Raw genomic sequence first — 288,358 nt, forward strand, 5'->3', positions numbered from 1 at the left:
ACTGCGTTCTCACCAGACCACAAAGCATAATAAACGGAAGACAGGAAAGGTGATAAAAATGTAAAAAATTGGAGTTGCCTCTCCTAGGCCTGCACCACACCTATCCTGCCACTGCAGCTCCCCCTAGGCCTGCACCATGCCTATTCTGCCACCACAGCTCCCCCTAGGCCTGCACCATGCCTATTCTGCCACCACAGCTCCCCCTAGGCCTGCACCACACCTATCCTGCCACCACAACTCCCCCTAGGCCTGCACCATGCCTATTCTGCCACCACAGCTCCCCCTAGGCCTGCACCACACCTATCCTGCCACCACAACTCCCCCTAGGCCTGCACCATGCCTATTCTGCCACCACAGCTCCCCCTAGGCCTGCACCATGCCTATCCTGCCACCACAGCTCCCCCTAGGCCTGCACCATGCCTATTCTGCCACCACAGATCCCCCTAGGCCTGCACCACACCTATCCTGCCACCACAACTCCCCCTAGGCCTGCACTACACCTATCCTGCCACCACAGCTCCCCCTAGGCCTGCACCACACCTATCCTGCCACCACAGCTCCCCCTAGGCCTGCACCACACCTATCCTGCCACCACAGCTCCCCCTAGGCCTGCACCATGCCTATCCTGCCACCACAACTCCCCCTAGGCCTGCACTACACCTATCCTGCCACCACAACTCCCCCTAGGCCTGCACCACACCTATCCTGCCACTGTAGCTCCCCCTAGGCCTGCACCACACCTCTCCTGCCACTGCAGATCCCCCTAGGCCTGCACCACACCTATCCTGCCACCACAGCTCCCCCTAGGCCTGCACCACACCTATCCTGCCACCACAACTCCCCCTAGGCCTGCACCACACCTATCCTGCCACTGTAGCTCCCCCTAGGCCTGCACCATGCCTATTCTGCCACCGCAGCTCCCCCTAGGCCTGCACCACACCTATCCTGCCACCACAGCTCCCCCTAGGCCTGCACCACACCTATCCTGCCACTGTAGCTCCCCCTAGGCCTGCACCACACCTATCCTGCCACTGCAGCTCCCCCTAGGCCTGCACCATGCCTATTCTGCCACCACAGCTCCCCCTAGGCCTTTACCATGCCTATCCTGCCACCGCAGCTCCCCCTAGGCCTGCACCACACCTATCCTGCCACTGCAGCTCCCCCTAGGCCTGCACCATGCCTATTCTGGCACCACAGCTCCCCCTAGACCTGCACCATGCCTATTCTGCCACCACAGCTCCCCCTAGGCCTGCACCACACCTATCCTGCCACCGCAGCTCCCCCTAGGCCTGCACCACACCTATCCTGCCACCACAGCTCCCCCTAGGCCTGCACCACACCTATCCTGCCACCACAGCTCCCCCTAGGCCTGCACCACACCTATCCTGCCACCGCAGCTCCCCCTAGGCCTGCACCACACCTATCCTGCCACCACAGCTCCCCCTAGGCCTTCACCATGCCTATTCTGCCACCGCAGCTCCCCCTAGGCCTGCACCACACCTATCCTGCCACTGCAGCTCCCCCTAGGCCTGCACCATGCCTATCCTGCCACCACAACTCCCCCTAGGCCTGCACTACACCTATCCTGCCACCACAACTCCCCCTAGGCCTGCACCACACCTATCCTGCCACTGTAGCTCCCCCTAGGCCTGCACCACACCTCTCCTGCCACTGCAGATCCCCCTAGGCCTGCACCACACCTATCCTGCCACCACAGCTCCCCCTAGGCCTGCACCACACCTATCCTGCCACTGTAGCTCCCCCTAGGCCTGCACCACACCTCTCCTGCCACTGCAGATCCCCCTAGGCCTGCACCACACCTATCCTGCCACCACAGCTCCCCCTAGGCCTGCACCACACCTATCCTGCCACCACAACTCCCCCTAGGCCTGCACCACACCTATCCTGCCACTGTAGCTCCCCCTAGGCCTGCACCATGCCTATTCTGCCACCGCAGCTCCCCCTAGGCCTGCACCACACCTATCCTGCCACCACAGCTCCCCCTAGGCCTGCACCACACCTATCCTGCCACTGTAGCTCCCCCTAGGCCTGCACCACACCTATCCTGCCACTGCAGCTCCCCCTAGGCCTGCACCATGCCTATTCTGCCACCACAGCTCCCCCTAGGCCTTTACCATGCCTATCCTGCCACCGCAGCTCCCCCTAGGCCTGCACCACACCTATCCTGCCACTGCAGCTCCCCCTAGGCCTGCACCATGCCTATTCTGGCACCACAGCTCCCCCTAGACCTGCACCATGCCTATTCTGCCACCACAGCTCCCCCTAGGCCTGCACCACACCTATCCTGCCACCGCAGCTCCCCCTAGGCCTGCACCACACCTATCCTGCCACCACAGCTCCCCCTAGGCCTGCACCACACCTATCCTGCCACCACAGCTCCCCCTAGGCCTGCACCACACCTATCCTGCCACCGCAGCTCCCCCTAGGCCTGCACCACACCTATCCTGCCACCACAGCTCCCCCTAGGCCTTCACCATGCCTATTCTGCCACCGCAGCTCCCCCTAGGCCTGCACCACACCTATCCTGCCACTGCAGCTCCCCCTAGGCCTGCACCACACCTATCCTGCCACCACAGCTCCCCCTAGGCCTGCACCACACCTATCCTGCCACCACAGCTCCCCCTAGGCCTGCACCACACCTATCCTGCCACCACAGCTCCACCTAGGCCTGCACCACACCTATCCTGCCACTGCAGCTCCCCCTAAGCCTGCACCATGCCTATTCTGCCACCACAGCTCCCCCTAGGCCTGCACCACACCTATCCTGCCACTGCAGCTCCCCCTAAGCCTGCACCATGCCTATTCTGCCACCACAGCTCCCCCTAGGCCTTTACCATGCCTATTCTGCCACCACAGCTCGCCCTAGGCCTGCACCACACCTATCCTGCCACCACAGCTCGCCCTAGGCCTGCACCACACCTATCCTGCCACCACATCTCCCCCTAGGCCTGCACCACACCTATCCTGCCACCACAGCTCCCCCTAGGCCTGCACCACACCTATCCTGCCACCACAACTCCCCCTAGGCCTGCACCACACCTATCCTGCCACCACAGCTCCCCCTAGGCCTGCACCACACCTATCCTGCCACCACAGCTCCCCCTAGGCCTGCACCACACCTATCCTGCCACCACAGCTCCCCCTAGGCCTGCACCACACCTATCCTGCCACTACAGCTCCCTCTAGGCCTGTATGCTTCCAATAGTGCCACTGCAGCTCCCCCTAGGCCTGCACTACACCTATCCTGCCACTGCAGCTCCCCCTAGGCCTGTATGCTTCCAATAGTGCCACTGCAGCTCCCCCTAGGCCTGCACTACACCTATCCTGCCACCACAACTCCCCCTAGTCCTGCCTTACACCATTCCTGCCACCAAAGCTCCTCCTAGGCTTAACATTCTCTTATTCTACCACCACAGCAACCCCTAGGCCTGCCATATTCTTATCCTGCCACCACAGCTACACCTAGGCCTGTTCATGCCTATCCTATCACTGCTGCTCACCCTAGGCATGCCCCATGCCTATCATGCCACCACAGCTCCCCCTAGGCCTGCCATTCTGCCACCATAGCTCCCCCTAGGCCTCCTGTGCCTATCTTGCTATCGCAGCTCCCCCTAGGCCTCCCATGCTCCTGTCCTGTCCTGCCACTGCAACTCCCTGCCAGGTGCTCCACTCACTATTTTGGATAGGCCTTTTCTTCTCCACTCACTTTGGATAGGCCTTCTCTCCTCCACTCACTATTTTGGATAGGCCTTCTGTCCTCCACTGACTATTTTGGATAGGCCTTCTCTTCTCCACTCACTTTGGATAGGCCTTCTCTCCTCCACTCACTACTTTGGATAGGCCTTCTCTTTAGTCCTTGGTCTGGATCTTATGGCGTTGACTATGCCTCATATGGTCTGAGATGACCATGATTGATTTGCAGCACGCACTACTTGATCAGGGAAAGTGGAATCAGAGCCAGAAGATCTGGACAGAAGACCATGTCCACTACTATTACGGCACTGTAATATTACAATACAGTTACTGAATTAACCTCTCCCCACGTAGGACAAAATAGTATGTCCAATGTCGGGTCCCAGTGCATAGAATGGGATTAGGAGCTAAGCCGGCTCTACATCATCAGAGTACGTTTTCCTAGCAAATTCCTGTGGTTGTTGTGAGAGCCAAACGAAACTTCAACGCTCTACTAGATGGACGTCTCTAATGAAGTGTTACCCATGCCAACATTTACCTGAAGCTATAAACTCACCTGTGTCAACATGACGGAGCAAACATTGTAATTATCACATGTTACAGAATTCTGGACACCTGCCACAACCTAACCCACTGGTAGGATCCTCTACTCTTATGCAAATACGATTTAATTACAATTCCCTCATTGATTAATTACTCCAGACCTTCTGCCAGATGTTCACCTGGAAATCTTCCGATCTCCTTCTGTTGTGATCTAGAATGTTGCAAACAGTTGAGTGACGCTAGAACCAGGGAACATGTCAGAGACAGTGAGAAGAGTCTAACTGCAGAAGATCCCTCGATATTAAAAACATTACCTAGACATGTTTTCATTCACCATCAAAGCAATGCCAATCCTCTGAAAAATAAAAGGCATTGACCTGGCGTCTCTTGGCTCTAGGGGTGGGGACATAGCTCAGATGGAGAGCAAATTGATTTTTAGGCTGGGCTCTATGTCACCGCATGGCCTAAACAAGAACTTTGGGTTCAGTGCCTTTTTTGTAAAATTTTTTTTTCAAAATAATTTTAAAATGATTACAATATCCGTAGCGTCGCATTTTAAGGGATGGGTTTGGGGTTTTTAAATGGGTATGCTGCCATATATATGCACATATTGGCAAGTGGTTTTCAACAATCCCCGTATTCTTGTTTGAATTATTTGTTTGAAATTGACATTATATTTTTTTATTCCTCTACATCATAGTTATCTGGCCATGCGTGGTTGACAGACCAGGTCAAAAAACATTTGGACGTATACCCCCTATGCAAAATAACCGGTGCTCTACGTACACACCCCCTATGCAAAATAACCGGTGCTCTACGTACACACCCCCTATGCAAAATAACCGGTGCTCTACGTACATACCCCCTATGCAAAATAACCGATGCTCTACGTACACACCCCCTATGCAAAATAACCGGTGCTCTACGTACACACCCCCTATGCAAAATAACCGGTGCTCTACGTACATACCCCCTATGCAAAATAACCGATGCTCTACGTACACACCCCCTATGCAAAATAACCGGCGCTCTACGTAGACACCCCCTATGCAAAATAACTGGCGCTCTACGTAGACACCCCCTATGCAAAATAACCGGTGCTCTACGTACACACCCCCTATGCAAAATAACCGGCGCTCTACGTACACTCCCCCTATGCAAAATAACCGGCGCTCTACGTACACTCCCCCTATGCAAAATAACCGGCGCTCTACGTAGACACCCCCTATGCAAAATAACCAGCGCTCTACGTACACATCCCCTATGCAAAATAACCAGCGCTCTACGTACACTCCCCCTATGCAAAATAACCGGCGCTCTACGTACACATCCCCTATGCAAAATAACCAGCGCTCTACGTACACATCCCCTATGCAAAATAACCAGCGCTCTACGTACACATCCCCTATGCAAAATAACCAGCGCTCTACGTACACTCCCCCTATGCAAAATAACCGGCGCTCTACGTAGACACCCCCTATGCAAAATAACCGGCGCTCTACATACACTCCCCCTATGCAAAATAACCGGCGCTCTATGTACACACTCCCTATGCAAAATAACCGGCGCTCTATGTAGACACCCCCTATGCAAAATAACCAGCGCTCTACGTACACATCCCCTATGCAAAATAACTGGTGCTCTATGTACACACCCCCTATGCAAAATAACCGGCGCTCTACATACACACCCCCTATGCAAAATAACTGGCGCTCTATGTACACACCCCCTATGCAAAATAACCGGCGCTCTACGTACACACCCCCTATGCAAAATAACCAGCGCTCAAGGTACACACCCCCTATGCAAAATAACTGGCGCTCTACGTACACATCATCTATGCAAAATAACCGGCGCCCTACGTACACACCCCCTATGCAAAATAATCTGGGCTGCACACTTTGTCCAGGTGGTGCGTGCTCCCATCTGTGCACAAACTCTCTGGAACGCATCGCCATCATCACCATGATGGCGCTACTGGCTTGCGACCCTATTACCGGCGGCCACGGGTCACGTGATGAGTCATGTGTACAATGAGCGGCGCGCCGACATTCACCTGGCCAAACAACAAACCCGATCAGCATTCTACGCAGCTCCTATGTAATTAACATACCAACACTCTGATTGGCTAACAGCAGCATAAAAGGACCTCCCCTTCCTTGTACACATTCCCTGAAGAAGAATACACGAAACGCGCGTTGGGGTGGAGGGAAACACTATCAGCTCTGCATCAACAAGCTGGACTCCATACTTGGATATTTACTATTATAGGTAAATCTGCCTCGTTTACAATTTCTTCACATCCCCGCACCGGGCTGTATTACAGCTCACACTGTTAACTTTACATAGGCACTTGTGCCTCTTTGTCTTTTGGCATTCTGCCTGAAACTAGATCATTTAGCATGGCAAATTTAGCCTAGCCTTTGATATTTTGTATTGCTACATCCAATAGGTGGCTCTAGAGTTCCTGCCTGCTTCCTCTCTGAAGAGGCAATTTGAAAAAATTCAGCTTCGGTAGTGACTTTCCACCTTCTTGTGTTTATATACCCAGACATTTTGATGAAAATTAAATTTGAAATCCCTTATATCGTTTGCTATTCTGATGCTTCCCGTCATGGACTGATTGTCATGATCCAAACCAGGTTTTGGGTTTTGTCTCTCCTTTCCCCGGTCTGGTCATGTCTGGGGTTAACTTTCTCTGCCTCGGTTTAGTGTCGGGTCTGCTATTTATCTGCGATGCATCCTGCAGGCAGTGTCAGTTATACTTTCTGTCTATGGTGTACCTGGCTCTGGTGAAACCCTGATTTGTCCTGCTGCGTTTAGCTGTCTTTGCCCATGTCTGTTCATTCCTCTCTTCCCGCCCCGACTCCGTATGTCCCTGTGTGTTTTGATTCCCCGGTACTCGACTGTGCTTCGGCTCTGACCTGATTCTGTTTCTTCCTTCTGGTACTTCTGCTACAGATCAGTACTGACTATTTGGCGCTCCTCTGACTCTGTGTTTGGGATTCCTCTCGGTACTACGCTGCTCTCTGGTATCGACCCGGCTTGTCTGACTATTCTGCTGCCACCTGGTGGTAGCCTCACTGCAGTTCTTCTAGTCTGTTCTGAGCAGGATTTCAGCCATCTCTCCACTCCGCTGCCATCTAGTGGAGTTTGCAGAGCTGCAGCGTGACACTGATGGTGTAGAGTCACATCAAGCTGTCCACATCTTAAACCTCTCTTTTGTTAATTGATTGACACCCGTGAGAGCAAGGAACATCATCACAAGACCTGTCCTTCAGGGACGTCAATCATATCAAACAAGAGGTGGACAGGTTGACTTGATCCGTCAGCGTTTCCACCTTCTCGAATGGAAAGACTGATTTAGCACAATTACACTTATAAAGAGACTCATTTCAGGCAATAGTGGCAATTTTGGGACAATTGTTTTTTGCTAGATTCCTTTTAAGTCCCGTCCCTTTGGATATTGTTGACTTTGGCCATTTTCCACCCAAAAAATGGAAACAATCCACAAGTAATGCATCCTCTGTGCTCTCTACTAAATCTCTACAAAATTCTGAAAATCCCGCAAACTGAACACTTGTCATTCATTTCCAGGGTTAGTGTTTGTTGCTTTGTGGTAGAAGACGTTCTATATTCATTACATGTTTGCAAACACGACACAATCTCTCCATCTGCGGCAAGTAAATCTACCCCGACAGACTCTCAGTTTCAGAATATTTCACCTCTCAGTTGTTCAGTGAACACATTTAGTGTTTTGTTTCAGTATCTTTTTCCACCCATGAGAATTTGGCGTCATATCATGCTATCATGCATGAAAAGCATTTTTTCACTTTTCTTGGAATCAGAAATACAGTGATTCAATACATTTTTGGGCAAAGATTACAACAACCACCACAATTTGCATACACAGATGTTGCCATTCTTATAGAAAGATATCGCCATAAAGTCAACAAAAACTAGGAAATCTGTATAGTCACATCTCAAGATCCACATTATGGAATATCTATCTGCATCGTGATACTTTTGTCATTGACCAGACCACTTCATCACCTCTCTTTTGTACCTGACCACTTCTTCACCAGCTCTCCTATGGCCTAGACCACTTCTTCACTAACTCTTCCATGGCCAAGACCACGTCTTCACCAATTTCCTATGGACCAGACCTCTTCTTCATCAACTCTCATATGGACCTGACCACTTCTTCACCTCCTTTCCTTTTGTCAAGACCACTTCTCCACCAGCTTTCCTATGGAACAGGACAACTCTCCCATGGACCAGATCACTTTTTCACCAGCTCTCCTATGGACTAGACTTTTTTTTTCACCACCTCTTCTTTGCTCCAGACCACTTCTTCCCCAGCTTTCCTATGGACCAGACCACTCCTTCGCCAGCTCTCCCATGAAACAGATCATGTCTTCATCAGCTCTCCTATGGACCAGACCACTTCTTCACCAACTCTCCCATGGACCAGACCACTTCTTCACCAGCTCTCCTATGGACTAGACTTTTTTTCACCACCTCTTTTTTTGCTCCAGACCACTTCTTCCACTGCTTTCCTATGGACCAGACCACTCCTTCACAAGCCTCCCTTTGTCTTCATCAGCTCTCCCATGGACCAGACCACTTCTTATCCAAATTTCCTATGGACCAGACCACTTCTTCACCAAATTTCCTATGGACATGACCTCTTCTTCATCAACTCTCATATGGACCTGACCACATCCTCACCACCTTTCCTTTTGTCAAGATCACTTCTTCAGCAGCTTTCCTATGGAATAGGCCAACTCTCCTATGGACCAGACCACTTCTTCACCAGCTCTCCTATGGACTAGACTTCTTTTTCACCACCTCTTCTTTGTTCCAGACCACTTCTTCACCAGCTCTCCTATGGACTAGACTTCTTTTTCACCACCTTTTTTTGCTCCAAACTACTTCTTCACCAGCTTTCCAATGGACCAAACTAACTCTCAGAAGGACCAGACCACTTCTTCACCAGCTCTCCTATGGACTAAACCTCTCTTTCAACACCTCTTCTTTGTTCCTTATCATTTTTTTCACCAGCTTTACCGTGAACCAGACCATGTGTTCATAAGCTCTCCTATGGACCATACCACCTCTTCCGCAGCTTTCCTAAGGATCAGACCACTTTTTCACCAGCTTTCCCATGGACCAGACCACTTTTACATCACCTCTCCTATAGACTAGACAACTTTTTCACCACTTCTTTACTTGGACCCTTCACCAGCTCTCACATGAACCAGACCAAGTCTTCACCAGCTCTCCTATGGACCAGACCACTTTTCGCAACTATTCCCCCCCCCCCCCCCCCCCCCAAGCTGTGCAATCTGCAAAGAAAAAAGAACAAACAACTAACTAATGAGGTCAACTCCCCACTAGAAACTAATTCACTGCCTATTTTAAGGCCTGCTGGCACGTAGCATGGGGAGATACTAGAGTTATGGACCATCCTGACTGGGTCACCTTGTCGTCGTGGGTTGGCTTTCAGGCTCTTTTGATCAAAATGGTGTCAACTAAGTCCTCTGTTATACTTGTACTAGTACTGATTACTTACTGCGGGGTATCTATTTATTGATTTTATTCTAGATTTTAACCACATGTCTGCCAGGCTCGGTGTTATACAGGCACTTCTGGCTCTATTATGTGGCTCTGTATGAAGGTATTATGTGAACACAATATGGTGACTGAAAAACCCAAACTGTCTCCAAAGACCTAAAAAAAAATAATTTCCATGCAGACGACATCTAGTCCAGAGCTCGGCGAGTCACGTTCAGCTCTAATAATGAGACGTGATCTTTCGTATCAGAGCTGATGGACGTATCAGAGCAGCCTGACATGTTCCTGTGGGCGTTTCAAAGTCCTCCCAAATCAGGAAGCGAAAAAAGAAAGTACGAGGAGACGCTTATCAGACAGAAAAGCCTCCTGACAAGTGAAGAAGTGACAGCGGAGGTCGCGCAGATCCCTGGACACCGGTGGCTGTAAGTCTTCTGCTCACCTGTCCGTCAGTCTGCAGGGTATCGGTATGAGGCGTTCTGCTACAGACGTGGTCACAGTCCTCACACTGCAAAGGCGTTGTCCCTGGCAAAATGGCGCAGCTCTAGGCCTAGACGGTGGAGTTTTGGAACTATAAGGGACACGGAGATTAATCCACGATAGATAGATAAATAGATAGATAGATAGATAGATAGATAATATGTAATAGTTAACACATAATAGATATATAATAGATTATAAATATATAATAGATAGATAGATAGATAGATAGATAGATAGATAGATAGATAGATAGATAGATAGATAGATAGATAATAGATTATAGATATATAATAGATAGATAGATAATAAATAGATAGATAGATAGATAGATAGATAGATAATAGATAGATGATAGATAGATAAATAGATAGATAGATAGATAGATAATATGTAATAGTTAACACATAATAGATATATAATAGATTATAAATATATAATAGATAGATAGATAATAGATAGATAGATATGTAATAGTAAACACATAATAGATAGATAGATATGTAATAGATAACAGATAATAGATATATAATAGATAGATAATAGATTACAGATAGATGATAGATAGAGATAGATAGATAATAGATAATAGATAAATGATATAGAGATAATAGATAATAGATTATAGATAGATAATAGATAGATAATAGATAGATAATAGATAGATAGATAGATAATAGATAGATAATAGATAGATAGATAGATAGATAGATATAGATAGATAGATAATAGATAGATAATAGATAATAGATAGATAATAGGTAACAGAGATAATACATAGATAGATAAATAGATAATAGATTTTGTTCCTACTAAAGTAAGAATATCCGAGTGTGCCACCTAAAAATAATAATGCCATCATAAAAGTAATGCCCTCACACAATAAAAATTCTTGACAATCACTGTCAGGTATAATTTATACTTGACAGTGATTGGCTGCAGCGGTGATGTGCGCTGCAGCTGAGGTATCACTACTGGATTCATAACACATATATTGGGGCAATGGCGGAGGGCAGGAACTGAACATGGGGAGAGTAATATCTGTGTTGGTTTTTTTTTTTGAGGGGGGATTACAAGCTTTTTTAACGTGAAAAACCCCTTTAAAATTGTGGAACTATACAAAAATTACCTAATGGACCAACGCCATTAAGTGCTCTCCCAAAATAAATACCAAAATCCTATAAACATTGAAGGAGATGAGCTGGAGTCCTGGGTTCAAGCCCCACTAAGGGGCAAAGAGTTTATATTTTCTCTCCGTGTTTGCGTGGGTTTCCTCTGGGTTTTCCGGTTTCCTTCCACATTCCACATACTGATAGGGAATTTAGATTGTGAGCCCCAACGGGGACAGCGTTGATAATGTGTGCAAACTGTAAAGCGCTGCGGAATATGTTAACGCTATATAAAAATAAAGATTATTATTATTATTATTATTATGAGCAATAAGTAAAAAAAAGGAGCACCCCGACGCGCGTTTCGCGTACAGCTTCCGGGCGCTCGTTTGGCTGCCACACAGATCTATGTTTACCCTTGTACACTGGTATTTCCAGTGTTTGTGCTTTGTTTGTGCTATGTTGCTCACAATTGAGCCTATCATTGATACATCTATGGCTTACTTTAGAAACAATGTTTTCAATTAATGATTCACTAATGTAATTGTGTTTCCTATTCTGTCCCAGTGGCTATTCGCCTGTAGTCCATATGCCATATTTATTTCTCTCTTTAGCAGGCACCTGCTTGGGAGATATATATATTATATATATATTATACATTCTCCAATAGAGAACTCTTCATGTCGTTTCCTTTCATGTAATTTTTGCGGTAGGGCTTTTATCCCACCACATACTTGTATTTGTGACTGATATACATTTATTTCTACATTGCGGCTGTCATCACTATGATTTATTGATGATTTTTGCCTGATTTTGATACCCGCCTTTTTATGTTTTTATACATATTTTGCTGTCTTGTTGCTATGCTGTCAGGGATTTTCTGGTTTCCACCTTCTATTAATAACGCACACTATGAGTAATCAGTGAAGATTTTCACATCTTACGAGGCATTTTCTTAATTCTATAGTGAAATGACTGCCCTGGGTAAGGCATACTGTATATTTTCTTCAACTTGGTTAGTGCTTTTGTCCGCAGGGCACTGCGTGTTTGAAGTAGTTTAAAGTCCACTAACTTATTATTTTTTTATTTTTTTTATCAAGGATTGAGGATGCTACTTTTTCATGCTCTATACTGCAGCTCTGCTCCATTAGGACACACCTATAATTAGTACGCTCCTGAGGTCCATCTAGTGGTGGCAGCAGGAAGTCAACAAGTTACTTTTATCATTTTATTCTACACCTATCTAATAAAATTATGATAAAAGCCGTAGACTCGTAGGTACCGTATACTCTGAAGGTGTAATGCTCCTTGAGATGCTATGATAGAATATCTATAATATCTAGAATTCAGATGATGAGAAAAGAACTGGAGCCGTTTAGTAATTTCATCTTTTACTCTATTTTCTCAGCAGATAATCGGCGGACATGGCCATAATTGCTGATGATTCTCCTTCCAAGGAAAAAGTGTAAGTGGTCAGAAAGGAGATAGGAAAGTGATCGTCGCACTGAAGATATCACTATAAGACCTGGAGATACACTGTAGGGGAACAGCATTGATACATTTCTTTAACAAAGAACATAGTTTTCTTCTTCAGCCCCATCGCCCACAATGTATAACATGTAACATTCAGCCCCTCGCTGCTGGTCCATAACTTCTGGATCCTCACCCCCAGTACATAACGTTCATCTCCTCGCCCCCGGTGTATAACTTCTGGTACCTCGCCCCCCCAGTGTATAACTTCCGGCCCCTCACCCCAACTTTATAACTTCCGGTCCCTCGCCCCAGGTGTATAACTTCTGGCCCTTCCCCCTGGTGTATAACTTCTGGCCCTTCCCCCTGGTGTATAACTTCTGGCCCTTCCCCCTGGTGTATAACTTCCGGTCCCTCGCCCCCGGTGTATAACTTCCGGCCCCTCGCCCCAGGTGTATAACTTCAGGCCCTTCCCCCTGGTGTATAACTTCTGGTCCCTCACCCCAGGTGTATAACTTCTGGTCCCTCGCCCCAGGTGCATAACTTCTGGTCCCTCGCCCCAGTTGTATAACTTCCGGTTTCTTCCTCCAGGTGTATAACTTCTGGTCCCTCGCCCCAGGTGTATAACTTCAGGCCCTTCCCCCTGGTTTATAACTTCTGGTCCCTCACCCCAGGTGTATAACTTCTGGTCCCTCACCCCAGGTGTATAACTTCCGGCCTCTCGCCCCAGGTGTATAACTTCAGGCCCTTCCCCCTGGTTTATAACTTCTGGTCCCTCACCCCAGGTGTATAACTTCTGGTCCCTCGCCCCAGGTGGATAACTTCTGGCCCTTCCCCCGGTGTATAACTTCCGGCCCCTCGCCCCAGGTGTATAACTTCAGGCCCTTCCCCCTGGTGTATAACTTCTGGTCCCTCACCCCAGGTGTATAACTTCTGGTCCCTCGCCCCAGGTGTATAACTTCTGGTCCCTCGCCCCAGGTGTATAACTTCTGGTCCCTCGCCCCAGGTGTATTATTTCTGGCCCTTCCCCCTGGTTTATAACTTCCGGCCCCTCGCCCCAGGTGTATAACTTCCGGCCCCTCGCCCCAGGTGTATAACTTCCAGTGTCTTGCCCCAGGTGTATAGCTTCCGATCCCTTGCCCCAGGTGTATAATTTCCGGCCCTTCCCCCAGGTGTATAACTTCCGGTCCCTCGCCCCAGGTGTATAATTTCCAGCCCTTCCCCCAGGTGTATAACTTCTGGTCCCTCGCCCCCGGTGTATAACTTCTGGTCCCTCGCCCCCGGTGTATAACTTCCGATCCCTTGCCCCAGGTGTATAATTTCCGGCCCTTCCCCCAGGTGTATAACTTCCGGTCCCTCGCCCCAGGTGTATAATTTCCAGCCCTTCCCCCAGGTGTATAACTTCTGGTCCCTCACCCCCGGTGTATAACTTCTGGTCCCTCGCCCCCGGTGTATAACTTCCGATCCCTTGCCCCAGGTGTATAATTTCCGGCCCTTCCCCCAGGTGTATAACTTCCGGTCCCTCGCCCCAGGTGTATTATTTCCAGCCCCTCCCCAAGGTGTATAACTTCCGGTCCCTCGCCCTAGGTGTATAATTTCCGGCCCTTCCCCCAGGTGTATAACTTCTGGTCCCTCGCCCCAGGTGTATAATTTCCAGCCCTTCCCCCAGGTGTATAACTTCTGGTCCCTCACCCCAGGTGTATAACTTCTGGTCCCTCGCCCCAGGTGTATAACTTCTGGTCCCTCGCCCCAGTTGTATAACTTCCGGTTTCTTCCTCCAGGTGTATAACTTCCGGCCCCTCGCCCCAGGTGTATAACTTCCGGTTTCTTGCCCCAGGTGTATAACTTCCGATCCCTTGCCCCAGGTGTATAATTTCCAGCCCTTCCCCCAGGTGTATAACTTCTGGTCCCTCGCCCCCGGTGTATAACTTCTGGCCCTTCCCCCTGGTGTATAACTTCCGGTTCCTCGCCCCTGGTGTATAACTTCTGGACCCTTGTGTTCAGTGAATATCATCAGATCCCCCACCATTTCTTCTCTCCTGAATCTGCTGCCATTACCTATGAGTGATATTATTGAGAAATCGAAGGAACTGCAGCAACTCAGTCACAGAGTGGAGACCACATAATGTTACCGAGCAGGGGGTTGAGTGCTGAGGAGCAGAAAAGTCACCACCATCCTGCTAACCCCATAACTGCAGAGTCCAGACCTCCCCTGGTATCTGCACAAACACTGCGCCCCCGCCAGGAGCTTCGTGGCCGAGCAGCTGCATGCAGCCGTACATCACCAAGCACAATGCCGAGCGTCGGATGGAGCGGAGTAAAGTCGCCACTGGACTCTGGAGGAGACGTGTTCCGTGCAGTGACCGATCGCACTTCTCTATCTGTGTCTGATGGAGGAGTCTGGGTTTGGTGATTCCAGGAGGACGTTCCCCCCTGACTGCATTGTGCCTTGTATAGATGGTGGAGGAGGAGGAGGATAGTGCTATGGGCTGTTATCAGGGGGCCACCTCGGACCCTCAGCTCCAGTGACATTGAGGACAATAGTAGCTTCATCTTTGTGAGAACAGTTTGAGAAGACCCTTATCTGCCCCCCATGACTGTGTCCAGGGCACAAGGTCTTTACAGACATGGAGGGGACAAGAGCGGCCGCAGAGAGTCTGGACCTCAGCTTCATCCAACACCTAAAGTGGAGATTGTGAGCCCGGACCCCCAAACATCAGGGTCTGACCTCACAAGTAATCTTCTGAATGAAGGGGCACAAATTCCCACAAATGCCTCCAAAATCTTGTCGAATTGGTTGGGCATGTAGCTAACATTTGTTGGAAGCTGTGTCTTGTCTTACACTTGTGTATGGTACATGTGGCTATTATTGTATAAGGAGCGATGGTTCTCACTATATACTTTATATACTTTGTGTTTCACTTGTTTTTCCTCCACAGAAGTCCTGAAGACATCACTATGACTGCGAATGAGCCACCTGCCATTGAGGGGTAAGGGAATATCTCCAACATGTAATATCTTCTGTGTGTCAAAGTCAGAAACCACCCAAATATGTGAAAAACATGTCTAATTTCTAGGGTCTTCGAGTATTTATTAGAGTTGGTAGCCATGTTGAAGGAGCTCCCTTTTCAGGATTCTCGTCTACTAAAACAGTACAGACGTTTCTCTTATTTTCCTGAGGACCTGGCATGACATTACTCTAAATGAGCACAGTGTAATACTTTATTTCACCTGCGGGGGTGCTGCAGGGATATTCAGCACTTGCTGGTAAAGTTCCAGATTTTAGCCAATCACTGGGCTGAAATTAGTTGATCATCATGCACAAAAAAAAAAACGATTGTCCAAAGGAGACAACCCATTTAGGATCCATTATGGGATACGTTGTAGACTGGACCTAGATGAGGTTGTAGAGATCAAATATCTTGACTTTTCTCAGACACTTAGTTCCAGATAGATACAGGACGCGTGGAGGTAAAGTGATCAATGAGAAATACTTAGATTGGAGTATTAACACGAGTCAGGACCACACGGGTCAGAATTAGGTTCTTGACTCCATATGGTGGTGTCCCACAACCGATGAGGTCGCGGCTTCCTGAAATGTCATGCAGATAATGAGGATTTTGTCTTGTGTTCCCATTTTTTGAAGGTTTTGCACAGACGAAATCATAAACATCAGTCAGCAACCCTGCACCTTTGAGCAGGATCCCGACAAGGAACCGTTACAACCCCTAGAAATAACCTCACAGCCAGAGGCCTCCGGTCAACTGCCGGTCGAAACGAAGGTGAAGAAGAAGAGGCAGAGGAAAAGGAAAAGCAAAAAGATAAAGGCAGTGGTGCTCGTCAAGGGTCCACGTCCAAAACCAGGTAAGTTCTTCAGGCAATATCCAACTCAAAAATTGGAGGAAGCCAAAGTAGATGAGACCTGGGTGAAGCAGAAGACATTTGACCCAATGTTGTTTATTGGTAGAACATTGTGGAGCCCCAGCCGTTCCTTGTATACCACAATGGTGTCATCTACAGATCCCTATGAGAATCATGGTGGTGCTGGTTGGGGTGGGACTTATTGAAGTTCCCACTTTGGGGCTGGTTCATTCCCCTTGAACTGGATGTTTGAGGAACCCATAAATGGTTTAATGTCTTTGATGTCCCTGAAACAGTTGCCTTTTTTGCGCCCTTGATAATTGGACCCCGTGTTTGGCCGATTTTCTGACGTGAGCTATGGGTCATTTCCCGATGCCGCCTTCAAAAAATGCTGTAATCTTGTAAATCCTGTGGATATATGAGGCTTTTACTACTGATTCTCTTCTCTTCATAATTGTTTTTTTTTTTTACTTTAGGTATTTTATCTGGAAAATTTCATCTTACGCTGCCCAAAAAAGCCATGAAAAACGGTAAGTCGTCGAAGAATTTCAGCCTTTGGCCACCGTTCTGCAGAGTTTAATGTGTAGCTGGGCTTTCCTTCAGGCAAAGATTTTGCTATTTGACCTGTCCCTGTATCCAAATATCTTGGCGAAGGCTGGCGTTTGTTATTGTCACCACCTCCCTATGGCACATGACTCGCCAGTCACCATGTGTCTACACCGTACATTAGCGCCACTTTCCCAGAGATCCCCACTGTGCCGTATGGTAACTAGAACCAAGAACACGAGCTTCTGTCGTCAGTGGTCGTCAACACTCCTACGTTTTGTACAGTTTTTATATTTTTGGTTGACTCTCCAAATCGAGGTGCGGGTAGATGATCCTAAAATATATTGCTGTAAAGGGTCAGGGTCAAATGTAATAAGTGAATTGAGCTCAGGATGAAGATCTGTCCAGTCCCAGTTACTAATCAGCGTTCCTTATTTGCAGGCCTTTTCTTCATTGCCCTCTGCTCCGTTCTTCGATACCAGCTGGCTCAGTCTGGTAAGTACCGCGTATGTTTTGTCTCTTTTCTCTTTCTTATCTCTCTGCTCCTTCCATCACTCCCATAAAACTCAATCATGACCACTTCTTTTTTAACTTAATGGTGCAGGAGGTGGCCAAGAATTGGCGTATAGGGGATCATTGGAAAGTATTTTGGTTTGACTGCTGCCCATCTGAACATATTTTCTCTACTATATTCAGTTATACTGGGACACTTTTTTAGATGTCATTCAGGACAAGCTAAATTCATTTACTAAAAGGGCTCTCAACCTGCAGACTGCGCTCAGAATACTAACGTGCAACTCCTGCAGCACATCTTCTGGTCACCTGCTGCTCTTCTTCCCTACAGAAAGTGACTTTTCTCCTCTCCAGAACTTTTCTTCCTGTCCAGCTTCTATAGAGAAGTCGTTCTTCCACCAGCAAATGATCTCTTGTCCAGCAGATCTTCTGTCCCTGCAACTTTCCTAACAGAAGCTGCTCTCCCTCCAGCTTCTCTTTCCTACAGCAGCTTTATTCTCTGCCAAAGCTCTTCCACCTCCAGCAACTCCTCTCATGTCCAGTAGCTTCATTCTGCAGCAGCTCTCTTCCTCCGCAACGTCTCATGTCCAGCATCTTCCTTCTGCAGCAGCTCTCTTCTCCACAATGTCTCATGTCCAGCATCTTCCTTCTGCAGCAGCTCTCTTCCCCACAACTGCTGTCCTGTCCTGCAACGCCCTTCTCCAGCCGCTCTCTTCCCACAACCTCTCTCATGTCCAGCAGCTTTATTCTGCAGCAGCTCTCTTCCCCACAACGTCTCATGTCCAGCATCTCCCTTGCTTCTGCAGCAGCTCTCTTCCCCACAACATCTCTCATACTCAGCAGCTTCCTTCCCTACAGCTCTTTGCCATGTCTCTCATGTCTAGCATCTTCCTTCTGTAGCAGCTCTCTTCCTCACAACTTCTCTCATGTCCATCAGCTTCCTTCTGCAGCAGCTCTCTTCCCTGTCTCTCATGTCCATCAGCTTCCTTCTGCAGCAGCTCTCTTCCCCACAATTTCTCTCATGTCCATCAGCTTCATTTTGCAGCAGCTCTCTTCCCCATAACCTCTCTCATGTCCATCAGCTTCCTTCTGCAGCAGCTCTCTTCCCCATAACGTCTCTCATGTCCAGCAGCTTCATTTTGCAGCAGCTCTCTTCCCCATAACGTCTCTCATGTCCAGCAGCTTCCTTCTGCAGCAGCTCTCTTCCCCATAACGTCTCTCATGTCCAGCAGCTTCCTTCTGCAGCAGCTCTCTTCCCCATAACGTCTCTCATGTCCAGCAGCTTCCTTCTGCAGCAGCTCTCTTCCCCACAACCTCTCTCATGTCCAGCAGCTTCCTTCTGCAGCAGCTCTCTTCCCCATAACGTCTCATGTCCATCAGCTTCCTTCTGCAGCAGCTCTCTTTCCCACAACCTCTCTCATGTCCAGCAGCTTCCTTCTGCAGCAGTTCTCTTCCCCATAACGTCTCATGTCCATCAGCTTCCTTCTGCAGCAGCTCTCTTCCCCATAACGTCTCATGTCCATCAGCTTCCTTCTGCAGCAGCTCTCTTCCCCATAACATCTCTCATGTCCATCAGCTTCCTTCTGCAGCAGCTCTCTTCCCCATAACGTCTCTCATGTCCATCAGCTTCCTTCTGCAGCAGCTCTCTTCCCCATAACGTCTCTCATGTCCAGCAGCTTCCTTTTGCAGCAGCATTCTTCCCCATAACGTCTCTCATGTCCATCAGCTTCCTTCTGCAGCAGCTCTCTTCCTCACAACCTCTCTCATGTCCATCAGCTTCCTTCTGCAGCAGCTCTCTTCCCCACAACCTCTCTCATGTCCAGGAGCTTCCTTCTGCAGCAGCTCTCTTCCCCATAACATCTCATGTCCATCAGCTTCCTTCTGCAGCAGCTCTCTTCCCCATAACGTCTCTCATGTCCAGCAGCTTCCTTCTGCAGCAGCTCTCTTCCCCATAACGTCTCTCATGTCCAGCAGCTTCCTTCTGCAGCAGCTCTCTTTCTCACAACTTCTTTCATGTCCAGCAGCTTCCTTCTGCAGCAGCTTTCTTCCCCATAACGTCTCTCATGTCCATGAGCTTCCTTCTGCAGCAGTTCTCTTCCCCGTCTCTCATGTCCAGCAGCTTCCTTCTGCAGCAGCTCTCTTCCCCACAACTTCTCTCATGTCCATCAGCTTCCTTCTGCAGCAGCTATCTTCCCCACAACATCTCTCATGTCCATCAGCTTCCTTCTGCAGCCACTCTCTTCCCTACAACATCTCTCATGTCCAGCAGCTTCCTTCTGCAGCCACTCTCTTCCCCACAACATCTCTCATATCCATCAGCATCTTTCTGCAGCAGCTCTCTTCCCCACAACTTCTCTCATGTTTATCAGCTTCCTTCTGCAGCAGCTCTCTTCCCCACAATGTCTCTCATGTCCATCAGCTTCCTTCTGCAGCAGCTCTCTTCCCCACAATGTCTCTCATGTCCATCAGCATCCTTCTGAAGCAGCTCTCTTCCCAACAACTTCTCTCATGTCCATCAGCTTCCTTCTGCAGCAGCTCTCTTCCTCACAACCTCTCTCATGTCCATCAGCTTCCTTCTGCAGCAGCTCTCTTCCCAACAACTTCTCTCATGTCCATCAGCTTCCTTCTGCAGCAGCTCTCTTCCTCACAACTTCTCTCATGTCCATCAGCTTCCTTCTGCAGCAGCTCTCTTCCCCACAGCTTCCTTCTGCAGCAGCTCTCTTCCCCATAGCTTCCTTCTGCAGCAGCTCTCTTCCCCACAACCTCTCTCATGTCCATCAGCTTCCTTCTGCAGCAGCTCTCTTCCCCACAACTTCTCTCACGTCCATCAGCTTCCTCCTGCAGCAGCTCTCTTCCCCATAACGTCTCTCATGTCCATCAGCTTCCTTCTGCAGCAGCTCTCTTCCCCACAACTTCTCTCACATCCATCAGCTTCCTCCTGCAGCAGCTCTCTTCCCCACAACCTCTCTAATGTCCAGGAGCTTCCTTCTGCAGCAGTTTCTTCCCCACAGCTTCCTTCTGCAGCAGCTCTCTTCCCCACAACCTCTCTCATGTCCATCAGCTTCCTTCTGCAGCAGCTCTCTTCCCTAGAACGTCTCTCATGTCCATCAGCTTCCTTCTGCAGCAGCTCTCTTCCCCACAACCTCTCTCATGTCCAGCAGCTTCCTTCTGCAGCAGCTCTCTTCCCCACAACATCTCTCATGCCCATCAGCTTCCTTCTACAGCAGCTCTCTTCCCCACATCATCTCTCATGCCCATCAGCTTCCTTCTACAGCAGCTCTCTTCCCCACAGCTTCCTTCTGCAGCAGCTCTCTTCCCCATAGCTTCCTTCTGCAGCAGCTCTCTTCCCCACAACCTCTCTCATGTCCATCAGCTTCCTTCTGCAGCAGCTCTCTTCCCCACAACTTCTCTCACGTCCATCAGCTTCCTCCTGCAGCAGCTCTCTTCCCCATAACGTCTCTCATGTCCATCAGCTTCCTTCTGCAGCAGCTCTCTTCCCCACAACTTCTCTCACATCCATCAGCTTCCTCCTGCAGCAGCTGTCTTCCCCACAACCTCTCTAATGTCCAGGAGCTTCCTTCTGCAGCAGTTTCTTCCCCACAGCTTCCTTCTGCAGCAGCTCTCTTCCCCACAACCTCTCTCATGTCCATCAGCTTCCTTCTGCAGCAGCTCTCTTCCCTAGAACGTCTCTCATGTCCATCAGCTTCCTTCTGCAGCAGCTCTCTTCCCCACAACCTCTCTCATGTCCAGCAGCTTCCTTCTGCAGCAGCTCTCTTCCCCACAACATCTCTCATGCCCATCAGCTTCCTTCTACAGCAGCTCTCTTCCCCACATCATCTCTCATGCCCATCAGCTTCCTTCTGCAGCAGCTCTCTTCCCCACAACCTCTCTCATGTCCAGCAGCTTCCTTCTGCAGCAGCTTTCTTCCCCATAACGTCTCTCATGTCCATGAGCTTCCTTCTGCAGCAGTTCTCTTCCCCGTCTCTCATGTCCAGCAGCTTCCTTCTGCAGCAGCTCTCTTCCCCACAACTTCTCTCATGTCCATCAGCTTCCTTCTGCAGCAGCTATCTTCCCCACAACATCTCTCATGTCCATCAGCTTCCTTCTGCAGCCACTCTCTTCCCTACAACATCTCTCATGTCCAGCAGCTTCCTTCTGCAGCCACTCTCTTCCCCACAACATCTCTCATATCCATCAGCATCTTTCTGCAGCAGCTCTCTTCCCCACAACTTCTCTCATGTTTATCAGCTTCCTTCTGCAGCAGCTCTCTTCCCCACAATGTCTCTCATGTCCATCAGCTTCCTTCTGCAGCAGCTCTCTTCCCCACAATGTCTCTCATGTCCATCAGCATCCTTCTGAAGCAGCTCTCTTCCCAACAACTTCTCTCATGTCCATCAGCTTCCTTCTGCAGCAGCTCTCTTCCTCACAACCTCTCTCATGTCCATCAGCTTCCTTCTGCAGCAGCTCTCTTCCCAACAACTTCTCTCATGTCCATCAGCTTCCTTCTGCAGCAGCTCTCTTCCTCACAACTTCTCTCATGTCCATCAGCTTCCTTCTGCAGCAGCTCTCTTCCCCACAGCTTCCTTCTGCAGCAGCTCTCTTCCCCATAGCTTCCTTCTGCAGCAGCTCTCTTCCCCATAACCTCTCTCATGTCCATCAGCTTCCTTCTGCAGCAGCTCTCTTCCCCACAACTTCTCTCACGTCCATCAGCTTCCTCCTGCAGCAGCTCTCTTCCCCATAACGTCTCTCATGTCCATCAGCTTCCTTCTGCAGCAGCTCTCTTCCCCACAACTTCTCTCACATCCATCAGCTTCCTCCTGCAGCAGCTCTCTTCCCCACAACCTCTCTAATGTCCAGGAGCTTCCTTCTGCAGCAGTTTCTTCCCCACAGCTTCCTTCTGCAGCAGCTCTCTTCCCCACAACCTCTCTCATGTCCATCAGCTTCCTTCTGCAGCAGCTCTCTTCCCTAGAACGTCTCTCATGTCCATCAGCTTCCTTCTGCAGCAGCTCTCTTCCCCACAACCTCTCTCATGTCCAGCAGCTTCCTTCTGCAGCAGCTCTCTTCCCCACAACATCTCTCATGCCCATCAGCTTCCTTCTACAGCAGCTCTCTTCCCCACATCATCTCTCATGCCCATCAGCTTCCTTCTACAGCAGCTCTCTTCCCCACAACTTCTCTCATGTCCATCAGCTTCCTTTTGCAGCAGCTTTCTTCCCCATAACGTCTCTCATGTCCATCAGCTTCCTTCTGCAGCAGCTTTGTTCCCCATAACGTCTCTCATGTCCATCAGCTTCCTTCTGCAGCAGCTCTCTTCCCCACAACCTCTCTCATGTCCAGCAGCTTCCTTCTGCAGCAGCTCTCTTCCTCACAACCTCTCTCATTTCCAGCAGCTTCCTTCTGCAGCAGCTCTCTTCCCCACAACATCTCTCATGTCCAGCAGCTTCCTTCTGCAGCAGCTCTCTTCCCCACAACGTCTCTCATGTCCAGCAGCTTCCTTCTGCAGCAGCTCTCTTCCCCACAACCTCTCTCATGTCCAGCAGCTTCCTTCTGCAGCAGCTCTCTTCCTCACAACCTCTCTCATGTCCAGCAGCTTCCTTCTGCAGCAGCTCTCTTCCCCATAACCTCTCTCATGTCCAGCAGCTTCCTTCTGCAGCAGCTCTCTTCCCCATAACCTCTCTCATGTCCAGCAGCTTCCTTCTCTTCTCATTTTGCAGCTCTTCTTTCATCTACAATCTCTTATCCAGGACGCCTCTTTTGTCTCTATTCAATCTAACTCTTGCTATTTCAGAATTTTCCATGTGTTTATTACAATGGCTGATTTCAATTCAATGACTAATATATTTGCTCTTTACTTTCCTCCGTCAGCGATGATTTGTACACAGTCTGTTCCAGTGCCGAATTGTCCCTTAACTCTCAGCCATAATGATCAGAGGTACACTTTCCAAAACCCAACATTATGTCCAGAAAACGTCCACATCTCTGATTCCTGCGCTGCTTGTTTTGAAGAAACTTCTCTCCTTAAGATTATCTGTAACAGTGCTGCCGATATAGAGATTTGGGGCGAACCGAGAACACGAGATGTGACCTTCATAAAAATAACCTCTGAAGGTAAAAATGTTGCTTTGTGGGAACAATAAAAACTTATTTTTTGTTAAAGTGTCAGAAATTCTGGGAAAACGTTGTAACAAGTAAATAGGTCCTACCAACCTCTCAAAAAAGGGTAGTCCTCTGGATTTTGTAGATGAGGCGGTGTAAAATCTGCCATTGTTTTGGCCATTTTATGACCACCAAGATTTCCCAGTATTAGGGTATAAAAAATACCACATTTTTTACCTAATTAATGTTAAAAAAATATTTATTTTTTTTAACGACAGGTTGCAACTACTTTGTTTACAACAGTCTGAAACTCCGGAGGAAGAGATCCACAGAACGGAGTCTTGGCGCTGATATGAAAGGTGAAGATCTCGGTAGATTTGCTATATCCTTGATGTTTGAGGGTTTTCCCAGCATAGTATATTCATATAATTATTATTTAATGGCCTTCGGCTCCATCTCGTGCCATGGCGAATTGATGGATGAACGATGTGTAAGTGGTGACACATTACTAGCATCTACCGTTACTGATCGGGTCAGGACCACGGATGAGCCTTGGCATGAAAGGGTTTGAATGTTCTCTTCTGGGTCATCGGTCAGTAAAATAACACAACCCCGTCCACAAGACTGGAGCCGTGCTAAGATGCTAGGATGACGGGAGAGCACGGAGAAAAGATGGAGGCGCCCCGTCCCCTCCATTCTGAGAGGTAATGGAGTTACCACGGACGGAAGGATGGAAATTGTACATTCAATCAATACATCAGATGTCGCAGTGACCAACATGAGGGGATGTGAGCGGAGTCTGTAGGTCCTCAGCTCTCATTCACATTACTAAGAATTACGCTGCGCTAATGCTCCAGTGTATCACAGCCGCCCCGCTACTACCGCCTCCATCTGCGCCATAGACACCATTACGGCATGGGAACAACCGGACCTCACTGAGCAAAGACAATGTAACTCACACGTTATTTATCTAACGCAACATTGTATCATTGACTCCCAGGAAATAACGACAGATCCGAGGGGGAGAAAAAAGGGAACCTGATACCTGATACATACGATGATGGTACGCACAGATCTGTTATCTATCTAATATTTATCTATCATCTATTATCTGTATCTATCAATCATCTATTATCTATTATTTGTATCTATTATCTGTATTATCTATCATCTATTAGATATCTATTGCGGTATTTATATATCTATTATCTTTTACAGTTGTGCTTTAAAGTTTACATACCCCGGCAGAATTTTTGCTTTCTTGGCCTTTTTTTCAGAGAATATGATTAATAACACCAAAACTTTTCCTCCACTCATGGTTAGTGGTTGGGTGAAGCCATTTATTGTCACACTACTGTGTTTTCTCTTTTTACATCATAATGACAACACAAAACATCCAGATGACCCTGATCAAAAGTTCACATACCCTGGTGATTTTGGCCTGATTTTGGTATTATCATTCATATTCTCTGAAAAAAAGGCCAAAAAAGCAAAAATTCTGCCAGGGCGTGTAAACTTTGAGCACAACTGTATATATCTATTATCTATCATCTATCTATTATCTATCTATCTATCTATCTATCTATTATCTATTATATATCTATCATCTATCTAGTATCTATCTATTATCTATCTATTATCTATCTATCTATCTATCTCTTTATCTATTATCTATCTATCTATCTATCTATCTATCTATCTATTATCTATCTATCTATCTATCTATCTATCTATCTATCTATCTATCTATCTATCATCTATCTATATATTATCTATATATCTATTATTTATCTATTATCTATCAATTATCTATTATCTGTTATCTATATCTATCTATCTATCTATCTATCTATCTATCTATCTATCTATATATTATCTATAGACTTATCTATCTATTATCTATTATATATCTATCTATCATCTATCTGTCATCTATCATTTATCTATTATCGATCTGTTTATCCTCATTTTTATATATACTGTAAGAAGGCAGGACGGGAGGTAAGGACCTGGAGGGCAGATCTGTGTTACTGAGATAGTTTTTGTTTTGACTGGATTTTGGGGACACGATTTAGAAGTGACCAAAAGATCCTGAATGAGAATAGTTGCTCTCATACTCCAGTCCAGGTCCTAGCTGCCTACTAAAATGCACCTGGTCTACATCAGGTAGGAGTATTGTGCTGAGGCTGGAGAAAGACAGAGCTGGCGGATAGTCTGTACTGCCGCCTGAGAGGTTCCTGTAATACCAAGTTCATGAGATTGTTTGATTTACTTTGGATAATCCAGAGAGAGGATTGTTTGGTTATTCAATTGTGCTGAAGAAAGGACTGTTTGGTTATTCAATTGTGCTGAAGAAAGGACTGTTTGGTTATTTATTTGTGCTGAAGAAAGGACTCTTTATTTATTTGTGCTGGAGAGAGGCTGATTTCATTAAGGAGCTGCAAAGTTTACGAAGGACAATAAACTTTATTCTGTTTTGATACAAAATCCCTGCGCCTGTGTGTGTCCAAGTGACTACCAGAGAGCACAAACCCCTACAATACAAATTCGATTTTCTGAGACTACATCAGACACTTCTTCTGTAACTGAACCATCCGCCACATCTTGCCGAGTTAATGTTTTTCTTTGTTCTCTAGGGTGTTGTACAATTGGCCCACACATTTAATTAAGTATATACATTATAAACTCATAATTAATCCGCCACCAGTCATCCACAAGTGTTCTAAGCTTTATCTTGGCACTAAACACTTGATCCTGGGGCAGGAGTTTTTTGGCTCCGCTCTCTGCCCTTATTGACTTATCATTGGCTTCTTTTGAGCTTGAAATTGCTCCTGACCGGGAAACAATAGATCATATTAATCTGCAACGGTAGAAAGATTTTAGGATAAAGGATTTTTTTTAACCATATAAATGTAACCACCTTTAGGGACCTGAGTTATTGGGGACTCCTCTTTCTGCTCTTTTCTTCTTTGTCTCATTTTTTTATCCACCATTTGCCATTTTGATCGGCACAACAAGATCAAGGACCTCCAATTCTGTGGTCAGAATTCCTCTTTAAGTGCATTCCACCCAAAACAGAAACCTACAGGAAGCTTTGTCTGTAGTATGGCACCATACATGACTATATATAACTTCTGCTCTTCTTTTTCTTGTAGAAATCTGTACTATTACCGTCCCGGTCACTGATTTCCCAATTGTCATGAGGGATGATGTCCATTCCGACTCTCTTAGTGAAGCCACGTTTTGTCCCGAGAGTGTTGAGGTCTTGAAGAATTACATCGCTTGTTTTAAAAACTTGACGTTGCTGAAAATTTCCTACAGAAAAAATGGAAACGAAGATCTTGAACCTTTTTGGGTTGAACATGGGAAAGGACGAGGCACGAGCGACCTTGTGGATATGAATTCTGCAGGTATGAGGTGGACATCAAGGTGGGTCGTATTAAATAGACCAGGTCTTCTGGAGGTGACAGGTCCAAAGGTTTTAACAAGGACCAGACATAGGGTAGAGGGAGATGGACAGTGGTGCTAACCGTTTTCATGACGAACTCAAGAGGAGATGGTTTGATACAAGCCACGACTTCCCGATTGCCCAAGTAACCCTAACCCCAGGCAGGAGAAGGTCCATAACTTACTGTATAGGCATCCAATAAGCCTTGTAAAATTGGGCACTGTCAAAGAAGGTGCAAAGGTAATTCTCATTATGGGGACCTCGGGAAGTCCAAAAGTTTTAGTGAACGAAGGACAACAGAAGATGATGTCCATTTTTATCCATCCATGCCAAGTTCTTCTGCCCATTGGTTAACCTACTGCAAGTCACATTAGTCCTTAAGGACTTTGCTGGAAGCCATGGAGTGTCCTTAAAACAGTTCATAAAGCGACATGTCTCCTGGATTGTTCCAAATCTTCCCAATTGGAGGAAAAAGTCCATAATCTATCGAACGATATAAAAGAAGGTTCCTGAGTCAAGATCATGTTGGTATACAACACCCAACAAGTCATGGGCAAGAGATCACAGCTAAAAAGGTGCAAAGCAGTTTCTCGTGATGAATCACCATAGGCAGTGTTACGTTTTCCACGGTATGAAGGCTTGAACAAGAACCTCTGAGAAAGTTCTTATTTTGACAACCACTTGGCAAATTTACCCATTAATTAATGAGATAACCCCTTATTGGTTGCTGGCAGGTATGAAGGACCGGATCTCCCTCCATGCCGACTGCTTGTGTCCATTGATTGAACCACATGTGGTCTAAAGAAATAGCTTATTTTCCTTTTGGAGATCTGTCAATTCGTAGGGAATCTTAGGCAAAACTGGGAAAAATAGCTTTCCTCCAGAAGAAAACTTCCCCAACAGTCCCGCTACATTGACGACTACCCTGTAACTCAATCTAAAGGCAACCTCTCATGGCTGGTAACGCTACTGACCTTCAGATATAGGGGTAATGTGCAGGTTAATAGTGCTCTGTAGGTGCCCAGCCTCAGTACTGACAGTGCGGCACCTGGGAGAAAATGAATTTAATTTCTTCCAGGAGCCGCCGGCTTTCAGTCATAGAGGAGCAGCTACAGTCTCCGCTTACAGCACAGAGAACGGTGGCTCTAAGCATGCCCCGACACTGACTGACTGACAGCTGGTTCTGCACCATGAGCTCAGTCAGTCAGTGCCAGGGCATGCCTACAGTCACCGCTCTCTGTTCTATAAGCGGAGACTGTAGCCACACCTCTATGACTGAAAGCCAGCTGCTCATGGAAGAAGCAAAGCTCATTTTCTCCCAGGTGCCACACTTTCAGTTCAGCAGCTACGCACCTTAATAAAGCTACTAACCTGCTGATTAACCCCATATCTGCAGGTAAATAACTTATCCCACCTGACAGGTTCACATTTAAAACCCCTTAAAATGACTTTGGCTTCCAGTCAAAGAATTCTCCAATTGTTCAACCGTTTTTGTCTGGATTATCCAATATATTGGTGTTTCCTCGACGTCTACAGAACGTCTTGGAATTAATACTCTCCCTGACGCCAAGAAGGCTGCCATTTTTGTCTTTGCGGTAAGTAATACATCCTTTGTAGCAGAAATGGGAACTAGGGTACATCAGCTGCTATATATTAAAGTCACTTCTTTATTTTAATAAATGTATTTTGGACATCATTTTGTGGCACCATATTGGCATCCGTCATGTGCCGACCTGAGCTCGGTAGCATCATGGTCACCGGTAAGCACATCGCAGTCCGTGCTCGGGCCGTGAATGTGTTACATAGCGTACTAATGAGCAGCTCTACAGACTTGCAGGGTTTGGAGCTTCGTACCTTCATCATCCCCGGTTCGCACACCATAGAGGAGCAGTGGTGGCACATCGGGAACATCATTGCGCTCATGAAGATGGAGAATCACATATACTTTCTGCACGGAGGTCAAATGGAATCTAAAAGGTCGTGGTGAGATGAGATGAGATGTGATGCATCTACGAGAAAACGACAGGTCGACCATTGCCCGGATCCTGATATGGAGACCTTACTCCATTAAACATTGAGTAAATGTTCGTCAACTGTATTACCGCATTACGAGGAGTCATCACAATGGCCAACTTATAACCGTATCTCATCAAATTTTCTGAATTTTGCAATATTCGAGGTTCTAATTCCAATGCAAGAATAATGTGATGTCCTAATTTTTTGTTTTGCAGTGACCTCCGCAGGCGATTCCCAGACGGATCTCCGCCGGTCCCACATTCTGACCATTGGACGATGTCTCATCTTTATTTCATAGTTTTGCTTTACGCTATTAGCTCTTGTAGTCCTGATGACAAGCGTCTCACTTCTGGAATATTTATCATGTCTAGTTTTTCAAAGTATCTCAAGATGAATCCACCCCAACCACATAGACCTGGAATACGTGGTGGACATCTGGCGTCTTCTGGTGACTGACGCTTGAATATATGAAGGTGTCTGGTGATAGGAGGTCCTCTCGGCTGCAGAAAATACTACCTCTCAGACTTGTTTTAGGTTTTTTTTGAAGGGGGCTAGATATATTTATTGTATAAAAACAATTTTTGGTGAAAAGGATCATAGATGGAGAAATAAGTTGGCCATAGAAAGCCGCTGATTGGCTGCTCGCTATCATTTTTTGGAGTCCACCATTAAAAGTGGTAAATAGCAAAGGGAGGATACAAATAGGCAGCCCATTATGGGGATAGATTAAGCCACCCTGGTAGATGTTTCCCCTGTAGACCCCTTAGTTCAAGACCCCACATACGGAGTAAAGTCCTACAAAGGGTCTACCAATACAATACTAAGCATTAACCCAACTATGGAGCCTACAGCAGGAGAATGGGCTTCATTTATGGTATTTTTGCATTTGCCACTAACAGGTCCACAAAACTTGGGCAAATAGGACATTTGTCTATGGAGGAGCTGGTGCCGGAGGTGGGGTAGACATCTCCGGTACAACTTAGTGCACATAGTACATGGCGTAGCTTCAGCTTGTATTAACAAAAATGGATTTATATGAATTAGTTTTTTGCTATGAGTTTTCTCCTCTTTGTGTGGTTTGTGGAAAGCCACCCGAAGTTCTGAAACTTGATATTATTATGTATATTATCATATAAAATGAACAGCCCATGTATTATCACGCTATCCGCTTTATTGGCATTAACACATTGATACATTACATGGATGGATGAGGAATTGTGTAATACCTTATTCTCCCTGTGGTGGCGCTGCAGGGAATTTTAACACTTGCTGCCCGGATCCCTCATATATCACAACTGATCATCGTGATCCCGACCCTGCGATCATGTTATTTTGCAAAAATCCTTCCATCGAAAAAAGTGAAAGATCGGAGCATTTCCTGTACAGAAATGAAGAATTCTAGATTCTATCGGTATTTAATAAACAAAAAATCCAAGTGCATGCTAATTTTTTTTTTTTTTAAAGGGCCAGTCCAGCAATGTGTAATGTTTATCCTTGTACAATCAGAAGTCTTGCAACTTTTTAAACTTTTGGGTCCGATTCATTATTGCATTTGTGCCTTTTTTTGTTCGTTTTTCTTTCAGCTCGTTTTTCATTTGCATATTATTCTATTTTTAGTGGCACCACGCTACCATTATTAAGAATTTGGCACAAAAAAAAGCCCTAAATGAATATCCTAAGACAAAAAGAAAAGGGACTTAAAAAATGTTAATAATGAATCGGGGGCCTTAATTTTCCTGATTTTTCACCATTTTATCATTGCTTACACTGATACAATGTATCACTATCATTAAAGCTAAAGGAGTTTTAACTTCTTATATTAAACAGGAGTGATTCTATTCACTGACCGCAAGCAGAGAATGTAACCAAGGTTTATCATATATCATTATATTTTGCAATGTAAATGTTTGATTGGTTCAATATACAAAAATCTCGATTAAATTTGCATTTTATCAGGAAACATTTACGGTGTGTGGGGTTTTTGTGGTTTATATTAGGGGTAAGCAGTGGACAGACAATTAATATCTTCAAGCATGGATTACTTGGTCCAAGGGCCACATTGCCATATTGAACCAATCCCAAGGGCCGCAAAAAAATGTAAATTCGTAATTACATGAATACATCACCAGAACCACCATCAGTACATTAATACATCTCCAGTACATTAACAAAAAAACAGAACCAAGTTTTGAGTATTTGAGGAAGATTTGGAGGGTTTCTGCTAAAAAAGAAATTAGTATGAACACATGCTAACTTAAACTGAGCTTTGGTAGCAGAAAATTGCCAAATCCTCCTCAACTCAATCTTAAATCTCTAAGTTTTGAGGATTTTTAAGTTTTAACGTAGACATGAAGCATGTTATGGATGGTTACATGTGTACAAGATCAGAACCACAGTCAGCACAGGAGTGTGGCACCAAATCCACCATTAGTTCATGAATGCAGTGCCAGATCCACCATTAGTACATGAATGCAGAGCAAGAACCACCGCCAGTACATGATTGCAGAGCCAGAACCACTGCCAGTATTTGAATGTGGAACTAGAACCACCATTAGTTCATGAATACACTGCCAGAACCACCATCAGTACATGAATGCAAAGCAAGAACCACCACCAGTACATGATTGCAGAGCCAGAACCACTGCCAGTACATGAGTGTGGCACTAGAACCACCATTAGTTCATGAATGCAGTGCCAGAACCACCATGAGTACATGATTGCAACACTATTTCTAACCCTAAAAAATACGGGCATCATGTTGAAGATAGTACAGCAAGAAGGTGCTCATGTGTCAGGTGCTTCCATAAGGTCCAAGTCCACGGTGTGTTGGCAGCGTTGGACTGGAGTAGTTTGGGCCCACCAGAGAAAATCATTCTTGGGGCCCACTAGGCCTAATGGGTACTAGCTGCCGAGTCTTCCCTTAGCTTCCATCTAGTCAAGCTTATAATCATGGAATTTATTCCAACTATATACCTGCCCAGACTATCACCTAACAAACCAGCAACACGCTCATTTGTTGGGTGCAATGATTTTTATGCTTGATTTAAAAACATATTGATCGGCAGCAGATAATTTTGCGTAAACAAGTCAAGTGCTGCCGAGAACAATTATATTTTATAAGCAAAGACAGATTGTATTAATTAAACATGTGCCACATACACACACCAAACACATGACACACCAGTCACACGCTAGGCATAGAACACATATACGCCAGTCACACGCTAGACACAGGATACATACACACGTCACATGACTCCTACACACCAATCACAAACTTGTCAAATGTCAGTGTGAGCCTGCAGCTGTGATCGGAGGTATAAAGTTTACCTCCTGTCATTGGTGTCAGCTGATGGGACTACTCCTCCCATTATCTGACACCTGCTGCTGCTAATAACAGCAAGAGCAGAAGCGGCTGATTGGAGTATTCATCAGCCGGCCCCCTAAATAAATAATTAGAAGGAAGAAAAAAAGCATGGGTTCCCCTGTATTTTTTATAACCCTCATCTGTCAGCATTAGCAAGGCTATGAAGAATAGAATAGAAGGGGTCCCCATGCTGTTTTTTTAATTTATTTAAAAAAATAATTGTAAAAACAATGTGGGGTCCCTCCCATTTTTGACAACCAGCCTTGCTAAAGCAGACAGCTGGGGACTGGTATTCTCAGGCTGGTAAGGGGCCTTTAATATTGCCTCCCCCCTCCCAACCTAAAAACAGCAGCCCACATCCACCCAGAAAAGGTGCATCTATTAGATGCACCAATTCTGGTACTTTGCCCAGCTCTTCCCACTTGTCCTGTAGTGGAGGCAAGTGGGATTCATATTTGTGGGGTTGATGTCACCTTTGTATTGTCTGGTGACATCAAGCCCACGCCTTATTAATGGAGAAACATCTCTAAGACAGGTGTCTTATAGATGTCTTATAGATGTTTCTCCATTACTAAGGCGTGGGCTTGATGTCACCAGACAATACAAAGGTGACATCAACCCCACAAATATGAACTCTGCTTACTAATCCTATGGTTGTATGGGAGCTAAAGACACAGCCAGAATAAAGTCTTTTAATTGAAAGAGTGACACAGATTCCTTCAGACAATAACCACATTTTCATTGGCTCCCACTCAAACATTAAAAATAAATTCGACGAGTAAAGAGCATCCCGAGCAACACATGAAGTGAGTGCCTAACGAACACACATTCCCTTCCGCTGTCCGAGTTCTCTGCTGTGATTTGCTGTAGTCAGTGGCGTAACTTGAAGCTCGTGGGCCCCAATGCAAAATTTCAAACAGGGTTCCCAACTGGAGGAGATCTTTAATTCTAATAGTCTTTGCATGTGGGTCAAAGGAAGCTTCTGGGTCCTTCTTGGCTCCAGAGCCTGTTTGCAATTGCAACCCCTGCACCTACTATAGCTACACCCCTGGCTGTAGTGCCCACCTAAAGAGAAAGTAAGGAGCAGCAAGGATCTTGTGACTAGTCCTTAAGTATTAATAATTTAGCCAGTATAATATTATTTAATTGTGAATATTCATGGATTATTTTTTTCTGTTGGATCATATGATCTCATGGGTGAGACCCTGCGAATAACTTGACTACAAGTTCTCTCAAGGAGATCACCATCTCAGAAACTTGAACTTTTAGTATGATGAAACTCCAAGGACTGGTTCTCTACAAAAGGGAAACAGTAACTTCTATCACAACTACTGATGATGATCACACAGCTCCTGTCCCACCACAAGTAACTTCTATCACAACTACTGATGATGATCACACAGCTCCTGTCCCACCACAAGTAACTTCTATCACAACTACTGATGATGATCACACAGCTCCTGTCCCACCACAAGTAACTTCTATCACAACTACTGACGATGATCACACAGCTCCTGTCCTACCACAAGTAACTTCTATCACAACTACTGATGATGATCACACAGCTCCTGTCCCACCACAAGTAACTTCTATCACAACTACTGATGATGATCACACAGATCCTGTCCCACCACCCAGTTGTAATGAAGGAGATCACAGTTCAGCCTCCTAGCCTGCGCAGTTTTGGAGTCCATTATCCGCACCTACGTCAATTAGTTACCCCAAAGCACAACTTCTTTATTCTTTGTCTTTTGTGTTATCACTTTTTTTGTTGAATGTCACTGACTCCCACAGCAAGGAACACTATCTCTTCTCCGTTTCTGAGGTTGGACATTGCAAAAACTGTAGCACCTGCATGATATTTGCACGCATTCATTTGAAACCCAATGCACAAAAATCAGTCCGACCTCTGCCCCAATATGTAAGTCAACGATGGGACACACATGATATAAAATCCTTTTAAATATTTATATTGTTAGATTTCTTTATTATTCTCAGTCAAATAAATAGAATATTTTATTTAAAAAAAAAAAAAATCAAACAAAAAAAGAAAATAATTATCAGCACGGCCCGCAAATGCCCAAGCCAAATTATAATAAAGAATGCAAAATGATACATATATATAAAAAAATAATAAAAGAGGAGAAAAAGATGGCGTTTTACAGTAGGGACTAACATGGTGACAGCGGGTGATGACGGACAGATGGGTTTAACGCCTTCATCTCCAGCGTGACGCATCGGCTGGTTCGCGAAGGGTTAAGAAGCAGGCACAGTAAGACAGTAGAAGCTTGCTTTGCAAGGCTGCAGCTTGTTGGTACAGTAAGTTCAGCATGCATCATATATAATTTGCGGCTACGCAGTAGCCCTACTAAATCATATGCTACTGAGGAAGTTTCTTCCGGCATCACAAGCTCCCCGTGAGGCTTCAGAGGCCGACTCCAGGAGAGACTGCACTTAACCAAAAACTCCCCCTTACATCATAATCACAGAATTCGGAGATGAGCCGCTCTCTGAGAAGGTCCTGCTGTCAATCAACTGCTTTAGTTGCCCTAAAGTTTGCAGAGTTGAGATGGAAGGTCCATGGAGGTCACTAGAGATGAAGACGTTGTTACCGTCAATGTGTGCAACGAAATAAACTGGATCCCCACTGGTTATATGGAATATCACTAGCACACCAGGGATAGTCAATAAACCCCTGGACCACCAGAGTCAATCAAAACCTCCGAATGTTCACTAGATCCTCAATGATACTCAGTAATCACCAGTTATGGATAGAGAAAAAATAAAGAATCACCAGTTAGAGGCAGAACTTAACATCATTGGGTCACCATGTGGTAGTGAAATTATTGTGTATGAATCTATCATTGGGCCATCACAGCTGTTAAACCCCTGGACCACCAGGGACAATTACAGCTTCCAAATTATCACTAGATCCTCAATGATACCCAGTAATCACCACTGGAGGAGAGAGAAAAAATAAAGAATCACCAGTTAGAGATTGGGTCACCATGTTGTAGTGAAATTTTTTCAAAGGAATCTATCATTGGGTCATCACGAAAACGGTGGTCATAACTATTAAACCCCTGGACCACCAGGGACAATCACAGCCTCCAAATGTTCACTAGATCCTCAATGATACCCAGTAATCACCAGTTGAGGATAGGAAAAAAAGAAATCACCAGTTAGGAACAAGACTCTGCACCCCATAATTGGGTCACCATGTTGCAGTGCGTTATTTGGGTCATCACAAGCAGGTGGTCATAGATATTAAACCCCTGGACCACCAGGGACATTTACTGAGGTCACTAGAGATGGAGAAATTCTGTCAGTAATGCTGGACACTATCAGCAGGATCACATGTGATACTAGTAGCACACCAGGGATAGCTGCTAAACCCCTGGACCACCAGGAATAACCAGAATATCATGAAATATGATCAATAGATCATCAAAGATACCCAGGAGTTCATGAGGTCACTATGTTGAGTTTTTGTCTCTATTTCAAACCCTGGGTCTTGACAATCAGGTGGTCACTATTGTTCTCCTTTCATAACTAACTATATAGTTTCTCTGCAAACTCATGGAGTCAGTAATGGAGCAGTTCCAGAGCGAGGACCTCACAGAACAGCGGATCTCAGCTTCAAAAGCTCCCGAGAGTATAATGAAGGGAAATGATACATTGTGATTAATTGCAGTCCAATCTTCATTTTTGGCCTGGAGTTGTCCTTTAATTAGGTTAAGAGATTTTTAATACGCCTTGTGCAAAAGAGAGTTTGGCTGAAAAACCTAAAAGGTTTACTAAATTGATCAGTTTGGGGGTTATCATTCATTATGATGGCACCAATGTTTGGCTTATTGCGCACTCCACTGACAATTAAGAATCGTGGTCATTTAGTTATCGTAATTACATAATTCCCATTGAAATCAATAAGAAATCATAATGCACATCTTTTTAAGAGAAGGAATTTTATTTTTCATTATTTTTTTATTAATTTTTATTCTCAACGGAAAGGGTCCCTAATGGGGTCTTTTCCACCCTCCATATTTAGTAAAGTGATATATTGCCAAGAAGAAGTCATAATGTGCACCCTTTTTAACTAAATAATTTTATTTTTCATTAATTTTTTATTTTATTAATGTTTAGTTTTATTTTCAGAGGGTCCCTAAAGGGGTCTTTTCCACCCTCCACATTTCCTAAAGTGATATATTTCAAGTGCAATACACTGCCTGACCACCTGGAGTGCTGTTGAGGAGAGTGCATCTCCACACATTGCACAATACTCTACAGTGCCATCTAGTGGTGAAAATATATAGTGCAGAAGTTGATATTTCCTAATCTATTAATAGGTGAGAAATTTGCTTGGCTTAAAATGTGTTTGCAAGCTTCAGAGGAGGAGGAGCAGCCGGATCAAATCTTCCTCTTTCAATCATACATAATAGAATCTAATGTATTCTCTTTTTTGTGTTTTATTCTGTATTACAAAATAAATAACATGCTTTGATAAAAAGTCATTAAACCCATTTTTTTCCCTCCCAGACCCAGTGCACAGCAGGAGATGGGTAACCACACTTGGATTGCATCCCATAGTTCACATTCAAAATGTCACCCCAATGGCGGACACTGGAACAGCAGAGCCGAGTGAGTTCTATCCGTTTCTTTTTCCAACGATCATCTCCAGGTAATCACTGTCCCGAGCGCCAGCGTTAAAATTAAAGCTTCGAATGTGCGGGGGTTTAACTCGTCGAATGCCAGACCACGTTACAGCATGTTGCTTGACATTACTGTGAGAGTGAACGCCCCATCTACGCGGCTGAGCATATGCAAGACTAGGCGCATTTATGGTCTTTTGCAGCAGCAGATAAAAAAATAAAGGATATGCATCAGGAGCGACATGCACGGAATATTAAACATGCCCCTTGGATTTCTCGCCATGTGTCGAATAATATACGTAAAAAATAAATAAAATAGATATTTTTGTTTTCTGGTTCATTTGATCATCTCCTGTGAATGGAGCCCCTTATCCCCCCTCTCCCCCACAAAAAAAAACATCAAGCAATTACAATGCAATTACTTTCCACAGAAGCTTTTTTTTTGGTAAATTTCCTTAACCACTTCATTGCTGGTGAGGGCAATGATGAAGCTAAGGAGCATTGCATATGTGTGCGACCCGGGGCGAAGCGAGCCGAGTCTTGTCCACTTCTTTTACGCTGTTTGGCATAGAAAAGCGATTTGGAGCAGATCTTGGCGGAGACAGGATAGGTTGGTGGCGGCGGCGGTGTTGTTGGCGGTGGCGGGCTGAATTGTGACCCGTTACAGTTTTCGGTCCTCCCAGCAGTGTTTTGTTACTCCTGGCTCCACCTGTTCTTCCAGCTGTTGAAAATATTACAGTTAAAGGAGAAGTGCACCTTAATTAACCCCCTATAGTTCTCCTTTTTTTTTTTGCATCACAAGGTTGCAGTCTGAAAACCCCCCCAAAACCGCCCACTTTTTACGAAGCCCTGCCCAAGAGGAGCCATTAGGTTCTTTCATGCACTAAGGACAAGGTGCTACCTCTGCACCCCCTATTGCTACACAGAATTAATTCGGCGGCCACTTACCTGGTTTCCCTGTGTCACTGTCCTGGGTCCCCCTACTCCTGCGGCTGCACTCCTAGGCAATTATCTTTAGTTTCAGTGGTTATTGCTAAATAATCTGAACTGTGAAAATAAGGAAAATAAGTAGAAAATGAGTCAAATTCTGTACAATACAATGCAAAAAAAAAAAGGTGGAGAACACAATTTACATATTTGGAAAAATCAAAGAAGCCAATCTCAAAGTGATTTTGTAAAATGTTTAAATCTCAGATTTTATGCTTAATAATTTCTTAATATTTCTTTACATATTTGTTTTTATCCATATTCCTTGTATAGATTCTTAATAAATTCTGACTACCTGAAACCGCCACTAGAGGGAGCTCAATAGCAGTCATATAGTTGTGCATTGAATGCTATAATAAGGCACTGTGCAGTGAGCTCCCTCTAGTGGTGGCTTTTGTAGATGCACCATAGAAAATAATTGGTGCCATGTAAAGAAGGCAGCTTTTTTCTCCTGCCTTCAGCTGCATTGCTATCAAAGTGTAATCATTGGGAGTACAGATGATGGCAGTGATGGGTCAGCTCAAATCCTGAGTCTCTCTAGCTGCTGCAGGAGATTGTTTCAATAAGCAAAACACTCAGAGAGAGGTGCTGACCCATCACTGCCATCATCTGTACTCCAAGTGATATAAATGGAGTTAAAGCCAGCAAATAGTATGGGGAAAAAATAGACTCATTTGATTGCTATATTTTACGTTGGGATATGTTTTCGTCATTTCCACGTTTTCTGATAATCCGAAATATTCAATGTTTCAAAAGGATTCAGGATTCGATTCGTAAACTTCAAATTTTAACTTTTGGGGGCAATACTCAGTATGAACACTAGATGGCGATACATATTAACAAATCTATGGTTCTCTTCTTTTTGAGGCAATACTCTGTATTGCCACTAGATGGTGATACATGTTAATAAATCTATGGTGCCCTTCTTTTTCAGGCAGTGCACAGTATTACCACTAGATGGCGATACATATTAATAAATCTATGGGACTCTTCTGGCGTATGTAATGGAGGATAACCTGACTTTCCAGCAATCTTGTACCTGGGACAATAGAAAGTGCTACCCCTAAGTCTCAGACATGGGGTCCTGTCTGATAGTTAATATATATCAGATATATGCTACATTTAGTCTCAAAGTCTCCCGATCTCGCACTCACGCGTTTTCCAGCACTTGCTCCTCCCCGGCCGCAGCAATCTTCTTATAACAGTAGATCATTTCGGCCACCAGCCATATTGTGAGCACTACGATGAGGACGTACATCATGATCTCTGAGACTATGGATGCGATATCCCTGTTTCCTGTGACGGGAGACAGAGTCTTATCGATCAATTCATCATATTCATCATCAGAGCCATCATCAGTACATGAATACGTAACCAAAATCATCATCAGTACATAAACAGATAGAACACCAGAACCATCATCAGTACATGAATAAGTAACCAAAATCATCATCAGTACATAAATAGATAAAACACCAGAACCATCATCAGTACATGAATACGTAACCAAAATCATCATCAGTACATAAATAGATAGAACACCAGAACCATCATCAGTACATGAATAAGTAACCAAAATCATCATCAGTACATAAATAGATAGAGCACCAGAACCATCATCAGTACATGAATAAGTAACCAAAATCATCATCAGTACATAGATAGAACACCAGAACCATCATCAGTACATGAATAGATAGAACACCAGAGGCATCAACAGTACATGAAGACTACATGAAACTTTCCAAAAATCCTCCTTAAAACTGCTTCAAAATCTCTTTGAAAACCTTTTCAGTTCTTATTTTTGGGAATTTCACTTTGCTTTTCATAGGAGGAGTTTTGGGAGGGTTTTTTTGTAACTGAAAAGGTTTTGGAAAACTTCTGGTAGATAAAAAAGAAAGTGCTGGTGACTTCTAAGTTGTGATTCCAGCAGAAGACCTCTGCAAACCAGGCGCTGTCCAATCAAAAGGCTTCAAAAAGAGAGGAGAAAAAAACTCTTCCAAAACTTTTCAAAAAATAAAAACTCCTCCAAAAACTCCCCCCCCAAAAAAAACCGCTTGAACAACTCATGGTGTTTGATTGTCTCCAGAAACTCCATGTTCCTCTTGTTTTGTGCCGTCACTCACCTTTGCTCACCACTGTGATGTCCATGAATTTGGTGACGTTGGTGTTGTATTCGTGGCTTTCGAAGATCAGCGTGCGGTTGACGCTGCACATGTAGGTCCCCGCGTGATCGAATGACACGTTGGAGATGACCACGGACATGTCCTGCAAGTCGTCCGTGCGTCTGCTCCCGTTCCACTTCAGGCGCCCTACGAAGCGCTCGTCGTCCACGATCGTCTGCGGGTACTGGTAGGTGAGGATCTGGGCGGGGAAGACAAAAGGGACGTCAAGTGTCTGCAGAGCTCAACCATTGGTGCAACCGTGCAAGGGCCCGGAGGTCAGGGGCCACATAACCTCCCAAGCAGGTGGAATTGTGCATGGTCAGGAACTATTGGCCTCTAAAGGGGCCATATATTGTTCAGGCACAGGGGCCTCTTCTGTCTGCGTCCACCATGCAAGGGCCCCAGAGGTCAGGAGGCCACTTCAACCTGCTGGACTCATATACAGGGCCCCTTCTGTCTGTGTCCCCCCATGAACTCAGCGTCTTCTCTAGAAACGGCATCAGGAAGGGTTTTTCTCTGGACTTAGGCCATGTTTTACAGTGCAGCGCTGCTCCATAAGGCCTTCAAGTCATGCTTTACACTGCAGTGCTGCCTCATAAGGCCTTCAAGTCATGCTTTACACTGCAGCACTGCTCCATAAGGCCTTCAAGTCATGCTTTACAGTGCAGCGGTGCTCCATAAGGCCTTCAAGTCATGCTTTACAGTGCATCGCTGCTCCATAAGGCCTTCAAGTGATGCTTTACACTGCAGCGCTGCCTCATAAGGCCTTCAAGTGATGCTTTACAGTGCAGCACTGCTCCATAAGGCCTTCAAGTCATGCTTTACTCTGTAGCGCTGCCTCATAAGGCCTTCAAGTAATGCTTTACACTGCAGCGCTGCTCCATAAGGCCTTTAAGTCATGCTTAACACTGCAGCGCTGCCTCATAAGGCCTTCAAGTAATGCTTTACACTGCAGCACTGCTCCATAAGGCCTTTAAGTCATGCTTTACACTGTAGCGCTGCCTCATAAGGCCTTCAAGTAATGCTTTACACTGCAGCGCTGCTCCATAAGGCCTTTAAGTCATGCTTTACACTGCAGCGCTGCCTCATAAGGCCTTCAAGTAATGCTTTACACTGCAGCGCTGCTCCATAAGGCCTTTAAGTCATGCTTAACACTGCAGCGCTGCCTCATAAGGCCTTCAAGTGATGCTTTACAGTGCAGCACTGCTCCATAAGGCCTTCAAGTCATGCTTAACACTGCAGCGCTGCCTCATAAGGCCTTCAAGTGATGCTTTACAGTGCAGCACTGCTCCATAAGGCCTTCAAGTCATGCTTTACAGTGCAGCGCTGCTCCATAAGGCCTTCAATTCATGCATTACAGTGCAGAGCTGCTCCATAAGGCCTTCAAGTCATGCTTTACAGTACAGCACTGCTCCATAAGGCCTTCAAGTCATGCATTACACTGCAGAGCCATCTCCATAAGGCCTTCAAGTCATGCTTTACAGTGCAGCGCTGCTCCATAAGGCAATACAGTAACCCCAATGGAACTGCACTGTATCAGTCTGAGCTGGTCTGTCACAGATATCCTACTTGCCCACTATAAAGGCAGTCACCCAGATTACCCAGGAACAGAAAGGCCTGCAGCCCCAGAAGGAGCAGGAGGAGGAGGAAAAAGAAGAGGAGGAGGAGGAGGAAGAAGAAGAGGAGGAGGAAGGGGAGGATTTCTATCACAGGATCCTTTAAATACAAAAATCATTAAAACAAGTGAAGATTTACAGTAAACAAAGAAGGAAAGTTAAAAATAAACAAAACCAATGAATATTTATATCGCTGACATCTCCACAATTTGACAAGTGCAAAAGACACAACTTTGAAGAGAGGAGACAACGATGATCTACCAGACTGCACCCAGGTTATACCAGCACTACATACCAGTAAATGAACAACTTATGGTAGCTGATGCCCAGGTTATACCAGCTGTACATGTATAATGATATACAGGAGATGCCCAGGTTATACCAGCTGTACATATATAATTATATACAGGAGATGCCCAGGTTATACCAGCTGTACATATATAATTATATACAGGAGATGCCCAGGTTATACCGGCTGTACATGTATAATTATATACAGGAGATGCCCAGGTTATAGCAGCTGTACATATATAATTATATACAGGAGATGCCCAGGTTATACCAGCTGTACATATATAATTATATACAGGAGATGCCCAGGTTATAGCAGCTGTACATGTATAATTATATACAGGAGATGCCCAGGTTATACCAGCTGTACATATATAATTATTGTTATGAATAGGTAATTCAGAACCACAATGGACCTTGAAGTTCAGAGCACATAAAGTGACCTGACAATAACCAAAAAACATAGGACGAGCTCTGAGACGTGGGAACTCTGCTGACCGCAATCCCTAATCCTATCACACCACACTAGAGGCAGCCGTGGATTGCGCCTAACACTCCCTATGCAACTCGGCACAGCCTGAGAAACTAGCTAGGCCTGAAGACAGAAAAATAAGCCTACCTTGCCTCAGAGAAATACCCCAAAGGAAAAGGCAGCCCCCCACATATAATGACTGTGAGTAAGATGAAAAGACAAACGTAGAGATGAAATAGATTTAGCAAAGTGAGGCCCGACTTACTGAATAGACCGAGGATAGGAAAGATAGCTTTGCGGTCAACACAAAAACCTACAAACAACCACGCAGAGGGGCAAAAAGACCCTCCGCACCGACTAACGGTACGGAGGTGCTCCCTCTGCGTCTCAGAGCTTCCAGCAAGCAAGAAAAACCAATTAAGCAAGCTGGACAGAAAATATAGCAACAAAAGTAACACAAGCAGAACTTAGCTTATGCTGAGCAGACAGGCCACAGGAACGATCCAGGAGGAAGCAAGACCAATACTAGAACATTGACTGGAGGCCAGGATCAAAGCACTAGGTGGAGTTAAATAGAGCAGCACCTAACGACTTAACCTCATCACCTGAGGAAGGAAACTCAGAAGCCGCAGTACCACTCGTGACCACAGGAGGGAGCTTGATCACAGAATTCACAACAAATTATATACAGGAGATGCTCAGGTTATACCAGCTGTACATATATAATTATATACAGGAGATGCCCAGGTTATACCAGCTGTACATATATAATTATATACAGGAGATGCCCAGGTTATACCAGCTGTACATATATAATTATATACAGGAGATGCCCAGGTTATACCAGCTCTTCATATATAATTATATACAGGAGATGCCCAGGTTATACCAGCTCTTCATATATAATTATATACAGGAGATGACCAGGTTATACCAGCTGTACATATATCATTATATACAGGAGATGCCCAGGTTATACCGGCTGTACATAGGAGGGAAATAGGAGAGCAGGGCAGGCCAGACAGGTGCTGGTAGTGGGCGACTCAATTATTAGGGGAACAGATAGGGCAATCTGTCACAAAGACAGGGATCGTCGAACGGTGTGCTGCCTACCTGGCGCTCGAGTCCGACACATCGCTGATCGGGTGGACAGATTATTGGGAGGGGCTGGTGAGGACCCAGCGGTCATGGTGCACATTGGCACTAATGACAAAGTTAGAGGTAGGTGGAAGGTCCTTAAAGATGATTTCAGGGAATTAGGCTGCAAGCTGAAAGCAAGGACCTCCAACGTGGTATTTTCCGAAATACTGCCGGTACCACGTGCCACGCCAGAGAGGCAACGGGAGATTAGGGAGGTTAATAAGTGGCTCAAGAATTGGTGTAGGAAAGAGGGGTTTGGGTTCCTGCAGAACTGGGCCGACTTCTCAGTTGGCTACAGGCTCTACGCTAGGGACGGGCTGCACCTCAATGGGGAGGGTGCAGCTGTGCTGGGGAAGAGAATGGCTAGAAGGTTGGAGGAGTGTTTAAACTAGGAATTGGGGGGGAGGGTATTCATTTTATAGGAGGGGAAGATAGTGCAGACAGAGTCCTGGGCACAAATAAGGAAGTTGGGGGTGGCGGTGGCATGGGGGGTGGGGTCAGAACAGATAATAATTTAAGAAATAGAAGTACAGAGAGGAACATAAAGTGCATGTATACTAATGCCAGAAGCCTCGCCAACAAAATGGACGAATTAGAACTAATGTTGTTGGAGCATAATTATGACATGGTGGGGATATCTGAAACGTGGCTGGATGAGAGCCATGACTGGGCTGTTAACTTGCAGGGCTATAGCCTGTTCAGAAATGACCGTACAGATAAGCGAGGGGGTGGGGTGTGTCTATATGTAAAATCATCCTTAAAACCCATCCTGCGCGATAATATAGGTGAATTTAATGAAAATGTAGAATCCCTGAGGGTGGAGATAAGGGGAGGGGGAAAAAATAATAAATTACTGATAGGGGTTTGTTATAAATCTCCAAAAATAATGGAAGCAATGGAGAATATCCTCGTAAAGCAAATAGATGAAGCTGCGACTCAAGGAGAAGTCATTATTATGGGGGACTTCAACTACCCTGAAATAGATTGGGGAACAGAAACCTGCAGTTCCAGCAAAGGTAATCGGTTTTTGACAATTATGAGAGACAATTACCTTTCACAACTGGTTCAGGACCCAACAAGAAGGGGGGCACTGCTAGACCTAATATTAACCAACAGGCCAGACCGCATAGCAAATATAAGGGTTGGGGGTTACTTGGGAAATAGCGATCACAAAATAATAAGTTTTCATGTATCCTTTAAAAAGATGTGTAGTAGAGGGGTTACAAGGACACTAAACTTCAGGAGGGCAAATTTCCAACGGATGAGAGAGGATCTTGGTGCAATTAACTGGGACAATATCCTGAGACACAAAAATACACAGAGAAAATGGGAGACGTTTATTAGCATCCTGGATAGGACCTGTGCACAGTATATACCATATGGGAATAAACATACTAGAAATAGGAGGAAACCAATATGGCTAAATAGAGCTGTAAGGGGCGCAATAAGGGACAAAAAGAAAGCATTTAGAGAATTAAAGGAAGTAGGAGGCATTAAATAAATACAGAAAATTAAATAAATTCTGTAAAAAGCAAATCAAGGCAGCAAAGATTGAGACAGAGAGACTCATTGCCAGAGTGAGTAAAAATAATCCTAAAATATTCTTTAACTACATAAATAGTAAGAAACTAAAAAATGATAGTGTTGGCCCCCTTAAAAATAGTCTGGGTGAGATGGTGGATGAGGATGAGGAAAAAGCCAATATGCTAAAAGAGTTTTTTTCATCAGTACTTACACAAGAAAATCCCATGGCAGACAAAATGACTAGTGATAAAAATTCCCAATTAAATGTCACCTGCTTAACCCAGCAGGAAGTGCGGCGGCGTCTAAAAATCACTAAAATTGACAAATCTCCGGGCCCGGATGGGATACACCCTCGAGTACTGCAGGAATTAAGTACAGTCATTGATAGACCATTATTTTTAATCTTTAAAGACTCCATAATAACAGGGTCTGTACCACAGGACTGGCGTATAGCAAATGTGGTGCCAATATTCAAAAAGGGAACAAAAACTGAACTCGGAAACTATAGGCCAGTAAGCTTAACCTCTACTGTGGGTAAAATCCTGGAGGGCATTCTAAGGGACGCTATACTGGAGTATCTGAAGAGGAATAACCTCATGACCCAGTATCAGCACAGGTTTACTAGGGACCGTTCATGTCAGACTAATTTGATCAGTTTCTATGAAGAGGTAAGTTCCGGATTGGACCAAGGGAACCCAGTGGATGTAGTGTATATGGACTTTTCAAAAGCTTTTGATACGGTGCCACACAAAAGGTTGATACATAAAATGAGAATAATGGGGATAGGGGAAAATATGTGTAAGTGGGTTGAGAGCTGGCTCAGGGATAGGAAACAAAGGGTGGTTATTAATGGAGCACGGTCGGACTGGGTAGCGGTTAGCAGTGGGGAACCACAGGGGTCAGTATTGGGCCCTCTACTTTTTAACATATTTATTAATGACCTTGTAGGGGGCATTCAGAGTAGAATTTCAATATTTGCAGATGACACTAAACTCTGCAGGGTAATCAATACAGAGGAGGACAATTTTATATTACAGGATGATTTATGTAAACTAGAAGCTTGGGCTGATAAATGGCAAATGAGCTTTAATGGGGATAAATGTAAGGTCATGCACTTGGGTAGAAGTAATAAGATGTATAATTATGTGCTTAATTCTAAAACTCTGGGCAAAACCGTCAATGAAAAAGACCTGGGTGTATGGGTGGATGACAAACTTAAATTCAGTGGCCAGTGTCAGGCAGCTGCTACAAAGGCAAATAAAATAATGGGATGCATTAAAAGAGGCATAGATGCTCATGAGGAGAATATAATTTTACCTCTATACAAGTCACTAGTTCGACCACACTTAGAATACTGTGCACAGTTCTGGTCTCCGGTGTATAAGAAAGACATAGCTGAACTGGAGCGGGTGCAGAGAAGAGCGACCAAGGTTATTAGAGGACTGGGGGGTCTGCAATACCAAGATAGGTTATTACACTTGGGGCTATTTAGTTTGGAAAAACGAAGACTAAGGGGTGATCTCATTTTAATGTATAAATATATGAGGGGACAGTACAAAGACCTTTCTGATGATCTTTTTAATCATAGACCTGAAACAGGGACAAGGGGGCATCCTCTGCGTTTGGAGGAAAAAAGGTTTAAGCATAATAACAGACGCGGATTCTTTACTGTAAGAGCAGTGAGACTATGGAACTCTCTGCCGTGTGATGTTGTAATGAGTGATTCATTACTTAAATTTAAGAGGGGACTGGATACCTTTCTGGAAAAGTATAATGTTACAGGGTATATACACTAGATTCCTTGATAGGGCGTTGATCCAGGGAACTAGTCTGATTGCCGTATGTGGAGTCGGGAAGGAATTTTTTTCCCCAATGTGGAGCTTACTCTTTGCACATGGGTTTTTTTTGCCTTCCTCTGGATCAACATGTTAGGGCATGTTAGGTTAGGTTATGGGTTGAACTAGATGGACATATAGTCTTCCTTCAACCTTAATAACTATGTAACTATGTAACTATGTAACTATATATAATTATGTACAGGAGATCCTCATGTTATACCAGCTGTATATATATAATTATATACAGTAGATGCCCAGGTTATACCAGCTTTACATATATAATTATATAAAGGAGATGCCCAGGTTATACCAGCTGTACATATATAATTATATATAGGAGATGCCCAGGTTACACCGGCTGTACATATATAATTATATACACGAGATGCCCAGGTTATACCGGCTGTACATATATATTTACATACAGGAGATGCCAAGGTTACACCAGCTGTACATATATCAATATGCACAGGAGATGCCCAGGTTATACCAGCTGTACATATATAATTATATACAGGAGATGCCCAGGTTATACCGGCTGTACATATATCAATATGTACAGGAGATGCCCAGGTTAAACCAGCTGTACAAACAGTATATAATTATATACAGGGGATACTCAGGTTATACCAGCTGTGCATATATAATTATATACAGGAGATGCCCAGGTTACACCAGCTGTACATATATCATTATGTACAGGAGATGCCCAGGTTATACCGGCTGTACATATATAATTATATACAGGAGATGCCCAGGTTATACTGGCTGTACATACATAATTATACACAGCAGATGCCCAGGTTATACCATCTGTACATACATAATTATACTCAGGAGATACCCAGGTTATACCGGCTGTACATATATCATTATGTACAGGAGATGCCCAGGTTATACCGGCTGTACATATATAATTATATACAGGAGATGCCCAGGTTATACCGGCTGTACATATATAATTATATACAGGATATGCCCAGGTTATACCGGCTGTACATATATAATTATATATAGGAGATGCCCAGGTTATACCGGCTGTACATATATAATTATATACAGGAGATGCCCAGGTTATACCGGCTGTACATATATAATTATATACAGGAGATGCCCAAGTTATATCAGCTGTACAAATATAATTATACACAGGAGATGCCCGGGTTATACCAGTTGTAGATATATCATTATATACAGGAGATGCCCAGGTTATACCAGCTGTATATATATAATTATATACAGGAGTTGCCCAGGTTATACCAGCTGTACATATATAATTATATACAGGAGATGCCCAAGTTATATCAGCTGTACAAATATAATTATACACAGGAGATGCCCGGGTTATACCAGTTGTAGATATATCATTATATACAGGAGATGCCCAGGTTATACCAGCTGTATATATATAATTATATACAGGAGTTGCCCAGGTTATACCAGCTGTACATATATAATTATATACAGGAGATGCCCAGGTTATACCATCTGTACATACATAATTATACACAGGAGATACCCAGGTTATACCGGCTGTACATATATCATTATGTACAGGAGATGCCCAGGTTATACCGGCTGTACATATATAATTATATACAGGAGATGCCCAGGATATACCGGCTGTACATATGTAATTATATACAGGAGATGCCCAGGTTATACCAGCTGTACATATATAATTATATACAGGAGTTGCCCAGGTTATACCAGCTGTACATATATAATTATACACAGGAGATGCCCAGGTGATACCAGCTGTACATATATAATTATATACAGGAGATGCCCAGGTTATACCAGCTGTACATATATAATTATATACACACGATGCCCAGGATATACCAGCTGTACATACAGTATATCATTATATACAGGAGATGCCCAGGTTGTACCAGCTGTACATATATCATTATATACAGGAGATGCCCAGGTTATACCAGCTGTACATACAGTATATAATTACAGTGGGGCAAAAAAGTATTTAGTCAGTCAGCAATAGTGCAAGTTCCACCACTTAAAAAGATGAGAGGCGTCTGTAATTTACATCATAGGTAGACCTCAACTATGGGAGACAAACTGAGAAAAAAAAATCCAGAAAATCACATTGTCTGTTTTTTTAACATTTTATTTGCATATTATGGTGGAAAATAAGTATTTGGTCAGAAACAAAATTTCATCTCAATACTTTGTAATATATCCTTTGTTGGCAATGACAGAGGTCAAACGTTTTCTGTAAGTCTTCACAAGGTTGCCACACACTGTTGTTGGTATGTTGGCCCATTCCTCCATGCAGATCTCCTCTAGAGCAGTGATGTTTTTGGCTTTTCGCTTGGCAACACGGACTTTCAACTCCCTCCAAAGGTTTTCTATAGGGTTGAGATCTGGAGACTGGCTAGGCCACTCCAGAACCTTGAAATGCTTCTTACGAAGCCACTCCTTTGTTGCCCTGGCGGTGTGCTTTGGATCATTGTCATGTTGAAAGACCCAGCCACGTTTCATCTTCAATGCCCTTGCTGATGGAAGGAGGTTTGCACTCAAAATCTCACGATACATGGCCCCATTCATTCTTTCATGTACCCGGATCAGTCGTCCTGGCCCCTTTGCAGAGAAACAGCCCCAAAGCATGATGTTTCCACCACCATGCTTTACAGTAGGTATGGTGTTTGATGGATGCAACTCAGTATTCTTTTTCCTACAAACACGACAAGTTGTGTTTCTACCAAACAGTTCCAGTTTGGTTTCATCAGACCATAGGACATTCTCCCAAAACTCCTCTGGATCATCCAAATGCTCTCTAGCAAACTTCAGACGGGCCCGGACATGTACTGGCTTAAACAGTGGGACACGTCTGGCACTGCAGGATCTGAGTCCATGGTGGCGTAGTGTGTTACTTATGGTAGGCCTTGTTACATTGGTCCCAGCTCTCTGCAGTTCATTCACTAGGTCCCCCCGCGTGGTTCTGGGATTTTTGCTCACCGTTCTTGTGATCATTCTGACCCCACGGGGTGGGATTTTGCGTGGAGCCCCAGATCGAGGGAGATTATCAGTGGTCTTGTATGTCTTCCATTTTCTAATTATTGCTCCCACTGTTGATTTCTTCACTCCAAGCTGGTTGGCTATTGCAGATTCAGTCTTCCCAGCCTGGTGCAGGGCTACAGTTTTGTTTCTGGTGTCCTTTGACAGCTCTTTGGTCTTCACCATAGTGGAGTTTGGAGTCAGACTGTTTGAGGGTGTGCACAGGTGTCTTTTTATACTGATAACAAGTTTAAACAGGTGCCATTACTACAGGTAATGAGTGGAGGAAAGAGGAGACTCTTAAAGAAGAAGTTACAGGTCTGTGAGAGCCAGAAATCTTGATTGTTTGTTTCTGACCAAATACTTATTTTCCACCATAATATGCAAATAAAATGATAAAAAAACAGACAATGTGATTTTCTGGATTTTTTTTTCTCAATTTGTCTCCCATCGTTGAGGTCTACCTATGATGTAAATTACAGACGCCTCTCATCTTTTTAAGTGGTGGAACTTGCACTATTGCTGACTGAATAAATACTTTTTTGCCCCACTGTATATACAGGAGATACCCAGGTTATACCAGCTGTACATATATTATTATATACAGGAGATGCCCAGGTTGTACCAGCTGTACATATATCATTATATACAGGAGATGCCCAGGTTATACCAGCTGTACATACAGTATATAATTACATACAGGAGATACCCAGGTTATACCAGCTGTACATATATCATTATATACAGGAGATACCCAGGTTATACCAGCTGTACATATATCATTATATACAGGAGATGCCCAGGTTATACCAGCTGTACATACAGTATATCATTATGTACAGGAGATGCCCAGGTTGTACCAGCTGTAGATATATCATTATATATAGGAGATGCCCAGGTTGTACCAGCTGTACATATATAATTATACACAGGAGATGCCCAGGTTATACCAGCATGGTCTGTCGTACAGGTAATATATCCCTCTCCATGCTCCGTCCGCCATTGTCCCTTCAGCTGTATATCCCTCTCTTCACTGATTACTCACCAGGTCAAATTTCTCCATTCCTTCTCCTTTAAAATACCACTCTGTGAAGGTTTTGGCCACCGTCTCTCCTCGCTTCTTGCAGGAAATACATCGGATCTTAAATTCTTTCCCAGCGACGGCTTCCGTCTCTGGATCGACCTCTACGCAGCCAGACCAGCAGGTGTACGCTAGGTGGAAAGAAGACAACGTTATGTTACCGTCTGCATAGAAAAACTGTAAAATCCATACAGACATCTCCGGAGAGGGGACAGATCACCCTCACATTAATCATATGGGATTAATTATAACTGGGGAAGTGAGAAAAAGCTGACACTTCAACCTCCATTGAAATAGAAGATCCTGTCATGAGCAGGTAATTACAACAGGGGATCTGCTTACAGCCAGCCACCAAGTCTAGGATTTGTATAATCGTAGGCAGAGAAATACAATTCCCGAAGCAAGAATGAATTATCTCAGACTTTCCAGAGCCAGTAATGAATATTGGGGTTTGCATTGATCCGATATTTATGGGAGATATCATCATTTCCGGAGCCAGTAATGAATATTGGGGTTTGCATTGTTCCGATATTTATGGGAGATATATTTTCGGCGTTGTGACGAACATAACGCATTCACTCACATCACACATCATTTCCGGAGCCAGTAATGAATATTGGGGTTTGCATTGTTCCGATATTTATGGGAGATATATTTTCGGCATTGTGACGAACATAACGCATTCACTCACATCACACATCACACATCATTTCCGGAGCCAGTAATGAATATTGGGGTTTGCATTGATCCGATATTTATGGGAGATATCATCATTTCCGGAGCCAGTAATGAATATTGGGGTTTGCATTGATCTGATATTTATGGGAGATATATTTTCGGCGTTGTGACGAACATAACGCATTCACTCACATCACAAATCATTTCCGGAGCCAGTAATGAATATTGGGGTTTGCATTGATCCGATATTTATGGGAGATATCATCATTTCTGGAGCCAGTAATGAATATTGGGGTTTGCATTGATCCGATATTTATGGGAGATATATTTTCGGCATTGTGACGAACATAACCCATTCACTCACATCACAGTAAGGCCAGCCTACCACTTCTAACATAATATCAAAAACATGGATGATGCTATCCATGCCATGTTTCATCTGTATAGAAAGATAAAATTGTGATAGGAAACATGACAATGAAATCTCTCGCCTGAGACCTCGGGAGCGTGATCATGTCCTGAAAGTCTACATCTGTTTTGAGACTACAACTCCCAGCAGGTGTGTCCATGTTATCCCATTCACAGATTGCCCAGTGACCTACATCAGAGCTCAAACCCTGAGGCTGAAGGTCCTAAGGGTTTGCAACAATTGTATCCACTCTAAATAATCCTCTGAGAGATCGCCGGCCTCACTGATCAGGGCCGCCATCAGGGCATGACAGCCATGACTGGCGTATGGGGCCCGGTGGGCAGAGGGGGCCCGCATCGGGCCCCGTCTCATCTGCTCACCGGGTCCCCCCTGCAGGCGCTGCGGCTCACTATTGACGTGCGGGCCCGTGCCCGCACGTCAATAGTTAACAGTCGCCGCCAGCCAGTCGGAGGCTGGCAGCTGACTTGAACGGCGGCAGTGCGCAGTCGCACCTCGCTGGCATCTGACGTCATCGTCAGCCGCCGGCGAGTGCGTCCTTCACCTGCGTGGAGGAGCTTCGCCCGCCGCGGGAGCATGGCAAGGTAAGAAGTTTTTTTTTTTTTTTGGTAGCGGCGATCCAGGGGAGGGGGCCCGGGGCAGAGGAGATGCTGGACACAGACAGGGGCAGAGGAGATGCTGGACACAGACAGGGGCAGAGGAGATGCTGGACACAGACAGGGGCAGAGGAGATGCTGGACACAGACAGGGGCAGAGGAGATGCTGGACACAGACAGGGGCAGAGGAGATGCTGGACACAGACAGGGGCAGAGGAGATGCTGGACACAGACAGGGGCAGAGGAGATGCTGGACACAGACAGGGGCAGAGGAGATGCTGGACACAGACAGGGGCAGAGGAGATGCTGGACACACAGGGGCAGAGGAGATGCTGGACACAGACAGGGGCAGAGGAGATGCTGGACACAGACAGGGGCAGAGGAGATGCTGGACACAGACAGGGGCAGAGGAGATGCTGGACACAGACAGGGGCAGAGGAGATGCTGGACACAGACAGGGGCAGAGGAGATGCTGGACACAGACAGGGGCAGAGGAGATGCTGGACACAGACAGGGGCAGAGGAGATGCTGGACACAGACAGGGGCAGAGGAGATGCTGGACACAGACAGGGGCAGAGGAGATGCTGGACACAGACAGGGGCAGAGGAGATGCTGGACACACAGGGGCAGAGGAGATGCTGGACACAGACAGGGGCAGAGGAGATGCTGGACACAGACAGGGGCAGAGGAGATGCTGGACACACAGGGGCAGAGGAGATGCTGAACACAGACAGGGGCAGAGGAGATGCTGGACACAGACAGGGGCAGAGGAGATGCTGGACACAGACAGGGGCAGAGGAGATGCTGGACACAGACAGGGGCAGAGGAGATGCTGGACACAGGGGCAGAGGAGATGCTGGACACAGGGGCAGAGGAGATGCTGGACACAGGGGCAGAGGAGATGCTGGACACAGGGGCAGAGGAGATGCTGGACACAGGGGCAGAGGAGATGCTGGACACAGGGGCAGAGGAGATGCTGGACACAGGGGCAGAGGAGATGCTGGACACAGGGGCAGAGGAGATGCTGGACACAGGGGCAGAGGAGATGCTGGACACAGACAGGGGCAGAGGAGATGCTGGACACAGGGGCAGAGGAGATGCTGGACACAGGGGCAGAGGAGATGCTGGACACAGGGGCAGAGGAGATGCTGGACACAGGGGCAGAGGAGATGCTGGACACACAGGGGCAGAGGAGATGCTGGACACAGGGGCAGAGGAGATGCTGGACACAGGGGCAGAGGAGATGCTGGACACGGGCAGAGGAGATGCTGGACACAGGGGCAGAGGAGATGCTGGACACAGGGGCAGAGGAGATGCTGGACACAGGGGCAGAATGGAGATACGGGGTATGATGAAAGACATGGGGGCATGACTGGAGACAGATGGGGAAGAATTGGAGACACTGGGGGCAGAATTGGAGACAGATCTTGCAGGATCATGGGGCAGGATTGATATGATGGAGACAAATGGGTCAGGATGGGGAGATCATATGGGGCAGAATGGATACTCATGAGGGCAGGATGGGAGAACATATGGCTGACGCCAGGAATGAGACACACGGTGGCCAGGATGGGGAATATTATTACCATAGGGACTAATTTAGGGATATTATTACTGCAGTGATGTATTTATTTTATTTTTTGAGGATACTGTTTTAAATGAGGGGGCGATCCTGTTACTGTGTAGAGTGATACTATGTCGCCTCTTTTTCTTCATGTCGTGTAATGTAGAAGTTGGGAAAATCAATTAATGTATTCTACAAGCAGAGCTCGAGATAAATGTGTTATTTCCTGCAGAAACGAGTCCTGGCTGGATGAAATGATGGCGGTCTGTGCTGGATGAAAGATGAAGGACTTCACCTAGAGACGTCACTGGTAAGTCAGTGTGTTACCTATACACTGACACTATACACTGTATACAGAGCTCCTGTGTATAATTTCACTAGTGATCACTGTATTATCTGTACACAAACACTGCATACTAAGTACAGATCTCCTGTGTATAATGGCACTTATGGTGATAGTATGGTGCTTTTTTTTTATTACTGATCAGAATTGTAGTATTCAGTCACTATGTGGTGGTAATATGTGGTCTGGACATGGTGTAGCAGTATTTGTTCTTTGTATGTGATATTATTGGTCATTTAAAAAATTGAAAAATAAATAAAAATATACCTAAATTGTATTGCATATTTTAACAAATATTTAATAGGTTACAGTAGAGTAGGGCCCGGCCAAAAGTGTCTACTGTGTTATGGTGGCGGCATAAAAAATCTTTTGGCCAAAACAAAAGCTGCCGGCTATGTATGTGATCTGGTGATGGGAACTGTTAATGTGTGATAGGTGAGAAGTGGAGTTTTTCCAAGAGAGAGCGGTGGGACTGTGGACAGCTCGAGGGGTGGAGCCTGGAGGCGGGGCTGGGGTGGAGCCTGGGCGGAGTCTCAAGGGGGCCCCGAAAATTTTGCCAGTATGGGGCCCCGAAATTTCTAGTGGCAGCCCTGTCACTGATACATTGTAACAAGCTATGAGAACAGGAGAGACATTGATGTATCTGCCTCATAGAGGACTGTCTACGCTGGATGCAAATGTAACAAATCCTCAGCTGTAGGAAGTATTCTAGAATCCCTGCCTGGGTATGATGATTCCTCCCAGAAGATGCTGGATTTTATCTCTTCATGGTTAAATGCTGTCCAATAACCCGAACCGTGAGAACAAGAAGGACGTGATGACTTTAAGACCGGGGTCCCTGGACTTTATACAGCTGAGGTGTCGTTCTTATGTTTTCGGGAGAGTAGATGAGGATTTCTGCAGAGGTATCAGTCTCTGCTTTGTGCTGGGGCCTCGGCCGGGCCCCCGGGGCTCTGAGTGCACTTTACACAATCATCTACTAATGTAAGTGAGGAGCTGCCTCTGCTGGTAATGGATCATCTTAACTCTTAACCCTTTGTTCTCTGCAGTCAGCAATAACTGGGAGGATACTGGTAAGAGACGACAGGTGCCTGGTTTATAAATAAGGGTCAAGTCCTATTTATGATGTCCTCAAAAAGGGCAAATTCTCTTTATAAACCCCCCACTTCTGATTCATTTTTATGGCCAGCGCTGAGACATTGTATCACCGTATGATCCTTGGTATCGAGGTCCCATCGAGGACCCTCCTTGACTTGATACTTTTCTGTTAAGTCATTTCCAGGAGGATTGTAACAAAGAAGACCATACAATCCATAAGGGTGAAGGTTTACAATTGTTGGGGGCTCAACTTGGCTGAACATCTCGTGCATAGAGACCCTAACTCAAGAAAGATGATAACTTCTTGGAGGAGTCAAGGGTTAGGAACAGGAGGCCATCTTAACGCCACAGGTCAACTTTCATTCCAGCAGTTAAAGGGTTAACCGAGTGGAGAATGAAAGAACTTAAATACACGTTTCTTGTGTACGACCCGGCTTGTCGCCACGCCCGGCACTTGCATTGCAGCCTCATCTTCGGCTCTTCCGTTGCGTTTTCGCCTTCATGACTTATTCACGATTGTTTACAAGTTTCCAGAATGGAATCATAATGTAAAGTGGAAAGAGATAATCGACTGGTTGCATCTCATCCATTGGTCGGAACTTAGATATTGCATGTGTCGCCTTAATAACCATCCAAAAAGATCGTCCCCCAACTTGACATTGAATCTGCGGTGGATCTTCACTTCTCAAAAGCGGCGCGGACGTTTTTCTATTTGGATCATTTATGAACATTTAGCGTAGAGATAAGATTGGTGGAGGTCGCGGGGCTCAGAATCTGGTGAGGCCTCCGATCCCAGGACCAGGAACCTAATCCATTATGGGAGCGACAGAAAGAAGACAAGCTCTGAAGTCTATGAGAACTATGGAAACAGGAGCGCAGCAAATACCCATGAGGCCACTACAGCAACACCTGGTTTAGTGCCCAACTCCAACATGACACCACGAGCGGCACAGGAATAATGTGCACAGTCATGCCACATTACATGGAAAATGCACACAGTCATGTCATAGTACAGGGATAATACACACAGTCATGTCACAGTACAGGACTAATGAACATAGTGATGTCACAGTAGAGAGATAATACACACAGTGATGTCACAGTTCCCTGTGGTGGTAGGAGAAGCTCGGGGTACCATTGATTCATGTCTCGGGCCCACATATTGTTCCGAGCCGCCTTCCTCGGTACGCAGGGCCACTGCCACCACAAAGTAGCCTCAGGAGGAGTTCTCCTTATAGAAAGAGACCCAATCCCCTTCTCGCAGGGGTCTCCCGAAATTTACGGAGGCGGAATTAAAATACACTTTGTCGTGAGTGCCAACCTCCCGTATAAATCCAAAACCCTGATCAAGATTGGTGAACACAAGTTGAACGTAGGTACGGCGCCTTGAGATGGTGCCCTCACCTTGCTGACGCAGCTGTGCCCAGATCTCTTTTTCCCGCTGCTTCTTTACTGCGATTACGCCCGCAATCCAGGCAGGCTGCCCTGACGTAGGAAAAGGCCCCTCCTCGCCCTGATAGACGTGTGAGGTACCCAGTGCTGGGTCTGTGCCAGACGTAGGCCTAGTTTCCCGTTGACGATCTCTGAAAAGATCGAGAGACTCGGTCATGGGGGCAAGAGACCAGAGGATAGTCCGGTCAGATGGGGTAGAGGACCGCGGCGGAGAAAAACTTTTCGGGGTCACAGGCCATAATTGACTCACCGCAGTGGATCTCGGTGGGCATTCCACGCTCGTCCCGTGTATGACGAATCTCTCTGCGGCAACTGTTAGACTCTCCAGCTCCTGGTGATGCAGCTCCGGCCAAATGACCTCTTCCGGTTCAAGCTCCTCTGAGGCCGTTGCTGACTCTGGTCCCCGCCGATGCTGCAACACTGGCTTCAGAGAAAGAAGTTCCGAATCCCAAAGCTGTTCCAGTCGTCGCGAACGTCTCAGCCCCGCGTCCCGTAGTTCCAGTAGAAGGAGTTCCTGCTCTGCTGGACATCGCAGCTCCGGTTTTCTCAAGCGGTGTTCTGGCCCTGGCATCTGCCGGGGACCTTCTTCCACAGGTACGGTGTGCACTTCGGCTGCTTCTTCTATCTGTCGCCCGGGACGGGCCCGCTCCTCCCCCTGCCGCCACTTCCTTTCAATGTGGCCTACTCCCCTGAAATGGAGGGTGCAAAATTGATGCGTCGCTGCCGGCGCCGTGTCCCATAATGGCACCGTGCAGCTGCACCCAGAGTTTTCTTCCGGGCCCCACCAATTTCAGGGTGGGCTTGCTTCTTGCCGCTCTGTCCATTTTCTTTCAAACTTTTTCAGGAAGCGCAGTGCTAGTTATCTCCAGCATACCAACCAGGGGCAGGACGGGGGGCGCCTGGCAGGTTTTCACGCCATCTCCGCACTGTCCATCCCACGAAGGGTGAAGTCACAGTTGTTGTCTGATCTTTTAGCGCCATTCTCCTCCACCTTCGTGGCCGCCATCTTGGTCATAATAAAGGTGTCAGGCAAATTTGTTATTCCAGTCACATTTAAAGTGCCAGTCTCTCCCCTCCACGCAATTTCTTCACTTTCCAAGGTGTCAGCAGATACAGCGGAGATACTTGTCACTTGTTTCAAATTTTCAGTCTCATCTTCTCTTGTCACATCGATGTCATCTCTCTCAACATTCCAACGCTGCCTAGTTTCGGCATCCTGACAGATACGTCAAGTTGGAGGATGGGACAGGGTGGTAGTCATGGCTGAGAGCAATCCCTGTATCATACCCTGGCCTCCCCTCACAATACAATAAAATGTCTATCCTTCTGTGTACCTGTGTGCGAGGGCTCTGCGCCATCAGGGTTCAACCTGGGCTGCCGAAGGCTCCTCACAGACGGTACCATACAAAGGGAGACGCAGTCCAGCTCAACTTTAACAACAGCAGCTTTACTTGGTTCTGTACGCAGCACATCCATATTCTTTACAGCGTGAACATCAGGTTTCACAGTTCCCAATTCTGTCTCTTTCCCTGCATTCCTGTTCCTGTCACTAAGCTCGCTTCCAGGATGAACCGTACCATTCGGTTCCTTAGTGTCTTCCCTGGCCAGGCTTACGTTGTTCGGGAAATCCCTCAGCCGTTTCGCCCCGGTACTGATGGCCTCCGCCCATGCCATAAGCCGCCACACGATGAGTGACCTGCCCGGACTGCTTAGTCTTCCTGTAGCAACTGCAGTCCCACTTATACTGCACCGCTAACACTGCTGCACTGTTCCCACTGCTGATGTTCCACCCAGAAAATAGATGGCCGGGCCCTTTTGCTTGTGGCAAACGTTACGTGACACCGTGTTGCCCAGGAAGTCTTTCCTGCCTTATCCACTGTGCCCCTCCTATCTCAACTATTCACATGTCTCTCTGTGCCCCCATCTAGTGGCTAAATTAAGTACTGCGCTTTCCCTATAACAACATATACATGAAGGTTATATGTATACACAGCAGCACTTGTAATGGCATAACATTATACAAACAATTACCCAGGACATATTTAAAGGGGTGGGGCATACACCAGCTTCTGCCACCCCTTACAAATGAACACAGTAATGTCACAGTACAAGGATAGTACACACAGTAATGTCACAGTACAGGGATAATACACACAGTGATGTCACCGTATAGGGATAATACACACAGTGATGTCATAGTATAGGGATAATACACACAGTGATGTCATAGTACAGGGATAATACACACAGTGATGTCACAGTACAGGGATAATACAGACAGTAATGTCACAGTACAGTGATAATACACACAGTGATGTCACAGTACAGGGATAATACACACAGTGATGTCACAGTACAGGGATAATACACACAGTGATGTCACAGTACAGGGATAATACACACAGTGATATCACAGTACAGGGATAATACACACAGTGATGTCACAGTACAGGGATAATACACACAGTGATATCACAGTACAGGGTAATGCACACAGTGATGTCACAGTACAGGGTAATGCACACAGTGATGTCATTCTTTGGTGCTTATTATGAATTGACCTGTCATTCTGTCGGCTTTGCTACATAAGATGGACCGAGACAATAATGGAAGCTGAAGGTTTCTGGCCCATATGAATGTTTTCAATGCTGCCAGTTGGGGGTCCCTGGTTACCCCTCCTATAATACGGATGCACCATGCGCTGGGGGCCACATACTCTGCAGTATTATACGGTGCCCATGCAGATGAATGCAGGTCTGTGTAATACCAGAACCCTTCAGGCGTGGGAGGCTTTGCAGTGGTTTTCTGCAGCGACGCTCATTGTATAAAGCTTCTTAACCAAACAAGTCCAGCCGCGCTCCACAGCAGAGGCGACATTTCTCCGTAATTACTGATTGTGGCATCAGAAAGAATGAAATCAATTACCTAATTATTGCATTGTGATTTCTGCTCTTACTTCCCGTATTAACCCTGTAATTACCCGCTGACATGCGTGCGGGGCCTGCCGCTCGGCCGTACTGTACAACGTGGAGCCGGCTGCCAATGCCCCCATTGTGCTATAATTCCATTTACTCCGGCCTCGTCTCTACAGCAAAGGAAATCGGATTTTTCGTCGGATCGGAAATTGCATTTTGCTTTTCCCCATCCCTGCTGTGCACGAAGCAGCGCGTCTGCTCCGGAGCCCTCCCTTGCACTCGCTCTCCTCCCCGTCCATCCCCATCCCATCAGGGCTCTGGGATTCTCTTTCAGGAGATCTGCAAGTTCAGCATTTCCTTCCTAGAACAAGAGCGAGAGAACGACAATGAAGCCTGTGAGGCCATTAGAGAACGGAGAGGTCGACGGAAAAAATCCTGAAAAGACAGGAGGAACTACAACTCCCATGATGGCCGACCACTGGACGTGACCATAGCACAATCCTATTACAGTCGGTGGCAGCTCACGTGTAAAAGGAGCCGCAGATTCTCATAAATGGAGGCGCATTGACCGAACATAGATGGGATGTATGTAGATGACTTTGGGTAATCACTCCCTAATTCCCTAATTCTAACTCCCATCATCTCTAATATCATCAGTGACGTGAACAGAAGAAAAAAATCCTCACTGCAGCTACTCCACCTCCTGATCTACCCCAGCCCATCTACCTTCTGACACTACATGTAGACCAACCAGAAGATGGCACTGGTTGAGGACCATGAACCAGGACCATCAATACTAAGTACGAAGAGTCAATTGTTGCCCAGAGACCACTTAAATCTCAGGAAACCTCAGATGAACCACTCAGCTGGACTATGGGTCCAATGGTCTACTGGTCACCCGTCCATCCACCTTCTGACACTACATGTAGACCAACCCGAATATGGCACTGGTGGAGGACCATGAGCCAGGACCACCACTACTAAATACAAAGGGTCAATTGTAGCCCAGAGATCACCCAAATCTCAGGAAATCTCAGCGGAACCACTTAGTTTGACCATGGGTCCAAAGGTCTATTGGACACCTGTTCATCCACCTTCTGACACTATGTAGACCAACCAGAAGATGGTACTGATGGAGGACCATGAGCCAGAACCACCACTAATAAGTAACAAGGGTCAATTGTGGCCCAACAACCACCCAAGTCTCAGGAAATCTCAGATGAACCACTTAGCTGGACTATGAGTAGTACCAAGGGGGCCAAATGGTCTACTGGGCATGGGCACCTGTCCATCCACCTTCCATCACTACATGTAGACCAACCAGAAGATGGCACTGGTGGAGGACCATGAGCCTGGACCATCACTACTAAGTACAAAGGGTCAATTGTGGCCCAGAGATCACCCAAATCTCAGGAAATCTCAGGTGCAACACTTAGCTGGATCATGAGTAGTACTAAGGGGATTCAATGGTTTACTGGGCAAGGGCACCTCTCCATCCACCTACCAACACTACATGTAGATGAACTGGAAGATGGTACTGTTGGAGGACCATGAGCCAGGACCATCACTATTAAGTCCAAAGGGTAAATTGTGGCCGAGAGACCACCCAAAACTCAGGAAATCTCAGATGAACCACTTAGCTTGACAATGAGTAGTACCAAGGGGTTCCGATGGCGTACTGGGTACCAGTCCATCCACCTTCTGAATCTACATGTATGCCAACCAGAAGATGGCACTGGTGGAGGACCATGAGCCAGGACCAACACTACTAAGTACAAAGGGTCAATTGTGGCCCAGGGATCACCCAAATCTCAGGTTTAACACTTAGCTGGACCATGAGTAGTACTAAGGGGATTCAATGGTCTACTGGGCTTGGGCACCTGATCATCCACCTTCTGACACTACATGTAGACCAACCAGAAGATGGTAATGTTGGAGGACCATGAGCCAGGACCATTACTACTAAGTACAAAGGGTCAATGGCGGCCCAGAGACCACCCAACTCTCAGGAAATCTCAGATGAACCACTCAGCTGGACCACAAGTAGTCCCAATGAGGTCCAATGGTCTACTGGCTACCAGTCCATCCATCTTCTGACACTATGTGTATCTCATCCAGAAGACGGCACTGGTGAAGCCCAAGTCGGGGGGGGGGGGGGGCAATGGTCTACTGGACACAAGGGCAGTTTGGATGTGTTCGTGGTCCCATAGACCTGTAAGAAGCAACACCAGTGGAAATTCAACCGTTTTGGAGGTAGAAGTGGTCCCTTTACCTCTTGGGTCCCTGTGTGGTTGCAGAGGTTGCATCGATGATGTGTCCATTCCTGAATAGATCCCTTTGTTCCAAAGTTTGAAGATCACCTTAAAATAAGCATCACTGAGAGTCCGAGCAATCCCATACCTGCCAGTCACTGACATATCTGACCTGCTTCTTTAATGGAGCAGAGGATTTCAGTCTTTGCCAGCAGCTCACAGTTTACTTTACTCTGGATTTCATCCAATCATCATAAAATACACAAAAACGCTCGCACGCGATGAGTAAGCGAAGAGTGCGGCGCGCAACACCTCAGTCTGACTTCTTAGCAGGGCTCCTAGTATAATATACCACAAACAATGAAAAGTCTACACATTCAATGCTACTCGCAGCTGAGATTCTGTTGCAATGTATAAATCAAGACAATCCTCTGTGAGGAAAACACATAATCAGCATATCCTGAGAGATTTCTGTAATGTATCAGTCCAGACAAACCTCTGTGAGCAAAAAATATTGGCGGCACAAAGCTCTCTATACTGATCGCTTGTTAAAATGTATCAATGTAGACAATCCTCTGTGATCTAATACAATGTATCAATGTAGATAATCCTCTGTGATCTAATACAATGTATCACTGTAGACAATCCTCTGTGAGCTAAATACAAGGTATCGCTGTAGACAATCCTGTGAGCTAATACAATGCATCACTGTAGACAATCCTCTGTGAGCTAAATACAATGTATCACTATAGATAATCCTCTGTGAGCTAAATACAATGTATCACTGTAGACAATCCTCTGTGAGCTAAATACAATGTATCACTGTAGACAATACTCTGTGATCTAAATACAATGTATCAATGTAGATAATCCTCTGTGATCTAATACAATGTATCACTGTAGACAATCCTCTGTGAGCTAAATACAATGTATCACTGTAGACAATCCTGTGAGCTAATACAATGTATCACTGTAGACAATACTCTGTGATCTAAATACAATGTATCAATGTAGACAATCCTCTGTGAGCTAAATACACTGTATCACTGTAGATAATCCTGTGAGCTAAACACAATGTATCGCTGTAGACAATCCTCTGTGATCTAATACAATGTATCGCTGTAGACAATCCTCTGTGAGCTAAATACAATGTATCACTGTAGACAATCCTGTGAGCTAAATACAATGTATCGCTGTAGACAATCCTCTATGAGCTAAATACAATGTATCAATGTAGATAATCCTCTGTGAGCTAAATACAATGTATCACTGTAGACAATCCTCTATGAGCTAAATACAATGTATTAATGTAGACAATCCTGTGAGCTAAATGCAATGTATCACTATAGATAATCCTCTGTGAGCTAAATACAATGTATCACTGTAGACAATCCTGTGAGCTAAATACAATGTATCACTGTAGACAATCCTCTATGAGCTAAATACAATGTATCAATGTAGATAATCCTCTGTGAGCTAAATACAATGTATCACTGTAGACAATCCTCTATGAGCTAAATAAAATGTATCACTGCAGACAATCCTCTGTGAGCTAAATACAATGTATCACTGTAGACAATCCTGTGAGCTAAATGCAATGTATCACTATAGATAATCCTCTGTGAGCTAAATACAATGTATCACTGTAGACAATCCTGTGAGCTAAATACAATGTATCACTGTAGACAATCCTCTATGAGCTAAATAAAATGTATCACTGCAGATAATCCTCTGTGAGCTAAATACAATGTATCACTGTAGACAATCCTCTGTGAGCTAAATACAATGTATCGCTGTAGACAATCCTCTGTGAGCTAAATACAATGTATCGCTGTAGACAATCCTCTATGAGCTAAATAAAATGTATCACTGCAGATAATCCTCTGTGAGCTAAATACAATGTATCGCTGTAGACAATCCTCTGTGAGCTAAATACAATGTATCACTGTAGACAATCCTCTATGAGCTAAATACAATGTATCAATGTAGACAATCCTCTGTGAGATTAATACAATGTATCAATGTGGACAATCCTCTGTGAGCTAAACACAATGTAAAATGAAGACAATCCTCTGTGAGCTAAATACAATGTAAAAATTTAGCCAGTTCTCTGAGATCTAAACACATTGTATCAAGTTAGACAATCCTCTGCGAGCTAAATATAGTGTATCAATGTAGATAATCCTCTATGAGCTAAATACAATGTATCACTGTAGACAATCCTCTGTGAGATTAATGCAATGTATCAATGTGGACAATCATCTGTGAGCAAAATACAATGTATCACTGTAGACAATCCTGTGAGCTAAATACAATGTATCACTGTAGACAATCCTCTATGAGCAAAATACAATGTATCAATGTGGACAATCATCTGTGATCAATATACAATGTATCAATGTAGACAATCCTCTGTGAGCTAAATACAATGTATCACTGTACACAATCCTGTGAGCTAAATACAATGTATCACTGTAGACAATCCTCTGTGAGATTAATGCAATGTATCAATGTGGACAATCATCTGTGAGCTAAATACAATGTATCGCTGTAGACAATCCTCTTTGAGCTAAATACAATGTATCAATGTAGACAATCCTCTGTGAGAATAATATAATGTATCAATGTGGACAATCATCCATGATCAAAATACAGTGTATCAATGTAAACAATCCTCTGTGAGCTAAACACAATGTAAAAATGTAGCCAGTTCTCTGAGATCTAAACACAATGTATCAAGTTAGACAATGAGCTGTGAGCTAAATATAGTGTATCAATGTAGATAATCCTCTGTTAGATTAATACAATGTATCAATGTAGAAAATTCTCCGTGAGTAAAATGCAATGTATCAACATAGACAATGCTCTGTGAGCTAAATACAATGTATCAACGTAGACAATCCTGTGAGCTAAATACAATGTATCAATGTAGAAAATCCTCTGTGAGCTAAATGCAATGTACCAATGTAGACAATCCTCTGTGAGCTAAATACAATGTATCAATGTAGACAATCCTCTGTGAGCTAAATACAATGTATCAATGTAGACAATCCTCTGTGAGCTAAATACAATGTATCGCTGTAGACAATCCTTTGAAAGCAAAATACAATGTATCAATGTAGACAATCCTCTATTAGTTAAACACGTCATCAGCACGTATCTCTCTCCTGACTTTAAAGCTTCTTACAATGTATCAGTCTAGACACTCCTCAGTGAGCAAAATGCATCACAAGCCTCTATCCTTTCCAAATAGTTTTTTACAATGTATCAGTACAATCCTCTGTGAGATAAACATCCTGTAACAAAGTATCAGGGCAGAAGAGAGATTGAGTTTAGCTCAAAGAGGATTGTCTGCATTGATACATTGTAACAAGTTAGAGCATAGGAAATATACTTTATCCTGCTTAATGGGGATCTTCTTGTTTATACAGAGGTGATGAAAAACTCAACCAGGTAACAGGGCGGGAGCGAGATTTAGTCTGATGTATTTATCTCATAGAGGATTGTCTAGACTGAGTACAACTGTAACAAACCCTCAGCTGTTCTGCTTGCGTCCTCTTTATACACCCGAAACCCAAAAGGCCCCATCATAAGTCGTTTGGGGCATCGTCTGTGAAGTGTCGCATCCACTGACAGTTTGGAGAGATAAATTAATAAATGATAGACAGTTGTCAAAGTTACTGCAGAACTCTGGCACGTCCTGGCTTTATGGTAAGTATGACCCCCAATGACCCCCCCAAGTTCAATGACCACACAAGATACGTTGTGAGGTCATAAATATTAGGAGAAGGCGATTATGTCACTGCGCCTCATTCCCTGCAGCTATGTATAACATTATATGCATTCTCCAATGCTGCAAAATGTCAGAGCGGTCACCGATCACGAGCCGCTCAGTGTATTATTATAACCTAATATTCCCCCCCAACCACAACCCCCAGTCAGCAAAAACAAGTCCTCCAGATGGTCAGAAAGACATAAGACCTTCCCCGCCGTCCTATTACACAACCTAAAACCCCCACAAGAGCGTCCTATACACCGCACCCTCGGCTCTTATACACCCATGTGCAGGGAACTGTTACATTGTTTATTGTTTACCGTAAATACTGTCAAATTCATCATCAGTTTAACCGATTTAAAGGGGAACTCCACCGAAAGTTGTCTATTCGACCACGTCATGGAGATCTGTTGGAAAATTTGGAACCCAACGCAAGGACAATATATGGGTCCTTGCAGTCCAATAGCTTTGAAGGTAGACGTGGCCCTCTTACCTCTTGGGCCCCTGTGAGGTTGCACCAATGGTATGTCCAACCCTGGTGCTATGGGATAAAAGTAGAATTACCCTTTAAATAGAGAATTGACCGAAAGTAGAAGGAGGTCACCCACCTGCCGTGAGGCAAATAAGCAGGGTCGCCCAGTAGTCCATGGCTTGTCCTGGGTGATCAGGAGCCAGCAGAAGTCTTCTCCTTCTTAAGACGCGGTATGTTCCTTCTCCGCTGCCTTCTTACATTTCCAGCCTCCTTATAACACTACTTTATAAGATTTCTCCTCCCGTCCTCACTTCTTTCACGCTTTTCTTCGTCTTGTTACTTTCCGCCCTGTAAAGTCTCGGACTCCTCCGACCCCCCACTTCTCTGATTCCTCTTCTAGAAGATGTTACTTGATCTCCCCCCAAGCTGATCATTCCAAGGGGGGCTAATTTTAGATTGGGATGGAGGCTGCAGCCAGTCCCGCCACCCCTGCCTGCAATGTTGGGAAGGCGCCACCACCAGGCACTTCTTAAAGGGATGAGTACGTCTTGGAATCTGGAGACGTTTCCTTCAAGATTGAAGAATATCTGGAGAGAAGAAGACATTAGTTTTACTAAAATGTAACAGGAAGAAGAACAGCTGGCGCTGAGATCACTTCTAATGCTCCACGTTCATGGCTGCGGATAATTATCCGGCTATGGAAATGACCTTCTGATTGGAGAAGATTCTGTCTGAATATGCTCAGTACTCATTTATCGATTTATCAAAATTATTTGAAATACACCTCCTGTCTCAGATGCTCATTTCCTCCATACTTTATCCAGCAGCATTCCTTGTTCATAAGCTCAAGTGAAAATCAGCACATGTACATCAGAGCTTCATTACAGCAAGTAAATTATCAAGTACAGTGGGGCAAAAAAGTATTTAGTCAGTCAGCAATAGTGCAAGTTCCACCACTTAAAAAGATGAGAGGCGTCTGTAATTTACATCATAGGTAGACCTCAACTATGGGAGACAAACTGAGAAAAAAAAATCCAGAAAATCACATTGTCTGTTTTTTTAACATTTTATTTGCATATTATGGTGGAAAATAAGTATTTGGTCAGAAACAAAATTTCATCTCAATACTTTGTAATATATCCTTTGTTGGCAATGACAGAGGTCAAACGTTTTCTGTAAGTCTTCACAAGGTTTCCACACACTGTTGTTGGTATGTTGGCCCATTCCTCCATGCAGATCTCCTCTAGAGCAGTGATGTTTTTGGCTTTTCGCTTGGCAACACGGACTTTCAACTCCCTCCAAAGGTTTTCTATAGGGTTGAGATCTGGAGACTGGCTAGGCCACTCCAGGACCTTGAAATGCTTCTTACGAAGCCACTCCTTCATTGCCCTGGCGGTGTGCTTTGGATCATTGTCATGTTGAAAGACCCAGCCACGTTTCATCTTCAATGCCCTTGCTGATGGAAGGAGGTTTGCACTCAAAATCTCACGATACATGGCCCCATTCATTCTTTCATGTACCCGGACCAGTCGTCCTGGCCCCTTTGCAGAGAAACAGCCCCAAAGCATGATGTTTCCACCACCATGCTTTACAGTAGGTATGGTGTTTGATGGATGCAACTCCGTATTCTTTTTCCTCCAAACACGACAAGTTGTGTTTCTACCAAACAGTTCCAGTTTGGTTTCATCAGACCATAGGACATTCTCCCAAAACTCCTCTGGATCATCCAAATGCTCTCTAGCAAACTTCAGACGGGCCCGGACATGTACTGGCTTAAGCAGTGGGACACGTCTGGCACTGCAGGATCTGAGTCCATGGTGGCGTAGTGTGTTACTTATGGTAGGCCTTGTTACATTGGTCCCAGCTCTCTGCAGTTCATTCACTAGGTCCCCCCGCGTGGTTCTGGGATTTTTGCTCACCGTTCTTGTGATCATTCTGACCCCACGGGGTGGGATTTTGCGTGGAGCCCTAGATCGAGGGAGATTATCAGTGGTCTTGTATGTCTTCCATTTTCTAATTATTGCTCCCACTGTTGATTTCTTCACTCCAAGCTGGTTGGCTATTGCAGATTCAGTCTTCCCAGCCTGGTGCAGGGCTACAATTTTGTTTCTGGTGTCCTTTGACAGCTCTTTGGTCTTCACCATAGAGGAGTTTGGAGTCAGACTGTTTGAGGGTGTACACAGGTGTCTTTTTATACTGATAACAAGTTTAAACAGGTGCCATTACTACAGGTAATGAGTGGAGGAAAGAGGAGACTCTTAAAGAAGAAGTTACAGGTCTGTGAGAGCCAGAAATCTTGATTGTTTGTTTCTGACCAAATACTTATTTTCCACCATAAAATGCAAAAAAAATGATAAAAAAACAGACAATGTGATTTTCTGGATTTTTTTTTCTCAGTTTGTCTCCCATAGTTGAGGTCTACCTATGATATAAATTACAGACGCCTCTCATCTTTTTAAGTGGTGGAACTTGCACTATTGCTGACTGACTAAATACTTTTTTGCCCCACTGTATTTGCTATCACTAACACAAACACTTATTAAGTTCTAGATAGTCTAGAACACACCTTCTGTCTCATCTGCTCCCCATACTTTATCCAGCAGCATTGCTTGTTCACAAGTTCAACTGAAAATCAGGGCATGTACATCAAAGCTTCATTACAGCAAGTACAGGATCAAGTATTTGCTATCACTAACACAAACACTTATTGAGTTCTAGATAGTCTAGAACACACCTTCTGTCTCATCTGCTCCCCATACTTTATCCAGCAGCATTGCTTGCTTGTTTACAAGTTCAACTGAAAATCAGCGCATGTACATCAGAGCTTCATTACAGCAAGTACATGATCAAGTATTTGCTATCACTAACACAAACACTTATTGAGTTCTAGATAGTCTAGAACACACCTTCTGTCTCATCTGCTCCCCATACTTTACACTGCAGCACTGCTTGTTCACAAGTTCAACTGAAAATCAGCGCATGTACATCAAAGCTTCATTACAGCAAGTACATGATCAAGTATTTGCTATCACTAACACAAACACTTATTGAGTTCTACATAGTCTAGAACACACCTTCTGTCTCATCTGCTCCCAATACTTTATCCAGCAGCATTCCTTGTTCACAAGTTCAACTGAAAATCAGCGCATGTACATCAGAGATTCATTACAGCAAGTACATGATCAAGTATTTGCTATCACTAACACAAATACTTATTGAGTTCTAGACAGTCTAGAATTCACCTTCTGTCTCATCTGCTCCCCATACTTTACACTGCATCACTGCTTGTTCATAAGTTCAACTGAAAATCAGTGCATGCACATCAGAGTTTCATTACAGCAAGAACATGATCATGTATTTGCTATCACTACCACAAATACTTATTGAGTTCTAGATAGTCTAGAACTCATCTTCTGTCTCATCTGCTCCCCATACTTTACACTGCAGCACTGCTTGTTCACAAGTTGAACTGAAAATCAGTGCATGCACATCAGAGTTTCATTACAGCAAGAACATGATCATGTATTTGCTATCACTACCACAAATACTTATTGAGTTCTAGATAGTCTAGAACTCATCTTCTGTCTCATCTGCTCCCCATACTTTACACTGCAGCACTGCTTGTTCATAAGTTCAACTGAAAATCAGTGCATGCACATCAGAGTTTCATTACAGCAAGTACATGATATGGTAATTTCTATCACTAACACAAATACTTATTGAGTTCTAGATAGTCTCGAACTCACCTTCTGTCTCATCTGCCCCATACTTTATCCAGCAGCATTGCTTGTTCAGAAGTTCAACTGAAAATCAGTGCATGCACATCAGAGTTTCATTACAGCAAGAACATGGTCAAGTATTTGCTGTCACTAACACAAGTACTTATGGAGTTCTAGATAGTCTAGAACTCACCTTCTGTCTCATCTGCTCCCCATACTTTACACTGCAGCACTGCTTGTTCACAAGTTCAACTGAAAATCAGCGCATGTACATCAAAGTTTCATCACAGCAAGTACATGATATGGTAATTTCTATCACTAACACAAATACTTATTGAGTTCTAGATAGTCTCGAACTCACCTTCTGTCTCATCTGCCCCCCATACTTTATCCAGCAGCATTGCTTGTTCACAAGTTCAACTGAAAATCAGTGCATGCACATCAGTATTTCCTTACAGCAAGTACATGATTAAGTATTTGCTATAAGCAACACAAATACTTATTGAGTTCTGGATAGTCTAGAACTCACCATCTGTTTCATCTGCTCCCCATACTTTACACTGCAGCACTGCTTGTTCACAAGCTCAAGTAAAAATCAGCGCATGTACATCAGTTTCATTACAGCAAGAACATGATCAAGTATTTGCTATCACTAACACAAATACTTATTGAATTCTAGATAGTCTAGAACTCACCTTCTGTCTCATCTGCTCCCCATACTTTATCCAGCAGCATTGCTTGCAGTGCATATTGAGCAGAGTTTTATTACATTAAGAATAAATTATGAAATACAATATCAGGAGGTAACTACCATAACTAAACCAAATGGCTCTGGAGTTTCCTTTTAAGTAATTTCATTAAAAGGGGTGTTGCCATCTTTTTAGTGGGGGTCTAATCTCTGGGACTTCTATGAAGGGGCTGTAGGCATATTTGCCAAATGTCCCAGGTCTTGCCCAGGTTCTTCCCCCAAAACCATCACATCCTTTCTGGTAATGCATCTGACCCCATTCTGAAAAACTGCATTTGGGTGGGTTTTACATAAAACATGACCCTTTCTTGTTTGGTGTCCATGGAAAACTGGGCACAGTAGGCAAGTTTAGCTGTAGATCTGGTGTAAGCACTGCGCCGACTGTGTTACAGAACATTTTACACGTCTAAAGTGTTTATATACAGTATCTATACAACATACTGAATGCATGCCTGCGGTGTTACTTCTGACCACTAGAGGCCACTGCAGGGCCAGGACGGGATGAGGTTATTACAGGAAGGGGCCGGGACGGGGGAAGGACATTATTATAGGAAGTGGCTAGGACGGGGGACATTATAACAGGAAGAGGCCAGGATAGGGGGGACACTATTACAGGAAGGGGCCAAGATGGGGACATTATTACAGTAAGGGGGCATTATTACAGGAAGGGGCCAGGATGGGGACATTATTACAGGAAGGGACCAGGATGGGGCAATTATTAAAGGAAGGGGCCAGGACGGGAGCCATTATTACAGGAAGGGGCCAGATTGGGAGGACATTGTTACAGGAAGGGGTTAGGATGGAGGGACATTATAACAGAAAGAAGCCAGGTTGAGCGGACATTGTTACAGGAAGGGGCCAAGGGGGACATTATTATAGGAAGTGGCTAGGACGGGGGGCATTATTACAGGAAGGGGTCAGGATGGGGGACATTATTATAGGAAGGAGCCAGGACAGTGACATTATTAAAAAAGGGGCCAGGATGGGGCCATTATTACAGGAAGGGGCCAGGTTGGGAGGACATTATTACAGGAAGGGGTCGGGACATTATTACAGAAAGGGGCCAGGTTGGGAGGACATTTTTACAGGAAGGAGTCAGGACAGGAGGACATTATTACAGGAAGGGGCCAGCCAGGATGGAGGAACATTATTACAGGTAAGGGCCAGGACAAGGGGACATTATTACAGGAAAGGACCAGGATGGGGGACATTATTACAGGAATGGATGAGGACGGGAGGACATTATTACAACGAAGTGGTCAGGACAGGGACATTGTTACAAGAAGGAGCCAGGATGGCACCATTATTACAGGAAGGGGCCAGGTCGCAGGACATTATTACAGGAAGGGGTTAGGACGGGCGACATTATTACCTGGAGGGTGAATACGCATGCTTTTATAGGTTCTATAAAGCTATAAGGGCCCATACATCTGACCCACGTTCAGCAGGGGACACAGGTCCACATTTTACCCCAGGACCCATCGGAGTATAATTAAAGCACTGGGGCCCAATAACTTTCCATAATGCCTTAGTGCATTCATCCTCTTTTTACCTTTCGAGCATGACTTTCGCGCCCGGTGCCTGGTGCTGCACATTTTGCTGTAGTAGCGCAGCGCTTTCATTCATCCGCCCCCTTGCTTTGAGCTTTGCACACCAGGTCGGCTCACTATAACCGTAGTAAGTGGGGGGATTCCTCGCTGCCGGGTTTTCTGCATTCACACTTCACGTCTGCCTACATAGAGTTCTCCTAGGAATCGGGGGGCACATGGCTGGCACTTAGGGGGCTCAATAAGTGCATTAGAAATAACACATAGGCTTATATGTATATAATGTAGGTCACTCATGCTCTGTCCAGGGCATATTTATATATATATATATATATATATATATATATATATATGGGAATAAGCCTCAATGCAACAGTCTATTATTGCATCTCAAGGGGACCATCCCCCGGACAGGAACGTCATCCTGGAATCACTGTGAATTACTGTGGATCATCAGCTCCTCCTCACTATGCTCCGCTCCATCGGCCTCAAGGACACCGTTCTCTCCTGGTTCTCCTCCTATCTCTCTGACCGATCCTTCACTGTATGTTTTGCTGGTTCCTCCTCCTCTCACCTTCCCCTTACTGTTGGGGTTCCTCAAGGATCAGTCCTAGGTCCCCTTCTCTTCTCTTTGTATACTGCCCCTATTGGACAAACAATCCGTAGATTTGGGTTCCAGTACCATCTCTATGCTGATGACACCCAATTATACACTTCTGCTCCTGATATCTCGCCTGCCTTTTTAGAAAACACCAGTGATTGTCTTACCGCCGTCTCTAACATCATGTCCTCCCTCTATCTGAAACTAAACCTGTCAAAAACTGAACTCCTCGTGTTCTCTCCCTCTACTAACCTACCTTTGCCTGACATTGCCATCTCCGTGTGCGGTTCCACCATTACTCCAAAGCAACATGCCCGCTGCCTTGGGGTCATCCTTGATTCCGAGCTTTCATTCACCCCCTACATCCGATCACTGGCTCTTCTTATCTGCATCTCAAAAACATTTCTAGAATTCGCCCTTTTCTTACTTTCAACTCTGCAAAAACTCTGACTGTTTCACTTATTCATTCTCGTCTGGACTATTGTAACTCTCTACTAATCGGCCTCCCTCTTACCAAACTCTCCCCGCTCCAATCTGTCCTGAATGCTGCAGCCAGGATCATATTCCTCACCAACCGTTACACCGATGCCTCTACCCTGTGCCAGTCATTACACTGGTTACCCATCCACTCCAGAATCCAGTACAAAACTACTACCCTCATCCACAAAGCACTCCATGGCTCAGCACCACCCTACATCTCCTCCCTGGTATCAGTCTACCACCCTACCCGTGCCCTCCGCTCCGCTAATGACCTCAGGTTAGCATCCTCAATAATCAGAACCTCCCACTCCCGTCTCCAAGACTTTACACGTGCTGCGCCGATTCTTTGGAATGCACTACCTAGGTTAATACGATTAATCCCCAATCCCCACAGTTTTAAGCGTGCCCTAAAAACTCATTTGTTCAGACTGGCCTACCGCCTCAATGCATTAACCTAACGATCCCTGTGTGGCCTATTTATAATAAAAAAAAAAAAAAAAAAGGTTCCTTGCATTATGTTCTCATTCACTTTATGCAGTTAATAGTCCTCTGTGTCTGTACTGCTACATACTTAGGCAGGTAACTGGTTCATGCAGCTTTACATGAACACCTGAGCCTTACACTATGGCCGGTCCGAATAACTAAAGCAATTGTTACCATCCACCTCTCGTGTCTCCCCTTTTCCCCATAGTTTGTAGCTTGCGAGCAGCAGGGCCCTCACTCCTCCTGGTATCTGTTTTGAACTGTATTTCTGTTATGCTGTAATGTCTATTGTATGTACAAGTCCCCTCTATAATTTGTAAAGCGCTGCGGAATATGTTGGCGCTATATAAATAAAAATTATTATTATTATTATTATAATCACAAAATAATCTAGTCGTCAAAGGAGGTTGTTGTCATAAATGAATATATTTTTAAAAACAATTTAGCAAGTTTTTCCTTATTACAATTCTTATTTTTTTTTACAAAAAAATTGAGGAAATGCACTTGCACATTAGCAGCAATAGATATCACAAGCTATTGTATAGAAGCATCTAATGAGCATGTGCAAGGGAAATTGTCAAGGGAGAAGAGCTGTGACATCACCTATTGTGAATGGTGGATCCTGTGTTATCTACTGTATATAGAGGTGTTATCAATCATTGTACAGGAGGAGGAGGTGAGCTGTGACATCACCTATTGTGAATGGTGGATCCTGTGTTATCTACTGTATATAGAGGTGTTATCAATCATTGTACAGGAGGAGGAGGAGGTGAGCTGTGACATCACCTATTGTGAATGGTGGATCCTGTGTTATCTTCTGTATATAGAGGTGTTATCAGTCATTGTACAGGAGGAGGAAGTGAGCTGTGACATCACCTATTGTGAATTGTGTATCCTGTGTTATCTACTGTATATAGAGATGTTATCAGTCATTGTACAGTAGGAGGAGGTGAGCTGTGACATCACCTATTGTGAATGGTGGATCCTGTGTTATCTTCTGTATATAGAGGTGTTATCAGTCATTGTACAGTAGGAGGAGGTGAGCTGTGATATCACCTATTCTGAATGGTGGATCCTGTGTTATCTACTGTATATAGAGGTGTTATCAGTCATTGTACAGGAGGAGGAGGTGAGCTGTGACATCACCTATTGTGGATGGTGGATCCTGTGTTATCTACTGTATATAGAGGTGCTATCAGTCATTGTACAGGAGGAGGAGGTGAGCTGTGACATCATCTATTGTGAATGGTGGATCCTGTGTTATCTACTGTATATAGAGGTGATATCAGTCATTGTACAGTAGGAGGAGGTGAGCTGTGATATCACCTATTCTGAATGGTGGATCCTGTGTTATCTGCTGTATATAGAGGTGTTATCAATCATTGTACAGGAGGAGGAGGTGAGCTGTGACATCACCTATTGTGAATGGTGGATCCTGTGTTATCTACTGTATATAGAGGTGTTATCAGTCATTGTACAGGAGGAGGAGGTGAGCTGTGACATCACCTATTGTGAATTGTGTATCCTGTGTTATCTACTGTATATAGAGATGTTATCAGTCATTGTACAGTAGGAGGAGGTGAGCTGTGACATCACCTATTGTGAATGGTGGATTCTGTGTTATCTACTGTATATAGAGGTGTTATCAGTCATTGTACAGGAGGAGAAGGTGACCTGTGACATCACCTATTGTAAATGGTGGATCCTGTGTTATCTACTGTATATAGAGGTGTTATCAGTCATTGTACAAGAGGAGAAGGTGAGCTGTGACATCACCTATTGTGAATGATGGAGCGTGTGTTATCTGCTGTATATAGAGGTGTTATCAGTCATTGTACATGAGGAGGAGGTGAGCTGTGACATCACCTATTGTGAATGGTGGATCCTGTGTTATCTACTGTATATAGAGGTGTTATCAGTCATTGTACAGGAGGAGGAGGTGAGCTGTGACATCACCTATTGTGAATGGTGGATCCTGTGTTATCTACTGTATATAGAGGTGTTATCAGTCATTGTACAGGAGGAGGAGGTGAGCTGTGACATTGCCTATTGTGAATGGTGGATCCTGTGTTATCTACTGTATATAGAGGTGTTATCAGTCATTGTACAGGAGGAGGAGGTGAACTGTGACATCACCTATTGTGAATGGTGGATCCTGTGTTATCTCCTGTATATAGAGGTGTTATCAGTCATTGTACAGGAGGAGGAGGTGAGCTGTGACATCACCTATTGTGAATGGTGGATCCTGTGTTATCTACTGTATATAGAGGTGTTATCAGTCATTGTACAGGAGGAAGAGGTGAGCTGTGACATCACCTATTGTGAATGGTGGATCTTGTGTTATCTACTGTATATAGAGATGTTATCAGTCATTGTACAGGAGGAGGTGAGCTGTGACATCACCTATTGTGAATGACATCATGTGATTAAGCAGTGATGAACCGAATCCTGTGCAGCATGTCCTCCATGGCTGCCCTACCAGTAAGGTTGTCCCCCCATGGGGCATTGGGATGTAACCTCCACCAGGGTCTGCACGTTCCTCCATCTTTCGCCCCTTGTCACTCTATAACTATAACCCTGTAGAGATCTCCTTTAATCACCAGAGCCCTTGGATCACCCTTCCCTTCCTGGCACCCTCTCCCTCCTTTGATCTCCGTTCTTCGTCTTCCTCTTTCTGACTCCCTCCCGGGGGGACGGTTCATGTAATTATGACACAATCCTTAATCATCTTTCCCATAATGAAGCTGAATATTAATTAATTGCCATTTTCTGTGTCACTCTCTCCTGACATTTCCCTGGATTTGTAGTGATCTCTTCTCCATCTGTAATTTGCTTTTATTTAGTGTTTGTTTGTTTTTTGAGTCACGTTTTGTCTTTTACTCCGATCACATCCAGAGCTGCATTCAGAACTCTTCAGGTTGCTCTTTCGATAGGATTGCCTACTTCATGTTGTCTGCTCCAGTTGCATCCGGAGCTGCATTCAATATGCTGCTGCTCAAATGCATTGCTTTCCTATTTGCAACAGACATTGAATGTGCAGGGATAGCGAAGGACATATAACTATAGAAACCAATGGATACATTTTTTTACTCACTGATCCACCCTTCAGTTTAATACGGCTGTGGTTTCCACTATGTGACTGTCCGGTTGTCCAGCTCACAGCGTGCATAGGAATTGTATTTTCCATCCACGGGATACAGAACATCACTGTTTAGTTCTCACTAACCCACATTTCTATACTTTTACTCACTGATCCAACATTAGACCTCATTATACTGCCCTGACACTCACCCCAGGTCCCAGGAAAGATTTAATGGTACTGATTAAGTCTTACCCCAATCAACATTACGTAACAAAGCAAAACAATAATGAGTATGTTCCCAAAGTAAAATAGAAAAATATAACATACAAAGAAATCTTACTCACTGATCCACTTTCCAACCAGTATAGTTTATCCATCAACTTCTACAGGAAGCTTATGGAAACTAATGCACAATCTGCACCAAAACTTGGAAAACGTTCATGTACACTTGATACGACTGCTGTCCTAACTGGTGCTATAATACATCTTACTCACTGATCCACCTTTTTCTAGTATAGTTTATCCACCAGTCTCTGACTACAGATATGAAAGGAAGCTTTATGGACCCAATATGCTAATGAAACATTCATGTACTACCGGCAAGATTGATGTCACCCAGATAACAATTGCCAGTGACTAAAGTACATCTTGTTCACTGATCCACCTTCCCCCCCAGTATATTTTATCTATCATTTCCTGACTATAGACATGAAAGAAAGCTTTTGGACTACAGTGCAAATTCTGCACCTTAAAACCATCCCATACTATCGATAGGATTAATGTCTAGCATCGAAAGTACGTCTTACTCACTGATCCACTTTCCACCCAGTATATTTTATCTATCAATTCCTGACTATAAACATGAGAGAAAGCTTTTGGAATACAATGCAAATTCTGCACCCTAAAACCATCCCATACTATCTATAGGATTAATGTCTAGCATCAAAAGTACGTCTTACTCACTGATCCACTTTCCACCCAGTATATTTTATCTATCAATTCCTGACTATAGACATGAGAGAAAGCTTTTGGACTACAATGCAAATTCTGCACCTTTAAAACCATCCCATACTATTGATAGGAGCATCGAAAGTACGTCTTACTCACTGATCCACTTTCCACCCAGTGCAGTTTATCTATCCTGAGTAAAGTCGTGACAAAAGAGCAGAATGCAAATTCCGCACCCTGAAATTTTCACATAATATCAATAGAACTGGTGTCTCCCAGATATTCATCAAAAGTAGATCTTACTCACTGATCCACTTTCCAACCAATATTTATATGAGACATGAGACAAAGCTTTTGGTCCGCAATGCAAATTCTGCACCCTGAAACACTCACGATAGCACTAATGTCTCCCAGACACCCATAGCCTGGAATCAAAAATAGACCTTACTTACCCACTGATCCACTTTCTACCCAATACAATATATCCATCAGTCTCAAACTGGAAACATAACGAGAAGCTTTTGTACCAGAGCTCCAATTATTATATATTATGGTCCCCATGATCTGTAGTCCACCCTGAAAATGTATCAGCACACTAGGGGATACAGTGCGACTCCATGGAGCCCCGCTTGTCCTGGCTGTGCCGCCGCTCTACTGCGCCGAGGCCCGGGGTTGTGTTTCTACAGATTGAGTCTGGACAATAATAGATATCGAACACAAAGCAAATCTAATAATCGTGCTCTGTCACGTCTGAGGGCAGATCCGATGGCTAAAACTGAAAAGACAGGTCAGCCGCAGGGTTCGACGGACAATCAGTGCGGCACAGCACCACCGACGAGCCCTAAAAGGGACATTATCACTAAAGTGGATCCATTCACTGTGCAAACTATTGCTTTCTGTTATCAGCCATCTCAGCAGCCTTGTTTACTAAACCCTAGAAAGTTCCAGAGGTAAAGCAGTATGGGGGTGCGGAGGTGGCAGATGTACTGAGCCCTGATTCTTAATAGGGCCTAAAGGTCTTCCAATAGTCCTCCGTACAGTATAATGCACTCTCTATAGGCCTCCATACAGTATGGAGTATATACTATATATAGTGTATACTATATAGAGGACTATGGGGAGTGTATCATATTAAATGCACTCCCCATACTTCTCCATATAGTATAATGCATTCCTCATAGTTCTCCATGAAACCATACAGTATAATGCACTCCCCATAGTCCTGTGTATTGTATAATGCACTCCCCATAGTCCTGTGTATTGTATAATGCGCTCGCCATATTCATCCATATAGTATAATGCACTCCTAATAGTCCTCTATATAGTATAATGCGCTCACCATAGTCCCCCACACGTTATAATGCACCCCCATAGTCCTATATATAGTATAATGCACTCCTCATAGTCTTCTATCTAATATATAATTGCCTAGAATACTACTTCCTGGCTGCAATTTGTGCCAACTTCCGTGGCTTTGTCCGGAGCTAATGTCCGGAGCTAATGTCCGGAGCTAATGTCCGGAGCTAATGTCCGGAGCTAATGTGCGGAGATAATGTCCGGAGCTAATGTGCGGAGATAATGTCCGGAGCTAATGTCCGGAGCTAATGTCCGGAGCTAATGTGCGGAGATAATGTCCAGAGCTAATGTCCGGAGCTAATGTCCGGAGATAAGTGACGTCAACAGTGTCCAGTGTCTGATTGGTTGCCGCCTGCTGCGAGCGACCAATCAGAAACGTGCCGTACTGTGACACACTCCGCCTGCCATTTTGGTGTGATTTTTGAATTTTTACCTCACAGCAAGTTTCTACTGCGTGGAGGCGGGCCCAGTGACGTTGCTCTTCAAGCTCCTGCCGAATTTCAAGTATATATGGATTCTAGACTCCCGATTCTTTAGAATCGGGCTGCCATCTAGTATAGTATAATGCGCTCGCCATATTCATCCATATAGTATAATGCACTCCCCATAGTCCTCTATATAGTATAATGCACTCCTCATAGTCCTCTATATAGTATAATGCACAGCCCATAGTCCTCTATATAGTATAATGCACCATAATAGTCCTCTATATAGTATAATGCACAGCCCATAGTCCTCTATATAGTATAATGCACTCCTCATAGTCCTCTATATAGTATAATGCACTCACTATAGTCCTCCATATAGTATAATGCACTCCTCATAGTCCTCTATATAGTATAATGCACTCCACATAGTCCTCTATATAGTATAATGTGCTCGCCATAGTCCTCCACACGCTATAATCCACTCATAGTCCTCTGTCTAGTATAATGCACTCCTCATAGTCCTCTATATAGTATAATGCACTCACTATAGTCCTCCATATAGTATAATGCACTCCCCATAGTCCTCTATATAGTATAATGCACTCCCCATAGTCCTCTATATAGTATAATGCACTCCTCATAGTCCTCTATATAGTATAATGCACTCACTATAGTCCTCCATATAGTATAATGCACTCCCCATAGTCCTCTATATAGTATAATGCACTCCCCATAGTCCTCTATATAGTATAATGCACTCCCCATAGTCCTCTATATAGTATAATATGCTCGCCATAGTCCTCCACACGTTATAATGCACTCATAGTCCTGTGTATAGTATAATGCCATGGTACAGATTCTGCAATGCGGCCCATGAGCTCTAAGTTACATCATGCTTCCATCTACCCAGCAACCAAAGGCGTCTTCCAAGGACTAAACAACAGGAAGTTGTTGATGCAGCAGCTAAATGCTTCCTCCATAAGCTGTAATCTGAAATCCCTTCTCTGCCACTTTCTCCTGCTCTTTGGAATATCATCGCCTCTGGTCTTAGGCCCTGGGTGGATGTGATAATAAGTATCATCGTCTGCACCCATGTACATAATATTCTGTATGGTAACACCATCCCTCCATAAGTGTTACTTATGTATCATCGCTGTTATATTATGTATCATTACTAGCAATCAGTATGTGGTTAGTGTTCTATGTGTCATTAGTATTATACTGTATATAATTATACGATGTATCATGACTTAATACACTGTGTGGTTACATCATGTATTGTTATTAGTATACAATATGCCATTATATTATTATTCTGTAACACTTATTATACTGTATATAATTATGTATCATTACTATTACACTGTGTGATTACATTATTATCTATCATTGTTAATAAACTGTGATTATATTACTTCTCATTATTAGTACGGAATATGTGATCATATTGTTGTTATTAGTTTATTATCATTCTGAATGTTCTTGTAATAAGTAACACATACTGTATATAATTATTATTATTATTACTATGTGATTATATCATTACTCTGTATGTATCATTATTATACAGTGTGCCATTATTATTACTATGTAATATGTATCACTATTATTAAGTAGCATTATGCAGTTTATTACTCTGTATATCATTGCATATATCATGACTGCTATACGCTGCGGTTACATACAGTATTTGTTACTCTGTATCACTGTATTGTATCATTACTATTATGTGTCGTTATACAGTATTTGTTACGTTGTATCACTGTATTATATCATTACTAATTTGTATTGTTATACAGTATGTGTTACTTTGTATCTCTATTATGTGTAACAATACATAATAGTAATGATATAATCACTGCATTATATATCATTGCTATTATGTATTGTTACACAGTATTTGTTACTTTGTATCTGTATTCTATCATTACTATTATGTATTATTATACAGTATTTGTTACTTTGTATCACTGTATATCATTACTATTATGTATTCTTATACAGTATTTGTTACTTTGTATCTGTATTATATCATTACTATTATGAATTATTATTAAGTATTTGTTACTTTGTATCACTGTATTGTATCATTACTATTATGTATTATTATACAGTATTTGTTACTTTGTATCACTGTATATCATTACTATTATATATCGTTATACAGTATTTGTTACTTTGTATCACTGCATTATATATCATTACTATTATGTATTATTATACAGTATTTGCTACTTTGTATCTGTATTATATCATTACTATTATGTATTATTATACAGTATTTGTTACTTTGTATCACTGTATATCATTACTATTATGTATTGTTATACAGTATTTATTACTTTGTATCACTGTATATCATTATTATTATGTATTCTTATACAGTATTTGTTACTTTGTATCTGTATTATATCATTACTATTATGCATTGTGGTTACATTATGTATCGTTATACAATGATACAAAGTAATAAACACTGTACAGTAATGATATACAATACAATCTGTGATTACAAATCATTGCTACATAATAACAATCGTTTTGTTTCTCTAGCGCCAACATATTCCGCAGCCCTTCACAGTTCAGTGTGTGCGACCCCTCCTGTGACGCGGGCAGCGGTGAGACCCCCGATACTCTCGCAGTCCCCTCCTCGGAGTTGGGTTTGGTGCAGACACTGCAGACAGTTGTGTGCGCGCCGCAGTGCAGCCACGAGACCTGGACCCGGTGCCCACATCAAGCCCCGTTCCGTGACCTTGTCGCTCCCTGACCTGTGGACCCGTGCCCCTCCGCCCCGCCATGACTTCGCTGGTCCCCCCCATCCGGCCGTTGTGGCCTGCGTCTGCCCATCCCCGGTGCCCATTGCATGTGATACTTGCCTGCTGCTCTGCTCTGTGGCCGGCCTCTGTGGGCTGCTGATGGAGTGCTGGCGGCCGGTCCCAGGTGCAGACGGCTTGCAGCCAGGTAACCGTCTCCCGGTAAGGGATTTCCTATAATTGCCGTAATGTTGTCCAAGCAACGCAATGCGGAGTAATTCCTCGCTGTTTCCCTGGGAGACGAGTCTAGTATGTGTCTCCCTCCCTATATGTATCCCCCCCTAGCTGTCCTGTCCTCTTCCTCCCATCCCCCATCCGCCAGTCTGGCATCTTCTCCCACCCTGCACTGTCTTCTCCTTTTCCCTCCGCCTGTCACTTTCTCTCTCTTCTTGCTGCCTCTGTCATATCTCCCATTCTCTGCCTCCTCCCTCCTCTTCCTCTTACTCTCACTGCTGCATTGATGAGGGAGACTGATTGAGAGAGAGGACCAGTGGAGACCTCACATTGGGGGCTGGCTTTGGGGTTGGAGCCTGTGCACATTAGTATGCAGGGCAGGTGCTGTCCATGGTGCTGATGATCATTCTGCAGCCAGGGAAATGGGGCCAAATGGTGCAAACTTGGGCTGATGGGGGCGCTGACGTCCCTGCGGGTTGTAGTATAGCGCCACTACATAATGCTTCTAGGCGCAGTGATCCGCGCTGTGTCAGTCTTCACTGCACTTCCATTCTTTACCTATAGAGCACAGTGAGGGCTATCTGCACGGATTACTATATATTTAATACATATTATTAACTCGCTACAATGTAGCAAACCGCATAGAACCCAGGTGCCGGCGATGTGATCCTCTCCCCATAGATGTCGTCAGCACCAGATCCATATGTCACCAGCGTGCGTGTGCAGTGCCGCGTGAAATCAACGGACGCAGCTTTAATTCGGGGAGCATGGCTATAGATGGTAACTGAATCTAGGGGCAGTGACAAATGTAACAGCTTCACTTCTGGCCTGAAGATTTGTGTTTATCAAGAAAAACCCATTAAAAGATTGCTTTGTTTATTTTTACATAAAATTCTGTGCAGATTAATTTCTGGTTATATTGTGAAAGCTCTTGAATGGAGATATATATATATATATTTATTATTTAATTATTTATTTATGTATTTATTTATTTACTATTTCTGATTCACAGCTCCAAATTCTGCACACAGATTGAAAAGTTGCAAATGGCCACCACTAGATGGAGCTGATGAGCCAGCCGCATACAGTTTGTAAACTGAACCTAATACTAAATCTGTCTTTGGTAAGCTCCCCCTGGTGGCGACTGCCTGTTACTTTTAAATTGATGTTTATGTAGTGGATTTGGAGCTTTGTTTGTGTACTAAATAAAAAGTAACAATTCTTTGTAACCCCAGTGTGTAATGTAATGTATGTACACAGTGACTGCCCCAGCAGAATAGTGAGTGCAGCTCTGGGGTATAATACAGGATGTAACTCAGGATCAGTAATGTAATGTATGTACACAGTGACTGCACCAGCAGAATAGTGAGTGCAGCTCTGGAGAATAATACAGGAGGTGACTCAGGATCAGTAATGTAATGTATGTACACAGTGACTGCACCAGCAGAATAGTGAGTGCAGCTCTGGAGTATAATACAGGAGGTAACTCAGGATCAGTAATGTAATGTATGTACACAGTGACTGCACCAGCAGAATAGTGAGTGCAGCTCTGGGGTATAATACAGGATGTAACTCAGGATCAGTAATGTAATGTACACAGTGACTGCACCAGCAGAATAGTGAGTGCAGCTCTGGAGTATAATACAGGAGGTAACTCAGGATCAGTAATGTAATGTATGTACACAGTGACTGCACCAGCAGAATAGTGAGTGCAGCTCTGGGGTATAATACAGGATGTAACTCAGGATCAGTAACGTAATGTATGTACACAGTGACTGCCCCAGCAGAATAGTGAGTGCAGCTCTGGAGTATAATACAGGATGTAACTCAGGATCAGTAATGTAATGTATGTACACAGTGACTGCACCAGCAGAATAGTGAGTGCAGCTCTGGGGTATAATACAGGATGTAACTCAGGATCAGTAACGTAATGTATGTACACAGTGACTGCCCCAGCAGAATAGTGAGTGCAGCTCTGGAGTATAATACAGGATGTAACTCAGGATTAGTAATGTAATGTATGTACACAGTGACTGCACCAGCAGAATAGTGAGTGCAGCTCTGGGGTATAATATAGGATGTAACTCAGGATCAGTAATGTAATGTATGTACACAGTGACTGCCCCAGCAGAATAGTGAGTGCAGCTCTGGGGTATAATACAGGATGTAACTCAGGATCAGTAATGTAATGTATGTACACAGTGACTGCCCCAGCAGAATAGTGAGTGCAGCTCTGGAGTATAATACAGGAGGTAACTCAGGATCAGTAATGTAATGTATGTACACAGTGACTGCACCAGCAGAATAGTGAGTGCAGCTCTGGAGTATAATACAGGAGGTAACTCAGGATCAGTAATGTAATGTATGTACACAGTGACTGCACCAGCAGAATAGTGAGTGCAGCTCTGGGGTATAATACAGGATGTAACTCAGGATCAGTAATGTAATGTACACAGTGACTGCACCAGCAGAATAGTGAGTGCAGCTCTGGAGTATAATACAGGAGGTAACTCAGGATCAGTAATGTATGTACACAGTGACTGCACCAGCAGAATAGTGAGTGCAGCTCTGGAGTATAATACAGGATGTAACTCAGGATCAGTAATGTAATGTATGTACACAGTGACTGCACCAGCAGAATAGTGAGTGCAGCTCTGGGGTATAATACAGGATGTAACTCAGGATCAGTAACGTAATGTATGTACACAGTGACTGCCCCAGCAGAATAGTGAGTGCAGCTCTGGGGTATAATACAGGAGGTAACTCAGGATCAGTGATGTAATGTATGTACACAGTGACTGCACCAGCAGAATAGTGAGTGCAGCTCTGGGGTATAATACAGGAGGTAACTCAGGATCAGTAATGTATGTACACAGTGACTGCACCAGCAGAATAGTGAGTGCAGCTCTGGGGTATAATACAGGAGGCAACTCAGGATCAGTAATGTAATGTATGTACACAGTGACTGCACCAGCAGAATAGTGAGTGCAGCTCTGGGGTATAATACAGGATGTAACTCAGGATCAGTAATGTAATGTATGTACACAGTGACTGCACAAGCAGAATAGTGAGTGCAGCTCTGGGGTGTAATACAGGATGTAACTCAGGATCAGTAATGTAATGTATGTACACAGGGACTGCACCAGCAGAATAGTGAGTGCAGCTCTGGGGTGTAATACAGGATGTAACTCAGGATCAGTAATGTAATGTATGTACACAGTGACTGCACAAGCAGAATAGTGAGTGCAGCTCTGGATTATAATACAGGATGTAACTCAGGATCAGTAATGTATGTAAACAGTGACTGCACAAGCAGAATAGTGAGTGCAGCTCTGGAGTATAATACAGGATGTAACTCAGGATCAGTAATGTATGTACACAGTGACTGCACAAGCAGAATAGTGAGTGCAGCTCTGGTGTATAATGCAGGATGTAACTCAGGATCAGTAATGTATGTACACAGTGACTGCACAAGCAGAATAGTGAGTGCAGCTCTGGAGTATAATACAGAATGTAACTCAGGATCAGTAATGTATGTACACAGTGACTGCACAAGCAGAATAGTGAGTGCAGCTCTGGAGTATAATACAGGATGTAAGTCAGGATCAGTAATGTATGTACACAGTGACTGCACCAGCAGAATAGTGAGTGCAGCTCTGGAGTATAATACAGGATATAACTCAGGATCAGTAATGTAATGTATGTACACAGTGACTGCACCAGCAGAATAGTGAGTGCAGCTCTGGAGTATAATACAGGAGGTAACTCAGGATCAGTAATGTAATGTATGTACACAGTGACTGCACCAGCAGAATAGTGAGTGCAGCTCTGGGGTATAATACAGGTTGTAACTCAAGATCAGTAATGTAATGTATGTACACAGTGACTGCACCAGCAGAATAGTGAGTGCAGCTCTGGAGTATAATACAGGATGTAACTCAGGATCAGTAATGTAATGTATGTACACAGTGACTGCACCAGCAGAATAGTGAGTGCAGCTCTGGAGAATAATACAGGAGGTGACTCAGGATCAGTAATGTAATGTATGTACACAGTGACTGCACCAGCAGAATAGTGAGTGCAGCTCTGGAGTATAATACAGGAGGTAACTCAGGATCAGTAATGTAATGTATGTACACAGTGACTGCACCAGCAGAATAGTGAGTGCAGCTCTGGGGTATAATACAGGATGTAACTCAGGATCAGTAATGTAATGTACACAGTGACTGCACCAGCAGAATAGTGAGTGCAGCTCTGGAGTATAATACAGGAGGTAACTCAGGATCAGTAATGTAATGTATGTACACAGTGACTGCACCAGCAGAATAGTGAGTGCAGCTCTGGGGTATAATACAGGATGTAACTCAGGATCAGTAACGTAATGTATGTACACAGTGACTGCCCCAGCAGAATAGTGAGTGCAGCTCTGGAGTATAATACAGGATGTAACTCAGGATCAGTAATGTAATGTATGTACACAGTGACTGCACCAGCAGAATAGTGAGTGCAGCTCTGGGGTATAATACAGGATGTAACTCAGGATCAGTAACGTAATGTATGTACACAGTGACTGCCCCAGCAGAATAGTGAGTGCAGCTCTGGAGTATAATACAGGATGTAACTCAGGATTAGTAATGTAATGTATGTACACAGTGACTGCACCAGCAGAATAGTGAGTGCAGCTCTGGGGTATAATATAGGATGTAACTCAGGATCAGTAATGTAATGTATGTACACAGTGACTGCCCCAGCAGAATAGTGAGTGCAGCTCTGGGGTATAATACAGGATGTAACTCAGGATCAGTAATGTAATGTATGTACACAGTGACTGCCCCAGCAGAATAGTGAGTGCAGCTCTGGAGTATAATACAGGAGGTAACTCAGGATCAGTAATGTAATGTATGTACACAGTGACTGCACCAGCAGAATAGTGAGTGCAGCTCTGGAGTATAATACAGGAGGTAACTCAGGATCAGTAATGTAATGTATGTACACAGTGACTGCACCAGCAGAATAGTGAGTGCAGCTCTGGGGTATAATACAGGATGTAACTCAGGATCAGTAATGTAATGTACACAGTGACTGCACCAGCAGAATAGTGAGTGCAGCTCTGGAGTATAATACAGGAGGTAACTCAGGATCAGTAATGTATGTACACAGTGACTGCACCAGCAGAATAGTGAGTGCAGCTCTGGAGTATAATACAGGATGTAACTCAGGATCAGTAATGTAATGTATGTACACAGTGACTGCACCAGCAGAATAGTGAGTGCAGCTCTGGGGTATAATACAGGATGTAACTCAGGATCAGTAACGTAATGTATGTACACAGTGACTGCCCCAGCAGAATAGTGAGTGCAGCTCTGGGGTATAATACAGGAGGTAACTCAGGATCAGTGATGTAATGTATGTACACAGTGACTGCACCAGCAGAATAGTGAGTGCAGCTCTGGGGTATAATACAGGAGGTAACTCAGGATCAGTAATGTATGTACACAGTGACTGCACCAGCAGAATAGTGAGTGCAGCTCTGGGGTATAATACAGGAGGCAACTCAGGATCAGTAATGTAATGTATGTACACAGTGACTGCACCAGCAGAATAGTGAGTGCAGCTCTGGGGTATAATACAGGATGTAACTCAGGATCAGTAATGTAATGTATGTACACAGTGACTGCACAAGCAGAATAGTGAGTGCAGCTCTGGGGTGTAATACAGGATGTAACTCAGGATCAGTAATGTAATGTATGTACACAGGGACTGCACCAGCAGAATAGTGAGTGCAGCTCTGGGGTGTAATACAGGATGTAACTCAGGATCAGTAATGTAATGTATGTACACAGTGACTGCACAAGCAGAATAGTGAGTGCAGCTCTGGATTATAATACAGGATGTAACTCAGGATCAGTAATGTATGTAAACAGTGACTGCACAAGCAGAATAGTGAGTGCAGCTCTGGAGTATAATACAGGATGTAACTCAGGATCAGTAATGTATGTACACAGTGACTGCACAAGCAGAATAGTGAGTGCAGCTCTGGTGTATAATGCAGGATGTAACTCAGGATCAGTAATGTATGTACACAGTGACTGCACAAGCAGAATAGTGAGTGCAGCTCTGGAGTATAATACAGAATGTAACTCAGGATCAGTAATGTATGTACACAGTGACTGCACAAGCAGAATAGTGAGTGCAGCTCTGGAGTATAATACAGGATGTAAGTCAGGATCAGTAATGTATGTACACAGTGACTGCACCAGCAGAATAGTGAGTGCAGCTCTGGAGTATAATACAGGATATAACTCAGGATCAGTAATGTAATGTATGTACACAGTGACTGCACCAGCAGAATAGTGAGTGCAGCTCTGGAGTATAATACAGGAGGTAACTCAGGATCAGTAATGTAATGTATGTACACAGTGACTGCACCAGCAGAATAGTGAGTGCAGCTCTGGGGTATAATACAGGTTGTAACTCAAGATCAGTAATGTAATGTATGTACACAGTGACTGCACCAGCAGAATAGTGAGTGCAGCTCTGGAGTATAATACAGGAGGTAACTCAGGATCAGTAATGTAATGTATGTACACAGTGACTGCACCAGCAGAATAGTGAGTGCAGCTCTGGGGTATAATACAGGATGTAACTCAAGATCAGTAATGTAATGTATGTACACAGTGACTGCACCAGCAGAATAGTGAGTGCAGCTCTGGAGTATAATACAGGAGGTAACTCAGGATCAGTAATGTAATGTATGTACACAGTGACTGCACCAGCAGAATAGTGAGTGCAGCTCTGAGGTATAATACAGGATATAACTCAGGATCAGTAATGTATGTACACAGTGACTGCACCAGCAGAATAGTGAGTGCAGCTCTGGGGTATAATACAGGATGTAACTAAGGATCAGTAATGTAATGTATGTGCACAGTGACTGCACCAGCAGAATAGTGAGTGCAGCTCTGGGGTATAATACAGGATGTAACTCAGGATCAGTAATGTAATGTATGTACACAGTGACTGCACCAGCAGAATAATGAGTGCAGCTCTGGGGTATAATACAGGATGTAGCTCAGGATCAGTAATGTAATGTGTGTACACAGTGACTGCAGCAGCAGAATAGTGAGTGCAGCTCTGGGGTATAATACAGGATATAACTCAGGATTAGTAATGTAATGTATGTACACAGTGACTGCACCAGCAGAATAGTGAGTGCAGCTCTGGAGTATAATACAGGATGTAACTCAAGATCAGTAATGTAATGTATGTACACAGTGACTGCACCAGCAGAATAGTGAGTGCAGCTCTGGAGTATAATACAGGAGGTAACTCAGGATCAGTAATGTAATGTATGTACACAGTGACTGCACCAGCAGAATAGTGAGTGCAGCTCTGGGGTATAATACAGGAGGTAACTCAGGATCAGTAATGTAATGTATGTACACAGTGACTGCACCAGCAGAATAGTGAGTGCAGCTCTGGAGTATAATACAGATTGTAAATCATGATTTGAACTGGATTAGAAAATTTTTTTTTTTTATTAAATTCAAGTTAGAGATTCATCAAGTGGATAATAATTTGATAGTAATTTGGGTATGACTATATGATGTACAGAGATCTCCCATCTCTGGCTTTGATTTTTATGCCATTGGGCGGTTTACATTTTTCCCGTTCCTTCCTGTTGGGCAGATAACACACAGCAGACTTCCTTCGTCATCCTCGGGAGTAAGGATGCATGCAGATGCAAATCATGTTAGGAACAGATTAAACCAATTTAGGTTCATTTTAAAGCCAGCAGCTTCTTAAAGGGACGGGAGAGATTGAATATGATGTCATTGTCAGGGTTAGGATTCTATGAGTTGTTCTGTAAGAGGGTGGATCTAAAGGGTCTTAGTCTTACTCCTTTGTGTGTAAACAGCTCCTTACATCTCAGCTTCATAGACCACACTACAGTCAAGTGAATTAAGAATTCCATAAGTCTATTAGCTGAAATGATTTGCCTTAATTTAATTTAATATTACATGAAAATCCGCAGCTTTCAGAGCTGAAATCTCCCAGCATTCCCTGCTTGTTCAGTGTCTGTACACATCTATGCCATTGATACATCAATACATAGTTAACAGATATATTCAGAAAGTGCAAGGGGCCGTCCATAATGTAACTTTCGTTAGGCCCTGATACTTTTTCATCAATACAATTGCTCTTTGATATACACAGTGTACCTATGAGGACAACCTGCAGTTTTTATGCAAGACACTTTTTTATTTTCAACACTTTACAATTATTATTCAGCTTGGTTTCATTACTCTTTCGGAACAGTAATCTTGGTTTTTGTACCATATCTGTATTGTAAGTGTGGTTCTGTTCATGTATCTATATGCTAAGCTTTCTGCTGTTACCATATACGTGTACTGCACTTAATTGTGGTATCCTATCTGTGAAGATTAGTTTTGGCACAACATCTTTGTAGTAAAGTTGGTTCTGGTGCTGTATTTATGTAGCATTTTTTCCTATCCCCTAAAGTTGGTTCTGGTGCTGTATTTATGTATTTATGTAGCATTTTTTTCCTATCCCCTAAAGTTGGTTTTGGTGCTGTATTTATGTAGCATTTTTTTTTCTATCCCCTTATCTAAGAAGTAAGTTTGGTTCTGTTACTGTAGCTATGTAGAAAGTTTGATTCTGGCACTTTATTTATGTAGCAAGTTTGGCTCTGGTATTATCTCTGTAGAAAGCTTTTAATTATTTATTAATCTTGATTCTAATATATTTGTGAAATAAGCTTGATTTTGGTACCTTATCTGTGTAGTAAGCTTGGTTGTTGTACCATATGCAACATGCTTTGTTCTGTTACCTTATTGGGGAATTTAGGCTAGGTTTTGGTACTGTATTTATGAAGTAAGTGTGTTTCAGGTACTATAACTACTTAATGAGTTTGGTTCTGTTATTGCACCTAATTAATAAGCTAGGTTCTGGTACTGTATCTATGTAGTAAGCTTTGTTTTGTTACCGTATTTATCTTAAAACCTTTTTTTCTAGCTTATAATCTATCTAGCAAACTTGGATTTGGTACCGTCGCTCTGTAATAAGCTTGTTTCTGGCATATAAATGGTAAGCTTGGTTCTATTATTGTTTCTTTGTAGAAAGCTTTTCTCTGGTACCATATTCATGTGGTAAGTTTGGTTTTGGTATCGTATATATGTAGTAAGCTTGGTTCTCATATTCTCGCTGTGCCTCAAGCTTGGTTCTGGTACTATTTAGTCACGTTGGTTCTATTACCATATCTATGTAGTAAGCTTGCTTCTGATACCAAGTATGTCTAGTAATATTGGTTCTCATGCCATATTTATGTGTTAGAATTGGTCCTGGTCTCTTTTTGGTAAGTTTGGTTTTAATTCCGTATCTGTGTAGGTATATTAGCTCTGGTACTGTATCTATGTAGTAAGCTTGCATTTGTTACTGTACCTACAGTATGTAGTAACCTTGGTTTCAATACTGCAGCTATGTAGTAACCTTTGATTCCGTTAATGTATCTGTGTAATAAGGTTGATTCAGGTACCTAAAAGTAAGCTTTCTTCTGGTGCTATATCTATGTAGTAAACATTTTTATGTAACTGAATTTATTTAGAAAGCTTTGTTCTACTACATTATCTATGTATTAAGCTTGGTTCTGGTTTTTATGTGTCAAGCTTGCTCAAAAAAACATATAGTTATAGTAAGCTTGACTCTTTCAACATTTTTTTTCGTAAGCTTCGTTGTATTACTGCATGTATGTCATAAGCTTGATTCTGTTGCCCTACCTATGTATTAAGCTTGACTCTAGTACCATATATATGTAATAAGCTATGCTCTGGGAATATAACTATGTATTAACCTTTGCATGTAAAGAAGCTGCGGAGACACCATCACGTGTTTCTCGACGCAAGCAGTGAATAGCCAGGCCTTTCCCCGGGAAGGAACAACCACGGGAAGGGCAGCATCCTATGAAGGAAAGCCACCTATGCCAAGCATGGTATCCATCCACAGACAGCTGTTTCGGGGTTTTTGCCCCTCATCAGTGTGGAGTAGGAATCTGGCTATTAGGAGCAGTGCCTAGTAAAAAGGCTATAAAGGCACAGATGATTGGCCTCGGGGATGCTGCCCTTCCCGTGGTTGTTCCTTCCCGGGGAAAGGCCTGGCTATTCACTGCTTGCGTCGAGAAACACGTGATGGTGTCTCCGCAGCTTCTTTACATGCATCTGCATATTTCCCATAAGGGATGGGGGCAGTGTTCTGGAATCACTGCGTTGAGAAACCAGGGATTCAAGCTTCAGGAGGCTAATTTGCATATTCCAGGTGCCTTCTGGGAGAAGCGAAGTCTCCCTAAGCTAGAAGATCGTTGGGTACAGCCGGGACCAGCTGCTTCGAAAGCATCACCAAACCAAGGATTCAAGCTTCAGGAGGCTAATTTGCATATTCCAGGTGCCTTCTGGGAGAAGCGAAGTCTCCCTAAGCTAGAAGATCGTTGGGTACAGCCGGGACCAGCTGCTTCGAAAGCATCACCAAACCAGGGATTCAAGCTTCAGGAGGCTAATTTGCATATTCCAGGTGCCTTCTGGGAGAAGCGAAGTCTCCCTAAGCTAAAAGATCGTTGGGTACAGCCGGGACCAGCTGCTTCGAAAGCATCACCAAACCAGGGATTCAAGCTTCAGGAGGCTAATTTGCATATTCCAGGTGCCTTCTGGGAGAAGCGAAGTCTCCCTAAGCTAGAAGATCGTTGGGTACAGCCGGGACCAGCTGCTTCGAAAGCATCACCAAACCAGGGATTCAAGCTTCAGGAGGCTAATTTGCATATTCCAGGTGCCTTCTGGGAGAAGCGAAGTCTCCCTAAGCTAGAAGATCGTTGGGTACAGCCGGGACCAGCTGCTTCGAAAGCATCACCAAACCAGGGATTCAAGCTTCAGGAGGCTAATTTGCATATTCCAGGTGCCTTCTGGGAGAAGCGAAGTCTCCCTAAGCTAGAAGATCGTTGGGTACAGCCGGGACCAGCTGCTTCGAAAGCATCACCAAACCAGGGATTCAAGCTTCAGGAGGCTAATTTGCATATTCCAGGTGCCTTCTGGGAGAAGCGAAGTCTCCCTAAGCTAGAAGATCGTTGGGTACAGCCGGGACCAGCTGCTTCGAAAGCATCACCAAACCAGGGATTCAAGCTTCAGGAGGCTAATTTGCATATTCCAGGTGCCTTCTGGGAGAAGCGAAGTCTCCCTAAGCTAGAAGATCGTTGGGTACAGCCGGGACCAGCTGCTTCGAAAGCATCACCAAACCAGGGATTCAAGCTTCAGGAGGCTAATTTGCATATTCCAGGTGCCTTCTGGGAGAAGCGAAGTCTCCCTAAGCTAGAAGATCGTTGGGTACAGCCGGGACCAGCTGCTTCGAAAGCATCACCAAACCAGGGATTCAAGCTTCAGGAGGCTAATTTGCATATTCCAGGTGCCTTCTGGGAGAAGCGAAGTCTCCCTAAGCTAGAAGATCGTTGGGTACAGCCGGGACCAGCTGCTTCGAAAGCATCACCAAACCAGGGATTCAAGCTTCAGGAGGCTAATTTGCATATTCCAGGTGCCTTCTGGGAGAAGCGAAGTCTCCCTAAGCTAGAAGATCGTTGGGTACAGCCGGGACCAGCTGCTTCGAAAGCATCACCAAACCAGGGATTCAAGCTTCAGGAGGCTAATTTGCATATTCCAGGTGCCTTCTGGGAGAAGCGAAGTCTCCCTAAGCTAGAAGATCGTTGGGTACAGCCGGGACCAGCTGCTTCGAAAGCATCACCAAACCAGGGATTCAAGCTTCAGGAGGCTAATTTGCATATTCCAGGTGCCTTCTGGGAGAAGCGAAGTCTCCCTAAGCTAGAAGATCGTTGGGTACAGCCGGGACCAGCTGCTTCGAAAGCATCACCAAACCAGGGATTCAAGCTTCAGGAGGCTAATTTGCATATTCCAGGTGCCTTCTGGGAGAAGCGAAGTCTCCCTAAGCTAGAAGATCGTTGGGTACAGCCGGGACCAGCTGCTTCGAAAGCATCACCAAACCAGGGATTCAAGCTTCAGGAGGCTAATTTGCATATTCCAGGTGCCTTCTGGGAGAAGCGAAGTCTCCCTAAGCTAGAAGATCGTTGGGTACAGCCGGGACCAGCTGCTTCGAAAGCATCACCAAACCAGGGATTCAAGCTTCAGGAGGCTAATTTGCATATTCCAGGTGCCTTCTGGGAGAAGCGAAGTCTCCCTAAGCTAGAAGATCGTTGGGTACAGCCGGGACCAGCTGCTTCGAAAGCATCACCAAACCAGGGATTCAAGCTTCAGGAGGCTAATTTGCATATTCCAGGTGCCTTCTGGGAGAAGCGAAGTCTCCCTAAGCTAGAAGATCGTTGGGTACAGCCGGGACCAGCTGCTTCGAAAGCATCACCAAACCAGGGATTCAAGCTTCAGGAGGCTAATTTGCATATTCCAGGTGCCTTCTGGGAGAAGCGAAGTCTCCCTAAGCTAGAAGATCGTTGGGTACAGCCGGGACCAGCTGCTTCGAAAGCATCACCAAACCAGGGATTCAAGCTTCAGGAGGCTAATTTGCATATTCCAGGTGCCTTCTGGGAGAAGCGAAGTCTCCCTAAGCTAGAAGATCGTTGGGTACAGCCGGGACCAGCTGCTTCGAAAGCATCACCAAACCAGGGATTCAAGCTTCAGGAGGCTAATTTGCATATTCCAGGTGCCTTCTGGGAGAAGCGAAGTCTCCCTAAGCTAGAAGATCGTTGGGTACAGCCGGGACCAGCTGCTTCGAAAGCATCACCAAACCAGGGATTCAAGCTTCAGGAGGCTAATTTGCATATTCCAGGTGCCTTCTGGGAGAAGCGAAGTCTCCCTAAGCTAGAAGATCGTTGGGTACAGCCGGGACCAGCTGCTTCGAAAGCATCACCAAACCAGGGATTCAAGCTTCAGGAGGCTAATTTGCATATTCCAGGTGCCTTCTGGGAGAAGCGAAGTCTCCCTAAGCTAGAAGATCGTTGGGTACAGCCGGGACCAGCTGCTTCGAAAGCATCACCAAACCAGGGATTCAAGCTTCAGGAGGCTAATTTGCATATTCCAGGTGCCTTCTGGGAGAAGCGAAGTCTCCCTAAGCTAGAAGATCGTTGGGTACAGCCGGGACCAGCTGCTTCGAAAGCATCACCAAACCAGGGATTCAAGCTTCAGGAGGCTAATTTGCATATTCCAGGTGCCTTCTGGGAGAAGCGAAGTCTCCCTAAGCTAGAAGATCGTTGGGTACAGCCGGGACCAGCTGCTTCGAAAGCATCACCAAACCAGGGATTCAAGCTTCAGGAGGCTAATTTGCATATTCCAGGTGCCTTCTGGGAGAAGCGAAGTCTCCCTAAGCTAGAAGATCGTTGGGTACAGCCGGGACCAGCTGCTTCGAAAGCATCACCAAACCAGGGATTCAAGCTTCAGGAGGCTAATTTGCATATTCCAGGTGCCTTCTGGGAGAAGCGAAGTCTCCCTAAGCTAGAAGATCGTTGGGTACAGCCGGGACCAGCTGCTTCGAAAGCATCACCAAACCAGGGATTCAAGCTTCAGGAGGCTAATTTGCATATTCCAGGTGCCTTCTGGGAGAAGCGAAGTCTCCCTAAGCTAGAAGATCGTTGGGTACAGCCGGGACCAGCTGCTTCGAAAGCATCACCAAACCAGGGATTCAAGCTTCAGGAGGCTAATTTGCATATTCCAGGTGCCTTCTGGGAGAAGCGAAGTCTCCCTAAGCTAGAAGATCGTTGGGTACAGCCGGGACCAGCTGCTTCGAAAGCATCACCAAACCAGGGATTCAAGCTTCAGGAGGCTAATTTGCATATTCCAGGTGCCTTCTGGGAGAAGCGAAGTCTCCCTAAGCTAGAAGATCGTTGGGTACAGCCGGGACCAGCTGCTTCGAAAGCATCACCAAACCAGGGATTCAAGCTTCAGGAGGCTAATTTGCATATTCCAGGTGCCTTCTGGGAGAAGCGAAGTCTCCCTAAGCTAGAAGATCGTTGGGTACAGCCGGGACCAGCTGCTTCGAAAGCATCACCAAACCAGGGATTCAAGCTTCAGGAGGCTAATTTGCATATTCCAGGTGCCTTCTGGGAGAAGCGAAGTCTCCCTAAGCTAGAAGATCGTTGGGTACAGCCGGGACCAGCTGCTTCGAAAGCATCACCAAACCAGGGATTCAAGCTTCAGGAGGCTAATTTGCATATTCCAGGTGCCTTCTGGGAGAAGCGAAGTCTCCCTAAGCTAGAAGATCGTTGGGTACAGCCGGGACCAGCTGCTTCGAAAGCATCACCAAACCAGGGATTCAAGCTTCAGGAGGCTAATTTGCATATTCCAGGTGCCTTCTGGGAGAAGCGAAGTCTCCCTAAGCTAGAAGATCGTTGGGTACAGCCGGGACCAGCTGCTTCGAAAGCATCACCAAACCAGGGATTCAAGCTTCAGGAGGCTAATTTGCATATTCCAGGTGCCTTCTGGGAGAAGCGAAGTCTCCCTAAGCTAGAAGATCGTTGGGTACAGCCGGGACCAGCTGCTTCGAAAGCATCACCAAACCAGGGATTCAAGCTTCAGGAGGCTAATTTGCATATTCCAGGTGCCTTCTGGGAGAAGCGAAGTCTCCCTAAGCTAGAAGATCGTTGGGTACAGCCGGGACCAGCTGCTTCGAAAGCATCACCAAACCAGGGATTCAAGCTTCAGGAGGCTAATTTGCATATTCCAGGTGCCTTCTGGGAGAAGCGAAGTCTCCCTAAGCTAGAAGATCGTTGGGTACAGCCGGGACCAGCTGCTTCGAAAGCATCACCAAACCAGGGATTCAAGCTTCAGGAGGCTAATTTGCATATTCCAGGTGCCTTCTGGGAGAAGCGAAGTCTCCCTAAGCTAGAAGATCGTTGGGTACAGCCGGGACCAGCTGCTTCGAAAGCATCACCAAACCAGGGATTCAAGCTTCAGGAGGCTAATTTGCATATTCCAGGTGCCTTCTGGGAGAAGCGAAGTCTCCCTAAGCTAGAAGATCGTTGGGTACAGCCGGGACCAGCTGCTTCGAAAGCATCACCAAACCAGGGATTCAAGCTTCAGGAGGCTAATTTGCATATTCCAGGTGCCTTCTGGGAGAAGCGAAGTCTCCCTAAGCTAGAAGATCGTTGGGTACAGCCGGGACCAGCTGCTTCGAAAGCATCACCAAACCAGGGATTCAAGCTTCAGGAGGCTAATTTGCATATTCCAGGTGCCTTCTGGGAGAAGCGAAGTCTCCCTAAGCTAGAAGATCGTTGGGTACAGCCGGGACCAGCTGCTTCGAAAGCATCACCAAACCAGGGATTCAAGCTTCAGGAGGCTAATTTGCATATTCCAGGTGCCTTCTGGGAGAAGCGAAGTCTCCCTAAGCTAGAAGATCGTTGGGTACAGCCGGGACCAGCTGCTTCGAAAGCATCACCAAACCAGGGATTCAAGCTTCAGGAGGCTAATTTGCATATTCCAGGTGCCTTCTGGGAGAAGCGAAGTCTCCCTAAGCTAGAAGATCGTTGGGTACAGCCGGGACCAGCTGCTTCGAAAGCATCACCAAACCAGGGATTCAAGCTTCAGGAGGCTAATTTGCATATTCCAGGTGCCTTCTGGGAGAAGCGAAGTCTCCCTAAGCTAGAAGATCGTTGGGTACAGCCGGGACCAGCTGCTTCGAAAGCATCACCAAACCAGGGATTCAAGCTTCAGGAGGCTAATTTGCATATTCCAGGTGCCTTCTGGGAGAAGCGAAGTCTCCCTAAGCTAGAAGATCGTTGGGTACAGCCGGGACCAGCTGCTTCGAAAGCATCACCAAACCAGGGATTCAAGCTTCAGGAGGCTAATTTGCATATTCCAGGTGCCTTCTGGGAGAAGCGAAGTCTCCCTAAGCTAGAAGATCGTTGGGTACAGCCGGGACCAGCTGCTTCGAAAGCATCACCAAACCAGGGATTCAAGCTTCAGGAGGCTAATTTGCATATTCCAGGTGCCTTCTGGGAGAAGCGAAGTCTCCCTAAGCTAGAAGATCGTTGGGTACAGCCGGGACCAGCTGCTTCGAAAGCATCACCAAACCAGGGATTCAAGCTTCAGGAGGCTAATTTGCATATTCCAGGTGCCTTCTGGGAGAAGCGAAGTCTCCCTAAGCTAGAAGATCGTTGGGTACAGCCGGGACCAGCTGCTTCGAAAGCATCACCAAACCGCGCGCCGTATTTTTGCCTGTAGGACATTATTGCAAGAGAGCTTGGCTGAGTAGATTACACAAGAAGGAAAACACACAGCAAGTCAGCAGGATCTAGGAGCAACATGGCAGATGTGACAACCTACATGGTGAGCTGCAGCATGTGCTACATGTTCACAGATCGACCAGAAGAAGAATCCAATTTCACTTGTCAGAAGTGTAGACTAGTGGCCCTTTTAGAAGAAAAGGTGCGGGGTCTGGAAGAAAGAATAGCAACTTTGAAACTCATCAAAGAGAATGAAGACTTTCTAGACAGAACAGAAGCATCTCTACTGGTCACAGAAGGTGCAAAAAGTGTCAGAGAACCTCCAAAAGCAGATGAGTGGAAGCATGTGACCAAAAGAAGCAAGAAGACCATGGAGAAATCACCAACCACACAACTGAAGAACCGATATCAAATCTTTGTAGAGGATGAAGATGGCACACCTAAGAATGAAGCAATACCAGCAAGCAAAAAAGAAAAGGGCACACAGCAACAAGTGACAGCAAAAAGTACAGCCAAGAAGCAACGAAGAGTGGTGGTGGTGGGAGACTCACTACTGAGAGGCACCGAAGCAGCCATCTGCAGACCGGACATAACTGCAAGAGAAGTATGCTGCCTTCCAGGTGCGATGATCAAGGATGTGACCGATAGGATACCAAAGCTCTTCAGCTCCAAGGACGTCCACCCATTTCTTCTGATACATGTTGGCACCAATGACACGGCAAGGAAGGACCTACCGACAATCTGCAAGGACTTTGAAGAGTTGGGGAAGAAAGTAAAGGAACTGGATGCACAGGTAGTTTTTTCTTCTATCCTTCCAGTAGACGGGCATGGCACCAGGAGATGGAACAGGATCCTTGATGCAAACAACTGGCTAAGACGATGGTGCAGACAACAAGGATTTGGATTCCTGGACCACGGTGTGAATTACTGGTATGATGGACTCCTCGCCAGAGACGGACTACACCTCAACAAACCTGGGAAACACACATTCGCCAGAAGACTCGCTACACTCATCAGGAGGGCGTTAAACTAGAAGAGGGGACGGGAAGAAAAACATTAGACTCGAACAAAGACGACCCAGGAAAACATACTCAGAAGGGAGGTAAGAACATTTCTAAAACAATTCACAGTGAGGAGATTGGAACAAAACAAAATCCTCTAAACTGCATGCTCGCAAACGCCAGAAGCCTGACAAACAAGATGGAAGAACTAGAAGCAGAAATATCTACAGGTAACTTTGACATAGTGGGAATAACCGAGACATGGTTAGATGAAAGCTATGACTGGGCAGTTAACTTACAGGGTTACAGTCTGTTTAGAAAGGATCGTAAAAATCGGAGAGGAGGAGGGGTTTGTCTCTATGTAAAGTCTTGTCTAAAGTCCACTTTAAGGGAGGATATTAGCGAAGGGAATGAGGATGTCGAGTCCATATGGGTTGAAATTCATGGAGGGAAAAATGGTAACAAAATTCTCATTGGGGTCTGTTACAAACCCCCAAATATAACAGAAAGCATGGAAAGTCTACTTCTAAAGCAGATAGATGAAGCTGCAACCCATAATGAGGTCCTGGTTATGGGGGACTTTAACTACCCGGATATTAACTGGGAAACAGAAACCTGTGAAACCCATAAAGGCAACAGGTTTCTGCTAATAACCAAGAAAAATTATCTTTCACAATTGGTGCAGAATCCAACCAGAGGAGCAGCACTTTTAGACCTAATACTATCTAATAGACCTGACAGAATAACAAATCTGCAGGTGGTCGGGCATTTAGGAAATAGCGACCACAATATTGTGCAGTTTCACCTGTCTTTCACTAGGGGGACTTGTCAGGGAGTCACAAAAACACTGAACTTTAGGAAGGCAAAGTTTGAACAGCTTAGAGATGCCCTTAATCTGGTAGACTGGGACAATATCCTCAGAAATAAGAATACAGATAATAAATGGGAAATGTTTAAGAACATCCTAAATAGGCAGTGTAAGCGGTTTATACCTTGTGGGAATAAAAGGACTAGAAATAGGAAAAACCCAATGTGGCTAAACAAAGAAGTAAGACAGGCAATTAACAGTAAAAAGAAAGCATTTGCACTACTAAAGCAGGATGGCACCATTGAAGCTCTAAAAAACTATAGGGAGAAAAATACTTTATCTAAAAAACTAATTAAAGCTGCCAAAAAGGAAACAGAGAAGCACATTGCTAAGGAGAGTAAAACTAATCCCAAACTGTTCTTCAACTATATCAATATTAAAAGAATAAAAACTGAAAATGTAGGCCCCTTAAAAAATAGTGAGGAAAGAATGGTTGTAGATGACGAGGAAAAAGCTAACATATTAAACACCTTCTTCTCCACGGTATTCACGGTGGAAAATGAAATGCTAGGTGAAATCCCAAGAAACAATGAAAACCCTATATTAAGGGTCACCAATCTAACCCAAGAAGAGGTGCGAAACCGGCTAAATAAGATTAAAATAGATAAATCTCCGGGTCCGGATGGCATACACCCACGAGTACTAAGAGAACTAAGTAATGTAATAGATAAACCATTATTTCTTATTTTTAGTGACTCTATAGCGACAGGGTCTGTTCCGCAGGACTGGCGCATAGCAAATGTGGTGCCAATATTCAAAAAGGGCTCTAAAAGTGAACCTGGAAATTATAGGCCAGTAAGTCTAACCTCTATTGTTGGTAAAATATTTGAAGGGTTTCTGAGGGATGTTATTCTGGATTATCTCAATGAGAATAACTGTTTAACTCCATATCAGCATGGGTTTATGAGAAATCGCTCCTGTCAAACCAATCTAATCAGTTTTTATGAAGAGGTAAGCTATAGGCTGGACCACGGTGAGTCATTGGACGTGGTATATCTCGATTTTTCAAAAGCGTTTGATACCGTGCCGCACAAGAGGTTGGTACACAAAATGAGAATGCTTGGTCTGGGGGAAAATGTGTGTAAATGGGTTAGTAACTGGCTTAGTGATAGAAAGCAGAGGGTGGTTATAAATGGTATAGTCTCTAACTGGGTCGCTGTGACCAGTGGGGTACCGCAGGGGTCGGTATTGGGCCCTGTTCTCTTCAACATATTCATTAATGATCTGGTAGAAGGTTTACACAGTAAAATATCGATATTTGCAGATGATACAAAACTATGTAAAGCAGTTAATACAAGAGAAGATAGTATTCTGCTACAGATGGATCTGGATAAGTTGGAAACTTGGGCTGAAAGGTGGCAGATGAGGTTTAACAATGATAAATGTAAGGTTATACACATGGGAAGAGGGAATCAATATCACCATTACACACTGAACGGGAAACCACTGGGTAAATCTGACAGGGAGAAGGACTTGGGGATCCTAGTTAATGATAAACTTACCTGGAGCAGCCAGTGCCAGGCAGCAGCTGCCAAGGCAAACAGGATCATGGGGTGCATTAAAAGAGGTCTGGATACACATGATGAGAGCATTATACTGCCTCTGTACAAATCCCTAGTTAGACCGCACATGGAGTACTGTGTCCAGTTTTGGGCACCGGTGCTCAGGAAGGATATAATGGAACTAGAGAGAGTACAAAGGAGGGCAACAAAATTAATAAAGGGGATGGGAGAACTACAATACCCAGATAGATTAGCGAAATTAGGATTATTTAGTCTAGAAAAAAGACGACTGAGGGGCAATCTAATAACCATGTATAAGTATATAAGGGGACAATACAAATATCTCGCTGAGGATCTGTTTATACCAAGGAAGGTGACGGGCACAAGGGGGCATTCTTTGCGTCTGGAGGAGAGAAGGTTTTTCCACCAACATAGAAGAGGATTCTTTACTGTTAGGGCAGTGAGAATCTGGAATTGCTTGCCTGAGGAGGTGGTGATGGCGAACTCAGTCGAGGGGTTCAAGAGAGGCCTGGATGTCTTCCTGGAGCAGAACAATATTGTATCATACAATTATTAGGTTCTGTAGAATGACGTAGATCTGGGTATTTATTATGATGGAATATAGGCTGAACTGGATGGACAAATGTCTTTTTTCGGCCTTACTAACTATGTTACTATGTTACTATGTTACTATGTGATGGTGTCTCCGCGGTGTTGGATGTTTTGGTCTCCCCGAGGCCAATCATCTGTGCCTTTATATGTATTAACCTTTGTTCTCTTCGACATATAGTAAACATAATTCTAATACTGCATCTGTGTAGAAAGCATGAATTTTTATTGCATCTGTCATACGCTTCATTCCTGTACCATATCTATCTAGTCACTTGGATCTGGTACTATTCTATGTAGTATGCTTGGTTTTACTACTGTATCTATGTAGTAAGCTGGTGTTGGTACTGTATTTGTGTAGTAAACATGGTATTTGTACTGCATATATCTAGCAAGCTTGATTTTGGTACTGTATTGTATAGTAAGCTTGGTTCTAATACTGTATGCAGTAAGCCTTGTTCTGGCACCGTATCTATGTAGTGGTCTTTGCTCTTGTACCTTGTATATGTAGTAAACTTTGTTCCATGTATGTAGTAAGCATGATCCTAGTATTGTATCTGTGATATAATATTTGTTATGGAAATATATCCATTTAGCAAGCTTGGTCCTGATACCATATGTATGTAGTAAGGCTTGAGTTTATTTCAGAAGCTATATAGTAAGCTTGGCTCTGGTACTATGCCTATGTACTAAGCTTGATTCTGTTATCGTATCTATGTATTAAGCTTGTTTTTTATGACCATATCTATATAGTAGGCTTTATTCAGTTACTCTATCTTTTGAATAAGCTCAGTTCTGGTATCATCTATATAGTAAACTTATTTCTGTTACTTTGTTACTTTATCTAGGTAGTATTCTTTGGTTCTGGTACAGCATCTATACAGTAAGCTTAGGTCTGGTACAGTTCAGTTACATTATCTATCTTTCTATTTACGCTTGATTCTTGCAATATCATATCCATGTAGTAAGCTTGATTCTGGCACCATATTTATGCGGTAAACATAGTTCTGGTTCTGTAGCTATGTAATATTGTTGTTTCTTATACCACATTTATGTAGTAACCTTAAATCTTGTACCATACATATGTGGTAAATTTGGTGTTGATATTGTTTCTATGCAGTAGGCTAGTTTGGGATACAGTACGTATGTGAAAAAAAGTCTTGTTTTGGTACCATTTCTATGTAGTACGTTTGGTTTTGTATAAGCATGGCTCTAGTGTGTGTGTGTGTGCGTGTGTGTGTGTGTACGCATGTATGCATAAATACAGGTGCTTCTCAGAAAATTAGAATATCATCAAAAAGTTAATTTATTTCAGTACTTCAATACGAAAAAAGTGAAACTCCTATATTATATAGAGTCATTACAGAGCGATCTATTTCAAATGTTTATATCTGTAAATGTTGATGATTGTGGCTTACAGTCAATGAAAACCCAAAAGTTATTATCTCAGTAAATTAGAATAATTCACAAAAAATACCTACAAAGGCTTCCTAAGCAATTACAAAGGTCCTTTAGTCTGTTTCAGTAGCTCCACAATCATGGGGAAGACTGCTGACCTGATAGATATCCAGAAGGCAGTCAATGACACACTCCACAAGGAGGGGAAGCCACAAAAAGTCATTGCTAAAGAAGACGGCTGTTCACACAGCACTGTATTAATGGAAAGTTGAGTGGAAGGAAAAAGTGTGGTAGAGAAAGGTGCACAAGCACCGGGATAACCGCAGCCTTGAAAGAATTGTTAAGAAAAAGCTTTTCAAAAATGTGGGGGAGATTCACTATCAAAGCAACCTGGGCTTCCATAAACCCTCAGCAGCGCCACAGGCTGATCGCCTCCAGGCCACGCCGCATTGATGCAGTAATTGATGCAGGAGCCCCGACCAAGTATTGAGTGCATTTACTGAACAGACATTTCAGAAGGTCAACATTTCGGATTTTACAATCATTTTTCAAGCTGGTGTGATAAAGTATTCTAATTTACTGAGATAATGACTTTTGGGTTGTCATTGGCTGTAAGCCATAATCATCAACATTAACAGAAATAAACACGTGAAATAGATCACCCTGTGTGTAATGACTCTATAGAATATACGAGATTCACTTTTTGTATTGAATCGTCCCTTCTCATCGTTCTGCTGCTTCTGGACTGCCTGACATTTCTGCCAGGGTTTGCTGGTAGTAGTAGTGACTGTGGCTGAAGAACGGCTCTGCCCACCGTGAGTGTATTGAGGCCGTTCATCTATGCCAAGTCTTGCAGATCGCCACCTAATTGTGATAAACCTCTCGGACCAATGCGTTTAATGTCAGGCGGCTGCCGGGCTCCAGGTGCAGAGCTGCAAATAATTCAATCCGGCTCCTAGTGGAAAGCGCATTTAATAGGCCGGTGAGTAATATTCCCCGCAGGGCTCAATATAGTACAAAATCCTGACACGTAAGTGTTGTGGGAGGTGGGGGGCAGAGACCAAAACCGAACAGGGAGGAATCTGAATATCATCCTTACTAAATCAGAAGAGGTTTCTGGTTAAATTACAGCATTCACCCTGAGCTGGGGCGGGCCGAGCTGGCGGGTCACCAGGAAGTGCCCAGCGGGACGGGGATGGTGCCGGAGACCAGTCCTATCACCCATCATTGTCAATGACGCATCTGGATTGACCCAGGCTCTGCTTTATATGGATCTTATACTCAGTGATGTCATCGCAGGAGGTGTGTCCTATATTCAGTGATGTCATCGCAGGAGGTGTGTCCTATATTCAGTGATGTCATCACAGGAGGTGTGTATTACACTCAGTGATGTCATTGCAGGAGGTGTGCCTAATATTAAGTGATGTCATCACAGGAGGTGTGTATTACACTCAGTGATGTCATCGCAGGAGGTGTATCTTATATTCAGGGATGTCATCGCAGGAGGTGTGTCTTATATTCAGTGATGTCATTGCAGGAGGTGTGTCTTACATTCAGTGATGTCATCGCAGGAGGTGTGTCTTACATTCAGTGATGTCATCGCAGGAGGTGTGTCTTATATTCAGTGATGTCATCGCAGGAGGTGTGTCCTATATTCAGTGATATCATCGCAGGAGGTGTGTCTTATATTCAGTGATGTCATTGCAGGAGGTGTGTCTTATATTCAGTGATGTCATCGCAGGAGGTGTGTCTTATATTAAGTGATGTCATCACAGGAGGTGTGTATTACACTCAGTGATGTCATCGCAGCAGGTGTGTCTTATATTCAGTGATGTCATTGCAGGAGGTGTGTCTTATATTCAGTGATGTCATCGCAGGAGGTGTGTCTTATATTAAGTGATGTCATCACAGGAGGTGTGTATTACACTCAGTGATGTCATCGCAGGAGGTGTGTCTTATATTCAGGGATGTCATCACAGGAGGTGTGTCTTATATTCAGGGATGTCATCGCAGGAGGTGTGTCTTATATTCAGTGATGTCATCGCAGGAGGGGTGTCCTATATTCAGTGATGTCATCGAAGGAGGTGTGTCTTATATTCAGGGATGTCATCGCAGGAGGTGTGTCTTATATTCAGTGATGTCATTGCAGGAGGTGTGTCTTATATTCAGGGATGTCATCGCAGGAGGTGTGTCTTATATTCAGGGATGTCATCGCAGGAGGTGTGTCTTATATTCAGTGATGTCATTGCAGGAGGTGTGTCTTATATTCAGGGATGTCATCGCAGGAGGTGTGTCTTATATTCAGGGATGTCATCGCAGGAGGTGTGTCTTATATTCAGTGATGTCATTGCAGGAGGTGTGTCTTATATTCAGGGATGTCATCGCAGGAGGTGTGTCTTATATTCAGGGATGTCATCGCAGGAGGTGTGTCTTATATTCAGTGATGTCATCGCAGGAGGTGTGTCTTATATTCAGTGATGTCATCGCAGGAGGTGTGTCTTTGGGTTGGCGGATTGCACTAAATAAAATAAATAATAAAGTGCAATCGCAACCCGGGGTCCACTGTGCAGAGATGATAAACTGCTGATAGAGAGCAATGACAGAACAGACAGCGAGCGATTGCCTGGACACACTGTGTTTACACCAGTGTGTCAAAAAAGGGGAGAGAAAGTCTATGCATGAACATAGCGCACTCCTGGATGAGAAAAAATATCAAAATACTTTATTAAGGACAGACAAAAAACACCAAAGATGATTAAAACCATTTAAAAACAATATAAAACGACACAATCACATCCCTGGAATAAATGGGGTCCATATATGAATCAGTATGAACCCTGACACAGATGAACCAACTCATGAACCATAAGGGTTACAGAATTATATATAAATGGGACCTTTCCTGCTAGGGCGACTCAGACAAAAGAAACAACCAACACAAGGTATGCAGTATACACAATATCAGGGACCGTAGGTGGGCGTCCCCAAGAACGGTGATAAAGTGCAGGCAAAATGTTGGGCCAAACATGAAAAATCATAACCAGGTGGAAACAGTGGGGGAAAAACGACTGGTGGAATGTAAAGGAGTGTATACAATATATATGCATGTGATGTGGGAGCCAAGAAGAAATAAATATGATGGTAGACAGCCCAAGGTATAATAGCCAATAGGTAGGGCTAAACCCCCACTGCTTCCACCTGCTTATGATTTTTCATGTTGGGCCCAACATTTTGCATGCACTCCGTTCTTGGGGACGCCCACCTACGGTCCCTGATATTGTGTATACTGCATACCTTGTATTGGTTTATTCTTTTGTCTCAGTCGCCCTACCAGGAAAGGTCCCATTTATATACAACTCTGTATATAGACCCCTATGGTTCATGAGTTTGTTCATCTGTGTCACGGTTCATACTGATTCATATATGGACTCTATTTATTCCAGGGATGTGATTGTGGTTTATTTTTAAATGTTTTCAATCATCTTGGGTGTTTTTTGTCTGTCCTTAATAAAGTATTTTGATAGTTTTTCTCATCCACAAGTGCGCCATGTTCATGCATTGACTTTCACTCCCCTTTTTAGATACATTTCCTTCCTGTGCATGTTGCAGCACCCACATTTATGCCATTTATGCCCATTTATGTAGTACACCCTATTTCCTAATTGCAACGCCACACAGTGTGAATGGAACACTAAGCACTAAACTCCGTTACTCCACAGAGAGGTACTGAACCAATGTATACAAAGTGCTATGTCCTATTAAACATCACAGGGAAAACACGAGGAAAAGCTGGTTCTGCAGCTGAGCTGTGTCACTCGCGCACATAAATGAAAGAGATGCTGTGCAACTGAGCTGTGTCACTCGCACACAAATAAAAGAGATGCTCTGCAACTGAGCTGTGTCACTCGCACACAGAAACGAAAGATGTTCTGCAACTGAGCTGTCACTCGCACACAGAAATGAAAGATGTTCTGCAACTGAGCTGTGTCACTCGCACACAAATGAAAGAGATGCTCTGCAACTGAGCTGTGTCACTCGCACACAAATAAAAGAGATGCTCTGCAACTGAGCTGTGTCACTCGCACACAGAAACGAAAGATGTTCTGCAACTGAGCTGTGTCACTCGCGCACAGAAATAAAAGAGATGCTCTGCAACTGAGCAGTGTCACTCGCACACAGAAACGAAAGATGTTCTGCAACTGAGCTGTGTCACTCACGCACAGAAATGAAAGAGATGCTCTGCAACTGAACTGTGTCACTCGCACACAGAAATGAAACAGATGCTCTGCAACTGAGCTGTGTCACTCGCGCACAGAAATAAAAGAGATGCTCTGCAACTGAGCTGTGTCACTCGCACACAGAAACGAAAGATGTTCTGCAACTGAGCTGTGTCACTCGCACACAGAAATCAAAGATGCTCTGCAACTGAGCTGTGTCACTTGCGCACAGAAATAAAAGAGATGCTCTGCAACTGAGCTGTGTCACTCGTACACAGAAATGAAAGAGATGCTCTGCAACTGAGCTGTGTCACTCGCACACAGAAATGAAGGAGATGCTCTGCAACTGAGCTGTGTCACTCGCACACAGAAATGAAAGAGATGCTCTGCAACTGAGCGGTGTCACTCGCACACAGAAATGAAAGAGATGCTCTGCAACTGAGCAGTGTCACTCGCACACAGAAACGAAAGATGTTCTGCAACTGAGCTGTGTCACTCACGCACAGAAATGAAAGAGATGCTCTGCAACTGAGCTGTGTCGCTCGCACACAGAAATGAAAGAGATGCTCTGCAACTGAGCTGTGTCACTCGCGCACAGAAATAAAGGAGATGCTCTGCAACTGAGCTGTGTCACTCGCACACAGAAACGAAAGATGTTCTGCAACTGAGCTGTGTCACTCGCACACAGAAATAAAAGAGATGCTCTGCAACTGAGCTGTGTCACTCATGCACAGAAATAAAAGAGATGCTCTGCAACTGAGCTGTGTCACTCGCACACAGAAACGAAAGATGTTCTGCAACTGAGCTGTGTCACTCGTACACAGAAACAAAAGAGATGCTCTGCAACTGATCTGTGTCACTCGCACACAAATAAAAGAGATGCTCTGCAACTGAGCTGTGTCACTCGCACACAGAAATGAAGAAGATGCTCTGCAGCTTAGCTGTGTCACTCGCTCACAGAAACAAAGGAGATGCTCTGCAACTGAGCTGTGTCACTCGCACACAGAAATGGAACAGATGCTCTGCAACTGAGCTGTGTCATTCGCACACAGAAATGAAGGAGATGCTCTGCAACTGAGCTGTGTCACTCGCACACAGAAATGAAGGAGATGCTCTGCAACTGAGGTGTCACTCGTACACAGAAATGAAAGATATGCTCTGCAGCTGAGCTGTGTCACTCGCACACATAAATGAAGGAGATGCTCTGCAACTGAGCTGTGTCACTCGCACACAGAAATGAAGGAGATGCTCTGCAACTGAGCTGTGTCACTCGCACACAGAAATGAAGGAGATGCTCTGCAACTGAGCTGTGTCACTCGCACACAGAAATGAAGGAGATGCTCTGCAACTGAGCTGTGTCACTCGCACACAGAAATGAAGGAGATGCTCTGCAACTGAGCTGTGTCACTCGCACACAGAAATGAAGGAGATGCTCTGCAACTGAGCTGTGTCACTCGCACACAGAAATGAAGGAGATGCTCTGCAACTGAGCTGTCACTCGCACACAGAAATGAAGGAGATGCTCTGCAACTGAGCTGTGTCACTCGCACACAGAAATGAAGGAGATGCTCTGCAACTGAGCTGTGTCACTCGCACACAGAAATGAAGGAGATGCTCTGCAACTGAGCTGTGTCACTCGCACACAGAAATGAAGGAGATGCTCTGCAACTGAGCTGTGTCACTTGTACACAGAAATGAAGGACACGCTCTGCAATTGAGCTGTGTCTCTCGTACACAGAAATGAAAGAGATGCTCTGCAACTGAGCTGTATCACTCGCACACAGAAACGGAACAGATGCTGAGCATAATACCCTGACTAGGGTTGAACTTGCTCTGAGACTCTACTGTGCTAACTGCACACATGTAGGTAACAGATACTAAGTCAACGGCTAATTGCCCCCACTGACACTAGATGCCTGCCTACGTGTACATTCCCAAAGCTAGACTAACATATAACACATGCAGACAGAGTGGTAGAGTCTCCACTCATATAGCCACACATAAATGATACTAGCGTGCCTGCGGGTGCCATTGGGGGGTCTTTTATACAACAGGCTCCACCCCAAACACTCACGCCCAGCTGGCCAAGACATCGTCAAAGGGCCAATCCAGAGCTGCCACATCACCAGAGCAGCTGACTTCCGTCCACCAATAGGAAGACGCCACATCATGAGCATGCTCAGTAAGGTGATTTCTGGACTTAGACTCCAGAGTGTCAGGTTGCCGCTGCTTATGGCTGGTTCCTATCGACTTGGCTGGAGAGCCAGCAGTAATCAAGCAAACACCACAAGCCTGTGCAAGACACTGGGACTGACATCTATGTTTGGCAGCACCCGCAGAGGCCGGGCCTGAATGGGAGACCACAGAGGCAGATAAGGCTTGGAATCTACCTCCTGCAGCGGGAGAATCCCAATGACTAACAGTATGTATTCCACTCAGTGATGTCATCGCAGGAGGTGTGTCTTATATTCAGTGATGTCATCGCAGGAGGTGTGTCCTATATTCAGTGATGTCATCGCAGGAGGTGTGTCCTCTATTCAGTGATGTCATCGCAGGAGGTGTGTCCTCTATTCAGTGATGTCATCGCAGGAGGTGTGTCCTATATTCAGTGATGTCATCGCAGGTGTGTCCTATATTCAGTGATGTCACCGCAGGAGGTGTGTCCTATATTCAGTGATGTCATCACAGGAGGTGTGTCCTATATTCAGTGATGTCATCGAAGGAGGTGTGTCCTATATTCAGTGATGTCATCGCAGGAGGTGTGTCCTATATTCAGTGATGTCATCGCAGGAGGAGTGTCTTACTTTCAGTAATGTCATCGCAGGAGGTGTGGCTTACATTCAATGATACAGTAGAGTAAATGTTCAGCACAGCCCAGCGTGGAGGTGCGTGAAAGTAGGTGCCCAGACCTTAAACCTAGTATAGAGTATACTCAGCACACTCCAAAATGTCTGATGCAAAAAGGGGTGTTTAATACATACAGTGTTCACATTCACAAACGTTTCAGTCTGCAAAGACCTTAATCAGTGTGCTCTATTGTTTAAAGGCAAAGGGCGCATATTGTACACCCGTATTTTATTTAGAATATTGCATCAGGTATATTGTATCAGGCACTAATGGTTTTCGGCTTTGCCCGCAGTTGGGCAAAGCATACTGCGCGTGCGCAAGGCAAGATTGCTTTGCGCACGCGTTAACTAGGGAGGAAAGCGAATCAACGGCAAGTCAATTTCGCGGCCAGCGGGAAAAGAAGGGGTTAATAAAAGACCCGAAAACACCACCCATATGACCCAAAAAAAGGACCCGCCAAATTCAGGTTACAGGTTCCCTTTAACCTTCACTACTTTGCCCATTGGAACGAGGGTAAGGCTCCTGTCTTCTAGACTGGGGCTGGCGTTTCTGCTCCTGTCTTTCATACTGGGGCTGGCGTTTCTGCTCCCGTCTTTCATACTGGGGCTGGCGTTTCTGCTCCCGTCTTTCAGACTGGGGCTGGCGTTTCTGCTCCCGTCTTTCATACTGGGGCTGGCGTTTCTGCTCCCGTCTTTCATACTGGGGCTGGCGTTTCTGCTCCCGTCTTTCATACTGGGGCTGGCGTTTCTGCTCCCGTCTTTCATACTGGGGCTGGCGTTTCTGCTCCCGTCTTTCATACTGGGGCTGGCGTTTCTGCTCCCGTCTTTTAGACTGGGGCTGGCGTTTCTGCTCCCGTCTTCTAGACTGGGGCTGGCGTTTCTGCTCCCGTCTTTTAGACTGGGGCTGGCGTTTCTGCTCCCGTCTTTTAGACTGGGGCTGGCGTTTCTGCTCCCGTCTTCTAGACTGGGGCTGGCATTTCTGCTCCCGTCTTCTAGACTGGGGCTGGCATTTCTGCTCCCGTCTTTTAGACTGGGGCTGGCGTTTCTGCTCCTGTTTCCTATACTGGGGCTGGAGTTTCTGCTCCTGTCTCCTATACTGGTCTGGTGTTTCTGCTCCTGTCTTCTAGACTGGGGCTGGCGTTTCTGCTCCTGTCTTCTAGACTGGGGCTGGCGTTTCTGCTCCTGTCTTCTAGACTGGGGCTGGCGTTTCTGCTCCCGTCTCCTATACTGGTCTGGTGTTTCTGCTCCCGTCTTCTAGACTGGGGCTGGCGTTTCTGCTCCCGTCTTCTAGACTGGGGCTGGCGTTTCTGCTCCCGTCTTCTAGACTGGGGCTGGCGTTTCTGCTCCCGTCTTCTAGAATGGGGCTGGCGTTTCTGCTCCCGTCTTCTAGACTGGGGCTGGCGTTTCTGCTCCTGTCTTCTAGACTGGGGCTGGCGTTTCTGCTCCTGTCTTTTAGACTGGGGCTGGCGTTTCTGCTCCCGTCTCCTATACTGGTCTGGTGTTTCTGCTCCCGTCTTCTAGACTGGGGCTGGCGTTTCTGCTCCCGTCTTCTAGACTGGGGCTGGCGTTTCTGCTCCCGTCTTCTAGACTGGGGCTGGCGTTTCTGCTCCCGTCTTCTAGACTGGGGCTGGCGTTTCTGCTCCTGTCTCCTATACTGGTCTGGTGTTTCTGCTCCTGTCTTCTATACTGGGGCTGGTGTTTCCGTCAATTTTGCAGTTTCAGTTACCATAGAATTCAGGATGATGTAAGGGATCAGTGAGGACGCAAAGACTCCCTTCTATCCTTCCTAAATGGCGATGGTCATACTATGATCTCCATTTGTCAGCGTGGTGATGTCACCAGTCTTCACCCCAGGGCACTGAGACAAAGTAATTACATAACTTCTCACCTGCAGTGATTGGCACCTGTAGAAATGTCAAGAAATAGAACAGCGCTTAGACAGCACAACGTCCCCAATCTTCACCTTAAATAAATGGCGATGGCTACATTGTGCGCCTGCAAATCTGTCACCGACCTTGATTTTGGCCATGACTGGACATCTTCTAGCCTAGCATTAGCTTTCCACAGTAAAGGGAACCTGTCAACCCCAAAATCAAAGGTGAGCTAAGCCCACCAGCATCAGGGGCTTATCTAAAGCATTCTGTAATGCATTCTGTAATGCTGTAGATAAGCCCCCGATGTATCCTGAAAGATGAGAAAAAGACGTTAGATTATACTCACCCAGGGGCATTACAGAATGCTTTGGATAAGCCCCCGATGTTGGTGGGCTTAGCTCATCTTCGATTTTGGGGGTGACAGGTTCCCTTTACGGATGTACATTGGTGACATAAAAGCTCCACTTAATTATTTATTTTAAATATATTCATTTTGGAGAATTAAGAATGAAATACAAAGTGACAAACAGAAAGCGGATAACAATTGAAGCTCCTGGAGATTCGCCATGGGGCAGTGTCCCAGCTGGTTGATTTCTGGTGTGGAGTCATGATGATACTGCCAGGGGTGTCACGAGGTTCTCAGTTGTCCCTCAAACCACATGTAGTTGGGAATTATAAGTCCATGTGACACTAATACCTTCTGGCATCGGCTGCAGTAAGCATTTCCAGTAGGAAAGCTTTTTTTTTTAGAAATATACAAGACTACAAGAAAGCTGCTAGACTTCCATCGTTGTGATCTCCAGCATTGGCATTGTAAGAAAGGAACAAGTTGCACAATTTCACCAATTGTACACTTATTGGGGAGTATAATACCAGGAACGTGAGGTGTGGATGCATGTCAGCTCCTGACCCTGGAGAGCATCCCAGGATATTACATGTAAGAGCATCACCAACGTAGACAATTGCCATTGGACAGTTGGGCTTTTATGACCACCTAAAACCCTTTGGTCTTCAGTCTTGTATGGCGACATATCCTCACTGACTTTACAAAATCACATCAACTGACTGGGCCATTGGTCTTATATAGCCATCTAATTCTAACTATTGGTCTTGTTGTATGACCACGTAACCCCACCAGAACATTGGTCTTCAACGATCGTCTATCCCCATTGTTCTAGTATTATCTAATCGTGATGGGCCTTATATCTTGTATGATCACCTTAACTCATTGACCATTGTTAAGTTTTATGATCATAAAACTCCACAAGAATTAATGACCTAAGCCCGTTATGATATTGTACGGATACCTACGAGAATCATTTGCAAGAATGTAAGAGAAGAGAGCAAGGGTTGCAATGTCAGTCAACTGGAAAGCATCCTACACCATGATACAACTGGACCTTGGAGTTGTTGGACCAGCTTGGACAAAGGAAGGGCTGACGGAAAACTATGGAATTGACCACACATCAATGGTTGGCTTACGTTAGTGTAATTTTGATTAAACCATGGACAATTTAAGAGTATGGGTTGAACTAAATTAAAGATCACCTATTCTATTGGAAGCTGGAAATCTCTCTGAACGTTGGATGATGTTCAAGAGCAATTCTGTACGTCGGCATTTTCCATGCCAAGAGTAATCCTGGTACTGGAAGCCAATTTGTCGTTTAGCTTTCTGATAACTGTAACTTTCTGGTTGGAGATGGACATCATAAGATGTCTTACACCCACTAGTCACAAGATGATTGTCCGAGTCGATTTATTTTCTCTCCTTCCGTCCCTTTTCATACATGGATTGTAATCTGAGCATGCATCTTGACGGACAGATTCTTAGTGATTGGAATGACTGTAAGCATCTATGATTAGCATCTCAAAAGTATCTTCAAGAGGTATAGAGACATCTCAACATGTAATACTGGTGGAAAGGTGACCATCAACAATAAATAGGTTCTGAGGATCTAAACACTGTTGGGATCTGCTAGTGTAAAGGCATCTGTAATCCCGTTATTTTGGGGTTCATTGTAGGGATTTGCAAATGGGATCCCCACACAAGAAATGTTTTGTACGAGATGTCGAAAAGAACATCAATATGGAAACCTCTGGCAGTGAAAGGAGCCCTGTTAGTCTCCACCTGGAAATACAGCACGGATGTGTAGAATTCAGAAGAGCCCAGAGGAGACACAAATGCATCTTCATCTCTTTGGCTTCCCCGTCTTATTCCTTGGTGTGGAGCTCGGCAAGGATTGTCTTTTACACGGAGTACTCATGACAGGGCTTGGTCTTAGCGTAGCAGTCAGCAGTTTTTGGTTAGCGGGGGTTAAATTAAAGCTCGAAGCTCATTAATAATGCAAACTTTGCTGAATCAGTTCTTTCTGGCTCAGCGGAAATAAGGCTAAAGGGTGATAACAAAAAAACAAATTAACCCCTTCAAACCAAGTGCTGGTGGAGGCTAATTCGGAGCAGTAATTTGGTTTTACGACTGTCAGGCATGTGCCACACGAGAGGCATTGGTAGACAAATCACCGTTCCCAAGGGCTCAGTCCATCATAGGATTCCTAATTTTACTCTTATACCATCCTTCCCATTAATGTTCTAGGTGGCTTGCTATGGTGGCAATATTGGTGGTCTTATGATTCTGCTGAGCCAAACATAGGTCACCATGGGCTTTTATGGAGATAACACCAGACAATTCCCAGAAAGGTCAAAACAGCCCATCAAGCTGTTCGGAGCCATTTGAGGTCCCATCTCAGGTGGGTTCCATGTTCCCTTCCAACTGGACGGGACGCTTTCTTCCATCAGCAATGCAATGTGGAGAACAAGTCAACGAGAAAATGGTGGCAAGAAAGTACTAGTCCCTCCTACTTTGGGTGGCAGCATAAAAAGAGGCAGCTTTTTAAATATGGAGGCCACTCCATGTACAGGCTGCAGAAGTAGTATATTGTGGATGGCATCAGTGCCATACTAAAGGGTTTCTAGAAGTGAAGCCACTCGCCAAACCAACAGGGTTTGCCACCATTCAAATGTGCAGGTTACTATCGACCTCCATTGCCAAGATTAGGTTAGCAATGCCCACCCCAAGGGATTCCAAAATGGTCAATGTGTGACACCATTGTAATCTGGACCCACTACACCATCTTGGGCAAGAGTGCAAGAGTTAGGTTTATCCCAGAAGAGCTTTTTCACCGTTTGCCACATCGTAGACTGGCAGGGTCTTGTTACAAAATCCTCATGGGCAGTACCTCCTCGGTGGGTGGAGTCACATCCTTACGCGGAGGTGGGCACTACAAGTGTAGAGGCAAAGAACCATATAAACCAAAGAGAAAAAAAAATTTGCAATGATTTTTAATAAATATTAGCAGGTTGACAAAATATTTCACACACAGTGTATTCAAGTCTATCTAAACCTGCATCGCCCGGGACTAGAAGAACTGCAGGAGACAAAACGGGCAAAGGGAGGGGCAAAACTCCAATGTAGCCTTACATCATGAAAGAGACTACTAAAATTAGTACTGAAATTCCCATATTGTACCCCAAACTGATCCTTGGGGTCCTGGGGCTATTGACGGACTTCTACGACACCTCTGAGGTTGACAGTAGTGTCCAACGCCCTCATCTGTGCCTGAAAACTACTGAACTCACCTAAAATCATCATCATAAACTAGATCCAGCCCCTCTGTATACAGCCACACCCCAAAACTAATATATTCAGAGTAACACCCTTAAAGTGACAGTACATGGATTTGTGCAAAATACATTAATACAGTGTGAAAAAGTGGCTGGGAACTTGGATATTGAAGACCATGAATACTACATGACTGGTACCCATTTTTCTTTACTGTCCTATAGAAAGAGCGTCTAGAGGTACAACTAATATATTAAGATTTCTTCATCACACAATAGTGGTGCCGTCATATCATAGGGAGTCACTAATAGTTTAGCTCAGATGGTTTGCTGGTCAGGGTCACTGTGGAGGAACCATTTGACCAACACAAAAGTCAAATCGGAAACCCGATAGTGCCGTAAAACAAACCCAAAAAATTAAATGTTTCGCTTACTGCAGCTCAAACCAAAGACATGACAGCACCCAGCAGCAAAATGGTTAAGGGTAAATCATTACATTGTAATCTTTTCTCTTGATTATGGTTATTCTTAACCCTGCTGTTGTCTTCGGTCAAAAATGACCGACCTTGCACTTCAATATTCTTTCAAATATTCAAGATGCGGCTCTGAAACTCGTGGCCGACCGACCCATCCTCATTTAAGTCAATCAACCACAAGTTTCAGAACCGCATCTTGAACACCCCCAAAAATACCAAAGTTCAAAATCGGTCTCCCCAGACCGAAGACAACAGCAGGGTTAAAGGGGAACTCCATTCAGCATCAGCTTCATTGTGTAGTATTCCATATCAAGTGGTGGATTCATGTACATTGCCGATGTCTCTGTGTGGACTCTCAATTCAGTTTCCCCAATAACTGACATTCACATGCCAGGGCCAACTGGTTAGAACATCAGCCCACCCAAGTAGGTTTGTACGGTCAGTAAGGAAACGGAAGCTGAAGGTTTGATCATGGGCAGATTGCTATTGGTTTGGCATAGCAAAGCAAATACAAAGGTGAGTGCTGCCAATCGTATTACCAAAAGTAGTCATCAACAAGTGATTCCTCCCCATTTTTTAAGGGAAATATGGTGAACAATATGACAATCCTGAAGCTGAATGAAGTTTTGATTTCAGTTTGACTGCAATACCTTAGGACGGGACTTAACTTTTGTGTGCCATTTTTTTTTGTTATGCCAAACCTAAAAGGAGTGCCAGGAATACAAATAAATGTACACTTTACATTCATATGCCAAATACTAATGAAAAATGTAGACCTAAACTCCTAGACCAAACACTTGAAGAAGACCAAAGATTATATAGAGTGAAGATTGTAAACCTTGGCTAAGTGACCAAGGTAAGAAGACCATGCCTTGGACATCGAGTTATGATCTTTAAGCTTTCGTGTTTGTAGTTCTTGGCTAGTTGACTAAGGTTCAAACTTTGGTCTAAAAGATGTGGTCTACAAGCAATGGCTGTCAAAGCTCGACAGTCAAATACTGAAGCTCGTAGGCATTGGCTAATTGACCAAGGAAAGGAAGCTAAAAGTTATAAGATCAAGGCATGGTCAACCATTCAAAGTCAATGAACCTTGGTCAACCAGTCAAGGTCAACAAGCCATTGTCAACCAGTCAAGGTCAACAAGTCATGGTCAAATAGCCATGGTCAACGAGCCATGGTCAACCAGTCAAGGTCAACGAGCCATGGTCTATGTGTCATGGTCTTTAAGCCTTGAATAACCAGTCAAGGTCAGTAAGCCTTGGTCAGCCAGTCAATGTCAACAAGTCTTGGTGTTTTAGTCTTGATCTTCAAGCTTTGATGAGCAAGGAGCAGTTGACCAAGGCTTGTACACCATCAAGACCATCTTCTTTTTAATATGTTAGAACAAGAAAAAGTTGTAATCTCGGTCTCATGTGCCAACATAAGAAGGTCCCAGCTTCCTCCAAACTTTACGTAAATACAGTCTGGTGAGGTATTTAGCACACACACATGGGTCCGGCCCATCATGGTATCTCTTCCTACCTCTGTCATACATTCAAGCACAAACATGACTTGGGATCTGGCAGTGACTTAGGGTTCTGCAGCGAGGACCCCAGCACGAATACGCGGCAGTGATGAAGTTAATTGTAAATACTTTGCAGGCATTTGACAGGAATAATAAATTAAACACATAAAGGTCATTTCCATTCCAGCAAAATAAATTAACATTGGTCGACAAAATACAAGAGAACATAAATGAACCAATATTAAGGGGTTACAATAAGGGCTCCCTTGCCAAATTTAAAGTGTCTCTGCCACCTACAGTTGAAGCAGCTATTTTGTTGGGGGGGACTTTGATATCTTCATGTGAGGTCTTAATGTTCTCTAGATAGGCAACTATTAATGATGGTGGAAGTGGAGTCTTTGCATTTTTCCCCCAAAACAAAGAACTGCATCCAGCACAATTCTCAGAGATGGAAACTTGCAGGAGTGATCACTGTAAACAAGTGGTGACATGAGCAACTATCGACTGCGTTGGCATTTATCATACGTTTCATCTACCCAGTGCAGGATGCATGAGCAGAAATGTTACAGCATTCACCCCTTTAGAAAGAGAAACTGAAATAGGTTCCCACCAGCAAGAACCCCAATAACCAGCTTTTTGGTGAAGACCCCAAGGAGGAATGGTCTCCTTTTATCAATGGGAATGCCCCAAGTCTCACAATGGATGCAGCCCAATGTTTTTGTGATACAAGATTGTTGGAGAGACTCCTTTGAAAGCCAAGCCGATTGAACGTACTTAGCTCCTTTAGTACACATGGGTGAAATCACTGAAGTCAACTGTAACAAGTATTTTAAGTGTTCAATTAAGACGCTGTTCCTATAAATATTCACCGTGCATGTGCCTATCCTTGCTGCAAAAAAAATATTTATAGGAACAGCGTCTTAATTGAACACTTAAAATACTTGTTACAATTGACTTCAGTGATTTCACCCATGTGTACTAAAGGAGCTAAGCTCACATCCCTGCCGCTTCTGACCTGTAGGTAAAAGTTACACTTTAAAAATGTTGCAAGAGAAATCGGTATCAGAAAACACGACTAATAAAGAGGCATCTGTTCTTCTAGAGAAGAGGCCATACCATTACAATAAAAATAAATAAATACCTAAATATTCTAGAATGAAATTGGCTTGCTATGGAAAATATGAAATACGAGAGGTTTAAACTGCACTCGAAGCTCAACTTTCAGCACTAACACACAGAATGCTTTCTAGACTCAATACCTCAATATAACTCTACATTAAACGGGGGTAGGGGATCTTTTGATTTGTTAGTAGGAATGTGTTCATGGTCAAGAGTTAGAATCACAGTGCTGATTTTGTGTTGTTAAGATGACCCATGGCCCAGACTGTAAGAATCTACTCTAGAACTAGAAAAATCCTCAAACATAATGCCAATGCATACGGCATTTGTGCCTCATACACCCCATTTTAAGGGCAATCCCTTAAGACCACAATGAAAGTTTGCTTGGAGTGTCTTACTGTGGAGAAAACCCAAAAAAAGGCAAGTTTCAGGTAGTCATGTAGGTCCGTGTGGAAGGAATGCCAAATCTGCATCATGGGAAACCTGCCCCACTGCAATGACGGCGCTCCATATCGTCCAAGACATTTCATATGAAAAGGTTACCTTTCTAAATAGATCACATCAGTCTAGACCTACATCCACGGTGGGCAGATCAACCACAACTTGATAAAGTTCTTATTCTCGGTCCCAAAACAAAAACATTCAAAATTCTTAGACAAAAAAAACAAAAAGTTCCCTTTGATACTCTAGATCTTTAAATAGCGGCAAGACATTGATGTACTCTCATCTAGAAAGTAACCACTGTCCCCAGACTGCAGCTTATCGTACATCTCATCATCAAGTAGCCTTATACCCCAGTAACTGTTCTTGAAGGGAAAAAGTATCCAGCCCTCCATTCCCTGGAGCAAGGTGCTGGCTTGGATGCGAGGTCACCAAACTCATCTTCGAGAGCAAATCGTCTTCCAGGATCTGCTCGGTGGATGGCCGTCTCCTCGACAAAAATGTCCAATAGGAATTAGGTAAGGAGATGATAATGGGTCAGGACAGAGCGTCTTCTTCTTGAGTTGGCGTGTTGGTGTCATCATTCACTAACACCCCCTGTTGTAGTCTCTGCAAGGAGGACCTCATCTGGAAAAGAAGAAGCTTCTTAGGTTGGGTCAATATCAAGCTTTTTACATCAAAAAAACAAAAATAGATTCTAAGCCTACGTCATTTACAATCCATTCTCACCATCATTTATGGTCCATGTTAATATCCTCAATTGGACTGTACCATAAACGACAATGAATCCAACCATTTACACAAATTTGAAAACATAAAAAGGGATGAGAAACCCTTCCGGAGATCAACTTATCACCATGTATGGCAATATATGCCCGTGGTGTTACAAGACAGTCAGTCATGTAATAACAAATTGGCTTGGTCCATTGGGTTGAGAGGCATTTTTCATTAGTGATGGACCATGTCTCTGGTGTCCACCTTCCCCATTTGCCATCCTTGGTCCATCCGGTTGAGAGGCATTTTTCATTAGTCCATCGGGTTAAGAGGAATTTTTCATTGGTGATGGACCACGGCTCTGGTGTCCACCTTCCCAATTGGCCATCCTTGGTCCATCCGGTTGAGAGGCATTTTTCATTAGTCCATTGGGTTGAGAGGCATTTTTCATTAGTGATGGACCATGTCTCTGGTGTCCACCTTCCCTATTTGCCATCCTTGGTCCATCCGGTTGAGAGGCATTTTTCATTAGTCCATTGGGTTGAGAGGCATTTTTCATTAGTGATTGACCACGTCTCTGGTGTCCACCTTTCTAATTGGCCATCCTTGGTCCATCCGGTTGAGAGGCATTTTTCATTAGTCCATCGGGATAAGATGCATTTTTCATTGGTGATGGATCATGTCTCTAGTGTCCACCTTCCCAATTGGCCATCCTTGGTCCATTCGGTTGAGAGGCATTTTTCATTAGTGATGGACCATGTCTCTGGTGTCCACCTTCCCAATTGGCCATCCTTGGTCCATCCGGTTGAGAGGCATTTTTCATTAGTCCATTGGGTTGAGAGGCATTTTTCATTAGTCCATCGGGTTGAGAGGCACTTTTCATTAGTGATGGACCACGTCTCTTGTGTCCACCTTCCCAATTGGCCATCCTTGGTCCATCTGGTTGAGAGGCATTATTTTTTAGTGATGGACCACGTCTCTTGTGTCCACCTTCCCAATTGGCCATCCTTGGTCCATTGGGTTGAGAGGCATTTTTCATTAGTGATGGACCACGTCTCTTGTGTCCACCTTCCCAATTGGGCATACGTTGATGGGTTACAGAGTCGAGACAGATTCTTTAACTATCCATCATTGTGTCATCTTGTCCCATCAAGTTTCTTCTGCTCTTCCCAAAAATGATGACGAAAAAAAAATCTACTTGGTGTCTGGATTTTCCAGTTTAGTAATACTTTTGGGGTGAGAAGCTGTAATGGTGGCCATTAGGCGAATATTATTTACTATTTGGTTGGGACAGTAAATGAGGAGGACCTGCTCTATGATAAAAGTAATGATCCACCATAGTCTCCCACGACTTCTTTCTCCTCCCTCGGATACCATCTGTCACTCTTCTTTATGTGTCTCTGAACAATTGTTTGTTTTTTTTTCTCGAGTTTGAGAAAATTGACATTTTGTAAATGACTCACGAGATGCGATTATTCTGGAATCAAAATGTAACAAAACAATTAAAAATAAACTTCTCAGGTGATTGACATTTATGACTGTTTTTCCTCCTACGCTTAGCAGAATATTAAAAATCTGATATATTTTAATGATGTGAAGTTTGGAAAAGTTAAAATTAAAATTTTCTCTTGATTCTTATCCAATTTTCCATGATTGTCAACTAAAAGGAGTGGTCGGATCAAAGATTAAAGTCCCACCTGTCTCCCTCGACGCGCGCTCACCTCGTCCAGTAGTTGTACAGAAGTCCGCAACGTTTGCTTCCATTTCTGGACCTCCGCGTTGTGGAAACGCTTCTGAAGCTCAAGTATTTCGGCCCAATCAGCCGACGTCTGCGGAAACCTCCTACAAATAGAGGAAGTCAATATACGTTAGGACACCATCATAAAGGTGCTACTACCACACAAATGACATGGGCTGGAGGGGCCCTAAGCAGTTTATGGGGTCCTTGCTCCTCAGCTGCTAATCCATATCCTTTCACCAAGGTCCACTTAATTCCACCCATTTAATAAGAGGACACAACCTCTTTACAAGTTTTCCAAAGTGGCATTTTGGGAAGCCATACTAGTGCAGATCTGCCAAATCTAATTAAAAGTCCATCTAGCTGGTTAAATAAAACAACGAACAGATAAATATTCTGGATAATGCACAGTTATAGGGCAAATTCTGGGACTCCCGGGAGGAATATTTACCCTTGGGATACAGCATAACTCTGCCACGTCTGGAAGGTCCGAGCAGTGTGTTCCAGAGACCACAAGCGGTAGAAGAGCATCATGTTGAGAACCACCAAGACCAACAACCTGTGAGAAGATCAGGATCAACAAGAAGTTGAGGTCAATGCAACAAAACCCAAAGGCCTTTCCTTCTTGGTTAACGCCAAGGGTTGACCACGTGTAAGTAGATGAATATAGGGGTTATATTAACAGCATTGGTCCAGGAGACATGTGTCCACCTACGTCCCGCGAGCCAGGACTATTCTGTCCACTGCTGTTCAAGAAGAGGACATTTGGAGAAGGTCTACAGTAAAGACTGGAAGTCGGAAAGACTTTACGTCTACGGTCAGCTTTCAAAATAATGGTAGACCAAGGTCATTGCAATGGGTTAACCCACAGTATGGAGGATTCATCAAGGATTCTCAAATATAAAGCTATGGTTCTGTAGATAATAATGGACTTTTATCACATAATGCCAAGATACAGTCATAGGAATAGATGTAAACCCACACATGACGTCACTACCACCACCAAGACTGTAGCACACAGTGGTGTCACCATGGTGAGGACTGGACTAAAGATGTTTTCCCAGAAAACGCCCGGCCTTGCAGAATAGAGATGGTACACCGCCAACGCACACAAACGACCTCGATTCTATGATAATTCCCACAGTGTGTAGGGAGCAGGTAGGTGGATGGGTTACTCACACAATGGTGATGATGAAGAGAGCCGTGGGGATGTTCTGCGAGGCTCCTCTGTCAGAAAGGTGGGAGAGCTGAGAGGAGATGCTGCCTGTGGTGGGAAAGTTGGAGACAGGAGGTGAGGAGAGTGCAAATATTGAGTGGGACAATTGGTGGAGAAAGGTTGAACTTGATGGACCTAGGTCTTTTTCAACCCATTACATTCTGGAAAGAACTATCCACCGGCAATGGTTCACCATTAGGATGTGTTCACGTGTTATCAGAGCAGAAACTCTTCAATCAAAACTCCAACTGAACTCCTCGTTATGAACAGTTTGATGGTCCTTAGATGGACGGTAGGTCCCTGAGGTGTCAATATCCTTGCTCCGTAATGATCACCTGGATACAATAACTATTATCAGCAATTCAAATCGGTCACTTCCTATGGATTATCTCCCATCATAAACCCAACTCAGGGGTAATCTACAGAAAGATACATCATCGCCCTTCACTATGTTCAAGATAGAAGTGATTTCTATCTATAGAACCAGTGCCATCATACCTGGTCCTACAGATGCCAACAAATGAGGAGGTTAATATAGGAAGTAGTCATTAAGGAGAACCTACAACCAACATAAACAAATGTTGGATTTGGAATTCTTTGAGCCGTCAGAAAGTTCTGAAAAGCTCAACCTACAAAAAGAAAAACCAAGGTATCTTCTGTTGCTTTTACATGGGTCTTCACTCCTACTTATGCATCTTTAATCATGGGTTCATAATTATGCTAGAACCTGGGCCCATTAGGAGATCCTCTGGGGGGTCCATCCACCTTTCATGGACCCTGAAGGTCTAGGTGGGGGCGTAGTCTTTTTGCTCTAGTTTGTTGATGCTCTACATTACCTTAACGATAATATGAGAGCAGCTAGATCACAGACAGATGTAAACCGGACACAAAGAAGGAGACATTCTCCTTACGAACGGTCTTCAAATGAGGAGAGATCCATGAAAGTATCTGTTAGATACATGGTTTCCATTCTTGCTCTTTTTTTGATACCTGACGTTCTGGAGTGACGATTCACCCGCACATTGTCCAGTGGTGGATTGATCGTGCTCAGCGAATCCACATGATGGTTCTTCCAGCTCAGCGTCCGCTTCCTACGCCGTAAGATCGGCTTTTCCCTGACTCCCAGCTCATCCACGCAGGATTGCTCTAACTTGACCAAGGCATCCGCTGATATAGGGCCAAAAAGAAGAGAAACAAGTCAGTGAAGAAGATACATCAACAAGGATCATGGTGGTCATGAACAATCAGTTATCGGCACATCATATTTGTCTATTTGCCCCTCAACGATTGCATTTTGAGGGGGGGGTAAGTGGTACAATTTGGCGGTATCTTTGGCCCAATGGTAGAGTTGTACAGACAAGGAAGGGAGGATGAACCAACAATCGGGTTTAGACCATCACATCTACTCCAGGAAAGAAGGGTCAAGGATTGTCATGGCCTTCAAACTAGTTTTTCTAAAGACTTGTAGATGTTCCCACAGCCAAAAGCCAAGGGGAATAGGGTCAATCTGAGAAGCACCTCTCCAAAAGTCTAACAGCACTTAATGTAGTACCTGGTACTATTGTTATAAGTAAATGTCCAAGCTAAGATAAGGTTCCTTTACGTGGCACCAATATGAATGATGGTTATGACACGATGGGTTGTCCCACAGTTGTTACGGTCTACAAGGTAGGATGTATCCACCTCACCGGGATCGTAACGTACCAAGCTGTCTAAAGTGCTCCTCCATCCCGCTCCAGGAATTCTTTTCGATAATGCCTCGTACCAAACTCCACGGCTGCTTCCGGTAACAGATCTCGGAAGACACCCTGCAATACAACGGTCAGAAGGTCATCAATGCGGCCACTCATGCCCCATGATGTACGGATAGTCAATGGATCCTAAGTTAGGATACAAAAGTTGGGTTCAGATCTACTTGAATGATTTTGGGAAACACAAGTTCTTTCTAAAAACACACAAGGGGTCTGCCAGACTTGTCATACCGTCTCCTCAAGTGAGCGCAAAGTCGTCAGTCACATTGTAAGTGGGCAGAGTGAGGGGGCACGAAAGAGAAGAAATACAGGGTGGGAGTGTTGAGGGGGCACACGAGGAGCTGTCAGGAGCCTCTTGAAGATGCTGCTAGTTTAAGGGGAAAAAAAAAAGCGCTACAGCTCGGTACCTGAGACGCGCTTTACTCTTCGTCACACTGGTGATACAGTATCGATGAGCGGTGTAAAAATAATCCTGGTAGGGAATGCCTTGTGTGACCACGTGTGAGTCCAGGATGCACAGAGACCCCTTCAGAGAGTAAGTCAAAGTCTACAAAGAAACAAAGATATGTTATATACAAAGTAAAAAGAGCAGTATTATAGTAGTTCTATTCTTGTACATAGGGGCAGTATTATAGTAGTTATATTCTTGTACATAGGGGCAGTATTATAGTAGTTATATTCTTGTACATAGGGGCAGTATTATAGTAGTTATATTCCTGTACATAGGGGCAGTATTATAGTAGTTATATTCTTGTACATAGGAGCAGTATTATAGTAGTTATATTCTTGTACATAGGGGCAGTATTATAGTAGTTCTATTCCTGTACATAGGAGCAGTATTATAGTAGTTATATTCTTGTACATAGGGGCAGTATTATAGTAGTTCTATTCCTGTACATAGGAGCAGTATTATAGTAGTTATATTCCTGTACATAGGAGCAGTATTATAGTAGTTCTATTCCTGTACATAGGAGCAGTATTATAGTAGTTATATTCTTGTACATAGGAGCAGTATTATAGTAGTTATATTCTTGTACATAGGGGCAGTATTATAGTAGTTATATTCTTGTACATAGGGGCAGTATTATAGTAGTTATATTCTTGTACATAGGAGCAGTATTATAGTAGTTATATTCTTGTACATAGGGGCAGTATTATAGTAGTTATATTCTTGTACATAGGGGCAGTATTATAGTAGTTATATTCTTGTACATAGGGGGCAGTATTATAGTAGTTATATTCTTGTACATAGGGGCAGTATTATAGTAGTTATATTCTTGTACATAGGAGCAGTATTATAGTAGTTATATTCTTGTACATAGGGGCAGTATTATAGTAGTTATATTCTTGTACATAGGGGCAGTATTATAGTAGTTATATTCTTGTACATAGGGGCAGTATTATAGTAGATATAGTCTTGTACATAGTGGCAGTATTATAGTAGTTCTATTCCTGTACATAGGAGCAGTATTATAGTAGTTATATTCTTGTACATAAGAGCAGTATTATAGTAGTTATATTCTTGTACATAGGGGCAGTATTATAGTAGTTATATTCTTGTACATAGGAGCAGTATTATAGTAATTATATTCTGGTACATAGGAGCAGTATTATAGTAGTTATATTCTTGTACATAGGGGGCAATATTATAGTAGTTATATTCTTGTACATAGGAGCAGTATTATAGTAGTTATATTCTTGTACATAGGGGCAGTATTATAGTAGTTATATTCTTGTACATAGGAGAAGTATTATAGTAGTTATATTCTTGTACATAGGAGAAGTATTATAGTAGTTGTATTCTTGTACATAGGGGCAGTATTAAAGTAGTTATATTCTTGTACATAGGAGCAGTATTATAGTAGTTATATTCTTGTACATAGGGGGCAATATTATAGTAGTTATATTCTTGTACATAGGAGCAGTATTATAGTAGTTATATTCTTGTACATAGGGGCAATATTATAGTAGATATATTCTTGTACATAGGGGCAGTATTATAGTAGTTATATTCTTGTACATAGGAGCAGTATTATAGTAGTTATATTCTTGTACATAGGAGCAGTATTATAGTAGTTATATTCTTGTACATAGGAGCAGTATTATAGTAGTTATATTCTTGTACATAGGGGCAGTATTATAGTAGTTATATTCTTGTACATAGGAGCAGTTTTATAGTAGTTATATTCTTGTACATAGGGGCAGTATTATAGTAGTTGTATTCTTGTACATAGGGGCAGTATTATAGTAGTTATATTCTTGTACATAGGGGGCAGTATTGTTAGAGTAATTCCTGGAGATAGGGTGCAGTATTATCATAATTATATTATGTGAAGGTAGAAGTATGTAGAATCCGTCTGTAGGATTACACCTTTGTCTCACCTGTGTCTCCACGGCAGGTGCAGTTTTTGGCCCCAGTGGATTATTGATGGGAATGGTGTAGTTGATAACGCGAGACTGTTTCCCATTGCTGTCGGGGGCCCAGGGATTCACCACCACATCTGTAAGGAGCATGTAACGGGGTGATCATCTGATAACCAGGTAAAATTATTTCATCTATTTGGAATATTTACTCCTACTTTAGTAATCACATGAAACCACAATCCATGCGAGAGCTGCACCATAGACAGATGCAGGCACCCACCATCGTGGCGTCACAAAGCTGATCAGTAAATCCTCCAAGGAATTCATGGCATCATAGGCCAAGTCCTACAGACTCCAGATTGCTCACATATATGAGCGATTACAGGAAACGACTACTAGGATGTAGGGTCTTACATGATACAGGTCTCGCATGACGTTTCGCCAGGACGCGCTTCATCTCAGGCTGAAGCACTTTATACACCCCAGTTACTATAGACACAATTGAATTTGCTAAATTGTATCAAAAATGCTCCTAAACAACAATATTTACACTTCCAGCAATACGGAGAGAGATCATAACAATATTATGGATTTGCAGAGCTCATTTAACCCTGTGGGTTGCAAAGTTTCAAGTTGGACGGTCCAATACACCTCACACTGCAGCCATTGTTTTCTTATTAGTCGTCACATCACCCTTAATGCTGACGATTTGGACAAACACCTCTTTTTAGGAGGAAAAATTGATGAAATCATTTTTTCAAAAAGTAATTTCCCTTTGCGATGGATTCAGCGTCAAACAGAGATACTACAATTGGGATTCTGCTTCAAGATTACCCGGTATCTACAGATCATCTTTTTAATAAGTATAAAGAATCATTTATCAGATTCTGTACAAAAAGTCAACTTCTCTCTGTTTATCCCTTCATTTTGAACACTGTTAAAAAAAAAAAAAGAAAAAGGATTTTTGGTACTCACCGTAAATTCTTTCTCTTATACAATTCATTGGGGGGAGATACAGAAACCATGGGCGAACTCTGCTGCCAATTGGAGATTGACACCAATAATATATCTAAAAAAATGTGAGGTTGTAGCGTCCTCCCAATGAAGGATGCTAGAAAGATTTTAGTGCGAGTACCAAAAATCCTAATTTCCCAGGTGCTGCACTGGGGAATACAGAAACCATGATTGAAGTCTTGCGCCACCTGGAGGCTGACACTAATACATCTTTAAAAAAAAAAAAAGAGATATAGATTATATATATATATATATATATATATATATATATATATATATATATATATATATATATATATATATATATATATATATATATACACACATATATATATATATATATATATATATATATATATATATATATATATATATATATATAATTTTAAACAAAAATGTAAAGACATGAACACAAGAGGAATAAGAAAGAAGCAAGAGAGGAGCAACAACTTATTTTGTAATCAATATGTCCACTATAGGCAATTTATACCACAATAATTGGAAATCACGAAAACATTAAGTGTTCTTATTTCATCAGAATTTTAATACAGTAAATAAGATAATAAATAACGAGTTTTCAGTGTCAATACTGATGAAATACCTTTAGTAAGGAAACTATATTCAGGTAAAATAAGTCATAAAATAAATGTAATGTATAAATACTATCTAGAAGCAAGCACCTGAGAAATGAGGATTTTTGGGTACTCCTTGTAAATTCCTTTTTCTAGTATTATTCATTGGGAAATAGACTGTCCGATGAAGTTTGCATTTCTATTGTTTTCCTCTCAGATTGGTTGTTCTTTCCTTTTGTAGATATTCCTGTTTTTTGTTAGGTCTTAAAAAAATAACTTTTTTTATTTTTAATTCTCAATAAATATTTAAATATTATCTGTAGTCGGGTTTCATATTTATAGGTTATGTATACTAAGGGAAGCGGAGTAGCTCACTGGTGTAGTAGGCGGTGAAGGAGCCAATTGTTTTTTTTTGTTTGTTTTTTTTAATGGTGCATTACTCTAGTCAGCCTCCAGGTGGCAGCAGACGTCTGCCTCAATGAGGCGCCCAGGAAATTACCGCAGCGCCAGGTTTATTAGATCGGTGCACCCGAAAGGGTTAAAAGAGTGTTGCAGTTTCTAGGTCTTTCTATGATCTCTCTTTGTTGTTGGAAGTGTAAATATTATTTAGTTTGAGTATTTTTGATACAATGTTGCAAGTTTCGATATTTATTGTATCTATAATAACGGGGGTCTATAAAGTGGATCGTCTGGTCCATGGTCGTTTCCTCCCAAAATGTTGCGCCATGCGAGACCGGCATCATGTCAATGAAGAGCGAGGACCGTGGGGCCGCTAAAGACCAGGATGAGTCTTTATAGAGACCAGTGGGATTTTGCCCGATACCCTTAATTTAACGGAGGACAACGTCAATGGAGCCCCCAATATTCCCGTGCCGGAAAGGGGTGGAAAACGTATGACGGACGCCGCCGACCTGTGAACTTTCGCAGCTCCATGAATTCGCTCATAAAGCGGGTGTCGGAGGTCAGCGCCTGCTGCAGGCGGTCCGCGCCGATGTGATACACCGCGTTGATGTGGAGGCGGCCCGGAAGGTCGGAGGTCAGAGCGTCTTTCCCGAGGCCGACGGCTTCTGAAATACAAGAGAAGGAGCCGCCGGTTACTGGACGGGTGACGTTCTGTGTACACACATTATACACCTACAGCTTACCAGGGGGAACGCAACTACAAGTCCCAGAATACTCTGCAGAGCCCGGGGCTACAGAGGAGGTCAGATGGACCGACCATCCGCACAGCCGGTGACCGGCACATAGCATGGCGGGAGACCAACACCGGAGAAGAGGGGCCCTGCCCTGAGGACCACTGATCATAGTGCATGGTAAGGTCAAGGGGGCAGTACTAGGGCGGCACTATTACCAGTGGGCACCGCAGGGGGGCAGTACTAGGGCGGCACTATTACCAGTGGGCACCACAGGGGGGCAGTATTAGGGCGGCACTATTACCATTGAGCACCACAGGGGGGCAGTACTAGGGCGGCACTATTACCAGTGGGCATCACAGGGGGGCAGTACTAGGGCAGCACTATTACCAGTGGGCATCACAGGGGGGCAGTACTAGGGCAGCACTATTACCAGTGGGCATCACAGGGGGGGGAAGTATTAGGGCGGCACTATTACCAGTCAGCACCACAGGGGGGCAGTACTAGGGCGGCACTATTACCAGTGGGCATCACTGGGGGGCAGTACTAGGGCAGCACTATTACCAGTCAGCACCACAGGGGGGCAGTACTAGGGAAGCACTATTACCAGTCAGCACCACAGGGGGGCAGTACTAGGGCGGCACTATTACCAGTGGGCATCACTGGGGGGCAGTACTAGGGCAGCACTATTACCAGTCAGCACCACAGGGGGGCAGTACTAGGGCGGCACCATTACCAGTGGGCATCACAGGGGGGCAGTATTAGGGCGGCACTATTACCAGTGGGCATCACAGGGGGGCAGTATTAGGGCGGCACTATTACCAGTGGGCATCACAGGGGGCAGTACTAGGGCGGCACTATTACCAGTGGGCATCACAGGGGGGCAGTATTAGGGCGGCACTATTACCAGTGGGCATCACAGGGGGCAGTACTAGGGCGGCACTATTACCAGTGGGCATCACAGGGGGCAGTACTAGGGCGGCACTATTACCAGTGGGCATCACAGGGGGGCAGTATTAGGGCGGCACTATTACCAGTGGGCATCACAGGGGGCAGTACTAGGGCGGCACTATTACCAGTGGGCATCACAGGGGGGCAGTATTAGGGCGGCACTATTACCAGTGGGCACCACAGGGGGGCAGTATTAGGGCGGCACTATTATCAGTGGGCACCACAGGGGGGCAGTACTAGGGCGGCACTATTACCAGTAAGCACCACAGGGGGGCAGTATTGGAGGGTTCACTGGCATCAACCACAGAAATAAATTAAATGGAGGCTGTGAATCATTCATATTGATTTTCACAGATCAGAAAAAGATCCTCCCAACATCTCCATCTACCCAAGATAACAATGTACTACAACATCATAAATAAGGATTCTCTACTGTCCGAGCAGTGAGATGACGGCGTTCTCTGTCGGGTGGAACTGTCACATTGGGTATCTTCCCGTGAAGTTGGCGGCTGAGCGTCCTGTCCTCAGAGCGGCAGACACTCCTATATCCCCGGTACAGTCCCTGCCGGCTGTGACACCATCACAATGATTGGCATCAGGGGCCACAGCCATCTTCTCCGATCGGCCTCGTTATCCAGCACCAGATGCTCAACATGAGAGCAATTAGTGTGTAATACCGGCGCTTCCGCCCCGCCACCTCCAGGTGTGCGTCCGTCTCCCTGCACCTCGCTGTACCAGGCCGTTATGCAGACTTACACGGTGATATGAGGGGTGAGATGCCACCATCAGGCGCCAGAGATTCTACTCACCAGAGGGAAGCAGCACATGGCCGAGTGCAGCTCTGGATGTGAGTAGAGGGCCGATCCAGTATTACACCCCCCCACACACACACATCAGACCCCATTCTCACCCTCGTCCTGGGTGGAGCTCGGCGTGGAGTTGTTACTTGGGTCCGAAGGAAATTCTTCTCCAGGAAGAAGGTCCAGAGCGGGCAGAGAGTCCAGCAGCCCCGATCCGGCCATCTCTGAAAGCGGGGTCACAGTCTGACTGGAGGAAGCGTCCAACTGCGAGTCCGAGAGGATGTCCGACTGTTGTCCGGGCATGTCTTCTACTAGCTGAAAGAGACCAAGATATAGGGGCTGTCACCCAGCTTTTCTGGGACCCTGAATGGCAGATAGCGAGGTGCTGAATGAACAGCTGCAGAAGTATTAACACCCCCAAATCTGTCCTTGCAAAGGTGGTATGCAGCCCCTGGAGTACTCACAGACTGGAGGGTCTTACCGGCAGCAAACCGTCCACACTGCTGGCGAGGGAGGTGAACGAGTCGGTGGCCGACAGCCTGAGACTGCTGCTCAGCTTGTTGTCACTGCGGGAAGACGCGTCACTCAAATCGGGACCCTCGGGAAACTCCTCACTGACCCTAAATCACAGCAAAGGAAGGATGAAGAAAACGCAAAGAAGAGAAAAAAAAAAAAGACGCAGCATCAACGAGAGCAGAGAAAGTGAGAAGCGGCCTCCGGCGCCCTCTGGTGTCTGACGGGAAAATAGCAGCTTCTCATTTATTTCTGCAAAATATTGTTCTCACCATTTTTAAAGATCTCCGCTTAGTTTCAATGAATGGTAACAACCTGTCTCCTCCAACAGCTGAGGGTTTGTTACAATTACATCCAGTTTCGACAATGTCCTGAACACTAGAGTCCGGACTGACACATTGTAGCAAACTATCAGAGAGATTTGTGCCGACATTATTTTAATTGTATCCATCCTTCTAAGCCAAGACTAGAATATATATTGGAAGCCCCCGTTAATTATACCCATTAGGCGCCCAGAGGTAACTCTTCCTGCAATATCCCATGTACCCCGGAGACGGCAGTGAGGGGCGCCGCACTCACCCCAGGCCATTGAGCAGCTCTCGCGGACACACGTAGTCGTCGTCCTCGCTGGTCAGGCCGAGCTCGGAGCCATAGCACTGGTGGACCGTGTGCCACAACTCCTGGGGGGACAGAGTCTGCCGGGAAAGAAGACCGCAACAGTCAGAATTCACTTCCACGAGTCTTAGATGGCTGATAACAGCGGACAACAGCATTCACCAAAGCAAAATAACAGAATATAGGGGCAGCGTCCCTTTAAATGCTTATCTCCACCATGGAGGGTTCCCCTTCTATGGGTCTAATCAGAGGAAAGTGACAGAGTCCAGAGAAGGAGGGGAGAGGTCGCCTTAAAGGGACACGGATTGCTGGAAACCTGTCTAATGCAATTATCTGATCAAAAGCGGCCAAAGTCCCTTTATTAGCGCTGTTCTTTGGAAGGGAGATCAGACCTGAGCCCTGCAGACGGGCAAACGCGTGCTCCCCAACGCCCCCCGGTGTCATAAAGGAGGAGGTGCATTTACTCCATCTCCAAAGAATTAACGGGAGCTTTGGAAACAGTCAGTAAGCTGCTCGTATTGGTGCAAATGTTCACATTGGCTGTGTGCACTATAGAGGCAGGCTCATGAGAAATGGGGGAGCAGGAAAGAAGAAAGGCAGGCGAGAAGAGGCGCAGGAAAGAAGGAAGGGGCGCAGGAAAGAAGGAAGGGGCGCAGGAAAGAAGAGGCGCTGGAAAGAAGAGGCGCTGGAAAGAAGAGGCGCTGGAAAGAAGAGGAGCTGGAAAGAAGAGGAGCAGGAAAGAAGAGGAGCAGGAAAGAAGGAACGGGCACAGGAAAGAAGAGGAGCTGGAAAGAAGAGGAGCTGGAAAGAAGAGGAGCTGGAAAGAAGAGAAGAGGAGCAGGAAAGAAGAGGAGCTGGAAAGAAGGAACGGGCACAGGAAAGAAGAGGAGCTGGAAAGAAGAGGAGCTGGAAAGAAGAGGAGCTGGAAAGAAGAGAAGAGGAGCAGGAAAGAAGAGGAGCAGGAAAGAAGGAACGGGCACAGGAAAGAAGAGGAGCTGTTAAGAAGAAGAGGAGCTGGAAAGAAGAAGAGGAGCTGGAAAGAAGAAGAGGAGCTGGAAAGAAGAAGAGGAGCTGGAAAGAAGAAGAGGAGCTGGAAAGAAGAAGAGGAGCTGGAAAGAAGAAGAGGAGCTGGAAAGAAGAAGAGGAGCTGGAAAGAAGAAGAGGAGCTGGAAAGAAGAAGAGGAGCTGGAAAGAAGAAGAGGAGCTGGAAAGAAGAAGAGGAGCTGGAAAGAAGAAGAGGAGCTGGAAAGAAGAAGAGGAGCTGGAAAGAAGAAGAGGAGCTGGAAAGAAGAAGAGGAGCTGGAAAGAAGAAGAGGAGCTGGAAAGAAGAAGAGGAGCTGGAAAGAAGAAGAGGAGCTGGAAAGAAGAAGAGGAGCTGGAAAGAAGAAGAGGAGCTGGAAAGAAGAAGAGGAGCTGGAAAGAAGAGGCGCAGGAAAGAAGAAAAGGCGCAGGAAAGAAGAAAAGGCGCAGGAAAGAAGAAAAGGCGCAGGAAAGAAGAAGAGGCGCAGGAAAGAAGAAGAGGCGCAGGAAAGAAGAAGAGGCACAGGAAAAAAGAAGCACAGGAAAGAAACGGAGCAGGAAAGATGGGGCGCAGGCAGGAAGGAAGGGGCACAGGCAGGAAGGAAGGGGCGCAGGCAGGAAGAGGCACAGGCAGGAAGGGTGTACCTTGCCATACCCCAATACTCAAAGTGCCCATAGAGATTTCACAGGTCTATAGGGGTCAGGCTCTTCCGGGAAGAGTTGCCACTACATCTGGTAGACGTGGAAAGGACCTGGGCTGGGGGGGTGGGGCGCTTGGAAATCATATTAATGGGGGTTTTCCAAGTTCAGAAAGCTACTGACTCCCATAAAAAAAAAATAAAAAAATAAAAAAAAAATAAAAAAAACAACAACACCTGTGCTTTACTTACCCTCCCCTGGTCCAGAGTTTCTGTCGCTGCTCCCAATATCTTATTGTATGAAGCCTATCAGCGAGCTCAGTGTGACGGCACAAGCTGCTCAAAGCTACTGAGCTCACCGATTAGCTGCAGCGCTTTTAATATCACGTCAGCGCTGCAAACAATCAGACACCAAGGGCAGCGTTTGCACAGAGGGAAAGTGAATAAAGGATGAAAACAGAAAACCTCTCGATACATGATTAGCCGAGAACCTACACAGGCTGATGCAGACAGATGCAGCAGAGCCGCGTGTGCACCTGTTCAGGCTCCGGGCATTTGGCACGTATGCAGGAATAGTGCAGCCGTCCATCAGAGGTGGATTACGTGAGTGCAGTGACCGGGTAAATGGTCTGATCACAGCCCTGGTCCATATGTCTGGGGGGTCCTAAAGACCACCAGTATTACACAGAATAAGGCAGTATACACCCAGACTCTAGATCACAGATCTTTGGGCGATGCCCGATATACACCATCCGACCCTTCCCATCTCCCAGACTCTTCTTACCTTATCCAAAAGGGCGTTTTGCCAGAGGCGGAATATCAGCAGGAAAGAGCGGTCCCGGGCTCCGAAGGAGGTGAAGAAGTGCTAGAAGGAGAGAGACGACCAAAGTGGATACAAGCAGGAAACAGACAGACTTGTATCCGATTTCTACAGTTTGTCCAGATGGGACAGAGCCGAATATCGCATCATATGCGCTTGTGATTTGCATAGGACTGCAGGTAAATCCAGTGCGTTGTCTCCTGTATGAAGGCAGAACTTACAGAAAACTCCACCGCTTCACAAGAGGAAGAAACCGAAGACTTATAGTAGAGATAACGCTGCTCCTCATCATTACACCGAGGCCGAAGGTCAAGAGACTCCGTGATAAAGAAAATCAATGGTGTCACGGCACCGATAACGCTACAGACGATCCTCACATGAGCAGGATGGCGGCCAACAGCTATGCCCAGATATCTTATTAAATTCAGCTATACCTGTACTATCCTCCAGAGCTGCACTCACTATTCTGCTGGTGCAGTCACTGTGTACATACATTACATTACTGATCCTGAGTTACACCCTGTATTATACCCCAGAGCTGCACTCACTATTCTGCTGGTGCAGTCACTGTGTACATACATTACATTACTGATCCTGAGTTACATCCTGTATTATACTCCAGAGCTGCACTCACTATTCTGCTGGTGCAGTCACTGTGTACATACATTACATTACTGATCCGGAGTTACATCCTGTATTATACCCCAGAGCTGCACTCACTATCCTGCTGGTGCAGTCACTGTATACATACATTACATTACTGATCCTGAGTTACATCCTGTATTATCCTCCAGAGCTGCACTCACTATTCTGCTGGTGCAGTCACTGTGTACATACATTACATTACTGATCCTGAGTTACATCCTGTATTATACCCCAGAGCTGCACTCACTATCCTGCTGGTGCAGTCACTGTGTACATACATTACATTACTGATCCTGAGTTACCTCCTGTATTATACCCCAGAGCTGCACTCACTATTCTGCTGGTGCAGTCACTGTGTACATACATTACATTACTGATCCTGAGTTACATCCTGTATTATACCCCAGAGCTGCACTCACTATTCTGCTGGTGCAGTCACTGTGTACATACATTACTGATCCTGAGTTACATCCTGTATTATACTCCAGAGCTGCACTCACTATTCTGCTGGTGCAGTCACTGTGTACATACATTACATTACTGATCCTGAGTTACACCCTGTAGTATACCCCAGAGCTGCACTCACTATTCTGCTGGTGCAGTCACCGTGTACATACATTACTGATCCTGAGTTACATCCTGTATTATACTCCAGAGCTGCACTCACTATTCTGCTGGTGCAGTCACTGTGTACATACATTACATTACTGATCCTGAGTTACCTCCTGTATTATACTCCAGAGCTGCACTCACTATTCTGCTGGTGCAGTCACTGTGTACATACATTACCTTACTGATCCTGAGTTACATCCTGTATTATACCCCAGAGCTGCACTCACTATTCTGCTGGTGCAGTCACTGTGTACATACATTACATTACTGATCCTGAGTTACATCCTGTATTATACTCCAGAGCTGCACTCACTATTCTGCTGGTGCAGTCACTGTGTACATACATTACTGATCCTGAGTTACATCCTGTATTATACTCCAGAGCTGCACTCACTATTCTGCTGGTGCAGTCACTGTGTACATACATTACATTACTGATCCTGAGTTACATCCTGTATTATTCTCCAGAGCTGCACTCACTATTCTGCTGGTGCAGTCACTGTGTACATACATTACATTACTGATCCTGAGTTACATCCTGTATTATTCTCCAGAGCTGCACTCACTATTCTGCTGGTGCAGTCACTGTGTACATACATTACATTACTGATCCTGAGTTACATCCTGTATTATACTCCAGAGCTGCACTCACTATTCTGCTGGTGCAGTCACTGTGTACATACATACATTACTGATCCTGAGTTACATCCTGTATTATACCCCAGAGCTGCACTCACTATTCTGCTGGTGCAGTCACTGTGTACATACATTACATTACTGATCCTGAGTTACATCCTGTATTATACTCCAGAGCTGCACTCACTATTCTGCTGGTGCAGTCACTGTGTACATACATACATTACTGATCCTGAGTTACATCCTGTATTATACTCCAGAGCTGCACTCACTATTCTGCTGGTGCAGTCACTGTGTACATACATTACATTACTGATCCGGAGTTACCTCCTGTATTATACCCCAGAGCTGCACTCCCTATTCTGCTGGTGCAGTCACTGTGTACATACATTACATTACTGATCCTGAGTTATATCCTGTATTATACCCCAGAGCTGCACTCACTATTCTGCTGGTGCAGTCACTGTGTACATACATTACATTACTGATCCTGAGTTACATCCTGTATTATACTCCAGAGCTGCACTCACTATTCTGCTGGTGCAGTCACTGTGTACATACATTACATTACTGATCCTGAGATACATCCTGTATTATCCTCCAGAGCTGCAGTCACTATTCTGCTGGTGCAGTCACTGTGTACATACATTACTGATCCTGAGTTACATCCTGTATTATACCCCAGAGCTGCACTCACTATTCTGCTGGTGCAGTCACTGTGTACATACATTACTGATCCTGAGTTACATCCTGTATTATACCCCAGAGCTGCACTCACTATTCTGCTGGTGCAGTCACTGTGTACATACATTACATTACTGATCCTGAGTTACATCCTGTATTATACTCCAGAGCTGCACTCACTATTCTGCTGGTACAGTCACTGTGTACATACATTACTGATCCTGAGTTACATCCTGTATTATACCCCAGAGCTGCACTCACTATTCTGCTGGTGCAGTCACTGTGTACATACATACATTACTGTTACCTCCTGTGTTATACTCCAGAGCAGCGATCAGTATTTCTCACCTTCTCCGTTTCAGTGCAGACCTGGATGGCGTTGGGAATCACTTTTGCCGTCTTCTCCTTCTTAATGCAGCGAATGTCTTTGAGCTGGATCGTGATCTTTTTAGCAGAAGAGGAAATCATGAACATCCTGTATGTGGCCTCTAAGCCGTCATCACTCATTTATCAGCTCCTTTCTAGAGTTGAGCTCATTGTTACAATTATGTTTTTTTCTCTGAGATCAGAAAAGTATTTAAATATTAAAATAAAAAGAGAATCACCGGGGGAGCTGTCCCACTGCTGTGAATGGCAGATTCTCACTGAGTGTGCAGTACTGTGCTTAGCCACCGGGGGAGCTGTCCCACTGCTGTGAATGGCAGATTCTCCCTGAGTGTGCAGTACTGCGCTTAGCCACCGGGGGAGCTGTCCCACTGCTGTGAATGGCGGATTCTCCCTGTGTGTGCAGTACTGTGCTTAGCCACCGGGGGAGCTGTCCCACTGCTGTGAATGGCGGATTCTCCCTGTGTGTGCAGTACTGTGCTTAGCCACCGGGGGAGCTGTCCCACTGCTGTGAATGGCAGATTCTCCCTGTGTGTGCAGTACTGTGCTTAGCCACCGGGGGAGCTGTCCCACTGCTGTGAATGGCAGATTCTCCCTGTGTGTGCAGTACTGTGCTTAGCCACCGGGGGAGCTGTCCCACTGCTGTGAATGGCGGATTCTCACTGAGTGTGCAGTACTGTGCTTAGCCATCGGGGGAGCTGTCCCACTGCTGTGAATGGTGGATTCTCCCTGAGTGTGCAGTACTGTGCTTAGCCACCGGGGGAGCTGTCCCACTGCTGTGAATGGCAGATTCTCCCTGAGTGTGCAGTACTGCGCTTAGCCATCGGGGGAGCTGTCCCACTGCTGTGAATGGTGGATTCTCCCTGAGTGTGCAGTACTGCGCTTAGCCACCGGGGGAGCTGTCCCACTGCTGTGAATGGTGGATTCTCCCTGAGTGTGCAGTACTGCGCTTAGCCATCGGGGGAGCTGTCCCACTGCTGTGAATGGCAGATTCTCACTGAGTGTGCAGTACTGTGCTTAGCCACCGGGGGAGCTGTCCCACTGCTGTGAATGGCGGATTCTCCCTGTGTGTGCAGTACTGTGCTTAGCCACCGGGGGAGCTGTCCCACTGCTGTGAATGGCAGATTCTCACTGAGTGTGCAGTACTGTGCTTAGCCACCGGGGGAGCTGTCCCACTGCTGTGAATGGCAGATTCTGAGTGTGCAGTACTGCGCTTAGCCACAGGGGGAGCTGTCCCACTGCTGTGAATGGCGGATTCTCACTGAGTGTGCAGTACTGTGCTTAGCCACCGGGGGAGCTGTCCCACTGCTGTGAATGGCAGATTCTGAGTGTGCAGTACTGCGCTTAGCCACCGGGGGAGCTGTCCCACTGCTGTGAATGGCAGATTCTCACTGAGTGTGCAGTACTGTGCTTAGCCACCGGGGGAGCTGTCCCACTGCTGTGAATGGCAGATTCTCACTGAGTGTGCAGTACTGTGCTTAGCCACCGGGGGAGCTGTCCCACTGCTGTGAATGGCAGATTCTCCCCTATAGATATTTAGTGACACCTCTTCTAGGTAATGAGCACTTAGGGGGTCCGGCCTGAAGTGTTGACACATTGCTTGGAATTTCCTATGTAAATTCTCAGTGTGGTGTTAAATGCTCCCAATAAAGGAGTCAAACTCTCATTTGCATCACTCACCGTGGTTTCCCAGCGGAATATGTTGCTATGGAAACAGATCCAGTTCTCAGATAAGTAGAGTCTTCCCTGAAGGAGGATATCTCTCTGCAAAGCACAGGAGTAATCTGATGGGGGGGGGGGGAGGGTAGAGAAGAGGGGCGCAAAGTCAGAAACTGGGGGGGGGGGGTATTGTATGAGCACTGCCCCGATAATCCTAATGTCATACTCACCCACAATGAGCCTTTCCGAATCGGGCAGTTTCTTAAAGATCTTGCGGAAATCTTCATTGCGTTGCTTATAATTGGGGCTCAGCATCTGGAAGAAGCACCCCAGGGTGAGAAATAGCAAACAGCACATAAACCTTGTAGCGGGGTAAGGATATACACCATTCTCACTTAGGATAGCTTTCATTTTGTCCATAGCTGGGGATAATCACTGAACAGGATCAGTCTCCTTCCCCATCTGGCAGCTGACAATAGAATTCCTTATAACTTGCCCAGTAAAACCACTAATCTCTGCTGTACTGCAGTTTGCTGTGGATCAAATCAGTCTCCTTCACCCTCTGGCAGCTGACACTACAGTTGTGGCCAAAAGTATTGACACCCCTGCAATTCTGTCAGATAATACTCAGTTTCTTCCTGAAAATGATTATATAATCCCTTCTTACATCCCCTGTAGAAGCAGTCTGCTTTGCTATACTCTACTGTTGAGGCTCTGTTCCTTTCCGGACATGCAGGACAGAAAGCTTTTCCCACTGATAGCCCTGGGGATGGACTCTGACCTGAAACAGTCTCCTTCCACCTCTGGAATCTTAACGCTATAATCCCTTCCTAGTTTCCACTTAAAACTAACGCTTTCTTTCCTATACTGCAGAGGCTCTGCTCCTTTCCTGACAAGAAGACCTCTGGACTGAAACTTTGCCCTTCCCCCTCTGGTATCTAAAATTATCCCTTCTTATTTCCCCCTTAGAAGCTCTCTTCTCTACTATACTGCACAGCTTTGCTCCTTTCCTGACAAGCAGGACACTTTCTTATTTCTAGCAGCCGCTCTAGGGGTGCTGGAATAAGTCAATCTCCTCCCCCCTCTGGCAGCTGCCACTATGATTTGTTCTTGCTTCCCCTGTAGAGGCACTCTTCTTTGCTCTCCTGCAGAGCTATGCTCCTTTCCTGACAAGCAGGACAGTCTTCTGTTTCTAGTAGTAGCTGCCCTAGGGGTGGACTCTGGATGAAATCAGTATCCTCCCCCCTCTGGCAGCTAATACTATTATCTCTCTTAAGGCACTCTTCTCTGCTTTGCTGCCAAGGCGGAGTTTTCTTACCTGATGAGCCAGGCTAAAACCTTTTCCCCACTGGTTATCTTTGGGTTGGGTTTGGCATTGAATCAATCTCCTACCCCCTCTGGCAGCTGACACTTACTTTCCCTGCTATACTGTAGAGGCTCTTTCCATAAAAGCAGGCCAAACAGCTATTGACTGCTTTGAATGTGGGGGACAGTTACAGAGCATGTGTGAACACCAGCACACAAATCATCCGATGGACGTGCACACTGCCATACACTCTGAACACCAGGTGGCGCCATACTACGCAAGTAATTATCAGAATACTGCAGGTGAATGGCGACTGTATGAACATTAGATATAACGGGGGGCATCACATATTCGGCATTGGGGGGGCAGCCAGTGAAGAGTTGCAGATACTTACACTGTAGAAGCTCTGGATCTTCTAGGAGAAAAAAGAAAACATGCAGTCACTAGAAGACAGAGTACGGTCCGAGCCCGTCATGGCGGCAGAGATTCGACCACGGCCATATCGCAGCCAGTCTCCTGCTGTCTACCTTATAAAACTTTGGTAAAGTTTTAGAGATGATCAACCTCCAATTCTCAGGATTTGGGGGGTTCCTGTAGTAGCGCCCCCCAGCAATAAGGGGATAACTTCCAAACTTGACCCTTTTAAGTGAAGCAGCTGTCAAAGACCAAACTTTCCCAGAGCTCTGAGCGTCCTGTTAACGCTTGGACCTAAAGACGCTTTTCCCGAACCTCACCCATGGGTCGGGATGCTGAAGATAAGGCTCCTCTTAGGACCCCTTTAAGGGCTTGTGGTTAATTTGTTTTTTTTGTACCCACCTTGCTGTTCCATATGGACGCCCTCCCGCTGAGCTGCGGGGGCAGCGGCGTCCCCGGCTGGGAGTTGGGCAGCTGGGCATTGCTCTGGATGGCGGTGGGCACTGCTCCTGGAGGCGGCGACGTGGGGGTCTGGGCGCCGGGCGTCTTCTCAAAGGAGTTTTCGGATCCTTTCTCCACCATATTCTCCGGCTCGATGCCCGACAAACGTTTCCGCGTAGCGGGGGAGTTGCTGGGCGTGCTGCGAGGGGTGATGCTGCCCGAGCTGGTGAAAGACACCCGAAAAGATGGTTAGAAATGAGACCAGATGCAGGAGGCCTTATACTCTGGTCACATCCGGAGCTGCAATCACTGTTCTGCCGACAGCTCATCTACGCTACAGAGGGAAAATAAGCTTTGCAGCTTTGGATGTGAATGGAGAAAGATAGAATTAACAATGTCCCAGCCTCTGCGGTAGCACAGTGCCCATCTGAGAGGTGCAGCACCCGGCCTCATCTGCTCAGGGGGCGCAAACAGTAGAGACCCAGCACCGACCCCTCCTTATGCCATCTCCACATCCCAGGATGTTGTCTGCTCCATCTATTCACAGCTGAGGGGACGATCAGAGCTCATTTCCTTGTGGGTTGAGGGATTTTTGTTTGTGTGAAGTCAGAGTAAATAACGAAATTTGCATTAAATGCAGAATGGGTGGTGGGGAGCACGCTGGGGGGCTGCAGGTCACAAATTAGCAACTGTGAAGTCAGACATCACAGCTACAGATGAGGTCCACAGTGGGCAGCGAGTCTGACCCGGGGGCAAAAAGCTCTATATACCACACAAGACATCAGTATAAGGGGCAGAGGGCAGATTACACATTGGGGCCCAGAATCTCCAAGTTACCCCTATAATAACCACGTCATGGTGCACCCTCTTCTGGAAGCCAATTGTGCCACATTCTTCTCTAGTAGGGTTGAGCGACCTTGACTTTTTTTGGGTCGAGCCGGGTTTCGCGAAACCCGACTATCTCAAAAGTTGAGTCGAGTGAAATCGGCCGATTATGGCGAAAAGTCGAGGATCGACCGAAACACGAAACCCAATGCAAGTCAATGGGATTATTTTTTTTTTTCTTCTCTCTCTCTTTTGAAAATGAACGATCCGTTTCGCTCAACCCTATTCTCTAGTCTCCCCCTCTCCCCTCCATCTTGCAGTGTATCCTGCCCTCTCCCCCTCTCCCCTCCATGTTGCTGTGTATCCTGCCCTCTCCCCTCCATGTTGCAGTGTATCCTGCCCTCTCCCCTCCATGTTGCAGTGTATCCTGCCCTCTCCCCTCCATGTTGCAGTGTATCCTGCCCTCTCCCCTCCATGTTGCAGTGTATCCTGCCCTCTCCCCTCCATCTTGCAGTGTATCCTGCCCTCTCCCCTCCATCTTGCAGTGTATCCTGCCCTCTCCCCTCCATCTTGCAGTGTATCCTGCCCTCTCCCCTCCATGTTGCTGTGTATCCTGCCCTCTCCCCTCCATCTTGCAGTGTATCCTGCCCTCTCCCCTCCATCTTGCAGTGTATCCTGCCCTCTCCCCTCCATCTTGCAGTGTATCCTGCCCTCTCCCCTCCATCTTGCAGTGTATCCTGCCCTCTCCCCTCCATCTTGCAGTGTATCCTGCCCTCTCCCCTCCATGTTGCTGTGTATCCTGCCCTCTCCCCTCCATGTTGCAGTGTATCCTGCCCTCTCCCCTCCATCTTGCAGTGTATCCTGCCCTCTCCCCTCCATCTTGCAGTGTATCCTGCCCTCTCCCCTCCATCTTGCAGTGTATCCTGCCCTCTCCCCTCCATCTTGCAGTGTATCCTGCCCTCTCCCCTCCATGTTGCTGTGTATCCTGCCCTCTCCCCCTCTCCCCTCCATGTTGCTGTGTATCCTGCCCTCTCCCCTCCATGTTGCTGTGTATCCTGCCCTCTCCCCTCCATCTTGCAGTGTATCCTGCCCTCCTTGCTGATACTGACGATAACTAATAATGGAGACCTTTTTGCTCTCACATTCAGGACTGTTGATCTTCAGCTATGAAGAAAGATAAAAGCTTGGAGGGTTTGCACTCAGTGTACACGTCCCCCCAGGTACAATGGCTGCCTGTTTACAGAATCGCCTGTCATGCCAACTTCTAAAACAAATTGGCACATTAAAGAGCGGAGCGGGTGCCAACAGCGGCCCTGCTGGCGGGGAATGTTTGGTTTATAACAAAGGGCTGTCATAGGGTGAAGAGAAGGAAGGAAGCCAACATCACAGCGAACAGGAACACTCCATCCTCTGTGGCCGCCTCACACCAAGCCTTCAAAAGGGAACTCCGCCTAATACACCGCCGATACACTGTGCATGGGGGTCAGTGCAAAGGGGAACTCCGCCTAATACACCTCCGATACACTGTGCATGGGGGTCAGTGCAAAGGGGAACTCCGCCTAATATACCTCCGATACACTGTGCATGGGGGTCAGTGCAAAGGGGAACTCCGCCTAATACACCTCCGATACACTGTGCATGGGGGTCAGTGCAAAGGGGAACTCCGCCTAATATACCCTCCGATAAACTGTGCATGGGGGTCAGTGCAAAGGGGAACTCCGCCTAATATACCCTCCGATACACTGTGCATGGGGGTCAGTGCAAAGGGGAACTCCGCCTAATACACCTCCGATACACTGTGCATGGGGGTCAGTGCAAAGGGGAACTCCGCCTAATATACCCTCCGATACACTGTGCATGGGGGTCAGTGCAAAGGGGAACTCCGCCTAATATACCCTCCGATACACTGTGCATGGGGGTCAGTGCAAAGGGGAACTCCGCCTAATACACCTCCGATACACTGTGCATGGGGGTCAGTGCAAAGGGGAACTCCGCCTAATATACCCTCCGATACACTGTGCATGGGGGTCAGTGCAAAGGGGAACTCCGCCTAATATACCCTCCGATACACTGTGCATGGGGGTCAGTGCAAAGGGGAACTCCGCCTAATATACCCTCCAATACACTGTGCGTGGGGGTCAGTGCAATGGGGAACTCCGCCTAATAAACCCTCCGATACACTGTGCATGGGGGTCAGTGCAAAGGGGAACTCCACCTAATACACCTCCGATACACTGTGCATGGGGGTCAGTGCAAAGGGGAACTCCACCTAATATACCCTCCGATACACTGTGCATGGGGGTCAGTGCAAAGGGGAATTCCACCTAATACACCTCCGATACACTGTGCATGGGGGTCAGTGCAAAGGGGAACTCCACCTAATACACCTCCGATACACTGTGCATGGGGGTCAGTGCAAAGGGGAACTCCACCTAATACACTGTGCATGGGGGTCAGTGCAAAGGGGAACTCCGCCTAATATACCCTCCGATACACTGTGCATGGGGGTCAGTGCAAAGGGGAACTCCGCCTAATATACCCTCCGATACACTGTGCATGGGGGTCAGTGCAAAGGGGAACTCCGCCTAATATACCCTCCGATACACTGTGCATGGGGGGTCAGTGCAAAGGGGAACTCCGCCTAATATACCCTCCGATACACTGTGCATGGGGGTCAGTGCAAAGGGGAACTCCGCCTAATATACCTCCGATACACTGTGCATGGGGGTCAGTGCAAAGGGGAACTCCACCTAATACACTGTACATGGGGGTCAGTGCAAAGGGGAACTCCGCCTAATACACCTCCGATACACTGTGCATGGGGGTCAGTGCAAAGGGGAACTCCGCCTAATATACCCTCCGATACACTGTGCATGGGGGTCAGTGCAAAGGGGAACTCCGCCTAATATACCCTCCGATACACTGTGCATGGGGGTCAGTGCAAAGGGGAACTCCGCCTAATACACCTCCGATACACTGTGCATGGGGGTCAGTGCAAAGGGGAACTCCGCCTAATATACCCTCCGATACACTGTGCATGGGGGTCAGTGCAAAGGGGAACTCCGCCTAATATACCCTCCGATACACTGTGCGTGGGGTCAGTGCAAAGGGGAACTCCGCCTAATATACCCTCCAATACACTGTGCGTGGGGGTCAGTGCAATGGGGAACTCCGCCTAATAAACCCTCCGATACACTGTGCATGGGGGTCAGTGCAAAGGGGAACTCCGCCTAATACACCTCCGATACACTGTGCATGGGGGTCAGTGCAAATGGGAACTCCACCTAATACACCTCCGATACACTGTGCATGGGGGTCAGTGCAAATGGGAACTCCACCTAATACACCTCCGATACACTGTGCATGGGGGTCAGTGCAAAGGGGAACTCCACCTAATACACCTCCGATACACTGTGCATGGGGGTCAGTGCAAAGGGGAACTCCACCTAATACACTGTGCATGGGGGTCAGTGCAAAGGGGAACTCCGCCTAATATACCCTCCGATACACTGTGCATGGGGGTCAGTGCAAAGGGGAACTCCGCCTAATATACCCTCCGATACACTGTGCATGGGGGTCAGTGCAAAGGGGAACTCCGCCTAATATACCCTCCGATACACTGTGCATGGGGGGTCAGTGCAAAGGGGAACTCCGCCTAATATACCCTCCGATACACTGTGCATGGGGGTCAGTGCAAAGGGGAACTCCGCCTAATATACCTCCGATACACTGTGCATGGGGGTCAGTGCAAAGGGGAACTCCACCTAATACACTGTACATGGGGGTCAGTGCAAAGGGGAACTCCGCCTAATACACCCTCCGATACACTGTGCATGGGGGTCAGTGCAAAGGGGAACTCCGCCTAATATACCCTCCGATACACTGTGCATGGGGGTCAGTGCAAAGGGGAATTCCGCCTAATATACCTCCGATACACTGTGCATGGGGGTCAGTGCAAAGGGGAACTCCACCTAATATACCCTCCGATACACTGTGCATGGGGGTCAGTGCAAAGGGGAACTCCACCTAATACACTGTACATGGGGGTCAGTGCAAAGGGGAACTCCGCCTAATACACCCTCCGATACACTGTGCATGGGGGTCAGTGCAAAGGGGAACTCCGCCTAATATACCCTCCGATACACTGTGCATGGGGGTCAGTGCAAAGGGGAATTCCGCCTAATATACCTCCGATACACTGTGCATGGGGGTCAGTGCAAAGGGGAACTCCACCTAATATACCCTCCGATACACTGTGCATGGGGGTCAGTGCAAAGGGGAACTCCACCTAATACACTGTGCATGGGGGTCAGTGCAAAGGGGAACTCCGCCTAATACACCCTCCGATACACTGTGCATGGGGGTCAGTGCAAAGGGGAACTCCGCCTAATATACCCTCCGATACACTGTGCATGGGGGTCAGTGCAAAGGGGAACTCCGCCTAATACACCCTCCGATACACTGTGCATGGGGGTCAGTGCAAAGGGGAACTCCACCTAATACACCTCCGATACACTGTGCATGGGGGTCAGTGCAAAGGGGAACTCCACCTAATACACTGTGCATGGGGGTCAGTGCAAAGGGGAACTCCGCCTAATATACCCTCCGATACACTGTGCATGGGGGTCAGTGCAAAGGGGAACTCCGCCTAATATACCCTCCGATACACTGTGCATGGGGGTCAGTGCAAAGGGGAACTCCGCCTAATATACCCTCCGATACACTGTGCATGGGGGTCAGTGCAAAGGGGAACTCCGCCTAATATACCCTCCGATACACTGTGCGTGGGGTCAGTGCAAAGGGGAACTCCGCCTAATATACCCTCCGATACACTGTGCATGGGGGTCAGTGCAAAGGGGAACTCCGCCTAATATACCCTCCGATACACTGTGCATGGGGGTCAGTGCAAAGGGGAACTCCGCCTAATATACCCTCCGATACACTGTGCATGGGGGTCAGTGCAAAGGGGAACTCCACCTAATACACTGTGCATGGGGGTCAGTGCAAAGGGGAACTCCGCCTAATACACCCTCCGATATACTGTGCATGGGGGTCAGTGCAAAGGGGAACTCCGCCTAATACACCCTCCGATACACTGTGCATGGGGGTCAGTGCAAAGGGGAACTCCACCTAATACACCTCCGATACACTGTGCATGGGGGTCAGTGCAAAGGGGAACTCCGCCTAATATACCCTCCGATATATCATACATGGGGGTCAGTGCAAAGGGGAACTCCGCCTAATACACCCTCCGATATATGTGGGGGTCAGTGCAAAGGGGCAGTAACTCACATATCCTATTAGTATTATTATCAGAAATGTATAGCACATCAGGGCGGTGTTGCCCTTTAAGGATTGGTCCGTAGTGTTGGGTCCCAGGGTTAGTTCCAACCAGGGGGTGAATACGGATCGTCCGGCCTCCTTTATGTCTCACTCCACTCCGCTTTCCCCAGATCAAACCGTATCGATGGTCACATAACACAGGAACTGTACGAGCCATCGCTCTGCTGAAGAGCTGACAATCTAATGTTACCCTGCAGAAGACTGGGGTAGATCCAAAACCACCAACATATAAAGTATATACGGAATGGAAGAGCACAAGACGTATACAGATTGTATCAATTCCATATTCCCTACGGCCAAGCTGAAATCCTATTTGTGCAGCCCCTCCGCCTGCCCCTATTGAGGCCACTTTTCTTCAGATGCTGCAAGCTATTATCCCTGCATACAAGGCCAGAGCAGGTGTCCGCAGCAGCTGGCGGCCCCCCATCCCCTCCTCTCATGGACAGATGCTGCAAGTGAACAGGGGGACAGATGTCATCTGGGCTCAAACATTGCTGCACAGTGCTGCCCCCAGTGTTGGCAGCAGAGCACTGCATGGAGGTCACTGCATGGGGGTCACTGCATGGAGGTCACTGCATGGAGGTCACTGCATGGGGGTCACTGCATGGGGGTCACTGCATGGGGGTCACTGCATGGAGGTCACTGCATGGAGGTCACTGCATGGAGCCCTGTGGCAATTACAAGGATCAGAAGGAAAAGCAAAAAACAAACTTTATTCTCTATGTAATGAAAAGTTCTGAAAGTTTATAAGATACTTTTTGCTTCAATTTCTCTCCATTGTCAAGATCTCCGCTTGCTTCTTAGGAATGCAAAAACCATGTACAGACCTAAGGGCTCATTCAGATGATGTCTGTTTTTTTTTTTTTTTTGCATACTAGTGATCCTTATTCTTCAAAGAATGTGACAGTCCGCCATCTTTTCGCAGAATTTTTTTGCAAAATTTTGGAGGCATGTCTGATTTTGGGTGTTAGAACAAAATTGGCAATGCAAGTCTATGCAATAAATGCAAAAAAAAAAAAAAAATTTGAGTGCGGTCTTTTTTTTGACCACCTGCTTCATAGGAAAAGATAGAGACACTTTATTTATTTATTTATTTATTTTTTTTTGGGGGGGGGGGTTCATTTGAGAACAACTGATCAAACTTTAATAATATAGGGGGAAAAAAAAACCATTGATAAAACCATACGAGAAAATGACGGACGTCTAATGAGCCCTTTATACCGATGGTTTGTTACAATAGGATGCACCACTCCATACGACACTTTTTTTTTTCCTGCACTGACACATTGTAACAAACTTCCAGGACAAAAATAAACATTTGTGATTGATGTATTTTGCCCGCAGATAAGTATCTAGACTGGAAGCTATAACAAATCCAGTGGTAAAATTTATACAGGAATTTCAGAATTAAAAATAAAATAATAATACAGAAGGTGAGCGGAGATGGTGAAAAAGGTGAAAAAGTGAACAAAAAAGGCCCCAATTCATTATTTGCAGGTTTTGTTTACAATGGCACAATCAAAATTACTCTTTTTAATTCATGTTCTCTGGTATATATATATATATATATATATATATATATATATATATATATATATATATATATATACATACATACACACACATACATACTTTCGGATTGGAAAATATTTGCAAAAAAAAAAAAAAATTGTGACTTTTTACAAAGTTGTAAATAATGAATTACCCCTAAACTTCTGGAATATAAAACCACATTCACAATGGTAAAAGAAGAGGAAAATAAAATGAAAAACAGATGAATAAACTGGAAAAACAGACACAAATTTAAAGAGGAATTTAGTGCAAGGCAACAAAAAGGAAAGCTTAGAGAAAAAGTAGCAAATAAAGTAATGAATCAGGGCTCAAAAAATATGATATTGGAGAGATGCTGAGCTTTTCATTCTAGAACCTGAGATAGATGTTTGCAGGAAACTGTTCTGTGTTCTATTTGTTTACAACAATGTATCCATTTCTGCTGCAAGTTCCAGAATGATCAGATGGAGAATGATTCCAATGCACCAACATACAAAATATCACAGAAAGCAGAAGTAAATGTGGATACATCACCTTCAGGAGAAATCCTGAGCATCCTGCACAGATAGTAGAGCCTGTGTGTATACATGCATGTGGCCCCATCCCCCACCCCTCATTGTGTCTGTATAGAGAACAGCTGAGGAAGCAGAGGAACTGCAGACACATGTCTGTGCCAGGGTCAGAGGATTGCACCCCAATGGGCAGCCCCTAATCTGTGCTCAGAGATTTCCAGATTTGCCAGTTTAGCAAGGTAGTGCTGTGTCCAAACAAATCCTATCAACTTAAAGGCCCAATTCATTATTCTAGCTGATCCTTTGTTTTTCTAGTTTGTACCAAATTCTTCTTATGAGTCACTCCAATTTTTATTTAATTTTTTTAAATCTTTTTTTAAATCTCTGCTTGCCATTATGGGGCATTGTTATTGCAACTAGATTTTAAGGGTACGTGCACACGCTGCGAAATCTGCGGATCCGCAGTAGTTTCCCATGAGTTTACAGTTCAATGTAAACCTATGGAAAATCCGCAGTGGACCAGAATACATGTGCACACAATTCATTTTTTTGCAACTTTTTTTTTTTTTTTTTTTTTTTTTTAGAAGTAACAACATTTTTGCGCAAACGAATACCTTTTTTTTATTTTGTTTATATATATAAAATATATATTTATATTTTAATATATATTAATATATATTTTTAAAATTATATTATACATTTATATGTTAATATTAGATTATATTAATACATATATTAATATATGTATATTTTAATATTATATTATATATTAATATATATTGTTTAAATTATATTATATATTTATATGTTAATATTATATTATATTAATACATATTATATTAATATATGTATATTTTAATATATGTATATTTTAATATTATATTAATATATTATTATATTATTAATATTGTTATATTTATCTTAATAATATATTATATTAATATATATTTATATTTCAATATTATATTATGGTCTTTTTAACACATCATGAGACTTTTTGCTTTAAAAAAGGTTAAAAAAAAAGGAATAAAGTGTTTGTTTTTTTATATTTTGAAGAATTTGGAGTAACAAAAATAGCAAAAGACGAAAAAAAAAATGCAAATGATTAATTGGACCCTGAAATTGCTCACTATATTCAGGTCTCGTCGCGCCACTTTCATGGTTTAATAAATTTGTCCAGGTCCAAGTTATACATTGTACCGCCAGACAGTGCCATCCACATCATGGCTCCCAGGCCCTTGTACAGAAAAGCAGAGGCTGTACCAGAGCTTCCCTTGATAAGACTTGACATTCAGGAGTCTGGGAAAGCTGAATGACAACCCTATAGAGCTGGACTTTATTGGTTGTCAGACTGCTCAGTATTTTTTAGAGGAAGTCCAGGAGATGAGGTTTTCTGTTCAGTTCCCTCCTGCGTCTCCGGGAAGGTCACAGCGACCTTGAGAAAAGGACATCCACCCATCAGCAAAGAAGTGTAAAAATAAACTCCGTGCACTTGGAAAAAGTAAATATTCTCCCCAAAATAACCAGTGAGGTCACAACCTCGACGCTCTTGGGTTACTATCGCTTCTCCGCTGTACTATAAGTCCCAGCATGCATAGACTTGAGTTTTCAGACCATTAATTTGGCATGGGGGGGGGGGGTACCCCTTTAAATTCAGGTACTACTAAAGCTGCTGCACTTTGGCAGCCGACCGAGCGCGCATCCATCTTAGCATATCCATCAGCAATGTAAACACTCCGGCGAATAAATAGATCTCAAATATTTAATCGGCTCCGCCGTGCACATAAGACGTCCTATTTACCGTGGCGGGGGCGACGGCGGATCGTGCCCAACCGTAAGAGACGTCTGCGTCCTATGGTCAAGATTAATCCAGTATTAATGGCCAGCAGCAATAGAATATATAGGGAGAGCCCCTATTCCAAAAATGATTCCGAAATATAGCGCCACCCCTGCTTACAGGTTGTATCTGGTATTGCAGCTCGGCTCCATTGACGTGAACGGTGAAGAGCTGCAATACCACGCACGGCCTGTAGGCGATGGATGGCGCTGTGGGGCCCTATATTTATTGGCCCTATCTTCCCGCCTGTGGATCCTCACAACCTGCAGAAGTGACATTTGCCGGAGGTGCAGAACTAATTAAGACACTGAGTAAACTTTGATTCTTGGCGCTTCCATGTAAGTCATGTGACGGCGGCGCGGCGCTGTACGCCCGGAGGTGATACGTGTCTTCCCTACATACGGCAGCTTCTTCTTACAACATCGGCCAAGGTGGCGTCAATCTCCTACCGCGCCGGGCTGTGTCAGTGTAGTATTCTACTCATGCACCAGAAGGCCCAGGATGAACACCGTTAACGTTACTGGAAAATAGAACGTAGGTGATTGCAGTCAGTGCGGTATATGATGTACGGGGGAATCGCTCTTGAGGAAATTACTATAATGCACAAATATAAAACGTGCCGCCACATGTGGCTTTTCAGCAGATCCCGCTCCCCTCAATGCTCCTGACGTTATTTTAAACCGGGAGCATTAAATATCACATCCGCACAGGTGACAACATGGATATAAATATCCCCCGGGGGTCTGCACCGCAACTCGCGTCCCAAAAATCATTGTGTTTTATAATACTCCCAAAATGGGAATAACAGCGCTATATAATATACGGTACAGTAATATGGAACGGTACTGCCTAGTGCATATATAATACCGCCATATCATAGCCCCAATACTACATACAGTGTATATAATAGTGCACATATAATACCGCCATATCATAGCCCCAATACTAGATACAGTGCATATAATAGTGCACATATAATACCGCCATATCATAGCCCCAATACTACATACAGTGTATAAAATAGTGCACATATAATACCGCCATATCATAGCCCCAATACTACATACAGTGTATAAAATAGTGCACATATAATACCGCCATATCATAGCCCCAATACTAGATACAGTGCATATAATAGTGCACATATAATACCGCCATATCATAGCCCCAATACTACATACAGTGTATAAAATAGTGCACATATAATACCGCCATATCATAGCCCCAATACTACATACAGTGTATAAAATAGTGCACATATAATACCGCCATATCATAGCCCCAATACTAGATACAGTGTATATAATAGTGCACATATAATACCGCCATATCATAGCCTCAATACTACATACAGTGTATAAAATAGTGCACATATAATACCGCCATATCATAGCCCCAATACTACACACAGCATATATAACAGTGCACATATAATACCGCCATATCATAGCCCCAATACTAGATACAGTGTATACAATAGTGCACATATAATATCGCCGTATCATAGCCCCAATACTAGATACAGTGTATATAATAGTGCATATATAATACCGCGGTATCAAAGCCCCAATACTAGATACAGTGGATATAATAGTGCACATATAATACCGCCATATCAAAGCCCCAATACTAGATACAGTGTATATAATAGTGCACATATAATACCGCGGTATCAAAGCCCCAATACTATATACAGTGTATATAATAGTGCATATATAATACCGCCGTATCATAGCCCCAATACTAGATACAGTGGATATAATAGTGCACATATAATACCGCGGTATCAAAGCCCCAATACTATATACAGTGTATATAATAGTGCATATATAATACCACGGTATCAAAGCCCCAATACTATATACAGTGTATATAATAGTGCATATATAATACCGCGGTATCATAGCCCCAATACTAGATACAGTGGATATAATAGTGCACATATAATACCGCCATATCATAGCCTCAATACTACATACAGTGTATAAAATAGTGCACATATAATACCGCCATATCATAGCCCCAATACTACACACAGCATATATAACAGTGCACATATAATACCGCCATATCATAGCCCCAATACTAGATACAGTGTATACAATAGTGCACATATAATATCGCCGTATCATAGCCCCAATACTAGATACAGTGTATATAATAGTGCATATATAATACCGCGGTATCAAAGCCCCAATACTAGATACAGTGGATATAATAGTGCACATATAATACCGCCATATCAAAGCCCCAATACTAGATACAGTGTATATAATAGTGCACATATAATACCGCGGTATCAAAGCCCCAATACTATATACAGTGTATATAATAGTGCATATATAATACCGCCGTATCATAGCCCCAATACTAGATACAGTGGATATAATAGTGCACATATAATACCGCGGTATCAAAGCCCCAATACTATATACAGTGTATATAATAGTGCATATATAATACCACGGTATCAAAGCCCCAATACTATATACAGTGTATATAATAGTGCATATATAATACCGCGGTATCATAGCCCCAATACTAGATACAGTGGATATAATAGTGCACATATAATACCGCGGTATCAAAGCCCCAATACTATATACAGTGTATATAATAGTGCATATATAATACCACGGTATCAAAGCCCCAATACTATATACAGTGTATATAATAGTGCATATATAATACCGCGGTATCATAGCCCCAATACTAGATACAGTGGATATAATAGTGCACATATAATACCGCCATATCAAAGCCCCAATACTAGATACAGTGTATATAATAGTGCACATATAATACCGCGGTATCAAAGCCCCAATACTATATACAGTGTATATAATAGTGCATATATAATACCGCCGTATCATAGCCCCAATACTAGATACAGTGGATATAATAGTGCACATATAATACCGCGGTATCAAAGCCCCAATACTAGATACAGTGTATATAATAGTGCATATATAATACCGCCATATCATAGCCCCAATACTAGATACAGTGTATATAATAGTGCACATATAATACCGCGGTATCAAAGCCCCAATACTATATACAGTGTATATAATAGTGCATATATAATACCACGGTATCAAAGCCCCAATACTATATACAGTGTATATAATAGTGCACATATAATACCGCCGTATCATAGCCCCAATACTAGATACAGTGGATATAATAGTGCACATATAATACCACCGTATCATAGCCCCAATACTAGATACAGTGTATATAATAGTGCACATATAATACCGCCATATCATAGCCCCAATACTACATACCGTGTATATAATAGTGCATATATAATACCCCCGTATCATAGCCCCAGTACTACATACAGTGTATATAATAGTGCACATATAATACCGCCATATCATAGCCCCAATACTAGATACAGTGTATATAATAGTGCATATATAATACCGCCGTATCATAGTCCCAATACTAGATAGTGTATATAATAGTGCACATATAATACCGCCGTATCATATCCCCAGTACTACATACAGTGTATATAATAGTGCACATATAATACCGCCGTATCATATCCCCAGTACTACATACAGTGTATATAATAGTGCATATATAATACCGCCGTATCATAGCCCCAATACTAGATAGTGTATGTAATAGTGCACATATAATACCGCCATATCATAGCCCCAATACTAGATACAGTGTATACAATAGTGCACATATAATATCGCCGTATCATAGCCCCAATACTGCATACAGTGTATATAATAGTGCACATATAATACCGCCGTATCATAGCCCCAATACTAGATACAGTGTATACAATAGTGCACATATAATACCGCCGTATCATAGCCCCAATACTAGATACAGTGTATATAATAGTGCACATATAATACCGCCATATCATAGCCCCAATACTAGATACAGTGTATACAATAGTGCACATATAATACCGCCGTATCATAGCCCCAATACTGCATACAGTGTATATAATAGTGCACATATAATACCACCATATCATAGACCCAATACTAGATACAGTGTATATAATAGTGCACATATAATACCGCCGTATCATAGCCCCAATACTACATACAGTGTATATAATAGTGCACATATAATACTGCCGTATCATAGCCCCAATACTAGATAGTGTATATAATAGTGCACATATAATACCGCCATATCATAGCCCCAATACTAGATAGTGTATATAATAGTGCACATATAATACCGCCATATCATAGCCCCAATACTAGATACAGTGTATATAATAGTGCACATAAAATACCGCCGTATCATAGCCCCAATACTACATACAGTGTATATAATAGTGCACATATAATACCGCCATATCATAGTACCAATACTAGATAGTGTATGTAATAGTGCACATATAATACCGCCATATCATAGCCCCAATACTAGATAGTGTATATAATAGTGCACATATAATACCGCCATATCATAGCCCCAATACTAGATAGCGTATATAATAGTGCACATATAATACCGCCATATCATAGCCCCAAAACTACATACAGTGTATATACTATATACTAATACTAGATACAGTGTATAACATCACAGTATAGTGGTATATAATGATAGTGCACATATAATACCGCCATATCATAGCCCCAATACTACATAGTGTATATAATAATGCACATATAATACCGCCATATCATAGCCCCAATACTAGATACAGTGTATATAATAGTGCATATATAATACCGCCGTATCATAGCCCCAATACTACATACAGTGTATATAATAGTGCACATATAATACTGCCGTATCATAGCCCCAATACTAGATAGTGTACATAATAGTGCACATATAATACCGCCATATCATAGCCCCAATACTAGATAGTGTATATAATAGTGCACATATAATACCGCTGTATCATAGCCCCAATACTAGATACAGTGTATATAATAGTGCACATATAATACCGCCATATCATAGCCCCAATACTAGATACAGTGTATATAATAGTGCACATATAATACCGCCATATCATAGCCCCAATACTAGATAGTGTATGTAATAGTGCACATATAATACCGCCATATCATAGCCCCAATACTAGATAGTGTATATAATAGTGCACATATAATACCGCCATATCATAGCCCCAATACTAGATACAGTGTATATAATAGTGCACATATAATACCGCCATATCATAGCCCCAAAACCACATACAGTGTATATACTATATACTAATACTAGATACAGTGTATAACATCACAGTATAGTGGTATATAATGATAGTGCACATATAATACCGCCATATCATAGCCCCAATACTACATAGTGTATATAATAATGCACATATAATACCGCCATATCATAGCCCCAATACTAGATACAGTGTATATAATAGTGCACATATAATACCGCCGTATCATAGCCCCAATACTACATACAGTGTATATAATAGTGCATATATAATACTGCCATATCATAGCCCCAATACTAGATACGGTGTATATAATAGTGCACATATAATACCACCGTATCATATCCCCAGTACTACATACAGTGTATATAATAGTGCACATATAATACCACCGTATCATAGCCCCAATACTAGATACAGTGTATATAACAGTGCACATATAATACCGCCATATCATAGCCCCAATACTAGATAGTGTATATAATAGTGCATATATAATACCGCCGTATCATAGCCCCAATACTAGATACGGTGTATATAATAGTGCACATATAATACCGCCGTATCATAGCCCCAATACTAGATACGGTGTATATAATAGTGCATATATAATACCGCCATATCATAGCCCCAATACTAGATACGGTGTATATAATAGTGCACATATAATACCACCGTATCATAACCCCAATACTAGATAGTGTATGTAATAGTGCACATATAATACCGCCATATCATAGCCCCAATACTAGATAGTGTATATAATAGTGCACATATAATACCGCCATATCATAGCCCCAATACTAGATAGTGTATGTAATAGTGCACATATAATACCGCCATATCATAGCCCCAATACTAGATAGTGTATATAATAGTGCACATATAATACCGCCATATGATAGCCGCAATACTAGATACAGTGTATATAATAGTGCACATATAATACCGCCATATCATAGCCCCAAAACTACATACAGTGTATATACTATATACTAATACTAGATACAGTGTATAACATCAGAGTATAGTGGTATATAATGATAGTGCACATATAATACCGCCATATTATAGCCCGAATACCAGAGCTTTGTACAGTACAATGATATACAAAAAATGTTTTTCAAAAATATTTTTTAAATATCCTTAGAAACTAGAGATCTCTCCCATTTCACCCATTAAATATAAATATTTTTTTTTTAAATACACATCTGGTATTGGTAAATCCATAAAAACCCGACCTACTAAAACATAATATGAATTAACCTGATAATAAAAACCATAAAGGGAGAGAAAATATCAAAACCTCCATAATTTTTTTTTATTTTTTTTTTGGTCACCGGAAAAAAATAATAAAATGCAATAAGAATCATGTCAGGCCAGCCTACAAAACAACAAGCATCATTTATTTTTTTTACCATTTACAAATTTTTATTTATTTTTTGTAATCTCCGTAAATTGTACTGACCCTCAGAATCATTTATAATAAATGGGATAAAAACAAAAGTAAAATGTATTTTTTTATTTTTCGTAATTTCTCCTCGTTTGGAATTTTTTTTTCTTATTTTTCCAGCACAATATTTGGTAAAATAAGTGGCGTCAATCAAAAGTACGACTCGTCCCGCCGAAAACAAGGCGTCATATGGCTGTTTGTGTGGGGGGGGAAAAAATTTAAAAAAATTACGGTACTTAAGGTTCTTGGACGGAGAAGAGGAAAAGAACTAAAGGGCAAAAAAGTGAGAAATCGGAGCAAACAAAACAGTTAGCAGTAAAGGTGGCGGATGCGCTCGCTCTCACTGATTTTTCGCTGATCACATTTTTGCCTCGGCCCGCTTCGTCTTCCTAGGTTTCACACAATATCTGTTTTCCGGAGAACTCTCCCCGCCGGCGGGCAGCACAGAATATGAGAGAATGGGGGGTCCGCAGCCAAGAAGGAGCCTGGCAGGGGAATTGTGCCGGGGAAATGAGGCAGAGAAAAGCCCATGGGCTGGGGGCCAGCGAGCATTGAGGGGGCATCATCAATAATCATGGATGGGAGAACAGAGGGCGCCGGCGAGCAGCCATGACACCACCTCCCGCCGGCTTCCTGGGAAAATCCATCACCGCTGAATAAATGCCCCCGCAGCATACTAATGATGGAACCCGCCACCAGCTACTGCTGCCATGTAACCGTGCATTACCAGTATTAGAAAATCATAGCTGCATTCCATTGCAAACAGCGCCACCCTGACTAGTGGTGGTGTGCGGTATTGCAACTCGGCCCTATTAAAGTGAATGTGCGCGATACTGCAGCTCACTGCCAAGCTACTGTTTCTGAAAGATAGTAGCCATGAAAGAATTTCAGATTCTCAGTAATTATCTTCCTCATTTGCTCTTTAGTGTAACCTACTCATTTCTTTGTAAGAAAACAGAAAGGTGAGCGACAACTCAAGAGCAAATAGCCGTCCTGGGCATGTGGTTGTCGCCTTCCAGGATGAGTTCCACCACGGAGCTCGGTTCAGTTTCTATTTCTGCAGTTGTGGTCGTTGGTCAATCACCGGGTTTGCAGTAGATGGGGAAGTGATATAATCGCTGCAGTAATAATGTCGTAATTATCGAAGATGTGTCCACATGTCATGAAAAGATGCAGTTTCCTAAATATCAGGATGTGGTTTTCTCAGAATCTATTAATTATTTTGCTTTACTCAGGAGCAGAATTTTGGCACATTTCCCCAGAGGAACAAATTATTTTGCTTTACTCAGGAGCAGAATTTTGGCGCATTTCCCCAGAGGACCGTGCATCCTCCCCAGAGGACCGTGCATCCTCCCCAGAGGACCGTGCATCCTCCCCAGAGGACCGTGCATCCATCCCAGAGGACTGTACATCCTCCCTAGAGGACCGTTCATCTTCCTCAGAGGACCAAGCATCTTCCGCAGAGGACCGTGCATCCTCCCCAGGGGACCGTGCATCCTTCCCAGTGGACTGTGCATCTTCCCCAGAGGACCTTGCATCCTCCCTAGAGGACCGTTCATCTTCCTCAGAGGACCGAGCATCTTCCCTAGAGGACTGTGCATCTTCCCCAGAGGACCGTGCATCTATCCCAGAGGACAGTGCATCTTCCCCAGAGGACCGTGCATCCTCCCCAGAGGACCGTGCATCTTCACCAGAGGACCTTGCATCCTCCCTAGAGGACCGTGCATCTTCCCTAGAGGACCGTGCATCTTCCCTAGAGGACCGTGCATCTTCCCCAGAGGACCGTGCATCTTCCCCAGAGGACCGTGCATCTTTCCCAGGGGACCGTGCATCCTCCCCAGGGGACCGTGCATCCTCCCCAGGGGACCATGCATCCTCCCCAGAGGACCGTGCATCCTCCCCAGGGGACCCTGCATCCTCCCTAGAGGACCGTGCATCCTCCCCAATCTCTAAGCAACCAGTCCAATCCCAAAATATGGAAATTCTTTTGCTAAGATCATAACAGAAATAGCGCTACCCCTGTCATCAGGTTGTGTGTGGTATTGCAGCTTAGTCTCATTCACTTCAATGGTGCCTAGGTGCAGTACCAGACACCACCTATGGACAGGGGTAGCGCTGTTTCTAGGAGACAAAAAGCTTATAGCATATAAATGATAAAGCATCCTGGGAGTTGTAGTTTCACATCGTTGCAGCTATATATATCCAGTGTTGCGGATGCGGCATATACACTGTTTGGCGGGAGTATTTCTGGTTGCTGAGCAGCTGTGGAAGAATGTTAATAGCTGGGAGCAGAGATAAAGCTGCAGGAGCGGAGGAAGCAGATGAGAGAGGGGCGCAGTAAATCTGCAGAGGAGAACAATGCGCTATACAAAGCGTCAGCTCTGCGCTCTTGGTGCCTGGAAATTTATAGCAGCAGCAATGGAGGTGATTTCCAGGCCGCTGACCCTTGTAAAGTGGACCAACCAGTCCAGGGATCCATTATCCATACCTATACTGGGTCAACTGCTCACAATGCAATTCCTTAATATAATATCCATTGAATTTTGTGTTAAAGTCAACTGCTAACATCCATGGGTATCGAGAACGGCTGATCAATGGGGGCGTCATGTGTGGGACCACCACCGATCAGGTAGTGATGACCGATCCCTAGAATGAGTCATCAATTTAAAATAGTGGAGCAGCCATTTAAAAGAAAATATTACATTTGCCCACAGCTACCACTAGGGGGCGTATTCTGTGTGTAGCTCCAAGAATACCAGTCAAGTATGATCACCACTGATCGTACATTGGTTGTCCTTGTTATTTGAATGTGCACATTGTAGATTCAGACTGAAGGCAACAAAACCACGAAGGAAAGAACAAGTATGGGAAGAAGAGTGAAACCAACCAGCTATATACTCTACATCCATCTTCTTCAGGTCGTACACCTCGTTATCAACTCACTTATGGAATCGCAGGCCTTCAGAAAATCTTTGTGACCACCAGGTGTGTTTTGCAGAGGCATTTTTTTGGGGGGATAGAGTGCTGAGCCCTATCCCACAATTGTTCTCAGCCATAATATGTCGAGAATTGCTCAAGTAAGTAAAGAGAAACTACAATCCATCACTAATTAAAACATGAGGGTCAGTCAACCTTATTGCTAGAACCTTGATGACATCCTCAAGTGCAATCATGAATTTCATCAATCGCCATGATAAAATTGACTCTTATGAGGAGCATCCCAGGAAAGGAAGACCAAGAATGACCTCTGCTGCAGAGGATAAGTTCATCAGAGTTACCAGCCTCTGAAACCACAAATTGACAGCACCTCAGATGCTGAGGGGGCGTAAAGGTGTCATCAAGGAGGGGTACATGAGGAATACAAGGTGTAACACGTTTCTTTACTCCTTGTGTTAACAGGTATGTCCCGTCATGGTTTTTCTGCCTTCAGTCTGACTCTACAAACCCACATACTAGTGTTAATGGCGACCAATCTACGTATATATAGATATGTGCGTGGTGCAGTCATCAAACGCCTTAGAGGTTGTTGTAAGAATTAAACTTTTATAAGCAAAAGTAACAAGTCTTCCAAACCAAAGAAATAAGACCGTGATAGAACATCTGATGGTGGCAACAGGCAGCGAGATGTTTCTCCTGACGTACGAGGTAAGGAAGCAGTGGTGTGGGCACTAGAGAAGTTAAGAAAACAGAGGAATCTTAATACTTCTGCTTGATTCTTGGGAGTTGCCTTGTATCTTTAGGTTGACCAGTAAAACCAAGCAAAGAGGAGAAATCCCACTTAGTTCCATGTCATCCGCTGGATATTTAACCAGAAAACCTGAACCTAGACAATCTCCTCAATAATTTAAAGAAGTTTGTGAGATGAACATGACCGAGTTTACACTGTCCGCAGGAGAGCAAGACAAGAACACTGACTTCATGATGACTGGAAATACAAAGACCACTGAAGAAGGTATGAAGACCAACTGGGTCAGGCATCCAGCAAGCTCTTGGCCCAACTAAAGGTCCCTCATAAAAGGCGAATACCTAGCAATCTACTGCCCCAACTAATGGTCTGTTATCCAAGACATATGCACAGCAATCTCTGGCCCCAACTTACGGTCCCTCATCAAGGGCAGAAGTCTAGCAAGCTCCTTCCTCAAATAAGGGTTCCTGATGAGGGACTGATGTCCAGCAAGTTCCTGCCCCGACTAACGGTCCCTAATCTAGGGCAGACGTCCGGCAAGCTCCTGCCCCAACTAAAGGTCCCTCATGTAGGACAGATGTCCAGCAAGTTCCTGCCCCAAGTTATGGTCCCTAATCTAGACAGACGTCTAGAAAGCTCCTGCCCCAACTAAAGGTTCCTCATGACGGACAGATGTCCAGCAAGTTCATGCCCCAATTTACGGTCCCTAATCTACGACAGACGTTCAGCAAGCTCCTGCCCCAACTAATGGTCGGTCATGTAGGGCAGATGTCCAGCAAGATTCTTCCTCAAATAAAGGACACTCATCAAAGGTAGAAGACTAGTATACTCCTGCCCCACATAGAGGTTCCTCATCGAGGACAGATGTCCAGCAAGCTCCTGCCCAAACTACTGGTTTGTCATCCAAGACTTACGAACAGCAAGCCCCTTCCCCAGCTAAAGGTCCCTCAGCAAGGACAGATGTCCAACTAGCTCCTGCGGTAAACTAAAGGTCCCTCATCAAGGACTTTGGTCCTTCACTCACATGTCTTTCATGGGAAAGTTTGATAACATCATCATAAAGAATAACCCACACCTGATACAGTAAGACCTTCTTATTTCGGCCATTTCCAGTCTGTGGAGGATTAAAAAAACTTCCATGGTGTCCATCAGTCTTCTCTAACTAAAAGTCAAAGGGATCATTCTGGGGCCATTTGATGAAGTCCTATTTTAGATCATCTCCCTCCCTATGGGGTGAACCTTTAGGCGGACCTGTTTTGACCACAGCCACCCCACCACTGTGCTACCGATCCAATGGACTGATTGTAATATGTTATATCTGAATTGTGCCCTAATCTAGTCTACAAAGTAGAGTCTCAATGTGCTGCTCCTGGTGGCCATAGGTGGTACTGCGTCCTTATAAAACGTAGGCATATTTGGGCACTTTTTTTTCACTATGACTTACAAATTAAGTGTTGAACTCTAAAAGTTTTTTTTTAATCTGGTTGTAATCTCCAGTTCTCACAGTGAGAAGAGTCTGGAGATTATATCACATGGAAAATATTTATTTCAGTCCCTTTTCGGGTAATCTGCTCAGCAGACCATTAAAACCTGTTAATAACTGGACTGGGAATGTGGGCAGAAAAGCTGCCGAGGTTTCATTACTAAACTGCTTGCAATGCTCCCCTGTCTGTTTCCTTCCTAACCCCCCTCCCCACCTTCACGAATTCCATTAACTCCTTCAGCGCTGGATATTAAACACGATGAAAAATCTTGAAAATTTGCATTCGATTCACCCCCACCCACCCCCCAATGCTACAGGGTGAAAGTATAAAATGGGATTATTTTTGTATATATGTATTTAGGGCTTAAAAAAAAAAAAAAAGTTGCAATTGGATTTAATGGAAAATTTGCACTGTTTTGCTTTCACCGGATCCTTTTGTTTCCCGGCAAACTCAACGTTAATGGTCCGAGGCCATAAATCGGGACAAAAATAAAAGTTTGAAACTTTCCCATCTGATGGTTAGAATGAGCTCACTGATAGGTTCTCAGTTAACTCGGTGATCCACATAGAGGCTACAGAAGGCAAACGTGGCTGTGTATCTAAGCCACGTGTGATAGAATCTTTTGGATACAGTATCTGATCATGTGATATTTTATTTGTCAGCTGTGTATTGTATCTAATCAGATGTGATGCTGCCTGCTGAGATGCTGTATCTAATCTTATCACGCGCGATACACTGAGGATCCGATAGCCCACGGTTATGTTTTCTACATGGTAAACCTACAGAATACATATGGGGCGGTTCACCCGCAACGAGACGCCGTCCGTGTACAATACTCACCGCGTCACGCCACATATTAACTGTACAGACACATGTACACACATGAATAAATGATGACGAAGGGAACTGGTCGGATCATGGAGACAGGTCTCATCATGCTGAGCAGTCAGCGCCCCGCTTTACCTTGCACCCAGGGCTGTCTGTCCTCCATGAATTGTCTAGAAACCTACACTGTAGCACCCGCCATGGCTGCCTCGCAGTTCTTTTTCTGCTGTCACTTATTATAGCATCTATTGCAAAATATCCTGAATATTCACTATCCTTCCTCCATAGCAGATGGACTGATAATGATTTACCAATCGTCACTAAACCGAGAAACCTCTATCATATTGTCACTAATTCACGAGATAAAGCAAAAGAAATATCGCAAGAAGAACACTACTATAATACCGCCCCTATGTACAAGAATATAACTACTATAATACTGCTCCCTATGTACAAGAATATAACTACTATAATACTGCCCCCTATGTACAAGAATATAACTACTATAATACTGCTCCTATGTACAAGAATATAACTACTATAATACTGCCCCATGTACAAGAATATAACTACTATAATACTGCTCCTATGTACAAGAATATAACTACTATAATACTGCTCCTATGTACAAGAATATAACTACTATAATACTGCCCCTATGTACAAGAATATAACTACTATAATACTGCTCCTATGTACAAGAATATAACTACTATAATACTGTCCCTATGGACAAGAATATAACTACTATAATTCTGCCCCTATGTACAAGAATATAACTACTATAATACTGCTCCCTATGTACAAGAATATAACTACTATAATACTGCCCCCTATGTACAAGAATATAACTACTATAATACTGCTCCTATGTACAAGAATATAACTACTATAATACTGCCCCATGTACAAGAATATAACTACTATAATACTGCCCCTATGTACAAGAATATAACTACTATAATACTGCCCCCTATGTACAAGAATATAACTACTATAATACTGCTCCTATGTACAAGAATATAACTACTATAATACTGCCCCATGTACAAGAATATAACTACTATAATACTGCCCCTATGTACAAGAATATAACTACTATAATACTGCCCCCTATGTACAAGAATATAACTACTATAATACTGCTCCCTATGTACAAGAATATAACTACTATAATACTGCCCCCTATGTACAAGAATATAACTACTATAATACTGCTCCTATGTACAAGAATATAACTACTATAATACTGCTCCTATGTACAAGAATATAACTACTATAATACTGCTCCTATGTACAAGAATATAACTACTATAATACTGCTCCTATGAACAAAAATATACCGACTATAATACTGCCCCATGTACAAGAATATAACTACTATAATACTGCCCCTATGAACAAGAATATAACTACTATAATACTGCTCCTATGTACAAGAATATAACTACTAAAATACTGCTCCTATGAACAAGAATATAACTACTATAATACTGCTCCTATGAACAAGAATATAACTACTATAATACTGCCCCATGTACAAGAATATAACTACTATAATACTGCCCCTATGTACAAGAATATAACTACTATAATACTGCTCCTATGTACAAGAATATAACTACTATAATACTGCTCCTATGTACAAGAATATAACTATTATAATACTGCTCCTATGTACAAGAATATAACTATTATAATACTGCCCCATATACAAGAATATAACTACTATAATACTGCTCCTATGTACAAGAATATAACTACTATAATACTGCCCCTATGAACAAGAATATAACTACTATAATACTGCTCCTATGTACAAGAATATAACTACTATAATACTGCCCCATGTACAAGAATATAACTACTATAATACTGCCCCTATGTACAAGAATATAACTACTATAATACTGCTCCTATGTACAAGAATATAACTATTATAATACTGCTCCTATGTACAAGAATATAACTATTATAATACTGCCCCATATACAAGAATATAACTACTATAATACTGCTCCTATGTACAAGAATATAACTACTATAATACTGCCCCCTATGTACAAGAATATAACTATTATAATACTGCCCCATATACAAGAATATAATTACTATAATACTGCTCCTATGTACAAGAATATAACTACTATAATACTGCCCCCTATGTACAAGAATATAACTACTATAATACTGCTCCTATGTACAAGAATATAACTACTATAATACTGCTCCTATGTACAAGAATATAACTACTATAATACTGCCCCCTATGTACAAGAATATAACTACTATAATACTGCCCCTATGTACAAGAATATAACTACTATAATACTGACCCTATGAACAAGAATATAACTACTATAATACTGCTCCTATGTACAAGAATATAACTACTATAATACTGCCCCCTATGTACAAGAATATAACTACTATAATACTGCCCCATGTACAAGAATATAACTACTATAATACTGCTCCTATGTACAAGAATATAACTACTATAATACTGCCCCTATGAACAAGAATATAACTACTATAATACTGCTCCTATGTACAAGAATATAACTACTATAATACTGCTCCTATGTACAAGAATATAACTACTATAATACTGCCCCATGTACAAGAATATAACTACTATAATACTGCTCCTATGTACAAGAATATAACTACTATAATACTGCTCCCTATGTACAAGAATATAACTACTATAATACTGCTCCTATGTACAAGAATATAACTACTATAATACTGCCCCTATGTACAAGAATATAACTACTATAATACTGCCCCTATGTACAAGAATATAACTACTATAATACTGCCCCCCATGTACAAGAATATAACTACTATAATACTGCTCCTATGAATAAGAATATAACTACTATAATACTGCCCCTATGTACAAGAATATAACTACTATAATACTGCCCCCCATGTACAAGAATATAACTACTATAATACTGCCCCTATGAACAAGAATATAACTACTATAATACTGCTCCTATGTACAAGAATATAACTACTATAATACTGCTCCTATGAACAAGAATATAACTACTATAATACTGCCCCATGTACAAGAATATAACTACTATAATACTGCCCCTATGAACAAGAATATTACTACTATAATACTGCTCCTATGTACAAGAATATAACTACTATAATACTGCCCCCTATGTACAAGAATATAACTACTATAATACTGCTCCTATGAACAAGAATATAACTACTATAATACTGCTCCTATGTACAAGAATATAACTACTATAATACTGCTCCTATGTACAAGAATATAACTACTATAATACTGCCCCTATGTACAAGAATATAACTACTATAATACTGCTCCTATGTACAAGAATATAACTATTATAATACTGCTCCTATGTACAAGAATATAACTACTATAATACTGCCCCTATGTACAAGAATATAACTACTATAATACTGCTCCTATGTACAAGAATATAACTATTATAATATTGCTCCTATGTACAAGAATATAACTATTATAATAGTGCCCCATATACAAGAATTTAACTACTATAATACTGCTCCTATGTACAAGAATATAACTACTATAATACTGCCCCCTATGTACAAGAATATAACTATTATAATACTGCCCCATATACAAGAATATAACTACTATAATACTGCTCCTATGTACAAGAATATAACTATTATAATACTGCCCCATATACAAGAATATAACTACTATAATACTGCTCCTATGTACAAGAATGTAACTACTATAATACTGCTCCTATGTACAAGAATATAACTACTATAATACTGCCCCCTATGTACAAGAATATAACTATTATAATACTGCCCCATATACAAGAATATAACTACTATAATACTGCTCCTATGTACAAGAATATAACTATTATAATACTGCCCCATATACAAGAATATAACTACTATAATACTGCTCCTATGTACAAGAATATAACTACTATAATACTGCTCCTATGTACAAGAATATAACTACTATAATACTGCCCCCTATGTACAAGAATATGACTACTATAATACTGCTCCTATGTACAAGAATATAACTACTATAATACTGCCCCTATGTACAAGAATATAACTACTATAATACTGCTCCTATGTACAAGAATATAACTACTATAATACTGCCCCTATGTACAAGAATATAACTACTATAATACTGCCCCCTATGTACAAGAATATAACTACTATAATACTGCCCCTATGTACAAGAATATAACTACTACAATACTGCTCCTATGTACAAGAATATAACTACTATAATACTGCCCCTATGTACAAGAATATAACTACTATAATACTGCCCCTATGTACAAGAATATAACTACTATAATACTGCCCCTATGTACAAGAATATAACTACTATAATACTGCCCCTATGTACAAGAATATAACTACTATAATACTGCCCCCTATGTACAAGAATATAACTATTATAATACTGCCCCATATACAAGAATATAACTACTATAATACTGCTCCTATGTACAAGAATATAACTACTATAATACTGCCCCCTATGTACAAGAATATAACTACTATAATACTGCTCCTATGTACAAGAATATAACTACTATAATACTGCCCCTATGTACAAGAATATAACTACTATAATACTGCTCCTATGTACAAGAATATAACTACTATAATACTGCTCCTATGTACAAGAATATAACTACTATAATACTGCCCCTATGTACAAGAATATAACTACTATAATACTGCCCCTATGTACAAGAATATAACTACTATAATACTGCCCCTATGTACAAGAATATAACTACTATAATACTGCCCCTATGTACAAGAATATAACTACTACAATACTGCTCCTATGTACAAGAATATAACTACTATAATACTGCCCCTATGTACAAGAATATAACTACTATAATACTGCCCCTATATACAAGAATATAACTACTATAATACTGCCCCCTATGTACAAGAATATAACTACTATAATACTGCTCCTATGTGCAAGAATATAACTACTATAATACTGCTCCTATGTACAAGAATATAACTACTATAATACTGCCCCTATGTACAAGAATATAACTACTATAATACTGCCCCCTATGTACAAGAATATAACTACTATAATACTGCCCCTAAGTACAAGAATATAACTACTATAATACTGCCCCTATGTACAAGAATATAACTACTATAATACTGCCCCTATGTACAAGAATATGACTACTATAATACTGCTCATATGTACAAGAATATATCTACTATAATACTGCCCCTATGTACAAGAATATAACTACTATAATACTGCCCCTATGTACAAGAATATAACTACTATAATACTGCCCCTATGTACAAGAATATAACTACTATAATACTGCCCCCTATGTATAAGAATATAACTACTATAATACTGCTCCTATGTACAAGAATATAACTACTATAATACTGCCCCTATGTACAAGAATATAACTACTATAATACTGCCCCCTATGTACAAGAATATAACTACTATAATACTGCCCCTATGTACAAGAATATAACTACTATAATACTGCCCCTATATACAAGAATATAACTACTATAATACTGCTTATATGTACAAGAATATAACTACTATAATACTGCCCCTATGTACAAGAATATAACTACTATAATACTGCTCCTATGTACAAGAATATAACTACTATAATACTGCCCACTATGTACAAGAATATAACTACTATAATACTGCTCCTATGTACAAGAATATATCTACTATAATACTGCCCCATGTACAAGAATATAACTACTATAATACTGCCCCTATGTACAAGAATATAACTACTATAATACTGCCCCTATGTACAAGAATATAACTGCTATAATACTGCCCCTATGTACAAGAATATAACTACTATAATACTGCCCCTATGTACAAGAATATAACTACTATAATACTGCCCCCTATGTACAAGAATATAACTACTATAATACTGCTCCTATGTACAAGAATATATCTACTATAATACTGCTCCTATGTACAAGAATATAACTACTATAATACTGCTCCTATGTACAAGAATATATCTACTATAATACTGCCCCCATGTACAAGAATATAACTACTATAATACTGCCCCTATGTACAAGAATATAACTACTATAATACTGCCCCTATGTACAAGAATATAACTGCTATAATACTGCCCCTATGTACAAGAATATAACTGCTATAATACTGCCCCTATGTACAAGAATATAACTACTATAATACTGCCCCCTATGTACAAGAATATAACTACTATAATACTGCTCCTATGTACAAGAATATATCTACTATAATACTGCTCCTATGTACAAGAATATAACTACTATAATACTGCTCCTATGTACAAGAATATATCTACTATAATACTGCCCCCATGTACAAGAATATAACTACTATAATACTGCCCCTATGTACAAGAATATAACTGCTATAATACTGCTCCTATGTACAAGAATATAACTACTATAATACTGCTCCTATGTACAAGAATATCAGTACTATAATACTGCTCCTATGTACAAGAATATAACTACTATAATACTGCCCCTATGTACAAGAATATAACTACTATAATACTGCTCCTATGTACAAGAATATAACTACTATAATACTGCTCCTATGTACAAGAATATAACTACTATAATAGTGCCCCTTATGTACAAGAATATAACTACTATAATACTGCTCCTATGTACAAGAATATAACTACTATAATACTGCCCCTATGTACTAGAATATAACTACTATAATACTGCCCCTATGTACAAGAATATAACTGCTATAATACTGCCCCTATGTACAAGAATATAACTACTATAATACTGCCCCTATGTACAAGAATATAACTACTATAATACTGCCCCCTATGTACAAGAATATAACTACTATAATACTGCTCCTATGTACAAGAATATATCTACTATAATACTGCTCCTATGTACAAGAATATAACTACTATAATACTGCTCCTATGTACAAGAATATATCTACTATAATACTGCCCCATGTACAAGAATATAACTACTATAATACTGCCCCTATGTACAAGAATATAACTGCTATAATACTGCTCCTATGTACAAGAATATAAATACTATAATACTGCTCCTATGTACAAGAATATAAGTACTATAATACTGCTCCTATGTACAAGAATATAACTACTATAATACTGCCCCTATGTACAAGAATATAACTACTATAATACTGCCCCCTATGTACAAGAATATAACTACTATAATACTGCCCCTATGTACAAGAATATAACTACTATAATACTGCTCCTATGTACAAGAATATAACTACTATAATACTGCTCCTATGTACAAGAATATAACTACTATAATACTGCTCCTATGTACAGGAATATAACTACTATAATACTGCTCCTATGTACAGGAATATAACTACTATAATACTGCTCCTATGTACAAGAATATAACTACTATAATCTGCTCCTATGTACAAGAATATAACTACTATAATACTGCCCCTATGTACAAGAATATAACTACTATAATACTGCTCCTATGTACAAGAATATAACTACTATAATACTGCTCCTATGTACAAGAATATAACTACTATAATACTGCTCCTATGTACAAGAATATAACTACTATAATACTGCTCCTATGTACAAGAATATAACTACTATAATACTGCCCCTTATGTACAAGAATATAACTACTATAATACTGCTCATATGTACAAGAATATAACTACTATAATACTGCTCCTATGTACAAGAATATAACTACTATAATACTGCCCCTATGTACTAGAATATAACTACTATAATACTGCCCCTATGTACAAGAATATCTACTATATAATTGTCTAAGTGTCACTTCCGTCTGTCTTTCTGTCACGGATATTCATTGGTCGCGGCCTCTGTCTGTCATGGAAATCCAAGTCGCTGATTGGTCGTGGCAAAACAGCCACGACCAATCAGCGATGGGCACAGTCCGGTGGCAAAATGGCCACTCTTTACTCCCCGCAGTCAGCGCTCACACAGGGTTAATGTCAGCATTAATGGACCGCGTTATGCCGCGGTGTAACGCACTCCGGTAACGCAGCTATTAACCCTGTGTGACCAACTTTTTACTATTGTTGATGCGTATGCAGCATCAATAGTAAAACGATCTAATGTTACAAATAATAATAATAATTTTAAAAAAGCGTTATTTTCACCTCTCCCACGTGGCGCTGTCCTCGGCAGTGCAAGCGGCAGGTTCCGGTGCCAAGGATGCTAAGCGAGAAGGACCTTCCATGACGTCACGGTCCTGTGCTCATACCAACCCTGGGACCGGAAGCTGCCGCGTGCACCGCACACAGGCGCCAGGACTACAAGGGGCCCTCGGAAGGTGAGTATATGTTTATTTTTTATTTTAAGTCTTTTTTAACCACGCATATAGTGCCCACATTGCTATATACTACGTGGGCTGTGTTACCTACTCCCGGGGCTCTGTTATATACTACATCTCTATGCTGTATACTATGTCAATGGGCGATATACAACGTGACTGTGCAACATACAATGTGACTGTCCAATATACTAAGTGCTCTGTGCTATATACTACGCAGCTGTGCAATATACTATGTGGCAGTGTCGGTTCTGTTATATACTATGTCGACTGTGCAATATACTACGTGGCTCTGTTATATACTACGTGGCAGTGAAATATACTACGATATACGACGTGGCTATGTTATATACTACGTAGCTCTGCTATATACTACGTCGGTTGTGTTACCTACTACGTAGCTCTGTTATATACTACGTCGGTTGTGTTATATACTACGTCACTGTGCGACATAGTATGTAGCCTGTGCTATATGCTACCTACATATTCTAGAATACCCGATATGTTAGAATCGGGCCACCATCTAGTAACTACTATAATACTGCTCTCTTTTGATAAGAATATAATAGAGAGGCCGGTGTTGCCCTTTATTTCTAGCACCCATCATTTATGTCCTACGCTGTAGGTTTAGTGCAGACCCCTGCAGGTCTGTTGGGTGGGTTACAGGGCAGGCGGTATTCTGCGGAGTGCACAGGTACTACATGTCTGACCTTGGCAGTGACCTCTGGAGATTAATGTGCTGTTTATCACAGTCTTGCAGAGTTTTTATTGACACGTGGGACATTTAGGAGAGCAGAATGTGGAGGTTGACACAGAAGATCACAGATTGCAGAGATGTCACTTCACACTGTAAATCCCGCTATTAGTTTTCATTTTATGTCCAATGAGGGCGATCTATTGTGTTCTCCATACCTGATCCTACACAGCTATCTATCATATTTGTCTAATACTCCACACTTTGCGGTTTTCAGGATCTCCACAAGCATTCATGAGTTATTTAATAAACAGCCCAACTCTATTTATGTTCAACATCAACAACAATCTGTTACAATGTATCACTGCATGCACGGCTGCAAAGCGCGTGTCCTGCACTGCTACATTGTTGCAATTTGTGTTTGTGTAAATAAGACAAGGCCACAATAGTTTCAGCTTTGAAAAGCTTCTATTTATGGGCAGCAAGCAGAGATCTTGAAAAGGATGAATAATTAAAATACAAAAAAAAATAAATAAGGCAAAACAATTCTGCTTTAGGTTCATCCGTCAGGACCGAGGAGCTTGCACTCTCATCCGTGCACAGATTCCATGATTAATTCCATAGAACGGCTTCTCCGCCATCTGCTGTAGGACGAAAACCAGCGTCTGGATGAAACCCGCGCACGCCGATGGAATGAAAACGCACGGAGGCGGCGCTGATCTTCTAAACCTGCGCCGCTGATACCTTTATGTATGTGCAAGACCCTCATCGTAACAGATGGCGGGACCCCCGACTTGTACAGGTGGGCGCCATAAGTGATGTCATAGCGACGGGATAATGTCGCACTCATGCTAATAAACAGAAAATGCATTGGGGTACGTGCACACGTTGAGTATTTGCAGCAGATTTTTCTAGAATGTTGGCAGAATTTTTTGTTTTTGAATAACGCACGCGATTCTGATGTGCCTTTTTTTTTTTTTCCAACGCTAAAAAAATGGACATTCTGCAGATCAAAAAAAAAATAATCAAAAAACTCTTTGGTTAAAAAAAAATCCGCACTTTGGTGCTTTAAAGTGCAGTTTTTTTTCCCCGCTTTTGAACAATGCAGCGTGTGACCAAGTCCTTATGCTCTGCCATCATTATAGATGCTGGAAAACTCAACATTTCTAACGCGAAAATGACTCCTTGGTGCTCGCTGGTTGCGCACGCGCGGGCTCTATCCATTCGTGATTGTGCGCGCTGTTGTCACGCACCAGAACTGAGCATCTAATCGTCAGATTTCCTTGATTTCCATCAGGCCATTGGCGCACTTGCTTGATTTTCGAAACCTGCGCAAGAACCGCCAACCTCTCTTGCAAGGTTCCTCATTTCTCCGGCGGCGGGACATGCCGTGGACTTGCCATAAATGGGTCCATTACTATAGGAAATTACCCTCTAGAGGAGGGATTTTTTTTTTTTTGGGAGAAGGCCTCCCCTGTAATGACAGGTGTGTGTGTATTTCCTTACTGGTGCCACGTTTCATCCCCAAACAATTGCAATATTGTATCCCAAAACACGGACCACGTGTGCAGACGCGCAGCCATTATTAACCCCCCCCGTCCCCCTGGCTACTCGACGCCATTCGCTCCTCGGATCAGGGTTGCCCATTCATCGGCGCTGTGGCTCGGCGAGGGTTAAACTTACGCATTCGCCTTCCTGTTCTATGTATCACTCATCCACCCGGCTTACTGAATCTGTTTGCGAAACATTAAGAGCCAAATTCTCCCCCCCGCCCGCCGCCTTCGCCGCCGTCCGCGTACAAGCCCCGGGCACATGATCGGCAACATACAAAAAATAAAAAGGGGCGCTCGGACTCACTCGATCATAGTGGGGGGCTCCACGTGTCCCTCGTTTCCTCGTCTCCTTCAGCCTGACGGATGTGTCATGGCCCTGTTCTGTTGAGGATGTTGCATTGCCTGTTATGTTGCCGCTTTGTTACTTTGTATCATGTTGAGGCCGGTTGCGTTTTTTTTTTTTTTTGGAGGGGGTCTTGGTTTCCGTCTGGATGGCGGTCACTGTGTGCCGTGCGCGGTCTCATTTACTTCCATGCTGTCTCCTTTGTGCGTACATTAGGGGGGGGAGTGTAATGTGGCTCCTACATCTGACGGGCCCTATGTATGATCCCCTCTTTGTGATCCCATCTCAGCCGGCCATGGTTCCTGGCCTTGTCCCCTTCTCTTCCTCTCTCTCTTTCTCTCTCTTCTCCGGCATCTAAGGATTCAGAAATGTGACACCGAGCCTGAGCCTCCCCCACTACCTCTGTGTCTCCTCTGCCCTCCCCTTTCTACAAGAGATGGGAAATGAGGCAAAAAGCATCACAGAATATGACACAGCCCCCGGGGCCGCAGCTACCGGGGGTCCTACGTAGTCCGTGGGGCGGAAAATAAAAAAAATTGATAAAAAAAAGAACCAAACGGAAAGAGGAAAGTGTCACATAGAGAACATCAGCTGCGAGGAACGTTGCTAGAAAAAATGGCAACATTGTATCTTCATAGTTCTAAGGTTGAAAGAAGACCAAGTTTTATGGTCGTAGAAGATCGACCATCTGTTTTATCATCTGGATTGTAATAGCATCCACCATATTGTATCATCTCGGTGAGGAGATACAAGAACAATCGTGTGGATTGACTTGAATGGGTGGTGAAAAAAAACGCAGGTATCAAGTTTTAGGCTATGTGCACACATTCAGGATTTCTTGCAGAAATTTCTTGAGGAAAACCGGACATTTTTTTTTTGCGTTTTTTCACTTTTTTTTTGCACTTGTTTGTGTTTTTTTTTTTCCGGAGGTTTCCCAATGCAATGATATAGTGGGAAATCCGCAAAATAAATCCGCAAAATTAATGAACGCGGAAAAAAAACGCATCATGTGCCCAAAAATTTGCGGAATGCATTCTAAATGATGGGATGCATAATGTATGCGTTTTTAGAGTGTTTTTATAGCTGCACACAGCCTTACTGCGTTTTTTTTTTTTGTGTGTGCCAAAACCTGATTCTAATTCTATAGAATAGGACTTACCGTATTTTTTTTTTCAACACTAAACTTTATCGGCATCCACAAGAGACAAAATCTTGGATGCCAAAACCCCTGCAAAAATGCATCAAAAAGCTGTGAAAAATGCAAGAAAAAAAAAAACAAAGAAAACATGATTGCAAAAAAGCCTAGTGTGAACGTAGCCTATGTAGTAGTAGTAGAATCATCATCATTATTAGTAGTAGTAGTAGAATCATCATCATTATTAGTAGTAGTAGAATAATCATTATTATTAGTAGTAGAATAATCATTATTATTAGTAGTAGAATCATCATCATCATTATTAGTAGTAGTAGAATCATCATCATTATTATTAGTAGTAGTAGTATCATCATCATTCTTATTAGTAGTAGAATAATCATTATTATTAGTAGTAGAATCATCATCATCATTATTAGTAGTAGTAGAATCATCATCATTATTAGTAGTAGTAGAATCATCATCATTATTATTATTAGTAGTAGTATCATCATCATTCTTATTAGTAGTAGAATAATCATTATTATTAGTAGTAGAATCATCATCATCATTATTAGTAGTAGTAGAATCATCATCATTATTATTAGTAGTAGTAGTATCATCATCATTCTTATTAGTAGTAGAATAATCATTATTATTAGTAGTAGAATCATCATCATCATTATTAGTAGTAGTAGAATCATCATCATTATTATTAGTAGTAGTAGTATCATCATCATTCTTATTAGTAGTAGAATCATCATTATTTTTAGTAGTAGTATCATCATCATCATTAGTAGTAGAATCATCATCATTAGTAGTAGTAGTAGTATCATCATCATTAGTAGTAGTAGTAGTATCATCAACATTATTAGTAGTAGAATCATCATCATTATTATTAGAAGAATCATCATCATTATTAGTAATAGTGGAATCATCATCATTATTAGTAGTAGTAGAATCATCATTATTAGTAGTAGTAGTATCATCATCATCATCATCATCATCATCATTATTAGTAGTAGTAGAATCATCATCATTATTATTAGTAGTAGTAGTAGAATCATCATCATTATTAGTAGTAATAGAATCATCATCATTATTAGTAGTAGTATTATCATCATCATCATTATAAGTACTAGTACAATCATCATCATTATTAGTAGTAGTAGAATCATCATTATTATTAGTAGTAGTATCATCATCATCATTATCATCATTATTAGTAGTAGTAGAATCATCATCATTATTAGTAGTAGTAGTAGTAGAATCATCATCATTATTAGTAGTAATAGAATCATCATCATTATTAGTAGTAGTATTATCATCATCATTATAAGTACTAGTACAATCATCATCATTATTAGTAGTAATAGAATCATCATCATTATTAGTAGTAGTATCATCATCATTAATAGTAGTAGTAGTAGAATCATCATCATTATTAGTAGTAGTATCATCATCATCATTATCATCATTATTAGTAGTAGTAGAATCATCATCATTAGTAGTAGTAGTAGTATCATCATCATTAGTAGTAGTAGTAGTATCATCAACATTATTAGTAGTAGAATCATCATCATTATTATTAGTAGAAGAATCATCATCATTATTAGTACTAGTACAATCATCATCATTATTAGTAGTAGTAGAATCATCATTATTATTAGTAGTAGTATCATCATCATCATTATCATCATTATTAGTAGTAGTAGAATCATCATCATTATTAGTAGTAGTAGTAGTAGAATCATCATCATTATTAGTAGTAATAGAATCATCATCATTATTAGTAGTAGTATTATCATCATCATCATTATAAGTACTAGTACAATCATCATCATTATTAGTAGTAATAGAATCATCATCATTATTAGTAGTAGTATCATCATCATTAATAGTAGTAGTAGTAGAATCATCATCATTATTAGTAGTAGTATCATCATCATCATCATTATTAGTAGTAGAATCATCATCATTATTAGTAGTGGAATCATTAGTAATGTTATCAGCCATTTAACCTTCAGTCAGTTGCACTAAAATACTTGCACTATTAGTCCCCAGTTTTCAGATAGAAAAATAACATATATTAATAATAAAAAGAGGCATATGAGCTAGGAAACTATCGAAACAGATGATTACTTACCTTCCATACCGGCAAAAATATAATAAAAACAAACGTGCTTGGGCGTCCAATTGACCCTATGTGACTGACTAAAGGTTAATATTAGTAGCAGAATCATCAGTAACTATTAAAGAAGATCTATCAATGCTTTTATCCTCTGAATACATTGCAGTCATCATATTATATAACACTGTGTACTTACAATTGCTCTTTTTACCTTTCTACCCAGATAATTCTCCTCTTTTCTCGGCTCCATGTACAAGCAGGAAGTCTCATCCCTGCATGAGTCATCCCCTTCTTCACCTCCTGTCCCAGCTTCTCCCTCCTCCCCTCACCAGTGACTTTTGCAGTGACTGATGACTCATACAGGGAAAATTGACCCCCTGTTTCTACATAGAGTTTAGAAGAATTCAGCTAGTCAGTGTTTAATCACAGAACTAATGGAAAAGAGAAGAATTATCTGGGTAGAAAGGAGAAATGAGCAATTGTAAGTGCACAGTGTCATACTTCTCCTACCATTATATACATTGTTGGTGATGCGCCCCCTAGTCTGAGAGGCGCCGTTTGCACAGCAATAATTATATTTGCACAGCATTTTGCTGCAGCAATCTCTGACTTAGCAACAAACTGGACTCTGTACTTACTGCAATCAACTTAAGGAGATAAAAGGTAAATTTGAGAGATTTTTAATTTTTAACATTTAGAGGGGCCCTGTCATCACTCTGTCTGAGGCCCCAGCAATGAGTATTGACATTTACTTATAGTATGGCGCCACCTGGTGTTCAGAGTGTATAGCAATGTGCACGTCCTCCTGATGGGCAGAGTGCTGGTGGTCGCACATGCTCAGTCACGTTAGGTCTCTGCACAGTGATCTCCTATTAAATACAAGGCAGCCAATGGAAACGTCAGCTGTCAGAGGGAAAAGAAGAATAATCCACCCCCGAGCCCACCTGCAGCAGATCAGCAGCACCAATAAGGGCACTACAATTGAAAATATGAAATGTATATATCAGCACAATATGCTACTTTCTTCACTTATGAACAATTTCTCTTCCCCCGTCTACTGAACCGATCACTCACTGAAGAAAAAGCTAAAAATCCTTTTTGGTCAAACTAAGGTGGACTGTCGGCTCACTGAGGGATCAGATTACAGCTTGAATTCTATGGAAATGGGAGGGCTAGGAGGAGAGTAAAAGTGAGAGAGGCAGACATGCACAAATGGTGTTGCTGCTTTCTACTAAGTGTTTTGTCACCAAAATGGAGTCACAGCTACACTGCTCAGTACTGGAGCTTTCTAGTGTCTAATCTCACCCCAGTGCTGTATTCACATTTACACAGCTGCATGCTGCAGCTTTCTAATGTTTAATCACACCCCATGCTGTATTCACAGCTAAGATGCTGAGTACTGCAGCTTTCTAGTTTATAATCTCAGCCCGGTGCTGGATTCTCAGCTACACTGCTCAGTACTGCAATTTTCTAGTGTATAATCTCACCCCAGTGCTGGATTCTCAGCTACACTGATCAGTACTGCAGCTTTCTAGTGTTTAATCTCATGCCAGTGCTGGATTCTCAGCTACACTGCTCAGTACTGCATATTTCTAGTGTTTAATCTCACACCAGTGCTGTATTTACATTTACACAGCTCCATACTCCAGCTTTCTAGTGTTTAATCTCACCCCAGTGCTGTATTCACATTTACACAGCTGCATGCTGCAGCTTTCTAGTGCAGTTGTTCTCAACTCCAGTCCTCGAGACCCATCAACAGGTCATGTTTTCAGGATTTCCTTAGTATTGCACAGGTGATAATTTCATCACCTGCTGAAGCATTAATTCCATCACCTATGCAGTAGTAAGGAAATCCTGAAAACATGACCTGTTGGTAGGTCTTGAGGACTGGAGTTGAGAAACACTGTTCTAGTGTTTAATATCACCCCAGTGCTGGATTCACAGCTACACTGCTTTTAGAGTATAATCTCACCCCAGTAGTGCATTCACAGCTACACTGCTCCATGCTGCTGGTTTCTAGAGTTTTATCTCACTTCAGTACTAGATTCATATCTTCATTGCTCAGTATTTCAAGACAATGTCTTCCATACTGTGGTTTTCTAGTGTTTTATCTCACTCACGTGCTGGATTCACAGCTACACTGCTGAGCATAGCTCAATAATGTCCTCCATGCTGCTTCTTCTGAATATGTGCTACATAGGAGACAGGAAAGGAGGAAGCAGTCATGTCTATGTGTAAGGTATGTTGGATATCATCTCAGTTGTCTCTGAGTATTTGTTTTCCGCATCAAAAGTTATATTAGAGAGAACTGAAAAACCACATAATCCAGTGAACAAGACGTGCTATGCCTTTGCCCCATGCTTTACACTGCAGCTTGACTCTTTCCAGATCGACTGAGCTCTATCAATCCATTAAAGCAAGGACGGAATGATTGATTATAATGATTGATTGATTATGATGATTGATTATAAATATTGATTTATAAATATTGATTATAAATATTATAAATATTTAGCGAGAACTCCAGGAAAGTGCTGACCGTAGAGTGATGGGGCTTCAATAATGGCGAGGGGCCTCCTGCTGGACTTTGTCATGTCCCCTCAGTAAGACTTCATTCCCCCATGCGATAAATAGGATTACCCATCATCATGGACATCCCATAGTGTATACAATGTAAAAATACAGCGCGTGCGTCACCATCTCCATGGTGTCTGAGATGCTGGAGAAGAAACGTTTCTTCCTTGGAATAATAAGTCTCATCATCCTGTTCTTATCTAACAACACAGAATGTAAACAATTGATACAATTTACAAAGAGAATTCCTGCAGGAGGAGCAAAGGCTACACCAGGTTCCTCCAGATAGGCTGCATGGCAATGCTCATCCTGAGCCTCCTGCTTCATGAATATAATACTAGAGATGGAGAAGAACAGAACCAGCGCTCGACTGGGATCCGTCACAACCTATTAAGCAGACTCCTGAGCCTTCGGGGTCCTGGAAAAGTGAGAACTTCTATGAAATGATGGACACATGTCTACTGTGACTCTATAGCGCCGCTCTGCTGGACACAGGTGAAATTACAAGCTAGGAATTGACTAAGAGGTGGAACTGGTTGTAGCACCTGTTACAACTCACCCTCTGCACTGCTCGACACCACAGTGATCATGAGATTGAAAGGGTTACAGGGCTGGGCAACCTGGCTGTTGAATGGGGCAGCGCTGCATTCTGGCGCCCAGGCTGGTGACCATGGACCACTGGGTGCCTCAACTAGTCAAGAAGCCCCCTTCCTTTACAGAGGTCATATACCACCAGTTATAAAATGAAGGGCTATTATAGCAATCTGCTATGACTTAATCTCAACCAATGCTGCATTCACAGCTACACTGCTTAGTACTGGCTGTATTATGTTCTCTATGCTCCTGCTTTATACTGTGTGTTGTCTTACCACTGCTAAGCACTTCTATATAATAAACCACTCTGCTGCAGTTTTCTCCTATATTTTCCTCACACCAGTGCTGGAATAACAGCTACACTGCTGAGTACTTCTGTAGAATAACCTTCTAGAATGCAGCTCTCATGTTTTCTCTTATGCCAGTACTGGATTCACAGCTACAACCCCTTGAATAGTTTCAGGTTGCCATCCCGGTAATCATTACCCCAAGTCTCATGAGTTCTCCTCAACAAAGTTTTCACAGCTACACTGCTTGGTACAGCTTTATAATGTTCTACATGCTCCTGCTATGCTATTTCTCTACAGTGCTGGATTCAAAGCTACACTAAGTACAGTTCTATAATAAACCACTATGCTACAGCTTTCTAGTGTTTACTCTACACCAGTGCTGGATTCACAGCTACAATGCCTTAAATAGATTTTTGTTGCCCTCTCAGTACATGACTCCAGTAGTTTTTCCCCCAAGTCTGATGACTTTTCATCAACTATTGGATGCACTGAAAATGTTCATCAAAGGGCAGATTCCCAATTTTGGCACGGTGGCAATGAATGAGGAGCATCTTCATCCCATACGATCTGTTATGTTGTAGGATTTATCTAGTTTTTTGTTTGGCTGTCTCTTGCCGATATTGGCGCTGATACCGTACACCCAGACGTCCGGCGGCCGGGTTACATGTACAGCAGTCCAGTCTATATTTAGTGAGCCGCCGCGCGCTCTATTGTGCCTGCTGGTGGTACCACAAACCATACGATCTCTGTGACCCCCTCTAGTACAGAGACACTGAGTGTGCTCTCCAGTTACCCTGCGAGAGGTTAGATATCAGGGTCCTGCAGAGTGCAGACGTCAAACTCCTCTCTCACAGTCCACTCCTATGTAATGAGCCCTTCACCCAGACGACGGCTGCGCAGACCCGCTCCTGGTGCGCCGGCAAGTGTTTATATACGGAGATGCCCGGGACAGCGAAGTATCCCAGCAGACCGCAGTCTAAGAAAGTATTCCCCCGGTACTGGGGCCAACCAGCAGGTGTACACACCTGCATCTGTACAGCCGGTATAACCTGGGCATCTGTATATAATTATATGTGTACAGCCGGTATAACCTGGGCATCTCCTGTGTATAATTATATATGTACAGCCGGTATAACCTGGGCATCCCCTGTATATAATTATATATGTACAGCTGGTATAACCTGGGCATCTCCTGTATATAATTATATATGTACAGCTGGTGTAACCTGGGCATCTGTATATAATTATATATGTACAGCCGGTATAACCTGGGCATCTCCTGTATATAATTATATATGTACAGCTGGTATAACCTGGGCATCTCCTGTATATAATTATATATGTACAGCTGGTATAACCTGGGCATCTCCTGTATATAATTATATATGTACAGCTGGTGTAACCTGGGCATCTGTATATAATTATATATGTACAGCCGGTATAACCTGGGCATCTCCTGTATATAATTATATATGTACAGCTGGTATAACCTGGGCATCTCCTGTATATAATTATATATGTACAGCTGGTATAACCTGGACATCTCCTGTGTATAATTATATATGTACAGCTGGTATAACCTGGGCATCTGTATATAATTATATGTGTACAGCTGGTATAACCTGGGCATCTCCTGTATATAATTATACATGTACAGCTGGTATAACCTGGGCATCTCCTGTATATAATTATATATGTACAGCTGGTATAACCTGGGCATCTCCTGTATATAATTATATATGTACAGCTGGTATAACCTGGGCATCTGTATATAATTATATATGTACAGCTGGTATAACCTGGGCATCTCCTGTATATAATTATATATGTACAGCTGGTGTAACCTGGGCATCTGTATATAATTATATATGTACAGCCGGTATAACCTGGGCATCTCCTGTATATAATTATATATGTACAGCTGGTATAACCTGGGCATCTCCTGTATATAATTATATATGTACAGCTGGTATAACCTGGACATCTCCTGTGTATAATTATATATGTACAGCTGGTATAACCTGGGCATCTGTATATAATTATATGTGTACAGCTGGTATAACCTGGGCATCTCCTGTATATAATTATACATGTACAGCCGGTATAACCTGGGCATCTCCTGTATATAATTATATATGTACAGCTGGTATAACCTGGGCATCTCCTGTATATAATTATATATGTACAGCTGGTGTAACCTGGGCATCTGTATATAATTATATATGTACAGCCGGTATAACCTGGGCATCTCCTGTATATAATTATATATGTACAGCTGGTATAACCTGGGCATCTCCTGTATATAATTATATATGTACAGCTGGTATAACCTGGGCATCTCCTGTATATAATTATATATGTACAGCTGGTATAACCTGGGCATCTCCTGTATATAATTATATATGTACAGCTGGTATAACCTGGGCATCTCCTGTATATAATTATATATGTACAGCTGGTATAACCTGGGCATCTCCTGTATATAATTATATATGTACAGCCGGTATAACCTGGGCATCTCCTGTATATAATTATATATGTACAGCTGGTATAACCTGGGCATCTCCTGTGTATAATTATATATGTACAGCCGGTATAACCTGGGCATCCCCTGTATATAATTATATATGTACAGCTGGTATAACCTGGGCATCTCCTGTATATAATTATATATGTACAGCTGGTGTAACCTGGGCATCTGTATATAATTATATATGTACAGCCGGTATAACCTGGGCATCTCCTGTATATAATTATATATGTACAGCTGGTGTAACCTGGGCATCTCCTGTATATAATTATATATGTACAGCCGGTGTAACCTGGGCATCTGTATATAATTATATATGTACAGCCGGTATAACCTGGGCATCTGTATATAATGATATATGTACAGCCGGTATAACCTGGGCATCTCCTGTATATAATGATATATGTACAGCCGGTATAACCTGGGCATCTCCTGTATATAATTATATATGTACAGCTGGTATAACCTGGGCATCTCCTGTATATAATTATATATGTACAGCCGGTGTAACCTGGGCATCTCCTGTATATAATAATATATGCACAGCCGGTATAACCTGGACATCTCCTGTATATAATGATATATGTACAGCCGGTATAACCTGGGCATCTCCTGTATATAATTATATATGTACAGCTGGTATAACCTGGGCATCTCCTGTCTATAATTATATATGTACAGCCGGTATAACCTGGGCATCTCCTGTATATAATTATATATGTACAGCTGGTATAACCTGGGCATCTCCTGTATATAATTATATATGTACAGCTGGTATAACCTGGGCATCTCCTGTATATAATTATATATGTACAGCTGGTATAACCTGGGCATCTCCTGTATATAGTTATATATGTACAGCCGGTATAACCTGGGCATCTGTATATAATGATATATGTACAGCCGGTATAACCTGGGCATCTCCTGTATATAATGATATATGTACAGCCGGTATAACCTGGGCATCTCCTGTATATAATTATATATGTACAGCTGGTATAACCTGGGCATCTCCTGTATATAATTATATATGTACAGCCGGTGTAACCTGGGCATCTCCTGTATATAATAATATATGCACAGCCGGTATAACCTGGACATCTCCTGTATATAATGATATATGTACAGCCGGTATAACCTGGGCATCTCCTGTATATAATTATATATGTACAGCTGGTATAACCTGGGCATCTCCTGTATATAATTATATATGTACAGCCGGTATAACCTGGGCATCTCCTGTATATAATTATATATGTACAGCTGGTATAACCTGGGCATCTCCTGTATATAATTATATATGTACAGCTGGTATAACCTGGGCATCTCCTGTATATAATTATATATGTACAGCCGGTATAACCTGGGCATCTCCTGTATATAATTATATATGTACAGCTGGTATAACCTGGGCATCTCCTGTATATAATTATATATGTACAGCTGGTATAACCTGGGCATCTCCTGTATATAATTATATATGTACAGCTGGTATAACCTGGGCATCTCCTGTATATAGTTATATATGTACAGCCGGTATAACCTGGGCATCTGTATATAATGATATATGTACAGCCGGTATAACCTGGGCATCTCCTGTATATAATGATATATGTACAGCCGGTATAACCTGGGCATCTCCTGTATATAATTATATATGTACAGCTGGTATAACCTGGGCATCTCCTGTATATAATTATATATGTACAGCCGGTGTAACCTGGGCATCTCCTGTATATAATAATATATGCACAGCCGGTATAACCTGGACATCTCCTGTATATAATGATATATGTACAGCCGGTATAACCTGGGCATCTCCTGTATATAATTATATATGTACAGCTGGTATAACCTGGGCATCTCCTGTATATAATTATATATGTACAGCCGGTATAACCTGGGCATCTCCTGTATATAATTATATATGTACAGCTGGTATAACCTGGGCATCTCCTGTATATAATTATATATGTACAGCTGGTATAACCTGGGCATCTCCTGTATATAATTATATATGTACAGCTGGTATAACCTGGGCATCTCCTGTATATAGTTATATATGTACAGCCGGTGTAACCTGGGCATCTCCTGTATATAATTATATATGTACAGCCGGTATAACCTTGACATCTCCTGTATATAATTATATATGTACAGCTGGTATAACCTGGGCATCTCCTGTATATAATAATATATGTACAGCCGGTATAACCTGGACATCTCCTGTATATAATGATATATGTACAGCTGGTATAACCTGGACATCTCCTGTATATAATTATATATGTACAGCTGGTATAACCTGGGCATCTCCTGTATATAATTATATATGTACAGCTGGTATAACCTGGACATCTCCTGTATATAATTATATATATACAGCCGGTATAACCTGGGCATCTCCTGTATATAATGATATATGTACAGCTGGTGTAACCTGGGCATCTCCTGTATATAATAATATATGTACAGCCGGTGTAACCTGGGCATCTCCTGTATATAATTATATATGTACAGCCGGTATAACCTGGGCATCTCCTGTATATAATGATATATGTACAGCTGGTATAACCTGGGCATCTCCTGTATATAATAATATATGTACAGCCGGTGTAACCTGGACATCTCCTGTATATAATTATATATGTACAGCCGGTATAACCTGGGCATCTCCTGTATATAATGATATATGTACAGCCGGTATAACCTGGGCATCCCCTGTATATAATTATATATGTACAGCTGGTATAACCTGGGCATCTCCTGTATATAATTATATATGTACAGCCGGTATAACCTGGGCATCTGTATATAATGATATATGTACAGCCGGTATAACCTGGGCATCTCCTGTATATAATTATATATGTACAGCCAGTATAACCTGGGCATCTGTATATAATGATATATGTACAGCCGGTATAACCTGGGCATCTCCTGTATATAATTATATATGTACAGCTGGTATAACCTGGGCATCTCCTGTATATAATTATATATGTACAGCCGGTATAACCTGGGCATCTCCTGTATATAATTATATATGTACAGCTGGTATAACCTGGGCATCTCCTGTATATAATTATATATGTACAGCTGGTATAACCTGGGCATCTCCTGTATATAATTATATATGTACAGCTGGTATAACCTGGGCATCTCCTGTATATAGTTATATATGTACAGCCGGTGTAACCTGGGCATCTCCTGTATATAATTATATATGTACAGCCGGTATAACCTTGACATCTCCTGTATATAATTATATATGTACAGCTGGTATAACCTGGGCATCTCCTGTATATAATAATATATGTACAGCCGGTATAACCTGGACATCTCCTGTATATAATGATATATGTACAGCTGGTATAACCTGGACATCTCCTGTATATAATTATATATGTACAGCTGGTATAACCTGGGCATCTCCTGTATATAATTATATATGTACAGCTGGTATAACCTGGACATCTCCTGTATATAATTATATATATACAGCCGGTATAACCTGGGCATCTCCTGTATATAATGATATATGTACAGCTGGTGTAACCTGGGCATCTCCTGTATATAATAATATATGTACAGCCGGTGTAACCTGGGCATCTCCTGTATATAATTATATATGTACAGCCGGTATAACCTGGGCATCTCCTGTATATAATGATATATGTACAGCTGGTATAACCTGGGCATCTCCTGTATATAATAATATATGTACAGCCGGTGTAACCTGGACATCTCCTGTATATAATTATATATGTACAGCTGGTATAACCTGGACATCTCCTGTATATAATTATATATGTACAGCTGGTATAACCTGGGCATCTCCTGTATATAATTATATATGTACAGCTGGTATAACCTGGACATCTCCTGTATATAATTATATATGTACAGCCGGTATAACCTGGGCATCTCCTGTATATAATGATATATGTACAGCCGGTATAACCTGGGCATCCCCTGTATATAATTATATATGTACAGCTGGTATAACCTGGGCATCTCCTGTATATAATTATATATGTACAGCCGGTATAACCTGGGCATCTGTATATAATGATATATGTACAGCCGGTATAACCTGGGCATCTCCTGTATATAATTATATATGTACAGCCGGTATAACCTGGGCATCTGTATATAATGATATATGTACAGCCGGTATAACCTGGGCATCTCCTGTATATAATTATATATGTACAGCCGGTATAACCTGGGCATCTGTATATAATTAGATACAGTTAGGGCCAGAAATATTTGGACAGTGACACAATTTTCGCGAGTTGGGCTCTGCATGCCACCACATTGGATTTGAAATGAAACCTCTACAACAGAATTCAAGTGCAGATTGTAACGTTTAATTTGAAGGGTTGAACAAAAATATCTGATAGAAAATGTAGGAATTGTACACATTTCTTTACAAACACTCCACATTTTAGGAGGTCAAAAGTAATTGGACAAATAAACATAACCCAAACAAAATATTTTTATTTTCAATATTTTGTTGCAAATCCTTTGGAGGCAATCACTGCCTTAAGTCTGGAACCCATGGACATCACCAAACGCTGGGTTTCCTCCTTCTTAATGCTTTGCCAGGCCTTTACAGCCGCAGCCTTCAGGTCTTGCTTGTTTGTGGGTCTTTCCGTCTTAAGTCTGGATTTGAGCAAGTGAAATGCATGCTCAATTGGGTTTAGATCTGGAGATTGACTTGACCATTGCAGAATGTTCCACTTTTTGGCACTCATGAACTCCTGGGTAGCTTTGGCTGTATGCTTGGGGTCATTGTCCATCTGTACTATGAAGCGCCGTCCAATCAAGTTTGCAGCATTTGGCTGAATCTGGGCTGAAAGTATATCCCGGTCCACTTCAGAATTCATCCGGCTACTCTTGTCTGCTCTTATGTCATCAATAAACACAAGTGACCCAGTGCCATTGAAAGCCATGCATGCCCATGCCATCACGTTGCCTCCACCATGTTTCACAGAGGATGTGGTGTGCCTTGGATCATGTGCCGTTCCCTTTCTTCTCCCCATCATTCTGGTACAGGTTGATCTTTGTCTCATCTGTCCATAGAATACTTTTCCAGAACTGAGCTGGCTTCTTGAGGTGTCTTTCTGTCTATTTTTGGTATTGATGAATGGTTTGCATCTAGATGTGAACCCTTTGTATTTACTGTCATGGAGTCTTCTCTTTACTGTTGACTTAGAGACAGATACACCTACTTCACTGAGAGTGTTCTGGACTTCAGTTGATGTTGTGAACGGGTTCTTCTTCACCAAATTAAGTATGCGGCGATCATCCACCACTGTTGTCATCCGTGGACGCCCAGGCCTTTTTGAGTTCCCAAGCTCACCAGTCAATTCCTTTTTTCTCAGAATGTACCCAACTGTTGATTTTGCTACTCCAAGCATGTCTGCTATCTCTCTGATGGATTTTTTCTTTTTTTTCAGCCTCAGGATGTTCTGCTTCACCTCAATTGAGAGTTCCTTTGACCGCATGTTGTCTGCTCACAGCAACAGCTTCCAAATGCAAAACCACACACCTGGAATCCACCCCTGACCTTTTAACTACTTCATTGATTACAGGTTAATGAGGGAGACGCCTTCAGAGTTAATTGCAGCCCTTATAGTCCATTGTCCAATTACTTTTGGTCCCTTGAAAAAGAGGACGCTATGCATTACAGAGCTATGATTCCTAAACCCTTTCTCTGATTTGGATGTGGAAACTATCATATTGCAGCTGGGAGTGTGCACTTTCAGCCCATATTATATATATAATTGTATTTCTGAACATGTTTTTGTAAACAGCTAAAATAACAAAACTTGTGTCACTGTCCAAATATTTCTGGCCCTAACTGTATGTATAGCTGGTGTAACCTGGGCATCTCCTGTATATAATTATATATGTACAGCCGGTATAACCTGGGCATCTGTATATAATTATATATGTACAGCCGGTGTAACCTGGGCATCTCCTGTATATAATTATATATGTACAGCTGGTATAACCTGGGCATCTGTATATAATTATATATGTACAGCTGGTATAACCTGGCATCTCCTGTATATAATTATACATGTACAGCTGGTATAACCTGGCATCTCCTGTATATAATTATACATGTACAGCCGGTATAACCTGGGCATCTGTATATAATTATATATGTACAGCCGGTATAACCTAGGCATCTGTATATAATTATATATGTACAGCTGGTATAACCTGGCATCTCCTGTATATAATTATATATGTACAGCCGGTATAACCTGGGCATCTGTATATAATGATATACGTACAGCCGGTATAACCTGGGCATCTCCTGTATATAATTATATATGTACAGCTGGTATAACCTGGGCATCTCCTGTATATAATTATATATGTACAGCTGGTATAACCTGGGCATCTTCTGTATATAATGATATATGTACAGCTGGTATAACCTGGGCATCTGTATATAATTATATATGTACAGCTGGTATAACCTGGGCATCTCCTGTATATGATGATATAAGTACAGCTGGTATAACCTGGGCATCTCCTGTATATAATTATATATGTACAGCCGGTATAACCTGGGCATCTTCTGTATATAATTATATATGTACAGCTGGTATAACCTGGACATCTCCTGTATATAATTATATATGTACAGCTGGTATAACCTGGACATCTCCTGTATATAATTATATATGTACAGCTGGTATAACCTGGGCATCTCCTGTATATAATTATATATGTACAGCTGGTATAACCTGGGCATCTCCTGTATATAATTATATATGTACAGCCGGTATAACCTGGGCATCTTCTGTATATAATGATATATGTACAGCTGGTATAACCTGGGTATCTCCTGTATATAATTATATATGCACAGCTGGTATAACCTGGACATCTCCTGTATATAATTATATATGTACAGCTGGTATAACCTGGGCATCTCCTGTATATAATGATATATGTACAGCTGGTATAACCTGGGCATCTCCTGTATATAATTATATATGTACAGCTGCTATAACCTGGGCATCTCCTGTATATAATTATATATGTACAGCCGGTATAACCTGGGCATCTCCTGTATATAATAATATATGTACAGCTGGTATAACCTGGGCATCTCCTGTATATAATTATATATGTACAGCTGGTATAACCTGGGCATCTCCTGTATATAATTATATATGTACAGCCGGTATAACCTGGGCATCTTCTGTATATAATGATATATGTACAGCTGGTATAACCTGGGTATCTCCTGTATATAATTATATATGCACAGCTGGTATAACCTGGACATCTCCTGTATATAATTATATATGTACAGCTGGTATAACCTGGGCATCTCCTGTATATAATGATATATGTACAGCTGGTATAACCTGGGCATCTCCTGTATATAATGATATATGTACAGCTGCTATAACCTGGGCATCTCCTGTATATAATTATATATGTACAGCCGGTATAACCTGGGCATCTCCTGTATATAATAATATATGTACAGCTGGTATAACCTGGGCATCTCCTGTATATAATTATATATGTACAGCTGGTATAACCTGGGCATCTCCTGTATATAATTATATATGTACAGCCGGTATAACCTGGGCATCTCCTGTATATAATTATATATGTACAGCTGGTATAACCTGGGCATCTCCTGTATATAATTATATATGTACAGCTGGTATAACCTGGGCATCTCCTGTATATAATTATATATGTACAGCCGGTATAACCTGGGCATCTTCTGTATATAATGATATATGTACAGCTGGTATAACCTGGGCATCTGTATATAATTATATATGTACAGCTGATAGACACCGCCGCCAGTAAAGCTCTTATCTCAGCAGAGCGCCTGTGGTCGGCCCTACATAGATTACCGCCGCTGTGCCCCGTCCTCTGCGGTTATGGCGCTTATCTTCTACGGTGCACAAGGGTTTCCTATCAGACAAAGAAAACCGCAGGGTGACGGGCGAGATCTCGGGGCAGGAGAGCAGGTGACACCGGGAGGGAAGGGGGGGACGTTTAGGACCCTCTATGGCCACAGAGGACCCGGTGGTCTCCAACCTGAGGCTGTGCAGCCGGTGCAGTACTACTACCCCCAGCATGGTGGCTGTGCAGCCAATGCAGTACTACTACCCCCAGCATGATGGCTGCAGCAGCTGGTGCAGTACTACTACCCCCAGCATGATGGCTGCAGCAGCCGGTGCAGTACTACTACCCACAGCATGGTGGCTGCAGCAGCTGGTGCAGTACTACTACCCCCAGCATTGGCTGCAGCAGCTGGTACAGTACTACTACCCCCAGCATGATGGCTGCAGCAGCCGGTGCAGTACTACTACCCCCAGCATGATGGCTGCAGCAGCTGGTGCAGTACTACTACCCCCAGCATGATGGCTGCAGCAGCCGGTGCAGTACTACTACCCCCAGCATGATGGCTGCAGCAGCTGGTGCAGTACTACTACCCCCAGCATAGGCTGCAGCAGCTGGTACAGTACTACTACCCCCAGCATGATGGCTGCAGCAGCTGGTGCAGTACTACTACCCCCCAGCATAGACTGCAGCAGCTGGTGCAGTACTACTACCCCCAGCATTGGCTGCAGCAGCTGGTGCAGTACTACTACCCCCAGCATGATGGCTGCAGCAGCTGGTACAGTACTACTACCCCCAGCATGATGGCTGCAGCAGCTGGTGCAGTACTACTACCCCCAGCATGATGGCTGCAGCAACTGGTGCAGTACTACTACCCCCAGCATGATGGCTGCAGCAGCTGGTACAGTACTACTACCCCCAGCATGGAGGCTGTGCAGCTGGTGCAGTACTACTACCCCCAGCATGATGGCTGCAGCAGCTGGTACAGTACTACTACCCCCAGCATGATGGCTGCAGCAGCTGGTGCAGTACTACTACCCCCAGCATGATGGCTGCAGCAGCTGGTGCAGTACTACTACCCCCAGCATGATGGCTGCAGCAGCTGGTACAGTACTACTACCCCCAGCATGATGGCTGCAGCAGCTGGTGCAGTACTACTACCCCCAGCATGATGGCTGCAGCAGCTGGTACAGTACTACTACCCCCAGCATGATGGCTGCAGCAGCTGGTGCAGTACTACTACCCCCAGCATGATGGCTGCAGCAGCTGGTACAGTACTACTACCCCCAGCATGATGGCTGCAGCAGCTGGTGCAGTACTACTACCCCCAGCATGATGGCTGCAGCAACTGGTGCAGTACTACTACCCCCAGCATGATGGCTGCAGCAGCTGGTACAGTACTACTACCCCCAGCATGGAGGCTGTGCAGCTGGTGCAGTACTACTACCCCCAGCATGATGGCTGCAGCAGCTGGTACAGTACTACTACCCCCAGCATGATGGCTGCAGCAGCTGGTGCAGTACTACTACCCCCAGCATGATGGCTGCAGCAGCTGGTGCAGTACTACTACCCCCAGCATGATGGCTGCAGCAGCTGGTACAGTACTACTACCCCCAGCATGATGGCTGCAGCAGCTGGTGCAGTACTACTACCCCCAGCATGATGGCTGCAGCAGCTGGTACAGTACTACTACCCCCAGCATGATGGCTGCAGCAGCTGGTACAGTACTACTACCCCCAGCATGATGGCTGCAGCAGCTGGTACAGTACTACTACCCCCAGCATGATGGCTGCAGCAGCTGGTGCAGTACTACTACCCCCAGCATTGGCTGCAGCAGCTGGTACAGTACTACTACCCCCAGCATTGGCTGCAGCAGCTGGTGCAGTACTACTACCCCCAGCATTGGCTGCAGCAGCTGGTGCAGTACTACTACCCCCAGCATGGTGGCTGCAGCAGCTGGTACAGTACTACTACCCCCAGCATTGGCTGCAGCAGCTGGTGCAGTACTACTACCCCCAGCATGATGGCTGCAGCAGCTGGTACAGTACTACTACCCCCAGCATTGGCTGCAGCAGCTGGTGCAGTACTACTACCCCCAGCATAGACTGCAGCAGCTGGTACAGTACTACTATCCCCAGCATGATGGCTGCAGCAGCTGGTGCAGTACTACTACCCCCAGCATTGGCTGCAGCAGCTGGTGCAGTACTACTACCCCCAGCATAGACTGCAGCAGCTGGTACAGTACTACTATCCCCAGCATGATGGCTGCAGCAGCTGGTGCAGTACTACTACCCCCAGCATTGGCTGCAGCAGCTGGTGCAGTACTACTACCCCCAGCATAGACTGCAGCAGCTGGTGCAGTACTACTATCCCCAGCATGATGGCTGCAGCAGCTGGTGCAGTACTACTACCCCCAGCATGATGGCTGCAGCAGCTGGTGCAGTACTACTACCCCCAGCATTGGCTGCAGCAGCTGGTGCAGTACTACTACCCCCAGCATAGACTGCAGCAGCTGGTACAGTACTACTATCCCCAGCATGATGGCTGCAGCAGCTGGTGCAGTACTACTACCCCCAGCATTGGCTGCAGCAGCTGGTGCAGTACTACTACCCCCAGCATAGACTGCAGCAGCTGGTGCAGTACTACTATCCCCAGCATGATGGCTGCAGCAGCTGGTGCAGTACTACTACCCCCAGCATTGGCTGCAGCAGCTGGTGCAGTACTACTACCCCCAGCATGATGGCTGCAGCAGCTGGTACAGTACTACTACCCCCAGCATTGGCTGCAGCAGCTGGTGCAGTACTACTACCCCCAGCATAGACTGCAGCAGCTGGTACAGTACTACTATCCCCAGCATGATGGCTGCAGCAGCTGGTGCAGTACTACTACCCCCAGCATTGGCCGCAGCAGCTGGTACAGTACTACTATCCCCAGCATGATGGCTGCAGCAGCTGGTACAGTACTACTACCCCCAGCATTGGCTGCAGCAGCTGGTACAGTACTACTACCCCCAGCATTGGCTGCAGCAGCTGGTACAGTACTACTACCCCGAGCATGGTGGCTGCAGCAGCCGGTGCAGTACCACTACCCCCAGCATAGACTGCAGCAGCTGGTACAGTACTACTACCCCCAGCATTGACTGCAGCAGCTGGTGCAGTACTACTACCCCCAGCATTGACTGCAGCAGCTGGTACAGTACTACTACCCCCAGCATTGGCTGCAGCAGCTGGTACAGTACTACTACCCCCAGCATGGAGGCTGTGCAGCTGGTATAGTACTACTACCCCCAGCATGATGGCTGCAGCAGCTGGTACAGTACTACTACCCCCAGTATGATGGATGCAGCAGCTGGTGCAGTACTACTACCCCCAGCATTGGCTGCAGCAGCTGGTAAAGTACTACTACCCCCAGCATGGTGGCTGCAGCAGCTGGTACAGTACTACTACCCCCAGCATGGTGGCTGCAGCAGCTGGTGCAGTACTACTACCCCCAGCATGATGGCTGCAGCAGCTGGTGCAGTACTACTACCCCCAGCATGATGGCTGCAGCAGCTGGTACAGTACTACTACCCCCAGCATTGGCTGCAGCAGCTGGTGCAGTACTACTACCCCCAGCATGATGGCTGCAGCAGCTGGTACAGTACTACTACCCCCAGCATTGGCTGCAGCAGCTGGTACAGTAGTACTACCCCCAGCATTGGCTGCAGCAGCTGGTGCAGTACTACTACCCCCAGCATTGGCTGCAGCAGCTGGTGCAGTACTACTACCCCCAGCATGATGGCTGCAGCAGCCGGTGCAGTACTACTACCCCCAGCATGGTGGCTGCAGCAGCTGGTACAGTACTACTACCCCCAGCATGGTGGCTGCAGCAGCTGGTGCAGTACTACTACCCCCAGCATGGTGGCTGCAGCAGCTGGTACAGTACTACTACCCCCAGCATGGTGGCTGCAGCAGCTGGTGCAGTACTACTACCCCCAGCATGATGGCTGCAGCAGCTGGTGCAGTACTACTACCCCCAGCATTGGCCGCAGCAGCTGGTACAGTACTACTATCCCCAGCATGATGGCTGCAGCAGCTGGTACAGTACTACTACCCCCAGCATTGGCTGCAGCAGCTGGTACAGTACTACTACCCCCAGCATTGGCTGCAGCAGCTGGTACAGTACTACTACCCCGAGCATGGTGGCTGCAGCAGCCGGTGCAGTACTACTACCCCCAGCATAGACTGCAGCAGCTGGTACAGTACTACTACCCCCAGCATGATGGCTGCAGCAGCTGGTGCAGTACTACTACCCCCAGCATTGACTGCAGCAGCTGGTACAGTACTACTACCCCCAGCATTGGCTGCAGCAGCTGGTACAGTACTACTACCCCCAGCATGGAGGCTGTGCAGCTGGTATAGTACTACTACCCCCAGCATGATGGCTGCAGCAGCTGGTACAGTACTACTACCCCCAGTATGATGGATGCAGCAGCTGGTGCAGTACTACTACCCCCAGCATTGGCTGCAGCAGCTGGTAAAGTACTACTACCCCCAGCATGGTGGCTGCAGCAGCTGGTACAGTACTACTACCCCCAGCATGGTGGCTGCAGCAGCTGGTGCAGTACTACTACCCCCAGCATGATGGCTGCAGCAGCTGGTGCAGTACTACTACCCCCAGCATGATGGCTGCAGCAGCTGGTACAGTACTACTACCCCCAGCATTGGCTGCAGCAGCTGGTGCAGTACTACTACCCCCAGCATGATGGCTGCAGCAGCTGGTACAGTACTACTACCCCCAGCATTGGCTGCAGCAGCTGGTACAGTAGTACTACCCCCAGCATTGGCTGCAGCAGCTGGTGCAGTACTACTACCCCCAGCATTGGCTGCAGCAGCTGGTGCAGTACTACTACCCCCAGCATGATGGCTGCAGCAGCCGGTGCAGTACTACTACCCCCAGCATGGTGGCTGCAGCAGCTGGTACAGTACTACTACCCCCAGCATGGTGGCTGCAGCAGCTGGTGCAGTACTACTACCCCCAGCATGGTGGCTGCAGCAGCTGGTGCAGTACTACTACCCCCAGCATGATGGCTGCAGCAGCTGGTGCAGTATTACTACCCCCAGCATGGTGGCTGCAGCAGCTGGTACAGTACTACTACCCCCAGCATGGTGGCTGCAGCAGCTGGTGCAGTACTACTACCCCCAGCATGGAGGCTGTGCAGCTGGTGCAGTACTACTACCCCCAGCATGATGGCTGTAGCAGCTGGTACAGTACTACTACCCCCAGCATGATGGCTGCAGCAGCTGGTGCAGTACTACTACCCCCAGCATGATGGCTGCAGCAGCTGGTGCAGTACTACTACCCCCAGCATGATGGCTGCAGCAGCTGGTACAGTACTACTACCCCCAGCATGATGGCTGCAGCAGCTGGTGCAGTACTACTACCCCCAGCATGATGGCTGTAGCAGCTGGTACAGTACTACTACCCCCAGCATGATGGCTGCAGCAGCTGGTGCAGTACTACTACCCCCAGCATGATGGCTGCAGCAGCTGGTGCAGTACTACTACCCCCAGCATGATGGCTGCAGCAGCTGGTGCAGTATTACTACCCCCAGCATGATGGCTGCAGCAGCTGGTACAGTACTACTACCCCCAGCATGGTGGCTGCAGCAGCTGGTGCAGTACTACTACCCCCAGCATGGAGGCTGTGCAGCTGGTGCAGTACTACTACCCCCAGCATGATGGCTGTAGCAGCTGGTACAGTACTACTACCCCCAGCATGATGGCTGCAGCAGCTGGTGCAGTACTACTACCCCCAGCATGATGGCTGCAGCAGCTGGTGCAGTACTACTACCCCCAGCATGATGGCTGCAGCAGCTGGTGCAGTACTACTACCCCCAGCATGATGGCTGCAGCAGCTGGTACAGTACTACTACCCCCAGCATAGACTGCAGCAGCTGGTACAGTACTACTACCCCCAGCATGATGGCTGCAGCAGCTGGTGCAGTACTACTACCCCCAGCATGATGGCTGCAGCAGCTGGTGCAGTACTACTACCCCCAGCATGATGGCTGCAGCAGCTGGTACAGTACTACTACCCCCAGCATAGACTGCAGCAGCTGGTACAGTACTACTACCCCCAGCATGATGGCTGCAGCAGCCGGTGCAGTACTACTACCCCCAGCATGATGGCTGCAGCAGCCGGTGCAGTACTACTACCCCCAGCATGGTGGCTGCAGCAGCTGGTGCAGTACTACTACCCCCAGCATTGGCTGCAGCAGCTGTTGCAGTACTACTACCCCCAGCATGATGGCTGCAGCAGCTGGTGCAGTACTACTACCCCCAGCATGATGGCTGCAGCAGCTGGTGCAGTACTACTACCCCCAGCATTGGCTGCAGCAGCTGTTGCAGTACTACTACCCCCAGCATGATGGCTGCAGCAGCTGGTGCAGTACTACTACCCCCAGCATGATGGCTGCAGCAGCCGGTGCAGTACTACTACCCCCAGCATTGGCTGCAGCAGCTGTTGCAGTACTACTACCCCCAGCATGATGGCTGCAGCAGCCGGTGCAGTACTACTACCCCCAGCATGGTGGCTGCAGCAGCTGGTGCAGTACTACTACCCCCAGCATGATGGCTGCAGCAGCTGGTACAGTACTACTACCCCCAGCATTGGCTGCAGCAGCTGGTACAGTACTACTACCCCCAGCATTGGTTGCAGCAGCTGGTACAGTACTACTACCCCCAGCATGATGGCTGCAGCAGCCGGTGCAGTACTACTACCCCCAGCATGATGGCTGCAGCAGCTGGTACAGTACTACTACCCCCAGCATGCTGGCTGCAGCAGCTGGTGCAGTACTACTACCCCCAGCATGATGGCTGCAGCAGCTGGTGCAGTACTACTACCCCCAGCATGATGGCTGCAGCAGCTGGTGCAGTACTACTACCCCCAGCATTGGCTGCAGCAGCTGGTGCAGTACTACTACCCCCAGCATGATGGCTGCAGCAGCCGGTGCAGTACTACTACCCCCAGCATGATGGCTGCAGCAGCTGGTATAGTACTACTACCCCCAGCATGATGGCTGCAGCAGCTGGTGCAGTACTACTACCCCCAGCATGATGGCCGCAGCAGCCGGTGCAGTACTACTACCCCCAGCATGATGGCTGCAGCAGCTGGTGCAGTACTACTACCCCCAGCATGATGGCTGCAGCAGCTGGTGCAGTACTACTACCCCCAGCATAGACTGCAGCAGCTGGTACAGTACTACTACCCCCAGCATGATGGCTGCAGCAGCTGGTGCAGTACTACTACCCCCAGCATGATGGCTGCAGCAGCCGGTGCAGTACTACTACCCCCAGCATGGTGGCTGCAGCAGCTGGTGCAGTACTACTACCCCCAGCATGATGGCTGCAGCAGCTGGTGCAGTACTACTACCCCCAGCATAGACTGCAGCAGCTGGTACAGTACTACTACCCCCAGCATGGTGGCTGCAGCAGCTGGTGCAGTACTACTACCCCCAGCATGATGGCTGCAGCAGCCGGTGCAGTACTACTACCCCCAGCATGATGGCTGCAGCAGCTGGTGCAGTACTACTACCCCCAGCATGATGGCTGCAGCAGCTGGTGCAGTACTACTACCCCCAGCATAGACTGCAGCAGCTGGTACAGTACTACTACCCCCAGCATGATGGCTGCAGCAGCTGGTGCAGTACTACTAACCCCAGCATGATGGCTGCAGCAGCCGGTGCAGTACTACTACCCCCAGCATGGTGGCTGCAGCAGCTGGTGCAGTACTACTACCCCCAGCATGATGGCTGCAGCAGCTGGTGCAGTACTACTACCCCCAGCATGATGGCTGCAGCAGCTGGTGCAGTACTACTACCCCCAGCATTGGCTGCAGCAGCTGGTACAGTACTACTACTCCCAGCATGGTGGCTGCAGCAGCTGGTGCAGTACTACTACCCCCAGCATGATGGCTGCAGCAGCTGGTGCAGTACTACTACCCCCAGCATGATGACTGCAGCAGCTGGTGCAGTACTACTACCCCCAGCATGATGGCTGCAGCAGCTGGTGCAGTACTACTACCCCCAGCATGATGGCTGCAGCAGCTGGTACAGTACTACTACCCCCAGCATAGACTGCAGCAGCTGGTACAGTACTACTACCCCCAGCATGATGGCTGCAGCAGCTGGTGCAGTACTACTACCCCCAGCATGATGGCTGCAGCAGCTGGTGCAGTACTACTACCCCCAGCATGATGGCAGCAGCAGCTGGTACAGTACTACTACCCCCAGCATGATGGCTGCAGCAGCTGGTGCAGTACTACTACCCCCAGCATGATGGCAGCAGCAGCTGGTACAGTACTACTACCCCCAGCATGATGGCTGCAGCAGCTGGTGCACTACTACTACCCCCAGCATGATGGCTGCAGCAGCTGGTGCAGTACTACTACCCCCAGCATTGGCTGCAGCAGCTGGTACAGTACTACTACTCCCAGCATGGTGGCTGCAGCAGCTGGTACAGTACTACTACCCCCAGCATGGAGGCTGTGCAGCTGGTGCAGTACTACTATCCCCAGCATGGTGGCTGCAGCAGCTGGTGCAGTACTACTACCCCCAGCATGGAGGCTGTGCAGCTGGTGCAGTACTACTACCCCCAGCATTGGCTGCAGCAGCTGGTACAGTACTACTACCCCCAGCATTGGCTGCAGCAGCTGGTGCAGTACTACTACTCCCAGCATGGTGGCTGCAGCAGCTGGTGCAGTACTACTACCCCCAGCATGGAGGCTGTGCAGCTGGTGCAGTACTACTACCCCCAGCATTGGCTGCAGCAGCTGGTACAGTACTACTACCCCCAGCATTGGCTGCAGCAGCTGGTGCAGTACTACTACTCCCAGCATGGTGGCTGCAGCAGCTGGTGCAGTACTACTATCCCCAGCATGGTGGCTGCAGCAGCTGGTACAGTACTACTACCCCCAGCATGATGGCTTCAGCAGCTGGTACAGTACTACTACCCCCAGCATGATGGCCGCAGCAGCTGGTGCAGTACTACTACCCCCAACATGATGGCTGCAGCAGCTGGTGCAGTACTACTACCCCCAGCATGATGGCTGTGCAGCTGGTACAGTACTACTACCCCCAGCATGATGGCTGCAGCAGCTGGTACAGTACTACTACCCCCAGCATGATGGCTGCAGCAGCTGGTGCAGTACTACTACCCCCAGCATAGAGTGCAGCAGCTGGTACAGTACTACTACCCCCAGCATGATGGCTGCAGCAGCTGGTGCAGTACTACTACCCCCAGCATTGGCTGCAGCAGCTGGTACAGTACTACTACCCCCAGCATAGACTGCAGCAGCTGGTACAGTACTACTACCCCCAGCATGATGGCTGCAGCAGCTGGTGCAGTACTACTACCCCCAGCATTGGCTGCAGCAGCTGGTACAGTACTACTACCCCCAGCATTGGCTGCAGCAGCTGGTACAGTACTACTACCCCCAGCATTGGCTGCAGCAGCTGGTACAGTACTACTACCCCCAGCATGATGGCTGCAGCAGCTGGTACAGTACTACTACCCCCAGCATGATGGCTGCAGCAGCTGGTGCAGTACTACTACCCCCAGCATGATGGCTACAGCAGCTGGTGCAGTACTACTACCCCCAGCATGATGGCTGCAGCAGCTGGTGCAGTACTACTACCCCCAGCATGATGGCTGCAGCAGCTGGTGCAGTACTACTACCCCCAGCATGATGGCTGCAGCAGCTGGTGCAGTACTACTACCCCCAGCATGATGGCTGCAGCAGCTGGTACAGTACTACTACTCCCAGAATGGTGGCTGCAGCAGCTGGTGCAGTACTACTACCCCCAGCATGATGGCTGCAGCAGCTGGTACAGTACTACTACCCCCAGCATGATGGCCGCAGCAGCTGGTACAGTACTACTACCCCCAGCATGGAGGCTGTGCAGCTGGTGCAGTACTACTACCCCCAGCATGATGGCTGCAGCAGCTGGTACAGTACTACTACCCCCAGCATGATGGCCGCAGCAGCTGGTACAGTACTACTACCCCCAGCATGATGGCTGCAGCAGCTGGTGCAGTACTACTACCCCCAGCATGATGGCTTCAGCAGCTGGTGCAGTACTACTACCCCCAGCATGATGGCTGCAGCAGCTGGTGCAGTACTACTACCCCCAGCATTGGCTGCAGCAGCTGGTACAGTACTACTACTCCCAGCATGGTGGCTGCAGCAGCTGGTGCAGTACTACTACCCCCAGCATGGAGGCTGTGCAGCTGGTGCAGTACTACTACTCCCAGCATGGTGGCTGCAGCAGCTGGTACAGTACTACTACCCCCAGCATGCTGGCTGCAGCAGCTGGTGCAGTACTACTACCCCCAGCATGATGGCTGCAGCAGCTGGTGCAGTACTACTACCCCCAGCATGGTGGCTGCAGCAGCTGGTACAGTACTACTACCCCCAGCATGGTGGCTGCAGCAGCTGGTACAGTACTACTACCCCCAGCATGATGGCCGCAGCAGCTGGTACAGTACTACTACCCCCAGCATGGTGGCTGCAGCAGCTGGTACAGTACTACTACCCCCAGCATGGTGGCTGCAGCAGCTGGTGCAGTACTACTACCCCCAGCATGGAGGCTGTGCAGCTGGTGCAGTACTACTACCCCCAGCATTGGCTGCAGCAGCCGGTACAGTACTACTACCCCCAGCATGATGGCTGCAGCAGCCGGTGCAGTACTACTACCCCCAGCATGATGGCTTCAGCAGCTGGTACAGTACTACTACCCCCAGCATGATGGCTGCAGCAGCCGGTGCAGTACTACTACCCCCAGCATGATGGCTTCAGCAGCTGGTACAGTACTACTACCCCCAGCATGATGGCCGCAGCAGCTGGTGCAGTACTACCACCCCCAGCATGATGGCTGCAGCAGCTGGTGCAGTACTACTACCCCCAGCATGATGGCTGCAGCAGCTGGTGCAGTACTACTACCCCCAGCATGATGGCTGCAGCAGCTGGTGCAGTACTACTACCCCCAGCATGATGGCTGCAGCAGCTGGTACAGTACTATTACCCCCAGCATGATGGCTGCAGCAGCTGGTACAGTACTACTACCCCCAGCATGATGGCTGCAGCAGCTGGTGCAGTACTACTACCCCCAGCATGATGGCCGCAGCAGCTGGTGCAGTACTACTACCCCCAGCATGATGGCCGCAGCAGCTGGTGCAGTACTACTACCCCCAGCATGATGGCTGCAGCAGCTGGTGCAGTACTACTACCCCCAGCATGATGGCCGCAGCAGCTGGTACAGTACTACTACCCCCAGCATGATGGCCGCAGCAGCTGGTACAGTACTACTACCCCCAGCATGATGGCCGCAGCAGCTGGTGCAGTACTACTACCCCCAGCATGATGGCTGCAGCAGCTGGTGCAGTACTACTACCCCCAGCATGATGGCTGCAGCAGCTGGTGCAGTACTACTACCCCCAGCATGATGGCTGCAGCAGCTGGTACAGTACTACTACCCCCAGCATGATGGCTGCAGCAGCTGGTACAGTACTACTACCCCCAGCATGATGGCTGCAGCAGCTGGTACAGTACTACTACCCCCAGCATGATGGCTGCAGCAGCTGGTGCAGTACTACTACCCCCAGCATGATGGCTGCAGCAGCTGGTGCAGTACTACTACCCCCAGCATGATGGCCGCAGCAGCTGGTGCAGTACTACTACCCCCAGCATGATGGCCGCAGCAGCTGGTGCAGTACTACTACCCCCAGCATGATGGCTGCAGCAGCTGGTGCAGTACTACTACCCCCAGCATGATGGCTGCAGCAGCTGGTGCAGTACTACTACCCCCAGCATGATGGCTGCAGCAGCTGGTACAGTACTACTACCCCCAGCATGATGGCTGCAGCAGCTGGTGCAGTACTACTACCCCCAGCATGATGGCCGCAGCAGCTGGTGCAGTACTGCTACCCCCAGCATGATGGCTGCAGCAGCTGGTGCAGTACTACTACCCCCAGCATGATGGCTGCAGCAGCTGGTGCAGTACTACTACCCCCAGCATGATGGCTGCACTGTGAGCCGTGTATTGTAGAGGGATCAGCTGTGGGAAGAAAAGAAGGAGACGGATTAATGGGAGATCACACAATGGGAAGCGCGGCCAATAAAATGAAAAAAGGGCTCGGCCGCCTGTAAAGTGAGGGAGGGGTGGGCGAGAAGAGCATGCGAGGAAGCACTGGCACAGCCCAGGGGTCTCCTGATCCCCCTCTTACCTCCCCAATATCAGTGTCTCTCACCCGCACATCCTATAAGGACTCGGCCCCCATTCGCAAAATCATTTATTTTTAAGTGACTCCATTTTTTTTATTATTTTCTTCATTTCCATTTTTTGTGCCAATTTTTTCAATATGACCCACGAGTTAGGTGCCCAAACGCCCCTCGTCCTCTTCCCTGCGGATCCGCGGGGGCTGACCCAATTTCCTCCAGATGCCATAAAACGAGATTATACGCCAATTACGGCCACCGGGAATAGTCAGGAAAACTGGTAAAGTAAGTACACCCCTGAAAGGGATTATATGGCTTCATGGATAAACCTACAATGGGGAGTACCCTGGATGGACCCCGGAGAGCGCCCCCTAGTGTAATCCAATAAAAATGAATGCATCTAAGCAAAGATTTTATTTACCTGCTGGGGTATATATATTTTTTTATATTTAGGAATGGCGAGATTCATAATTACATGTTGGATAATTGCATCCAGTCAAAAGTATCCTGATACATTGTAACAAACTGTCAGAAAAGGAGAGGGATTGATGCTGCGCATGCATTTACAACACAGAGCATTGTCTAAACTGATACATTGTAACAAACTCCACACAGTAATATCTCCTCCTGATACATTGCGGCAGATAAGAGTAAAGATGGATGTACGATACTTCTGCTTGCTGTCATTTCTAATGCTTCCAATCCCCAAAAACAAGAATGGTTCTGTTCACTGACAGCAAGCAGAGGTTTTGGAAATTACAAAAAAACAATGTCATTTTTCAGCCAAGACTGCATCCGCTATAGTCTTGGAAGTCGGTGGAAACTTTCGGATGCCCGCAGTTAACCCTTGTTTGCCCAGGAGCTGCACCTGTCCCTGTTTCGACTTATGCCAGTTCCCCTTTAATTTGCTGCGCAGCATTTTTCAGGAGCATTATGCACCAGGAAGAATGTAGGCCGGCTGCCCAGATAATCCTCCTCCGGGCATGGGTCTGTAGAAACAATGCTGGAAGGTGTGCCAATAATGGGGGCACCGGGCATGGGGGGGGGGCACCAGGAATGTAACAGCCGATGGATGTTTATAAGTAAACACAACACTTGGTGTAAATGGAGGAAACCATCAGCAGGGGAAGTAATGGGGTTTCCATTCAAAGAGGAAAGCGGAGCACCTACGTGCAGCCCGGGAGGATGAGGATGAGGCGGAGGGTGGGGGATGTGAGGCTGGCACACACTTGGGGCAAAGGCTTCTTCTTTAGTAGCTGCAGGCACTTTGCCAGGGTCCAGATAAACAAGTTAGGCAGAAGAAGGGGTGAAACATTAAAGGGACAGTGGGGGTAAAATAATAAAAAATGGTTAATACTTTTAGGAGCTTTTAAGGTGCCTGATAGGTGCAGTAGTCCAAACAGAAAAAAATTCTGGTATCGACTTGCTCTACTTTTGCCCTCAGCAGCATTTATACCTTTGGTGGGCAAAAGTGGCACAATAATAGAAAGGTGCTATAATGGGCACGTGAATAGACCCTAAATCTCCAAAATAGATGGCACAGATGTGGAAAACACTGAGGTCTTAGTGCCAACTACATCAGACCCCGCAGGTGGGCCCACACCATGGAACTGCAGTATTTCGTGGGTTAAATTTAACTTTGCTACCAAGTAACTTAGCCAACACTTGGCTTTTACTGATCGGCATCTACAGTCACTTTGTATCTTTCTCCAGGACTTTGTTGCAGTGTGCAGCTTTGTTTTACATTGTTCACTTTGTCTTGACCTTGACAGTTGTGACCCAGAAGAACTTTATTTATGGACAATTCTGGACCTCATGTTCCTGGCAGCTCGTAGCCGCTCTTATTGTTCCAGAGCATTGTTCCTATTGTGGGCACTGAGGCCACTAACTCCGTGATACATTTCTGGCCTGCGCCCCTCTGATACTTCTGACTGTCCCCTGCCTTATATATTGTGGGTACAGGGTGTGTGGGCATAATACAGAATCACAGCGCCACCCAGTGGTAATCATCGATATACAGGCTCTAGACACAGACGCAAAACAATTTACTGCTTTATATTGTGCTCTTCTCCTTCTTCATCTTTTGTCTTCTTCATCCTCTTTTCTTTCCTTCTTCTCTTCATCCTAGTTCTTTTCCTTCCTCTCTTTGTCCCCATTTTTCTCCTTCTCTGGGCCCTGGTTTGTCGCCTTCTCCTTTTAGCCCTCATTCGTCCCCTTCTGCTTCTTCTCTTGGCCCTCGTTCATCTTATTCTCCTTTTCTTGGCCCTCTTTTGTCTCCTTCTCCTTCTTCTTCTTCTCTTGGCCCTCGTTTGTCTCCTTCTCCTTCTCTTGGCCCTCATTCATCTTTTTCTTCATCTTGGGCCTCGTTCATCTCATTCTCCTTCTCTTGGCCCTCGTTTGTCTCCTTCTCCTCTTGGCCCTCGTTCGTCTCCTTCCTCTTCTCTTGGCCCTCGTTCATCTCCTTCTCTTGGCCCTTGTTTGTCTCCTTCTCCTTCTCTTGGCCCTCGTTCATCTCTTTCTTCTCTTGGCCATCGTTCATCTCATTCTCCTTCTCTTAGCCTCGTTCATCTCCTTCCTCTTCTCTTGGCCCTCATTCGTCGTCTTCTTCTTCTCTTGACCCTCGTTTGTCTTCTTCTCCTTCGTCTTCTCTTGGCCCTCATTTGTCTCTTTCTCTTGGCCCTCATTTGTCTCCTCCTGGCCCTCATTCATCTCCTTCTCTTTCTTCTTCTCCTGGCCCTCGTTCATCTCCTCCTTCTTTTTCTCTTGGTGCTCGTTCATCTCCTTCTTCTTCTCTTGGCACCCGTTCATCTCCTCCTTCTTCTCTTGACTGTCGTTTGTCTCCTTCTTCTTCTTCTTCTCTTGGCCTTTGTTCATCTCCTTCTTCTTTTGGCCCTCGTTCATCTCCTTCTTCTCTTGGCCCTCGTTTGTTTCATTCTCCTTCTCTTGGCCCTCATTCGTCTCCTTCTCCTCCTTCTTCTCTTGGCCCTCGTTCGTCTCCTTTTCCTTCCTCTTCTCTTGGCCCTCGTTTGTCTCTTTCTCCTTCTCTTGGCCCTCATTCATCTCTTTCTTCTCTTGGCTCTCGTTCGTCTCCTTCTCCTCTTGGCCCTCATTCGTCTCTTTCCTCTTCTCTTGGCCCTCGATCGTCTCCTTCTTCTTCTTCTCTTGGCCCTTGTTTGTCTCCTTCTCCTTCTCTTGGCCCTCGTTCATCTTTTTCTTCTCTTGGCCATCGTTCATCTCATTCTCCCTCTCTTGGCCCTCGTTCGTCTCCTTCCTCTTCTCTTGGCCCTCGTTTGTCTTCTTCTTCTTCTCTTGACCCTCATTTGTCTCCTTCTCCTTCTTCTTCTCTTGGCCCTCATTCGTCTGCTTCTCTTGGCCCTCATTTGTCTCCTCCTGGCCCTCGTTCATCACCTTCTCTTTCTTCTTCTCCTGGCCCTTGCTCATCTCCTCCTTCTTTTTCTCTTGGCCCTCGTTCATCTCCTTCTTCTTCTCTTGGCACCCGTTCGTCTCCTCCTTCTTCTCTTAGCCCTCGTTTGTCTCCTTCTCCTTCTTCTGTTGGCCCTCGTTCGTCTCCTTCTTCTTTTGGCCCTCGTTCGTCTCCTTCTTCTTTTGGCCCTCGTTCGTCTCCTTCTTCTTTTGGCCCTCGTTTGTCTCCTTCTTCTTTTGGCCCTTGTTCGTCTCCTTCTTCTCTTGGCCCTCGTTTGTCTCATTCTCCTTCTCTTGGCCCTCATTCGTCTCCTCCTCCTTCTCCTCTTGGCCCTCGTTCGTCTCCTTTTCCTTCCTCTTCTCTTGGCCCTTGTTTGTCTCCTTCTCCTTCTTCTCTTGGCCCTCGTTTGACTCCTTCTCCTTTCTCTTGGCCCTCGTTTCTCTCCTTCTCTTGGCCCTTGTTTGTCTCCTTCTCCTTCTTCTCCTGGCCCTCGTTCATCTTCTTCTCCTTCTTCTACTGGCCCTCGTTCATCTCCTTCTTCTTCTCCTGGCCCTCGTTCATCTCCTTCTCCTTCTTTTTCACTTGGCCCTCGTTCATCTCCTTCTTCTCTTGGCCCTCGTTCATCTCCTTCTCCTTCTTCTTCTCTTGGCCCTCGATTGTCTCCTTCTCCTTCTCTTTGCCCTCATTAGTCTCCTTCTTCTCTTGGCCCTCGTTTGTCTCCTCCTTCTCCTGGCCCTCATTCATCTCCTTTTCTTGGCCCTCGTTCACCTCCTTCTCCTTCTTCTGTTGGCCCTCATCTGTCTCCTTCTCCTTCTCTTGGCCCTTGTTTGTCTCCTTCTCTTCTTCTCCTGGCCCTCGTTCATCTCCTTCTCCTTCATTTTCACTTGGCCCTTGTTCATCTCCTTCTTCTGTTGGCTCTCGTTCATCTCCTTCTCCTTCTCTTGGCCCTAATTTGTCTCCTTCTCCTTCTTCTCTTGGCCCCCATTAGTCTCCCTCTTCTCTTGGCCCTCATTTGTCTCCTTCTCCTGGCCCTTGTTCATCTCCTTCTCTTGGCCCTCGTTCATCTCCTTCTTCTCTTGGCCCTCGTTTCTCTCCTTCTCCTTCTTCTCTTGGCCCTCGTTTATCTTCTTCTTCTTCTCCTGGCCAGCGTTCATCTTCTTCTTATTATTCTTTTGATCCTCGTTCATCTTCTTCTCTTGGCCCTTGTTCGTCTCCTTCTCCTTCTCTTGGCCCTCATTTCTCTCCTTCTCTTGGCCCTCGTTTCTCTCCTTCTTCTCTTGGCCCTCGTTTGTCTTCTTCTTCTCCTGGCCCTCGTTCATCTCCTTCTTATTCTCTTGGCCCTCGTTTGTCTCCATCTCCTTCTTCTTCTCTTGGCCCTCATTCGTCTCTTTTTCCTTCTTCTCTTGGCCCTCAATTGCCTCCTTTTCCTTCTTCTCTTGGTCCTCCGTCGTCTCCTTCTTCTCTTGGTCCTCGTTCATCTCCTTGTTCTCTTGGTCCTTGGTCATCTCCTTCTCCTTCTTCTCTTGGCCGTCTCCTTCTCCTTCTTCTCTTGGTCCTCGGTCAGCTCCTTCTTCTTGTCTTGGTCCTCGGTCATCTCCTTTTCCTTCTTCTCTTTGTCCTCGGTCATCTCCTTTTCCTTCTTTTCTTGGTTCTCGGTCGTCTCCTTTCCATCTACTCTTGGTCCTTTGTCAGCTACTTCTTCTTCTCTTGGTCCTCGGTCGTCTCATTTTCTTTCTTCTCTTGGTCTTCGGTCATCTCCTTCTCCTTCTTCTCTCGGTCCTCAGTAGTCTCCTTCTTCTTCTTAGTCCTCGGTAGTCTCCCTTTTCTTCTCTTGGTCCTCAGTCGTCTCCTTCTCCCTTTTGTTTTCTCTTTTAGATTCCAAGCTTGCTGATCCTACCTAGTACACTGGAACAAAACCTCAACTATGTGAAGTGAAGTCAGACATGGATTCTAGGATTTGATTGCGAATCCGAATGCTTAAAATTATTCCATCTACAATAAATTATATTAAACTTTTCTTAGGGGGGGATAAATGATTTAAATCCACAAAAGGGGTCAGTGCACAACTGTCCTCAATAACACAGAACAAAAACAAGACATTAATTTATAACTAACTTTTTAACCTAAGTGCTGAGGAATAAGATACAAGTCCCCGAGATCCGGACACGTAGAATATTCACCTAAATTAATCATTAACCTATTGCGTACAGACTGGAGAAAATAATTTGTGATTAAATTGCTTTATGAACTGGAGCTAGTGAGGGTCACTGAACGTTTTTTTTGCACAATCCGACTGCAGTATCAATATCTGACCATCGGGGGCAGCACAACTACACTAATGACAGCACCAGTGTCACAGCCCTATATAAAGTACTGGGTCATGGACAATAAAGGGGACAATAATTTGTGTTGAAATTTTTGGAAAAAGTTTCCTATGTGTTTGTAACGTGCCCACATTTCTAATAATATAAAAAAAGTAATGTAAAGCTTCCCTGCTGGTCTTGAGTAGTGCCGAGATTGGCTTTATATCCGCTGCTGGTCTAGAGTAGTGAACAGGTTAATTTTATATTTTCTGCTATTCTAGGTGAGTGAACAGGTTAATTTTACATTTCCCGCTGCTCTTGGGAAGTGAAGTGTATATAACTTTTATCCGATGGGTACTAGAAAATTGGGACCCTGGACCACTGCCCCGTTAGCCATCGCCTAGAATTAGCCCTGTCTTGTGAGTGACCTCTTCTTTCTCAGCCCATCCTGCCCTGATCTACAGTAGTAAGACCGTATCTTGGCCGTATGGCACTGTGGGGACATTTCTCAATTCACTTTTAACCTTTTTTTATGCCTATTGTTGGCTGTAGGATATTCTCAGCGAGGATGCCGTACATTACCAAGCACAATGAAACTTACCAAGCACAATCAGTCACATATCATATATAGACTTTAGTCGGACCTATAAAAGGGGCACAGATATCGAGGCAAAGCCAAAGAATTTAGATAAAGGGATAGCGACTAAACCTTCCCACCCCATGACTCGACGACCTGCTGTTCTCGTCCTCCCTCCAGGATAGTCCTTGCTGTTAATCCCTGGAAATGTCATTGTTTTTTTTGCACAAAATGTACATTTCCCCTTCCACATTCCTCCATACTGCAGGTGGCGCTGTACTTACAGGTTTATACCGGATATTGACTCTCGCTCTAGCACACCTACAGGACGGGAGGAGGAACTGCAAGCACCAAACTAAATGTAGCGAGGAACAGGTAGAAAGTGATCACTCACCATCCTCCGCCGCCTTCTTTCCTGCTCAGCCATTTTTTCAGCAGACCTCGGCGCCTCTTTGGTGAAGCGCTTGGCGTGGAGCAGTTGGACCATGCTTCGTCCTCGCTGGATGGAGTCACCTCTATGGTTGGGGGCTTTAAATCTTTCCCTCGGACCTTTGTCCCCTCGGTCTCGCTGCCACCACATGGCTCCGGAGACCATTTACCTTTCTTCAGCTTCAGGCGCCGCCGTCTGGCGCTCGGCGTGGAGGAACATGACCACAATTCTGGAGGCTTCAGCTGCCTAAAGGTTTCCATGGCCATTAATCTTCAGGGATGAAGGTTGGAAGCTCCTTTGACCATTATGGCCCAAGTGTTTTTTGGGTAATTCCACCTAAAAAAAATGGCGATTACGATAATCCGGCACAGAAGGCTTCAAATCTGAAAATTTCCTTCCCACCCTTAAAATGTCAATGCCATTGCCGTCCATTCATGAAGCGGTAATTGTGCACGTCGCAGTGCAGTCGCTGGATCTGGAGCGCCGGAGATAAGGAAGGAGATCCAAACCAATTATTTTAAAACCTCTTGATTAATGTAAGTGCAAAATATCCCTTTGGGTGAAAGCTCCTCACCATCCGGTGACGCGGATTCTACAGAGGAGCAAAGTCCAGAAGTAATGCACCATGATGAAGGCGCAACCGGGAGAGAACACGGAAGGTCCTCTGCCCTCCTACGAATAGTCCCCAGGTTGGACAATCTGACTCATTTTCATACCTTGCACAATGTCCACATTTCTGGGTAATCGGACGCCTTTGCCAGCAGCTTCCTGACGCTGAGATGACGGCCTTGTATAACGGAAGGAGATTTATTGAGGTCTTCAGAAAAGTTTGACCACTCGGTCCTTCGGTGTTGTCACGCTCCGGATGATGTTCTTCTTTTATCTGAAGGGCGAGAAAAACAGCAATGATGAAAGGGGAACATTAGTAGGAAGGGGGTGTGATGATAATAATCAGCAGTGACATGGAGGGTGAGGGCCGGGACATAGAAAAGTGCAAATCGATCAGAAAACAAGACCAGGGGACATTCTAATGACTTGAGGTCAGTAAGCTGCAGCATAAGCCTCGACTTGGACAACTTAAAGTGGCTGAGATTGGGCTGCAGTACCAGATACAACCAGGGCACAGGGGTGGTGCTGTTGTTTTGGGGGGGGAAAGGGCAGCCATGTTTTGCCAATCCTGATAAATCGCTCGTAGGACAAGATCAGTGGTAAAGTCGTGGTGGCCGGTAATTTATAGGAAGCCGTCGATTTCACTTCTCTGCAATGTCTTCTCCCCAAGACCGAAATTAATGAGAACTGAAACCGACCGCAACGATGGAGACGGTGACGAACAGCCGCAAACATTAACTACGTGTTCTGCACAACGGGCGGTGCTGATATTGGCGCCATATTACAGGCGACAAATCCGGCTCATTAATCCCAGGGCTCACAGATTATACTGCACGATGGCAGCGATAGCGGTACTGTGCAGTGTATATAGGAGGAGCGGTACTGTGCAGTGTATATATACAGGAGGAGCGGTACTGTGCAGTGTATATAGGAGGAGTGGTACTGTGCAGTATATATATACAGGAGGAGTGGTACTGTGCAGTGTATATATACAGGAGGAGCGGTACTGTGCAGTGTATATATACAGGACAGGAGGAGCGGTGCTGTGCAGTGTATATATACAGGACAGGAGGAGCGGTACTGTGCAGTGTATATAGGAGGAGCGGTACTGTGCAGTGTATATATACAGGAGGAGCGGTACTGTGCAGTGTATATATACAAGACAGGAGGAGCGGTGCTGTGCAGTATATATACAGGACAGGAGGAGCGGTACTGTGCAGTGTATATAGGAGGAGCGGTACTGTGCAGTGTATATATACAGGACAGGAGGAGCGGTACTGTGCAGTGTATATATACAGGAGGAGTGGTACTGTGCAGTGTATATATACAGGGGGAGTGGTACTGTGCAGTGTATATATACAGGACAGGAGGAGTGGTACTGTGCAGTGTATATATACAGGAGGAGCGGTACTGTGCAGTGTATATACACAGGACAGGAGGAGCGGTACTGTGCAGTGTATATATACAGGAGGAGTGGTACTGTGCAGTGTATATATACAGGACAGGAGGAGCGGTACTGTGCAGTGTATATATACAGGAGGAGTGGTACTGTGCAGTGTATATATACAGGAGGAGTGGTACTGTGCAGTGTATATACACAGGACAGGAGGAGCGGTACTGTGCAGTATATATATACAGGAGGAGTGGTACTGTGCAGTGTATATATACAGGAGGAGCGGTACTGTGCAGTGTATATATACAGGAGGAGTGGTACTGTGCAGTGTATATAGGAGGAGCGGTACTGTGCAGTGTATATATACAGGAGGAGCGGTACTGTGCAGTGTATATATACAGGAGGAGTGGTACTGTGCAGTGTATATACACAGGACAGGAGGAGCGGTACTGTGCAGTGTATATATACAGGAGGAGTGGTACTGTGCAGTGTATATATACAGGAGGAGTGGTACTGTGCAGTGTATATATACAGGACAGGAGGAGTGGTACTGTGCAGTGTATATATACAGGAGGAGTGGTACTGTGCAGTGTATATACACAGGACAGGAGGAGCGGTACTGTGCAGTGTATATATACAGGAGGAGTGGTACTGTGCAGTGTATATATACAGGAGGAGTGGTACTGTGCAGTGTATATACACAGGACAGGAGGAGCGGTACTGTGCAGTATATATATACAGGAGGAGTGGTACTGTGCAGTGTATATATACAGGAGGAGCGGTACTGTGCAGTGTATATATACAGGAGGAGTGGTACTGTGCAGTGTATATAGGAGGAGTGGTACTGTGCAGTGTATATATACAGGAGGAGCGGTACTGTGCAGTGTATATATACAGGAGGAGTGGTACTGTGCAGTGTATATAGGAGGAGCGGTACTGTGCAGTGTATATATACAGGAGGAGCGGTACTGTGCAGTGTATATATACAGGAGGAGTGGTACTGTGCAGTGTATATAGGAGGAGCGGTACTGTGCAGTGTATATATACAGGACAGGAGGAGCGGTACTGTGCAGTGTATATATACAGGAGGAGTGGTACTGTGCAGTGTATATATACAGGACAGCAGGAGTGGTACTGTGCAGTGTATATATACAGGAGGAGTGGTACTGTGCAGTGTATATAGGAGGAGCGGTACTGTGCAGTGTATACATACAGGACAGGAGGAGCGGTACTGTGCAGTATATATATACAGGAGGAGTGGTACTGTGCAGTGTATATAGGAGGAGCGGTACTGTGCAGTATATATATACAGGAGGAGTGGTACTGTGCAGTGTATATAGGAGGAGCGGTACTGTGCAGTGTATATATACAGGACAGGAGGAGTGATACTGTGCAGTGTATATATACAGGACAGGAGGAGTGGTACTGTGCAGTGTATATATACAGGAGGAGTGGTACTGTGCAGTGTATATATACAGGAGGAGTGGTACTGTGCAGTGTATATATACAGGACAGGAGGAGTGGTACTGTGCAGTGTATATATACAGGAGGAGTGGTACTGTGCAGTGTATATATACAGGAGGAGTGGTACTGTGCAGTGTATATATACAGGAGGAGTGGTACTGTGCAGTGTATATATACAGGAGGAGTGGTACTGTGCAGTGTATATATACAGGACAGGAGGAGTGGTACTGTGCAGTGTATATATACAGGAGGAGTGGTACTGTGCAGTGTATATATACAGGAGGAGTGGTACTGTGCAGTGTATATATACAGGACAGGAGGAGTGGTACTGTGCAGTGTATATATACAGGAGGAGTGGTACTGTGCAGTGTATATATACAGGAGGAGTGGTACTGTGCAGTGTATATATACAGGACAGGAGGAGTGGTACTGTGCAGTGTATATATACAGGAGGAGTGGTACTGTGCAGTATATATATACAGGAGGAGTGGTACTGTGCAGTGTATATATACAGGACAGGAGGAGTGGTACTGTGCAGTGTATATATACAGGAGGAGTGGTACTGTGCAGTGTATATATACAGGACAGGAGGAGTGGTACTGTGCAGTGTATATATACAGGAGGAGTGGTACTGTGCAGTGTATATATACAGGAGGAGTGGTACTGTGCAGTGTATATATACAGGACAGGAGGAGTGGTACTGTGCAGTGTATATATACAGGAGGAGTGGTACTGTGCAGTGTATATATACAGGAGGAGTGGTACTGTGCAGTGCATATATACAGGACAGGAGGAGTGGTACTGTGCAGTGTATATATACAGGAGGAGTGGTACTGTGCAGTGTATATATACAGGAGGAGTGGTACTGTGCAGTGTATATATACAGGACAGGAGGAGTGGTACTGTGCAGTGTATATATACAGGAGGAGTGGTACTGTGCAGTGTATATATACAGGAGGAGTGGTACTGTGCAGTGTATATATACAGGACAGGAGGAGTGGTACTGTGCAGTGTATATATACAGGAGGAGTGGTACTGTGCAGTATATATATACAGGAGGAGTGGTACTGTGCAGTGTATATATACAGGAGGAGTGGTACTGTGCAGTATATATATACAGGAGGAGTGGTACTGTGCAGTGTATATATACAGGAGGAGTGGTACTGTGCAGTGTATATATACAGGAGGAGTGGTACTGTGCAGTATATATATACAGGACAGGAGGAGTGGTACTGTGCAGTATATATATACAGGAGGAGCGGTGCTGTGCAGTGTATATAGGAGGAGCGGTACTGTGCAGTGTATATATACAGGACAGGAGGAGTGATACTGTGCAGTGTATATATACAGGACAGGAGGAGTGGTACTGTGCAGTGTATATATACAGGAGGAGCGGTACTGTGCAGTGTATATATACAGGAGGAGTGGTACTGTGCAGTGTATATATACAGGAGGAGTGGTACTGTGCAGTGTATATATACAGGAGGAGTGGTACTGTGCAGTGTATATATACAGGAGGAGTGGTACTGTGCAGTGTATATATACAGGAGGAGTGGTACTGTGCAGTGTATATATACAGGAGGAGTGGTACTGTGCAGTGTATATATACAGGAGGAATGGTACTGTGCAGTGTATATATACAGGAGGAGTGGTACTGTGCAGTGTATATATACAGGACAGGAGGAGTGGTACTGTGCAGTGTATATATACAGGAGGAGCGGTACTGTGCAGTGTATATATACAGGAGGAGTGGTACTGTGCAGTGTATATATACAGGAGGAGTGGTGCTGTGCAGTGTATATATACAGGACAGGAGGAGTGGTACTGTGCAGTGTATATATACAGGACAGGAGGAGGGGTACTGTGCAGTGTATATATACAGGAGGAGCGGTACTGTGCAGTGTATATATACAGGAGGAGTGGTACTGTGCAGTGTATATATACAGGACAGGAGGAGTGGTACTGTGCAGTGTATATATACAGGAGGAGCGGTACTGTGCAGTGTATATATACAGGAGGAGTGGTACTGTGCAGTGTATATATACAGGAGGAGCGGTACTGTGCAGTATATATACAGGAGGAGTGGAACTGTGCGGTGTATATATACAGGAGGAGTGGTACTGTGCAGTGTATATATACAGAACAGGAGGAGTGGTACTGTGCAGTGTATATATACAGGAGGAGTGGTACTGAGCAGTGTATATATACAGGACAGGAGGAGGGGTACTGTGCAGTGTATATATACAGGAGGAGTGATACTGTGCAGTGTATATATACAGGACAGGAGGAGTGGTACTGTGCAGTGTATATATACAGGAGGAGCGGTACTGTGCAGTGTATATATACAGGAGGAGTGGTACTGTGCAGTGTATATATACAGGAGGAGTGGTACTGAGCAGTGTATATATACAGGACAGGAGGAGTGGTACTGTGCAGTGTATATATACAGGAGGAGTGGTACTGTGCAGTGTATATATACAGGAGGAGTGGTACTGTGCAGTGTATATATACAGGAGGAGTGGTACTGTGCAGTGTATATACAGGACAGGAGGAGTGGTACTGTGCAGTGTATATATACAGGAGGAGTGGTACTGTGCAGTGTATATATACAGGAGGAGTGGTACTGTGCAGTGTATATATACAGGACAGGAGGAGTGGTACTGTGCAGTGTATATATACAGGACAGGAGGAGTGGTACTGTGCAGTGTATATATACAGGACAGGAGGAGTGGTACTGTGCAGTGTTTATAGGAGGAGCGGTACTGTGCAGTGTATATATACAGGAGGAGTGGTACTGTGCAGTGTATATACAGGAGGAGTGGTACTGTGCAGTGTATATATACAGGACAGGAGGAGCGGTACTGTGCAGTGTATATATACAGGACAGGAGGAGTGGTACTGTGCAGTGTATATACAGGAGGAGTGGTACTGTGCAGTGTATATATACAGGACAGGAGGAGTGGTACTGTGCAGTGTATATATACAGAAGTAGTGGTACTATGCAGTGTATATAGGAGGAGCGGTACTGTGCAGTGTATATATACAGGACAGGAGGAGTGGTACTGTGCAGTGTATATATACAGGAGGAGTGGTACTGTGCAGTGTATATACAGGAGGAGTGGTACTGTGCAGTGTATATATACAGGACAGGAGGAGTGGTACTGTGCAGTGTATATATACAGGACAGGAGGAGTGGTACTGTGCAGTGTATATATACAGGAGGAGTGGTACTGTGCAGTGTATATATACAGGACAGGAGGAGTGGTACTGTGCAGTGTATATATACAGGACAGGAGGAGCGGTACTGTGCAGTGTATATATACAGGAGGAGTGGTACTGTGCAGTGTATATATACAGGACAGGAGGAGTGGTACTGTGCAGTGTATATACAGGACAGGAGGAGTGGTACTGTGCAGTGTGTATATACAGGACAGGAGGAGCGGTACTGTGCAGTGTATATATACAGGACAGGAGGAGTGGTACTGTGCAGTGTATATATACAGGACAGGAGGAGCGGTACTGTGCAGTGTATATATACAGGACAGGAGGAGTGGTACTGTGCAGTGTATATACAGGACAGGAGGAGTGGTACTGTGCAGTGTATATATACAGGAGGAGTGGTACTGTGCAGTGTATATATACAGGAGGAGTGGTACTGTGCAGTGTATATATACAGGACAGGAGGAGCGGTACTGTGCAGTGTATATATACAGGACAGGAGGAGTGGTACTGTGCAGTATATATACAGGACAGGAGGAGTGGTACTGTGCAGTGTATATATACAGGACAGGAGGAGTGGTACTGTGCAGTGTATATATACAGGACAGGAGGAGCGGTACTGTGCGGTGTATATATACAGGATGAGTGGTACTGTGCAATGTATATATACAGGAGGAGCGGTACTGTGCAGTGTATATATACAGGAGGAGTGGTACTGTGCAGTGTATATATACAGGACAGGAGGAGTGGTACAGTGCAGTGTATATAAACAGGAGGAGCGGTACTGTGCAGTGTATATATACAGGAGGAGCGGTGCTGTGCAGTGTATATATACAGGACAGGAGGAGCGGTACTGTGCAGTGTATATATACAGGAGGAGCGGTGCTGTGCAGTTTATATATACAGGACAGGAGGAGCGGTACTGTGCAGTGTATATATACAGGAGGAGCGGTGCTGTGCAGTGTATATATACAGGACAGGAGGAGCGGTACTGTGCAGTGTATATATACAGGAGGAGCGGTACTGTGCAGTGTATATATACAGGAGGAGCGGTACTGTGCAGTGTATATATACAGGACAGGAGTGGTACTGTGCAGTGTATATATACAGGACAGGAGGAGTGGTACTGTGCAGTGTATATATACAGGACAGGAGGAGTGGTACTGTGCAGTGTATATATACAGGAGGAGTGGTACTGTGCAGTGTATATATACAGGACAGGAGGAGTGGTACAGTGCAGTGTATATAAACAGGAGGAGCGGTACTGTGCAGTGTATATATACAGGAGGAGCGGTACTGTGCAGTGTATATATACAGGAGGAGCGGTACTGTGCAGTGTATATATACAGGACAGGAGTGGTACTGTGCAGTGTATATATACAGGACAGGAGGAGTGGTACTGTGCAGTGTATATATACAGGACAGGAGGAGTGGTACTGTGCAGTGTATATATACAGGACAGGAGGAGTGGTACTGTGCAGTGTATATATACAGGAGGAGTGGTACTGTGCAGTGTATATATACAGGACAGGAGGAGTGGTACAGTGCAGTGGATATAAACAGGAGGAGCGGTACTGTGCAGTGTATATATACAGGAGGAGCGGTGCTGTGCAGTGTATATATACAGGACAGGAGGAGCGGTACTGTGCAGTGTATATATACAGGAGGAGCGGTGCTGTGCAGTTTATATATACAGGACAGGAGGAGCGGTACTGTGCAGTGTATATATACAGGAGGAGCGGTGCTGTGCAGTGTATATATACAGGACAGGAGGAGCGGTACTGTGCAGTGTATATATACAGGAGGAGAGGTACTGTGCAGTGTATATATACAGGAGGAGTGGTACTGTGCAGTGTATATATACAGGAGGAGTGGTACTGTGCATTGTATATATACAGGAGGAGTGGTACTGTGCAGTGTATATATACAGGAGGAGCGGTACTGTGCAGTGTATATATACAGGAGGAGCGGTACTGTGCAGTGTATATATACAGGACAGGAGGAGTGGTACTGTGCAGTGTATATATACAGGAGGAGTGGTACTGTGCAGTGTATATATACAGGACAGGAGGAGTGGTACTGTGCAGTGTATATATACAGGACAGAAGGAGTGGTACAGTGCAGTGTATATATACAGGACAGGAGGAGTGGTACTGTGCAGTGTATATATACAGGAGGAGTGGTACTGTGCAGTGTATATATACAGGACAGGAGGAGTGGTACTGTGCAGTGTATATATATACAGGACAGGAGGAGTGGTACTGTGCAGTGTATATATACAGGAGGAGTGGTGCTGTGCAGTGTATATATACAGGAGGAGTGGTACTGTGCAGTGTATATATACAGGAGGAGTGGTACTGTGCAGTGTATATATACAGGAGGAGTGGTACTGTGCAGTGTATATATACAGGAGGAGTGGTACTGTGCAGTGTATATATACAGGAGGAGTGGTACTGTGCAGTGTATATATACAGGAGGAGTGGTACTGTGCAGTGTATATATACAGGAGGAGTGGTACTGTGCAGTGTATATATACAGGACAGGAGGAGTGGTACTGTGCAGTGTATATATACAGGAGGAGTGGTACTGTGCAGTGTATATATACAGGACAGGAGGAGTGGTACTGTGCAGTTTATATATACAGGACAGGAGGAGTGGTACTGTGCAGTGTATATATACAGGAGGAGCGGTACTGTGCAGTGTATATATACAGGAGGAGTGGTACTGTGCAGTGTATATATACAGGAGGAGTGGTACTGTGCAGTGTATATATACAGGAGGAGTGGTACTGTGCAGTGTATATATACAGGAGGAGTGGTACTGTGCAGTGTATATATACAGGAGGAGCGGTACTGTGCAGTGTATATATACAGGAGGAGCGGTACTGTGCAGTGTATATATACAGGAGGAGCGGTACTGTGCAGTGTATATATACAGGACAGGAGTGGTACTGTGCAGTGTATATATACAGGACAGGAGGAGTGGTACTGTGCAGTGTATATATACAGGACAGGAGGAGTGGTACTGTGCAGTGTATATATACAGGACAGGAGGAGTGGTACTGTGCAGTGTATATATACAGGAGGAGTGGTACTGTGCAGTGTATATATACAGGACAGGAGGAGTGGTACAGTGCAGTGTATATAAACAGGAGGAGCGGTACTGTGCAGTGTATATATACAGGAGGAGCGGTACTGTGCAGTGTATATATACAGGAGGAGCGGTACTGTGCAGTGTATATATACAGGACAGGAGTGGTACTGTGCAGTGTATATATACAGGACAGGAGGAGTGGTACTGTGCAGTGTATATATACAGGACAGGAGGAGTGGTACTGTGCAGTGTATATATACAGGACAGGAGGAGTGGTACTGTGCAGTGTATATATACAGGAGGAGTGGTACTGTGCAGTGTATATATACAGGACAGGAGGAGTGGTACAGTGCAGTGTATATAAACAGGAGGAGCGGTACTGTGCAGTGTATATATACAGGAGGAGCGGTGCTGTGCAGTGTATATATACAGGACAGGAGGAGCAGTACTGTGCAGTGTATATATACAGGAGGAGCGGTGCTGTGCAGTTTATATATACAGGACAGGAGGAGCGGTACTGTGCAGTGTATATATACAGGAGGAGCGGTGCTGTGCAGTGTATATATACAGGACAGGAGGAGCGGTACTGTGCAGTGTATATATACAGGAGGAGAGGTACTGTGCAGTGTATATATACAGGAGGAGTGGTACTGTGCAGTGTATATATACAGGAGGAGTGGTACTGTGCATTGTATATATACAGGAGGAGTGGTACTGTGCAGTGTGCGGTACTGTGCAGTGTATATATACAGGAGGAGCGGTACTGTGCAGTGTATATATACAGGACAGGAGGAGTGGTACTGTGCAGTGTATATATACAGGAGGAGTGGTACTGTGCAGTGTATATATACAGGACAGGAGGAGTGGTACTGTGCAGTGTATATATACAGGACAGAAGGAGTGGTACAGTGCAGTGTATATATACAGGACAGGAGGAGTGGTACTGTGCAGTGTATATATACAGGAGGAGTGGTACTGTGCAGTGTATATATACAGGACAGGAGGAGTGGTACTGTGCAGTGTATATATATACAGGACAGGAGGAGTGGTACTGTGCAGTGTATATATACAGGAGGAGTGGTGCTGTGCAGTGTATATATACAGGAGGAGTGGTACTGTGCAGTGTATATATACAGGAGGAGTGGTACTGTGCAGTGTATATATACAGGAGGAGTGGTACTGTGCAGTGTATATATACAGGAGGAGTGGTACTGTGCAGTGTATATATACAGGAGGAGTGGTACTGTGCAGTGTATATATACAGGAGGAGTGGTACTGTGCAGTGTATATATACAGGACAGGAGGAGTGGTACTGTGCAGTTTATATATACAGGACAGGAGGAGTGGTACTGTGCAGTGTATATATACAGGAGGAGCGGTACTGTGCAGTGTATATATACAGGAGGAGTGGTACTGTGCAGTGTATATATACAGGAGGAGTGGTACTGTGCAGTGTATATATACAGGAGGAGTGGTACTGTGCAGTGTATATATACAGGAGGAGTGGTACTGTGCAGTGTATATATACAGGAGGAGCGGTACTGTGCAGTGTATATATACAGGACAGGAGTGGTACTGTGCAGTGTATATATACAGGACAGGAGGAGTGGTACTGTGCAGTGTATATATACAGGACAGGAGGAGTGGTACTGTGCAGTGTATATATACAGGACAGGAGGAGTGGTACTGTGCAGTGTATATATACAGGAGGAGTGGTACTGTGCAGTGTATATATACAGGACAGGAGGAGTGGTACAGTGCAGTGTATATAAACAGGAGGAGCGGTACTGTGCAGTGTATATATACAGGAGGAGCGGTACTGTGCAGTGTATATATACAGGAGGAGCGGTACTGTGCAGTGTATATATACAGGACAGGAGTGGTACTGTGCAGTGTATATATACAGGACAGGAGGAGTGGTACTGTGCAGTGTATATATACAGGACAGGAGGAGTGGTACTGTGCAGTGTATATATACAGGACAGGAGGAGTGGTACTGTGCAGTGTATATATACAGGAGGAGTGGTACTGTGCAGTGTATATATACAGGACAGGAGGAGTGGTACAGTGCAGTGTATATAAACAGGAGGAGCGGTACTGTGCAGTGTATATATACAGGAGGAGCGGTGCTGTGCAGTGTATATATACAGGACAGGAGGAGCGGTACTGTGCAGTGTATATATACAGGAGGAGCGGTGCTGTGCAGTTTATATATACAGGACAGGAGGAGCGGTACTGTGCAGTGTATATATACAGGAGGAGCGGTGCTGTGCAGTGTATATATACAGGACAGGAGGAGCGGTACTGTGCAGTGTATATATACAGGAGGAGAGGTACTGTGCAGTGTATATATACAGGAGGAGTGGTACTGTGCAGTGTATATATACAGGAGGAGTGGTACTGTGCATTGTATATATACAGGAGGAGTGGTACTGTGCAGTGTATATATACAGGAGGAGCGGTACTGTGCAGTGTATATATACAGGAGGAGCGGTACTGTGCAGTGTATATATACAGGACAGGAGGAGTGGTACTGTGCAGTGTATATATACAGGAGGAGTGGTACTGTGCAGTGTATATATACAGGACAGGAGGAGTGGTACTGTGCAGTGTATATATACAGGACAGAAGGAGTGGTACTGTGCAGTGTATATATACAGGACAGGAGGAGTGGTACTGTGCGGTGTATATATACAGGACAGGAGGAGTGGTACTGTGCAGTGTATATATACAGGAGGAGTGGTACTGTGCAGTGTATATATACAGGACAGGAGGAGTGGTACTGTGCAGTGTATATATATACAGGACAGGAGGAGTGGTACTGTGCAGTGTATATATACAGGAGGAGTGGTGCTGTGCAGTGTATATATACAGGAGGAGTGGTACTGTGCAGTGTATATATACAGGAGGAGTGGTACTGTGCAGTGTATATATACAGGAGGAGTGGTACTGTGCAGTGTATATATACAGGAGGAGTGGTACTGTGCAGTGTATATATACAGGAGGAGTGGTACTGTGCAGTGTATATATACAGGAGGAGTGGTACTGTGCAGTGTATATATACAGGAGGAGTGGTACTGTGCAGTGTATATATACAGGACAGGAGGAGTGGTACTGTGCAGTGTATATATACAGGAGGAGTGGTACTGTGCAGTGTATATATACAGGAGGAGTGGTACTGTGCAGTGTATATATACAGGACAGGAGGAGTGGTACTGTGCAGTTTATATATACAGGACAGGAGGAGTGGTACTGTGCAGTGTATATATACAGGAGGAGCGGTACTGTGCAGTGTATATATACAGGAGGAGTGGTACTGTGCAGTGTATATATACAGGAGGAGTGGTACTGTGCAGTGTATATATACAGGAGGAGTGGTACTGTGCAGTGTATATATACAGGAGGAGTGGTACTGTGCAGTGTATATATACAGGAGGAGTGGTACTGTGCAGTGTATATATACAGGAGGAGTGGTACTGTGCAGTGTATATATACAGGAGGAGCGGTACTGTGCAGTGTATATATACAGGAGGAGTGGTACTGTGCAGTGTATATATACAGGAGGAGTGGTACTGTGCAGTGTATATATACAGGAGGACTGGTACTGTGCAGTGTATATATACAGGAGGAGTGGTACTGTGCAGTGTATATATACAGGAGGAGTGGTACTGTGCAGTGTATATATACAGGAGGAGCGGTACTGTGCAGTGTATATATACAGGACAGGAGGAGTGGTACTGTGCAGTGTATATATACAGGACAGGAGGAGTGGTACTGTGCAGTGTATATATACAGGACAGGAGGAGTGGTACTGTGCAGTGTATATATACAGGAGGAGCGGTACTGTGCAGTGTATATATACAGGAGGAGTGGTACTGTGCAGTGTACATATACAGGAGGAGTGGTACTGTGCAGTGTATATATACAGGAGGAGCGGTACTGTGCAGTGTATATATACAGGACAGGGGGAGCGGTACTGTGCAGTGTATATATACAGGAGGAGTGGTACTGTGCAGTGTATATATACAGGACAGGAGGAGTGGTACTGTGCAGTTTATATATACAGGACAGGAGGAGTGGTACTGTGCAGTGTATATATACAGGAGGAGCGGTACTGTGCAGTGTATATATACAGGAGGAGTGGTACTGTGCAGTGTATATATACTGGAGGAGTGGTACTGTGCAGTGTATATATACAGGAGGAGTGGTACTGTGCAGTGTATATATACAGGAGGAGTGGTACTGTGCAGTGTATATATACAGGAGGAGTGGTACTGTGCAGTGTATATATACAGGAGGAGCGGTACTGTGCAGTGTATATATACAGGACAGGAGGAGTGGTACTGTGCAGTGTATATATACAGGAGGAGTGGAACTGTGCAGTGTATATATACAGGAGGAGTGGTACTGTGCAGTGTATATATACAGGAGGAGTGGTACTGTGCAGTGTATATATACAGGAGGAGTGGTACTGTGCAGTGTATATATACAGGAGGAGCGGTACTGTGCAGTGTATATATACAGGACAGGAGGAGCTGTACTGTGCAGTGTATATATACAGGACAGGAGGAGTGGTGCTGTGCAGTGTATATATACAGGACAGGAGGAGTGGTACTGTGCAGTGTATATATACAGGACAGGAGGAGTGGTACTGTGCAGTGTAAATATACAGGACAGGAGGAGTGGTACTTTGCAGTGTATATATACAGGAGGAGTGGTACTGTGCAGTGTATATATACAGGACAGGAGGAGTGGTACTGTGCAGTGTATATATACAGGACAGGAGGAGTGGTGCTGTGCAGTGTATATATACAGGACAGGAGGAGTGGTGCTGTGCAGTGTATATATACAGGAGGAGTGGTACTGTGCAGTGTATATATACAGGACAGGAGGAGTGGTGCTGTGCAGTGTATATATACAGGAGGAGTGGTACTGTGCAGTGTATATATACAGGACAGGAGGAGTGGTGCTGTGCAGTGTATATATACAGGACAGGAGGAGTGGTACTGTGCAGTGTATATATACAGGACAGGAGGAGTGGTACTGTGCAGTGTATATATACAGGAGGAGTGGTACTGTGCAGTGTATATATACAGGACAGGAGGAGTGGTACTGTGCAGTCTATATATGCAGGAGGAGTGGTACTGTGCAGTTTATATATACAGGACAGGAGGAGCGGTACTGTGAAGTGTATATATACAGGACAGGAGGAGTGGTACTGGGCAGTGTATATATATACAGGACAGGAGGAGTGGTGCTGTGCAGTGTATATATACAGGAGGAGTGGTACTGTGCAGTATATATATACAGGACAGGAGGAGTGGTACTGTGCAGTGTATATATACAGGACAGGAGGAGTGGTACTGTGCAGTGTATATACAGGAGGAGTGGTACTGTGCAGTGTATATATACAGGAGGAGCGGTACTGTGCAGTGTATATATACAGGACAGGAGGAGTGGTACTGTGCAGTGTATATACAGGAGGAGCGGTACTGTGCAGTGTATATATACAGGAGGAGCGGTACTGTGCAGTGTATATATACAGGACAGGAGGAGTGGTACTGTGCAGTGTATATATACAGGACAGGAGGAGTGGTACTGTGCAGTGTATATATACAGGACAGGAGTGGTACTGTGCAGTGTATATATACAGGAGGAGTGGTACTGTGCAGTGTATATATACAGGACAGGAGGAGTGGTGCTGTGCAGTGTATATATACAGGACAGGAGGAGCGGTACTGTGCAGTGTATATATACAAGACTGGAGGAGTGGTACTGTGCAGTGTATATATACAGGACAGGAGGAGTGGTGCTGTGCAGTGTATATATACAGGACAGGAGGAGTGGTACTGTGCAGTGTATATATACAGGACAGGAGTTGTGGTACTGTGCAGTGTATATATACAGGACAGGAGGAGTGGTACTGTGCAGTGTATATATACAGGAGGAGTGGTACTGTGCAGTGTATATACAGGAGGAGTGGTACTGTGCAGGGTATATATACAGGACAGGAGGAGTGGTACTGTGCAGGGTATATATACAGGACAGGAGGAGTGGTACTGTGCAGTGTATATATACAGGACAGGAGGAGTGGTACTGTGCAGTGTATATATACAGGAGGAGTGGTACTGTGCAGTGTATATATACAGGACAGGAGGAGTGGTGCTGTGCAGTGTATATATACAGGACAGGAGGAGTGGTACTGTGCAGTGTATATATACAGGACAGGAGTTGTGGTACTGTGCAGTGTATATATACAGGACAGGAGGAGTGGTACTGTGCAGTGTATATATACAGGAGGAGTGGTACTGTGCAGTGTATATACAGGAGGAGTGGTACTGTGCAGTGTATATACAGGAGGAGTGGTACTGTGCAGGGTATATATACAGGACAGGAGGAGTGGTACTGTGCAGTGTATATATACAGGACAGGAGGAGTGGTACTGTGCAGTGTATATATACAGAAGTAGTGGTACTGTGCAGTGTATATAGGAGGAGCGGTACTGTGCAGTGTATATATACAGGACAGGAGGAGTGGTACTGTGCAGTGTATATATACAGGAGGAGTGGTACTGTGCAGTGTATATACAGGAGGAGTGGTACTGTGCAGTGTATATATACAGGACAGGAGGAGTGGTACTGTGCAGTGTATATATACAGGACAGGAGGAGTGGTACTGTGCAGTGTATATATACAGGAGGAGTGGTACTGTGCAGTGTATATATACAGGACAGGAGGAGTGGTACTGTGCAGTGTATATATACAGGACAGGAGGAGCGGTACTGTGCAGTGTATATATACAGGAGGAGTGGTACTGTGCAGTGTATATATACAGGACAGGAGGAGTGGTACTGTGCAGTGTATATACAGGACAGGAGGAGTGGTACTGTGCAGTGTGTATATACAGGACAGGAGGAGCGGTACTGTGCAGTGTATATATACAGGACAGGAGGAGTGGTACTGTGCAGTGTATATATACAGGACAGGAGGAGCGGTACTGTGCAGTGTATATATACAGGACAGGAGGAGTGGTACTGTGCAGTGTATATACAGGACAGGAGGAGTGGTACTGTGCAGTGTATATATACAGGAGGAGTGGTACTGTGCAGTGTATATATACAGGAGGAGTGGTACTGTGCAGTGTATATATACAGGACAGGAGGAGCGGTACTGTGCAGTGTATATATACAGGACAGGAGGAGTGGTACTGTGCAGTATATATACAGGACAGGAGGAGTGGTACTGTGCAGTGTATATATACAGGACAGGAGGAGTGGTACTGTGCAGTGTATATATACAGGACAGGAGGAGCGGTACTGTGCGGTGTATATATACAGGATGAGTGGTACTGTGCAATGTATATATACAGGAGGAGCGGTACTGTGCAGTGTATATATACAGGAGGAGTGGTACTGTGCAGTGTATATATACAGGACAGGAGGAGTGGTACAGTGCAGTGTATATAAACAGGAGGAGCGGTACTGTGCAGTGTATATATACAGGAGGAGCGGTGCTGTGCAGTGTATATATACAGGACAGGAGGAGCGGTACTGTGCAGTGTATATATACAGGAGGAGCGGTGCTGTGCAGTTTATATATACAGGACAGGAGGAGCGGTACTGTGCAGTGTATATATACAGGAGGAGCGGTGCTGTGCAGTGTATATATACAGGACAGGAGGAGCGGTACTGTGCAGTGTATATATACAGGAGGAGCGGTACTGTGCAGTGTATATATACAGGAGGAGCGGTACTGTGCAGTGTATATATACAGGACAGGAGTGGTACTGTGCAGTGTATATATACAGGACAGGAGGAGTGGTACTGTGCAGTGTATATATACAGGACAGGAGGAGTGGTACTGTGCAGTGTATATATACAGGACAGGAGGAGTGGTACTGTGCAGTGTATATATACAGGAAGAGTGGTACTGTGCAGTGTATATATACAGGACAGGAGGAGTGGTACAGTGCAGTGTATATAAACAGGAGGAGAGGTACTGTGCAGTGTATATATACAGGAGGAGCGGTACTGTGCAGTGTATATATACAGGAGGAGCGGTACTGTGCAGTGTATATATACAGGACAGGAGTGGTACTGTGCAGTGTATATATACAGGACAGGAGGAGTGGTACTGTGCAGTGTATATATACAGGACAGGAGGAGTGGTACTGTGCAGTGTATATATACAGGACAGGAGGAGTGGTACTGTGCAGTGTATATATACAGGAGGAGTGGTACTGTGCAGTGTATATATACAGGACAGGAGGAGTGGTACAGTGCAGTGGATATAAACAGGAGGAGCGGTACTGTGCAGTGTATATATACAGGAGGAGCGGTGCTGTGCAGTGTATATATACAGGACAGGAGGAGCGGTACTGTGCAGTGTATATATACAGGAGGAGCGGTGCTGTGCAGTTTATATATACAGGACAGGAGGAGCGGTACTGTGCAGTGTATATATACAGGAGGAGCGGTGCTGTGCAGTGTATATATACAGGACAGGAGGAGCGGTACTGTGCAGTGTATATATACAGGAGGAGAGGTACTGTGCAGTGTATATATACAGGAGGAGTGGTACTGTGCAGTGTATATATACAGGAGGAGTGGTACTGTGCATTGTATATATACAGGAGGAGTGGTACTGTGCAGTGTATATATACAGGAGGAGCGGTACTGTGCAGTGTATATATACAGGAGGAGCGGTACTGTGCAGTGTATATATACAGGACAGGAGGAGTGGTACTGTGCAGTGTATATATACAGGAGGAGTGGTACTGTGCAGTGTATATATACAGGACAGGAGGAGTGGTACTGTGCAGTGTATATATACAGGACAGAAGGAGTGGTACAGTGCAGTGTATATATACAGGACAGGAGGAGTGGTACTGTGCAGTGTATATATACAGGAGGAGTGGTACTGTGCAGTGTATATATACAGGACAGGAGGAGTGGTACTGTGCAGTGTATATATATACAGGACAGGAGGAGTGGTACTGTGCAGTGTATATATACAGGAGGAGTGGTGCTGTGCAGTGTATATATACAGGAGGAGTGGTACTGTGCAGTGTATATATACAGGAGGAGTGGTACTGTGCAGTGTATATATACAGGAGGAGTGGTACTGTGCAGTGTATATATACAGGAGGAGTGGTACTGTGCAGTGTATATATACAGGAGGAGTGGTACTGTGCAGTGTATATATACAGGAGGAGTGGTACTGTGCAGTGTATATATACAGGAGGAGTGGTACTGTGCAGTGTATATATACAGGACAGGAGGAGTGGTACTGTGCAGTGTATATATACAGGAGGAGTGGTACTGTGCAGTGTATATATACAGGAGGAGTGGTACTGTGCAGTGTATATATACAGGACAGGAGGAGTGGTACTGTGCAGTTTATATATACAGGACAGGAGGAGTGGTACTGTGCAGTGTATATATACAGGAGGAGCGGTACTGTGCAGTGTATATATACAGGAGGAGTGGTACTGTGCAGTGTATATATACAGGAGGAGTGGTACTGTGCAGTGTATATATACAGGAGGAGTGGTACTGTGCAGTGTATATATACAGGAGGAGTGGTACTGTGCAGTGTATATATACAGGAGGAGCGGTACTGTGCAGTGTATATATACAGGAGGAGCGGTACTGTGCAGTGTATATATACAGGAGGAGCGGTACTGTGCAGTGTATATATACAGGACAGGAGTGGTACTGTGCAGTGTATATATACAGGACAGGAGGAGTGGTACTGTGCAGTGTATATATACAGGACAGGAGGAGTGGTACTGTGCAGTGTATATATACAGGACAGGAGGAGTGGTACTGTGCAGTGTATATATACAGGAGGAGTGGTACTGTGCAGTGTATATATACAGGACAGGAGGAGTGGTACAGTGCAGTGTATATAAACAGGAGGAGCGGTACTGTGCAGTGTATATATACAGGAGGAGCGGTACTGTGCAGTGTATATATACAGGAGGAGCGGTACTGTGCAGTGTATATATACAGGACAGGAGTGGTACTGTGCAGTGTATATATACAGGACAGGAGGAGTGGTACTGTGCAGTGTATATATACAGGACAGGAGGAGTGGTACTGTGCAGTGTATATATACAGGACAGGAGGAGTGGTACTGTGCAGTGTATATATACAGGAGGAGTGGTACTGTGCAGTGTATATATACAGGACAGGAGGAGTGGTACAGTGCAGTGTATATAAACAGGAGGAGCGGTACTGTGCAGTGTATATATACAGGAGGAGCGGTGCTGTGCAGTGTATATATACAGGACAGGAGGAGCAGTACTGTGCAGTGTATATATACAGGAGGAGCGGTGCTGTGCAGTTTATATATACAGGACAGGAGGAGCGGTACTGTGCAGTGTATATATACAGGAGGAGCGGTGCTGTGCAGTGTATATATACAGGACAGGAGGAGCGGTACTGTGCAGTGTATATATACAGGAGGAGAGGTACTGTGCAGTGTATATATACAGGAGGAGTGGTACTGTGCAGTGTATATATACAGGAGGAGTGGTACTGTGCATTGTATATATACAGGAGGAGTGGTACTGTGCAGTGTGCGGTACTGTGCAGTGTATATATACAGGAGGAGCGGTACTGTGCAGTGTATATATACAGGACAGGAGGAGTGGTACTGTGCAGTGTATATATACAGGAGGAGTGGTACTGTGCAGTGTATATATACAGGACAGGAGGAGTGGTACTGTGCAGTGTATATATACAGGACAGAAGGAGTGGTACAGTGCAGTGTATATATACAGGACAGGAGGAGTGGTACTGTGCAGTGTATATATACAGGAGGAGTGGTACTGTGCAGTGTATATATACAGGACAGGAGGAGTGGTACTGTGCAGTGTATATATATACAGGACAGGAGGAGTGGTACTGTGCAGTGTATATATACAGGAGGAGTGGTGCTGTGCAGTGTATATATACAGGAGGAGTGGTACTGTGCAGTGTATATATACAGGAGGAGTGGTACTGTGCAGTGTATATATACAGGAGGAGTGGTACTGTGCAGTGTATATATACAGGAGGAGTGGTACTGTGCAGTGTATATATACAGGAGGAGTGGTACTGTGCAGTGTATATATACAGGAGGAGTGGTACTGTGCAGTGTATATATACAGGACAGGAGGAGTGGTACTGTGCAGTGTATATATACAGGAGGAGTGGTACTGTGCAGTGTATATATACAGGACAGGAGGAGTGGTACTGTGCAGTGTATATATACAGGACAGAAGGAGTGGTACAGTGCAGTGTATATATACAGGACAGGAGGAGTGGTACTGTGCAGTGTATATATACAGGAGGAGTGGTACTGTGCAGTGTATATATACAGGACAGGAGGAGTGGTACTGTGCAGTGTATATATATACAGGACAGGAGGAGTGGTACTGTGCAGTGTATATATACAGGAGGAGTGGTGCTGTGCAGTGTATATATACAGGAGGAGTGGTACTGTGCAGTGTATATATACAGGAGGAGTGGTACTGTGCAGTGTATATATACAGGAGGAGTGGTACTGTGCAGTGTATATATACAGGAGGAGTGGTACTGTGCAGTGTATATATACAGGAGGAGTGGTACTGTGCAGTGTATATATACAGGAGGAGTGGTACTGTGCAGTGTATATATACAGGACAGGAGGAGTGGTACTGTGCAGTGTATATATACAGGAGGAGTGGTACTGTGCAGTGTATATATACAGGAGGAGTGGTACTGTGCAGTGTATATATACAGGACAGGAGGAGTGGTACTGTGCAGTTTATATATACAGGACAGGAGGAGTGGTACTGTGCAGTGTATATATACAGGAGGAGCGGTACTGTGCAGTGTATATATACAGGAGGAGTGGTACTGTGCAGTGTATATATACAGGAGGAGTGGTACTGTGCAGTGTATATATACAGGAGGAGTGGTACTGTGCAGTGTATATATACAGGAGGAGTGGTACTGTGCAGTGTATATATACAGGAGGAGCGGTACTGTGCAGTGTATATATACAGGACAGGAGTGGTACTGTGCAGTGTATATATACAGGACAGGAGGAGTGGTACTGTGCAGTGTATATATACAGGACAGGAGGAGTGGTACTGTGCAGTGTATATATACAGGACAGGAGGAGTGGTACTGTGCAGTGTATATATACAGGAGGAGTGGTACTGTGCAGTGTATATATACAGGACAGGAGGAGTGGTACAGTGCAGTGTATATAAACAGGAGGAGCGGTACTGTGCAGTGTATATATACAGGAGGAGCGGTACTGTGCAGTGTATATATACAGGAGGAGCGGTACTGTGCAGTGTATATATACAGGACAGGAGTGGTACTGTGCAGTGTATATATACAGGACAGGAGGAGTGGTACTGTGCAGTGTATATATACAGGACAGGAGGAGTGGTACTGTGCAGTGTATATATACAGGACAGGAGGAGTGGTACTGTGCAGTGTATATATACAGGAGGAGTGGTACTGTGCAGTGTATATATACAGGACAGGAGGAGTGGTACAGTGCAGTGTATATAAACAGGAGGAGCGGTACTGTGCAGTGTATATATACAGGAGGAGCGGTGCTGTGCAGTGTATATATACAGGACAGGAGGAGCGGTACTGTGCAGTGTATATATACAGGAGGAGCGGTGCTGTGCAGTTTATATATACAGGACAGGAGGAGCGGTACTGTGCAGTGTATATATACAGGAGGAGCGGTGCTGTGCAGTGTATATATACAGGACAGGAGGAGTGGTACTGTGCAGTGTATATATACAGGAGGAGAGGTACTGTGCAGTGTATATATACAGGAGGAGTGGTACTGTGCAGTGTATATATACAGGAGGAGTGGTACTGTGCATTGTATATATACAGGAGGAGTGGTACTGTGCAGTGTATATATACAGGAGGAGCGGTACTGTGCAGTGTATATATACAGGAGGAGCGGTACTGTGCAGTGTATATATACAGGACAGGAGGAGTGGTACTGTGCAGTGTATATATACAGGAGGAGTGGTACTGTGCAGTGTATATATACAGGACAGGAGGAGTGGTACAGTGCAGTGTATATATACAGGACAGGAGGAGTGGTACTGTGCAGTGTATATATACAGGAGGAGTGGTACTGTGCAGTGTATATATTCAGGACAGAAGGAGTGGTACAGTGCAGTGTATATATACAGGACAGGAGGAGTGGTACTGTGCAGTGTATATATACAGGAGGAGTGGTACTGTGCAGTGTATATATACAGGACAGGAGGAGTGGTACTGTGCAGTGTATATATATACAGGACAGGAGGAGTGGTACTGTGCAGTGTATATATACAGGAGGAGTGGTGCTGTGCAGTGTATATATACAGGAGGAGTGGTACTGTGCAGTGTATATATACAGGAGGAGTGGTACTGTGCAGTGTATATATACAGGAGGAGTGGTACTGTGCAGTGTATATATACAGGAGGAGTGGTACTGTGCAGTGTATATATACAGGAGGAGTGGTACTGTGCAGTGTATATATACAGGAGGAGTGGTACTGTGCAGTGTATATATACAGGAGGAGTGGTACTGTGCAGTGTATATATACAGGACAGGAGGAGTGGTACTGTGCAGTGTATATATACAGGAGGAGTGGTACTGTGCAGTGTATATATACAGGAGGAGTGGTACTGTGCAGTGTATATATACAGGACAGGAGGAGTGGTACTGTGCAGTTTATATATACAGGACAGGAGGAGTGGTACTGTGCAGTGTATATATACAGGAGGAGCGGTACTGTGCAGTGTATATATACAGGAGGAGTGGTACTGTGCAGTGTATATATACAGGAGGAGTGGTACTGTGCAGTGTATATATACAGGAGGAGTGGTACTGTGCAGTGTATATATACAGGAGGAGTGGTACTGTGCAGTGTATATATACAGGAGGAGTGGTACTGTGCAGTGTATATATACAGGAGGAGTGGTACTGTGCAGTGTATATATACAGGAGGAGCGGTACTGTGCAGTGTATATATACAGGAGGAGTGGTACTGTGCAGTGTATATATACAGGAGGAGTGGTACTGTGCAGTGTATATATACAGGAGGACTGGTACTGTGCAGTGTATATATACAGGAGGAGTGGTACTGTGCAGTGTATATATACAGGAGGAGTGGTACTGTGCAGTGTATATATACAGGAGGAGCGGTACTGTGCAGTGTATATATACAGGACAGGAGGAGTGGTACTGTGCAGTGTATATATACAGGACAGGAGGAGTGGTACTGTGCAGTGTATATATACAGGACAGGAGGAGTGGTACTGTGCAGTGTATATATACAGGAGGAGCGGTACTGTGCAGTGTATATATACAGGAGGAGTGGTACTGTGCAGTGTACATATACAGGAGGAGTGGTACTGTGCAGTGTATATATACAGGAGGAGCGGTACTGTGCAGTGTATATATACAGGACAGGGGGAGCGGTACTGTGCAGTGTATATATACAGGAGGAGTGGTACTGTGCAGTGTATATATACAGGACAGGAGGAGTGGTACTGTGCAGTTTATATATACAGGACAGGAGGAGTGGTACTGTGCAGTGTATATATACAGGAGGAGCGGTACTGTGCAGTGTATATATACAGGAGGAGAGGTACTGTGCAGTGTATATATACTGGAGGAGTGGTACTGTGCAGTGTATATATACAGGAGGAGTGGTACTGTGCAGTGTATATATACAGGAGGAGTGGTACTGTGCAGTGTATATATACAGGAGGAGTGGTACTGTGCAGTGTATATATACAGGAGGAGCGGTACTGTGCAGTGTATATATACAGGACAGGAGGAGTGGTACTGTGCAGTGTATATATACAGGAGGAGTGGTACTGTGCAGTGTATATATACAGGAGGAGTGGTACTGTGCAGTGTATATATACAGGAGGAGTGGTACTGTGCAGTGTATATATACAGGAGGAGTGGTACTGTGCAGTGTATATATACAGGAGGAGCGGTACTGTGCAGTGTATATATACAGGACAGGAGGAGCGGTACTGTGCAGTGTATATATACAGGACAGGAGGAGCGGTACTGTGCAGTGTATATATACAGGACAGGAGGAGTGGTGCTGTGCAGTGTATATATACAGGACAGGAGGAGTGGTACTGTGCAGTGTATATATACAGGACAGGAGGAGTGGTACTGTGCAGTGTAAATATACAGGACAGGAGGAGTGGTACTTTGCAGTGTATATATACAGGAGGAGTGGTACTGTGCAGTGTATATATACAGGACAGGAGGAGTGGTACTGTGCAGTGTATATATACAGGACAGGAGGAGTGGTGCTGTGCAGTGTATATATACAGGACAGGAGGAGTGGTACTGTGCAGTGTATATATACAGGAGGAGTGGTACTGTGCAGTGTATATATACAGGACAGGAGGAGTGGTGCTGTGCAGTGTATATATACAGGAGGAGTGGTACTGTGCAGTGTATATATACAGGACAGGAGGAGTGGTGCTGTGCAGTGTATATATACAGGACAGGAGGAGTGGTACTGTGCAGTGTATATATACAGGACAGGAGGAGTGGTACTGTGCAGTGTATATATACAGGAGGAGTGGTACTGTGCAGTGTATATATACAGGACAGGAGGAGTGGTACTGTGCAGTCTATATATGCAGGAGGAGTGGTACTGTGCAGTTTATATATACAGGACAGGAGGAGCGGTACTGTGAAGTGTATATATACAGGACAGGAGGAGTGGTACTGGGCAGTGTATATATATACAGGACAGGAGGAGTGGTGCTGTGCAGTGTATATATACAGGAGGAGTGGTACTGTGCAGTATATATATACAGGACAGGAGGAGTGGTACTGTGCAGTGTATATATACAGGACAGGAGGAGTGGTACTGTGCAGTGTATATACAGGAGGAGTGGTACTGTGCAGTGTATATATACAGGAGGAGCGGTACTGTGCAGTGTATATATACAGGACAGGAGGAGTGGTACTGTGCAGTGTATATACAGGAGGAGCGGTACTGTGCAGTGTATATATACAGGAGGAGCGGTACTGTGCAGTGTATATATACAGGACAGGAGGAGTGGTACTGTGCAGTGTATATATACAGGACAGGAGGAGTGGTACTGTGCAGTGTATATATACAGGACAGGAGTGGTACTGTGCAGTGTATATATACAGGAGGAGTGGTACTGTGCAGTGTATATATACAGGACAGGAGGAGTGGTGCTGTGCAGTGTATATATACAGGACAGGAGGAGCGGTACTGTGCAGTGTATATATACAAGACTGGAGGAGTGGTACTGTGCAGTGTATATATACAGGACAGGAGGAGTGGTGCTGTGCAGTGTATATATACAGGACAGGAGGAGTGGTACTGTGCAGTGTATATATACAGGACAGGAGTTGTGGTACTGTGCAGTGTATATATACAGGACAGGAGGAGTGGTACTGTGCAGTGTATATATACAGGAGGAGTGGTACTGTGCAGTGTATATACAGGAGGAGTGGTACTGTGCAGGGTATATATACAGGACAGGAGGAGTGGTACTGTGCAGGGTATATATACAGGACAGGAGGAGTGGTACTGTGCAGTGTATATATACAGGACAGGAGGAGTGGTACTGTGCAGTGTATATATACAGGAGGAGTGGTACTGTGCAGTGTATATATACAGGACAGGAGGAGTGGTGCTGTGCAGTGTATATATACAGGACAGGAGGAGTGGTACTGTGCAGTGTATATATACAGGACAGGAGTTTTGGTACTGTGCAGTGTATATATACAGGACAGGAGGAGTGGTACTGTGCAGTGTATATATACAGGAGGAGTGGTACTGTGCAGTGTATATACAGGAGGAGTGGTACTGTGCAGTGTATATACAGGAGGAGTGGTACTGTGCAGGGTATATATACAGGACAGGAGGAGTGGTACTGTGCAGTGTATATATACAGGACAGGAGGAGTGGTACTGTGCAGTGTATATATACAGGACAGGAGGAGTGGTACTGTGCAGTGTATATATACAGGAGGAGTGGTACTGTGCAGTGTATATATACAGGACAGGAGGAGTGGTACTGTGCAGTGTATATATACAGGACAGGAGGAGTGGTACTGTGCAGTGTATATATACAGGAGGAGTGGTACTGTGCAGTGTATATATACAGGACAGGAGGAGTGGTGCTGTGCAGTGTATATATACAGGACAGGAGGAGTGGTACTGTGCAGTGTATATATACAGGACAGGAGGAGTGGTACTGTGCAGTGTATATATACAGGACAGGAGGAGTGATACTGTGCAGTGTATATATACAGGAGGAGTGGTACTGTGCAGTGTATATATACAGGACAGGAGGAGTGGTACTGTGCAGTGTATATATACAGGACAGGAGGAGTGGTACTGTGCAGTGTATATATACAGGACAGGAGGAGCGGTACTGTGCAGTGTATATATACAGGAGGAGTGGTACTGTGCAGTGTATATATACAGGACAGGAGGAGGGGTACTGTGCAGTGTATATATACAGGGGGAGTGGTACTGTGCAGTGTATATATACAGGACAGGAGGAGTGGTACTGTGCAGTGTATATATACAGGACAGGAGGAGTGGTACTGTGCAGTCTATATATACAGGAGGAGTGGTACTGTGCAGTGTATATATACAGGACAGGAGGAGTGGTACTGTGCAGTGTATATATACAGGACAGGAGGAGTGGTACTGTGCAGTCTATATATACAGGAGGAGTGGTACTGTGCAGTGTATATATACAGGACAGGAGGAGTGGTACTGTGCAGTGTATATATACAGGACAGGAGGAGTGGTACTGTGCAGTGTATATATACAGGACAGGAGGAGTGGTACTGTGCAGTCTATATATACAGGAGGAGTGGTACTATGCAGTGTATATATACAGGACAGGAGGAGTGGTACTGTGCAGTGTATATATACAGGACAGGAGGAGTGGTACTGTGCAGTGTATATATACAGGACAGGAGAAGTGGTACTGTGCAGTGTATATATACAGGACAGGAGGAGCGGTGCTGTGCAGTGTATATATACAGGAGGAGTGGTACTGTGAAGTGTATATATACAGGACAGGAGGAGTGGTACTGTGCAGTGTATATATACAGGACAGGAGTGGTACTGTGCAGTGTATATATACAGGAGGAGTGGTACTGTGCAGTGTATATATACAGGACAGGAGGAGTGGTGCTGTGCAGTGTATATATACAGGACAGGAGGAGTGGTGCTGTGCAGTGTATATATACAGGACAGGAGGAGTGGTACTGTGCAGTGTATATATACAGGACAGGAGGAGTGGTACTGTGCAGTGTATATATACAGGACAGGAGGAGTGGTACTGTGAAGTGTATATATACAGGACAGGAGGAGTGGTACTGTGCAGTGTATATATACAGGACAGGAGGAGCGGTACTGTGCAGTGTATATATACAGGACAGGAGGAGTGGTACTGTGCAGTGTATATATACAGGAGGAGTGGTATTGTGCAGTGTATATATACAGGACAGGAGGAGTGGTACTGTGCAGTGTATATATACAGGACAGGAGGAGTGGTACTGTGCAGTGTATATATACAGGACAGGAGGAGTGGTACTGTGCAGTGTATATATACAGGACAGGAGGAGTGGTACTGTGCAGTGTATATATACAGGACAGGAGGAGTGGTACTGTGCAGTGTATATATACAGGACAGGAGTGGTACTGTGCAGTGTATATATACAGGAGGAGTGGTACTGTGCAGTGTATATATACAGGACAGGAGGAGTGGTGCTGTGCAGTGTATATATACAGGACAGGAGGAGTGGTGCTGTGCAGTGTATATATACAGGACAGGAGGAGTGGTACTGTGCAGTGTATATATACAGGACAGGAGGAGTGGTACTGTGCAGTGTATATATACAGGACAGGAGGAGTGGTACTGTGAAGTGTATATATACAGGACAGGAGGAGTGGTACTGTGCAGTGTATATATACAGGACAGGAGGAGCGGTACTGTGCAGTGTATATATACAGGACAGGAGGAGTGGTACTGTGCAGTGTATATATACAGGACAGGCGGAGTGGTACTGTGCAGTGTATATATACAGGAGGAGTGGTACTGTGCAGTGTATATATACAGGACAGGAGGAGTGGTACTGTGCAGTGTATATATACAGGACAGGAGGAGTGGTACTGTGCAGTGTATATATACAGGACAGGAGGAGTGGTACTGTGAAGTGTATATATACAGGACAGGAGTGGTACTGTGCAGTGTGTATATATACAAAACAGGAGGAGCGGTACTGTGCAGTGTATATATACAGGACAGGAGGAGAGGTACTGTGCAGTGTATATATACAGGACAGGAGGAGTGGTACTGTGCAGTGTATATATACAGGACAGGAGGAGTGGTACTGTGCAGTGTATATATACAGGAGGAGTGGTACTGTGCAGTGTATATATACAGGACAGGAGGAGTGGTACTGTGCAGTGTATATATACAGGACAGGAGGAGTGGTACTGTGCAGTGTATATATACAGGACAGGAGGAGTGGTACTGTGCAGTGTATATATACAGGACAGGCGGAGTGGTACTGTGCAGTGTATATATACAGGAGGAGTGGTACTGTGCAGTGTATATATACAGGAGGAATGGTACTGTGCAGTGTATATATACAGGACAGGCGGAGTGGTACTGTGCAGTGTATATATACAGGAGGAGTGGTACTGTGCAGTGTATATATACAGGAGGAGTGGTACTGTGCAGTGTATATATACAGGACAGGAGGAGTGGTACTGTGCAGTGTATATATACAGGACAGGAGGAGTGGTACTGTGCAGTGTATATATACAGGACAGGAGGAGTGGTACTGTGCAGTGTATATATACAGGACAGGCGGAGTGGTACTGTGCAGTGTATATATACAGGACAGGAGGAGTGGTACTGTGCAGTGTATATATACAGGACAGGAGGAGTGGTACTGTGCAGTGTATATATACAGGACAGGAGGAGTGGTACTGTGAAGTGTATATATACAGGACAGGAGTGGTACTGTGCAGTGTGTATATATACAAAACAGGAGGAGCGGTACTGTGCAGTGTATATATACAGGACAGGAGGAGAGGTACTGTGCAGTGTATATATACAGGAGGAGTGGTACTGTGCAGTGTATATATACAGGACAGGAGGAGTGGTACTGTGCAGTGTATATATACAGGAGGAGTGGTACTGTGCAGTGTATATATACAGGACAGGAGGAGCGGTACTGTGCAGTGTATATATACAGGACAGGAGGAGCGGTACTGTGCAGTGTATATATACAGGACAGGAGGAGTGGTGCTGTGCAGTGTATATATACAGGACAGGAGGAGTGGTGCTGTGCAGTGTATATATACAGGACAGGAGGAGTGGTACTGTGCAGTGTATATATACAGGACAGGAGGAGCGGTGCTGTGCAGTGTATATATACAGGACAGGAGGAGTGGTGCTGTGCAGTGTATATATACAGGACAGGAGGAGTGGTACTGTGAAGTGTATATATACAGGACAGGAGTGGTACTGTGCAGTGTATATATACAGGACAGGAGGAGCGGTACTGTGCAGTGTATATATATAGGACAGGAGGAGTGGTACTGTGCAGTGTATATATACAGGAGGAGTGGTACTGTGCAGTGTATATATACAGGACAGGAGTGGTACTGTGCAGTGTATATATACAGGAGGAGTGGTACTGTGCAGTGTATATATACAGGACAGGAGGAGTGGTACTGTGAAGTGTAAATATACAGGACAGGAGGAGTGGTACTGTGCAGTGTATATATAAAGGACAGGAGTGGTACTGTGCAGTGTATATATACAGGAGGAGTGGTACTGTGCAGTGTATATATACAGGACAGGAGGAGCGGTACTGTGCAGTGTATATATACAGGAGGAGTGGTACTGTGCAGTGTATATATACAGGACAGGAGTGGTACTGTGCAGTGTATATGTACAGGAGGAGTGGTACTGTGCAGTGTATATATACAGGACAGGAGTGGTACTGTGCAGTGTATATATACAGGAGGAGTGGTACTGTGCAGTGTATATATACAGGACAGGAGGAGTGGTACTGTGCAGTGTATATATACAGGACAGGAGGAGTGGTACTGTGAAGTGTATATATACAGGACAGGAGTGGTACTGTGCAGTGTATATATACAGGACAGGAGTGGTACTGTGCAGTGTATATATACAGGAGGAGTGGTACTGTGCAGTGTATATATACAGGAGGAGTGGTACTGTGCAGTGTATATATACAGGAGGAGCGGTACTGTGCGGTGTATATATACAGGAGGAGTGGTACTGTGCAGTGTATATATACAGAACAGGAGGAGTGGTACTGTGCAGTTTATATATACAGGACAGGAGGAGTGGTACTGTGCAGTGTATATATACAGGAGGAGTGGTACTGTGCAGTGTATATATACAGGACAGGAGGAGTGGTACTGTGCAGTGTATATATACAGGACAGGAGTGGTACTGTGCAGTGTATATATACAGGAGGAGTGGTACTGTGCAGTGTATATATACAGGACAGGAGGAGCGGTACTGTGCAGTGTATATATACAGGAGGAGTGGTACTGTGCAGTGTATATATACAGGACAGGAGTGGTACTGTGCAGTGTATATGTACAGGAGGAGTGGTACTGTGCAGTGTATATATACAGGACAGGAGTGGTACTGTGCAGTGTATATATACAGGAGGAGTGGTACTGTGCAGTGTATATATACAGGACAGGAGGAGTGGTACTGTGCAGTGTATATATACAGGACAGGAGGAGTGGTACTGTGAAGTGTATATATACAGGACAGGAGTGGTACTGTGCAGTGTATATATACAGGACAGGAGTGGTACTGTGCAGTGTATATATACAGGAGGAGTGGTACTGTGCAGTGTATATATACAGGAGTGGTACTGTGCAGTGTATATATACAGGAGGAGTGGTACTGTGCAGTGTATATATACAGGACAGGAGGAGTGGTACTGTGCAGTGTATATATACAGGAGGAGTGGTACTGTGCAGTGTATATATACAGGAGGAGTGGTACTGTGCAGTGTATATATACAGGAGGAGTGGTACTGTGCAGTGTATATATACAGAACAGGAGGAGTGGTACTGTGCAGTGTATATATACAGGACAGGAGGAGTGGTACTGTGCAGTGTATATATACAGGACAGGAGTGGTACTGTGCAGTGTATATATACAGGACAGGAGGAGCGGTACTGTGAAGTGTATATATACAGGACAGGAGGAGTGGTACTGTGCAGTGTATATATACAGGACAGGAGTGGTACTGTGCAGTGTATATATACAGGACAGGAGCGGTACTGTGCAGTGTATATATACAGGACAGGAGTGGTACTGTGCAGTGTATATATACAGGACAGGAGGAGCGGTACTGTGCAGTGTATATACAGGACAGGAGTGGTACTGTGCAGTGTATATATACAGGACAGGAGCGGTACTGTGAAGTGTATATATACAGGACAGGAGGAGTGGTACTGTGCAGTGTATATACAGGACAGGAGGAGTGGTACTGTGCAGTGTATATATACAGGAGGAGTGGTACTGTGCAGTGTATATATACAGGACAGGAGGAGTGGTACTGTGCAGTGTATATATACAGGACAGGAGGAGCGGTACTGTGCAGTGTATATATACAGGCCAGGAGGAGTGGTACTGTGCAGTGTATATATACAGGACAGGAGTGGTACTGTGCAGTGTATATATACAGGAGGAGTGGTACTGTGCAGTGTATATATACAGGACAGGAGGAGTGGTACTGTGCAGTGTATATATACAGGACAGGAGGAGTGGTACTGTGCAGTGTATATATACAGGACAGGAGGAGCGGTACTGTGCAGTGTATATATACAGGACATGAGGAGTGGTACTGTGCAGTGTATATATACAGGACAGGAGGAGTGGTACTGTGAAGTGTATATATACAGGACAGGAGGAGTGGTACTGTGCAGTGTATATATACAGGAGGAGTGGTACTGTGCAGGGTATATATACAGGACAGGAGGAGTGGTACTGTGCAGTGTATATATACAGGACAGGAGAAGTGGTACTGTGCAGTGTATATATACAGGACAGGAGGAGCGGTGCTGTGCAGTGTATATATACAGGAGGAGTGGTACTGTGAAGTGTATATATACAGGACAGGAGGAGTGGTACTGTGCAGTGTATATATACAGGACAGGAGTGGTACTGTGCAGTGTATATATACAGGAGGAGTGGTACTGTGCAGTGTATATATACAGGACAGGAGGAGTGGTGCTGTGCAGTGTATATATACAGGACAGGAGGAGTGGTGCTGTGCAGTGTATATATACAGGACAGGAGGAGTGGTACTGTGCAGTGTATATATACAGGACAGGAGGAGTGGTACTGTGCAGTGTATATATACAGGACAGGAGGAGTGGTACTGTGAAGTGTATATATACAGGACAGGAGGAGTGGTACTGTGCAGTGTATATATACAGGACAGGAGGAGCGGTACTGTGCAGTGTATATATACAGGACAGGAGGAGTGGTACTGTGCAGTGTATATATACAGGAGGAGTGGTATTGTGCAGTGTATATATACAGGACAGGAGGAGTGGTACTGTGCAGTGTATATATACAGGACAGGAGGAGTGGTACTGTGCAGTGTATATATACAGGACAGGAGGAGTGGTACTGTGCAGTGTATATATACAGGACAGGAGGAGTGGTACTGTGCAGTGTATATATACAGGACAGGAGGAGTGGTACTGTGCAGTGTATATATACAGGACAGGAGTGGTACTGTGCAGTGTATATATACAGGAGGAGTGGTACTGTGCAGTGTATATATACAGGACAGGAGGAGTGGTGCTGTGCAGTGTATATATACAGGACAGGAGGAGTGGTGCTGTGCAGTGTATATATACAGGACAGGAGGAGTGGTACTGTGCAGTGTATATATACAGGACAGGAGGAGTGGTACTGTGCAGTGTATATATACAGGACAGGAGGAGTGGTACTGTGAAGTGTATATATACAGGACAGGAGGAGTGGTACTGTGCAGTGTATATATACAGGACAGGAGGAGCGGTACTGTGCAGTGTATATATACAGGACAGGAGGAGTGGTACTGTGCAGTGTATATATACAGGACAGGCGGAGTGGTACTGTGCAGTGTATATATACAGGAGGAGTGGTACTGTGCAGTGTATATATACAGGACAGGAGGAGCGGTACTGTGCAGTGTATATATACAGGAGGAGTGGTACTGTGCAGTGTATATATACAGGACAGGAGTGGTACTGTGCAGTGTATATGTACAGGAGGAGTGGTACTGTGCAGTGTATATATACAGGACAGGAGTGGTACTGTGCAGTGTATATATACAGGAGGAGTGGTACTGTGCAGTGTATATATACAGGACAGGAGGAGTGGTACTGTGCAGTGTATATATACAGGACAGGAGGAGTGGTACTGTGAAGTGTATATATACAGGACAGGAGTGGTACTGTGCAGTGTATATATACAGGACAGGAGTGGTACTGTGCAGTGTATATATACAGGAGGAGTGGTACTGTGCAGTGTATATATACAGGAGTGGTACTGTGCAGTGTATATATACAGGAGGAGTGGTACTGTGCAGTGTATATATACAGGACAGGAGGAGTGGTACTGTGCAGTGTATATATACAGGAGGAGTGGTACTGTGCAGTGTATATATACAGGAGGAGTGGTACTGTGCAGTGTATATATACAGGAGGAGTGGTACTGTGCAGTGTATATATACAGAACAGGAGGAGTGGTACTGTGCAGTGTATATATACAGGACAGGAGGAGTGGTACTGTGCAGTGTATATATACAGGACAGGAGTGGTACTGTGCAGTGTATATATACAGGACAGGAGGAGCGGTACTGTGAAGTGTATATATACAGGACAGGAGGAGTGGTACTGTGCAGTGTATATATACAGGACAGGAGTGGTACTGTGCAGTGTATATATACAGGACAGGAGCGGTACTGTGCAGTGTATATATACAGGACAGGAGTGGTACTGTGCAGTGTATATATACAGGACAGGAGGAGCGGTACTGTGCAGTGTATATACAGGACAGGAGTGGTACTGTGCAGTGTATATATACAGGACAGGAGCGGTACTGTGAAGTGTATATATACAGGACAGGAGGAGTGGTACTGTGCAGTGTATATACAGGACAGGAGGAGTGGTACTGTGCAGTGTATATATACAGGAGGAGTGGTACTGTGCAGTGTATATATACAGGACAGGAGGAGTGGTACTGTGCAGTGTATATATACAGGACAGGAGGAGCGGTACTGTGCAGTGTATATATACAGGCCAGGAGGAGTGGTACTGTGCAGTGTATATATACAGGACAGGAGTGGTACTGTGCAGTGTATATATACAGGAGGAGTGGTACTGTGCAGTGTATATATACAGGACAGGAGGAGTGGTACTGTGCAGTGTATATATACAGGACAGGAGGAGTGGTACTGTGCAGTGTATATATACAGGACAGGAGGAGTGGTACTGTGCAGTGTATATATACAGGACAGGAGGAGTGGTACTGTGCAGTGTATATATACAGGACAGGAGGAGTGGTACTGTGCAGTGTATATATACAGGACAGGGGGAGTGGTACTGTGGAGTGTATATATATACAGGACAGGAGGAGTGGTACTGTGCAGTGTGTATATATACAAAACAGGAGGAGCGGTACTGTGCAGTGTATATATACAGGACAGGAGCAGTGGTACTGTGCAGTGTATATATACAGGACAGGAGGAGTGGTACTGTGCAGTGTATATATACAGGACAGGAGGAGCGGTACTGTGCAGTGTATATATACAGGACAGGAGGAGTGGTACTGTGCAGTGTATATATACAGGACAGGAGGAGTGGTACTGTGCAGTGTATATATACAGGACAGGAGGAGCGGTACTGTGCAGTGTATATATACAGGACAGGAGGAGCGGTACTGTGCAGTGTATATATACAGGACAGGAAGAGTGGTGCTGTGCAGTGTATATATACAGGACAGGAGGAGTGGTACTGTGCAGTGTATATATACAGGACAGGAGGAGTGGTACTGTGCAGTGTATATATACAGGAGGAGTGGTACTGTGCAGTGTATATATACAGGACAGGAGGAGCGGTGCTGTGCAGTGTATATATACAGGACAGGAGGAGTGGTACTGTGCAGTGTATATATACAGGACAGGAGGAGTGGTACTGTGAAGTGTATATATACAGGACAGGAGTGGTACTGTGCAGTGTATATATACAGGACAGGAGGAGCGGTACTGTGCAGTGTATATATACAGGACAGGAGGAGTGGTACTGTGCAGTGTATATATACAGGAGGAGTGGTACTGTGCAGTGTATATATACAGGACAGGAGTGGTACTGTGCAGTGTATATATACAGGAGGAGTGGTACTGTGCAGTGTATATATACAGGACAGGAGGAGTGGTACTGTGAAGTGTATATATACAGGACAGGAGGAGTGGTACTGTGCAGTGTATATATACAGGACAGGAGTGGTACTGTGCAGTGTATATATACAGGAGGAGTGGTACTGTGCAGTGTATATATACAGGACAGGAGGAGCGGTACTGTGCAGTGTATATATACAGGAGGAGTGGTACTGTGCAGTGTATATATACAGGACAGGAGTGGTACTGTGCAGTGTATATGTACAGGAGGAGTGGTACTGTGCAGTGTATATATACAGGACAGGAGTGGTACTGTGCAGTGTATATATACAGGAGGAGTGGTACTGTGCAGTGTATATATACAGGACAGGAGGAGTGGTACTGTGCAGTGTATATATACAGGACAGGAGGAGTGGTACTGTGAAGTGTATATATACAGGACAGGAGTGGTACTGTGCAGTGTATATATACAGGACAGGAGTGGTACTGTGCAGTGTATATATACAGGAGGAGTGGTACTGTGCAGTGTATATATACAGGAGGAGTGGTACTGTGCAGTGTATATATACAGAACAGGAGGAATGGTACTGTGCAGTTTATATATACAGGACAGGAGGAGTGGTACTGTGCAGTGTATATATACAGGAGGAGTGGTACTGTGCAGTGTATATATACAGAACAGGAGGAGTGGTACTGTGCAGTTTATATATACAGGACAGGAGGAGTGGTACTGTGCAGTGTATATATACAGGAGGAGTGGTACTGTGCAGTGTATATATACAGGACAGGAGTGGTACTGTGCAGTGTATATATACAGGAGGAGTGGTACTGTGCAGTGTATATATACAGGAGGAGTGGTACTGTGCAGTGTATATATACAGAACAGGAGGAATGGTACTGTGCAGTTTATATATACAGGACAGGAGGAGTGGTACTGTGCAGTGTATATATACAGGAGGAGTGGTACTGTGCAGTGTATATATACAGAACAGGAGGAGTGGTACTGTGCAGTTTATATATACAGGACAGGAGGAGTGGTACTGTGCAGTGTATATATACAGGAGGAGTGGTACTGTGCAGTGTATATATACAGGACAGGAGTGGTACTGTGCAGTGTATATATACAGGAGGAGTGGTACTGTGCAGTGTATATATACAGGACAGGAGGAGCGGTACTGTGCAGTGTATATGTACAGGAGGAGTGGTACTGTGCAGTGTATATATACAGGACAGGAGTGGTACTGTGCAGTGTATATGTACAGGAGGAGTGGTACTGTGCAGTGTATATATACAGGACAGGAGTGGTACTGTGCAGTGTATATATACAGGAGGAGTGGTACTGTGCAGTGTATATATACAGGACAGGAGGAGTGGTACTGTGCAGTGTATATATACAGGACAGGAGGAGTGGTACTGTGAAGTGTATATATACAGGACAGGAGTGGTACTGTGCAGTGTATATATACAGGACAGGAGTGGTACTGTGCAGTGTATATATACAGGAGGAATGGTACTGTGCAGTGTATATATACAGGAGGAGTGGTACTGTGCAGTGTATATATACAGAACAGGAGGAGTGGTACTGTGCAGTGTATATATACAGGACAGGAGGAGTGGTACTGTGAAGTGTATATATACAGGACAGGAGGAGTGGTACTGTGCAGTGTATATATACAGGACAGGAGTGGTACTGTGCAGTGTATATATACAGGACAGGAGGAGCGGTACTGTGAAGTGTATATATACAGGACAGGAGGAGTGGTACTGTGCAGTGTATATATACAGGACAGGAGTGGTACTGTGCAGTGTATATATACAGGACAGGAGCGGTACTGTGCAGTGTATATATACAGGACAGGAGTGGTACTGTGCAGTGTATATATACAGGACAGGAGGAGCGGTACTGTGCAGTGTATATACAGGACAGGAGTGGTACTGTGCAGTGTATATATACAGGACAGGAGCGGTACTGTGAAGTGTATATATACAGGACAGGAGGAGTGGTACTGTGCAGTGTATATACAGGACAGGAGGAGTGGTACTGTGCAGTGTATATATACAGGAGGAGTGGTACTGTGCAGTGTATATATACAGGACAGGAGGAGTGGTACTGTGCAGTGTATATATACAGGACAGGAGGAGCGGTACTGTGCAGTGTATATATACAGGACAGGAGGAGTGGTACTGTGCAGTGTATATATACAGGACAGGAGTGGTACTGTGCAGTGTATATATACAGGAGGAGTGGTACTGTGCAGTGTATATATACAGGACAGGAGGAGTGGTACTGTGCAGTGTATATATACAGGACAGGAGTGGTACTGTGCAGTGTATATATACAGGAGGAGTGGTACTGTGCAGTGTATATATACAGGACAGGAGGAGCGGTACTGTGCAGTGTATATATACAGGACAGGAGGAGTGGTACTGTGCAGTGTATATATACAGGACAGGAGGAGCGGTACTGTGAAGTGTATATATACAGGACAGGAGTGGTACTGTGCAGTGTATATATACAGGACAGGAGGAGTGGTACTGTGCAGTGTATATATACAGGAGGAGTGGTACTGTGCAGTGTATATATACAGGAGGAGTGGTACTGTGCAGTGTATATATACAGGACAGGAGGAGCGGTACTGTGCAGTGTATATATACAGGACAGGAGGAGTGGTACTGTGCAGTGTATATATACAGGACAGGAGTGGTACTGTGCAGTGTATATATACAGGAGGAGTGGTACTGTGCAGTGTATATATACAGGACAGGAGGAGTGGTACTGTGAAGTGTATATATACAGGACAGGAGTGGTACTGTGCAGTGTATATATACAGGACAGGAGGAGTGGTACTGTGCAGTGTATATATACAGGACAGGAGGAGCGGTACTGTGCAGTGTATATATACAGGACAGGAGCAGTGGTCTGTGCAGTGTATATATACAGGACAGGAGGAGTGGTACTGTGCAGTGTATATATACAGGAGGAGTGGTACTGTGCAGTGTATATATACAGGACAGGAGGAGTGGTACTGTGCAGTGTATATATACAGGACAGGAGGAGTGGTACTGTGCAGTGTATATATACAGGACAGGAGGAGTGGTACTGTGCAGTGTATATATACAGGACAGGAGTGGTACTGTGCAGTGTATATATACAGGAGGAGTGGTACTGTGCAGTGTATATATATACAGGAGGAGTGGTACTGTGCAGTGTATATATACAGGACAGGAGGAGTGGTACTGTGCAGTGTATATATACAGGACAGGAGGAGCGGTACTGTGCAGTGTATATATACAGGACAGGAGGAGTGGTACTGTGCAGTGTATATATACAGGAGGAGTGGTACTGTGCAGTGTATATATACAGGAGGACTGGTACTGTGCAGTGTATATATACAGGAGGAGTGGTACTGTGCAGTGTATATATACAGGAGGACTGGTACTGTGCAGTGTATATATACAGGACAGGAGGAGCGGTGCTGTGCAGTGTATATATACAGGACAGGAGGAGTGGTACTGTGCAGTGTATATATACAGGACAGGAGGAGCGGTACTGTGCAGTGTATATATACAGGACAGGAGGAGCGGTACTGTGCAGTGTATATATACAGGACAGGAGGAGCGGTACTGTGCAGTGTATATATACAGGACAGGAGGAGTGGTACTGTGCAGTGTATATATACAGGACAGGAGGAGCGGTACTGTGCAGTGTATATATACAGGACAGGAGGAGCGGTACTGTGCAGTGTATATATACAGGACAGGAGGAGCGGTACTGTGCAGTGTATATATACAGGACAGGAGGAGCGGTACTGTGCAGTGTATATATACAGGACAGGAGGAGCGGTACTGTGCAGTGTATATAAACAGGACAGGAGGAGCGGTACTGTGCAGTGTATATATACAGGACAGGAGGAGTGGTACTGTGCAGTGTATATATACAGGAGGAGTGGTACTGTGCAGTGTATATATACAGGACAGGAGGAGCGGTACTGTGCAGTGTGTATATACAGGACAGGAGGAGTGGTACTGTGCAGTGTATATATACAGGACAGGAGGAACGGTACTGTGCAGTGTATATATACAGGACAGGAGGAGCGGTACTGTGCAGTGTATATATACAGGACAGGAGTGGTACTGTGCAGTGTATATATACAGGGCAGGAGTGGTACTGTGCAGTGTATATATACAGGAGGAGTGGTACTGTGCAGTGTATATATACAGGACAGGAGGAGTGGTACTGTGCAGTGTATATACAGGAGGAGTGGTACTGTGCAGTGTATATATACAGGACAGGAGGAGTGGTACTGTGCAGTGTATATATACAGGACAGGAGGAGTGGTACTGTGCAGTGTATATACAGGAGGAGTGGTACTGTGCAGTGTATATATACAGGAGGAGTGGTACTGTGCAGTGTATATATACAGGACAGGAGTGGTACTGTGCAGTGTATATATACAGGGCAGGAGTGGTACTGTGCAGTGTATATAAACAGGACAGGAGGAGCGGTACTGTGCAGTGTATATATACAGGAGGAGTGGTACTGTGCAGTGTATATATACAGGACAGGAGTGGTACTGTGCAGTGTATATATACAGGGCAGGAGTGGTACTGTGCAGTGTATATAAACAGGACAGGAGGAGCGGTACTGTGCAGTGTATATATACAGGAGGAGTGGTACTGTGCAGTGTATATATACAGGACAGGAGAAGCGGTACTGTGCAGTGTATATATACAGGACAGGAGGAGCGGTACTGTGCAGTGTATATATACAGGAGGAGCGGTACTGTGCAGTGTATATATACAGGAGGAGTGGTACTGTGCAGTGTATATATACAGGAGGAACGGTACTGTGCAGTGTATATATCCAGGAGGAGTGGTACTGTGCAGTGTATATATACAGGAGGAGCGGTACTGTGCAGTGTATATATACAGGACAGGAGGAGCGGTACTGTGCAGTGTATATATACAGGACAGGAGGAGTGGTACTGTGCAGTGTATATATACAGGACAGGAGGAGTGGTACTGTGCAGTGTATATATACAGGACAGGAGGAGTGGTACTGTGCAGTGTATATATACAGGAGGAGTGGTACTGTGCAGTGTATATATATACAGGAGGAGCGGTACTGTGCAGTGTATATATACAGGACAGGAGGAGTGGTACTGTGCAGTGTATATATACAGGAGGAGTGGTACTGTGCAGAGTATATATACAGGAGGAGTGGTACTGTGCAGTGTATATATACAGGACAGGAGGAGCGGTACTGTGCAGTGTATATATACAGGAGGAGGAGCGGTACTGTGCAGTGTATATATACAGGAGGAGGAGCGGTACTGTGCAGTGTATATATACAGGAGGAGAGGTACTGTGCAGTGTATATATACAGGACAGGAGGAGTGGTACTGTGCAGTGTATATATACAGGACAGGAGGAGTGGTACTGTGCAGTGTATATATACAGGAGGAGCGGTACTGTGCAGTGTATATATACAGGACAGGAGGAGCGGTACTGTGCAGTGTATATATACAGGAGGAGTGGTACTGTGCAGTGTATATATACAGGACAGGAGGAGTGGTACTGTGCAGTGTATATATACAGGACAGGAGGAGTGGTACTGTGCAGTGTATATATACAGGAGGAGTGGTACTGTGCAGTGTATATATACAGGACAGGAGGAGCGGTACTGTGCAGTGTATATATACAGGACAGGAGGAGTGGTACTGTGCTGTGTATATATACAGGAGGAGTGGTACTGTGCAGGATATATATACAGGACAGGAGGAGCGGTACTGTGCTGTGTATATATACAGGAGGAGTGGTACTGTGCAGGATATATATACAGGACAGGAGGAGCGGTACTGTGCAGTGTATATATACAGGACAGGAGGAGCGGTACCGTGCAGTGTATATATACAGGACAGGAGGAGCGGTACTGTGCAGTGTATATATCCAGGAGGAGTGGTACTGTGCAGTGTATATATACAGGACAGGGGGAGCGGTACTGTGCAGTGTATATATACAGGACAGGAGGAGTGGTACTGTGCAGTGTATATATACAGGACAGGAGGAGTGGTACTGTGCAGTGTATATATACAGGAGGAGTGGTACTGTGCAGTGTATATATACAGGGGGAGTGGTACTGTGCAGTGTATATATACAGTACAGGAGGAGTGGTACTGTGCAGTGTATATATACAGGACAGGAGGAGTGGTACTGTGCAGTGTATATATACAGTACAGGAGGAGTGGTACTGTGCAGTGTATATATACAGGACAGGAGGAGTGGTACTGTGCAGTGTATATATACAGGACAGGAGGAGCGGTACTGTGCAGTGTATATATACAGGACAGGAGGAGTGGTACTGTGCAGTGTATATATACAGGAGGAGTGGCACTGTGCAGTGTATATATACAGGGGGAGTGGTACTGTGCAGTGTATATATACAGGACAGGAGGAGTGGCACTGTGCAGTGTATATATACAGGACAGGAGGAGCGGTACTGTGCAGTGTATATATACAGGACAGGAGGAGTGGTACTGTGCAGGATATATATACAGGACAGGAGGAGCGGTACTGTGCAGTGTATATATACAGGTCAGGAGGAGTGGTACTGTGCAGTGTATATATACAGGACAGGAGGAGTGGTACTGTGCAGTGTATATATACAGGACAGGAGGAGTGGTACTGTGCAGGATATATATACAGGACAGGAGGAGCGGTACTGTGCAGTGTATATATACAGGACAGGAGGAGTGGTACTGTGCAGTGTATATATACAGGAGGAGTGGTACTGTGCAGTGTATATATACAGGGGGAGTGGTACTGTGCAGTGTATATATACAGGACAGGAGGAGTGGTACTGTGCAGTGTATATATACAGGACAGGAGGAGTGGTGCTGTGCAGTGTATATATACAGGACAGGAGGAGTGGTACTGTGCAGGATATATATACAGGACAGGAGGAGCGGTACTGTGCAGTGTATATATACAGGAGGAGTGGTACTGTGCAGTGTATATATACAGGACAGGAGGAGCGGTACTGTGCAGTGTATATATACAGGACAGGAGGAGCGGTACTGTGCAGTGTATATATACAGGACAGGAGGAGCGGTACTGTGCAGTGTATATATCCAGGAGGAGTGGTACTGTGCAGTGCATATATACAGGAGGAGTGGTACTGTGCAGTGTATATATACAGGAGGAGTGGTACTGTGCAGTGTATATATACAGGACAGGAGGAGCGGTACTGTGCAGTGTATATATACAGGACAGGAGGAGCGGTACTGTGCAGTGTATATATACAGGACAGGAGGAGTGGTACTGTGCAGGATATATATACAGGACAGGAGGAGCGGTACTGTGCAGTGTATATATACAGGACAGGAGGAGCGGTACTGTGCAGTGTATATATACAGGACAGGAGGAGCGGTACTGTGCAGTGTATATATCCAGGAGGAGTGGTACTGTGCAGTGCATATATACAGGAGGAGTGGTACTGTGCAGTGTATATATACAGGAGGAGTGGTACTGTGCAGTGTATATATACAGGAGGAGTGGTACTGTGCAGTATATATATACAGGACAGGAGGAGCGGTACTGTGCAGTGTATATATACAGGACAGGAGGAGCGGTACTGTGCAGTGTATATATACAGGACAGGAGGAGCGGTACTGTGCAGTGTATATATACAGGACAGGAGGAGCGGTACTGTGCAGTGTATATATACAGGACAGGAGGAGCGGTACTGTGCAGTGTATATATACAGGACAGGAGGAGCGGTACTGTGCAGTGTATATATCCAGGAGGAGTGGTACTGTGCAGTGTATATATACAGGAGGAGTGGTACTGTGCAGTGCATATATACAGGAGGAGTGGTACTGTGCAGTGTATATATACAGGAGGAGCGATACAGTGCAGTGTATATATACAGGACAGGAGGAGGGGTACTGTGCAGTGTATATATACAGGAGGAGTGGTACTGTGCAGTGTATATATACAGGACAGGAGGAGCGGTACTGTGCAGTGTATATATACAGGACAGGAGGAGTGGTACTGTGCAGTTTATATATACAGGACAGGAGGAGCGGTACTGTGCAGTGTATATATACAGGAGGAGTGGTACTGTGCAGTGTATATATACAGGACAGGAGGAGTGGTACTGTGCAGTGTATATATACAGGACAGGAGGAGTGGTACTGTGCAGTGTATATATACAGGAGGAGTGGTACTGTGCAGTGCATATATACAGGAGGAGTGGTACTGTGCAGTGTATATATACAGGAGGAGCGATACAGTGCAGTGTATATATACAGGACAGGAGGAGGGGTACTGTGCAGTGTATATATACAGGAGGAGTGGTACTGTGCAGTGTATATATACAGGACAGGAGGAGCGGTACTGTGCAGTGTATATATACAGGACAGGAGGAGTGGTACTGTGCAGTTTATATATACAGGACAGGAGGAGCGGTACTGTGCAGTGTATATATACAGGAGGAGTGGTACTGTGCAGTGTATATATACAGGACAGGAGGAGTGGTACTGTGCAGTGTATATATACAGGACAGGAGGAGTGGTACTGTGCAGTGTATATATACAGGAGGAGTGGTACTGTGCAGTGTATATATACAGGACAGGAGGAGCGGTACTGTGCAGTGTATATATACAGGACAGGAGGAGTGGTACTGTGCACTGTATATATACAGGAGGAGTGGTACTGTGCACTGTATATATACAGGACAGGAGGAGCGGTACTGTGCAGTGTATATATACAGGAGGAGTGGTACTGTGCAGTGTATATATACAGGACAGGAGGAGCGGTACTGTGCAGTGTATATATACAGGAGGAGTGGTACTGTGCAGTGTATATATACAGGAGGAGTGGTACTGTGCAGTGTATATATACAGGACAGGAGGAGCGGTACTGTGCAGTGTATATATACAGGACAGGAGGAGTGGTACTGTGCAGTGTATATATACAGGAGGAGTGGTACTGTGCAGTGTGTATATACAGGACAGGAGGAGTGGTACTGTGCAGTGTATATATACAGGAGGAGTGGTACTGTGCAGTGTGTATATACAGGACAGGAGGAGCGGTACTGTGCAGTGTATATATACAGGAGGAGCGGTACTGTGCAGAGTATATATACAGGACAGGAGGAGTGGTACTGTGCAGTGTATATATACAGGACAGGAGGAGTGGTACTGTGCAGTGTATATATACAGGGGGAGTGGTACTGTGCAGTGTATATATACAGGACAGGAGGAGTGGTACTGTGCAGTGTATATATACAGGACAGGAGGAGTGGTACTGTGCAGCGTATATATACAGGACAGGAGGAGTGTTACTGTGCAGTGTATATATACAGGACAGGAGGAGCGGTACTGTGCAGTGTATATATATACAGGAGGAGTGGTACTGTGCAGTGTATATATACAGGAGGAGTGGTACTGTGCAGTGTATATAGGAGGAGTGGTATTGTGCAGTGTGTATATACAGGACAGGAGGAGCGGTACTGTGCAGTGTATATATATACAGGAGGAGCGGTGCTGTGCAGTGTATATAGGAGGAGTGGTATTGTGCAGTGTGTATATACAGGACAGGAGGAGCGGTACTGTGCAGTGTATATATACAGGACAGGAGGAGCGGTACTGTGCAGTGTATATATATACAGGAGGAGTGGTACTGTGCAGTGTATATATACAGGACAGGAGGAGTGGTACTGTGCAGTGTATATATATACAGGAGGAGTGGTACTGTGCAGTGTGTATATACAGGACAGGAGGAGCGGTACTGTGCAGTGTATATATACAGGACAGGAGGAGTGGTACTGTGCAGTGTATATATACAGGAGGAGTGGTACTGTGCAGTGTATATATACAGGAGGAGTGGTACTGTGCAGTGTATATATACAGGACAGGAGGAGTGGTACTGTGCAGTGTATATATACAGGACAGGAGGAGTGGTACTGTGCAGTGTATATATACAGGAGGAGTGGTACTGTGCAGTGTATATATACAGGACAGGAGGAGTGGTACTGTGCAGTGTATATATACAGGACAGGAGGAGTGGTGCTGTGCAGTGTATATATACAGGACAAGAGGAGTGGTGCTGTGCAGTGTATATATACAGGAGGAGCGGTACTGTGCAGTGTATATATACAGGACAGGAGGAGTGGTACTGTGCAGTGTATATATACAGGACAGGAGGAGTGGTACTGTGCAGTGTATATATACAGGACAGGAGGAGTGGTACTGTGCAGTGTATATATACAGGACAGGAGGAGCGGTGCTGTGCAGTGTATATATACAGGAGGAGTGGTACTGTGTGGTTTATATATACAGGAGTGGTACTGTGCAGTGTATATATACAGGAGGAGCGGTACTGTGCAGTGTATATATACAGTAGGAGTGGTACTGTGCAGTGTACAGTATATATACAGAACAGGAGGAGTGCTACTGTGCAGTGTATATATACAGGAGGAGCGGTACTGTGCAGTGTATATATACAGGAGGAGCGGTACTGTGCAGTGTATATATACAGTAGGAGTGGTACTGTGCAGTGTATATATACAGTAGGAGTGGTACTGTGCAGTGTACAGTATATATACAGAACAGGAGGAGTGGTACTGTGCAGTGTATATATACAGGACAGGAGGAGTGGTACTGTGCAGTGTATATATACAGGAGGAGTGGTACTGTGCAGTGTATATATACAGGACAGGAGGAGTGGTACTGTGCAGTGTATATATACAGGAGGAGTGGTACTGTGCAGTGTATATATACAGGACAGGAGGAGTGGTACTGTGCAGTGTATATATACAGGAGGAGTGGTACTGTGCGGTGTATATATACAGGAGGAGTGGTACTGTGCAGTGTATATATACAGGAGGAGCGGTACTGTGCGGTGTATATATACAGGAGGAGTGGTACTGTGCAGTGTATATATACAGGAGGAGCGGTACTGTGCGGTGTATATATACAGGAGGAGTGGTACTGTGCAGTGTATATATACAGGAGGAGTGGTACTGTGCAGTGTATATATACAGGAGGAGTGGTACTGTGCAGTGTATATATACAGGACAGGAGGAGTGGTACTGTGCAGTGTATATATACAGGAGGAGTGGTACTGTGCAGTGTATATATACAGGAGGAGTGGTACTGTGCAGTGTATATATACAGGACAGGAGGAGTGGTACTGTGCAGTGTATATATACAGGACAGGAGGAGCGGTGCTGTGCAGTGTATATATACAGGAGGAGTGGTACTGTGTGGTTTATATATACAGGAGTGGTACTGTGCAGTGTATATATACAGGAGGAGCGGTACTGTGCAGTGTATATATACAGTAGGAGTGGTACTGTGCAGTGTACAGTATATATACAGAACAGGAGGAGTGCTACTGTGCAGTGTATATATACAGGAGGAGCGGTACTGTGCAGTGTATATATACAGGAGGAGCGGTACTGTGCAGTGTATATATACAGTAGGAGTGGTACTGTGCAGTGTATATATACAGTAGGAGTGGTACTGTGCAGTGTACAGTATATATACAGAACAGGAGGAGTGGTACTGTGCAGTGTATATATACAGGACAGGAGGAGTGGTACTGTGCAGTGTATATATACAGGAGGAGTGGTACTGTGCAGTGTATATATACAGGAGGAGCGGTACTGTGCAGTGTATATATACAGGACAGGAGGAGTGGTACTGTGCATTGTATATATACAGGACAGGAGGAGTGGTACTGTGCAGTGTATATATACAGGACAGGAGGAGTGGTACTGTGCAGTGTATATATACAGGAGGAGTGGTACTGTGCAGTGTATATATACAGGACAGGAGGAGTGGTACTGTGCAGTGTATATATACAGGAGGAGTGGTACTGTGCGGTGTATATATACAGGAGGAGTGGTACTGTGCAGTGTATATATACAGGAGGAGCGGTACTGTGCGGTGTATATATACAGGAGGAGTGGTACTGTGCAGTGTATATATACAGGAGGAGTGGTACTGTGCAGTGTATATATACAGGAGGAGTGGTACTGTGCAGTGTATATATACAGGACAGGAGGAGTGGTACTGTGCAGTGTATATATACAGGAGGAGTGGTACTGTGCAGTGTATATATACAGGAGGAGTGGTACTGTGCAGTGTATATATACAGGACAGGAGGAGTGGTACTGTGCAGTGTATATATACAGGAGGAGTGGTACTGTGCAGTGTATATATACAGGACAGGAGGAGTGGTACTGTGCAGTGTATATATACAGGAGGAGTGGTACTGTGCAGTGTATATATACAGGAGGAGTGGTACTGTGCAGTGTATATATACAGGACAGGAGGAGCGGTACTGTGCAGTGTATATATACAGGACAGGAGGAGCGGTACTGTGCAGTGTATATATACAGAACAGGAGGAGTGGTACTGTGCAGTGTATATATACAGGAGGAGTGGTACTGTGCAGTGTATATATACAGGAGGAGTGGTGCTGTGCAGTGTATATATACAGGACAGGAGGAGTGGTACTGTGCAGTGTATATATACAGGAGGAGTGGTACTGTGCAGTGTATATATACAGGAGGAGTGGTACTGTGCAGTGTATATATACAGGACAGGAGGAGTGGTACTGTGCAGTGTATATATACAGGAGGAGTGGTACTGTGCAGTGTATATATACAGGACAGGAGGAGTGGTACTGTGCAGTGTATATATACAGGACAGGAGGAGTGGTACTGTGCAGTGTATATATACAGGAGGAGCGGTACTGTGCAGTGTATATATACAGGACAGGAGGAGCGGTACTGTGCAGTGTATATATACAGGACAGGAGGAGCGGTACTGTGCAGTGTATATATACAGAACAGGAGGAGTGGTACTGTGCAGTGTATATATACAGGAGGAGTGGTACTGTGCAGTGTATATATACAGGAGGAGTGGTGCTGTGCAGTGTATATATACAGGACAGGAGGAGCGGTACTGTGCAGTGTATATATACAGGACAGGAGGAGTGGTACTGTGCAGTGTATATATACAGGACAGGAGGAGCGGTACTGTGCAGTGTATATATACAGAACAGGAGGAGTGGTACTGTGCAGTGTATATATACAGGACAGGAGGAGCGGTACTGTGCAGTGTATTTATACAGGACAGGAGGAGCGGTACTGTGCAGTGTATATATACAGGACAGGAGGAGCGGTACTGTGCAGTGTATATATACAGAACAGGAGGAGTGGTACTGTGCAGTGTATATATATACAGGACAGGAGGAGTGGTACTGTGCAGTGTATATACAGGACAGGAGGAGCGGTACTGTGCAGTGTATATATACAGGACAGGAGGAGTGGTGCTGTGCAGTGTATATATACAGGAGGAGTGGTACTGTGCAGTGTATATATACAGGAGGAGTGGTACTGTGCAGTGTATATATACAGGACAGGAGGAGTGGTACTGTGCAGTGTATATATACAGGAGGAGTGGTACTGTGCAGTGTATATATACAGGACAGGAGGAGTGGTACTGTGCAGTGTATATATACAGGACAGGAGGAGTGGTACTGTGCAGTGTATATATACAGGAGGAGCGGTACTGTGCAGTGTATATATACAGGAGGAGTGGTACTGTGCAGTGTATATATACAGGACAGGAGGAGTGGTACTGTGCAGTGTATATATACAGGACAGGAGGAGTGGTACTATGCAGTGTATATATACAGGAGGAGTGGTACTGTGCAGTGTATATATACAGGACAGGAGGAGCGGTACTGTGCAGTGTATATATACAGGACAGGAGGAGCGGTACTGTGCAGTGTATATATACAGAACAGGAGGAGTGGTACTGTGCAGTGTATATATACAGGAGGAGTGGTACTGTGCAGTGTATATATACAGGAGGAGTGGTGCTGTGCAGTGTATATATACAGGACAGGAGGAGCGGTACTGTGCAGTGTATATATACAGGACAGGAGGAGTGGTACTGTGCAGTGTATATATACAGGACAGGAGGAGCGGTACTGTGCAGTGTATATATACAGAACAGGAGGAGTGGTACTGTGCAGTGTATATATACAGGACAGGAGGAGCGGTACTGTGCAGTGTATTTATACAGGACAGGAGGAGCGGTACTGTGCAGTGTATATATACAGGACAGGAGGAGCGGTACTGTGCAGTGTATATATACAGAACAGGAGGAGTGGTACTGTGCAGTGTATATATATACAGGACAGGAGGAGTGGTACTGTGCAGTGTATATACAGGACAGGAGGAGCGGTACTGTGCAGTGTATATATACAGGACAGGAGGAGTGGTGCTGTGCAGTGTATATATACAGGAGGAGTGGTACTGTGCAGTGTATATATACAGGACAGGAGGAGCGGTACTGTGCAGTGTATATATACAGGACAGGAGGAGTGGTACTGTGCAGTGTATATATACAGGACAGGAGGAGCGGTACTGGGCAGTGTATATATACAGGACAGGAGGAGTGGTACTGTGCAGTGTATATATACAGGACAGGAGGAGTGATACTGTGCAGTGTATATATACAGGACAGGAGGAGCGGTACTGTGCTGTGTATATATACAGGACAGGAGGAGCGGTACTGTGCAGTGTATATATACAGGACAGGAGGAGCGGTACTGTGGAGTGTATATATATACAGGACAGGAGGAGTGGTGCTGTGCAGTGTATATATACAGGACAGGAGGAGTGGCACTGTGCAGTGTATATATACAGGACAGGAGGAGCGGTGCTGTGCAGTGTATATATACAGGACAGGAGGAGTGGTACTGTGCAGTGTATATACAGGACAGGAGGAGTGGCACTGTGCAGTGTATATATACAGGACAGGAGGAGTGGTGCTGTGCAGTGTATATATACAGGAGGAGTGGTACTGTGTGGTTTATATATACAGGAGTGGTACTGTGCAGTGTATATATACAGGAGGAGCGGTACTGTGCAGTGTATATATACAGGAGGAGTGGTACTGTGCAGTGTATATATACAGTAGGAGTGGTACTGTGCAGTGTACAGTATATATACAGAACAGGAGGAGTGCTACTGTGCAGTGTATATACTGTACGTGGTCACGCTTGACCACCCTCGGGGTAGGCAAAAGGCCTTTTCCGTCAATATGATGAAGGCCCATCATGAACGTGAAGTCTGCGTCCTACCGGTCTGCAGCCTGCCAGAAGACGGGGAGGAAAACCCCCTCCTGGACATGCTGGCCCAAGCCAAGGCCGGTGGGTCCATTGAGGATGTGGAGGTAAGCGCCTTGTTAAGCAAACCTCAGCGGTTGCCGTTGCGGACCAAGCTGGAACCCTTCCGGGCCGTGTTCTCCAACTGATCTGGAAGGACAGAGTTAGCGGTCCACGAGGTGGACATCGGGAATCACGCCCCACTACGGCGAACACCCTATCAGATCTCCGACGAGGTGCAGCAGACTATGCGACAGGAGATCAATGAGATGTTACAGGTGGGGGTGATTCGAGGGTCAAAGAGCGCATGGGCCTCACCTGTAGTCCTCGTGCCAAAGAAGAATCGGACCACCAGGTTCTGCATTAACTACAGGGGGCTCAACGCCATCACAGCCTCTGACGCGCACCCAATGCCGCGCATCGAGGAGCGGTTAGCTGGCGCAAACTACCTGACCATAATGGATCTGAGTTGGGGATACTGGCAGATTCCCCTGAGTCCCGAGGTGCAGGAAAAGTCTGCCTTTTTCACACCCTTCGGACTGTACGAGTCCACGGTCATGCCCTTCGACAGGAAGAATGCCCCTGCCACTTTCCAGCGGATGGTCAATCGCTTGCTTCAGGGACTGGAACGCTCCCGTGTTAAAAGCAGTCTACAGCAGTCAACCATTCCTGGTACAGACCGACACCAGCGGGTTTGGCCTCAGTGCTGTGCTCAGCCAGATTGAATTGGGGAACCAAGAGCACCTTATGTTGTATCTGAGCTGCAAGCTTCTGCCGAGGGGAGTAGCCTACTCCACCATCGAGAAGGAGTGCCTGGCCATGGTCGGGGCCCTGCAACGTTTGCAGTCCTACCTGTACGGTCGCACCTTCGCTGTGGTGACTGACCACAACCCTCTGCTCTGGCTACCTGCCATGTGTGGAACCAACGGAAGGTTGCTACACTGGAGCCTTGCCCTCTACCTGTATGACTTTACAGTCCAACACAAAACGGGCAGGGAGCATGGCAATGCAGATGGGTTGTCTCACCGGGGCGAACCTGCCGAGATGAACATGGAGGAGGTACTGAGAGGTTCTGCCTCCGTAGCGCCATTCCAAAAGGGGGAGGTGTCGCGATAATGTAAGAATACCATGGTCTGAGTGATTTTTTCAGAAGGTACAATGGTTCCCGACACACTTTCTAGAATGCTTTTCTTTTCGGTCTTGGCCTGCAGGCAACTCCCTCCCTTCTGAAAACAGCTGTAACTTGAAACTCCAGTGTGGAACTCTGTCCTGTTATGGACCTGGTGGTTAGGAGCACCCGGAACGACCTGATGGTTAAACTCACACAGGACAAGCTCTGGGAAGTGGGAGCTCTGCTGACCGCAACCCCTAATCCTATCACACAACTAGAAATAGCCGTGGAGCGTACCTAACACGACCTAGACGCCTCTTCACAGCCTAAGAGCTAACTAGCCCTAAATATAGAAAATAAAGCCTACCTTGCCTCAAAGAAATTCCCCAAAGGAAAAGGCAGCCCCCCACATATATTGACTGTGAGTTAAGATGAAAGTCACAAACACAGAGATGAAACAGGTTTCAGCAAAGGGAGGCCAGACTTACTAAACAGACTGAGGATAGGAAAGGTATCTTTGCGGTCAGCACAAAAAACTACAAAAGACCACACAGAGTATGCAAAAAGACCTCCGCACCGACTCACGGTGCGGAGGTGCCACTCTGCATCCCAGAGCTTCCAGCTAGCAAGGCAAAATCATGATAGCCAACTGGACAAGGAAACAATGAACAAATAATTAACTAGCAGGGACTTAGCTTCTGCTGGAGTAGACAGGTCACCAGAAAGATCCAAGAGCGAACTGAACCAGTACAAGAACATTGACAGCTGGCATGGAGTAACGATCTGAGTGGAGTTAAATAGAGCAGCCAGCCAAATAATAAACTACGTCACCTGTGGAAGGAACCTCAGAAGCAGCAGCTCCACTCACAGCCACCAGAGGGAGTCCATGGACAGAACTCGCCGAAGTACCATTCATGACCACAGGAGGGAGTTCGAAAACAGAATTCACAACACTGTCCCCTCCCTCCCTTTCGAATGCAGGAGTGTGTAGAAATCTTTTGTCTGAAAGCCATGTGCTCTCATGCTCATGTACAACCTTAATAGTAAGACATAGGTTGACCCGAATTAGTGACAGAGATATGGAAGTTATATATTTGGTATGTGCATTGGCCGGGCCAATCCCACAGTGCGTTTTCTAGGCACAGCACCTAGCGGTTATGGAGAAACGGATTGCTGCTTAACAGGGGCTCATAACCACATTGTGTTTGGGCTCAAATTAATGCCCAGCTCATGCCCGGAAGAAGGGTAGTCCCATGATCGCTATACATGGTTGCATACTGGAGCTACCGGAGATATGAATGTTCCATAACTGAGTCCCTCTGAGAAAGTAGAAGTGCATTCCATAGCTCTGCCCACTCAGTGAAGTCACGACCAATACCCTGAGAGCTCATTTTCACTAGCCTTTGACCAGGAAGCTAGCTGAGAAACACTGTAAAGCATCTTGATGTATTGCCCCTCCCCTGAGCTACATGGTCTGCCAGGAGCTGAAATGATATAAGGAACTGTGTTTTTCTTCTGTTAATCCCTTTTTATTTGTAATTGTCTGTACATGTGATATTTGTCTTCTTTTCATACTTCTGTAAACACTGCCTAACTTTTTGGGAGTAAAATATATAAAATTACTAGCTTGTCACTCCTTGCCCTATAACGAACTGTCACGTCCTCTGAGTTTTATTACGCTACTAATTTGGATTGGCTCCGGACCCTTTACTATGTAGGAAATCGGAGCTGGTGGCAGTGGATTTGTTCTGTCCGTTTGGGAGGCTTTGTATCGACGGCGGCATTGATAATTTATATTCCCGCCTGAGTGGGAGTAGTTATATCGCCCTCGCTGCAGCGTGCCCCTTAGCCAGTACAAGGTAAGGCAGCCTATCTGGCAACTAATTATCCTAGGTGCAATACCCTGACTGACCTGAGGGTAAGGGGTGCCAGAGAGCTACAAGTTCCAAACCAGAACTGGGAAGTGGGATATAGATAAATCCTCTTCAGATAGAATCAGGGGCAACCAAACAACCCGACAAATTGGTGTGAGTGGTGGGGATGATAAAGGTATCCTCCCCGTGAACCTTGACATATTGGTGGCATACGGTGGGATTCCTGAAAAGAATGTTATAGATACTGTATTATATTACCAGGCTGCGGGGGTCTTCTGTGCTAGGACAAGTGTCGTCAGCCCTGTCCTGTCCCCCGGGGGCTTCTCTACCTATAGCCCTTCTCTTCTGGCTCCTCAGGACATGGTGTTTGGCTTTAGACTCATTACATGAGTTCTTCTTCCTCCTCGGGATATTTGTGCAGTGAAACTTTCCATCTTTCTGCACAACTGAATAATAGAACAAGGGGAAGGATAAAGAGGTCGCACCAGCTGCCTGTCAATGTGGTCAGAGGGGTTTTGTCTTCCCTTCCCCCTTTTTTTGCCAGTGACAGGACACCTATGAAATAAAGGCAGATGCTTTGCAGGAAACCTCAATGTGTCGTCCGCTGCAAAACAGCGGCGTCCAGATGTGTTATATATACAGTGGGGCAAAAAAGTATTTAGTCAGTCAGCAATAGTGCAAGTTCCACCACTTAAAAAGATGAGAGGCGTCTGTAATTTACATCATAGGTAGACCTCAACTATGGGAGACAAACTGAGAAAAAAAAATCCAGAAAATCACATTGTCTGTTTTTTAAACAATTTATTTGCATATTATGGTGGAAAATAAGTATTTGGTCAGAAACAAACAATCAAGATTTCTGGCTCTCACAGAGCTGTAACTTCTTCTTTAAGAGTCTCCTCTTCCCTCCACTCATTACCTGTAGTAATTGCTCCTGTTTAAACTTGTTATCAGTATAAAAAGACACCTGTGCACACCCTCAAACAGTCTGACTCCAAACTCCACTATGGTGAAGACCAAAGAGCTGTCAAAGGACACCAGAAACAAAATTGTAGCCCTGCACCAGGCTGGGAAGACTGAATCTGCAATAGCCAACCAGCTTGGAGTGAAGAAATCAACAGTGGGAGCAATAATTAGAAAATGGAAGACATACAAGACCACTGATAATCTCCCTCGATCTGGGGCTCCACGCAAAATCCCACCCCGTGGGGTCAGAATGATCACAAGAACGGTGAGCAAAAATCCCAGAACCATGCGGGGGGACCTAGTGAATGAACTGCAGAGAGCTGGGACCAATGTAACAAGGCCTACCATAAGTAACACACTACGCCACCATGGACTCAGATCCTGCAGTGCCAGACGTGTCCCACTGCTTAAGCCAGTACATGTCCGGGCCCGTCTGAAGTTTGCTAGAGAGCATTTGGATGATCCAGAGGAGTTTTGGGAGAATGTCCTATGGTCTGATGAAACCAAACTGGAACTGTTTGGTAGAAACACAACTTGTCGTGTTTGGAGGAAAAAGAATACTGAGTTGCATCCATCAAACACCATACCTACTGTAAAGCATGGTGGTGGAAACATCATGCTTTGGGGCTGTTTCTCTGCAAAGGGGCCAGGACGACTGATCCGGGTACATGAAAGAATGAATGGGGCCATGTATCGTGAGATTTTGAGTGCAAACCTCCTTCCATCAGCAAGGGCATTGAAGATGAAACGTGGCTGGGTCTTTCAACATGACAATGATCCAAAGCACACTGCCAGGGCAACGAAGGAGTGGCTTCGTAAGAAGCATTTCAAGGTCCTGGAGAGGCCTAGCCAGTCTCCAGATCTCAACCCTATAGAAAACCTTTGGAGGGAGTTGAAAGTCCGTGTTGCCAAGCGAAAAGCCAAAAACATCACTGCTCTAGAGGAGATCTGCATGGAGGAATGGGCCAACATACCAACAACAGTGTGTGGCAACCTTGTGAAGACTTACAGAAAACGTTTGACCTCTGTCATTGCCAACAAAGGATATATTACAAAGTATTGAGATGAAATTTTGTTTCTGACCAAATACTTATTTTCCACCATAATATTCAAATAAATTGTTAAAAAAACAGACAATGTGATTTTCTGGATTTTTTTTCCTCAGTTTGTCTCCCATAGTTGAGGTCTACCTATGATCTAAATTACAGACGCCTCTCATCTTTTTAAGTGGTGGAACTTGCACTATTGCTGACTGACTAAATACTTTTTTGCCCCACTGTATATATATATATACTGTATATATATATATATATTTTCAGTGCTGACGGCGATGGATTCTCGTCTGTTACATGGAAACGCCCTGATCCTGACGTGTTGTCACAGGTTTACAATGAGCTGGAGGATCCCAGGATTGTGCAACCACCACAACGGACGGCTGTCGATTTCCTAATATTGAGGCCGTAACTTTGTAACACAATCATAACCGGCCGCTGTAAGGAAGTGTTCACACTGCCTGCTGTCAGATAATTAGATACATGTCTATATAAAGGGCCCAACCAATCCAATGGGTCTGCCTTACAGCTGAGGGTCTGTTACAATTGCATCCAGTCTACCAAATACTAAAATAGACGGGCAGCGCAAAGATGTCTTGTCCTGATTTGCATCAACGTATCAGTGCTGGAAAATGTATCAAAATTGGACTAAAAATAAGAGTTCTTCATGTACCCTTTTTGGTATATAGTATACGGCAAATGCGCAACAAATATTTAGATTCTGGACTCTGTTGGGCAATCGGGAATATAACTTGTTAAAAAAAATGGGAATACGACATTTCCAAAAGTCGCATACGATAAAACAGGCGAAAACGACTGGATAACAAAAAAAGAAAACAAAAACGGTAACGTTAACTTAAAAAGAAAAAGTGGAATTTAAATAACGAGTAAGGCAAAAACGTAAAAGACTTTATCAGAACCGTTTTACTAAAGATAAAAGGAGAAAAGCAAAATCCGTGATGAACTGAGGCCAAAGGGTATTAGAGAGTGGAAAAACTTTACGTAATATAAGGAATTATGGGAAATACTAAGAAGATGGATGGATAGATAGATAGATAGATAGATAGATAGATAGATAGATAGATAGATAGATAGATAGATAGATAGATAGATAGATGATAGATAATAAATGATAGATAATAGATAGATAGATAGATAGATAGATAGATAGATAGATATACAGATAATAAATGATAGATAGTTAATAGATAAAAGATAAATAGATAGATAATAGATAGATAATAGATAAAAATAAAGAAAAGCAGGGAACACTCCAAAATATAAATGTGGAAAAGGTGCAATGTCATTTTTAAGCTGCTGTTCCAAGATCTTTTTTTCTAGAAAGATAGATATGTATAATAGATAAAGGGATGGATGTATGGATAGATAGATGAATAAATACAGAGAGGACACGGCTATCCACTTATTCATATACTTATATCTATCCATATTTCTATTCCTTCGCTATCTATCTCATATATGTATCCATTATCTATTTATTATCTATCAGTATCCATGTATGTCTCCATACAGCCATCATGTCTCCTGTCCCTCACCCCCCTATAGCCATGTGTGACCCCCGCACTTCTCCCCTGCCCCCCAGGCTCAGTCTCCTCTGCACTGGTCACTTGCTCTTCACTTTCATCACTTCCTCTTTTTATCACCTTCTGTTCCTTTTTGCACAAGTGTTAATAACTGTTACAATGTTGCAGATTAGGTGGAAAGTTTACAACAGTAAATAAAGATTGGCAGAGGGGATTTCAAAACAAGACTTACCCTAGGGTGAATGATTAGGGGGTGCAATATATAAGGTGTCCTACCCTGCACTGCACCTTCCAGCCACCGATCTCTTCTTTGTCAAGGGACCTCATCACTGTGGAACAGTGCAGCTTCCAACCCTCCTGGGATGGAGCCTGGTCCCCTCCCCAGCATGCAGCCAGCCCCCTCCTGGGATGGAGCCTGGTCCCCTCCCCAGCATACAGCCAGCCCCCTCCTGGGATGGAGCCTGGTCCCCTCCCCAGCATACAGCCAGCCTCCTTCTTGGGGTGCAGCCTGGTCCCCCTCCTCAGCATGCAGCCAGCCCCCTCCTGGGGTGTAGACTGATCCCATTTCTAGCATGCAGACAGCCCCCTCCTGGGGTGTAGAGTGATCCCATTTCTAGCATGCAGACAGCCCCTTCTTGGGGTGCAGCCAGCCCCCTCCTGGGGTGTAGACTGATCCCATTTCTAGCATGCAGACAGCCCCTTCTTGGGGAGCAGCCAGCCCCCTCCTGGGGTGTAGACTGATTCCATTTCTAGCATGCAGACAGCCCCCTCCTGGGGTGTAGAGTGATCCCATTTCTAGCATGCAGACAGCCCCTTCTTGGGGTGCAGCCAGCCCCCTCCTGGGGTGTAGACTGATCCCATTTCTAGCATGCAGCCAGCCCCCTCCTGGGGTGTAGACTGATCCCATTTCTAGCATGCAGACAGCCCCTTCTTGGGGAGCAGCCAGCCCCCTCCTGGGGTGTAGACTGATTCCATTTCTAGCATGCAGACAGCCCCCTCCTGGGGTGTAGAGTGATCCCATTTCTAGCATGCAGACAGCCCCTTCTTGGGGTGCAGCCAGCCCCCTCCTGGGGTGTAGACTGATCCCATTTCTAGCATGCAGACAGCCCCCTCCTGGGGTGTAGAATGATCCCATTTTTAGCATGCAGACAGCCCCTTCTTGGGGTGCAGCCAGCCCCCTCCTGGGGTGTAGACTCATCCCATTTCTAGCATGCAGACAGCCCCCTCCTGGGGTGTAGAATGATCCCATTTCCAGCATGCAGACAGACCCTTCTTGGGGTGCAGCCAACCCCCTCCTGGGGTGTAGACTGATCCCATTTCTAGCATGCAGACAGCCCCCTCCTGGGGTGTAGACTGATCCCATTTCTAGCATGCAGACAGCCCCCTCCTGGGGTGTAGACTGATCCCATTTCCAGCATGCAGCCAGCCCCCTCCTGGGGTGTAGACTGATCCCATTTCCAGCATGCAGACAGCCCCCTCCTGGGGTGTAGACTGATCCCATTTCCAGCATGCAGACAGCCCCCTCCTGGGGTGTAGACTCATCCCATTTCTAGCATGCAGACAGCCCCCTCCTGGGGTGCAGAGTGATCCCATTTCTAGCATGCAGACAGCCCCCTCCTGGGGTGCAGAGTGATCCCATTTCTAGCATGCAGACAGCCCCTTCTTGGGGTGCAGCCAGCCCCCTCCTGGGGTGTAGACTGATCCCATTTCCAGCATGCAGACAGCCCCCTCCTGGGCTGTAGCCTGGCCCCCCTGCCCTAGCATGCAGCCCCTTCCTGTGTGCCCTGTATCACCTACCTCTCCCTCTCTGCAGAGCTGTTAATTATCCTCTGGAGGGATGAGATAACTGTCTGGGGCCTTTGTTTCCAAGGCTGGAAGTTTTGCTCTGACCTTGTAGCTGATAAAATATAAGACAGCAAGAGACAAAACCTTCCCATGGTCAAAGCTACAAGGAGGGAGTATGGGGGGCACCGCAGGCCATGTGCTTCCCAGCCTGCTGCAGCATCCCAGGGGTTAATAAGCCCACCAGCTCCCAGGCAGATCCCTGCCCCATCAGCTGCTTCTCTGCAGGATAGAGCTGCAGTGTCTGCACATTGGCACCACAGTCTGCAGATGAGGAGCTTCCCCCTGCCAGGCTCCAGGCTGACATTCATAGTCCCTGGGTGGGCAGACATTCTCCACGACGGTCACTTTCATTTATTTGAATCCCCCCCTTTTTAACAATTAGATTCCGCCATTTATTTATTGGCATCCTGGAAAGCTGGGTGACGGCCAGTCTCGACCCAATGCCCCCCAATTTGGGTCATCAGCAGGTTACATAGGGGCCCAAGTGGCTGACTTTTCCAGATATGGTGCTACATCTCCTGTAACTAGACTGGTGTGCCATTCAGGATCCTAGGAAAGTTGGGTGACCATACACAATCTACTATGGGGGGGGGGGGGGGGATTTCTATTACCTGGTCCCTGACTTCTGCTGTCTCATATAAGGACGGCAATGAAGACATGGGGTCACTAGCGCAAATTACCATTCAGGGTTCAGACCACTCAGCTTTCCTGAACACCGATAGGAAACAGCTGGATTTTTACTTTTCTCCATAGGGATTTTATGGAAAGATTAATGGGGGGCGCCTATCAGAGCAGGACCGGGAGATTAGGGGGATTCAGTCGTAAATCGATATTCTTAAGGCGGGTGAACTCTCATAAATCATAAAGGGAAAGATAAGACTGGTTTTATGTTATTACTTGACCAAATGGGGATATCCCTTTAAGGGCATGAGAGGGGGACGCGCAGAAAAATAAGGGCCCCATTGTGATTTTTTTTTTGCTCTAAGGGCCCATCAGTAAAGACATTTATGCACAGACCCTTTTGTATATGAAGCTCAATCACTATAGAAAGAAAAACTTCTGAAACTTTTTAAACAAACTTTCTTTCAACTTTCTGCACAAAATCAGGATCCCTGCTTGCTGTCAGTGACTGATCATGCTGCTTAAAATCCAGCAGACCCCACACTACCCATCTACCATAGGAACCCTAAAAATGCCCAGCAGCAAAAGGATCAGTGATTGTTCCATTGTTCCCTGCACTGATACATTGTATCAGTCTGGACTGTAAACAATTGTAACAAATGCCTCTAGGTGTAAATAATGAGTTTTCATTGACAGCTTTTTTTTTGGGGCTGCTGATTGCATGTGTCATTTGTCTACAGTACGTGATTAATATATAGTTAATATTATTCACCAAAAATGTAACAAAAATTCCGGACTGCGTTTTTATTTTTCCAGTATTTTTGCGAGAAAAAAAAAAACGCTGCAAAAACGCTGAAAGTATTGTCACGATGCAGATTTGGAAAACGCAGCCAAGGAAAAAAAAAAAAAAAGGCAAGGAAGTGCATGAGATTCCCATAGATGGGGGGTGTAGACTTTGTATGGGTGTGAATACTTTTGCAATTGGCAGCGAGACTGGAGATTTGCATGGAATAAAAAAGCAGAATTTACGACTATGATGGATCGATCAGTTATTATAGAGTCTGGAAACCGTCTGAAAGTCGCCAAGGGGACGGAAATGCCAAACTCAATCAATAACTGCGCTGTACCCGAAAAGGAGGATGCAAAAAAAAAAAAAAAAGCGCCATCACTCAGCTTTCCCTGGCTCCTGAACGGCTGTCCTGTTGGTTACACATTGGGTGGTGATGTGCTGTGGTGATGGGTATTGCAGCAGTTTTTTTTGCTCCGGCGCACGCAGGGTTATAGCGAACGTTTGGCAGCGGAATTGTCGGGTTGCTATGGCGCCGGTTCTGTTATGTTACAATACAAAAACTGTCAAGAAGAAAGAATTCATGGTTTGTGTAAAGTTTCAATAAAGAGAGGAGGAAAGGGGGAAAAAAACAATAAAGCATGGTGGAGGACGCTATGGCAGCAAGACTTAGATTTTTGAAACAAGCGGTGGAACGGTAACATCTTCACGGCTCGGGGGGGTGCAGATGAAAAGGAGGTGTGCAGGGGATGACGACGGCCGTTTCGCGCTAACGGCAGCGCTTCCACGGGTCGGTAGTGCTGGGGATGACGACGGCCGTTTCGCGCTAACGGCAGCGCTTCCACGGGTCGGTAGTGCTGGGGATGACGACGGCCGTTTCGCGCTAACGGCAGCGCTTCCACGGGTCGGTAGTGCTGGGGATGACGACGGCCGTTTTGCGCTAACGGCAGCGCTTCCACGGGTCGGTAGTGCTGGGGAGTGACGCTAACAGGAATAGGCGAGTCAGGTCGCCCAAGAGGTGGTCATACAGATATGGTGAATGGGAAACTCTCAAGTGATAGCGTGTGCGTTGCGTGTTCCCCTTTTAATACCGGGGATGAAGTGTCCGGACCCCTGCCTCCGTGCCCGACAAATCCTTATCTCTCTCCAAAATGCGCCAATGCCTTCTAATAGAGGCTCGGATTTCCCGCTCCGTGGGGCCATAACGGAAGCAGAAAGTTAGGCTACTTTCACACTAGCGTCGGAATCTCCCCGTCGCAATGCGTCGGGCAGAGATTCCGACGCTAGCGTTTGACGCACTGCACAACGGGTGCAGCGGATGCATTTCTCCGCCGCATCCGCTGCCCCATTGTGAGGTGCGGGGAGGTGGGGGCGGAGTTCCGGCCGCGCATGCGCTTTCGGAAAAAGCGGTCCGTCAGGAGCAAAAAAACGTTTTTTTGCTCCCGGCGGTCCGCCACAACACGGCGCAACCGTCGCACGACGGTTGCAACGTGTGGCAAAGTGTCGCAATGCGTCGCTAATGTTAATCTATGGGGCAAAAACGCATCCGGCAAACAACTTTGCAGGATGCGTTTTTTGCCATAAACGACGCATTGCGACGTCTGGCAAAAAACGCCAGTGTGAAAGTAGCTATAACGCTGTCCTGTTGTTTCCCCTGCCTCATTTTTGTTCCCCCGGGGATATTTTTTTGACACGATCGTGTCCTTAAAAGTTGACTGTATGGTATAGACCGCTTAGTGTGTGTTGGGTGAAAACCATTAAAGTGTAAAACCGAATTGGTGGCCGTCTGTTTACGAAAAATAGTCGTACAGACCTCCCCTTCTTGGACCACCACTGATACGTCTAGAATCCCACGGACACCAATTCGGTGCTACACTTTCATAGTTTTCACCCAACACACACTAAGGCTAGGTTCACATTGCGTTAGTGGGTGTCCGCTAACAGACTCCGTTACATGGCGCAATTGTCGCAATTAACGCTATGTAACGGATCCGTTAGCGCACCCATTGACTGCAATGTGCTAACGTATGTCTTTTTCGGCATGAGTCAGCGATGTGCCGCTAGTTTCGGACGGACCTCGAACGCTGCTTGCACTGTAGGGAGATTTGTATTTTTTCCATTGAAGTGAGCTCCCTCTAGTGGTGGCTGCGGGTAGTGATTTAATCATGTCAATTCATGACCACGCAGGGGATTTGGAGCTGTGTATCAGAAAAAAAACGTAGAAATGCAGAAATAAAAAAAAAAGGATTCAGTTTAGAATATCAGACTGGGCGATAAGTTTTTACTAAAAAAATCGATGACTAGTATCCATGTGAAGTTTCCGCAGTAGTGAGGTAATAGAGGGGGTCCCAATCAGGGGTCACTCCCACAGTGGACCACCCCTTTAAGAGATATTTGTTACCTTTAGCGCTTTTCGTCTCCTTTTAGTATGAAGTTTAATGTAACATCTGGCATAGTATTTCCTACCTGTGCGTCCGGGCAGTAGGGGGGTCTCCTCTGGGTGGTCCCTCTAGGACAGTCTTCAGTGTGGGGTCCTCCACATTTCTTCCTTATCTCCTCCTTTTCTCTCTGGAGGGCTTCTTGAACGCCTCCCTCTTTTATTCCCTATGTAATAGCGGCTCCTAGAATTGCACGGTGTCCAATGTCCCTATGTCAGTTCTTCCTGTCGCCTTGTTGGGATCTCCGGGGCGCCGTACCCCACATTTCTTCCTCGGCTCCCGTCCTCTCCGCGCCTTCCGCACTTATTCCCTATGTAATAGCAGCTCGCTTCTCCTTCCCTGTAACTGCAGCTCGTCTTCCCTCCTCTACATTCTTTAACTCTTTAAATCCTCTTTTTTTTTTCGCCGCTACCTGTCCCCCGCCGCCCCTCCCCCGCTACTGTAGTCTTCTTACATTTCGCTCATTGTCCTCCGCGTCTTCATTATCCGCCGTTCATTCTACGATGGGCGCCTTCCCCATCTGTCCCCTTGTCGTGTTCCGTCCAATCAGGTCGCCTCCGTTTCGCCGCCAAAGCGGAGCGGTCAACCGATGAAGCCCCTGTACCGGAACAGGACCGGTGTGTTGTGCGGGTATCGGGTGGACGAGGGCGGAGGAGTTCTAGAATCAGGGTTACTTATGGGAGACCCCCACCTTGTACAATTCCTTGTACAATTGATGCCCCTCTGCCCCACTCTTAAACTTGAAAGTTCGTACCCAGACTTCAAAAAATCATCATACTGTCGGCAGCACATGTGCTGCCGAGAACCAGGATTCTTATGGCGGCAGGAACGTTCTGATCCCCCAATAAACTATCGTTTTCCTCTTTTGTAGGGTGGTCCCCGACTCCTCTGAGAGTACCATTCGCCTCTCGGGTGGTCCGGCATTTTCCTCCAGAAGCGGGAAGCTCTGGATAAATTGTATCTCTGACATTGTGAGTGGCAGCGCCGACCGGCGGTCCGGGCGGAAAAGAAGAGGTCGGACCGTCCAATCTACGTGTCAACCTCCAATATGTAAATAATAGATGACAAAAAAACGGAAACAAAGTATCTAAAAAAAAAGTGACCAGTGACATCCGCCATGTTCCGAGTTCACATAAAGTTTCATTATTACAAATCAAACTTTGTTTTTCTGAATTTCTCACCATCGTTGAATGGCATCTGTGCTTTCAAACTTTGCCACAAATCAATAGTAGAGGCTAATGTAAGAAACCACTTATGAGCCACTTCTCCCACCATCTCCTGCTTCCGGAACTCGCCATCCACTCGGGTCGGTGGTCTTCAGTGTCAGGTTACATCTCCTATTATATTCTAAGGAGGGATCACATAAGTAGAAGGAAACACAGAACAATTGTGCTGAGCTTTCTAACAAGTCTTTTATGTCACCACCAGAGCTGAACTCACATCTACACTGCTCAGTACTGTTATATAATGTTCATCATGCTGCTGATTTGTAGAGTTGATCTCAACACAGAGCTGTATTTAGGACACAGCTCAATACTGCTGTATCATTTCCTCCGTTCTGTAGCTTTCTAGTAAGTGTTTATCTCATCCCATAACTGGAGTCACATCTATTTGCTCAATACTTCTACTTGCTAGTGCCGTATTCACAAAATAGCTGTATAGTTTCCTCCATGCTGCAGCTTTCTAGTGTTCTATCTCAGGACATAGCTGGATTCACATCTATAAAGCTTCATTCTGCTATTTTCTAGGATTTATCTATCCCCATAGCTGGATTCACATCTATAAAGCTCAATACTGTTGAATAATATTCTCCATTATTCTATTTTCTAAGATTTATCTCACCCCATAGCTGGATTCACATCTATAAAGCTCAATGCTATTGAATAATATCCTCCATTCTATTTTCAAGGATTTATCTCACCCCATAGCTGGATTCACATCTATAAAGCTCAATGCTATTGAATAATATCCTCCATTCTGCTATTTTCCAGGATTTATCTCACTCCATAGCTGGATTCGCATCTATAAAGCTCAATGCTATTGAATAATATCCTCCATTCTGCTATTTTCCAGGATTTATCTCACTCCATAGCTGGATTCGCATCTATAAAGCTCAATACTGTTGAATAATAGCCTCCATTCTGCTATTTTCTAGGACTTCTCTCACCCCATAGCTGGATTCACATCTGTAAAGCTCAATACTGTTGAATAATATCTTCCATTCTGCTATTTTCTGGGATTTATGTCACCACATAGCTGTTTTCACAACGCAGCTCATTACTGCGGTATAATTTCCGCCATGCTGCAGCTTTCCAACAAGTCTTTTATCTCACCCCAGAACTGGATCCATATCTACTCTGCTCAGTAGTTATATAATGTCCATATAGATACTGCTTTCTAGTGTCTACCTCACCACATAGCTGTATTCATAACACAGTTCACTACTGCTGCATATTTTCCTCCATGCTGCTGCTTTCTAGTGTTTTACCTCACCCCATAGCTGGATTCACATCTATATAGCTCAATACATCCTCCATTCTGATACTTTCTATTATTGTTTACATAGCTGTAGTCATAACACAGCTCAGTACCTCTGTAAAATTGCATCTACGCTGCAGTTTTCTAGTCTTTTAGCTCACCCCAAAGCTGGATTCACATCTACATTGCTCATTATTACTGGATAATGTCCTCCGTGCTGCTGATTCTGTCTGTGTTAAGAAATTAAGTGCACAAATCATTTTATACTCACAAAAAAGAATACGAGTCCTTAAATTGGCCAGATATAATAATCTGATATAGTGTTATTTCTCATGCGCACAGAAGTTACATGCTTGCTGTCAGTGAATAGAAACATCCTCGAACCTGTACAGATGGATTTACTTCTCTCAGCTGAGATTTCGTCTCTCCTCCGTGCGCTCACCAGGAGCATAACTGTCCCTCCTGTTCTGATGGTTTGTTACAATGTATCAGTGCAGGTAAAATGGGCCAATCTCCTGAATAACGAGGCCCATGTTCCGCCCTGTGTTCCGTATCTTGCACATGCAGTTTCCAGGAGGATCGGCGAGTACAATGGTGGCGGTGTTAGGTGTCATGTAGCGCGTGTTTGGCGGCAGATGAGCGCTTTATCTTTCAGTTGCTTTAATTAGTCGGGGATCGTTGGACTCGGAAGCAGGTACAATAGGCGCAAAATAATAAGATTACACGCGACCTGGCTGATCCGCAGGCTGGGGGAGGGGAAAGGCGCCGAGAACACAAAAGTGTCAAACGTCCCTTTTAAATACATCTCGATACTTTTTATCATGAGAGTCTGATACAAATCCGCCCCATTAAAGGGATTGTTCTCTTTAAAACCATTGTATCCAGCTTGTCTAGTATCATTGTATCAGTTTTACTTTTAAAGGGACAGGAGACCTAGAAATGAATGAAAATTCTGCAACATCTATTTATATATATATATATATATACCATATATATATATATATATATATATATATATATATATATATATATAATAAAGCTTAAAAAACAAAGGGGTTAATGAACTCCTAATGTTTTTTTTTGTGCTTGGGGAATGGCCTAGTCAAAAGGAGAAGGGGAGAGGCTCCTGCTGCAGCCAGATAAAGTGAGATTAGAGGACAAATTGCTTAGAGTTTCTTTTAAAGGTTTCAATGTTACCATTGACTTGATAAGTTTTAAAAAAAAAATAACAAAAAAAAAAAAAAAAATCAGCAGCGCTATCCTCGCCTCCCACCACTTAAAGGGATCCAACGCAGTCCATTCTGTGGTCTAGCAGGAAGTGGCAGCAGGACCGCTGCAACCTGTTATTGGCCACCATAGTCAGGTGGCTGCCGTAGCGGCTGGATCCAGAGGAGAGTATACATTTTTTTTTTCACCATGCCAACCCCTTTAAGAAGCGGCTGAAAGGAACATCTATGAAATCTGCCAAGAGAGGATAAATCAGTCTTTTTTTTTTTTTTTTTATTAAGGATTTTTTCTTTATTTTAGGTAATGTAATAATTGATTATTTACGTTCACATAAGGCTGGGAAAACAAAAAAATAAAAATAAAAAAATAAATAAAATATTTGTACTAAAAATTTAAATTGTACATTAAAAAGTGTAAATAATTAAATATTGTTATACAAAATTAATTTTACAGAAATAACTTTTTACTAGAAATTGAAGTTTCACTTTAAAAAAAAAATATTAAATCAATTTTACATTCGAAAAATGATTTTTTTAAATGAATTTTAAATAATGTAAAAAAAAATGTAATGATATAAAAATTAATTTGGTAAAACCCTATTAAATTGTCTTCTTCGATCGTTTGAAGGGCAGATGCCCTCAGCTGTGTACAGCGTGTTTTGGTGGTCTGCGGCCCCCTTGGAGAGATCACTATAGATAAGAGGCCATGTACAATCCTAATTGGCGACTGCTGAATGTTCAGATACATTTTTCTGTGTAATTACAGCGACTGCTAATTGCGTTCCACCGGGTAACAGTAAGTGGGGCGCTCCGGGGCGATCGGTCCCTGTCTGGTAAATGTCCAGGGTCGATCATCTGATCAAAGCTGAAACACAGAGGACTCCGCTCCCCATCATCTACAGCCACTACTATCCCCAATATTTCCTTACTGCACATGTGCACCACAGAAAACCTTAACTGCACATGCTCAGAAACTGCGAGAATCAGAGAAAGCATTGAACCTGATCATATTTCCCATACACGGCACCCACAGACATGAGCGAGTCCTGCTCTCTTCTCACCGTGTAGCACATGTTCAGAAATAGCAGCAGAAGCAGCATGGAGGACATTATACAGTAGTTCTGAGCAGTGTAGCTGTGAATCCTGCCCAGGTTCAGATAAACACTAAATGGCAACAGCAGGCAAGACATTATACACCAGTACTGAGCATTGTAACGGTGAATCCAAAGTCAGGGCGCAGTCAGACGGCTGAATAGATCAGAGCGAGATCGAACTGCAATGCAGACAGGTCAGGAGAGATGCAGCAAGAGGGTGACAACTCCATGGAAATACATGAAGCAGTCACGCTCAGGTCGGGAGTGTCGGCGGCCAGTTCGTGCACTGCGTTCCAATCCCACTCCAATTTATATGGCTGTTTGACTATTCTCAAAAGTAGCATCATTCACGACATTATACAGCAGTACTGAGCATTGTAGCTGTGAAGCCAAGGTCAGGGAGAGAGAAACAGTAAAATGTAGCATCATGGAGGACATTATACAACAGTACTGAGCAGTGGAGACATTAAGGCAAGGTCAGGGAGAGAGAAACACAAAAAATAATATCATGGCTGTTTGACTGTTCTCAAAAGTAGCATCATTGAGGACGTTATACAGCAGTACTGAGCATTGTAGCTGTGAAGCCAAGGTCAGGGAGAGAGAAACAGTAAAATATAGCATCATGGAAGATATTATACAACAGTACTGAGCAGTGTAGCCAAGGTCAGGGAGAAACACAAACTTAATATCATGGAGGACATTATACTGTACAACAGTACTGAGCAGTGTAGCTGTGAAGCCAAGGTCAGGGAGAAACACTAAAAATTAATATCATGGAGGGCATTATACAACAGTACTGAGCAGTGTAGATGTGAACAGAGCTTTGGGGTCAGATAATACACTTACTATAAAGCATGGATGACATTATATACCGTGTTCAAGGACCGCCCCTTCCTGCAGCTCCAGGGTACTGCGATGGGGGCGTCTTGTGCGCCCTCATATGCAAACTTGTTCCTGGGGCTGTGGGAGAGGGAGACGGTCCTTGACACGCCTGGTCATAGCTCTGTTGTCTCGTGGTTACGCTAAATCGACGATATTTTCTTCATCTGGCAGGGCTCCACGTCGCAGTTAGACACCTTCCTAAACCATCTTAACATCAATACGTTAAATAGAAGACTAACCTGGAAATATAGTCAAACTTCCATTGACTTTCTGGACTTGGCTATTACAAGATCATCGGATGGCACTACTAACACGGATATTTTCCCGTAAAAATACGGCGACTGACGCAGTTTTGCATTTTACATCATTTCACCCACCAAAACTCAAAAGCTCCATACCAATAGGACAGGTTGTGAGGGCACGCCGTGTTTGCTCAGATGAAAGGAGCTTCCATAAGCAAGCTAGGGACCCAGAAATAGAGGCTCTAAGTACAAGGATATTCATAGGGGCTACTCACGGGCTTTGCATTCGGACAAGCCCTCATTGTTGGCAGGAACACCAAAAAGGGCAACTATAAATTCGGATTTAGCACCTAGATTTATTACAAGATTCAATTCCAATAACCTTTTTTTTCCCTCATTGTTGTCTTTTTTGTGTCTTGGGGATGGGGCGGAGATGACGACCCGGCCCGCCGCTGGAAGTAGGTACATCGTGATGGGTATGTGCGCCGATTTGCCGAGGGTTCCTCTGGTTGCCCTACAAATATTCCAGCCCTTTCTTTTACTAATCATGCCTCGGCGGCGAAACGCGCGTCGAGGCCCTTCTGTTCTGCACTTCCCTGCAATATGTCCCAAGGTAATAGCATATAATTATGATCAACGGGGATTGACATTTAGCTGCATAATATGCTTTTCATCTTGTGAACAGCATCTACTTAAGGCTATTTAGCCTGGTCACCCTTTTTTCTTTGTATTACTATTTGTGCACTAAGCTGATCATTTCTTATGCGATCATTGAGCACATGGCAGTGCGGTGCTGTAGTAGGATTTTTTGTGTTTTTTACCAGTGTAATGGTTACCATCTTTAACCACCTATGCACACTGGTTGTTCTTAACTGCTGTCTCCTATTCATCTAATTTTGTCTATATATATATATATATATATATATATATATATATATATATATATATATATATATATATATATATATATATATATTTATTTAATGTTTGAATAAAATTTTGTATTGATTATTTACCTCTACTTTTGGCATGGCTTTTGTGCACAATTATATTGTGAACAATTATATATATATATATATATTTTTTTTTTCAACATTATTTAATTATCCATAGCCTGGTTCTGCTTTGTAGGTTTATATATTATATACCAGTACTGGAAAGCGTGGCAGTGAATCCAGCTCTGGTATATTCTATACCAGTACTGGAAAGCGTGGCTGTGAATCCAGCTCTGGTATATTATATACCAGTACTGGAAAGTGTGGCTGTGAATCCAGCTCTGGTATATTATATACCAGTACTGGAAAGCGTGGCTGTGAATCCAGCTCTGGTATATTATATACCAGTACTGGAGAGCGTGGCTGTGAATCCAGCTCTGGTATATTCTATACCAGTACTGGAAAGCGTGGCTGTGAATCCAGCTCTGGTATAGTCTATACCAGTACTGGAAAGCGTAGCTGTGAATCCAGCTCTGGTATATTCTATACCAGTACTGGAAAGCGTGGCTGTGAATCCAGCTCTGGTATAGTCTATACCAGTACTGGAAAGCGTGGCTGTGAATCCAGCTCTGGTATATTATATACCAGTACTGGAAAGCGTGGCTGTGAATCCAGCTCTGGTATATTCTACACCAGTACTGGAAAGCGTGGCTGTGAATCCAGCTCTGGTATATTCTATACCAGTACTGGAAAGCGTAGCTGTGAATCCAGCTCTGGTATATCCTATACCAGTACTGGAAAGTGTGGCTGTGAATCCAGCTCTGGAGGTAGATAAAACTCGGAAATCAGCAACATGGATCTGTGTGCCCCTCAGTCCTTCTAGGTTTAGCAGTTTTCACAGGGAATGGTGCAGTCAGGTGGAGGAGAAGCGGCTTATAAGTGGAGAAAGCAGCAGATTTCTCTGATAACACATATTACAAAGGTTCTTATATTGACCCATTCTGTCGATTTATGCAACGTTTCATGAAACCCCAATTAATGGATGCAGTGAGTTATGGGCCCAGGATGGAGCAAAGCGCAAACCGTGATCGTTAGGTCAGCATAAAAACATAATTAAGGCAATAAAAAACTATTTCTTGTCAATTATCAGCCCCAGTGATACAACCCTATTAGTCGCCTTCAAGTGTTCAGACATAGTCAGATATTTGGGCTGTAATTTATCATTTGTCGTCATTGTATAAGTCAAGGGCAGCGTGAAGGACGACGGCGGCAGATAACAGAGGACAACAGCGGCAGATAACAGGACTCTTTCCATCACCCTCCAAAGTTCATGTCTAGGATATAACACAAGTCCTCTCCTTTCTGACAGGGGCAGATAAGTGAAATTTGCAGCCAGAGCCGTGCGGGAAGATGGCGTGCATCTCCGGATGGAGATTATGGAATTGCTATTTATGTAATTGCTAATGTCGCACAGTGTGATAGAGCAATATATGAAGTGTTGGTACCCCTGAAATTTGTTCCAGAAACTGAAGTATTTCTCCCAGAACATAATTGCATTGGACATAATTTTATACAAAACCTTAAAAAAAGTCATTAGCATCTTTCCAAAATTGTGGGTAAACGACCTTGCTTCAAGCATGTTTGTGACAAACTCACCTGTGGCAAGTAACAGGTGTGGTCAATATAAACCAGATAAAGAGGGGAGAAGTTGCCTCAATCTTTGCATTGTGTGTCTGTGTGGGCTACACTGAGCATGGAGAACAGAAAGAGGAGAAGAGAACTGTCTGAGGACTTGAGAACCAACATGTTTTAACAATATCAACAATCTCCAGAGATCTTGATGTTCCTTTTTTTCCATGGTGCAGGATAGTCCGGATGGTGGGATAAGCCCCAATCAAGGTCCAAAAAAATTCTAGCTGTTCTGCAGGCTCAGGGTGCATCAGTGTCAGCGCGAACCATCTGTGAATGAAATAAAATGCTATGGCTGGAGTCCCAGGAGGACCCCACTGCTGACACAGAGACAGAAGCTAGACTGCAGTTTGCCAAAATCCTTCTGGGAGAGCATCTTGTGGACAGAGGAGACCGAGATAGCTTTTTGGTAAAGCACATCATTCTACTGTTTACAGAAAACAAGATAAGGCCAACAAAGATAAGAACACAGCACCTACAGTCAAATATGGTGGAGGAAGAGATGTTTTGTGGTTGTTTTGCTGCCTCTGGCACTGGGTGCTTTGACTGTGTGCAAGGCATCATTAAATCTGAAGATTTGGGTCACAATGTAGTGCCCAGTGTCAGAAAGCGTGGTTTGTGTACTAGATCATGGGTCTTCCAGCACGACAATGACCCCAAACACACTTCAAGAAGCCAGAAATGGATGGAAACAAAGCGCTGGAGAGGTCTGAAGGGGCAGCAATGAGTCCGGATCTAAATCCCATTGATCACCTGTGGAGAGATTACACAGGTTGCAACCAAGTAATAACCGGAAGGTGCCAACAATTTTGTCCGGACCATTTTTTGGGGTTTGGTGTGATTTTATGTCCAATTTGCATTTTATTCTGTTTTTCTTTTTGGTGTTGTTCCAATAGACACAAAGGAAATAAAGCTGTGTGTAACAAAGCGTGGGGAATCGTGATAAATGTTCTGGGAGAAATACTTCATGTTCTGGAACAATTTCAAGGGTGCCGACACTTTCCGCCATGACTGCGTATATAAGAAATGCGCTGAAGAGCTCCAGGTGCGGAAACAATACCCCCGGAGGCAGCGCCGCATCTCGTGCCCTTCGCGTGAAGTGTTGATGAGAAGACGGCCGGGACGCAGCGTAACGAGGTTCTGCAGCAGTCTGACGTGCCATTACCTTGGATCACATTCTGCTCTCCCATTACTGTGGGTGGGAACTGCAGCGGGACCTGTTAGTGTGGGGGGCTGCACGGGGGGGATGAAAGTACTACACCAGCACTGCGGCATCTTCATTCCCAGGATGGGTCGGACCCCCACTGATTGGGACAAAGGGGTGATGATAACCTGCTCCATTGTATCCCCCCGTTAATATGGAGCTCTGACGTAAAAAGGGGCGATGGCGGCTCGTGGTCTATTCCTATGGGATGGCGGTCATATAGGCAGATCCGGAAGCCATTACTCATCTATCGGCCCCCGTACACAGCAGATACGGGGTGGGGGTCACAGATTGTGGCAGATCATGTGTATGGGGGGCCTCCCGACCCTTCCGGAAAAAAAATGTCAATATTTGATGCTTTTGTTTTCAGGGTCGAATACGATAAGTCTGAAGACGGATTTGTCTTCGTTCCTCACTGAAAGCACATACACGCTCAGCAATGGCGAGCGGTCATTTACAGTTAGGTCCATATATATTTGGACAGAGACAACATTTTTCTAATTTTGGTTATAGACATTACCACAATGAATTTTAAACAAAACAATTCGGATGCAGTTGAAGTTCAGACTTTCAGCTTTCATTTGAGGGTATCCACATTAAAATTGGATGGAGGGTTTAGGAGTTTCAGCTCCTTAACCTGCGCCACCCTGTTTTTAAAGGGACCAAAAGTAATTGGTAATGTCTATAACCAAAATTAGAAAAATGTTGTCTCTGTCCAAATATATATGGACCTAACTGTAACTGTATATGGGGGAAGTCGGGTCAGATATCTCACACATCGCCGGGTCTCGAGCGAATGGCCGATCTTAGACTTAAAATCGATAGCGAACATTTTACTGGCTCCTTTGCGGTTGTCTGACAACCAGGCGAATGCTCTCCTGACAACCCTGGAGACGTACAGTGGGCGATGATGGGGAGGATGAGACGCGAGGGACAGACTGACCGAAGCCTTTTATTCATCATATAGTCCGTAAAGAAAGAAACAAAATGACCGGGCGGTCGGCTGAAAGGTCACGTCCCTGGTGGGCCGCACCGGCAGCCGCGCTTTACTTGTAGAACTCGTGCTCCTGCTCGTCCTTCTTGATGACGGTTTTGTACGCTTTCTCGAAGTCCTTGCCCAGCACGATGTAACGATTCTCCCGTACGGCGAGCATCCCGCCCTGCGGACACACAAGAGCGGCGTCAGTGAGCGGAAAGAATTAATCGGACCCCAAACGAGCATCCGCAGCCGCTACTTCTGCACCGGACAGAAGCACGT

General features: G+C 44.7%; 6 protein-coding genes across 10 annotated transcripts in view; 1 reads left to right on the forward strand and 5 right to left on the reverse strand.

Moving 5' to 3' along the window:
• Positions 1 to 10,125: 10,125 nt before the first annotated feature.
• Positions 10,126 to 31,327, forward strand: LOC138651449 (uncharacterized). 2 transcript variants are annotated; one of them, XM_069741661.1, is made up of 11 exons: positions 10,126 to 10,256; positions 12,829 to 12,885; positions 15,830 to 15,880; positions 16,537 to 16,754; positions 17,228 to 17,281; positions 17,739 to 17,792; positions 23,676 to 23,918; positions 24,185 to 24,265; positions 24,907 to 24,969; positions 27,062 to 27,316; positions 29,586 to 31,327. In XM_069741661.1, exons 2-11 carry the CDS (start codon positions 12,845 to 12,847, stop codon positions 29,666 to 29,668), a joined length of 1,143 nt encoding a protein of 380 aa, XP_069597762.1. In that variant the 5' UTR covers positions 10,126 to 10,256; positions 12,829 to 12,844; the 3' UTR covers positions 29,669 to 31,327. The 2 variants fall into 2 exon arrangements, with proteins under 2 accessions (XP_069597762.1, XP_069597763.1); XM_069741662.1 differs by having other exon boundaries at positions 10,141 to 10,256; positions 12,832 to 12,885.
• Positions 31,328 to 34,694: 3,367 nt separating this feature from the next.
• Positions 34,695 to 83,878, reverse strand: LOC138651450 (sodium channel regulatory subunit beta-1-like). Its single transcript, XM_069741663.1, has 7 exons — positions 83,359 to 83,878; positions 67,227 to 67,677; positions 51,483 to 51,649; positions 40,500 to 40,737; positions 39,528 to 39,669; positions 38,335 to 38,433; positions 34,695 to 38,107 (listed from the first exon to the last, which is right to left on the reverse strand). Exons 2-6 carry the CDS (start codon positions 67,264 to 67,266, stop codon positions 38,367 to 38,369), a joined length of 654 nt encoding a protein of 217 aa, XP_069597764.1. The 5' UTR covers positions 67,267 to 67,677; positions 83,359 to 83,878; the 3' UTR covers positions 34,695 to 38,107; positions 38,335 to 38,366.
• Positions 83,879 to 117,346: 33,468 nt separating this feature from the next.
• GRAMD1A (GRAM domain containing 1A) lies at positions 117,347 to 214,446 on the reverse strand. Of its 4 annotated transcripts, none has more exons than XM_069741576.1 (20): positions 214,362 to 214,446; positions 213,610 to 213,981; positions 143,784 to 144,045; positions 143,362 to 143,379; positions 141,892 to 141,976; positions 141,683 to 141,786; positions 139,967 to 140,062; positions 137,006 to 137,086; positions 134,528 to 134,643; positions 133,917 to 134,055; positions 133,546 to 133,750; positions 131,463 to 131,618; positions 128,984 to 129,102; positions 127,009 to 127,148; positions 126,555 to 126,658; positions 125,841 to 126,017; positions 124,814 to 124,898; positions 124,086 to 124,193; positions 123,618 to 123,738; positions 117,347 to 121,809 (listed from the first exon to the last, which is right to left on the reverse strand). In XM_069741576.1, exons 2-20 carry the CDS (start codon positions 213,909 to 213,911, stop codon positions 121,720 to 121,722), a joined length of 2,508 nt encoding a protein of 835 aa, XP_069597677.1. In that variant the 5' UTR covers positions 213,912 to 213,981; positions 214,362 to 214,446; the 3' UTR covers positions 117,347 to 121,719. The 4 variants fall into 4 exon arrangements, with proteins under 4 accessions (XP_069597677.1, XP_069597675.1, XP_069597676.1 ...); XM_069741574.1 differs by having other exon boundaries at positions 143,362 to 143,382; XM_069741575.1 differs by lacking the exon at positions 214,362 to 214,446 and having other exon boundaries at positions 143,362 to 143,382; positions 213,610 to 214,032.
• On the reverse strand, positions 209,344 to 210,385 carry LOC138651537 (uncharacterized). Its single transcript, XM_069741829.1, has one exon. It carries the CDS (start codon positions 210,383 to 210,385, stop codon positions 209,447 to 209,449), a length of 939 nt encoding a protein of 312 aa, XP_069597930.1. The 3' UTR covers positions 209,344 to 209,446.
• On the reverse strand, positions 211,283 to 212,022 carry LOC138651538 (nucleolar protein 58-like). Its single transcript, XM_069741830.1, has one exon. It carries the CDS (start codon positions 211,838 to 211,840, stop codon positions 211,283 to 211,285), a length of 558 nt encoding a protein of 185 aa, XP_069597931.1. The 5' UTR covers positions 211,841 to 212,022.
• A 73,586-nt stretch (positions 214,447 to 288,032) lies between the features above and the next one.
• PSMC4 (proteasome 26S subunit, ATPase 4) overlaps positions 288,033 to 288,358 on the reverse strand; it is a 7,137-nt gene continuing 6,811 nt past the window's right edge. The window contains exon 11 of the mRNA XM_069741586.1: positions 288,033 to 288,260. Within this exon, the coding sequence (XP_069597687.1) occupies positions 288,147 to 288,260 (114 nt within the window). The 3' untranslated portion in view covers positions 288,033 to 288,146. The remainder of the gene's footprint in view (positions 288,261 to 288,358) is intronic.

This window comes from Ranitomeya imitator, chromosome 10 (assembly GCF_032444005.1).
Source record: "Ranitomeya imitator isolate aRanImi1 chromosome 10, aRanImi1.pri, whole genome shotgun sequence".
In the NCBI taxonomy this organism is placed as follows: domain Eukaryota; kingdom Metazoa; phylum Chordata; class Amphibia; order Anura; family Dendrobatidae; genus Ranitomeya; species Ranitomeya imitator.

Coding starts and splice junctions, on each gene's coding strand:
- LOC138651449 (XM_069741661.1), top strand. CDS start 12,845: ATGGCCATAATTGCTGATGATTCTCCTTCCAAGGAAAAAGT. Junction 17,282..17,738: donor CAAAAAAGCCATGAAAAACG/GTAAGTCGTCGA, acceptor CCTTATTTGCAG/GCCTTTTCTTCATTGCCCTC. Junction 17,793..23,675: donor ATACCAGCTGGCTCAGTCTG/GTAAGTACCGCG, acceptor TTCCTCCGTCAG/CGATGATTTGTACACAGTCT.
- LOC138651537 (XM_069741829.1), bottom strand. CDS start 210,385: ATGAACGAGGGCCAAGAGAAAAAGAAGGAGGAGATGAGCAAGGGCCAG.
- LOC138651450 (XM_069741663.1), bottom strand. CDS start 67,266: ATGGACTACTGGGCGACCCTGCTTATTTGCCTCACGGCAG. Junction 51,650..67,226: donor GCTTATTTGCCTCACGGCAG/GTGGGTGACCTC, acceptor CTTTCCACCTAG/CGTACACCTGCTGGTCTGGC. Junction 39,670..40,499: donor CATCACAGTGGTGAGCAAAG/GTGAGTGACGGC, acceptor CTCCCGTCACAG/GAAACAGGGATATCGCATCC.
- LOC138651538 (XM_069741830.1), bottom strand. CDS start 211,840: ATGACCAAGGACCAAGAGAACAAGGAGATGAACGAGGACCAAGAGAAG.
- GRAMD1A (XM_069741574.1), bottom strand. CDS start 213,911: ATGGCCATGGAAACCTTTAGGCAGCTGAAGCCTCCAGAATTGTGGTCA. Junction 134,644..137,005: donor AAAACGCCCTTTTGGATAAG/GTAAGAAGAGTC, acceptor CTTTCCCGGCAG/ACTCTGTCCCCCCAGGAGTT. Junction 121,810..123,617: donor CTGTACAACTACTGGACGAG/GTGAGCGCGCGT, acceptor CTTCTTTTCCAG/ATGAGGTCCTCCTTGCAGAG.